The sequence below is a fragment of the Schistocerca piceifrons genome, chromosome 5 (genome assembly GCF_021461385.2).
Source record: "Schistocerca piceifrons isolate TAMUIC-IGC-003096 chromosome 5, iqSchPice1.1, whole genome shotgun sequence".
NCBI classification, from domain to species: domain Eukaryota; kingdom Metazoa; phylum Arthropoda; class Insecta; order Orthoptera; family Acrididae; genus Schistocerca; species Schistocerca piceifrons.
The window spans coordinates 239,241,091-239,496,296 of record NC_060142.1 but is presented as its reverse complement, the minus strand read 5'-3'; the positions used below and the strand labels follow the sequence as shown (position 1 = coordinate 239,496,296).

The 255,206-nt window shown below is 41.5% G+C and overlaps 1 protein-coding gene across 2 annotated transcripts; it reads left to right on the top strand.

Moving 5' to 3' along the window:
* The first annotated feature begins 86,071 nt into the window (after positions 1–86,071).
* LOC124798428 (sentrin-specific protease 1-like) lies at positions 86,072–234,043 on the top strand. 2 transcript variants are annotated; one of them, XM_047261836.1, is made up of 16 exons: positions 86,072–86,725; positions 86,831–86,955; positions 120,002–120,096; positions 128,073–128,125; positions 128,428–128,520; positions 128,859–129,048; positions 136,013–136,170; positions 168,545–168,636; positions 170,846–170,991; positions 171,863–171,980; positions 173,585–173,810; positions 173,890–174,012; positions 174,116–174,253; positions 192,055–192,192; positions 211,394–211,480; positions 233,370–234,043. In XM_047261836.1, exons 2-16 carry the CDS (start codon positions 86,897–86,899, stop codon positions 233,529–233,531), a joined length of 1,878 nt encoding a protein of 625 aa, XP_047117792.1. In that variant the 5' UTR covers positions 86,072–86,725; positions 86,831–86,896; the 3' UTR covers positions 233,532–234,043. The 2 variants fall into 2 exon arrangements, with proteins under 2 accessions (XP_047117792.1, XP_047117790.1); XM_047261834.1 differs by lacking the exon at positions 86,831–86,955 and having other exon boundaries at positions 86,074–86,725.
* Positions 234,044–255,206: the final 21,163 nt, after the last annotated feature.

Sequence of the window (255,206 nt, the reverse complement as noted above, 5' to 3'; positions counted from 1 at the left end):
CACAAGTTGTATGTGGCATATTCTTCAGTCTAGAAGTTCTTACATATGTCTGGAAGACAACACTTCATGCTCATCACTGACCACAAGCCAGTGATGTATGCTTTCTATCACAAACCAGACACAGCATCGCCACTGCATCAGCTGCTACACTTACCATATATAATGTAATTTTCGACTGATATAGTACAACTTGAGGGAGAACTCAACGTGGTAGCATATGTCCTCTCTCACATAGAAGCGATTACAGGTGCAGTTGATTATGAAGCACTCGCTCTGGCTCAGCAATCCGATAGGGAGCTCCAAGATTTGCTGACACCGCCATCTAACCTGGAGCTTTGTCATGTTCAAGTACCACTGCCAAGCGTGTTATTGTATTGTGATGTCTCCACACAGAAGCCAAGACCATTCTTCTTTCGGCAACAGCCAATTGCAATCCATCACTATTTTTCTCATGCGGAGGTTCGAGATATGAAGAATTTTGTCAAACGAACTTTTTTGTGGCCAAATATCGACAAAAACTGCAAGACAATTGTGCACCTGTGAATACACAGTGGAATAAGATCACTTGCTGTGTCAATGCACCCCTTGGCACATTTGCCCACCTAACCAGTGGTTTGACCATGTGGATATCGACAGTGTTGGACCTTTATCGCCATCTACAGGATATATTTACTGCCTAATTGCCATCGACAGCTTCATTCGTAGGTCTGAAATCTTTGCCACAGTCAACATCACTGCTGTAACAGTCGCAACCACATTCTTGCATGGATGGATTACTTGTTTCAGAGTGCCCCTTCGTGTTACTGCAAACCAGCGCATGCACTTTGAATCCTATCTGTTTAAGGCATTCGCTGCCATTTCCAGCATGAAGCACATTTGAACTATGGCTTATCACATGGCAGCGAATGGTTTAACAGTGCGTCTGCACTGACACTTAAAACTATCCTTTCGATCCCATGAATATCAACGTTTGACAGAAACGCTGTAAGTCGTCCATCTTCGTCCATCTGGTCCTTCATTGATCCACCGAGCACGATCTGAAATCTGCAGCATCAAATCTCGTCTATGTCAAACCAATCTGCCTGATGCACACAGATACATCAGTTCCGACGTGTTGCATTGAGAGATCAACAGACTCACTGCTCTTTCACGTTCACCGACCTGTGCAAATTCGAGCAATTTCTTTTTCACCATAATTCTGTCCACAAGCCTATTCAGCCACCAAACTGTAGCGGCTCCACCACTTAGGAGAGGGAAAGTTAGTTTTGTGCAATATTCTGATCACAAGTTACAGCCAGGTGCGGGCCAGATTGCAGTGAGTTACGCGCACCAACAGTTGCAAAGTAGAATAGAGGCCACAGGACCGTCAAATTGCTGAAAGTGTATAAGTAGCAGTTTTGCATGTCGCAAATCACAGGCAGGGGGGGCCCACTGACCAACCTAGCGTGTTATGAGTACAAGACGTGAAGCGACGGGTATATCAAAACAGAGTCGTGTGTATAACTAGGTGTGGGTTTCTAACGAGATTCATTCAAGTGTGGGAGCTCTCCTGAATGGCGGGCCATGTCACACTACCAGCTACACGCGGCATCAGATGGGGCGCCAGCGTTCCAGTCCAGGGCAGGTCGCTGGTTCGACCACTGAGGCCGACGTGGCGTCCATAGCCAGCGAGCGGTGGGCCACTCCACGGCTCGCTACTGTAGGCAGTCGTCCTGGCTCCCAACACATGCCGGAGGCATCCTGAGGCGAGGGTCGTAGATTAGGACTCTTGACTGCAGGCGCTTCTTGTCGCCTCGATCTCAGCCGCACTAGTAAGAAGCACATAGTTGGCTGCCTGCAGCTCACACTGAGCTGCGCTGAGTCGGCAGAGACGCAGACAGCTGAGTCAACTGCCAGCATCTGTGACGACGCTGCTCTCCACTGGCATACAAGGCTGACACACAGTGCGTGAACAGGACGCTGAGGCAGCCATTCCGTGCCAAGCTGTTTTGCCGACAGTGAAATGATGTCATCAGCATTGCAGGACCCAGTGACGCAGATCGAGGGGAACACGGCGCTGTAGTTGGAAACAATAAATCACTTGGAAAGCTCGGATGAGTCTTAATATGGTGCCTTCTACCGCTTCCCTCTTGGTCATCTTGATATTTTCAGAGGCAGAAGTTTACAGTACATTTGGTATCAGAATAGCCGACATTGTCTGTCTAGTACGACGTTCGAGACCACCGTCCCCAATACATTCACAAGATGTGGTGAGTTAAGACCAGTTTTCTTTTGAGTGTTGGACGTTTTCTTTATTTTTGTGTTTTTGAGTATGGCTCATGGCAGGCCATTGTAGATGTTTTGCGTGGGCATAGTATTTTTTGTTGTCAGAGTAAGTGTTGGTGTATTTGAGGCAGTAAGATTTTTTCATGGCATTTAATTACTTTTGTATTGGTTTGATATGATGATACTGAGGTGTAGGGAGTCGGGTTATTCTTGTACTTAAATGTTTTGTTTTGGGACTAACTGGGAACGAAAGCAACACAATGGCAGATTCAGGGACGCAAGGTGTGTCGGAACCAGAAGCGGTATGGATTTTATTGGAAAAAGTAGCTCAATTGACAGCAGACAATATGCAGTTGAGAAATGAATTAACGTCTAGAGGTGCAAGGGAAACCGCATCTGATCAGTCATTGTTGCCTAGGGTGCAGGAGATTGATCCAGCTGCTGTGAGTTTGATTATTCCGTTTTCTGGCAAGGCATCTGAGGATGTGCGTTCATTTGTGGAGGACTTGGAGACTTCAGCGGTGATGAATGGTTAGTCTGATGAGCAGTTGTTACATACAGCCAAGATTAGATTAACGGGTGAATCAAAAACGTATGTAAGATGTTCTGAGGCCTTAAGGAAGGCAGGACAGCTTAAGCAGTTAAAGGAAGGCCTTTTGAAAGGTACAAAAGACAGCATAGCGCTCGGTACTTTAGAGAGAGGTTAAGTGCAGTGTCAAAGAGACAGTGGGAGATGATGGAGAATTTTGCGGACAGGATAAGGGAAATTAATGAGTATACTCACAAGTTGGGTCAGAGCGATGTAGTGAATGGTGTTCTGTTGCAGGAGGGCGAGCAAAGGGCACTTGATGTATTTGTGAGAGGGTTATCGGCTCATATGTCACGGAAAGTGCGTGAAGGGACTCCGAAAGATTTGTATTCAGCCATTCATCTAGGGTGACCAGACGTCCGGATTAATCCGGACATTTCCTCCTTTTTAGCTCTTTGTCCATGGTCCAGGCGGATTTTTATAGTGTCCGGCTTTTTCGCAAAGTTAAATTTACAATTCGTCCCGCTCTATTGCTCTTTTTTTAAATACCTTAACTATTCGCAGAGCCTTCGTGATAAACACGCATGAAGGCGGTGTTAGTAAGTGGCACCAGGATCGTCGATATTATTGTTGATCGACCTATAAGCGAATGCAAATATCCATTATTTAAAATTTTCGTTTCGTTTCTTCGCTTTGTATTGGCTTGGCTTCCTGTAGTGCACGTGTGGTTTGTGAATGTAATTTTTAACCGAGCGAGTTATGTAAAATATTTGGCTATGCCTAAACGAAAGTGTACATTTTCTCATGTCCTTTCCTGCAAATATCCGGCTTTCAAGAAAGGGAGAAATGAATTTGAAGCGGAATGTAAGATATGTGGAGCTGGAACGTACGTCTCAGTGGCCAATAAAGGTAAGAAATAACCCGACAGATTAACTGTCATCGTTTTTTCATAGTCATTCATGGTATTTGTATTCGGGTGTTGGTTGCGGTGGTCTTACGTTTTTCGCTTTATAAGCAATTCCGTGTTTTTGACATAAAAAACAATTGACGCCACACTGTCACCACAATCAACGTTTTTAATTTTTTTATATTGCTCAGTTAAACAGCACCTGACCATCAATAACAATTAAATACTAGTTTTACTGGTAATTCCCGGCAGTCACGTGACTTGTCCAAAGCTGACGGGTGGTATCCTCATCTGCAGTTGACCCGTTTTATGTGTCCTCTTTTTTCTTCCTTTGTGCTCCTTTTTGAAGCTGTTTGTCCTCCTTTTTAAACAATTGCATCTGGTCACCCTACATTCATCTGGCAATTCAATCTGAGGAAATAGACGTGGCAACAGGGGTACGCAAGAGACAAACAGTGTTTACAGCGGGTGTGAAATGTTTTAAGTGTGGTCGTATGGGACATGTGCAGAGGCAATGTACCCAGCCACCGAGGAATAAAGGAAGGGGTGGAAATCAGCAGCGGGGAGGATGGAGAAGTGGAGATAGGAGAGGTGGACAAGCGTTAAACGGCAGAGGAGGCCCAAGACCCATATAATGGAGCTCCTGTTTAATTTCAATGCTACGAATACTTATGCAGAGGTGGAATGTTCAGTGGTAGGATCCATAAGAAATAAAAAGTTTAAGATTTTGTTGGACACAGGGGTGCAAATGTCAGTGGCTACTAGGAATATAATGGGACGGAGAAAGCTAGACCCACCACGTTATAGGTTGCGTGGAGTGGAGGGTAAGGAGGTCACTCCTTTGGGGTATGTGATTGTTGCCTTTCGAATAGAGAAATTCCGATTTAATGCATGCATGGAGGTAATACCATGGGTAAGCGAGGCCTACGACGTGATCCTAGGAGTAGATTTCTTGCATGAACATCATATCAAAATTGACCTTGGACAACGAATTGTGGAACTTGGTGGAATGTTATTTCAGCTAGGGGAAACTGTTGTCGATGCAGAGCTGTCGCGAGGAGCATTCAACGCAATGAACAAACCAACTGAACCACGTACATTAGCATTAAGGCTTAATTCGCATGAGTTTGTGTCTAGTGGCACCGGGGAGTCGCTTTGGGTACGTGTGGAGGCAAATGTACCTGTGGGTACAGTATGTGTTATTGAACCATTGGAGGAAATGAAGTTTTGGGTCCATTGGGTTGTTTTGTGAAACATAGTGTTGTACGCGTACAGGAGGGGAGCGACGGGAGAGTAGTTCCCGTGAACGTGGATAATTTTAGCGCTGTAGACGCAAATTTGAGGAAAGGAGTTTTAGTAGCAAATTTGGATGTGCCACATGACGAAGACTGCTGCTCGAGAGGTAGGCGAAGCGATAGAACTGCATTTTGTGACAAAATTAAACACTTTAAAGACAAAGATAGAGAGCATATGGAAGGATTATTGTGAGAATTTAAGGATTTGTTTTTTCCACTAGGACCGATACCAGAAACTCCATTAGTTTAACATAGGATACCAACAGGGAATGAAGCACCTGTTTACTGTAAACCATACAGAATACCGAGGTATTTGCAGCTGATTGTGGAGGATTTCATTGATCATCAGTATTATAGAGCATAGTAATAGTTGCTGGGAAGTGGGCATTGTCGTTGTACCTAAAAACATCTATGGATGGAACTAAGAAATACAAGTTCTGTTGTGACTACCGATACCTCAACAATAAGACAGTAATTGACGCATACCCCATTCCAAAGATATCAGAGACTTTGGATCACTTAGGACAATGCCAATACTTTTCTACGATGGATTTGACAAGTGGTTATCATCAGTTAGAGGTGGCTCCAGATGGTCATCCAAAAACTGATTTCTCTACTCCTGGAGGCCATTATCGGTACATTAGAATGCCATTCGGTTTGAAAAACGCTCCGGTAACGTTTCAGAGGTTGCTAGACAGTGTCTTGAGGGGTTTGAAACCACAGCAGTGTCAGGTCTATTTGGATGACATTATAGTGTTTTCAAGTAGTATGGAGCAACATAGACTGCGGTTAAGGGAAGTCTTTATGAGGTTAAGAGCAGCTCGTTTTGAGGTTGAGCCTGGAGAAGTGTCATTTTGCATTAGAAGAAGTAATATACAGGGCGTTTCAAAAAGAAAGAGCAGATTTCAAACATTTATTTCTCAAAAACTACAAATGATAGAAACACAATTCAAACGTTTCTTGTCAGAGAAAGGTTCAAAGTTTTTCAATGGTCCGCGCAGAAGTTCCATGCAAATCCGCAGTGGCGCTGGCGTTTGTTTGTAGGAAAATGGCGACGACACCACAGGAACGATCATTTTGTGTGCTGCAATTTGCAAAGTTAGAGTCCATTGTTGGTGTGCAACGTGCATTCCGCCGTCAATTCAACAAACAGCCGCCTCGTCATAAGCAAATTTATGAGTGGCATCACAGATTCGTAGAAGATGGTTGCATCTGCAAGCGAAAAAGCACGGGTCGTCCACGCACATCGGATGAAAATGTCGAGCGTGTCCGTGCAGCTTACGAAAGGAGCCCTAGAAAATCCACGGCACGGGCAAGTCACGAACTAAACATGTCTAAAACAACGGTATGGCGCGTTCTGAGTAACCGTCTGCACATGAAGCCGTACAAACTGCAGTTATTGCAAGCATTGCGTCCTGACGACCACAACAAAAGGTTCCAATTTTCAACTGCAATTCTACAGGACATGGAAGAGGACAATTTTGCCGAACGATTAATTTTTTCAGATGAATCAACGTTTCACATTTCTGGTAAAGTTAATCGGCATAACGTACGAATTTGGGCGAGTGAAACTCCGAGGGACGTTATTCAACATGAAAGAGACTCACCAAAGGTTAACGTCTTTTGTGCAATTTCGGTAAACAAAGTTTATGGACCTTTCTTTTTCATGGAGAAAACTATCACAGGAACCATTTACCTGGACATGTTAGAAAACTGGCTATTTCCTCAACTTCAGGAAGATTCAAATCACTTCATCTTCATGCAAGATGGCGCCCCACCACACTTCTCTGAACCTGTACGACGGTACCTAAATAACACCATTCCAGGACGGTGGATTGGAAGAGCAGGAGCACAAGATCAATGTCATCGTCTGTGGCCTCCCAGGTCACCAGACCTTACTCCCTGCGATTTTTATTTGTGGGGGTACATAAAGGACTGTGTTTATGTCCCACCTATGCCCGCTACTCTTCAAGAGGTACGACATCGAATTGTTGCGGCCGTGAATTCGGTAACTAAAGACCAGTTGCGTCGTGTGTGGCAAGAAATGAGATACCGGTTTGATATTTGTCGTGTAACAAATGGTGCTCATATTGAGGTACAGTTTTGATATTTGTTGTGTAACATTTGGTACTCATATTGAGTGAAGGACCGTTGGAATTGTGTTTCTATCATTTGTAGTTTTTGAGAAATAAATGTTTGAAATCTGCTCTTTCTTTTTGAAACGCCCTGTATTTGGGTCATATTACAAGTAAGGTCGGAATGCGAACAGATCCGATGTTGATACAGGCTGTAAGGGTTTTTCAGGAACCGAAAACAGTTAAGGAAGCGCAGTCATTCATCGGAATTTGCAATTTCTATCGAAAGTTCTTGAAGAGTTTTGCAGATTTAGCACAGCCATTAACGCGATTGTTACGGAAGGTTGTGAAATTTGAGTGGACAGAAGATTGTCAGAAAGCGTTTGACAAACTAAAAGAAGTGTTAACATCAAGTCCGGTTTTTGTGTTTCCAGATTTTGAAAAGGAGTTTATACTAGCATGCGATGCATCGAATCAAGCATTAGGGTGTGTTCTTAGTCAGGAAATTGATGGGAAAGAACAAAATGGTTCAAATGGCTCTGAGCACCATGGGACTTAACTTCTGAGGTCAACAGTCCCCTAGAACTTAGAACTATTTAAACCTAACTAACCTAAGGACATCACAGACATCCATGCCCGAGGCAGGATTCGAACTTGCGACCTAGCGGTCGAGCGGTTCCAGACTGTAGCGCCTAGAACCGCACGGCCACTCAGGCCGGCGGGAAAGAACACCCTGTAGCCTATGCGTCTAGGCAGTTGAATGCAGCAGAGAGGAATTACTCAACAACTGAGAGAGAGATGTTTAGCATAATCTATGGAATGACACATTTTTAATGTTATTTATATGGGAGAAGATTTCGGATAGTGACAGATCATGCTGCATTGAAGTGGTTGTTGGGGTTGAAGGATCCATCCCTTGGACTCACTAGATGGACTGTGAAGGTTAGTGAATTCGACTACGAGGTGGTGCACAAGCCTGGGAAGAAGCACAGTAATGTGGATCACTAAGTATGAAGGTGGCAAAAGTAGAAGTCATAGGTTATGACCTAGCAGTATGGTAAAAATTACAGAATGCAGACAACGATTGTAAACTGTATCGGACACAGCCACAATTTAATATGTATGACAGTCTTCTGTGCAGAGAAACGAAGTTAGGGCCAAGGTAAGTAGTGTCAGCGAAGTTGAGGGATGAAGTTTTAAAGGAAGCACATGATCACGTGTTATCTGGTCATGGAGGGTGTAGAGCGACGAATAGGAGAGTGGCGGAGAGGTATTGATGGAGAGTTAGGAAAGCTGATGTGGATCAGTATGTCAAGAATTGCATACCATGCACGCAGAGAGCAGATTGGAGTCGGAAACAGATACAGCTACAACGATTGCCGGAAGCGACATGTCCATTTTCTTTGTTGGGGATCGATGTCTTAGGACCTTTCAGGCGAACACCATCAGGGAACAGATTAGTTCTGACAATAACAGACCATTTTTCAAGGTATGTGGAGATGGTGGCTATGCCAAATCAACAGGCAGCAATGGTCACGCAAGCATTAGTGTACAACTGGATTTTGAAGTTTGGTGTACCAGAGACAATAATTACTGACCAAGGGATCAACTTCATATCGAATTTAATGAAGGAACTGTGTAAATTGTTGAACATAAAGAAGTTGAGGACGAGCTCATTGCATCCACAGGTCAACGGAAGGACAGAACGGGTACACAGAACAATCGGGCAGCTGCTGAGTTCTTATGTGGAATCTCATCCCCATCAGTGGGGCTAGTATTTGAAGCATATTGTATGCGCATATAATGCAAAAGTCCATACAAATACCGATTTGTCTCCATATGAGATAGTGTGCAGGCGAAAAATACCATCACCGTTTGATTTGGTGAGGCTACAGAAAGGAAGGACTGGTGAATCTGTACGTCAATTCGCAAGGACAATTGAGGATGTTTGGAAATGGGTACAAAAGGCGAATACAAAGGCTTTGGAAAGCCAGGAAGATGCAGTAAAGCGAAAAGGAAGTTTACTGCAGTATAGAGTGGGGCAATGGATAATGCTAGCCAGCCCCTTCACGCAAAAGGGGAAAATGAAGAAGTTCCTCACGAGGTATCAAGGGCCATACCAAGTTGTTGAAACCACATCTCCCGTTAATGTTAAGCTTCAACTTCCAATTAGAACACAGATAGTACACACTGGGCAGTTACAGCCATTTAAGGGTTGCCCAGATGTGATAGCAGGCGTGTCACCGGAAGGAAAGAGGAAGAAAGAGAGAGTGAAGAGAGGTGCTAAGCACAGAGAAATCCAGGAAGATAGAATACAGCATGAAGTACCGTATGCTTTGCGATCCAGAAAGTAGTAGAGTATTTGTAGTTTTTTTGTTTTCATGTCATGTATCATTGGGTTTGCATAGAGTAATTAGGCATTGTATTTTCATATGTTGTATGTATTTTCGAATATAGCCTGCTGCGGTCAGCAGTCCTTTTGAAGAGGGAGGAAGGGTGATGGTGATCACTGTCCTCAGGTCACTGAAAAGAGGAGCGTTGAGCAAGTTGGTAGAAGTAGAAACTGAGAAGGTATTGCTGATCTCGACAACTAGAGACCGGTACACCGAGATGGCAAAGGAGGAATTACGTAGCTGCCATAGAGGGAAGGTAATGGTATGTCCACCCAGGATGGTAAGAACCAATCATTGACACATGGACAGTGCAGTTATTTTTAGCCAGGGGGAAAGGAATAGACTGTCCAAGGGACATCGTGGAGCCAAAATTGAGCTTGCAACGGGGCAGGATGCATTGGATCTTCTCCACCTACGAGAATTTGGTAGAAATAGCAAGTTGTTTTGAGTAGGGAGTATTTACACAAGGGAAACGTATAGAGCTCGAGGAGAACGGAATTTTAATGAATGGAACTGAGTGTAACATAATAGGACCAACCTTCTACCTGCCAGCGTCAATTTCAGGAGTCGCACAATTGAATGTAATGCAGCCACAGCTGTACTGGCCATGAGCTACTTCAGAGTTTTTGCCAAGGCGGAATCTGACCTTGTTAAATTAAACTCTGGAGCCAGGTCTGTTGAGATCCGTAAACCAGTTCATTTTAGAGCAAGAGGGGCATATATCAGACAAACAGCTTGTGCAACATGTCGCTCAGTATAGGGAAAGACAATAGCAAATAACGATCATTTTGAGCACCTCTGTGGCAAGTGTCATCGCAGCCTTAACTTTGTTATGTGTTGTTTTCTTTATGACCAGGTGGCGAGCTGATTCCAAGAGGGAAGGATAGTCCAAGTCCCAGTGGATTGGATACCGAGGGCGTGAGACGAGTGGGTAAGGGGTTGATCGAACAGTGGTCGTCCAGTAAGGAATTTTGACGTTTTGTTTTATGTCGTAAGTTTAAGGGGCACTAGACCACATTTAAGTTTTCTAATAGTAAGGAAATATGCCGTAGATGCCAACCCAAACAAGTTGAGAGCTAGTCACGGGTCGACCCGGGGACCGGGTCATTCTGAAGAGGGGAATAATGTAGCGGCACCACCATTAAGGATAGGGAAAATTAGTTTTTTGCAATTTTCTGAGCACAAGTTACAGCCAGGTGCGGGCCAGATTACGGTGAGTTACGCATACCAACAGTTGCAAAGTAGAATAGAGGCTACACGGCCGTTAAATTGCTGAAAGTGTGTAAGTAGCTGTTTTGCATGTCGCATATCACAGGCAGGAGGGGCCCACTGGCCAACCTAGCGTGTTATGAGTACGTGACGTGAAGTGGTGCGTATGGCGAAACAGGTGAACAGCCGTGTGTAAATAGGTACGGGTTTCTAAAGAGATTCATTCATGTGTGGCAGCTCTCCTGGATGGCGGGGCGTGTTGCACCACACAGCAGTAGATGGAGCGACAGCATTCCAGTCCACAGCAGGTCGCTGGTTCGACCCTCTGAGGCCAACGCGGGGTCTGTAGCCAGCCAGCAGCGGGCCACTCAACGGCTCGCTACTGCGGGCGGTCGTCTTGGCTTCCAACACACGCCGGAGGCATCCCAAGGCTAGGGTCACAGATTCGAACTCCGGATTGCGAGCATTTGTTGTCCCCGCGATCTCAGCCGTCCTGGCGAGAAGCACGTAGCTGGCCACCTGTGGCTGACGCCAAGTGGCACTGAGTCGGCATGGACGCAGACCGCTGAGTCGACTGCCAGCATCCTGAGGACGACACTCTCTCCTGGCATACATGGCTGACACACAGTGCGTGCACAGGTCCTGAGGCAGCCATTCCGTGTCAAACCATTTCACAGACCACGAAGTGGTGTCCTCAGGATTGAAGGACCTGTTGATACAGACTGAGGGGAACACGGCGCTGTAGTTGGAAAGAATAAATCACTTGGGAAGCTTGGATGAGTCTTAATATGGTGCCTTCTACCTCTTCTTGCTACATTTGGTCATCCTGATACATTCGGTGGCAGAAGTTGCCAGTACAATACAATGGACCTTATCCTCTTCTCATCAAAGATGGCAAACTGTTTAAGGCTGATATCATGGGTACCCCAACGACAATTTCTGGCTGCCATTTTAAACCCATATTCAACACTGCCTATGCTGGTACGAGCAAACTGCCTGACACACCAGACACAGACGAGACATAATCGCCCATCACTCCACAACCCATCACGAACAAGCTGTAGCGGACATTGTACACCATTCCTGATGTCTCAGCAGCAGCAAAACCTGTTGTCATGCAAAGTGAACGTCACGACCACTTCAATCGAATATATCATTAGAATCTGGGGAAGGGGGGGGGGGGGAGGGTGATGTAGTGATTGTGCATCATATATCAAGTATGCTCAAAATGCAATGTGTTCATGCAAAGTGACATTATCGCTGATGTTTGCTTATTCTTTGATTTTTATAATTATTTCCTGTATTTATTCTCGTTATGTATTCTCTCATTATTTTAGACTTTTGTACCCTGTGTTACTAAATGTTGCAAAAACGGATTTACTACAAAGCAGAGCAAAATTTTCAGCAGTATCATGTCTTTCACAGCCATCCTGACCGACACATATTCCACTTCTGTGATGCTCAAGATCATTATTCTTTGACCATGAGAGAATCACGTTATCTGTGCATTGATACTCCTTGATTTGATAACAGAAAAAGAAAACCTGAAGACGATCGCCTTGTTTCTACTTGTACATATTCCACATAATCTGAGTCACTATACCCAAACAGATTCATCTCATCTCCACTCTTTCCGTACATTACGTCAAAGTATTTCATGCCTTGCTTACAATGGCCCAACATAACCGTTCAAGTCTTTGCTAGCTGTCATCACAGCTAAAGCCTGATCTGGTGGCCTAATAGTCAGGACAAATTAAAGTGAACCAACTATATGTCACACATTAGAAGAACTGACAGTGGTGTTCACATGGAAACGAATGTGTCTTTTTGACCAGCTTGCATGACAGTGCTATGTGAAACGTGCATGGAAAGCCCTACAGCAACAATTGAAAGTGTCAAGAGTAAAGCAAAGAGAAAATGGAGGCCATTGCCACTCGACACAGTGGTGAGAAAGTAATTACTGCTGATTATTACACAGTTGGGGATGTTCAGTAGTGAGTATCAGAGTATTGTATTTCGAAGACCAGTTCATTGAAAAGAAAACTTTCTTTATAAAATTGTCCATCAGGCTATCATTTGGTAGTATGCATATTGTTGTTTATATGGATAAAGATTGATATGCAGAACTGGTTATGTACTATTGTTCAAAATGTACATTACTTTCTGCAAGGTATGGACATCTTTCCAAAAATGTCTCTGATGCATCAGAAGTTTAATGATCTTTACAATGAATTATCATCAGCTTCACCATCATCTTGACAATGCCCTTGTAAATTTGTTCTGAGTTTCTATGATGAGAAGCTAAACTGTAAATTTCCTCCAGTTTTCGTTGTATAACATAATGATGATCCACGATTGTCACTAAGACGTAAGTTTATTTCCCCTGTTGAGTGGTGTTTTCACGTAGCCCAGCGAGTCTCTTTTCCACTGTTACCACCACTGTGTAACAACACTTTTATAGTGGTAAATGGTCCATCAATACTATTTCCTTCCCATTCTATCATTAAAAATTATTTCTTGACTTTTCTAAACACTCAACATATTTATGTTAGCCCTTGTTGGCCACTTTCGCCCATATTGTATAATAGCTGCAACATATCTTCTAACAAGTGACTGTGCCTTGTTCAGTACTTCTTTTTCCTTTTTATGTTACATGAGAAACTTTGACTGATTTTAGCAATCATATTTTAGTAATCTTCTATCCCACAGAACTGCTGCGTTGGATATCATCTCAGTGTGCAGAAATTTTGCTAATGATAATAATGATTCCTTTTATCATTTATGCAGCCTGCATTAAATCAGGAAAGCAAAAAAATCTAGTCATTCATAAGACAAGACTAGAAAAAAAACATAGTAGGTTGAGATTTATAGTGCCCATCATTATCAAGTTCCTATCAAAATATACTGTGCAGGGGTCATTGGGAGCATAACTGGCTATCGCAAAAAACTGGCAACATTCAACTAATAAAGATTTTGACAGACTAAATATTTAAGTTAATCCATGAAGTGTAAGAAGATGGCCGGCCGTTGTGGCTGAGCGGTTCTAGGCACTTCAGTCTGGAACCATCTGACCGCTATAGTCGCAGGTTTGAATCCTGCCTCGGGCATGGATGTTTGTGATGTCCTTAGGTTAGATAGGATTAAGTAGTTCTAAGTTCTAGGGGACTGATGACCTCAGATGTTAAGCACCATAGTGCTCAGAGCGATTTTGTAAGAAGATGACTCATCTGGTGATATGTTACTTTTCCACTCCTTCTTCTCCAGTCATGTTCTTCTCAGCTGCTATGTTGGGAAATAGGATTGGTGGATACATGGAAAAATCAGAGATGAGAGAAAACTTCAGTAATGTATGGGTTTTGGTGTAGGTGTAGGTGGAATATCGGAGGGAAACACATTTGATGAAATGCCTGGACGTTCCAACAATTCATGTTTCAGAGGGCTCAGGTTTCTCGTTTCTTTGGTGCTTGTCGAGAACACTTAGAGCTATTGTACAACTTTGGGTTACTGCTACTGTAAAATTGCCTACAAGAAACGAAGGGTAAAGTGCAACAGCCATTGACAAATTGTCTTTACACCTAAGCAATCTCTGTGATTTAAACGTAAAACCAACAATTAACAGTTTATCTGACCATGATGGCTAGATGTTAAAAATAAGATATACTGATTAGGTACTGACATGCTGGCGCTTGTTCGTCCTCTTCTGCAGTACTGGTACGCGGTCAGGGATCCTTACTAAATAGGATCAACGGAGTACATCGAGAAAGTTCAAAGAAGAGCAGCAAATTCTATATTATTGCGAAATATGGGAGAGAGTATTATTGATGTGATACTGGATTTGGAGTGGACGTCATTAAAACAAAGGAATTTTTCGTTGCGGCAGAATCTTGTCCAGAAATTTCAGTCGCTAACATTCTCCACCGAATGCGAAAACATTTTGTTGACCCCAACCTTCATTGGCAGAAACGACCATCATAATAAAAAAAGGGAAATTAGAGCTCGCACGGAAAGAGATAGGTGTTCATTTTTTCCGCTTGCTGTTTCAGATTGGAATAATAGAGAGTTATTGTGAAGCTGGTTCGACAAAACCCCTGCCAGGCGCTTATGTGTAGTTTGCGGAGTATCCATGTAGAAACAGAAGTAACTGGTTCCTTGAATGGAAACGTCGCTACAACTGACACATCTTCATACACTGAGTACAATTTAACATTGGATCCGCCAGAACAGACACAGGATTGGAATTTTCCAAGTAAAACTGTTTCAGGATATGCAACGCATACCTACACTGTTTGATGCCAAACAACATTTTTTCTTCTTTGTTTTGTTTAGTCTCCTTCTGCAAAACAAACGTTTTCGCCATTTCTTCTACATTGACCTTGAAATTTCTTTGCTTTTTCCAATCAACAGCCCAATGTCTACATACAAGGCCAAGATTATCGCATCATTTCCAACTTTTCCAGCGAAAATACATTCATCTGCGTTACACCTTTTGAAATTGAACTTCTTCAAGAATTTACAAACCGTTTGGTTCCAACAAGGGAAAGCCTGATTTAAACTGTGCATTGACTTTTTAAACTTGCGTTCGTATTTGTTCTCATCCACCATCACACCTTGCAGCACCAACACATAAATTTCCTCGTTCAGTTGTCAATATAAAAACGCGATTTTTACATCAAATTGCACCATTTCAAAACGTTATTCGGCCGAAATCGTAAGCAAAGTGCTTAGTAAGTCGTATACCACCTTCGACCATAAATATGGTCGAAATATACCACTACTGGCGAGAAAGTTTCATTGCATCCAGTCTAAAGCACTTAGTTTAGCCTCGTATGACAATTTGGCTTTGTGTTGAGAGCCATTTTCGGTTTTAGATGATTTGATTTTGAAAACCTATATTGAACCGATCTTTGTTTGGGTCTCTTTTGTTACAATGACCCAAGTTTCATTCGTTTGTTCTGTTTCGAGTTCATCTTCAAGAGCTCTTTTCCATTTCTCTTTGTCTGTACCTGACATTGCCTCTTCAGAAGTGTTCGGTTCAATACGTTCTACACATTTCGTATTATATCTGGCTGTGAGTCGAATCTAGCCTCTATCTCATAATATGTAAGACTGCCGCTAATCGCAGTATGGTTGTTCAGGATATCGATCTCCCTCTCCTTGTACTTTTCTGTCATCTTCAGCTGCTAGCTCGACATCATGTTCTCCATCTTCATCTTCAGATTCTACGCTGCTAGAGTCCAAAATAGGGAACAAATAACGTAAATCGACACACTCGTGCTTCGAAATGGGTTTATCTACGGCCAGCATTCTCTCACTGAAATTCACGACATGGGATTTGATGATTTTCTTGTTTTCTGATTCAAAAAGTCTGTTACTGCAAGGTTCTCCGTGATATCCCACTATGATAATTTTCTTGGTCTTCGGATACAACTTCTTGCCCAGTAACTTAGGAACATGGATGAACACTTCTGCTCCAAAAGTTCTCGTGCGTGAGATCGGGATTTTCTACAGGACCATAAATCGTATGGTGCCACGTTTCTTCCTTTCTCGACTGAATTCCAATTCAGTGTGTAAACACGATATCAACTGCCTCCACCCACAGAATTTTCGGAATATTCGCCTCAATGAGCATGGACCTCACAGACTCAACAATGGTATTGTTTTCTCATCCTGCCTTTTCTTTTATTGAGTCTTATACTGAGCCATTGTCTCGACTAGCCATCCCAAGTTCGATGGGATAACGCTTCATGTTCTTGTTTAAGTACTCCGTTCATTGATCAATACTCAGGATCTTCATAGTTTTTAATATCTGTGGGACATCATCATCTCGAATTCCTTGAAACAATCAAAAATATAGAATTTATTTCTCAAGAAACAGTCGTGGCAAAAACCTGTTGCGTCGTCCATGAACGTTACAAAATATTTTGCATCACTGAGTGATTCGACCTGTACTGGTCCTCATCACCACCGTATATAAAATCTCTGATTTCCGAATTTCTCACCTCAGTTTTCTTGTTAAAAGGCAGACGGTGAGACTTCACATATTGACACGCTCCACAAAATAATGACGCCGCATCAGGCATACTTATTTCCTTGGCAAGACCTGTTTTGATCAAAGTCGCAAGCAACTTGATGTTTATGTGGCTCAGCCTGTAATGCCAGGTTTTGACAGAGAGTCTGCGTAAAAAATTTATGTTGGCCACTGATGCAGCGTATATATGACTCGTGATAGCTCCTTCAGCATCAACTACGGCCTGAAGACGGCGCATTGAAGCGCAGAAACTGGTTGTTGTTGTTGTTGTGGTCTTCAGTCCTGAGACTGGTTTGATGCAGCTCTCCATGCTACTCTATCCTGTGCAAGCTTCTTCATCTCCCAGTACCTACTGCAACCTACATCCTTCTGAATCTGCTTAGTGTATTCATCTCTTGGTCTCCCCCTACGATTTTTACCCTCCACGCGGCCCTCCAATACTAAATTGGTGATCCCTTGATGCCTCAGAACATGTCCTACCAACCGATCCCTTCTAGTCAAGTAGTGCCACAAATTTCTCTTCTCTCCAATTCTATTCAATACCTCCTCATTAGTTATGTGATCTATCCACCTAATCTCCAGCATCCTTCTGTACCACCACATTACGAAAGCTTCTATTCTCTTATTGTCTAAACTATTTATTGTTCACGTTTCATTTCCATAGATGGCTACACTTCACACAAATACTTCCAGAAACGACTTCCTGACACTTAAATCTATACTCGATGTTAACAAATTTCTCTTCTTCAGAAACGCTTTCCTTGCCATTGCCAGTCTACATTTTCTATCCTCTCTACTTCGACCATCATCAGTTATTTTGCTCCACAAATAGCAAAACTCCTTTACTACTTTAAGTGTCTCATTTCCTAATCTAATTCCCTCAGCATCACCCGACTTAATTTGACTACTTTCCATTATCCTCGTTTTGCTTTTGTTGATGTTCATCTTATATCCCCCTTTGAAGGCACCGTCCATTCCGTTCAACTGCTCTTCCAGGTCCTTTGCTGTCTCTGACAGAATTACAATGTCATTGGCAAACCTCAAGGTTTTTATTTCTTCTCCATGGATTTTAATACCTACTCCGAATTTTTCTTTTGTTTCCTTTACTGCTTGCCCAATATACAGATTGAATAACATCAGGGAGAGGGTACAACCCTGTCTTACTCCCTTCCCAACCACTGCTTCCCTTTCATGTCCCTCGACTCTTATAACTGCCATCTGGTTTCTGTAGAAATTGTAAATAGCCTTTCGCTCCCTGTATTTTACCCCTGCCACCTTTAGAATTTGAAAGAGAGTATTCCAATCAACATTGTCAAAAGCTTTCTCTAAGTCTACAAATGCTAGAAACGTAGGTTTGCCCTTCCTTAATCTTTCTTCTAAGATAAGTCGTAAGGTCAGTATTGCCTCACGTGTTCCAGTATTTCTACGGAATCCAAACTGATCTTCCCCGAGGTCGGCTTCTACTAGTTTCTCCATTCGTCTGTAAAGAATTCGTGTTAGTATTTTGCAGCTGTGGCTTATTAAACTGATTGTTCGGTAATTTTCACATCTGTCAACACCTGCTTTCTTTGGGATTGGAAATATTATATTCTTCTTGAAGTCTGAGGGTATTTCGCCTGTCTCATACATCTTGCTCGCCAGATGGTAGAGTTTTGTCAGGACTGGCTCTCCCAAGGCCGTCAGTAGTTCCAATGGAATGTTGTCTACTCCGGGGGCCTTGTTTCGACTCAGGTCTTTCAGTGCTCTGTCAAACTCTTCACGCAGTATCGTATCTTCATCTACATCCTCTTCCATTTCCATAATATTGTCCTCAAGTACATCGCCCTTGTAGAGACCCTCTATATACTCCTTCCACCTTTCTGCTTTCCCTTCTTTGCTTAGATTTGGGTTTCCATCTGAGCTCTTGATGTTCATACAAGTGGTTCTCTTATCTCGAAAGGTCTCTTTAGTTTTCCTGTAGGCAGTATCTATCTTACCCGTAGTGAGACAAGCCTCTACATCCTTACATTTGTCCTCTAGCCATCCCTGCTTAGCCATTTTGCACTTCCTGTCGATCTCATTTTTGAGACGTTTGTATTCCTTTTTGCCTGCTTCATTTACTGCATTTTTATATTTTCTCCTTTCATCAATTAAATTCAATATTTCTTCTGTTACCCAAGGATTTCTAAGAGCCCTGGTCTTTTTACCTACTTGATCCTCTGCTGCCTTCTCTACTTCATCCCTCAAAGCTACCCATTCTTCTTCTACTGTATTTATTTCCCCCATTCCTGTCAATTGTTCCCTAATGCTCTCCCCGAAGCTCTCTACAATCTCTGGTTCTTTCAGTTTATCCAGGTTCCATCTCCTACATTTCCCACTTTTTTGCAGTTTCTTCAGTTTTAATCTACAGGTCATAACCAATAGATTGTGGTCAGAGTCCACATCTGCCCCTGGATATGTCTTACAATTTAAAAACTGGTTCCTAAATCTCTGTCGTACCATTATATAATCTATCTGACACCTTCCAGTATCTCCAGACTTCTTCCATGTATACAATCTTCTTTTACGATTCTTGAACCAAGTGTTAGCTATAATTAAGTTGTGCTCTGTGCAAAATTCTACCAGGCGGCTTCCTCTTTCATTTCTTCCACCCAATCCATATTCACCTACTACGTTTCCTTCTCTCCCTTTTCCTACACTCGAATTCCAGTCACCCATGACTATTAAATTTTCGTCTCCCTTCACTATCTGAATAATTTCTTTTATATCATCATACATTTTTTCAATTTCTTCGTCATCTGCAGAGCTAGTTGGCATATAAACTTGTACTGCTGTAGTAGGCGTGGGCTTCGTGCCTATCTTGGCCACAATAATGCGTTCACTATGCTGTTTGTAGTAGCTTACCCGCATACCTATTTTCCTATTCATTATTAAACCTACTCCTGCATTACCCCTATTTGATTTTGTGTTTATAACCCTGTAGTCACCTGACCAAAAGTCTTGTTCCTCCTGCCACCGAACTTCACTAATTCCCACTTTATCTAACTTTAACCTATCCATTTCCCTTTTTAAATTTTCTAACCTACCTGCCATATTAAGGGATCTGACATTCCACGCTCCGATCCGTAGGACGCCAGTTTTCTTTCTCCTGATAACGACATCCTCTTGAGTAGTCCCCGCCCGGAGATCCGAATGGGGGACTATTTTACGTCCGGAATATTTTACCCAAGAGGACGCCATCATCGTTTAATCATACAGTAAAGCTGCATGCCCTCGGGAAAAATTACGGACGTCGTTTCCCCTTGCTTTCAGCCGTTCGCAGTACCAGCACAGCAAGGCCGTTTTGGTTATTGTTACAAGGCCAGATCAGTCAAACATCCAGACTGTTGCCCTTGCAACTACTGAAAAGGCTGCTGCCCCTCTTCAGGAACCACACGTTTGTCTGGCCTCTCAACAGATACCCCTCCGTTGTGGTTGTACCTACGGTACGGCTATCTGTATCGCTGAGGCACGCAAGCCTCCCCACCAACGGCAAGGTCCATGGTTCATGGGGGGGGGGGGGGGCAGAAACTGGTAGCTACACAATAAATAAGATCATAAGGACGGCTGTAGACGTTTCTTTTTCTTACAATAGTCAACGACCATAGTCCACAAAACCTCCATTTAAAAGGATGGGGATACAAAAACATATTCTTCCTTATTTTTGAATTGTATAGCACATCATCAATTCGCCCCCCCCTCCCCCCCCCCCGCAACGCTTGTTTACGAATTTCTTAATTTTATTGTCAAGAGAGATTTCAATGTTTTGACATTCGCAGGTTTCACTGAATCACTGCCTAGATGGCCCACTGTCAGTAATTCAGACATCGCTTATATCGGCATTGAGCATACTTACGCAAGTCACTTTATCGTGCGGAACTTACATTACCTTTATTTTACTACCTTTTTTTCTTCGTCTAAGAACAGTAATTTCTCGACGGATGGCTTTCGTTCCCGCAGGTCCAGCAAGTAACTTTTCCTCTCGAATTCGCCTGATTCGGCTTTTTTCTTTATGCTCGTATGTTCTTTCATCCAGCTTTGAGATGAAGTCTGTTAATGCTTGTACAATGGCGGGTCATCAAGATTTCAGTGAGTTTGAACGTGGTGTTATAGTCGGCGCTCGAGCCATGGGACACAGCATCTCCGAGATAGCGATGAAGTTGGGATTTTCCCGTACGACCATTTCACGAGTGTATCGTGAGTATCAGGAATCCAGTAAAATATCAAATCTCCGGCATTGCTGCGGCCGGAAAAAGATTCTGCAAGAACGGGACCATCGACGACCGAAGAGAATCGTTCATCGTGATAGAAGTGCAACCCTTCCGCAGATTCTCGCAGATTTCAATGCTGGGCCATCAACAAGTGTCAGCGTGTGAACTATTCAACGAAACATCATCGACATGGACATTCGAAGCTGAAAGTCCACTCTTGTGCCCTTGATGATTGCTCGACACAAAGCTTTATGCCTTGCCTGGGCCCGTCGGCACCGACATTGGACTGTTGATGACTGGAAACATGTTGCCCAGTCGGATGAGCCTCGTTCCTAATTGTATCGAGCGGATGGACGCGTACGGGTATAGAGACAACCTCACGAATACATGCATGTCAGCAGGAGTCTGTTCAAGCTGGTGGAGGCTCTGTAATGGTGTGGGGCATGTGCAGTTGGAGTGATATTGGACCCCTGATATATCTAGATAGACCCTGACAGATGACACATACGATCACCTGCATCCATTCATGTCCATTGTGCATTCCGACGGCCTTGGGCAATTCCAGCAGGACAGTGCGACACCCCACACGTCCAGAATTGCTACAGAGTTGCTCCAGGAACACTCTCCTAAGTTTGAACACTTCCGCTTGAACATATCTGGGATGCCTTGCAACATGCTGTTCAGAAGAGATCTCCACCCCCTTGTAGTCTTATAGATTTATGGACAGCCCTCCAGGATTCATGGTATCAGTTCCCTACAGCACTACTTCAGACCTTATTTGAGTCCATGCCACGTCGTGTTGCGTCACAGCTGCGTGCTTGCGGGGACCCTACACGATATTAGGCAGATGTACAAGTTTCTTTAGCTCTTCAGTGTATTGTTAGAAATAGCGAAAAAAATACTGAACGAAAAAAATGGCGACCAAGAATTGATCAGAGACCAGTCGTTTGGTATTCTAACGCCTCGACAGCTCGACCACCGACCTAGCTTTGCCAGGCACAAACAACGACGGGTATGACGGGTACCTAGAAGTCACTGATGACAGCGCCACCAAAGCAGAGCTACTATACACGGTTTTCCGAAACTCCTTCACCAAAGAAGACAAAGTAAATACTCCCGAATTCCAATCAAGAAGAACTGCCAAGATGAGAAACATAGAAGTAGATATGCTCGGTGTAGCAAAGCAGCTTAAATAACTTAATAAAGGCAAGGCGTCCAGTCCAGATTATATACCTCTCAGGTTCCTTTCAGAGTATGCTGATACAATAGCTCCATATTTAGCAATTATTTGCGGTAGGGTTTTGGAACGTATACTGTGTTCGAATATTATGAATTATCTCGAAGAAAACGATTTATTGGCACATAGTCAGCACGGATTCAGAAAACATCGTTCTTGTGAAACACAACTAGCTCTTTATACTCATGAAGTAATGAGTGCTATCAATAGGGGATGTCAAATTGATTCTATATTTTTATATTTCCAGAAGCCAATCGACACCGTTTCTTACAAGCGTCTTCTAACCGAACTGCGTGCCTATGGGATATCACCTCAGTTGTGCGACTGGATTCGTGATTTCCTGTCAGAAAGGTCACAGCTCGTAGTAATAGTCGGAAAGTCATCGAGTAAAACAGAAGTAATATCCGGCGTTCCCCAAGGAAGTGTTATAGGCCCTCTATTGTTCCTGATCTATATTAACGACATAGGAGACAATCTGAGTAGCTGTCTTAGATTGTTTGCAGATGATGCTGTCATTTACCGTCTTGCAAAGTCATCAGATGATCAAAACGACTTGCAAAAAGTTTTAGATAAGATATCTGTATTGTGCGAAAAGTGGCAATTGACTCTGAATAAAGAAAAGTGTGAAGTTATTGACATGAGTACTAAAAGAAATCCGCTAAATTTCGCTTGCGTGGTAAGTCACACAAATCTTAAAGCTGTAAATTCAACTAAATACTTAGTGATTACAATTACAAATAACATAAATTGGAACGATCACATAGATAATGATGTGGGTAAAGCAAACCAAAGACTGCGATTCATTGGCAGAACACTTAGAAGGTTGGACTGACGGATGACATCGAAAAAATTTTAAGAAGGGCTGTTTTGTACTATCGCAAAATAGGGGAGATAGTGCCACAGACATGATGCGTGAATTGGAGTGGCAGTCATTAAAACAAAGGCGTTTTTCGTTGCGACGGGATATTCTCGTGAAATTTCAATCACCAGTTTTCTCCTCGGATTGTGAAAACATTCTATTGGCACCCACCTACATAGGGAGAAATGGTCATCACGATAAAATAAGAGAAATCGGGGCTCGCACAGAAAAATTAAAGTGCTCGTTTTTTCCGCGCATCGTTCGGGGGTGGAACGGTAGACAGACAGCTTGAAGGTGGTTCATTGAGCCCTAAGCCAGGCACTTCATTGTAAACAGCAATCATGTAGATTTAGATGTAGATTTACAACAAGAAAACAAAAAAATGTTAATGACTTGTACACTATTTACTTGAACTCCACATTTTATTTATAAAATTTTTTGCGTTTGGACGATCTTTCAATGTACAACATTGAAAATACGATTTTCCATCACCCGACTTTGAGTTCAATTTTTGAAAAGCTAGGGAGTGTGTAGCTAAAAACCGAAACACGTATCTCTTTGCTTTCAATATGGAACGTCCTTACAAAGCTTGATCAAAATCAGTGACCGTTATGAGCTATTGGCCGAGTACCTTGGTTCAGTGTTGGAAGAATGAGAGATGTGGAAAAATGGAAATTTAACTGAAGGTTTTCTTTGTTGAAGTTCATCTTATATCCTTCTTTCAAGACACTGTGCATTCCGTTCAGCTGCTTTTCCAGGTCCTGTGCTCTCTCTGACAGAATTACAATGTCATCGGCGAACCTCAAATTTTTAATTTCTTCTCCATGGATTTTAATTCCCACTCCAAATTTTTCTTTTGTTTCCTTTACTGCTTGCTCAATATACAGATTGAATAACATCGGGGATAGGCTACAACCCTGTCTCACTCCCTTCCCAACCACTGCTTCCCTTTCATGTCCCTCGACTCTTATAACTGCCATCTGGTTTCTGTACAATTTGTAAATAGCCTTTCGCTCCCGGTATTTTACCCCTGCCACCTCCAAAATTTGAAAGAGTATTCCAGTCAACATTGTCAAAAGCTTTCTCTAAGTCTACAAATGCTAAAAATATAGGTTTGCCTTTCCTTAATCTATTTTCTAAGATAAGTCGTAGGGTCAGTATTGCCTCACGTGTTCCAACATTTCTACGGAATCCAAACTGATCTTCCCCGAGGTCGGCTTCTACCAGTTTTTCCATTCGTCTGTAAAGAATTCGTGTTAGTATTTTTCAGCCATGGCTTATTAAACTGATAGTTTGGTAATTTTCACATCTGTCAACACCTCCTTTCTTTGGGATTGGAATTATTATATTCTTCTTGAAGTCTGAGGGTATTTCGCCTGTCTCATACATCTTGCTCACCAGATGGTAGAGTTTTGCAGGGCTCGCCCTCCCAAGGCTGTCAGTAATTGTAATGGAATGTTGTCTACTCCCAGGGGCCTTGTTTCGACTTAGATCTTTCAGTGCTCTGTCAAACTCTTCACGCAGTATCATATCTCCCATTTCATCATCATCTACATCCTCTTCCATTTCCATAATATTGTCCTCAAGTACATCGCCCTTATATAGACCCTCTACATACTCCTTCCACCTTTCTGCTGTCCCTTCTTTGCTTAGAACTAGGTTTCCATCTGAGCTCTTGATATTCATACACGTGGCTCTCTTTTCTCCAAAGATCTCTTTAATGTTCCTGTAGGCAGTATCTATCCTAGAGATATACACCTCTACATCCTTACATTTGTCCTCTAGCCATCCCTGTTTAGCCATTTTGCACTTCCTGTCGATCTCATTTTTGAGACGTTTGTATTCCTTTTTGCCTGCTTCGTTTACTGAATTTTAATATTTCCTCCTTTCATCAATTAAATGCAGTATATCTTCTGTTACCCAAGGATTTCTATTAGGCCTCGTCTATTTACCTACTTGATCCTCTGGTGCCTTCTCTATTTCATCTCTCAAAGCTACCCATTCTTCTTCTACTCTATTTCTTTCCCCCATTGTCGTCAATTGTTCCCTAATGCTCTTCCTGAAACTCTCTACAACCTCTCGTTCTGTCATTTTATCTAGGTCCCATATCCTTAAATTTCCATCTTTTTGAAGTTTCTTTAGCTTTTATCTACAGTTCAAAATCAATATATTATGGTCAGAGTCCACATCTGCCCCTGGAAATGTTTCACAATTTAAAACCTGGTTCCTAAATCTCTGTCTTACCATTATATAATCTATCTGAAACCTGTCAGTATCTCCAGGCTTCTTCCATGTATACAATCTTGATAGTGCCTCAAATTGTTTAAATAAAGACTGGTGCATGATTTCAACAGTTAGCGATTAGCAAGCATGTTTGCTGAGTATTTAGATGGATAATTATTTTGACAATTTACAAGTTGTTTGGCTCTCTGGACATAGATGTATTGCATTATTTACGAGTTGTTTGGAGGTCTGTATTCTGTGTACTGAAATTTTTTCAGGTGATTTACTAGTAGTTTACAGGTCTGTAGGCTATGTGGCGTGACCCCAAGCATGTCAGAGGGTGTGTTCTGTATCACTGTGATGAATATACTATCTCTCAACATCCACCCCTAAATAAATTGTCCCAAAATAAATAAAGTACACTCCTTTCTCTCTCCAGCAGCCCAGCACAGGCTGGGTTCTTTTCCCACTAATCCCTAGGAAGAGGTGGCGGCCGGATGACTTAGGTTAGTGGAGGTAGACCAAGTGACCCATTTTCCCGCCATTTTCTTAGGTTCAATGAGGTGTGTTGCATTTTCCTGATGGAATTTGAACTTACCACCATTTTCTGAGGGAGAGGAGGGGAGGGGGTTAGGTTAGTGGAGGTAGCCCAATTGACCTACCTTCCCACCAAAATCTGCCATCTTGAATGACGTCACGACCGTCACCTTGGATTATGTAATGCGCTGTTACCAAGGCTGTAGGTCGCAATCTTAGATACAGCTGGTAACAATGGAGAGTGGGGTCACACCCTCCCTTGTTCCACTACTTATGTTACTGTCACTCTGCATAAAAAGCGGTCTTGGTTCTACAGACACATACAAGAGCCACTGATTGCTTTCTGGTAGAAATCCTGTCTGTGATTTGGAATCAAGTCTCTCCATTCAACCACATTCTTGCGTTGGATCCTAGTCTTTTAATGACTACAGCCACTGGCGAATAATATTCATGCCACCCTCACATCTCGAAACGAGTCACCTTTTCCGAACCTATCTGCTACAGCAATACTCTGGTGTGGTTTTAGACAGTCGTTCTGCATGTTGTAAGAATTCCTCAGTCTCTGTCGCGGCCTCCATGCAGCTATGTCCATGTGATGGACCCCATTTAAGTCAGAGCTGAGCAGAAATCAAAGAGCGCTATAGCTACCACCTTCTGCAACCTGTGTAGAAACAGGGTACACTAAGTTAATGTGACACGACCATGCTTTTTCCTGCTACGACTTCGAGGTCTGTGTCAGGTTCTAAACTGACATGAACAATTTTTGAGTAAATCATGTAGGATGATTGAAATAAAAGACAGTCAAAACATAAGGAAACTGGAAGAGTTTTTCAGCATTATGGAGTGTTTCCAAACTGCTGTCCGAAGGTGATTGTAGACTTCTACATTTTGATGTGTCGGCAGCTGGGCCAACACCTTGTAATTCGAGATGGCTGAAAATGCACGCTAGACTAACGCAGACGGGCGTGGAGTACTGGAACAGGCTACGTAATTAATGCTATGAAGAAAAGTACGTAGCTGGATTAATACTTATCTTTAATCAATCATTGTGGTACATCGCTCTTGACGATACACAGGAGACTTTAATTACAATCACTGTAAGGCTAATGGCGCCTTGCTAGTTGGTAGCCATTAACTTAGCTGAAGGCTATTCTGTCTCTCGGCTAATGTGAGAGAAAGGCTTCGTACATCTAGTCGCTAGCTAGGTCGTCCGTACAACTGGGCGAGTGCTTGTTCGTATCACGAGACCTGCCTTGTGGTGGCGCTAGGTCTGCGATCACACAGTGGCGACACGCGGGTCCGACGTGTACTAAATGGACCGCGGCCGATTTAAACTACCACCTAGCAAGTGTGGTGTCTGGCGGTGACACCACACATTTAAACTCATCTTTCACAATGACAAGATAGCTGCTGGCTCAGTGTACGGTTTCAATTGATTCCTCAAACTGCAGTCCTGTATGAGATCACTGATTCGGTGCTAACCATCCCCAGAAGGTGTTGCCCCTCCCCCAAGACTCTTTCTCCACCTCAAACAAGTGATGTCAGTTAGGCATTATGTGGTAATCAACAGCATACCAGTGAATGGATGGGATGGAAAAGACACCATCTGTGTACCGTAATAAGCATCATAGTTGATAGTGTGATCAATTTTAGCAATTTTATCAGTTTTTCATAACGCCAACCAGTGATCCGGCAGCATGCATTCCAGTTTCCGATTCGTGATTAAACTGCTCCTCTTCTACATTGCGAGTACCATTGCGAATGTAGATAGATGATTGTGCAGTGCATCCATTCATTGTTAATTCTCGTACATACAGAGTAGACATCAAAATATACCAGATAGCGATCTACGAATTTCTAGCACTTCGATCATAGCGAATAATTTACGATTAAGACTGCCCACCTTTCTCTATGTGGATGGAAGTCACAGAGCATTCTCGAATTCTTAGGATAAAGTTAGAGACTGAAAGATCTCCTCGCATTGTCTTTGACCAGCACTGCCTGCAACATTGTCACCAATTTAATCTGCAGCTGATCAGAAGTAGACCGCTACATTCCACACTTCGTGAAGGAACAGAATGAACCGAGTCCGTAACTGCTGTCCTGCACCCATCCAAGAGCACAAGATTTCTCCAGATGCTATCATATCGAGGTTAGCACGCGTTATCGGTGTACAGTAGACATGAAATTACTTTTATGATACAGTAGACGGTTGAGAACAAGAAACGAATGGTTTTTATACGTGATGGAGCTTTGCGTGGATGGAGTTTGAAGTATTTTACGTAAATCAACTGCCCTATCAATCCTCAGGTATTTTTCTAGTGCATGGGGTCAGTACTAAGAAGGTATTGGTAAGGAAAATACGTATAAATTGAGGGAAAATACATCGAAATGTGGAGAAATTGAGGTAGTGCGTACTTGGAAGTTTTCTGGGTGGTGCAGAACAATTCTTGATCGTCGCAACGAGTATGTAACAGCAAGAGGAATACGAGAAAACGTTGACATGGAAGCACCGGGAACCAGTGAAACAGCCATTTTTTTCGTGGAGCCAACATTCTACTGTGTGTCTGTTGCGGTAATAGTGAACACGCGAGTTGACTACTGTCTTTGATGCTTTCCTGGAAAAAAAGAGAGCCATCTACCTCTAAACTTACTTGCATCTGCGTTAAAGGACGACAGAGAGTGGATGGAGTGATCGGCTGAGATGGAGTTGTGACGAGGTAGGATTTAACGGTAGGCTGATGATGCATTCCAGAGAGAGAGGGACATGTTGCTACAGGTCATTTCACCATTTTTTCCCGCTGTTCTGTCGGAATGCAACAGTTGTGTGATATAACCTATGGTCGACTCGTATACAACTGCGTGTTCTGTGTGTGACTTAGAGCACTGTCTCTTGACAGGAGTTAGTAACAGGATGACTTGTAATTTCATATGTCAAACACCGCTGCTATGCGTTTGTCTCTTTCTTTGTAAGAGGCGGCAAGAGTGATGCGAGCAGAGTATAATTTCTGAACCGTGATCAGATGTGAACAGTGGGCGCTATAAACCTCTGGAAGGCTATACTGTGCATGTATCACAAAGAATCGATGTTTTAAGGAAGTAGTTTTTCATTTTACATCTTGTCACCATAGTTTACCGTAGAGAAACCTGCAAAGAGAATGTATGTAATGCTCTGGGGATATATTTCTTACATTGGGATAGTAACAGCGTTGCATTCCACACGACTAAAGCCCGCTTCACGTAGGATGACGCTACCAAGCGTGGAGGTGGAGCGTGGAGGAATGAGAACAGCGCATGCGTGGCAGCTGAGAGCTGGCAAACGAAGTCCACGTTGCCGATTGTATTGGTGTAGACAACAATCAGGTTCATTTGCCTATTGTACTTCGTATTATACGTCCAAATATATTAGGGGAATAAAAAAATCTAAAAACCATTTCGATGAATCGTCATGATAGCAATACTAATTCAGCTCTTGATGACGTTGAGTCCACTGCTCCACAGATTTAGTCTGCATGACGTTGGGAGGCGAGCACAGGTGACACAGCTTCCAGAAGACGTGAAGTACTATTTTTCTCAAAATGGTAATTGTCTAATGACAAGATAATTGAAATTGCCTGCAATAATTGTCATTTATTGCGGTAAGTAAAAATTTAATACACAACAAAATTAACTTTAACCACAAACCGAAATCATTATATTTGCTTGACAACTGTTTCTACTCAATAGACTTTTTAAATATGTGTATAAGGTGTATGTTTGGATGTGTTTGACTGTAGTTAAGTGTAATCACTCTGCGTAAAAAATAATTACTGTGACTGGCAAAAGGTTTCATCAGGCGTCTGAGAAGGGGGTACGCTTCATCATTTTATCGTACAAAACAGACATCCTGAAAGTGCCTCCGTCACTTTGTTTTCCAAATGCTCCAACTTCAATAAAAGTAAATTTACAGTCTGCATCACACACAGCCTGCAGAACTATTGAAAAGTATTTTTTACAATTGTAAAACATAGAACCAGACCATTTAGGGCTTAAAATTCGTATATGCTTCCCATCAATAGAACCTAGACATTTTGGAAACCCCCACTTCTTGTAAAACATTTCAGCTATTTCTCTGAATTCTTCTTCCGTTGGTGGCTCCATATGCAATGGTTGTAGTGTCTGCCACAATACTGATAAAACCTGTTTTACAATTTGAGAAACAGTAGTTATTCCTACTCGAAACTCTTCTGCTAGGCTTGCATACGAGTTCCCTCTTGCCAAGAACCTGAAATTAAAAAAAAAAGGCGTGTTACTTTCCACTGTGTATTTATGTAACTACATAATGTACTTAATGGAATTGGTTATTCTTTAATGTTTCTGCAAAGATGTTTTTCCTCTTAATTTAGCAGTCTGCGACGTTAAGAAAAAATGGAAAAGTCTTCGACTGCAGTTCAATGGAAGGCTGGACACGCTTGCTAGACACGCCTCAGGCGGTGCTGCTCACACGGCTCCAGTACAGTGGCCCATTTCGAAGCTATGATGTTCATACGAGGTAATTTTGAACGTAGAGCGACTAGTGGTCGGCACGGTAGCTCAGCGTGTTGGGTCAGACAGTTAGCTTCCCTCTGTAATAAAAAAAACGAGTTAATCGATCAACAACGAACTTAAACGGTCACACAGCTTGAGGCTGTTGCCAATGGGCATCACTGTGGGGGTCCGGATGGGGGTTTGTCGGGGACGGCCAGCTCGTCCCACGCATCCCCCGATCGGACTACGACTGTGGCTGCCCGGGATACTGCCCACATTGAGGCTGATCCCTCACCTGTGGTAGAGTGGGAGGTCGTTTCAAGGTGTAGCAGGGGGCGATAGACATTCCGGAGGGCTGAACGGAAAGCCTCTCCAGTTTGTCTGACGAACCGGTTTCAGGCTCTGTCTCAGGCTGATACTGATCTTCGGCCTGACACGGCTGCTTGTCCTGTTCCAGAGGTTGCCCCTCAGTCTGCAAGATCCGGGCAGTTGCAGAGGGTGGGCTTACTGGTAGTTGGGAGCTCCAACGTCAGGCGCGTAATGAGGCCCCTTAGGGAAATGGCAGCAAGAGAGGGGAAGAAAACCAATGTGCACTCCGTGTGCATACCGGGGGGAGTCATTCCAGATGTGGAAAGGGTCCTTCCGGATGCCATGAAGGGTACAGGGTGCACCCATCTGCAGGTGGTCGCTCATGTCGGCACCAATGATGTGTGTCGCTATGGATCGGAGGAAATCCTCTCTGGCTTCTGGCGGCTATCTGATTTGGTGAAGACTGCCAGTCTCGCTAGCGGGATGAAAGCAGAGCTCACCATCTGCATCATCGTCGACAGGACTGACTGCGGACCTTTGGTACAGAGCCGAGTTGAGGGTCTGAATCAGAGGCTGAGACGGTTCTGCGACCGTGTGGGCTGCAGATTCCTCGACTTGCGCCATAGGGTGGTGGGGTTTCGGGTTCCGCTGGATAGATCAGGAGTCCACTACACGCAACAAGCGGCTACACGGGTAGCAGGGGTTGTGTGGCGTGGGCTGGGCGGTTTTTTGGTTAGATGGCCTTGGGCAAGTACAGAAAGGGCAACAGCCTCAGCGGGTGCGGGGCAAAGTCAGGACATGCGGGGACCAAGCAGCAATCGGTATTGTAATTGTCAACTGTCGAAGCTGCGTTGGTAAAGTACCGGAACTTCAAGCGCTGATAGAAAGCACCGAAGCTGAAATCGTTATAGGTACAGAAAGCTGGCTTAAGCCAGAGATAAATTCTGCCGAAATTTTTACAAAGGTACAGACGGTGTTTAGAAAGGATAGATTGCATGCAACCGGTGGTGGAGTGTTCGTCGCTGTTAGTAGTAGTTTATCCTGTAGTGAAGTAGAAGTGGATAGTTCCTGTGAATTATTATGGGTGGAGGTTACACTAAACAACCGAACTAGGTTAATAATTGGCTCCTTTTACCGACCTCCCGACTCAGCAGCATTAGTGGCAGAACAACTGAGAGAAAATTTGGAATACATTTCACATAAATTTTCTCAACATGTTATAGTCTTAGGTGGAGATTTCAATTTACCAGATATAGACTGGGACACTCAGATGTTTAGGACGGGTGGTAGGGACAGAGCATCGAGTGACATTATACTGAGTGCGCTATCCGAAAATTACCTCGAGCCGACTCGTGGAAATAACATCTTGGACCTACTGATAACAAACAGACCCGAACTTTTCGACTCTGTATGTACAGAACAGGGAATCAGTGATCATAAGGCCGTTGCAGCATCCCTGAATATGGAAGTTAATAGGAATATAAAAAAAGGGAGGAAGGTTTATCTGTTTAGCAAGAGTAATAGAAGGCAGATTTCAGACTACCTAACAGATCAAAACGAAAATTTCTGTTCCGACACTGACAATGTTGAGTGTTTATGGAAAAAGTTCAAGGCAATCGTAAAATGCGTTTTAGACAGGTACGTGCCGAGTAAAACTTTGAGGGACGGGAAAAACCCACCGTGGTACAACAACAAAGTTAGGAAACTACTGCGAAAGCAAAGAGAGTTCCACTCCAAGTTTAAACGCAGCCAAAACCTCTCAGACAAACGGAAGCTAAACGATTTCGAAGTTAGCGTAAGGAGGGCTATGCGTGAAGCGTTCATTGAATTCGAAAGTAAAATTCTATGTACCGACTTGACAGAAAATCCTAGGAAGTTCTGGTCTTACGTTAAATCAGTAAGTGGCTCGAAACAGCATATCCAGACACTACGGGATGATGATGGCATTGAAACAGAGGATGACTCGCGTAAAGCTGAAATACTAAACACCTTTTTCCAAAGCTGTTTCACAGAGGAAGACCGCACTGCAGTTCCTTCTCTAAATCCTCGCACAAACGAAAAAATGGCTGACATCGAAATAAGTGTCCAAGGAATAGAAACGCAACTGGAATCACTCAATAGAGGAAAGTCCACTGGACCTGACGGGATACCAATTCGATTCTACACAGAGTACGAAAAAGAACTTGCCCCCCTTCTAACAGCCGTGTACCGCAAGTCTCTAGAGGAACGGAGGGTTCCAAACGATTGGAAAAGAGCGCAAATAGTCCCAGTTTTCAAGAAGGGTCGTCGAGCAGATGCGCAAAACTATAGACCTATATCTCTTACGTCGATCTCTTGTAGAATTTTAGAACATGTTTTTTGCTCGCGTATCATGTCATTTCTGGAAACCCAGAATCTACTATGTAGGAATCAACATGGATTCCGGAAACAGCGTTCGTGTGAGACCCAACTCGCCTTATTTGTTCATGAGACCCAGAAAATATTAGATACAGGCTCCCAGGTAGATGCTATTTTTCTTGACTTCCGGAAGGCGTTCGATACAGTTCTGCACTGTCGCCTGATAAACAAAGTAAGAGCCTACGGAATATCAGACCAGCTGTGTGGCTGGATTGAAGAGTTTTTAGCAAACAGAACACAGCATGTTGTTATCAATGGAGAGACTTCTACAGACGTTAAAGTAATCTCTGGCGTGCCACAGGGGAGTGTTATGGGACCATTGCTTTTCACAATATATGTAAATGACTTAGTAGATAGTGTCGGAAGTTCCATGTGGCTTTTCGCGGATGATGCTGTAGTATACAGAGAAGTTGCAGCATTAGAAAATTGTAGCGAAATGCAGGAAGATCTGCAGCGGATAGGCACTTGGTGCAGGGAGTGGCAACTGATCCTTAACATAGACAAATGTAATGTATTGCGAATACATAGAAAGAAGGATCCTTTATTGTATGATTATACGATAGCGGAACAAACACTGGTAGCAGTTACTTCTGTAAAATATCTGGGAGTATGCGTGCGGAACGATTTGAAGTGGAATGATCATATAAAATTAATTGTTGGTAAGGCGGGTACCAGGTTGAGATTCATTGGGAGAGTGCTTAGAAAATGTAGTCCATCAACAAAGGAGGTGGCTTACAAAACACTCGTTCGACCTATACTTGAGTATTACTTATCAGTGTGGGATCCGTACCAGATCGGTCTGACGGAGGAGATAGAGAAGATCCAAAGAAGAGCGGCGCGTTTCGTCACAGGGTTATTTGGTAACCGTGATAGCGTTACGGAGATGTTTAATAAACTCAAGTGGCAGACTCTGCAAGAGAGGCGCTCTGCATCGCGGTGTAGCTTGCTCGCCAGGTTTCGAAAGGGTGCGTTTCTGGATGAGGTATCGAATATATTGCTTCTCCCTACTTATACCTCCCGAGGAGATCACGAATGTAAAATTAGAGAGATTAGAGCACGCACGGAGGCTTTCAGACAGTCGCTTTTCCCGCGAACCATACGCGACTGGAACAGGAAAGGGAGGTAATGACAGTGGCACGTAAAGTGCCCTCCGCCACACACCGTTGGGTGGCTTGCTGAGTATCAATGTAGATGTAGATGTCTTACGACGTCCGCCTCGAGCAGATGCAACGAACAACAGCGAACAAAATGAGAATAAAAAAAGTGGGAACTTGGATCCCGTGGAAACCAACGATACGACTGAACACAACAGCGAGTATAGTTCTCATTTTGATGGAGCTCATAGCAAACCAACAACATCTTTAGCATCACCACTTTCACCAGTGTCTTCTGATCGCGCTGAGACACCACCAGACTCTACACCTGCTGAACGTATGGCCTATAGGAAGAGACCACGACCTGTAGACCCAATTGCAAATCAGTTGATAGAAATTGAAAAGAGAAGTTGCGTATGCGCAAAGAAAAAGAGTCGCTGTTATCAGAAAAAAACGATGAAGATGTAGCTTTCTTCATGTCTGATGTGCAGAAACTAGTTATGGAAACAGTATACGGATCTTCAGATCAAAGTTACAGAGGATACGATGAAGCTTCGCAACGGTATATACATATTCATCCATCTATTCAAATATTAGCACTGAGAATGGATCCATCGGATTTGCACCGGAAACAACACTTTAGTAACCAACTATGCACAGTAAATGGTGTACAAACATCGAGCCCAGGTGAGAAGATAACTGGTGGTACAGACTACGATCACCCAGGTGAAGCGGAAGTAAGTTTTGTGAATGTCATGGACCCGCATTACAACCGAGCTTAAAAAGGGGACTATAAAGCTTGTCACATTATGAAGCACTTTTGAAAAGTAGTTAGAAATGGTTAAAATAAAATAAAACTATCAGAAATGTATTTATTATTGTTTTTATTTGTAGCTATCGTGTTAGTCTTTCGTATCCCTGTAATTCAAAATCAGGCAACAGAAAAATATTGTATAGGATCTGTCATTAGTAATTAGGTGTACTATTTTTTAAAGTTATAGTTACATCTAAGTTATAAATTTTAGTATTAGGACAACCCTAAGCAGATGGCAGATGTAGTACATAAACCAGACATAAATAAAATCTGACGAATATTACCTCAGAGCGCTCCTCCACAGAAATTGCATTAACAATGTTGGGTCGAATCTTCATCCGTTTAGCTATTCCTGGTTCGATGAGACTTAGAATGTAATGGAAAGTTTCTTGCGACATTAGTAAATGTCTGAAAAAGCGATCTGAATAGTTTTTGAGCTGTTGCTAATACTTGTGAAAGTATCCGTAATGAGGACGTTCAGCATTCAAAGGGTGCACTCCGTACTTCCTCTTCCTTCTCCTTTCCAACAACCACATTTTTGTAGCGAACGAATAACTGTCAGTGTCGTCAGAGGATGTGGAGAACATGTTTTAGGCTTGACGCCACTGCAGTTGTGCACTTTCATGTAATGTGATGGCTGAAGGATGAATACAGACGGCGAGCAGCGAGGTGCCTGCAGCGTACATGCGACAAGGCGAGGTGCCGTGTGCCAGCAGCGAGCTGCCAGCTGCGAGAAGGCAGCATAAACGTACCCTAGCTCGTTGCTAGCCTCTCGGAAAGAGAATGAATATGATTGGCTGCCAGCGGATAATGTAGGGGGATGCGCAGAACGACAGAAAACTGGGCCGCCTTTGTATATGACGCGAACTTTAATAGGTCGGAAACGGCACAGCTTCAACATTTTAGCCTGTTTCAAGTGCTGAAGCGAGTAGCCTTAGGAGTGCAGGTGCTTATGTGCTCTCTTACCAATAACTTTTTGGTACTGACCTCAGACACTAGAACTACACTTTAGAATTGAAAGCGCTGTTGCTTGACGTAAAATGCTTCAAACCCTGTCCATCTGGAGCTAAATGTTCAAGTGTGTGTGAATTCGAAAGGGACCAAACTGCTGAGGTCATCGGTCCCTAGACTTACTCACTACTTAAACCAACTTATGCTAAGAATAACACACACACCCATGCCCGAGGGAGGACTCGAACCTCCAGGGGGAAGGGGCCGCGCAATCCGTGACATGGTACCTCAAACCGCACGGCCACTCAGCGCAGCCCATCTGGAGCTCCATCATGCATAAAAGTCAGTCATTTCTTTTTCTTCATCGTCTATTATATCATCAAAGTACTTTCATATCCAGTGTACACCGACACTCATCTGGAGAAATCTTGTGCTCTTGAATGGGTGCAGGACAACAGTTATGAACTCGGTTTGCCCTATTCCTTCACAAAACGTGGAATGTAGCGGTCTGTTTCTGGTCAGCTGCAGATTAAATTGGTGGCAGTGTTGTAGGGAGCGTTGGTCGAAGACAATCTGCGGAGATCTTTCTGTCTCTAACTTTATGCGAAAAATACGAGAATTCTCTGTGACTTTCATCTGCATAGGGAAAGATGGGCAGTCGTAATCGTAAATTACGCCCTATGATCAAAGTGCTAGAAATATGTAGATCGCTGTCTGGCATACTTTGGTGTATACGTTCGAGAATCAACAATGAATGGACGTACTGCGCAGTCATCTACCTACAATCGCAATGGTACTCGCAAAGTAGAGGAGGGGCAGATCAGTGATGATACAAAAATTAGGAAGCATGCTGCTGGATCAGTGCTCAGCTTGTGAAAACCTGGTAAAATTGCTGAAATTGATCGCACTATCAACTGTGATACTTGTTACAGTACATCAGTGGTGTCTTTTCCACCCCATCCATCCACTGGTACACTATTGATAACAATATAATGACCGATTGACATCACTTGTTTGAGGTGGAGAAAGAGTCTTGGTGGAGGGCACCACCTTCTGCGGATGGCTACCACTGAAACAGTGATCTCATACATAAGTGTAATATGAGGAATCATTGAAACAGAATGCTGAGCCATCAGCTATCCTGTCACTGTGAAAGATGAGTTTAAATGTGGAGGTCTTCAGTCACCTTCAGACAGCAGTCTGGAAATGCTCCACAATTCCGCAAAACTCAGTTTCCTTATGTTGTGACTGGGGACCTAGAAACGACAGAGAGGCTTCGTCCCAGCTGTAGCCCGCAGTGGTTCACAGCCCCACAACAGGCTACAGCAGTCCACTCACCCCACCGCCGCCCCACACCGAACCCTAGATGATTGTGCAGTTCAGCCCCTAGTGGACCAGCCCGGGAATGTCTCACACCAGATGAGTGTAACCCCAATGTTTGTGTGATAGAGTAATTATGGTGTAAGCATACGTGGAGAAAGTGTTTGCGCAGAAATCGAGGCCATAGTGTAACTGAGGTGGAATAAGAGGAACCAGCCTGCGTTCGCCGAGGCAGATGGAAAACCGTCTTTAAGCCATCCACAGACTGGCCGGTACACCAGACCTTGATACTGACCCACCGGGTGGATTCGTGCCAGGGACCGGCATGCCTTCCTGCCTGGAAAGCAGTGCATTAGACTGCATGGCTAACCGGATGGGCGACTGTCTTTTATTTCAATCATCCAACATGAGTGTTGTGGGAGCAGCAGCAACATGATTTACTCCGGGCGATGTCCAGTTCTCTGTGAGAGTCCATGGATCGAAACATGTTAGTGTCAGTTTAGAAACTGACACAGACCTGGAAGTCATTGTGGAAATAAAAAAAATGTACAGCAGTATACAAAGAGTGTTAGAGCAGAAAAACACAATGTATCAAACAATAAAACAGGGATCCTCTCTTGCCACTGATAGTCTATGGGATATGGTCTTTTTTACTGATGGTCTGTTGGATATGGTCCTGCTGCAGTATAGGCGATGAAACTGTACAATGGTCTGTGCAAGCGATTTCGATGACTGGAAACCTGCTCCCTGCTCCAGTGGATCAGTAGCAGTATATTTAATAGGATCACCATACATACTTGATGCCAGCAGTATATATATATATATATATATATATATATATATATATATATATATATATATATATAAAAAGAGAGAGATGGGGTACAAATCTTACTGAGTTCTCTGCCGGATGAAGTTAGCGGAGCCTTTAGAGTTTGTAGTTGTTTTTTACACTCTGTTGGATGGTACAAAATAACAATGATAGAATGCTCCCTGAGGGATGCAGATGTCCTTTGGACTGTATGTAGTTTGGAACTGCATCGCAATGATGTAGCAAAATCCTCGTCCTTCTTTGTATCGAGTCTTCCTAATTTTCCGATAAGACGCACCACCGTAACTGTTCGTACTTTTTTTTGTACTAACTCGTATTACAGTGGAAAGCTTTGTTTTGGCTCTGACCTTACGCATCGTACACTGTTGGTGGAGCTACGAGAACATGTTTCAATTTTCATCGATTGGTCCAAACGTGGTCCTGTCGCATTAACTCAGATAATCCTATTTCTACACGGGTTGCAGAAGGTGGTAGATATAGCGCTCTCTGACTTCTGGCCAGTTCCGACTTAAATTGGAACGATCACATGCGCAAAGCTGCAGAGGTGGCAGGGCGAGACCGAGGAGCAGGTACTGGATGCAGAGGGACTGTCTAAAACCGTATTGGAGTATTGCTATAGCAGATAGCTTGGGAATAGGTGACTCGTTTCGAGGTATGAGAGTGCCACGAATATGATTCACTAGTGACTGTAATCATTAAAAGACATCTCCATAGGATCCAATACATGTATTTAGTTGAATGGAAAAACATGACTCCACATCGGTATACAGCATTTCACCCAGAAAGCAGTCAGCGACTCTTGTATGTGCCTGTAGAACCAACACCAGTTTTTATGCAGGATGACGATAACATAGTTGTTGTGATTGTGTTTTTAATAGCGTCGTCCTTATGTGTAATGTATGTTGCTGGCGGTGGAATCCTTCTGAGATCAGCTTCAAATGTCGGTTCTCAATAATGTTCCTCGTAAAGAACATCGTCGTCCCTCCAGGGATTCCCATTTTTAACTTCCTGGTGAGTGTAATCCGACTACAGAAAAAGAAAATTTACTCGTCATGCAAAGTGATTCTCATGATCAATTTAATTAATTAGCGTATCAATTTGATATCAGTGACTTGCCGCCTGGCGGTTGCAGGCGATGGATAGGGCACCATGGATATGATTCTTCACTTGGCGTTTTTTTTCGTTGTGGCAATATATTTTACAGATATTTCAGTCGTCCTTTTATACAGGGAGAGGCAACCGTCGTAATAAAATTAGATGTGTTACTGAACTTATAAAGTGATCATAGTATAAAACTTATATTTACCACTTCTCTGTGCTGTTACCTTAAGAGACATAGTATTTGGCGAGATATCTGGTTACGTTAAGAGAGAGTTCGAAAGTGAGAAGGCGTCCTGTGACAGTGGTAAATCTTATCACTCAGTCATGAGTCAAGAATGAGTTTTATTTTCTAGTCCTGTGATGCATGATGTGACAGATAAGAAAAGATATCTTTCTACCTGATGAAAGAATACTTACGGGGAATATAGCTTACTCTATATTCCTGTAGAGGATTTTCACAACAAGTAACAATACTTTAGCAACGTAATAAAAGTGTATGTCCGATTTCTTCTATCTTCGGAAATAAGAATCTACATTTGACTTGAGAAATTAGAGTTCTATGGTCAATAAGACCGCTGTCTCGGATTGGGTAAAGTGTGTTTTTTTAAACTGGATGGTATATGTCGGGGTGGAATTGTTTAGAGCTACTGTATATGTCCAAGCTGCAGGTGCTTGTTCCACAGTGCACTGCGGCTGCCTGCAGGGGCGGTGAGGAGGAGTCTGCTACTGGAAGTAACGGACTAGCTCAGCTTTTGAAGTGTACAAAGAATGCTCCTGCCTGTCTAATCTTGCCACGGCGGTGTGGGCTGGCGAAGTGACCAGTGTGCTGGCGTATGTGTGTGTGTTGCGTGAGAGAAGATACAAAGTGATAGATGTTTGTGCTGGATGTATTGATAATATCCGAATTTCTACCACTCCAGTCATCCTAGGACGTTTCCATAGCTGGGGGTGGTGCACTCTGGCATACATGCACGTCCACTACTGTGGCTGCAGTCGCAGCAGTAATTTTCACCGACCTCTTTACACGGCACTGGCGGTGTACATGGTGGTGGGAGCCCTAGTTTTGGACCTCGGGACAGGAGCGTGACGGGTATGCGAGTGTTTCCAGCTTTCTCCGGCATCTAGTCATGACAACTAGTGCTACAGACTGGATTGTGGTTTAAGTGTGTCGTGTTTAATGCTTCTCAGTGTATTGCAGTGGACTATGTCTTGCTGTTGCCTCTATCCTATCATGCAGTATGCTTTCCTCCTTCTGCATGTAGTGCTCAAATTTATACTCAGGTGACTTCTGTCTTGCAGTGGTATTTGCTATTGTATCTATCCTATCACGCACTAGAACCTTCCTCACCATCCTTCCTCTGAATGTAGCGGAGAGAAGCAATTTAGGAATTCTACAGTACTCTTAAAAACTCAACCGTGACGTCAAACGCCGATTGATCAATTTATTGTTTCCAATAGTTATATTGCGTGCATGCATGTGTTTGGGTGTGGGTCTCTCTCCCAGCTGGTATGGATGTGGGCTATGCTGTAGACAACAAACAGCATACACCTTGCGGTCACTAGTGTGTGTGATGGGTGGGATTGGTTTTTTTCAACTGATATGTTTAGTGACATGTTATGTTGGAAGAGGGCGTTTGTACTCTCACATGTTGGTGTGTACAAGACCTCGGATATATTTAGCACTATGATCTATTTGTGGTGGAAATTTCATTACTAGATTTGCATAATGTATGTGTTTGATACTCAAATGCTGAAAATATGTTTCATTACGAAGAAGGTTCATTGTAAGGCAGAGGTGAGATTTTTAAGCGATCTATTTGACTGCTGTGAATTGATAATCAGTTAATTTGAAAGGGTAGTGCAAATGGATTATTTCACTCTATTTTTGATATCGGAATTGTATCAGCTTTCTCTTTGTCTCCAGCATTAGGCAACATGAATAGAGGATTCTGAGGAGAGATGCAAACCTCTGTCTGCATGTTTTGGGACATTGGTTCACACAGACAATCATGGAGTGGCCTCTTGAGAAAGACAGAGGCAGGAAGCGAGCCTGGAATTTCCCAATCAACAGAATGGAGGCACTTGATGTTTGGGGGCTGCGAGATCAAAGGAAGCTGATGTTTGGTCTGTGGTCGGTAGTATTTCGTAATGTGATCTGTAATTAGAACATTTTGCGGTTTTGACGTTCGCTGCGGTGCCCTGACGATAGACACACTCATGGGAAGCTTCAAATGGCGGCTATTGTATCACACATCATTCCATTCATGATCTGTAGGATTTAACTGTCAGTGCAGTATGTATGTATGTTTCTCGATCTGTAGAAAATGTTTGCCGCTGAAATTCTAGTAATTTATCCGTCGCAGAAAGTGATGATAGGTTTCGAAATATGTTATGAGCTTTTATATATGTAATTGTTCTGATTTTTCCGTCTGTGCAAGACACCAATGTGCTTCTAAAAGTGAGGAAAATAGATAATAAGAGCCTTAACATTCCTGACGCTGGCATCGAATATAAACTAAACCTACTCAGCGTTTCCAAGCGCGATCAAAATAAAAATGTACCACAATTGTTTTAAATGTTCCATACTGCAATCGATTTACTGACAAATTCTTTAAATAAATAAATAAACTATTTTCCATACACTGCCTTGAATCCCATAAATTGTTTAAATAAACAATGTTGCACATATTGTCTATATTTTTTAAACAATGTTCCACACACTGCAATCAACTTCCCTTCAAATGACCGATCAACTGAGTCTTTTTCCCACCAATTTCCAGGAGGGGGAGGGGAGGAGAAGGGGTTTCCCAGAGGGTGGATTTAAGTAATTGATCGATTTCATTAATTAGTCAATCAGATTGATATAAAAATGCGCTTGTATCGGCAAGGTGAGTTTCCTGAGAGATGGGGAAGCAACAGGCATAACAGCCACCTTACAACAATGTGATGGGCATGCCTCCCCGCTGCACACTTTGGCCACCCATATGCAGTCATTCACCACCTCTGTGAGACTCCTGTCTCTCTTCATGTGCTGCTGATGCCAATGCTGTGGTTCACATAATAGTGGTGCATGCCAAGCTCCAAATCAAGGAGTCACCAAATCATGTTGCGAACATGAGCAGCAGCCAGCTGGCTGGTCGCTAGCAACCACCTGAGTGACTACTGGCCTTCTTTCCATGGGGTGGACCAATGGACAAATAGAAATAAATTACTCATTTTGGCAGCTGCTTCTCTCTGGGCCTTTATCCGTGTACCATCCAGCCTGACCCCTCCGTCATTTGACATCCTGACAATGTTGCCAACCCTGGGGTTGGCTATAAACTGGCATCAGGAATAGTGGCTTTATCTTCAGTGCTCAGCAGATTACTCATCTTCTACACAGCATGACATCTGGACCACAACCTGCAGTGTCAATATTGTGAGGTACATGGGGAAACGGTTGGTTACACTTGATGTGCATGACAGACATGGGACCTGGGAGAGATTGTCACCGTAATTTCACGGTTATTTTACTTAGATCAGAGGAACTGGCTGATGTGTATGAGTTTCAGGTCAATAGCACACTCTTGATGTGTGTGGCGGACGTGGGACCTGGGAGAGGTTGTCACCATAATTTCGGGGTTATTTTACTTAGGCCAGACGACTGGCTGATGTGTCTGAGTTTCAGGCCAACAGCAAGGATCAGTATTGGGAAACTGTTAAAAGTTTGCAGTGTAATCAGCCTGGAAGTAGTGGGACAAAGTTCATATCATCCCACTCTGCATTGTTGCCAAATTTATTCAAGATGGAGGATCCAATATGGCGGCCATAGATGTGGCAACATCGCATGAATGTCATTTCGGGAAATTCAAATTTTAGTGGCAGAATAGGTCAATTGGGCTACCTCCATTAACCTAGCTCCAACCCCCTACTTCCTCCCCCTACCCCCTTCCCACCTTCCCCACAATCTATCCATCCCTCCCCCTCTGGAATGTGGTGGGAAAAGGACTCAGTCTATGCTGGGTTGCTGGATAGGATGGATGTAAGTCTTTATTTTGTATGTAGTTTAGTATATTGCTTATTTAAAAAATTTTAGTTGCCATTGATCAAGCACTATACTGTAACTCCATCCAGTGTGTTCAGCTTGAGTTCTGAAGTCCAACTGAACTAGTTCACAACACCATCACTAAACTGAACTTTCCCTCCTCCCCTCCTATGAAATAATCCAAGATGGCAGCCTAACGAAAAAAAGGCGGGAAATTCGCTTAGTCTGTGCATAGCTACTGACCTGGGAGGGCCTCACGATGTTAGGCTAATATAGCATGCACAGGACATTCTTTAAACAATTGGTTTAAGCACATTGATTATTTATTTCTAAAATTGCAGTACACATTGAAATTGACAGTGGTGTTTAAACAATTTAGATGAGATTAAGCAATTGTGGTATTTTTTATTCCATTAGCGAAAGGAATCACGTAATTACAATGTCACAGATCGTACTAACCATATCTGAAAAATTTTCTTGCGCATGCTCTGTGCTCCAGAGACATGCACTCTGAAAGGAGCAATGCGCCGCACTCACAGCATCAGCCACAGGCAACCTCAGAGGCTGTACTAACCACATCCAGTCAAACTGGAAATATCCATGGCTTTCCTCCTCATCTCCGGTGCACTTTGTTTGTGACACATGGATACCTCTTGTCATTGAACACGAACTGCTTCAAGACTTATTAAATCTGATATCCAAGCAATGTGCGGAATATTGTCACATACATATCTTGAAGATGTCACAGAAACTTAATACACCACTGAACAAAGAGAGAGAGAGAGCTTTGCAGATGACGCAAGAATATTTAAACAATATGCGACGTAATTACACGTTTTCTTTTGAGGAATACCACCACCACACTTGAACACTGACTCTAAACAGATCGCTGCAGGTTCTGGCACGCTTGTGAAGCCTATCAGTCCTCATCCAGCCTTCCTCCCTGAGACACTTTGCACACTTTAGTGGGAGATATCACATCCCTCCCTTGTCTTTGAGCACGAGCTGCTTCAGGACTTATTAAATCCAACTGAATTTGTCTCTGAATACATTTTAAAAAAGATCACAGCCCGGTAGTTTTCTTCAATTTTGCAAAGTAATTACTCTTTTGTTCTGGCGAATACTGCCACTTAAATGCTGACTCTAAAAAGATCGCAGCAGATTCTGGCACTCTTGTGAAACCTTCCAGTCGCTATCCAGCCTTCCTCCCTGAGACAATTCGCACGATTTTGTGGGATCCCGATACCCATATCAGCTGCAACATCCAATTTTACAAACCAAAGCAGCAAAATTTGGAATTCTAAATAAATATCTCTCTAACTCTAAACAGGACACTAAACACTTTTCGAGTTTTAGCTGCTCGCTTGAAGGTACTACCAGAGAGCGAAAAAAATTCTGAGTCCTACAGCTGTTGTGGTGTTCATCACTTTTCTAAAACGATGAGCGGGCTTAGTTTATATTTTCTATTGTAGTCAGGGAATAAGGCTCTTATTTTTTATTTTCCTCACCCTTCGAGGCACACTAGTGTCTAAGCACAGATAAGAAAATCAGGAGAATTACATACCCAGAAGTTAATGACGTATTTCCAATCCCTCAACAGATCGTGAAAAAACGCAAACAGATTTTGAAACACTGTCCTATAGACGAGAAAAATAACTGGAGTTTTCGGTGAATTTTCGATGTCCTACAACATCAGTGTTTTAGGGCGCACAACAACGACCTGGTCTGGGGGTGCTCTAAAGCCACAATGGTAGGTGGAGAATAGCATCCCAACTGACTGGACCAGAGGACTTGTCTGAACATTCCAAGAACGAAGACATCAGGTGGCTGTCAGACGCCACAGAACATTCCGTAGATACCATGCCCCTGTCTTGTTCAAACCAGTGTGTAGAGGCTCCTACGCCGTGCGCAAAAGATGTCGTGTGACTCTCTGACGTCATGGAACCTCCTGTGAATGGAGCATCCTGTTTCGTTCTCACAGAATTTACCCACCAAAATGCTGCTGCCGGTGTGGGAGCACAATCAGCCTCTTTCTGCAGATTACGAGATTACGAGACTTTCAGCGGCAAACTACACTCCTGGAAATTGAAATAAGAACACCGTGAATTCATTGTCCCAGGAAGGGGAAACTTTATTGACACATTCCTGGGGTCAGATACATCACATGATCACACTGACAGAACCACAGGCACATAGACACAGGCAACAGAGCATGCACAATGTCGGCACTAGTACAGTGTATATCCACCTTTCGCAGCAATGCAGGCTGCTATTCTCCCATGGAGACGATCGTAGAGATGCTGGATGTAGTCCTGTGGAACGGCTTGCCATGCCATTTCCACCTGGCACCTCAGTTGGACCAGCGTTCGTGCTAGACGTGCAGACCGCGTGAGACGACGCTTCACCCAGTCCCAAACATGGTCAATGGGGGACAGATCCGGAGATCTTGCTGGCCAGGGTAGTTGACTTACACTTTCTAGAGCACGTTAGGTGGCACGGGATACATGCGGACGTGCATTGTCCTGTTGGAACAGCAAGTTCCCTTGCCGGTCTAGGAATGGTAGAACGATGGGTTCGATGACGGTTTGGATGTACCGTGCACTATTCAGTGTCCCCTCGACGATCACCAGTGGTGTACGGCCAGTGTAGGAGATCGCTCCCCACACCATGATGCCGGGTGTTGGCCCTGTGTGCCTCGGTCGTATGCAGTCCTGATTGTGGCGCTCACCTGCACGGCGCCAAACACGCATACGACCATCATTGGCACCAAGGCAGAAGCGACTCTCATCGCTGAAGACGACACGTCTCCATTCGTCCCTCCATTCACGCCTGTCGCGACACCACTGGAGGCGGGCTGCACGATGTTGGGGCGTGAGCGGAAGACGGCCTAACGGTGTGCGGGACCGTAGCCCAGCTTCATGGAGACGGTTGCGAATGGTCCTCGCCGATACCCCAAGGGCAACAGTGTCCCTAATTTGCTGGGAAGTGGCGGTGCGGTCCCCTACGGCACTGCGCAGGATCCTACGGTCTTGGCGTGAATCCGTGCGTCGCTGCGGTCCGGTCCCAGGTCGACGGGCACGTGCACCTTCCGCCGACCACTGGCGACAACATCGATGTACTGTGGAGACCTCACGCCCCACGTGTTGAGCAATTCGGCGGTACGTCCACCCGGCCTCCCGCATGCCCACTATACGCCCTCGCTCAAAGTCCGTCAACTGCACATACGGTTCACGTCCATGCTGTCGCGGCATGCTACCAGTGTTAAAGACTGCGATGGAGCTCCGTATGCCACGGCAAACTGGCTGACACTGACGGCGGCGGTGCACAAATGCTGCGCAGCTAGCGCCATTCGACGGCCAACACCGCGGTTCCTGGTGTGTCTGCTGTGCCGTGCGTGTGATCATTGCTTGTACAGCCCTCTCGCAGTGTCCGGAGCAAGTATGGTGGGTCTGACACACCGGTGTCAATGTGTTCTTTTTTCCATTTCCAGGAGGGTATTTTGAACAGATCGAGAAATATATAACAGTCATATTGAACTGACAATGAAACCCTGCAAAAGTGTCTGCAGATTATGAAATACAGAAACTACCGCCAAGGACTTTTCCTCAATTACATTGCTCTCCTGATATCGAGGAAAGCTTGAATTTTTCGGCGAGAAACGGATCTGCTTCTATATCATCACAAACGATTGTACCACCATACCATATCGCTGTAGTAAACAGAATACGTAATCTGCACCATACAAAATCATCACTTCTGCAACCTGCATATAGCTATCGACCACCAGACACTCATTCATATACCGAAAATACAGAGATTTCCCAAGAAACATAAGCATATACACCTTAAACAGTCGCAGCACTAGATATTTCCTGTGAGGTCACAGGCAATAGTTACGAGTCAACTGTTCCTCCACACACACTGGTCTGATCAGTGCGCCCTCCACAGACAGTGGCCACTCTCCAAATTGGTGTACAAAGTCTGGGCTTTTCCCTCCAGCACAAAGGCGTCCACTGACGGTACTGTTTCCGACGTGGACTGCTTGTTGCCGTGGTTTCTGCAACGAGTTGCGATCATCTCAAAACTCTGGGATTACAGGAACATATGCATTATCACGTGGTTTGCCAGAATACCACGCAATAGTTCTCGATATCAAGCACATAGCAGGTTGCTACCCATCGCTCGCATAGTATAATTCTGAAGATAAAGAGCGGAAATCATACCTCTAGAAAACTGAAACTTTAGCGAGGTCATTATGTGGGACATGCTGTAAACCACTGGCTAACTAGAAACTTATCTCGTCTGCTATGATCTGGACGTAAAAACTGAAAAATAGATGAAACTGGTAGTTCCACTCGTTTTTTTTAACGAATACCAATGTCAATGATATAACAGATTTCAAATCATCCTTGTGCTTTACAGAGACAACTAATACTTACAGTCATATGTGTTTCCCATGTCTAGCGAACTAGAAAATGTCTCTTCCAACTGTTTTTCACCATCTAGGTGCACATAACATACGCCACAACCGATCTTCTCTGAACCAAGTAAAGACAGGAAATGTTTATGATGGCAGCACAGGCAGACAGTCAGTCAATTTACAGGGGAGGGAATAATTGTCCAGTGCAAACACTCACCCGTATTGAATCTTCTCAAATTTCCACAGAGAATCGCAACACATGCGATCATGAAGGCTGCCCAACACGTAGTGAGTATTAGTACGCTATTCATCTGCCTAGAGGGCGACACACTGTCAGCTGCACGTTGTACCCCAGCCTGTCCAGTTCAGGTGGCTCAACGACGGGTCGTGCCTTAAGCTGGAAACGTCAAGTTCTTCTGTCCACCAGCTACTTCCACCATGCGCTCTGCACGCCGGGCAGGATCGTCCTAAGAAACCAGCCACATATTTATCAGCGTAATTACAGGTAAATATTACGATCGTAGTGCCAATATGGCGACATTCGGCAATGAGCGAAGTATCGGAAATACCCCCTTCTGACGACTGTAGCTCTGGAAATATAAATATCTATATCCTCTTAATGACTGGACATAATTTTCAGTGTAAAATCCTTCATCCCCATTACAGTAATATATGGCTTGTGATTGCAGTTCTCCATGTCAAATCCATACTTCCCCTTATGACTGGACAGTCATTTTCTTTGCACATGTTGGAACACTGACCACAATAACTTTACATCCCAGCACATGCTTCATATACCTGCTGAGACAGCGAATCTATCACACATCCCCTACTAAGTATAATACATCGCCAATAATTGAATGCTGGTGACACCAAACAATATCGAGCGAAAATCAATGGACATGTCTCATTTGTTTTTTCCTGCTAGTGATACCAGTGTGTCTTAGGAAGAGAGACGTAATCGTTTTAAAAGCGACCAGCAATCAGAAACACGATCGCAACGACTATGTTACTATAACCCTGCATAAAAAGCGGTCTTGCTTCTACAGGCGCACACAAGTATCGCTAACAATATCCGTATTAAAGCCTATAAAATCTTTATAAATCGAGATATGGTATTGCCTCCGAATCAAGTGGTCTTCCACACAAATACCGCAACATTGAATATAGATGGTGATCGCTGGGGTGTGTATTAACAGACTGAAAGTGCGGGTGCATTTCGCCAGCGGTGTAAGCTTGTAATAAAATCACCGTTCTCATAGAATTTAGAAAGTGATTCAGCTAAGGAACATAGAATTAAGCCGATATTTGCGACTCCTTCATGTCGCCGATAGACATTTCTCATGATAACAAATATATTTTAATGCGTTCTATGTCGATACCATGTCAGAGATTCTGACAACATATCCACTGTGTTATAGGCGAGGGAGGATGGTGGTTGATTGAGAATGATCACATACAGTGACGAATTACATTAAAAAATTACAATGCTACAGTGAGGTTGTAAGAAATGTATAAGATCCTATGACAAATACACCGGCTTTTCAGATCAATAGTATTACGCTTTCTGGTAGAGAAGATGTATGCAGTTTGAAATCAAGTTTTTCCATTCAACCACATACCTGCCTTGGATCCTATGGGGGATGTCTTTTAATCATTACAGCCGAATGTATCATATTCGTGGCATTCTCATATCTTGAAACGAGTCACTTTTTTCCAACCTGTCTCCTAAAGACCCCATATAGTAAAACTCCAACATGCTTTTAGACAGTCCCTTCGCATCTTGTAACTGTTTCTGAGTCTCTGCCCCACCCTCTCTGCAGTTTTGTTCATGTGATCGTTCCAGTTTAAGTTGGAATTGAGCAGAAGTTGGAGAGCGCTATATCTACCACCTTCCGCAACCCTTGGAGAAACATGGTGAGCTGAGTTAATGTGACAGAACTGTGTTTGGAACAGGATTGTGTTTAGACCACTCGGTGGAAATGGGAACATGTTGTACTCCACCAACTGAGTACGATGTGTAAGGCCAGTGCCACAAGAAGCTTTCTCCTGCAACGCGAGATGGTAGACAAGACAGTACGTGCAGTTACAGTAACTGAAAGAAGGACGAGGGTTTTTCTACTTTATTGTGGTGCATCTCCAGACCACATCCAGGTACTGTAACCTGACGGAGATCTGCGTCCCTTAGGGTGCATTCACGTCTGTCACCCATACATTCTCTGTATCAACATTATTTTGTACCATCCAACAAAGAAAAACTATGAACTATAAAAACTCCACTAATGTCATCTGACAAAGAAACCCATAAGATTTTACTGCATCTCTCTCTTCCAATATACATAGGGAAACAAATACTGTCTGTGTGCTGGCATTGAGCATATATGGCAGTCCTTTTTATGGCACAGATATTGACCTATTGGAGCAGGTGGCCGGTGATCGAAGTCGCTTGCATAGTCCTGTGTGAAGATTAATCGGCTGTACTGTGTGGAACCATATCCCACAGACTATCAGTCCTCAGGGAGGGTCCCTGCTTTGTTGTTTGATACACTGCTTTTTCTGCTGTATCACATCCAAGCAGTGTTTGACTACAGTTTTGTACACCACCATACATTTTGTTTCGTCCACCATGACTTCAAAGTCTCTGTCAGGCTCTAAACTTACATTAACATGCTTCAACCCATTAGCTCTCACAGAAGACTGGACATCACGCAGTGTAAATTATGCCGCTGCTCCCACAATGCACAGGATGATTGAAATAAAAGAAAGAGGCGATGGTACTTATTGACAAAGATGCGGAAGACATCACAACATATGGAAACTGGAAAAGTTTTGCGAGATTGTGGAGCAATTCAAACAGCTGTCCAATGTGATTGACGACCTCTACATTTAAACTCATCTTTTACAGTGATGGGGAAGCAGATGTCTTGGTGTTTCGGTGCAGGCCATCTCCGGAATGTGTTGCTCCCACCACGATTCTTTCTCCATCTCAAACAAGTGGTGCCAGTCAATCATTATGTGGTAACCAACAGCGTACCAGTGGATGTATGCGATGGAAAAGACACCACCGATATGGGGCAATGTACTGTAATAAGCATCACAGTTGATAGTGCAATCAATTTTAACAGTTTTTCCGTAATTTCAATGCCGACAAATGACATAGCAGCAGGCTTCCCAGTTTCTGTATTGTCACTTAACCACCCCTCCACTACTTTGCGAGTACCATATACTAGATTGCGTATGTAGATAGATAACTGTGCATTACATCCATTCATTGTTAATTCCCAGACATATATATACCAAAGTATACCAGACAGCGTCCTATAACGATGCAGTTAGATTATCTACATATTTCAAGCACTTTAATTACAGTATGTAATTTGGGATTAAGACTGCCCATCTTTCCTTATGCGGATGGAGTCACAGAGCATTCTTGCATTCTTGGGATAAAGTTAGAGATTAAAGGACCTCCTCACATGGTCTTTTACCAACCCTCCCTGCAACACTGTCACTAATTTGCAGCTGAACAGAGGTAGGAGGTTACTATAAGCGCTACATTCCATGTCTCATTAAGGAACAGGGTGAGACGACTCCATAACTGCTGTGAATACTTTTCATGGCACCCTTCCATGTGCATAAGATCCCTTCAGATGCATGCATGGTGAGGCGGTCAGTACCCCTTATCAGTATATAGTAGATGATCTAACAGACGGCTAAGAAGAAAACGTGTGGTTTTATGTGTGATAGAGCTCCAGATGCACGGAGTTTGAAGCATTTTAAGTAAATTCACTGCGCTATCAAATCTAAAGTATTGCTCTAGTGTCTGGGGTCAGTATCAAGAAGACATTGGTAAGAAAGAGATGATCGTAGAACATAGACACCTACACTCCTAAGGATACACAGTTCTGCATTTACACACGCTATCATATTAACATGTTAAGGTCATTCTAGCACACCAGACTGGAGTTTTTTGTCGTTTTTCAAAAAATCATAATTCAGGGACAATCACAGATAAATCATTGCAGTTTTTTTTCTATTTTACCACTGAACTTTAAATTTTAAAATGAAGTAACGTATTATAGTTACCAACTTCACTTAAATTTACGCTGTTATCGAAGTTTGTAGCCGAAAAAAGGAAAATAAAAATTCTTTTATAGTAGGATCTATTGTAGGTACAAAGGATATTGCACTTGTTTACGTTTTATAAAAAAACTGAAAGGTATTACATTATTATTTTTATAAATAATTTCTATATGTAATTGGCTTTCATGTGAAATAGTTCAAACCATTCTGGCATGCCAAGTGCAACATCATACATTGGACAATGGTATGTTGTTTCTTTCCTTTTCCACTTTCTAGTTCCTTTTTTGGCTTTGTGACCACACACTTTACACGATCTGCACGGCCTCGCTTTGTTGATAGTTGGAGGGATTTCTCTTCCACAATGTCCCCCAGTTAGTCTGTCACCTACAGTCGAAGGGTTCACTCCCACTTGTTCCTCCCCTGCCATCATGACCAGTGTTTCTCCAATAACATACATAAATTTATGTAGAGAATCTGGTTGTGTGTGATATTTTATACATAATATAACTGTTTACTATTCCCAAATGAAAAGATGGAAGAAAAGCTTCTTCCAACGTTTCATACTTTTCTTTTTGAAGGAATAGTGAGCAACAAGTTGATCACTTCGATCAACACCTGTCTTGTTTATATTATAATCAAGGACTACATCAAGCTTGATTTTGTTTACATTGTCCTTGTGTTTTGAAGACAACACTACCACATTCCTGGTGTCTAAATGTCATTTCATATTGCTTCAGTACAGCTGTTTTTAAACTCATATTTAGAAGATAACCAGAGTCAGCATCACACACAAAGAACAGTTTGATGCAATACTTATCCAGTTTGTTCTTTGGTGTGTAAAATCGGATGTTGTAGCTGATAGCAGTTTCAGGACCTATTTCACACAAAAGTGCGCGAATTGTCTCAAGGAGGAAGGCTGGATGCAGATTGGGAGGTTACACAAGAGTGCCAGAATCTGCCACGATCTTTTTAGAATGTGGGTTCAAGTGTAGTGGTGGTATGCCTCAGAAGCAAAAGTGTAATTACATCACAAACAGTTTATATTTTGTTGCATTATCTGCCAAGCTCTCTGTCTGTCTCTCTCTCTCTCTCTCTTTCTCTCTCTTTGTGCAACGTCACATTTAGTTCCTGTGACATCTTCAAGATATGTATGTGCCAATATTCCACACATTGCTTAAACATCAGATTTAATAAATTCTGAAGCAGTTCGTGTTCAATGACAAGGGGGTATCCGTATGTCACAAACAATGAAAGTGCGCCAGGAATGAGAAGAAAAGCCATGGGTATTTCCAGTCTGACAGGATGTGGTTAGCACAGCCCCTGTTGTTGCCTGTGGCTAGTGCTGCGAGCCTGGCACATTGTGGGGGTGACTCTGGTGCATGGAGCATGTGCAAGAAAGTTTTTCAGGTACGTTCAGCGCGATCTGTGATAATGTAATTACAGGGTTCCTTTCGCTATTGGAGTAAAAAAAGTATTGGCCCTCCCGGTTGGCCGTGTGGTCTAACGCACGGCTTTCCGGAGTGGGAAGAAGCACCTGATCCCTGGCACGAATCCTCCCAGCGGACTTGTGTCGAGCTCCGGTGAGCCAGCTAGTCTGTGGATGGTTTTTAGGCGGTTTTCCATCTGCCACGGCGAATGCGGGCTGGTTCCCCTTATTCTGCTTCAGCTACATTATGTCGGCGATTGCTGCGCAAAAAAAATCTCCACGTATGTGTACACCACCATTACTCTACCACACAAACATAGGGGTTACACTCATCTGGTGTGAAACGTTCCCTGGGGTGGGGGGGAGGGGGGTGTCCACCGGGGGCCAAACCGCACAATAACCCTGGGTTCGGTGTGGGGCAGCAGAGGGGTGAAGTGGACTGCAGTGGCCATCGTGGGGTTGTGGAACACTGTGGCTGCGGCGGGGACGGAGCCTCTCCATCGTTTCTAGGCCACCGGTTCACATACAATACAATACAATACAAAAAAAGTATTGCAATTGCTTAACATCATCTAATTTTTTAAACTTCAGTAGTAGGAAAATGGGGGCATGACTCCACTTTTGATATCAAATTGATATGCAATTTAATTAAATTGATCAAATAATCACCCTCCATCCCCACCCAATCCCATCCCCGACCACCCCTGCCCCTGACCACCCCACCCCCATCCCCAGATGATGTCACATGTTGTTCTCAGCTTGCATGTGGGCCCCAGCCCCCTCGCCCCCCTCCCCCTCCCCACCCTCACTCTCCCCAACTTACCCGATTGGAGGAAATTTCTAATTTTGGACTTCGAATTTTGGTGGAAATTTCTTTATCCCAGAGCAGTGCTGACATCCCACCTCACCCCCCACTTGGGAATTGGCGGGAAATTAAAATTGGCGGTGACCTTTCTGGGACTCAAACCATGGTGCTCCTGTATGGAAAGTCCACGTGTACCCCCTAACACAATTAATCCACCAGGTGCACTTGGAACTGATGGGAAATTAAAAGTGGCAGTGTCATTTCTGGGACTCGAACCATGATTCTACTGGATGGAAGGCCCAAGTGCACCCCCAAACACATGTAAACTGTCCAGATGCGAAAACGAAAGGTTAGGTCAGTGTACTTTACTTATTTTGGTCGGGAAACTGACGCAAAGATCGACCCTAATTACGTAATTAATCATAAATATCGGGCCTAATTACACAACCATATGCTTAGCGCTTCACGAGGATGGCATAAAATCGCAATACAACTCAAAAATTGACGATGCCATACAGCTGGTGTTATCCTACTGGGAAAAAATTTCGCGAGACTACTCGAAACTAGTGATAGACACACTGAAACTTTACCCTTCACCTACAAGCCGGCGGGAAAAAGGCAATGGTGTAAGGTACTATCTTTATTCTTTTTGGTGGGAAATACGTTCAACTGGTGAGATGCTTGTGTTGAACAGGGAGGAATTTAAAAAGTGAATTACCTTTAAGCATACAGCATCTGTCACTACTGTTTGACATCAATGTTCGCTACAGACACTTGCTTAAAAATCAGCCTGCAGCCCGGCTAATCGAAGCCAATGCTACCACGACTGATGGAAAAAAATGCATCACAGTTCTAATTACACTTTGAAATTGTCGAGAAAAAACCAGCACTCGTAATGAATAGATCATAATGCAACACATGTACTTGGGAAAATCGTCGTCCTAAAAGACTACAAAGTAGTTGAACCTGCGTTCTCGTCGATAGGCGTCCACAATCTGCCGAAAATCGAGGCCGGCTGCTCCGCTCAGCGTCTCGTAGTTTTTCTGCACCCTCGCTGCAAGCCCTTTGCTGCCACCCCTCTGCCTTCGCTGGCCACATTCGGCTTTCCACTATCTGGCCGCTGCCTTATGGCGACGCTCCTATGCCAACACAATAGCGTATATAGTCAACTAAACAATAGGAGATAAAAGGACGGCAACCTCAAGTGCAACACGTTCATCTAAAATACAGCGACAGAGTCCCCACACGCCGCCCACTGGACAGAGAGCGGCTATGTCCGGCGACCACCCATAGCCGACATGACGCTCCCCCCACCCCTCTCCTCACCCTTAGCAGCCCGCCTTTCTGCGATGGAGAACAATTGTATTTGATGTCAACGCATCAATAATCAAGCATCTATTAAAAAAAAGGAAAACAATTGTGACGATGATAAATGTCCTCTTTCCACGAAAATTGGCGCAGTCCATTTACCTTTAGTTTTATGAGCAAAATCGGTATATGTTTTACATTCAACTGTGGGATACAATCCGCATCTCATTATTTTGCAACATCCAGCGAATTGTACCGTCACCGAGTGCAGATGATCAGCAGAGAAATGCCAATCCTGCATAAAATCAGTAAAACAAACTTCTACTATTTTACTGCGAAAACTACTGATCACCACAGAATGTCTTTGTTATTTCTAAACCGCCATCAAAGTTTAAAAAAGCGTTGATTTAAACTCCAAAGAAAAAAATCTATATTAAGCAATTTCTTCCGCTTGTTGAACAAATTACACGACCTGAGAGCATCTCCTGCGTTCAGTGTCTGTAAATAAACTGTCATGCACGTGAAATAAAATTAGAGAATACACTCTTTCATGGCATTAACACACATGCCGAAAACAACACAATCATTTTACATTCGATAACAAGCTATAATTCAAGAGAATGTAGCTGTTTTGTACACTATGACTGGTCCCCTTTTACCAATGTGATGCTATATCATACTAGCGTTTACGAAACAAATCGTGAAAGCCTGTCTCGCCCTGTGTAGGTGAGAGACAGAAATTTTGTTAAAAGACATTGCTGCAACGAAAAAAAAAAAACGTTTATCAAGAATCATTCTGTGGCGCCCTGGCCATCTCTTCCACCCGCTAGGATGCACGCATTGATATCAATTTGATAGGCTAATTAATTAAACTGATCATGATAGTCACTTTGCATGGTTTTTTTTTTTTCAGCAGTTGGATTACACTCGCCAAGTGGGACAACTGGGCAACCACGGAGGAAGCCCGATGTTCTTTTCGAGGAACACTGTTTAGAAATGACATCTGAAGCTCACCACAGAGGGATTCTACAGCCCATAACATACATTTCTCATAAGGAGCGCGCTATTAGAAACATGATCATAACGCCTATGTTACCATCATCATGCATAGAAAACAGACTTGGGTCTGCAGGCACACACGGGTCACTGATAGTGTTACCCTTTCAGGCAGAAATGCTGTCCGCAATTTGGAATCAAGTCTATCCATTCAACCACATATTTGCTTTGGATCCTGTAGAGACGTCTTTTAATGATTACAACCAGTGGTGCATCATATTCGAGCCACTCTCGTACCTCGAAATGAGTCACCTTTTTCGAACCTATCTGCTAAGGATCCCATACACCAAGAACTCCAGCGCTGTTTGTTAGACAGTCCCTCTGCGTCTTGTAACTTCTCCTAAGCCTCTGCCCTGCTCTCCGTGCAGCTTAGTCCATGTGATCGTCCCAGTTTAAGCCTGACCTGTACGGAAGTTGGGGAGAGCTGTATCCAAGACCTTCTGCATCCTGTGGGGAAACAGGACAAGCTGAGTTAATGTGACAGGAGCGCCTTTTGACCACTTGGTGGAAATGGGAACATATTGTCATAGCTCCACCAACCATATACAGTGTGTAAGGCCAGCGCCAAATGAAGCTTTCCCCTGCAACACGAGGTAGTAGAAGAGATAGTACGAACAATTAGGGTGGTGTTTCTTGTTGGGAAAATTAGGAAGACTCCACATCATACAGGGCATGGAGGAAAGATGAAGATTTTGCTACTGCATTGTGACACATCTCCAAACTACATACTGGTACTGCACTCACAGAAAGCTGATCATTGCATATCATAAACCACACAACTACCACTACACAGGCTGGTAGAAATAAAACACAGAGGCGAAGTTTCTCATTGACAAAAATGTGGAAGACATCGCAACATATGGAAACTTGAAGCGTTTGCCGTACTGTAGAGCGCTTTCAACAGCTATTCGCCGTCTGGGGTGGCCGAGCGGTTATAGGCACTACAGTCTCGAACCGCGCGGCCACTACGGTCGCATGTTCGAATCCTGCCTCGGGCATGGATGTGTGTGATGTCCTTAGGTTAGTTAGGTTTAAGTAGTTCTAAGTTCTAGGGGACTGATGACCTCAGAAGTTAAGTCCCATAGTGCTCAGAGCCATTTGGATCAACAGCTATTCGACGGTGATGATCTGTACAGTTAATCTCATCTTCCCCATCGACAGGGTAGCAGATATCTCGGTGTTCCATTTCGAAAAGAATTGTTCCTTCATTTTGCAGTCATGTACATGATTACTGTTCTGGTGTTGACCATTGTCGGAAGGTGCTGCTCACATCACGTATGGTGTAGTACAGATAAAAAGAGGTACTGTCACCTTATTGGTGAAAAAAAATAAAATATGTGGAAGGCATCGCCGCATATGGAAATATGATCAGTCTGTAGGAATGAGGAACGCTACCAAAAAACTGTATGGAGATAATGACCTCTACATTTAATCCCGTGTTCCACAGCGACAAGTAGCAGATATCCAGTGTTCTGCCAAGGCTCCCTCCATCTCAACCGAGTGGTGGCAGTCAATCATTATGCGGTAATCTCATCAGCGCATCCAGTGGACGGTTGGGATGGGAAAGAAACTGTTGATATGGAACGAGGTGCTGTAACACACACCACATTTGATAGCGAGATCAATTTTAGCCAGAAGATGGAGAGAGCTGTATCTATCACATTCTGCAACCCGTGTAGAAACAGAGTGATCTGAGGACTGTGTTTTGCCACTCGGTGGAAATGGGAACATGTTGCCGTAGCTCCGCTACCCGTTTACAATGTGTAAGGTCAACACCAAACGAAGCCTGCCCCTGCAACACGACGTACTACGAAAGACAGTATAAACAGTTATGATGGAGTTTATTATAGGGAGAATTAGAAAGACTGAATATCATACAAGTACTGCAGTCCAAAGCAGATCTGTGGCCCTTAGGGTCCATTCACCTACCACCCAAACATTCTATCATCGTTATTCTCTACGATCCAACAGAGAAAAATTACAAACTATAAAAGCTCTGCTAACTTCACCCGATAGATTTTTACTATTGACATATCGAAAACAAATACCATCTGCTTGCTGGCATTAAGCATATCCCGTGATCCTATTAAATATACAAGTATTGACCCATTGGAGCAGGCAGCCAGTGATCGACGTCGCTTGCACAGATCGGTGTAAAGTTTCTTCGCCTGTACTGTACGAGGGCCATCTCCCACAGATTATCAGTTGCAGGAGATGGTCCCTGATTTGTTGTTTGATACACTGCTTTTTCTGCTGTAACACGCTTTGTACACTGCCATACATTTTGCTTTTTTTTCCGCCACGACTTTGACATCTTCGTCAGGTTCTAAACTGATATTATCAAGTTTTGGTCTACTGGATGTCCCAGAAAACTAGACATCGCACGGTGTAAATCATGTTGGTGCTGCTGATCCCACAACACGCCCACACACTGGGTGATTGAAATTAAAGACAGTCACAGCATTAGGAAGCTGGAAGAGTTTTGAGGATTGTGGAGCGTTTCCAAACTGCTATCCAAAGGTGATTGATGACCTCTAAATTTAAACTCCTCATTCACAGTGACGTGATAGCTGATGGCGCTATATTCTGTTTGATTGATTCCTCATATTGCTGCCATACACACGATCGCTATTTCGGTGTTACCCATCCCTGTAAGGTGTTGCCCCCTCCACCAAGTCTCTTTCTCCATCTCAAACAAACTATGTCAGTCAATCATTATGTAGTAATCAACAGTGTACCAGTGGATAGTTGGGATGGGAAAGACACCGTCGATGTACTGTAATAATAAACATCATAGTTGACAGTGTGATCAATTTTAACAATTTTATCGAAATTTCAACACCGACCAATGAAGCGACAGCATGCTTACCAATTTCTGTATCATTGCTAAACAGCCTCTCCACTACTTTGCGAGCACCATAGCGAATCTAAATAGATGACTGTGCAGTACGTTCATTCGCTGTTAATTCTCGAACATATACACCAAAGTATACTAGACAGCGACCTACATATCTCCAGCACTTCGATCATAGTGCGTAATTTACAGTCTTTCTCTATGTGGATGGGAGTCACAGGGCATTCTCGCATTCTTAGAATAAAGTTACAGACCGAAAGATCTCCTCGCATTGTCTCTGACCAACGCTCCCTGCAGCTCTGGCACCGATTTCATCTGGAGCTGACCAGAAGTAGACCACTATATTCCACGTGTCTTGTAGGAAAAGTGCCAACCGAGGCTGTAACTGATGTCCCGCACCCATCCAAGAGCACAAGATCTCTCCAGATGCACGAATGTCGAGGTGGTTAGCACCCCTTTTCGGTGAATAGCAGATATGAAACTGTTGTGATGATATAACAGACGGTTAACAACAAGACACGAATGGCTCTTATGCATGGTGGAGCTTCAGATGGAAGGAGTTTGCAGCATTTTACGTAACTCAACTGCGCTATCAATTCTAAAGTATTGTTCTAATGTCAGGAGTCTTTACCAGAAAGGCAATGGCAAGAGAGAACATAAACACATGCGCTCCTAAGGCTGCAATGTTCTGCACTTAAAACACACTATAATGTTAAATCATTTCAGTTTCGGCCCACTGTTCACATCCAATCACGGTTCAGAAATTATACTACGCTGGCATTAGTCTTGTATAAAATGATCGTTAACAATGGAGAATGTCTCATACAAAGAAAGACACAAACGCATAGCAGCGGTGTTTAACATATGAAATTACACATCATCGTGCCACTAACTCCGTAAACAGGATATTTGTTAAGCAGAAGTATACACCGGGATTCCAGTACCTCACAAACACCCGTCGCTAACTCAGAATCGCCGTAGTTAAGAAACTGACTCGATTTTATACCCAAGACGCGCCAATGGAATAGAGTACGTCGCATGAATCTTCGTTCGACTACAGGAATGTGTCAAAAGAGGATGGAAGTCCTCTGATGACCGAGAGGTTTGCTGTTAACGATCGCAAATAGACAGTGCTCTAAGTCACAGGCATTTGTATGTGAGTCGAATTCAGGTTATGTCCACAACTGATGCATCATGACAGAACAACGGAAAAAAATGTTCAAATGACCTGCAGCAACATGTCCCTCTCTCTCTAGAACGCATCATCAGTCCACCATTACAGGCTAACTCGTTACAGCTCCATCTCAACGAATCACTCCCACTCTGTCATCCTTTAACACATATGCAAGTAAGTTTAGAGCAAATGGTTCTCATTTTGCCAGGAAAACATCAAAGGTTGTAGCCAATTCGTGTGTATCACTATTACCTCAGTAGACATAACAGTAGAATGTTGCCTCAACGAAAAATAAAAGACTGTTTCCTCGGTTCCCGGTGCGTCCATCTCAACGTTTTCCCGTATTCCTCTTGCTGCCGTACACTCGTTCCCATGTGCAAGAACTGTTTTGCACCAACCAGAAGACATGTAAGTACATCCTCAATTTCCTCGGATTTTGGTGTATCTTTCCTCAATTTATACGTATTTTCCGTAATTTTATTGATTTTATGTCACTTCTACCCATGCGATCATGACATCATTTCTCGTTACATGTTCTAAAATTGCTTGTAAATATGGTACAGCTGCCAACACCTAGCGGAAATGCACTATTTTCCTGGTCGGGCAGCATACTATAGCACTGTACTCGAATGCATCCAGTCACCTCCAGATACATATTCCACACAGTTGCATCACGTTTGCTCTGTTTTCTGTATGTCTGTATCTGTGCACGTGTCACAGAAGGCTCCCATGATGTGCTGTTCCAGATGGTGGATCCAACTTCGAACATAGAACTTATCTCCGGACGTAACGTGTTGTTCATCCACCTTCAAGCCCTATCCCAGATGTGACATGTTGTGGATCCGCATCCCAATGTCACTTCAGATATAACACATGGCAGATCCACCTTCAAATCCTATTCTGGACATGGTATATTGTGGATCCGTATCTCAACATCGCTCCATGTATAATGCTTGCCAGATCTACACTCAAATGCTTGCTCTGGTCTACTGTGGGACCTGTGAGCCTTTTCCTATCTATTTCAAGGGGGGGGAGGAGCTGAGAGGGGAGGATGGGGGTGGGGTTAAGTTAGTGGAAGTTGCACAATTGAACTATTATCCCTGCAAAATTTGAATTTCCCACCATGACATCAGTGCGACGTTGCCACATCTATGGCCTCCATCCTGGATCCACCATCTTGAATAAATATGGCAACAATACAGAGTGGTATGATACAAACTTAGTCCCATTACTCCTGGATATTCTGTGCCATGCTCTGAATTTGTATCTATAAATCTTTTTACTTGCCATTTTTTTGGTCATGTTGTGAAGCAGTGTAAGGAACAATTTGTTATTCGTTTTTAAGTTTGATAATTGTTGTATATTTTTATTGTGCACGAATGAGGAGTAAAGGTGCAGCAATGTCAGAGTCAGACATGAAGAGTGTCACTTGTCATTAGACAGTTCAGTTGTTGGTTTAATGAAGTAGCGCAATGAAGAGCAGATCATACATATTTCTGGAACAAGCATGCAACTAAGGTTGAGGAAACAGCGTTGCTCTGCGCACTGAATGCCGTACCTAGATCTAGTTACCACCAGTCTAGTCAGTCTCTTTTCTGAGAATGTGGAGGACCTGACGACATCGGCCAGTATTGGTGGTTGGTCCCATTATCATTTGTAACAAGTGGCAAAATTACGTCTTTCAGGAGAGGCAAAAACTTTTTCGAGTCACTATGAAACACAAAGTAGGGTGGAGATATTTGAGCTGGATTCTGCAGAGGTTCAAGAAGCAGAGCCATGTGACGTTCTTTCAGGAGCAGCGAGTGCCATTACAAAGAGGCAAGGGAAAGCCATAGAGGATTTTTCCGATGGAATAAGGAAAGTGAACATACGTAGCATACGAGCTGGGTCACAATGATTAATCAAATGAAGTTCTGCTGCAGGAATCGCCAGTTAGCACAAACTCTAATCCTTGGAGGGAAAATGCTTTTCTTTTTAGAGAACACTATTGAGAACCGACATTTGAAGCTGACCACAGTAAGATTCTACCGCCGCCAACACAAATTTCACGCAAGGACCGCGAAATCAAGATAAAGAAATTAGCGCTCGTAAGGAGGCATGTAGGCAGTCTTTTTCCCTTACTCTATTTGTGGTAGGAATAGGAAAGGGAGTAACTAATAGTGGTACAGGGTACCTTCAGCCATACACAGTATGATGGCTTACGAAATTATCATGTAGATGTAAATGTAAATTTAGTTTCTTTATTAAGATGTCAGTCCATCTATTGATAGGCACACAAAACTCACGGAAGAATGTTGTCTTACTTATCGAGAAAAAAAAAGGCAGAGCTTCTGCTGCTGGTTGTCTCTTGGTAAAAAACTTCATATTAGCTCCTAATTTTCTCATTGCAGTCACTTCGCGATACGAATGTTATAAGGTGTAATATGTTTAGCACAACACTTGGAAGAAGCGGTACAGAGCTCACCTCTTCATCCCTATCTCGCTTACCTACGGTATACTCACGAATCTTCCAGTCTTCAATGTGTATTTGAATGCACATTATTTCCACGTGTAAGAGATGTCCCCCATAAAAATCGTGAACCCCTGCTAATTCCCTCGAAATCCCATCACGTTTTGACAGCACTGTTCCATAAGTTAAAAGGCTGACAGCTAGAGAACTATGACAATGAGAAAAATAGGATACTAACGTACAAGAGAAAATTCGCAACCATGAAGAATGCACACAGATTGCACGAAGAAATTCAGAAGCATAACACCCACAATGAATCGATATCGAATGATGGTCAAAAAAATCTCTCTGTAGATATCCTAATCTCCTTTATCATGTTCCTATGATTACCACACTAGAAATACGACAGTGTAACTGTGTCTGAGTCTTCATTGACAGCATGGTGTCCCTCTCTCTTTCTCTCTCTCTCTGTCTCCTCGTTATTTTTGTAACTTCCAACAGAGTAAAACTATGAACTACAAAAATCTCGCTAACGTCACCTGGTCGTGAACTCAATAAGATTTTACCCCTGCCCTCTCTTCCGATATATCGGGAAACAAATACCGTTTACGTGTTGACATCGGCCATAAGTGGTGATCCGATTAAACATACATGTATTGCTCCACTGGATCAGGCGACCAATGATCGAAGTCACTTCCACCAACCTGTGCAAAATTTTGTCACCTGTATTGGAGGAAGACGATAGACTATCAGTCACAAGCAGGAAGTTCTTGTGATCGAAGTCACTTCCACGAACCTGTGGAAAGTTTTGTCACTTGTATTGGAGGAAGATGATAGACTATCAGTCACAAGCAGAAAGTTCTTGTGCTGTTTCATATGCAATTTGATACATCGTTTTTTGCTGTAACACATCGAAGCAGTGTATGACGACTGCTATGGACACAGCCATAGATTTTATTTTTGTACCATGACCTCAAGATCTGTATCAGGTGCTAAATCAACATTAACACGTTTCGATCCATTGGCTCTCACACTTCGCTAAACACCGCATGGTGTAAACTATGCTGCTCTCATAACATGCAGGATGGTTGAAATAAAAAGACAGCGGTGATATTTCTTATTGACAGTAATGTGGAAGACATCATAGTGTATGGAAACTGGATGATTTTGCGGCATTTTGGAGTGTTTCCAAGCACCTGTCTGAAGGTGATGACCCCCTACATTTAATCTCATCTTCCACAGTGACGAGGTAATAGAGGTGTCAGTGTTCCATTTCAAAGAGACCAAGAGCATTGTGTCTTCATATTGCAGCAATGAATGTGATCACTGTTTCGGTGCTGGCCATCCCCAGAAGGTGTTGCTCCCACATAGACTCTCTCCACCTCAAACAAGAGGTATCAGCTGATCATTATGTTTTAATCAACAGCGTGCCAGTTTATGGATGGGATGGAAAGCATACCATCGATATGGGATGATGTACTGTAGTAAGCACCACAGTTGAAAGTGTGATCGGGTTTAGCAATTTTCTACATCTACATTGATACATTGATACTCCGCAAGCCACCCAACGGTGTGTGGCGGAGGGCACCTATACGTGCCACTGTCATTACCTCCCTTTCCTGTTCCAGTCGCGTATGGTTCGCGGGAAGAACGACTGTCTGAAAGCCTCCGTGCGCGCTCTAATCTCTCTAATTTTACATTCGTGATCTCCTCGGGAAGTATAAGTAGGGGGAAGCAATATATTCGATACCTCATCCAGAAACGCACCCTCTCGAAACCTGGCGAGCAAGCTACACCGCGATGCAGAGCGCCTCTCTTGCAGAGTCTGCCAATTGAGTTTATTAAACATCTCCGTAACGCTATCACGGTTACCAAATAACCCAGTGACGAAACGCGCCGCTCTTCTTTGGATCTTCTCTATCTCCTCCGTCAACCCGACCTGGTACGGATCCCACACTGATGAGCAATACTCAAGTATAGGTCGAACGAGTGTTTTGTAAGCCACCTCCTTCGTTGATGGACTACATTTTCTAAGCACTCTCCCAATGAATCTCAACCTGGTACCCGCCTTACCAACAATTAGTTTTATATGATCATTCCACTTCAAATCGTTCCGTACGCATACTCCCAGATATTTTACAGAAGTAACTGCTACCAGTGTTTGTTCCGCTATCATATAATCATACAATAAAGGATCCTTCTTTCTATGTATTCGCAATACATTACATTTGCCTATGTTAAGGGTCAGTTGCCACTCCCTGCACCAAGTGCCTATCCGCTGCAGATCTTCCTGTATTTCGCTACAATTTTCTAATGCAGCAACTTCTCTGTATACTACAGCATCATCCGCGAAAAGCCGCATGGAACTTCCGACACTATCTACTAAGTCATTTATATATATTGTGAAAAGCAATGGTCCCATAACACTCCCCTGTGGCACGCCAGAGGTTACTTTAACGTCTGTAGACGTCTCTCCATTGATAACAACATGCTGTGTTCTGTTTGCTAAAAACTCTTCAATCCAGCCACACAGCTGGTCTGATATTCCGTAGGCTCTTACTTTGTTTATCAGGCGACAGTGCGGAACTGTATCGAACGCCTTCTGGAAGTCAAGAAAAATAGCATCTACCTGGGAGCCTGTATCTAATATTTTCTGGGTCTCATGAACAAATAAGGCGAGTTGGGTCTCACACGATCGCTGTTTCCGGAATCCATGTTGATTCCTACATAGTAGATTCTGGGTTTCCAGAAATGACATGATACGCGAGCAAAAAACATGTTCTAAAATTCTACAAGAGATCGACGTAAGAGATATAGGTCTATAGTTTTGCGCATCTGCTCGACGACCCTTCTTGAAGACTGGGACTATCTGTGCTCTTTTCCAATCATTTGGAACCTTCCGTTCCTCTAGAGACTTGCGGTACACGGCTGTTAGAAGGGGGGCAAGTTCTTTCGCGTACTCTGTGTAGAATCGAATTGGTATCCCGTCAGGTCCAGTGGACTTTCCTCTATTGAGTGATTCCAGTTGCTTTTCTATTCCTTGGACACTTATTTCGATGTCAGCCATTTTACCAGATATTCGTAATTTCGATACCAACCAATGACACAGCAGCACTTGCCAGATTCTGTATAATCACTAAACCATCCCTCCACTTCTTTGTGAGTACCATATGCTAGATTGTGAATGCAGATAGATGACGGTGCAGTACATCCATTCGTTGTTAATTCTCAGACATGTCCACCAAAGTATACCAGACATCGTTCTATACCGATGCAGTTAGGCTATCTACATATTTCCAGCAGTTTGATCATAGTGTAGAATGTGCGATTATGATTGGCCATCTTTCCCTATGTGGATGGGAGTCAGAGAGTATTCTCGCATTCCTAGGGTTAAGCTGGAGATTGAAAGATCTCCTCGCATTGTCTTCGAGCAACCCTATCTACAACACTATCGGCGATTTAATTTGCAACTGACCAGAAGCAGGACGGTACTATACCTGCTGCATTCCATGTCTCATGATGGGACAGAACGAGCTGAGTCCATAACTGCTGTTCAACAAAGACTGATACGTACCAATTTCACTCACGGCACTCACAAGTGCATGTGGATTCTGGGAACGTTTGCATGTTGAGGAGGTTAGCACCCCTTATCAGTGAGACTGATACGCACCAATTTCACTCATGGCACACTTACAAGTGCACAAGGACTCTGCTGATGTTAGCATGTTGAAGAGGTTAGCACCCCTTATTGGTGTATAGTATATGTGAGAGTGTTGTAGTGATACAGCACATGGTTAAGAAGAAACTTGTGGTTTTATGCATGATGGAGCTCCAGATGGATGGAGCATGAAGCATTTTACGTAAATCAAATGTGCTATCAATTTTAAAGTATTGTTCTTGTGTCTAAGGTCAGTACCAAGTAGGTATTGGCAAGAGAGAAATGATCATAGAAAGTAAACACACAGTCCTAAGGGTATATGGTTCCACAATTAAACACGTTATAATGTTAAAGTCATGTGGTTTCCGAATTATTAGTAATGTGGAGTGCAACACTCTTAATACTCTAATGCAGGACATATACGCCCAACATCTGACATACATCCACCCTGCAAGTTTTATATCCTGCTTGCTATTGTGACAAACTTTAAGATGATAGAACTATTTCCTTCTAGACCAGACAAAAACGTAGATTCTTTGTGATACATGCAAAATTTAACTTCCCAGAGGTGTATAGCACCCAGTCCTCACATCTGATTATGGTTCAGAAATTGTACTATGCTCACATCAGTCCTATAAAATCATTGCCAGCAACTGAAAATGCATCACAAAAAACAGGCAAATCCATAGTGGGTGGAATTACACACCATGCTGCACAAACTCCATAAACAGGACTCCTCTCAAGCAAATGTACACTCACTAGGTGCGCAGTATCACACAAACCCCTATCAGTGACTTAGAAAAGGAATTTGAAACATTATACGTAAATCACTTGTTCTAACAATTCTGAAGTATTGTTGCAGTGTTTAGTGTCTGTACCAAGAAGGTATCAGAAAGGAAGAAATGATCCTGGAACGTGAACATATTCCAAGGGCTACACGGTTCTGCACTTAAACATGCTATAAAGCTAAAGCAATGTGGTTTCCAACCTATTAGTCATGCGGAATGCAACGCTGTTAATACTCCTATGTAAGAAATCTATTTACAGTGGATAACATCATTTTTTCTGCAAGTTTCTATTTGATAAACTATGATGCCAAACTATAAGGGGATAAAACAAATACCTTGCACACCAAAGAAAACATCGGTTATTTGTGACACAAACACTACATGGGTTTCCAGAGGTTTATGACGCCTGCTGTTTATGAAGTTCAAGGCCGATTACGACTCGCAAATGGTGATTATGTTCACAACCGTTTTATAAAATGAACATTGGGAGCTGAAAATGCATATGAAGAGACAGCATTGTCTTATGATGAAATAAACACCATGATCAAGAGTCAGAGGAGACGTGATAGTTTATCGCAGTTTACCACCGCTACTGGTACCCTTCCTCTAGCACATAGAAGTCATGATCCAATGTTAGGCTGTTTTCCTCATGTGCGAGATAATATGGACGTTTCGCCTTGACACCACATCTCTAGAATGCCTCCTCTTTCCACTATTAAGGTGTGGCTATGTAGCATCAAACAACTCTCTTCCAGAACATGCGATTATATTGATTTTAGTCAGTACTCATATAACTGTATTTTTCCTTTAATTTTATGTATTCCCAGTCAATTTCTGTAATTTTAATAGGTTTTCGCTATTTTATATATTTCATGTATTTCCCGCAATTTAACGTGTTTCACATCAATTTTTCGTGATCATATCAGGTGTTCCTCGAATTTGTGCTTCGTTATTTCTGTTTATACCTTCCAACTCTGATATGTACCCTTAATCTTATCAGGTCATTACAAACTATAGCTTGAGGGTACTTATTTTTATTCCCCAGTAATAAGATATTCTTTAGTTGACAGTGTGTCGACTGCAGGTAGCATCTTGGGCCATAAGGGTTTCCCTTCTCTCTCTCTACCTGCTGAATAAGTCTCCCCTGTATCATTATTTATAGATGAACGGTTAGCAAGTTATATGTCTTAACTGCAACCATCCACCACCGACAGCTCTAGACACGTACATGTGGAGACCCTGCACACATATTACCAACCATGAAGTCTGAAATTCAACCAGTTGTACATTATTCTCGATGTGCTACAACTCTGCAAATAGCGAAATACCCCTCGCAAAACTGTTCTGCAATAGGTATAAGCATATTTAAATTCATGCTGCTAAAGAGCATAACATCTTCGATATAATTCATATTACCAATATTTGTAACAAAAATGTTAGAATGTGTGTGAAATCTTATGGGACTTAACTGCAAAGGTCATCAGTCCCTAAGCTTACACACCACTTAGCCCAAATTATCCTAATGACAAACACACACATCCATGCCCGAAGGAGGACTCGAACCTCTGCCAGGACAAGCCGCACTGTTCATGACTGCAGCGCCTTAGACCACTCGGCTAATCCCACATGGCATTTGTAACAAGATTGTCTAGATTCTCGAATAACAGCAACCATACAAAGTGCTCCTCTGCGCCTATCAATCCTCTTTTTATACTCAAAAGATTACGATGGCGGCACATGTTCAACCCCAATCACGCTATTTTGTATGCTAGATGTCCATTGGATGGAGGAAGACTGTCCTTCGTGTCATCATTTTTATGTACAAGTTAGAACAACACATTAGTCTGACAGTACAGTGTAGCACCGTACTCGAATGCATCATCATCATCATCTTGGACAGTTTCCAGCCACTGGCTGGGTCTGTCGGGAACACAAGCCTCTCCATCGTGTTCTGTCTTTCCATCATGCCCCCTCTTCCACCTTCGTCCAGTTCTCTCCTCTTCTCATCACACATTCCTTCACTCCCTTCACCCATCTATCTCTTGGTCTTCCTCTGGGCCTCTTCCCCTCCAGTTGCAGATCAAACATCCTCTTTGGAATTCTTCCCTCATCCATTCTCTTCATGTGTCCATACCACTGCAGTCTTGATTTTTCTATCCTGTCCTGTACTGGTTCCTCATTTAGTCTTTCCCTCACATACACATTTCGCAATCTGTCTCGTCTTGTTACACCCAACCTGCTCCTCTGGAACTTCATTTCCCTAGCCTGTATTCTACTTTTGTCGCTTTTGTGCATTACCCACTTATTCTACAGCTGCAGTTCATTTGCTCTATTTTTTGTATGCCTATATCTGTGCATGTGTCACACATGGCTGCCATGACCCAATGTAGACCTGAATGTAGTTGTGCCATGCATTATATTCAGAGCGATCTTCGGAGGCAGAGTCACAATGCAATATGTCCAGGATATCAATTGAAGCTGGATGCACCACACTTTACGCCCAGATATGTGTCTATGTCTGAAAGTAGATCCACCAATGGGAGGACTGGGTTAGGTTATGGGAGCCATCCACGACACACACACACAAATACAGACACAGGCATACAGAAAATAGACCACTGCAACTGTAGAATATGTAGTTGGAAGCATTCGAGTACAGTACTATACTACACTGTCCGACTAATGTGTTGATCTTTGTTGTACATAAGGATGATACGAAGAACAGTCTCCCTCTATGAAACACATATCTACCACGCAAAATAGCATGATTGGTGTGATCATGTACCGTCATTTCGGATATTTAGAGTATAAAAGAAGGTGTGATAGGCGCAGTGGTATGCCTTTGATGGTTGATATTATTACAGAATCTAGACAATCTTGTTACAAATATCGGCAACATAAATCATATCAAAGATGTTATGCATTTTAGCAGCATGAATTTAAATGTGCTTACACCCATTGCAGAACTGTTTTGCGAAGGGTATTTCACTATTTGCAGAGCTGTAATAACATCGAAAATAACGTACAAGTGTTTGAAATAGAAACTTTTTTATTGGTAACATGCATGCAGTATCTCTGTGTGTATGTGTATAGAGCTGTCAGTGGTGGATGGTTGCAGTTTGGATGAATAACTTGCTAACTGTTCATCTACAAATGAGATACACTCTGTTGGTCGAGACAGAGAAGAGAAACTCTTATTGCCAAAGATGCTACCTGCAGTTGAAACACTGTCAAGTAACGAATAACTTATAACAGGGGTAATAAAATACTGTCTGCTTTTGCCTGTGGCAATGGGGGCTACTGAAGAGACATTCTGCTGGGTGAGTGGCGACAGGAGCAGACATGTGTGTTGTGTGAGAAGATTCAAAATGATGAGTATTTGTGCCGGGCAATTATTCCCCATTTTAATTGATCGATTGACTGCTTGGTGACAGTCTGTCCAACCTCTGAACTGGGTGGCGTAAGATGCTGGGGATGGGTATGCAGCTGCCAGCATAACCAATACATATGCAAGTCCCTCCTGACCAGCACACGCGAGACAATGTGGTGTCCCAGCTGGCGGCGGACAGCATGAACATGATTCCCAGCAGTCGGTGGACAGCGATTGCGAGTGTGTGTGATATGTTTAGTGGAAACATTTTAGAGGAGGAGGGTGCTTGTGTTCTCAAGCGTCAGTGCATACAAGACCTCAGATACATGTAGCACAACTATCTATCTGTGGTGGAAATTTAGTTATTCAATATGCTTAATGTTTGCGTGTGATACTCAAATGTTGAAAATACGTTATTATTGCAAAGAAAGATCATCAAAAGGTGGTGGTGGGTGTTTAAAACAATCTATTAGACTTATGTAAATTGTTAAACAATTAATTTGATTGGGCAGTACAAGTGGACTATTCTCCTCTTCTTCAGTATCGAAATTCCATTGGCTCTGCCTTTGTACCCAGTATTAGCCAATAGGAACACAATATTCTGAGGGTCGATAGAAACCTCTGTCTGTATGTTTGAAGAAATTGGTTCATACACACAAACAGGAAGTAGCCTCTTGAGAGAGACAGAAAGTGGGTCTGGAATTTCCAGATCAACAGAGTGCCACCACTTGATGCTTTGTTTTGGACCATAAGATCAAAGGAAGCCGATATCCCGACTGTGGTCAGTGGTATTTAGTATCATGATCTGTAACTAGGACATTGCACGCTTTTTGACCTTCATGTAGGCCCTTGTACGATAGACACACACATGGGAGACCCCAAACGGTAGCTACTATACCGCACTTTACTCCAGTCCTGGGCACTTATAGTTATTATGTCACAGAAAGCGGATTGACCAGGGGGGAGGGGTTGTGCAGAAGTGAGGCCTACCCAGGTGGGGGAGCCCTGTCTATCACAATCTGATTAAATAAAGAGTGTGCATTAATATATTACTGACATTGATTTGAATTTCATGTCATGAGATCCTTCCTCTCCAATGCAGACTGAGTCTTTTCCCAACCAACTTTTTCTGGGATGGGTATGGGGTGGGGCGTCTTCTGGTGGTGGCATTTTGCACTAGCTCAGTTAATACCAGAATGTGAAGGAGTGCTCACAAACGAAAATTTTACAACATAACACCCTTAATCTGCAGCAGTGTAATTACATAAATAGGACACGTAATTGCTGGATGTGAGCTCTTCCCACCAAAGAAAGAGATCCAAGTCCCGAAAAATGAACTTTGTAAATAAACAGTATCATGAGATCCTACCTCTTCACCACAGAATGAGTCCTTCTTCCGCGAACTTAATTTGTCAATTAAGTTGATAGGAAAAGAGTGCTTGTATTGGCGAGGGCTTATGAGAGGGCTTGAGGATTTCCCAGAGGGTGGGTGAGTAGGAGGGAGAGGGGGGGAGTTCCTCAGAAGGATGGAGTATCTCTGGGGGGATTTAAATCAACCATGAGGGGGTCATAAATCAATTAGTATAACAATAGGTTAAGGGAGGGGGAGGTGGTCGTAAATCAAATAAGTTTCCCTTGAATGTATGCAACCTGCACTTACAAAATCGTCCAGAACATAGGTTCCCTACTACTTACAGCATGATACTGAGGTCAGATTTTGGATTGACATGATGTCAGAATTAACCTTTGGCGACATGTGGTGGACTTACTGGGAAGATATTCCAAGTGGGAGAAACCATGTCAATGTATATCTGCTGGAAATTTCTTCTACTGTTGTGGACAATCCGATTAAACTGCATACAAATATGATTCATCCTTGTTGGGACTTATCAGTGTTACATGTGGTTACACCCTTTGGCTGCTGCCCAGCAATGGCTTCACACTTCGCACCAAAGAGGGGATGTACAGCAACTGCTGAGCCTTTTACAAGCATTCTGGGCTCATCTAGCACAGTCTCTGTTTGGAAGCCACGAAGGTTTCTGCTGGCAAAAAGATCACTAAGATAATTCTGAGCGGGCTGGATGAGTGGACGCTTTTAGAGCAGCATGCAGAAGAGTGCATGATACTGAGGTCGATGCCTGTCTGAGTGTGGAGACGGTGGGTGGCTGGAGATCAGGCACAGGACTCTTTGGATCATGGGGCACATCCAAAGGTAGACTGATGTACCAAATTCCAGTTGGGTTGGTTCTTCTTCAACCAAACAGAATTGAAATCGATGAGTAGATTTCACAGCCTTACCTCTTGCTGTGCGCTTGTGTTGTGGAGTCAACATAACATACAATCCATTCTGTTTAGTGCCATTTACCAGAGTTTAACTCTACACTGGGCTACAGTCTGTTTCCTGCTTGGGGTCTATTATTGGTTCCGACATACATGAAAAGAGTTGATTATTTATGTTTGATGTTAAATCTCTTCCAACGTCTACTTTGTTCTGGTTATCGCTGGTCAGAATTAAATGTTATTTGTCTTAGCTTTAAAATGGTCTTTTGTTAACCCTTAAGTTGCGAGGTGACTTTTTTGTAATGCATACCATTAGGTGGAGTCTCTGGAACTCCTATGTTTCAAACGAGATTTAAGGCAAAAATCATTTCAGATTTTTAATTTATGCTATATTACATTTATTTTTACAATTATTTAAGTGTTGTTTAAATGGTTCTAGTTTATTTTATTGCACTAAACAAAGCCTGCAGCATTTTAATATTTATCACACAAATTTTGTGTGGTTCTTTTAAATAGTACTCATAAATTGAGTGTCAGAGTACTGAATTTTTCATTCTGAAAAATTATACAGTCTCTATAGCAAATAAATTTCCAAATAAAACTAAATTCCAGGGTTTAAATTTGCACATAAAAGTTCCACCCGATCGGTACAAAAAGAAAATCTGTCAAATTGACATTCATTGCTGGGAACTACACTTTTCTTATCAGCAGTGAGAACACATTCGATTTTAACAGACACTTTAAGAATTCCATTGAAGAAACAGATAGATTCCCATCATAACTTTCCTGATGTTCTTGCTTTGAATGATCCTCTTTTTCGATAACAGAGCTGTGATGACTGGCTAATCTAAAATCGTCGTCTTTTTTATTTATTTCTTGATCTATATCACTGACACCTTCCTCCATAGACCAACGAACAATTTCATCAAACTTAGTAAAGTTAAAAAGGACACATTCGTGGCAACACATTTTGAGCCATACGGTACTGTACTGAAGAAAACAGGTATGTAGTTCATGAGGTGCAGTCTAGGAGACTCCAACACCTATCAATAACGCTTGTCAACAATAAGCACAGAAGGCGATAACGCAACCGACAACAAAACATCGTCGGCTTGGCAATTTAAGGAGGGTAGGGGGTGTATAGAAGCACTCCACCACAACTGTCCTTGGAGAGCGAGTTTGAAAATTTTCGCGCAGTCTGGGAAACCACACCTCGTGATTAAAGGGTCAATTTGAGTACCGGGTTGTACAGGGAGAATAGATTTGAGTTTTACAACTGGTCTGGTCTTGCTCAGTGAGTGCTCCAGTTTTGAGATCTTCTGCACAAGATTTGGTTGCAAGGACATCTGCAACTGACCTTTATAGTAAAGTCAGATAATTAACTGCTTCAGGTGTAAATAATTTATTGGTTGAAAATCACGACCAGTTCCAGGCAATTATAAGCCCATCTTTAGGTGTACAAGGACCGTGAGGCGCCTAGTTGCAGCACACTATGAACACCAGACTGCAGGCAGGTGACAGTCATATGTGAAGCCAAGATACAGAATCATGTACCTCACTGTTTCTGTACATATGAATAAAGGCCTGAAGACGTTGTTATTTTGGACCACTACAACTATTTTCAACTGAATCAGTTAACTATCTCACTCTAATTTAAAATTTTTATTATGTTAATATTGTGACTCATCATAGTCAATGCTGTACTTTGCGTAATTCTATTTGGTTAAGTTTCTGTGATCAGTGTTATTTCTTACAAGTTTCAGCCTAGCTTTCTTATATTTGTATTATTCATGTTCTTATTTGTGGTGTATAAATGATTTATTAGTAAATTATTTATTAGTATTGTGAAAAGTTATTCTAAATATATTTCTGGGGATGGGTAATGCAATGTGTAGTTTGTGGAACTTTGAAGAGCTGCCTACTTTTGTGATATGGTTACTGTGCATTTCTTAAATGCATTATATTTATATCTTTTAGAAGTCCCACTGACTGCGCTATTTGGCTTGGATCCTGCAAAACTGTACATGCAATACTTTGATCTGGCGCCAGGTATGAGTCGTGCCCAAATTCAGTTGACTGTAAAATGAAGCTAATTGGACACTTGCTGCATTTAGAATCGTATAAAAGTTATTTGCAGTGCACTGCAATATCGTATTTAACGGCCGACTCTGGGAAAGAGCCTTTCAATTAAAAAGTCTTCCTGTATGGGAATATACACAATGGAAGTAGGAGTACAAGTTGTAGACGCATGGTTGGTGACATATGGAAGTCAGACACTGGTCATGAGTCGTGCTCAGATACAGTAATGGTAAGGCAAACACTCGCCATAAGCGGGAAATCTGGGATCAAGTCCAGGGGCAGCATAAATTTTCTTTGCGGTTATTTCATTATATGATTGATGGTTGTCCATATTTGCAACTGTGAATACATTTCATGTGTTTCATAACAGCTATAGTTACCACAGTGCCTGTCTCTTCAGACATGCATGCATGTCAGAAGTAATATAGCATCGCACTTCTGAACAATATAGGCACTGCAGCATCGTTTTTGTCTGCCAACACTGAGCAAGCGGCTTGCAATTAAAATGTCTGCCATGTACTGGAAGATACATTATGGATGTACAAGTGCAGGTTGTAGACGCATGGTTGACAACATATTCGTAACAGTAAATACATTTCATGTATTTCATAACTGCTGTAATCGCCACAGAGCCTTATCTTTGGACAAGCATGCATGTCTGAAGACATGTTGCATCATACTTCTGAACAATACAGGCACTTCGGTATCGTATTTAGAATTGTATTGTAAGCCTTGGGCAACTTTTTTTAGTTTGTTACTTATGAGCAAAGTGCTAGCTCATTTAATAAAACTGTTATTGAGTGAATTATGTTCATTTGATGGCCTAATCCTACCACTGCCCAAGCATTCAGCTCACTGGCCATTACAATACTAAGGCTTGAATCGCACAACTGTGTGCAAGGTGTCACTAGGGAGTCGCTCTGGTGGAATGTGGAGCCGGCCTTACCAGTCAATGTCGGCAATGTCTCGTATACCTGGCCAGTATATGGGCATGTTCAGAAAGTAAGTGTGCTGTGACCATAATGCGCTGTTGCTTTTTGTTTTTTGAGGGTTTGCAACAGTGATGGTAGTGGGAGTGAGGAGGGGGGGAGGGGGAGGTGAGAATCGCAGGAACACTGTCGTACGTAAACTCACGTTGTGTTGTCCAGTTGCGTGAAAGATGTCGGTAATAAATCCCAGCAAGTACAAGCCATGTGCTGTTATCTGCTTCCTGCTCGTGGAAGAAATAACACCTATCGGTTTATAGTGAAGATTTTATGAACAGAACGACTGTGTTTAAGTGGTGTAGTGAGTTTAACGGAGGAAGAACAAACGATCGCGACGAACAGAGTGTGGAAGGCCTTACATATTGAATAACGAGTTGGTGTAAAAAATCGGGGAAACTTTGTGAAAACTGCCGATTGACAGTGGATGAATTTCTTGTGATGTTATCATGGCTCCCCAGAACTCTGTATATACCAGACACTTACAGAAGCGCTGGGATACCGGAAACTGTGCTTAAGTTACGTCCCAAAATATCTGACAGAGCAGCACAAGAAAAATCATGTCAATAGCATCCACAAGTTTCTTGAGCGACTTGAATTGGAAGGTGCGGGTTTCTGAGCGCCATTTTGACTGGAGACGAATCGTGGATGGCTTATTACATGCCTGAGAAAAAAAAGACAATCGTCACAGTAGTGTCGCACCAATTCTCCATATGGAAAAAACTTCAACACCACGATTTTGGCCAAAAAAATCATAACCTGTGTTCTTTGACCAAAAAGATATAATCTTGCTCGAATTTCAGCCTCATGGGGAGATAATCAATGCAAACGATGTTGTGAGACCCTGAAAAATCTCAAAAGGACTATTCAAAATAGAAGGAGGGGTATGCTGACAAGAGGAGTGTTCTTGTTGCTGACAATGCTTGTCCTCATACAGCCTTATCCACCTAGGCGTTCTTGATCGCATTTGGTTGGGATGTTTTGAACTATCCCCAAATTACCCTGAATTGGTGTATCAGATTATCATCTTTTCACTTCCCTGAAAGTAAACATGAATGGAATTAAATTTTCAACTGATGAGCAGGTGGAGAAAGAGGTTTTGAAGTAGGGGAAGGAGCCAGCAGGAGAGTTCTTCAAGGAGGGCATAAAGAAGTTTGTGCCACATGCATTCAACGTGATGGCGATTATAAGGATAAATAGTCACCCCACGTATCAAAAATATCCTGTTTTTTTTTCAAACACACTTTTTCTAAGAAAATATAAAAATATAGTACACACCCTTTCTGAACATGCGCTTTAATCATGTTCTCACAGGATATGGATATATACACTATGGTTGAGAGAGGTATTGATGAGGTTACAGGCTGCTGGGTATAGGTAAGTGTAATTTTGCACTGGAGGAAGCAGATTACTCAGGACGCATGATTAACAAGGATAGTGTGATAAAAGATCCAAGGCTGTGCAGACACCATGAGACTTTCCAGTGTCCCAGATAGGGAAAGGACTACAATCGTCTTTGGGGCTCTTGAGCTACTATAGGAAATTCGTGAGGTTACTCGCTGATGTAGCGTGATCACTTGCACCATTGTTGAAAACAGGTGCAAAATTTGCATGGACAGAGAAATGCCAGGGCGAATTCGAAGAGCTGAAGAGAATTTTGATGTCGAGTCCAGTTTTAATTATCCTGAATATCAAGAAGGCATTTGTATTATCTTGCAATTCATCTAATCATGCTTTAGGGTCCATCCTAGGTCAGGACGTTAATGGTGAGGAAAATCCTGTACTCTTTGTGTTGATACAACTTAATACAGCTAGTGAGTCAGGTCCTTTTGAAATGGCAGGCAGCACAGAATGCTGCTCTGTGCAGCTACAACCTGTATAAAACGTAACCACAGTTCAGCACATCTGACGATCTGTTGTGTAAGGTAACTAGATTAGCGGTGTAGGTGTTGGTACTGGCTAAGTTGAAGGGAGAAGTTCTGAGAGAGTCCTATGATAATAAGCTGGCTGGTAATGGAGGATGCAGAGCAAAGTATCGAAGGGTGGCTGTGAGATATCGGTGGAAGCTAAGAAAGGAAGATGCAGACCAGTATGTAAGGAATTGTGTACAGTGTGCGTAGACTTAACTCATAAACGATTTCTATTATAGAGACTATCAGAAGCTCCAAAGCCATTTGAAATAACTGGGGTGCATGTTTGTGTCAAAGGGGTATCGTTTTGTGCTGACAACAACAAATCACTTCTCTCAATATCTAGGGATGATTCCTATGCTGAAATAACAAGCAGGTTTGGGCATGCAAGCGATGGTCAGCAGATGGATACTTAGGTTTGGGCTACTGAAAATAATGATTATGGATCAAGGAACAAAATTTATCTCAGGCTTGTTAAGGAATTATGTCATTTGTTGGATGGGAAAAAATTAAGAACTAGTCTGCTCTGCACATAGTCAGGTCGTACGACAGAACGGTGCATCGAATGATCAAAAGGATGTCAAGTTACTACTTGAACTCACACCATATGACTGGGATTCATTTCCTTCTTGTTGTTGTGGGTGCATGCAATTCAAAGGTCCACACCAGTACAGAGTTGTCTCAATTTGAAGTGGTGTATGGAAGATAAATGCCTCTGTCGTTTGCCATCATTAAAGTGAAAAGAGGCAAAGATGGAGAGTCGGTCCATGAGTTCGTGACAACATTGACAGAGATATGGAAGCAGATGCAGAAGGCAAAGACACTAGGAAAAGAGGAGGAAGTTTATTGTATTATAGGGTAGGGCAAAGGGCGATGTTATCAAGCCCTTACTCTCTGAGGGGTATGGAAAAGAGATTTGTCACGAGGTACTAAGGACCCCAGTAAGTAGTAGAGATTATGCCACCAATCAACATTACGCTGCAGTTGCAGATGACATCGACAATAGTGCATACTGGACGCCAGCGTTAATACAGAGGTACTCTCGCGTCGATCCCAGGGGTAGTGAGAGTGGGACCAGAGAAAGAGACAAGAAAGGAAGAATCGGAAGAGTGTGCAAGAAAGTACAGATGAAGCTGTTTGAGAAGAACCACTTGCATTAAGATCAGGGTAGTAACTGTGGTATTTTTTTATTGCGTTTGTTGGTGATTATTTACGGTATTGTATGCGAGTATAGAATTGTAATATGTGAAGCAGGAACGAATATGTTTCGTGTTAGAACAAGAGTTTCTTTAGTTTTATTTTTATGTCAAGTGATGACTAGTGACAACAGGTTCCTGAGGGGGGATGGAGAATGATGGTAGTTAACAGTGGCGGTCAGTTATCATGTGCTAATGTGCTACAGCTCACTGGAATAGCACTAAAATTATGATATTTCTCTTCGAACGCGAGCCGAAAATCGCACTAAAATTACAGCTTTTGTCTTCGAATGCAAGACAGAAATCGCACTAAAATTAAGCAATTTCTCTTCAAATGAACAAGAATTCATTGACATCATCATCAATTGTTTTAAGAATGAAAAATGTGAGATACAGTTCTCTACTGGCAAGTATAGAATCGCTTTATATTTCACAGAATACAGAATTGCAGTTGAGTGCAGTGAAAACAGTCATAACAATCAAAATAAAACAGGAGAAATGAAAAGGCAAAACTTTATAGAAGAGCAGCTGAAGTGTAAAATTATTCGTTTTAATCCTGATAAGGAACAATATAATATTTATGATGTCATTAACAGAATACATACAAATATTTTAAAACGAGTAAAGACGACAAAACAGTTTCAGGAAATCTGTGGGACATTAGTAAAGCACCACTAACTAAATATTTGCAAAAATCAACAAAATTTATCAATGAATTTAAAAATATTTCTAATAAAAATTGTGTTTATTAGATAGAGTCAGACATAGGCCTCATTACCAAGAAGCTTACATTTAAATGCAAGCAAGCATTTGTGATTACCGATGAAAAGAATAATCCAGGGTTTAAAGCAAAGGAAGTGATTAAACTTAAAAAAATAGACAAAGACTTCAGAGATTGTGATGATGAAGGTACTATCACATTAGAAATGTTAAACCCTTCCAATTTGTAGATATTGAAAGGAAACGAAAAACAACTATTTTCATCAACAAAGGTCTCTATTCTTTAATTTTAAAATCACAAGAGGGAAAAGCAAACATTCCAAAAAATCGATTACACACGAAGTTTTACCATCAATTCGTAAACATGGAGAATATAAGATTAAAAATCAAGTAAGTCACTTGAAAAATATAAACAGAATGAAGGATGCACATACAGAAAACTTAAATAGAATAGTTGATAATGCTTTTGTAATAGTACAAGAAAGAAAAGAGAAATAGATGCTTTATTACCTCATATTATTCATCAAAAAATTTTTAAATTATTTGATGAAAACTTTTCATACAATTGTTATGTCACTAGAGTGCAGCAAAAAAGTTCAAAAAGACAACTATATAGAAAATCGAAAATAGACATTGAAATTGTGAAGAAATGTTAGGACTTAATTATAATTCTAATTCAGTAAATTAATATCAAAGAATGAAAGAAACTTTAAGAACTGTTTGCTGGGACAATTATTTCATTATTTTAAATGTTTGCACAAAAGAACACTTGAATAATGATTCAATTAATCTTCATCCTACAAATTTTTAATAACGCATTGATGCGTTCAAGGACAGACCCATGTAATTTCATGTAAACTCTGCATTGTGAAAATGACAGAAACACAGTTATGTGCACTTATCTATTTATTTACTGTAAATAACTTCAGATCTAAATAGCTGGTGTAAATTAATTTTATTAAATGTAGTTATTATTTCATAAATAATATTTCAAAGACACAGCGACAGTCAGCCTATGGTTGATTATGATCGATTGTAATTCAAAAACTGTACAATTTTAATAGTTAGTATTCTGCCATTTATTCATTTGCAATTTCCTACAGTGTCCCAGAGATTAGTTGCCGATTATTACGGAACGTTTTGCAAACTTGAATGCAAGCATGGAACTTTAAATGATCTGGCCACAGTCGACAAGCAATGATGCTGTTTCACCTGTAAATAACAGATGTTGGCCCCACAAGCTGATGATGGTATTAAACAATTTAAACCTTTTCTCAACTTCATAGCATTTTTCTAAATCTCAATTTGGCAGCTAAAAAAGACGCATCCAACATAAATAACGGGCGTCTACCTCAGTTAATTTTAACTGTCTTCTTTCCAGTGATTAATTTCAATTTCTATTTGAAGCCAAATTATCACACATTTCAGTAGTCTAGCATGAGCAGATGTGTATATTTCTACAAAATGGACAAAAAGAATGATTTGCTTGGCATTTGTTAATATATTCTTTATGAAATTTGAAAAACACTTTTGTTTTTAAAATCTGATATTTTGATCAATTAAACATATAGAACATTCGTTACCTTCAGAGTGATCCATTATTTAATGAGGTTCTATTACTCTTGTATGAACGATTTGGATAAATTTTGATATCTCACAACTTTTTCACAGTTAATTTTATCTTTAAATTTGGTTATAAAATCTTCAGACAATACTTGGTTACTTGATATATTATCCCAATTTACGTTTTTCTGAATTTCCCTCATAAAAACTTCAGACAAATCCTGAGACATATTCTCCCAATTCATTCTATTTTGAAATTCTCTCATAAAATTTTCAATCAGTGTTTGTCTGCCTGATATTTGACTCCAATCTATTGTGTGATGAAATTCTTTGATAAAATCTTCAGAAAATTTTTGATTACATAATACACCAACCCAATCGATTTTCACTTGGAATTCTCTTATAAAATCCTCAGATAATATTCGATCATATGAGACACATGAACAATTTAATGTGTCCTGAAATTCTCATACAAAATTTCCAGAAGTAATATATTTGTATGATATACTATCCCAATTTACTTTAACCTGAAGTTCTCTTATAACATCTTCAGATAATCTTTCTTTCCTTGATAAATATATCTAATAAAATTCAGATTTTAATATAATCATCAAATTTAGTTTTGTATGTTTCAGTTTTTTTAAATACAAGACAAATAATTACTCAAAATTTAATTTTTTACACATAACAGAATCATTTGAATAAGTTGTTGTTCTTTAGCTTTTAGTACATTCACCTCGCTTTTATTGTTATCCTTAATTTTATTATTGCTGTTGTCAATATTGTTTTTCTTATTGATGATGTTGTTAGTGAGAACAATAAGTGATGCTTTCTAAGTTTAGAATAATCTCTTATTTATATTTGTTTTGCACTAGCTTTTAATACCCTTACATTTAAGTTCTCCCTTTATAAGATTTGTTTTTATAGGAAAAATGTAGAACCGTCAATTTCCAGTATGGAGATATTTGAAGAGAAAAAGGAATTTTATGTTTTCTCAAGTATGGTATTACAGAGGGGCTTCACTCTTTCTCAAAATATTAAATGAATAAATGAATGATTACTAAATTAATTCAAGCACTTGGTTTAAGGATACTTGGGTTTCCTTATTTGAACAAAAATGTATTGATTACTAATCATATTTTATGTTTTATTCATTATGGTATTTCAGCCTAGAGAATCCTGGAGACTGGAAAACTGTGGAAAATAAAGGGACATTTACTGGATTCAAAAATTGAAACCTAGAGCAGGATTTATTTATGAAGATTGTCAGAGGCCAATAATTTGTCCCCTTACAATGATATATCATATTTTCAAAAATTTTCATTGGCTATAATCAAAACTTCATTAAACGTATAATAATTTGAAATTAGTTTTAAAACAAATATACCCAAATGGTCACAAATTACTTGATTAAAATTTAGTATTCGTTATATATTATATTATAGTATAAATCACTCTTTCAGGAATATTTCTTCCACATGAATCAAACACATATTTTTTATCTTTATTCTTATGATAACAGATCGATGTGAGTAAGCATGATCAGATGTATCTAAATTAACTACTCCAGATTCACATTCTCTAGGATTATTAGGTAATTCATCAAGCATAAAAATATCACAAAGGTATTTGATTTTTAATTGTTTAGTACATTTTTCTGTATCAAAATTACTTGGATACATATTCATTATTTTTGAGAAATTTTTTATTTCAGCTCCAGATTTCTTCTCCATTGCTGAATTATGTCTGCTTTTTTCCAATTTTTATCGCCTTCTTTCTTGTCCCTTACTGCATTTGCAATACCAGCTGCTCCACTGGTTAGAGAACCAGTAATTGCCAGATATCGTAATGTTACCAATAATAAAAGCAGAAATCCTCCTTCACGTTTTGTTAGTCCTGAACCTTCTTTCTTTTTTGTCAGGTATTTGACAATTTTTTTCACAACAGTTGTACCTACGGTGATGAGCAAATTACCTCAGTTTCTTTGTCACTTTTTCTTCTTTGTACATTAGTTAAAAATTATCAATACTATTCAATTGTTCATTACTGAGTTTAATTATAATAGATTTTGGTTTATTTTTAGCACTGGGTAAGAAAGTATTATCAGTGCTGAAGTTATTCATTTATATAGACAAAATTTTCACAAGGATTAATATTTTTATAGTCCAACCATTATCATCTAGATATAAGCCCATACTCATTTACTTTTACCATACATTATTCCTCTAACTTCTGTTGCAGCTAATTTTTCTCCAATTGATGCATGAGAAGATAGATTCTTTTTTTTGCAGCTAAATTATGTCGTTTATATTCTTCCTGTCTTTTCTCTAAATCTTTTTATCTCTATATTCAGTATCCAGTTTTTTGCAAGCTTCATCTAGTGAATTTATTCTTTGATCTCCTGTAGCTAATCTTTCATCTAATTTTGTGCTTGGGTCACAAAATGTATAACCAGGTAGATGAATTTCAAAAGGTAATTTATTAATTAATGTGTCAACTCATCCTTTTTCATAATTTTCGCTTTGCCAGAATGTGTATGGTGGGTTATTCGAAAATCTAATCAATATGGAATTCCTTTTGGATTGCTGATAATATAATCACTAAAGTTATTTCCTAACATTTGTGTTATTCCCACTTTTTCATTACATTAATTTTTGTGTCCAGCTAATTCTTCTCCATGAATAACTACTAGTCTATCGATTAAATCTCTAACATCATTCATTCAAATATATTAACTTATTTTTCTATAAATTTTTTCTTAAATCTTCACCTTTTTTGCATCTGAAACATCTGAACTTGCAAATGGTTGCCTTAATTTTGGAAAATAATCTCCACCAATTGCTTTCATCAAAGTTATGTGTTTTCTACATTTAATTGATCTAATTTTACTTGGATTATTATCGGAATATAATAATCCTAAACTGAATAGTATATCTGTATAATTTGATAAATCGACAGCATCAAATTTTTCGCCCACAACATCTATAATTATCTTTGTTTTAGGTAACAGATTCATTCATCTACCTGTATCTGCATATTCTATACCACCAGCAGGTATCTGCCGCCAAGTTTACATGTAAATTACCAACATATTTAAACATACCAACAGTTTTCAATCCAAAAACTTTATCTTCACCATGGTTAATATACTTTAAAGTTCTTTCACTTATATTTGTTTTCTACTTTCACATTCAGCTTGAGCTATCTTTTTCCTATCTTTACTCTCTTATTCATACTTCTTCTTGTATTCATATTTCTTCTTGTATTTCTGGTTCATTTATTGTATAGTCATGCAAAGCAGAATGCTAATCAGACCATTTGTACTATGGACTTACATATCCTGGTACATCTCAAATCCTTGTAAATGTCTGTGATGGTATGGAACCATTTGTTTTCCAATCTTTCTAATTGCTTCAATAGCTCCAGTACAGTATCACCTAAACTTTCGATTCCTTCTTTAACTTTTTCAATTCCATTAATAACAGGTTGATCTACTTTTTAATATATTTCATATTCTGTTCTTGGTTGTTTTTTTCCAGACTTGAATCCTTCTTACAATACTTTAATTTCTTTTCTATTTGGATTAGCTTTATATCAACCTCTGTGTCAAATTTCGAAAACATATACTAAGGATAAAAAACATTAATGAATTTTTTTTATATATGGATTTATAAAAATTAGTAAGATAATGCTTTCTGATTTTACTCTTATCAAAAAAAATCACCACCACATGTATCTGGCCCACATTTAGCTTCTTCACTAGCCCAAGGACAATTATTATAATGCTGCCCATTTTTTTTCGTATTCTATTACATAGTCAAGAGATTCTTTAAATTCTTTTTTATGTTCAAGTAAAATACGCTCAGCATATTTTTCTAATAGATATGCAATATCGCCTTTTAAAGTGCTCATTTAAAAAGGAAATCTTTTATATGATATATTTATTTCCTTTCATTAGTTTTCCTAGTCATATTCGTTGTACAAAATCCAACCTGATCATTCCAAATTTTATTACACATGTATTTAAAACCATCAAATTTTAAATAATCACCAACAATCACATTATCAATGTGATTTAAATTTGTATCTGCTTGACTAAAAATATTTTAAAAATTTAGATTATTCGTTACTAACTTTTGGTATTTTTGAATATGTCTGAGCTAAATAACAATACTCTATTCATCTATGTCTTCCTCTGTGAAAATATTCTCCAACTACATCTTGATTTTCAAGAATGAAATCGTTGAATACTAAAAGTGAATTATCTTGCCATTAACCTAGTGCCATAGTTTCATCATTATTTTCAACAAACATAGTTACCGTCTTATTATTTTTATCTTCCACATTTTTGCAGATTTTTTTTATAAATTCTGAACCTTGCAGGAGAAATAACAGGTGTTCGTTTGGGAACCCAGCGTTGTTTACAGACGATGCCCCACTCTCCTTCGTCTGATTACATTTATTATGTTCCAATGAAAAGCTGTTTTTCAGAGTCTGGATTTTTTTCAGCATCACTCACTGATACTTTATATTTCTTGTCCAGCTTTTCGATAATCAGTATCTTCTTGTTGCGATATTAATATTCGGAATTATTGACTTCCCACAGGCATGATGCCGTATGAAAATCTTCTGTCAGTCGCAACACTTCATTCCTCCGTTGGCCACATCTTCATAAGTGATGTTTAACAATAAGTAAAATAATAACAACGTAAAACCTACGCAGCGTTTCCCTCGGTGCAAAGAGAGCAGCTGGAGGGTACGTCGACAAACATGTCCACAGTGCGAAATGTCACGCAACAGTGTCTGAGAATTGTCATATGTCATTCATTTCAAACGGGAGCCAACGGTTCTGTGATTTTGTTGGAAAAGCGTATCTATAGACAATACATGTCTCTCAACTCTCTCCATACAAAATCGCTCTATCGTCTGTAAACACTGGCTAGATACACGAAAGAATTTGTATACTATACTAGTGTGTTCAAGGCCTTAGGGTCCTCCAATGAAGTTAGCGTCCTCTGGTTGGAAATTGCATCGAGACTGAATTTAACAAAGCAGAATTTGAAAAGCTATTATATAGAATCCAGGCGCCATTTTTTGCTGCGATAATTAATTTTATTTAAACATATTGCTGCTTTTTTAAAATGATAAATACGCAGAGATAATAAAGGCGCCCTTAGGTGGCGCACAAATGTACATCTGTGCTCCGAGATGAAGCATGTTTGAAAGTATGAAAATGGCGAGATGTTATGTTTATAATGAACCTTGTATGTTTAATATTTGAGTTTTGTGTAAACGCCTGTTAATTGGTATTGTGAAACCTGGAATATACCTGTTTCATTTTGGGCATGTTCTTCTTAAACTGTGAGAACCTGACCAAGTTCAAGACGGCGTCATAATGTTCGATGCTTTTAGAAGGGCATTTCTCTATTTCTTTGATAGAGGAGAGGAGCTAGTAAACAGAGCGACGAAAAGGTGAGTTATAACTTTGCATCATTTTCACTTTAACAGGTATATTTATATGGTGGACGTCAGTCGTATCTCGTCACGATTTTGGTGTAATGTCGCATTTGTTTGCAGACCAGTACGGGGAAGGCAACAACGCGGAGATATTTTGATCTCATTTACCTATTTTTGTTCACATATATGATGTCTCGGAAGGTTTCATTAACAGAAGCGTTGAAGTTTTGGAAAACACCTCTTAGGTATGAACCCATAGGCTACTAGTTTGAGGATTGGGAGACATTACTTTTTCGATGTATTTTAATGGTTCCGTAAGGAGTGTTATCCATATTTTATCCATTGTCGATGGTGCTGATTGCCTTGAGAATAAAGTACTGTTATTTGTTGCATTGCTGTCTTCATAATTCCATTGGTATTCCACCAACAAAAACATGGTTGAAATTGTTCTATTGTGTATGACTCCAATGTAAGTGACAGTGTTGAACGTTGTTCTGTATTGTTTCAGTTGAACTTTTATATCTGTGGCCTTTAGTTAACAAACAACATAAATACAAACTGTTGCCCTTTTTAATAGTAATTGGTGGTCTACCACTATCCAAAACCACAATGAAGGTCTAATGATTTGTAGAGAAGTTGTCCTGTCTCATTTACTTTAAACTGTTGTAAGTATCACTGTAAAAAAATACATGCATAATATTCTTAGTTGGAGAAAAATTGTGTGTGGGTTTTAGTATAACTGATGAATATTGACAGTTTGCAAAATTTATGTGAAATCTACCCGCTTGTGCTCACTGTCTCAACACTGTTTTGTGACAGATACTTTCGTGTGATAACAATATCTTTTGTGTATTAATATTAGGAATACGTAGGCAGAGGCTTCCCCGTCAGTAGCTGAGTAGAGGGTCGATAAACTTTTGTGTTCATTGTTCAGTTTTTTGTACTCGCATTCAAAGAATGCTACTGAAACTTACCCATATTGGGATGCAATTTAGTTCCACGATGGCTTCCTTGTAGTGTAAAACATTGATGACCCATCATATTTTGACGAGGTAATGGTAGTAGACCCTCTCTGAACTCTTGGCTATGGCGACAGTGATCTGTATTATAGCTTGCAGTCTAAGGTAGGTTAGGTGATTTGTGAGCTGGTAAAGCCAATGAATGTGAGTACAAAATAAAGGTTGTGGTAACTGGTTATCTGTAGCATAGCCTGATGTGTATATTCACTCCATATTTAATCAACTTTTGGTTATAGTAACTAAAACTGCAAGGCTAATTCCGGAAACATGTATTATTGAACGATCTTGGTGCGTATAATGTACATTTATCATACATAATATACGAAAAACAGAAGTAGGGTCCAATATGTTAATTTTATCTGTATTTGATTCATAAATATTGAAAATTCGCATATGATTTGTAGTGGGACATAAAATTTTCGATTCATTAGTCTACTTCATATGTGAATATTGTTGGATGTGCATCTTGGAGATTGCATATGATATGGTTAATGCTGCTTTTCATGTTGTATATCAACAATTTAACAAAAACCTCTAGGTGTACAGTGTTCTTACTAGGTTAGGTTCTTCGAAGAGCAAATTGCAAATCTGCAGCCACCTTTGCCCGTCAGTGCATTGATGAGGTTCTGGGAGATGTGTCTGACCCAATTGCCAATGCTGCTGGAATTGTTGTTCCCCTCTCTACAGGTGCCCCTCCGCCACTAGCCAGTGCCATGGTTGATAAACATGGAACAGCCACTTAGGATCGTAGGAGGGTACTGCAACATCTCGAGCGACATCCTTCTGAGACAACCCTCCTCAGTTTTAAGAGGCTTTGCACTTAAGCTTGCTAATTAAACACATTAAGAAGGTACGGTGGAGCCCCTCCACATGCACACCAACTTGCTGACCATCTCAACAGATCTACTATCACCCTGTATTTGTTAGTTACTAATAGAGGACTTCTTTGGATGTGGGGCTGTGATTTTATCCATCCTTCTGGATAGGATTATCCACTAACACAGTTGCATTGAGTAGGTAGATGGTGAACGAAAAATGAACAAAGGATAGCGGTTTCAAGGGTAGAGGGGGATAAAATGCGAAGGCAAGTGCCAAGGGGAAAGAACCTCTGCGATAGTCCGGACTGCTTAGTAAGAGCAGTAGTGGATTTCTTTCTGCCCATATCAGATCATGCAAGGGTAGGTTTCGTTTGTAGTTTGTGGGTATCATGCAAGCAGATACTGTGTCATAGCCACCTGCTCATCATAAAGTGGTCAGTCCGATTCTGTACTGCAGCACAGTGTTTTGCTGCGAGAGCTGTGTAAGCCCCCTGCTGCATCGGTGGTGACTGGATGTGGGGGAAGGCCCAGGTCATTCATTGTTATCTCGTAGATATGCCATGTAGCCAAGTGCCCGGAGCTGTACAGTCACATAATGGCAGGGTTCTTCTTCGGTATGTCTGCTGCTCTGCGTTACTCCACCGGCTGCTTCGTGAGGGAGTAGTGGCAGGTGCCATCTCTTCTTCTGTGGTGTATGCACAGAGGTTTTGTGTGAGCTGCACATTTAATTGCTGCAGCTGGTGGAAGGCCTCCTCCTCCGTAGACAAGGCAGCCTTTAGAGCTGCTCTCTACACTTTTGTGGTGACTGTGAAGGCCACTGTCGCTTTCTATGCTGCGGCCATCAGCATGACCTTGTGGCACCTGCTGTGTCAGCACCAATGGCTGGTCCGCCACACCAGTCTCACTAGTGCAGTATTCCGACCGCCTGTGGGCAGTGGTAGCTGCCTTCTCGCCTCTCAGTTCCATTGTCATATGGTGGCGCTTATGGCACCGATGTCACTTCTTCTTCATTTGCAGCTTGTCTTCAACACAGCCCTCACCAGCGAAGGCCAGACAGCTATGCCAGTTCTCCACATGTGGCCCACTGCAGTGAGTACAAGTTGGCGCCTCGTCTCATTTCTGTTGCAGGTGCGAGTGTCGTGCATGCCAGTGCACTTGACGCCCTGCAGTAAGTTGTGGTAGTATTTGTCCACATGCCCCTCAGCTTGGCACCTAAAGCACTGGGGCTCATCATCCATGATAAGGGGGAGAGCTTTGGCAGTCACAGGAAAGCCGAAGAGCTTCCTTAGCCCGAAGAAGTCACCACCATCTGCTGCAGTTTGCACTATGATGATCATCTTATTCTGCCAGTTGTGCAGCTTTACAGTTGTGCCCCAGAATCTGGCACATAACAGCTCCTCTTCAACCGTCTCTTGGTGCATATCCAAGGCAGTCCCCTGAGGAGAGCCTGGGATAGCTTCTCACGCTGTTTTGGCATCGTCATTTTCTTCACAGTAGGTGGATCAATGATGTAGGTGGCTAACCCGCCCATGAGTGCACGGAGGTTGACCGTGCTCTTTGCCTGCAGCTACATGATGTCGCCTGAGTCGATAGAGTCTACATGAACTTCGTCTGTGCTGCAGTTAGCCATAACATCACACAGCTCTGTCCACAACCCTCTGCTGCACTGAACATGCAGAGAGGGGACAACCGCATGAGGCTCTCATGCTTCTGTTCCGCATATATTGTGGGTTGTTCTGTCAGAAGCTTCTTCTCACACCCAAACCTCCAGATGTCAAGACACTCAGATTGGTACCAAACATTGTGAGTGGTGACTATGAAGATCGCTGGTAGGCGAACTGGTAGAGTGTTAAATAGTTGTATTGAAGTTCCTGAGTTCAAAACCCACTGATGGCGATTTTTTTTTTTTTAACATTTTATGTGTAAAATTGTGATATCAGAGAAAAATTTTCTGACTTATAGAACGACATTTTAGAGTTTGTAGCAGTGTTATTTTGGCCATCTGCTTTTGCCGTTGGTTGAAAGCAGCAAACCTATAGAGTACATTTGTATAGATAGGTGTGATGTTATCTATGCAAATGTACACTATAGGTTTGCTACTTTCAACTAATGGAGTGAAAGCAGACTGTGAAAAGGAAATTGCTACAAACTCCGAAATGTCGTTTTACGTGCCACAAAAATGTTCTCCCATACTACAGTTTCACACGTAAACTGTTAAAAAAGTTGACATCAGGGGTTTCGATCTGTGAACCTTTAGAATGACAATCTGACGCTCTAACAGCTCATCTACTGGATATCTTCCCATTCATAACATACAGATAGGCTTTCCTTACACTCCGTAGTTCTGGTGTTACTTTCAGTTACCATTTACAAATGTTCTTTCGACAACAGCACACAGCAGAAACTAAATTGGTGTTTTGGTTGATACTCTGTCTACACACAAAATTTGGTATCAATCTGACATCTAGAGGTTTGGGTGTCAGCATCTACTTTCTTCTTCTGGCTGTTTCTACGCATGCTGTGGCATGAGAACATGACAGTTTTGCTGTGTTGCAATAACGACACATGACAATTCACTTTTTGTCATGCCACAGCTTGAGCACAGCATCACAGCTCATCTTCTGGCCAAGCTCGGATATTGCACAGTACCAGTGATGTGCACACTTCCCGTGCTTGAGCACAACCTTCTCTTGAGCGCAACCATGTGAGCCTTTTCCTTCGTGGTGGTATTTGTGCCAGTGCATCGGATCTTGCTCAACATCTTGCAGTCCACTTTGTGGCAGCACCAGCATCCTGTTCGTGCATGCCAACCTTTCAGATGCATAAACGACCAGAAGTAGAAGACATACAGCTCAATATTCTTTGCCCCACCCTCCCTAAATCATGCAGACTTATGTAATGAACCTGTCACTGGTTGGGGTCCGCATCAGGCTCTTGATTCATCACTCGATATGACATCATGCCCTGATTCGACACATAAACAGATCATCCAACATCTGAATGTTAGTCAAAGATTTCGTCTACTCAAAGAGTTCATCTACTCCGGGTCTTCAGCCATATTTCCTAGAAAATATTTTCCCTTTGCAATGGCAAGGTAGTATCATTGTTCCACTTTTTAAACTTGACAAAAACTGTACATCCATTTACAGCCACCACACACTAGCTTCACCAACATGCTCTGGAAACTGCATGAAAGGATGGTAGCCCAATGATTATACTGGATCCTTGAATTGCAGGGCCTTTTGATCACCCATCAGTGTGTGTTTTGGGAGGGACGATCCACAACTGGTCATGTGGTTAGCTTGGAACAGGAAGTAGACGGCTTTTTCTAAACACCAACACCTCATTGTAGTCGTTTTTGATGTACATAAGTCAGACAACACTTCTTGGCGCCATCACATTACTTATTCTCCATGACTGGGGCTTTCAAGGCTTCTTAGTGACTTTGTCAGTTTTTATTCCGCTGGTTATTTTGGGTTTGCATTGGTACATCACTCAACTCCCCATAGGTCCACGAGAGTGGTGTTCTGCAAGGTTCTGCGCTGTGAGTGTTATGCTCTTAATTGCCATAATTGCCATCAGTGGGCCATTGACTTCCATCAAATTGTTGGTCACCACTGCACTGCTTCTCAGTGACTTTTATGTTTGGTATAGCTCCCAATCTGTAACCAGAGCTGGATGCCAGCTCCAAGGCGCCATCTGTAAGGCCTCGCTTGGATCCTTTTGCACGGCTTCCAAGCTTAGTGCTGTCTTCTTTCTTGCCCATTCCTCTTTGACTAGACTATGGTTTTCAGATTTATGGCTGAGTAACACAACCTACTTTAAAATTATTGGATCCAGTCCGTCACCGTGAAGTAAGATTGGCCACTGGCACCTTCTGGACAAGATCCAGTACATCATCATGAAGTGACACTGGCCACTGAGGCCTTCTGGACAAGTCATAGGCAGTCTCCTTGCTGAAGTGGGGATCTTCCCTCTTCAATTCCAACAAAGTCTAGCTCACTTTAGCATTCTCGATTCAACAGTTTCCTGATAACCAAGCTTACCGTTCTTTTTGTGTATGAGGGGCATGACCAATTACCACTTGCCCTCAGGTGGGATCATCAGAATGTGCTTCTAGTGTTTATTTTCCTGCACTCCAGGCCACAAATTAGCACTGACTTATTTCAAGGACCTGAAGTTTGTTGCCCACATGACCTTTTGGTATCAGCTTCTTTCAGTTCTTCAGGAGTAGCAGGTTACTATTATCATGTACATTGGTGGCTCCAAAATCATGGACAGGCCAGGATATGCCTTTATATTTCTTGTGCCCAGGAACAACTTTCGTTGCCATTAATGTACAGTGTTTCTGTGGTGGAGTTGATAACCCTTAACAGAGTCCTACATTTTATGAAACAGATGTCTCTCAATTACATGTTAATTTGTGGTGAATCAATGAGCAGCCTCCAGGCTATTGACTTGTGTTACTCTTGTCGCTCTTTGATGCTCCTGACTTTCTGTCTGATCTTTGGTGTACTGCCTGCTCAATTGTCTCTCTCTGGGTCCCAAGTCACATAGATATCCCAAGGAATGAACTAGCTTACTTTTGGCTAGAGAAGCAATTATTTGCTGAACATTCACTTTGATGATCCGAAGCATAGTTTTGTAGTTGCGAGTAAGACCTCTCCTCACGTGGAAATGGAGCATTGTCTGGTGGGCTATTGCCCCTCAAGTAAACACCACACTGTCAAGGAGACTGCTGCTGTGTTGTGCCCTAGCTTCTGTTCATCCCAGGAGGAATACGACTTTGTGTTCACATTGATAATAACAGATTAACCTTAGTTTTATTTTATGCAACAGACTTCCTGCACATTATGGTTGCGTAGCCTTGTACATAATAGATGACATCCTAGTGGAGTGCTCCTTTCTTCTGGCTGTCCATATTAGGCATGATCTTCCAGATTCTTCACCTGTAATATTGATAGACAACTCACAGTCAGTTGGAAATACACTGAAGAGCCAAAGAAAGTGGTACACCTGCTTCATATCGTTTAGAGCCCCTGGGAGCGTGCAGAAGTGCTGCAGTACTACGTGGCATGGATTTTACTAATGTCTGAAGTAGTGCTGGAGGGAATTGGCAGCATGAATCCTGCAGGGCTGCCCATAAATCGGTAAGAGTGCGAGGGGGTGGAGATCTCTTCTGAACAGCATGTTGTAAGGCTTCACAAATATGCTCAATAATGTTCATGTCTGGGGAGTTTGGTGGGCAGCGGAAGTGTCCAAACTCAGAACAGTGTTCCTGGAGCCATTCTGTAGCAATTGTGGACGTGTGGGATGTCGCATTGTCCTCCTGGAATTGCCCAAGTCCTTCGGAATGCACAATGGACATGAATGGATGCAGGTGATCAGACAGGATGCTTACGTACATGTCACCTGTCAGAGTCATGTCTAGATGCATCAGGGGTCCCATATCACTCCAACTGCCCATGCCCCACAGAGCCTCCACCATCTTGAACAGTCCCCTGCGGACATACAGGGTCCATGGATTCATGAGGTTGTCCCCATACCCATACACGTCCGTCCGCTTGCTACAATTTGAAATGAGACTTGTCCGACCAGGAAACATGTTTCTAATCATCAACAGTCCAATGTCAGTGTTGACGGGCCCAGGCGAGGCATAAAGCTTTGTGTTGTGCAGTCGTCAAGGGTACACAAGTGGGTCTTTGGCTCCGAAAGCCCATATCTATGATGTTTCATTGAATGGTTCACACGGTGGCACTTGTTGATGGCCCAGCATTGAAATCTGCAGCAATTTGTGGAAGAGTTGCTCTTCTGTCATGTTGAACGATTCTCTTCAGTCTTCATTAGTCCCACTCGTGCAGGATATTTTTCTGGCCACAGTGAAGCTGGAGATTTCCTGATACTCATGGTACACTTGTGAAATGGTCGTATGATAAAATCCTTTCTCAGCGGATTTTTCCTGGTTCGATACATATAGAATGAAGGGACTGATGATCTCGCAGTGTGGACTCTTTTAACTCCAACAACCAACCAACCTTTTTTGTGGTAGGAGGATCCACTCCCCCATAACAGATGCCCAGGACTGGAGCCGTGCGCAGTTCGCACAGTGTCTATGCTCAGAACTCTGACTTGACCCAATATTGCCTCCTGTCAGGGGTGTTTGTACATGCTCCATGGTTGTGCCATTTTGTTGGATTTGTCTCAACCTTTCCTTTTGACTGAAAGACTCTGTTGGCCCCACAGAGTTTTGATGCCTGCTGCTGGCCATCATCGATGCATTTCTGGTTTCGGAAGTTCTGTACATTGATGGTACTATGGTCCATGGATGAACCAGTTTTGCCTCCACACGTGCAAGTTGCAGTGAACTACACTCCCCACCAAACAGATGCAGTGTATCCACTGCAGAATTGGTGGTCTTAATGATCAGTCTTGCACTGACGAGCATTCTTAATCAGCCATGTGTCCCTGAATAGTCTTCAGGCTATCAACCAGTGCTGTGCTAAATACCCATTGGTTCTACATCTACATTTATACTCCGCAAGCCATCCAGTGGTGTGTGACGGAGGGCACTTTGCGTGCCACTGTCGTTACCTCCCTTTCCTGTTCAACTCGTGTATGGTTCGTGGGAAGAACGACTGCTGGAAAGCCTCCATGCGCACTCAAATCTCTCTAATTTTACATTCGCGATCTCCTCGGGAGGTATAAGTAGGGGGAAGCAATATATTCGATACCTCATTCAGAAACGCACCCTCTCGAAACCTGGACAGCAAGCTACACCATGATGCAGAGCGCCTCTCTTGAAGAGTCTGCCACTTGAGTTTGCTAAACATCTCCATAACACTATCACGCTTACCAAATAACCCTGTGACGAAACGCGCCGCTCTTCTTCGAACCTTCTCTCTCTCTGTCAACCCGACCTGGTACGGATCCCACACTGATGAGCAATACTCAAGAATAGGTTGAACGAGTGTTTTGTAAGCCACCTCCTTTGTTGATGGACTACATTTTCTAAGGACTGTCCCAATGAATCTCAACCTGGCACCCGCCTTACCAACAATTAATTTTATATGATCATTCCACTTCAAATTGTTCCGCAAGCATACTCCCAGATATTTTACAGAAGTAACTGCTACCAGTGTTTGTTCCGCTATCATATAATCGTACAATAAAGGACCCTTCTTTCTATGTATTCGCAGTACATTACATTTGTCTGTGTTAAGGGTCAGTTGTTACTCCCTGCACCAAGTGCCTATCCGCTGCAGATCTTCCTTCATTTCGCTGCAATTTTCTAATGTCGCAACTTCTCTGTATACTACAGCATCATCCCCACTTCACTGCTACCTCAGAGATGCTGTGTCCCATCGCTTGTGTGCCGACTATAATACCAAATTCGGACTCACGTAAATCTTGATAAACTGCCAGTAACTGATCTAACAACTGTGCCAGACACTTTTTGTCTTCTATAGGCTTTGATCACTTCGGGGCCATATTCTGCCTGTTTACATGTCTCAGCATTTGAATATGCATGCCTATACCAGTTTCTTTGGCACTTTCTCCGTCAAAGTGGTATTTATTCCCAGAAATAACATTTTACACTTTCAAGGCGAACACAGGGTAGCTGGTGTTTTGGGTGTCTCCTGCTGCCTGCTCATTCTGGGGAAGCCGAATGGAACTTCTGTCACTATCTACTAGCTCATTTATATATATTGTGAAAAGCAATGGTCCCATAACACTCCCCTGTGGTATGCCAGAGGTTACTTTAACGTCTGTAGATGTCTCTCCATTGAGAACAACATGCTGTGTTCTGTTTGCTAAAAACTCTTCAATCCAGCCACACAGCTGGTCTGATATTCCGTAGGCTCTTACCTTGTTTATCAGGCGACAGTGCGGAACTGTATTGAATGCCTTCCGGAAGTCAAGTAAAATGGCATCTACCTGGGAGCCTGTATCTAATATTTTCTGGGTCCCATGAACAAATAAAGCGAGTTGGGTCTCACACAATCACTGTTTCCGGAATCCATGTTGATTCCTAGAAAGTAGATTCTCGGTTTCCAGAAATGACACTATACGCAAGCAAAAAACATGCTCTAAAATTCTACAACAGATTGATGTCAGAGATATAAGCCTATAGTTTTGCGCATCTGCTCGACGACCCTTCTTGAAAACTGGGACTACCTGTGCTCTTTTCCAATCATTTGGAACCTTCCGTTCCTGTAGAGACTTGCGGTACACGGCTGCTAGAAGGGTGGCAAGTTCTTTTTCGTACTCTGTGTAGAATCGAATAGGTAGCCCGTCAGGTCCAGTGGTTGTGACTATCCGGAATTTTCTGTCTGGTCTCCAGTAGACTGTACAGTTGGTGATCTTAGTCGGGACCTTAGGCCATGTTGGGATCCCACGGAACAAATATGCTGAAAGCTGGCCAAATTGGTTACAAGGATGCTGACATTGGAACTGGACCTTCGGTTGATTCTTCGCTGTCAATTGTCGGATATTAGGGGCACGGATTGGTGTGCACTGGGTTCTGAGAACAAACTGTGAGCAATAAAGGGGACAATGACCATGTTGTAGTCTTCCCTTCGTGCCTCTCACAGGGATGTAATATTCTGTCGACTTCATGTTGGCCACACTTGGCTGCCACATGACCATGTTCTGTGATGGGGAGGGCCAACCCACAGTCAGTGTAGTGGCTGTTTGATGGTGACCCACATCCTGAAAACCTACACTTACACTACCTCTTACTTCCTCTGACTTTGTCAGATGGTCCTTTTGGTGAAGACCCTGCATGGACTAGGTTCACAATTTTGGCCTTGATTTCTAGTTCCACTCCTGGCGCTGTCTTCACTTTCCATTAATGATTTTATGGTCCCCATTGTTGGGTTTGACCTGCGCCATCTTTTTCCAAATTTTACAGAAGTGCTTGTTGTGCACGGAATGTGGCCCACTGTGGTATATGCTCAGCCTCTGTGACCTTTCAACATTTCAACCTTCCTTCCGGTTGTTGTAGTATGCCTGAAATCCAGCATGGTAGTCATCCCATTGTGGGTGGGTCATCAATAACCTGCACGATGGTGGCTTCATGAGTATGCAGGGATTGCACTGCAGTTGGTGCCTGCACTGCACACTCCCCATGTGTGCCATGGAGTATGTGCCTGTCATGCGTGGGGCACAGGGACTCCTGGCAACAAATTACTGGCCAGTTAGCCATAGCTGTTGCTGGGTGGCATCCATGGGGAGAGCCCCTGTTTGGAGTGAGTGATGCCCTGACAGATAGTTCGCACATGAAGTGATTAAAATTTCTCCTGCTGGTGGTCATGTGGTACAAGCAGACTCTTCTTATGGAAAGGCCTCGTACAATGCAACAAAGTACAATCCCAACATGTTCCCTTCCCTTGCTAGACTCTTGATATGGAAAGGCCTCGTACAATGCAACAAGGTACAATCTCAACATGTTCCCTTTCCTTGTTACACCATGGGTGGAATGCAGGACTAGATTACGAGGAGCAAAATCCTTCCCCCAATTCCTGGTCCATACTAGGACCGACAGGACACCTTTTTTGCCACAAAGCCTGTATTTTTTGTGGAAAACATTGAGGACAAATACGGTGAAGCTAAGATGAAGACTGGTTCCCTCCTGATGAAAACTTCATCCCCCTGCCCAGCCACAGGTGCTGCTCTTTTGTGAAAAGTTGGGTAACATCCCGGTGACTGTCACACCCAACAAGAGTCTCAGTATGGTCCAGAGTGTCATCTTTCACCGTGATCTTCTGCAATCTGACAATGAGATGCAGGCCAAGTTGAGGTGACAGGATGTGCAATTCGTCTGTTGTGTCCATAGGGGACCAAGGGAAAATGGAGTTGCTACCGGAGTCTCCGTCTTGGCTTTTGAGAGTGATATGTTGCCTGAGAAGGTTAAGATGAGGTCTACTGGTGTGATGTAAAACCCTGTGTTCCTCCTCCTATGAGATGCTTCAGGCATATGAAGTTCAGACATATGTCTTCCTGTTGAACTGCTACCACTGCGTGCAGAGATTGTGGACGTCCATTGCATGTGATTGTTCCTTGCGCACCAGCCCCTGTCTGTGTAAACTGCTGCGAGCCTCACTCCCCTTGTTCACCAGATTGCTCCGTTTTTAAACGCGAGAAGAAAATCCAGGTGTAGGACCCTGGTCAAGTTCACATATCAAGAGTCCAGAAAAAAGAATGAGTGTCTTAATCCCGGACAAATGACACAATCTTACACTGTAGCTGCAATGTCGTTGCCTTTTCTGCCGATTGTACCTTGCTCTGTTGTGCCTCTTAAAGTGTGCTGTCAAAGCCGCCTGCTGATACCTGCCCCCAGGTGGTTGGGCCCCCTTTTTGGTGCTTCCACCACGCCCTCCACCTGCCGGGGACACCACTCCCCATCCCATCCAATGAGAGACACCTCGTCCTCTTCCAGCTTCTGTAGCTAGGAAGAGGTCCCTTGGAACTCTTCCTTCCATGGTTCCTGTTGGTCCACAGCCAGATGCCTGCCAGTGGCTGAAGGAACCACACGCCACTGGCCCTCAGACTTCTTGTTTTTCCTCTGTCCTTGAAACGATTTAAATCTCACCCCTTGTCTTCTCAGGAGAAGAAGAACAAGCAGGACAAAAAGGAGTCCACTAAGGTGATGGAAACTCAGGTAGCCACTGAGACACCAGATCTCCCCAGGCAATTTGTCACAGAACACACTTCATTGAATCCCCTGACATCTAAAGTGGTGGCAATACAAGACAATGCGCCATAACCTAGCTCCCCCTACCCCCGTGGTCACTTCATACTCACACAGTATTCAGAGAGTCTGATGCTCCAGTGGAATTGTAAAGGATTTTTCGACCACCTGACTAAGCTACAGCAGTTTTTAAGCACATACACTGCATTCTGTATTACCATCCAGGAAACATAGTTTCCAGCAACTTCAACCCCTACCCTTTGTGGCTAACAAGGTTATTTTAAGAATCGTACTGACGATGAGGGAGTATTGGGTGCACTTTGTACATATGTACGGGAGTCAACATACAGTCCCTTGTGCCTCTTGATACACCATCGGAGGCTGTGGCTGGTTGGGTACGGGCACATCACGATTTTACTATTTGTAATGTTTATTTTTCCTCCCGATGATGTCATGTCCCAGGAAATATTGTCTGCATTACTCTCTCAACTCCCCTCACCTTTCGTAGCCTTGGGCGACTTCAAAACCCATAGCCCTTTGTGGGTTGGAAAAATGATCACTGGCTGTGGTCAAGACATTGAAACTTTACTGGCACAGCTCTTGAACTCTGGTGCCCCCACATACTTCAGTGTGGCACACAGAACTTATTTGGCCATTGATCTCTCCTTTTGCAGTCCTGCTCTTCTACCATCTATCGGGTGGAGGGTCCATAATGACCTGTGTTGTAGTGACCACCTCCCAATCTTCCTGTCCCTCCCTCGGCGTTGCTCCCTTGGATGCCCCCCCCCCCCCCCCCCCCAGATGGCTTCTGTGTAATGCTGACTGAGATGGGTTCACCTCTGCTGTCGTCCTTAGCTCCCCACTGCAAGGAGTATCAGCTCCCCACTGCAAGGAGTATTGATGCGACTGTTCAGTATACAATGGCAGCCATTCTTTTGAGAGCCAACCAAACTATCCCTTCTTCATTGGGATCCCCCCATCAGAAGATGGTGTGCTGGTGGACCCCAGAGAGCACTGTGGCCATTAGAGATCATAGACAGGCTCTCCAACACTATAACTGACACCCTTCACTGGAGCACCTAATTGCCTTTGAACTGCTCTGTGCCTGCATCTGCTACCACATAAAATGGTGAAAGAAAGAATCCAGGGAACAGTATGTGGATCACGTATCTCTCCATCACAGGTATGGGCAAAGACTATATGACCCTATGGCTTCCAGTCCCCTGCAGGTGTGCCAAGTATTACCTTAGATGGTGTCTGACCCAAACACTGTCACCAAACATCTTACTGAGCATTATGCTCACACATCTGCATCTGAGAACTACCAACCCGCATCTCGGCTCGTAAAACAGCTAGGGGAGCTTATGAGCTTATTTTTCACTGCCCATCACATGGAGCCGTATAATAATCCATTCAGTGAATGGGAACACTTCTGTGCCCTCGCTCATTGCCCTGGTACAGCTCCAAGGCCAGACTGCATACACATCCAAATGCTGAAACATCTTTCAGTGGATTGTTAGTGTCACATTCTTGCATGATGGTTCCAGTGCTGAAACCGGGTAACTCTCCATTGAGATGGAGAGTTATTGCCCAATCAGCCTTACTGATGTTCTCTGTAAGTAGTTCAAAAGCATGGTGAGCAAGCTGTGTTGGCTCCTTGAGTCTCAGGACCATTTGGCTGCATCTCAGGGTGGTTTTCGCAAAGGCCGCTCCATTGATGATAATTTGGTTCACCTTGAGTCCACCATCTGGACGGCCTTTGCATGTTGTCAGCACCTCATCACTGTCTCTTTTTGACCTACAGAAGGCTTTTAACACGACATGGCATCATCACATCCTTACTACGGTACATGAGTGGGGGTCTCCAGGGTATACTCACGAGTTTTGTCAAGAATTTCCTGTCGCACCATACATTCCGGGTGCAGGTGGACCCTTCACTCAGTACCCTACATATACAAGAGAATGGGGTCCCGCATGACTCTGTACTGAGTGTCCCCCTCTTTCTAGTGGCCATAAATGGTCTAGTCGCGGCTGTGGGGTCTTCGGTATCGCTCTCCTTATATGCCAATGATTTTTGCTGTTATTATTATTCCTCAGTATGGTGGTTGTGGAGCGCAAGCCCTGCAGTGGCATGGGACAGGACGTGGCCCCCTTGAGAGAGAGAGAGAGAGAGAGAGAGAGAGAGAGAGAGAGAGAGAGAGAGAGACTGTGTTTTGACGTGGATTTGACTGATGTCGTGCACGTGCACTTCTGTTGCCATCGTACTACCCACCCACACCCAGAGCTTCACCTAGATGGTCAGTTACTTCTTGTAGTTGAGACGCACCACTTTGTGGGGCTAGTCATCCATTCTCAGCTGACATGGCTTCCTCACCTTCACCAACTTAAGTGAAAGTGCTGCTGACACCTCAGTACACTTCACTGTCTCCATAATGCTTCTATGGCTCTACAAAGCCCTGATCCAGTTCCATCTTCTCTATGGGAGTCTTACATATGGTCCTGTGTCACCCTCAGTCATGTGGATACTCTACCCTATTCATCGGTGTAGTGTCCAACTTGTGACATGAGCCTTCTGAACTAGCCCTGTGAACAGCCTACTAGTCGAGGCTGGAGTCATTACATTACCTATCAGGTGCCAACAACAGCTGCTGAAGTATGCTATACACGTTCATAGCTTCCCTGAACAACCCATCTACTGTGTCCTTTTCCCTGGAAGGGAGCTCTACCTTTCAGAACTCAGAACTGGGTTTACAATTGCTGCACATCTCTGTTGTCTCTGGTCGGAACTGCAACTTCCTCCACTGTCACCTCTGGTCAGGAAGTCATTTATCTGCCTCCATGGCTTATACCCCAACCTTGGTTTTGTCTCAAAGTCTCCTTTGGTCCAAAAGATTTCATTGACCCCATGATTTTTTGCCGCTTATTCTTGGCTGTCCTTTAGAAGAATCCGGGTTCGGAAGTGGTACTCACTGATGGCTCAACAGTCGATGGACAAACGGGCTTTACATACACACTTGCACATTGCAGTGATCTTCACACTCTGCCAAATGGCTGCAGTGTCTTCACTGCTGAATTGATGGCCATTAAATTAGCCTTTCGCCATGTATTTTCTTGCTCTGGCAAGAGTATCCTTATCTGTAGTGACTTCCTTAGCAGCCTTCAGGCTATAGGCCAGTTATACTCTTCTCACCCACTGTTTACAGCTATCTAGGATCTTTTCTCTGAACTCCATCAAGCTGGGCAGCCAGTCTTTTTCGTTTGGATCCCCGGTCATGTTGGGATTTTGGGAAATGAATGAGCTGACCTGATGGTCAAACTGGCCACAAGGATGCCAATTCTGGGAATGGGGTTCCCAGAACGGGATCTTTGGTCATTTACATACCATCGACAGCAGGAAATCTGTAACTCAGATTGGTCTGACCTAATATCCCCAAACAAACCGAGGACAATTAAGGAGACCATGGCCACGTGACAGTCTTTCCTGTGCACTTCTCGCGGAGAATCCACCGTCCTCTGTGGACTCCGCATTGGTCACACTTGGCCAACCCGTGGTCACATTCTCAGAGGTGAGGATCCCCCTCACTGCCAATGCGGAACTCTCCTGGCGGTAGCCCACTTACTCATGTAGTGCCCTAATTTGGCTACTTTGAGGCAGCATCTTAATCTTCCTGACACGCTACCTCTGGTGTTAACGGAGAACGCCAATTCAACTGATCTGGTGTTATGTTTTGCACATAAAAGTGGTTTCTATTCATCCGGTAAGGTAGAGCTTTTTGGCTTCATAGCCCACCCCCATGAACCATGGACCTTAACGTTGGTGGGGAGGCTTGCATGCCTCAGCGATACAGATGGCCGTACCATAGGTGCAACCACAACGGAGGGGTATCTGGTGAGAGGCCAGACGAATGTGTTGCAGGGGCAACAGTCTGGATGATTGACTGATCTGGCCTTGTAACACTAGCCAAAACAGCCTTGCTGTGCTGGTACTACGAACGGCTGAAAGCAAGGGGAAACTACAGCCGTAATTTTTCCCGAGGGCATGCAGTTTTACCGTATGGTTAAATGATGATGACGTCCTCTTGGGTAAAATATTCCGGAGGTAAAATAGTTTCCCATTCGGATCTCTGGGCGGGGACTACTCAGGAAGACGTCGTTATTAGGAGAAAGAAAACTGGCATTCTACAGATCGGAGTGTGGAATGCCCGATTCCTTAATCGGGCTGGTAGATTAGAAAATTTAAAAAGGAAAATGGATAGGTTAAAGTTAGATATAGTTGGAATTAGTGAAGTTTGGTGGCAGGAGGAACAAGACTTCTGGTCAGGTGAATACAGGGTTATAAATACAAAATCAAATAGGGGTAATGTGGGAGTAGATTTAATAATGAATAGGGAAAAAAGGAACGTGGGTAAGCTACTACAAACAACATAGTGAATACATTATTGTGGCAAAGATAGATAGGAAGCCCACGCCTACCACAGTGGTACAAGTTTATATGCAAACTAGCTCCACAGATGATGAAGCGATTGATGAAATGTATGATGAGATAAAAGAAATTATTGAGATAGTGAAGGGAGACGAAAATTTAATAGTCATGGGTGACTGGAATTCGATAGTAGGAAAAGGGAGAGAAGGAAATGTAGTACGTGAATATGGATTTGGGGGAAGAAATGAAAGAGGAAGCCACCTGATAGAATTTTGCACAGAGCATAACTTAATCATAGCTAACACTTGGTTCAAGAATCGTAAAAGAAGATTGTATACATGGAAGAAGTCTGGAGATACTGGAAGGTGTTAGATAGATTATATAATGGTACGACAGAGATTTAGGAACCAGGTTTTAAATTGTAAGACATTTCCAGGGGCAGATGTGGACTCTGACCACAATCTATTGGTTATGAACTGTAGATTAAAACTGAAGAAACTGAAAAAAGTGGGAAATGTAGGAGATGGGACCTGGATAAACTGAAAGAACCAGAGATTGTAGAGAGCTTCAGGGAGAGCATTAGGGAACAATTGACAAGAATGGGGGAAAGAAATACAGTAGAAGAAGAATGGGTAGCTTTGAGAGACGAAATAATGAAGGTAGCTGAAGATCAAGTAGGTAAAAAGACGAAGGCTGGTAGAAATCCTTGGGTAACAGAAGAGATATTGAATTTAATTGATAAAAGGAGAAAATATAAAAATGCAGTTAATGAAGCAGGCGAAAAGGAATACAAACATCTAAAAAATGAGATCGACAGGAAGTGCAAAATGGCTAAGCAGGGATGGCTAGAGGACAAAGATAAGGATGTAGAGGCACATATCACTAGGGGTAAGATAGATTCTGCCTACAGGAAAATTAAAGAGACCTTTGGAGAAAAGAGAACCACTTGCATGAATATAAAGAGCTCAGATGGAAACCCAGTTCTAAGCAAAGAAGGGAATGCAGAAAGATGGAAGGAGTATATAGAGGGTCTATACAAGGGCGATGTACTTGAGGACAATATTATAGAAATGGAAGAGAATGTAGATGAAGATGAAATAGGAGATATGATAATACATGAAGAGTTTGACAGAGCACTGAAAGACCTTAGTCGAAACAAGGCCCCGGGAGTAGACAACATTCCATTAGAACTACTGACAGCCTTGGGAGAGCCAGTCCTGACAAAACTCTACCACCTGGTGAGCAAGAAATATGAGACAGGTGAAATACCCTCAGACTTCAAAAAGAGTATAATAATTCCAATCCCAAAGAAAGAAGGTGTTGAAAGATGTGAAAATTACCGAACTATCAGTTTAATAAGCCACTGCTGCAAAATACTAACACGAATTCTTTACAGACGAATGGAAAAACTGGTCGAAGCCGACCTTGGGGAAGATCAGTTTGGATTCCGCAGAAATGTTGGAACACGTGAGGCAATACTGACCTGTTACATATCTTAGAAGCTAGATTAAGGAAAGGCAAACCTACGTTTCTAGCATTTGTAGACTTAGAGAAAGCTTTTGACAATGTTGACTGGAATACTCTCTTTCAAATTCTGAAGGTGGCAGGGGTAAAATACAGGGAGCGAAAGGCTATTTACAATTTGTACAGAAGCAGATGGCAGTTATAAGAGTCGAGAGACATGAAAGGGATGGGAGTGAGGCAGGGTTGTAGCCTCTCCTCGATGTTTTTCAATCTGTATGTTGAGCAAGCAGTAAAGGAAACAAAAGAAAAATTCGGAGTAGGTATTAAAATCCATGGGGAAGAAATAAAAACTTTGAGGTTCGCTGATGACATTTTAATTCTGTCAGAGACAGCAAAGGACTTGGAAGAGCAGTTGAACGGAATGGACAGTGTCTTGAAAGGAGGATATAAGATGAACATCAACAAAAGCAAAACGAGGATAATGGAATGTAGTCAAATTAAGTCGGGTGATGCTGAGGGAATTAGATCAGGAAATGAGACGCTTAAAGTAGTAAATGTGTTTTGCTGTTTGGGGAGCAAAATAACTGATGTTGGTTGAAGTAGAGAGGATATAAAATGTAGACTGGCAATGGCAAGGAAAGCATTTCTGAAGGAGAGAAATTTGTTAACATCGAGTATAGATTTAAGTGTCAGGAAGTCGTTTCTGGAAGTATTTGTATGAAGTGTAGCCATCTATGGAAGTGAAACATGAACAATAAATAGTTTAGACAATAAGAGAATAGAAGCTTTTGTAATGTGGTGGTACAGAAGGATGCTGGAGATTAGGTGGATAGATCACATAACTAATGAGGAGGTATTTAATAGAATTGGAGAGAAGACAAATTTGTGGCACAACTTGACTAGAAGGGATCGTTTGGTAGGGCATATTCTGAGGCATCAAGGGATCACCAATTTAGTATTGGAGGGCAGCATGGAGGGTAAAAATCATAGAGGGAGACCAAGAGATGAATACACTAAACAGATTCAGAAGGATGTAGGTTGCAGTAGGTACTGGGAGATGAAGAATCTTGCACAGGATAGAGTAGCATGGAGAGCTGCATCAAACCAGTCTCTGGACTGAAGACCACAACAACAACAGACCACCTGAGGGATTGGTGGGGCACCTCTCTCTGCCCCTACCCCCTCCACCTCCTCTCCCAGGGGTGGGGTCCCTTGGTGGCCCTCGCTGGGTGGCCCAAACTGGCCTCCACCCTTTCCGCCTTTTTACTGTCTTAGTTCTCTTTCATTTCTTGGTTTTAACCCCTTGTCTTGACTGATCTTTTAATGACTTGTCTGTGCTTTTCTTTTACCCGGCTTTTATCTCTGTTTTTTATTGTGTTAGTTACACTTAGGCTTTACAAGATTTGCCTTTTGCATCCTTTTAGTTCCTTTCACTCCAAACCAGCCAACCAACCAACCACCAACCCACATCCTACTGGACTGCCCTAATTTTGCCACATCACAGCAAAACCTTAAAATTGCTGACATGCTGCCTCTGGTGCTAGCGGCTGATGCCAGAGTGGCTGATCTGGATTTATGTTCTACCTGTGAGGGAAGCTTCTACTCATCTCTTTGAGGTAGGATATGTTGTCCTCATGGGCCACCTGAAGAGCTGGAGGGGTGCCACCTCACCTGCTCCAATGTATGGCGGGCCAGTGCTGTCCTTGCGTAATGGCCCAGCCTGGTTTCTGCCCTTCCCGCCTTTTTAAATCTTCTTATTTTTTTTTTTACATCTATCATTGGTTTGTGGTCTCATTGTTGTTCTCTTTCCTGGGATTTTATCAATTTGTCTTTGTTGCTAGTTTTGTAATAATAGAGCACAAGGAAACACCAATGGGATGCAGAGGTTGTCTCCCCCATTGCATAACATGTCCTGGTTGCCTCCAGTTTCTTTCTGGGTGGAGTGACTCACCCGCCATACCCTCTTACCCCTCTCTCACTTCTGTTCGCTTCTGTCTCTTGGTTTTATTGATTCTCAGTTACAATTGGGTTAATCAGGGTTTTTCTTCTGTGCCCTTCTCCTGTCGAGGACTCTCACTAGTTTGACGCATATAGGTCAAATGGAGTGATGACCTGGTAGTATGGTCATTTTAACTGTAGCAATGTAATCCACTCCTAAAGCGATTACTTGACATCAGACTTATCAAATTGTATTCCCCACTTCTCTGATGATAGAAGGTCCACTTCTGTTCCTTTGGATTCAGTGTCACAAAATTGCAAGAGATCTATCAAGCTCTTCTTACGATAATGATCATTCTTCGCCTCACAACACTCTCCACACCTCTATTTCAGTGAATATTTGAATGTGTTCGAAAATAGATTTGTCAATAAAGAAGCATCAAGCACTCGAGGGAAAATCGCTGATGGTACATGTATTTGCATATAGAGAAGGATAAAAATTCTCCCAAAGAACATATTCCTGTTCATGCTTTGCAGGAACTCTAATACTAGTAGGCACTACTCACTTTTTCCCATCAGCAGCTTCAACCTCAGTACTGAAAGTCAAGTTACTCAGCATTTTTTACTAGAGGTACATTGCCTGTTATCATGTACATGGCTCAGTTCTGCATCATTTAGACAAGAATGTTCATCATGTTTAGCTGTAGTCACATCATTATTGTTATCTTGCAAAATGCTGTCCTTGCATCTGTGGCAGTATTACCACAAACCATTGTGGTAGAACTGCCTCTGCTACCTTTTCTAGTACCATGATGACTTGGTTGCACTGTGGATGGGGTGGCACTTAGAGATAATTGGAAGTTTTTTGTGGAATTAACACAGTTGCAATGAAAAATAGGAAAACTAAAATGTGTTGCTCAGAAAAGTTTTATTTCTAAATTTCCCCAGTGCTGTGTGTGTGTGTGTGTGTGTGTGTGTGTGTGTGTGTGAGTAGTTTCATCAGAATCTTCGTCTCAACTCTCTTACTCAGCAGAGTCTGTTGTACTTTGTTTTGCATCGTCAGAATCAGTTCTCCTTTGGATTGAACTTCTTCAGTATTATTTATGAAAGCCGAAGCCGTGTCCACACTGGCTGTGCTGCCAAAAAACCAAGAAAAGAGGTTTGATGCAGTGTGGGACATCAGGTGTGGACGTCAAACCACACTGCTCTACACAACAACTAACAATTTCCACGAAGTATTGGTACATTGAGGAAATTGTTCATTTGTGCATAGCTCTGTTGGGACATTGGACCGTGTTTTTTGTTTTCCATTGTGACTGTCCCCCTTCCCACAAACACACATTCTGGTGCATTGCATCTTTGAACACTGCTCCTTTCTACAGTTCTGCACAGCTCTGCGCCACACGTTTGTTCACGGTATGGTGCGATGCTGTGAAGTGCAGCTTATCCAGTGTGGATGTAAGTTTACATTTGGTCATATGGGCGACCATGATCGCTATGCTGCAATACTTCACAGTGCCTATTTACTGTTTGGAATGATAACTTAACGAGTGTAGTAGTGCTGCCAGAAGCGGAGAAAATCGGCACCACTTAAAAGATATTCATTTGTCTCTGAGCACTGCCAATGCCAAGCACCCCCTAGATGCGAACTATTACGAAAGGCTTGTGTTCACTAGCGAGTAAATTCTGTCAGCACTTGCTGAGGTGTTTACATTAGAACAAAATCTTGCTCAGGTTTACGTGTTCATTTCACTGGGGCAAGTTTATTTCAGGAAATTTCTGCATGTACTTGTTGCAGAAGTGCAGTTATTTTTCACAGTTATTGCATTATTATTAACGAACAAAAATCACGACAAAATACAAAAATAAATAAAAATAGAAAAATTGTTGTAGTAGTACATATTAATGTTGCCAAGAAACACTATTCATTTAACTAAAGTTGGAGCTTTTAACTTACACTAAAAACTTGGAGGATGTTATGTGCGGTATCTCACCAAGGGACTGTCTTTTGATTACTCTTCGGTTTTTGCAAGCAGTGTTTACTACTTGTATCATAAATGTAATGCATTTATGTTTTCTATAACATTAAAGAATCAACTAAAATTTAAAGACCTCTGTACTTAAATTCTGCTTTCCCTTCTGGTGAAACAAGTTGACTGGTAAACTCATTTCACACTTCCTTGACTAGTGGTGCCAATTACAAGTGTATACGGGTTCCAGTGGTACATTTCTTTCAGCTCATCCATCTTTGTACCATTCTCATTTTCAACACTTGACATTTTCGCATCGGAACTGAACATACACATTTTCAGTAAGCTTGAGAAAACTTCCCACAAAATGACAAATTCAGCAGGTACCTGCAGCAAGATGCAAGAAACTAGAATGAATTTTCACCTGACAGTGGAGTGTGTGCTGATTTGAAACTTCATCATCATCATCATCATCATTTAAGACTGATTATGCCTTTCAGCGTTCAGCCTGGAGCATAGCCCCCCTTATACAGTTCCTCCATGATCCCCTATTCAGTGCTAACATTGGTGCCTCTTCTGATGTTAAACCTATTACTTCAAAATCATTCTTAACCGAATCCAGGTACCTTCTCCTTGGTCTGCCCCGACTCCTCCTACCCTCTACTGCTGAATCCATGAGTCTCTTGGGTAACCTTGCTTCTCCCATGTGTGTAATATGACCCCACCATCTAAGCCTGTTCGCCCTGACTGCTACATCTATAGAGTTCATTCCCAGTTTTTCTTTGATTTCCTCATTGTGGACACCCTTCTGCCATTGTTCCCATCTACTAGTACCTGCAATCATCCTAGCTACTTTCATATCCGTAACCTCAACCGTGTTGATAAGGTAACCTGAATCCACCCAGCTTTCGCTCCCATACAACAAAGTTGGTCGAAAGATTGAACGGTGCACAGATAACTTAGTCTTGGTACTGACTTCCTTCTTGCAGAAGAGAGTAGATCGTAGCTGAGCGCTCATTGCATTAGCTTTGCTACACCTCGCTTCCAGTTCTTTCACTATGTTGCCATCCTGTGAGAATATGCATCCTAAGTACTTGAAACCGTCCACCTGTTCTAACTTTGTTCCTCCTATTTGGCACTCAATCCGTTTATATTTCTTTCCCACTGACATTACTTTCGTTTTGGAGATGCTAATCTTCATACCATAGTCCTTACATTTCTGATCTAGCTCTGAAATATTACTTTGCAAACTTTCAATCGAATCTGCCATCACAACTAAGTCATCCGCATATGCAAGACTGCTTATTTTGTGTTCACATATCTTAATCTCACCCAGCCAGTCTATTGTTTTCAACATATGATCCATAAATAATAACAACAACAGTGGAGACAGGTTGCAGCCTTGTCTTACCCCTGAAACTACTCTGAACCATGAACTCAATTTACCGTCAACTCTAACTGCTGCCTGACTATCCATGTAAAGACCTTTAATTGCTTGCAAAAGTTTGCCTCCTATTCCATAATCTTGTAGAACAGACAATAACTTCCTCCTAGGAACCCGGTCATATGCCTTTTCTAGATCTGTAAAGCATAGATACAATTCCCTGTTCCACTCATAACACTTCTCCATTATTTGCCGTAAGCTAAAGATCTGGTCCTGACAACCTCTAACAGGCCTAAACCCACTCTGATTTTCATCCAGTTGGTCCTCAACTAATACTCGCACTTTCCTTTCAACAATACCTGAGAAGATTTTACCCACAACGCTGATTAAAGAGATACCTCTGTAGTTGTTACAATCTTTTCTGTTTCCATGTTTAAAGATTGGTGTGATTACTGCTTTTGCCCAGTCTGATGGAACCTGTCCCGACTCCCAGGCCATTTCAATTATCCTGTGTAGCCATTTAAGACCTGACATTCCACTGTATTTGATGAGTTCCGACTTAATTTCATCCACCCCAGTTGCTTTATTGCACTGCAATCTATTGACCATTTTTTCCACTTCCTCAAATGTGATCCTATTTCCATCATCATTCCTATCCCATTCTACCTCGAAATCTGAAACATTACTGATCGCGTTTTCACCTACATTGAGCAACTCTTCAAAATATTCCCTCCATCTGCCCAAGGCATCCACAGGATTCACCAGCAGTTTTCCTGACCTGTCCAAAATACTTGTCATTTCCTTCTTACCTCCTTTTCGAAGACTGCTAATTACACACCAGAATGGTTTTCCAGCAGCTTGACCCATAGTCTCCAACCTGTTTCCAAAGTCTTCCCACGATTTCTTCTTGGATGCTGCAATTATCTGTTTGGCTTTGTTTCTTTCTTCAACATAACTTTCTCTGTCTACCTGGTTTCTGGTATGTAGCCATTTTTGATACGCCTTCTTTTTCCTTTTACAGGCTGCCTTGACTGTATCATTCCACCAAGCTGTTTGCTTCATCCTATTTTTACGCACTACTGTTCCAAGACATTCTTTAGCCACTTCTAATACTGTGTCCCTGTACCTTGTCCATTCCTTTTCCAATGACTGTAATTGACTACATTCAACTAACTGGTACCTTTCTGAGATCGCTGTTGTGTACTTGTGCCTGATTTCCTTATCCTGAAGTTTCTCCACTCTTATCCTCCTACATATGGACCTGACCTCCTGCACTTTTGGCCTCACAATCCCAATTTCACTGCAGATTAAATTGTTGTTATATAGTCAATGACAGATCTGGTTCCCCTGCCTTCCCAAGTATACCGGTGAATGTTCTTATATATTACTAAGCCCATACTGGCACAGAAATCCAAGAGTTGTGTCCCGTTCCTGTTGGCCTCCATATCCTCTCCAAATTTACCCATAACCTTTTCATACCCTTATGTTCGATTTCCAATCCTGGCGTTAAAATCATCCATGAGCAGAACACTGTCCTTGTCCTTTACTCTAACAACTACATCACTGAGTGCCTCATAAAAACTATCCATCTTATCTAGATCTGTCCCTTCACAATGCGAATATACTGACACAATCCTAATTTTCTTGCTAGACACTGTCAAATCTATCCAGATCAGTCGTTCGTTTACATACCTTATTGCAACTACGCTGGGTTCCATTTCTTTCCTGATGTAAAGCCCTACACCCCATTGTGCTATTCCTGCTTTGACTCCTGGCAGGTAGACCTTGTATTCTCCCACTTCCTCTTCTTTCTCACCCCTTACCCGAATGTCACTAACAGCTAAAACGTCCAGCCCCATCTTACTTGCAGCTCTGCCAGCTCTACCTTCTTCCCAGAGTAGCCCCTATTGATATTAATAGCTCCCCATCTCATTACCATTTGTTTGCCAAGTCGTATCTCAGGAGTCCCTGGTTTGTCAGTTAGAGGTGGGACTCCGTCACCTCCAAAGGTCCGAGGCATTTTGCTCTGATTGTTGCCAGCATCATATTTAAAGTACCAGGGAAGCAGGTTGCCAGCCTTACTTGCCCCGAGTCCCATTGGGTTTTACCCCTAACGGCTGAGGGACTAACTGGTGGATTTGGTAGTCTTTGCCGTATGAGCACAAAGGTGACCATGACTCAGAATATGTCCGAGATGCCCAGCCTTATTCCAAAGTAACTGGTATCCCGACTGTCGGGACCACTTACTTGGCCACTCATACGTTGCCCGTGGTTCATGAACTAGGACATGACTACAGGAACCCACACCATGAACCAACTTCCTGACAAATTAAAACCATGTGCCGGACAGGGACTCAAACCTGGGATCCAGGTCTAGCACACAGTTTAAGTTTGTCAGGAAGTTTCATGCAAGAAACTGTTTTCACTAACTTTTGAATGTCTTGATGTTGATCAAACTATTGGATGTTGACGAGGGGGGGGGATTGGCAGAATTGGTGGTTCCTATATTCCGCCTAATTCTGTGATTGTAGTGATAATGCACCATAAGTTTGATGGAATGCTTAATAAATGTGATTTTAGGATTATGATGATAAGAGTGGGTGCGAGACAGGCAAATAAGGTGCAGCGACTCTATGAGGAAGACTGAGCTATTCTCTAAAAAGGAAAATAAACCAACTGTGAAAGTGTATGTCATGGATAAAATCACTGAGAGCAGAGGCCACAAAATAGCCCATTTACTGCCCTACTACTGTGATCTAAATCTGATAGAATTGGCATGAGCGAAAAGAAAGAAAACCAATTTCAGGGAGAACAGAGTCATTGGCGAGATGTCAAAGGAAAGACTACAGAACTTTGTTAATGCTGCTTTCCATTCATTTACTGCACAGGACTGGAAAGGTTACTGCTGGGAAGTGCAGCAGCTGGAGCAAGATCATTAGACACAGGATGGAATAATGGAAATAGCCCTCGATTAATTTGTCATCAATACGACACCTTCATGCTATGATGAGGATAATCTTAGATCAAACACAAATGACAGTGATCTTTAATGAACACCATTTTGACAATTCTTGCAGGCACAGTTAATTGCAGTTTGTAAACATTACTGTGCCGTGTTAAATAAATGCAGTGTGCAAACAGATTTCAAAGATAAGTTTTTGACTTTCGATTCATAGTATCGTAAGTTGTCCATTCATTTTTTATTTGCAATAAGTAAATACTACATAAATTGTAAGTAAAATTCTCAAGCATGAATATGTCAACAAATTTGGTGATTTCCGATCCGGCAGCAGTGTCGGTTAAGCGGAAAATATTTCCCACGAGTCTCACCTCCAATTTCGTGTTAAGCACAAAATGTGAGTAGTGGTGACAACACTGCTGCAAGCAGCCGATGCTCGCTTCCCCTCACTGCTCCTCTTCCCTCGGGAGCCATAATGTGGAGGCACTGCCATTCCTGAAAGCCACTGCACCTGTCAAAGATATCACTCTTAGTTTCATATCTGCATTTCAGCAGCAGACAAAATAAAGGCTACCAACAATGTTAAGCAATCGGCACCACATAGTTTATTTGTTGCGATAAAAATGTGAGGGTGGCAGTTTCAGGTATTTTTTATTTTTTCTTAAAAGCTATGCAATTGTTAGCATTGAATTTTATTTCAAAATGAACTAGGTTAAGAATGTTAAGTCATGGGCCCTCATCCACCTGCTAAAACAATTAGAAGAGGTAGAGGGGTTAAAATTTTGGTACCGGACAAAGATATCCCTTTGGTGGTTTCTAGTGTTAAGCTGTTACATAAAACTGAAAACTAAGAGAGCAGACAGTAAAGTTTTCACAAGTAAATGTATTTCATAGATGCATTGTAACAATCACACTAATGCTGCCCGTGTAATTATAGCAAACAATAGTTGAAAAATCTCCTTACGCCAGGGAGTAGACATCCCTTAAAATATGAAGTGGCACGTATCACATTCTGACCAGAAGAGAAGTGTTTTTAACTTCTACAGAAAGTTTGGAATCTTTCAGTTTCCAAACAAGCAACTGTATTTACTAAATGTTTAAAAATGTCTGGAATAAATAGTTAGCTATTTTTAACTGTATTGTTACATTTCTGTATTTCTGATACTAAAAGTATTTGGATAACCAACAAGTTTTGTGAAATGTCTGGAAAATATAGTGACAACTGAGTGAATGCAGAGATATTGTGATGTGTTGAATAAAAAAATTCGTGCTGTCTTTAATATTGTTGCTTAAAACAAATAAAAAGTTGTGAGAGCTAGATGTGATACTTTTATTTGAAAAATTATGACAGATCAATCCACATGATAGAAAAATGAGTATCAAAGAAATGAATCAAGAAATTCATACATGACTGTTTTGTGAATGTACTGCGAGTGAATGACATGCTAAAGAACTTGACATGAAATATTTGTGCAGTATAACTCAGATTAACTGAGCTACAGATTGGGGGAGGGGGGGGGTCATTAGAACAATACTTTTTTCAGTTAAGTTACCAACATCTAATGTACAGTAGAGTATTTTGCATTGCAATTACAGTAGATATTTTTGAAAAGTTATGAAGGTCAAATGAATGTAGACATCTCTCTGCAGGCTACACTTTGTTCTTTATTAAAGCTAAAATTGGATTTTTAGGATTACAGTACATCAATATACGGTGTACTGTACTTAACAGTTTGTAGCATATGAATTACTCATTCAAAAAAATGAGTAATTTTTGTACACTTACTGCCCCCCCCCCCTCCCCTCACCCGAAGATGTTTTATACCAGCGGTGTCCTGCAGGCTTTTCATCAGAAGGAGATCAGGTGGTGCTAACTGATTGTGTTGTTAAACAAATCTTAAGACACCTAAAATAACAGCGCATGCAGTGTAATTTCTGTTATATTCTATAAAATAGATTTTTGAAATATAACAAATGCTTCATTAAAAAAAAAAAAAAAAAAAAAAAAAAAAAAAAAACTGTTGTCAGCAGTTACTCTGTCATCCATGTCACCTACTTTTAGAGCCTTCTATTGCTTCAGCAGTTGACTGCATCACTGTTTTTACAGTTTCTTGGTCCGTGATTTATCTGTGAATTGCGTACAACAACACATTCATTTACCTCACACTTATCCATGTCTTTGCATCTGGAAATAGTTTTTACCATTTGTCAAATTTGCTACATTATTGAGTCATCTCTTTCAAACTCATAAGTTCTCTTCAAACACTTCTGAAGAGTTTCTGCTGATCCCAGGCATGCCCAAGAATGTTGCTATTATGCCATGATATAGTGGCTGAATTACACTAGTAACATTTGGGGTAACAAAATGCACAGCGATATCAACATTTTTTGACCCGCAAGTGTGTTTAGGTGCAATGTTAATTAACAAGATTACTTTCTTGGGCAGACTTTTTTCAGTTTAATGCTTTTCAGCTTTTGCTGCAAACTGATTGCTAAACTATTCGGCAAAGAGTACACCTGACAACCAGGAACTTTTTTCGACTCTGTAAAAACTGGTAGTGCATTTCGGGCAACATCCTTCATGGCTGGAGGTTTTTCTACTTTCTGATAGACACTTGTGACAGAAGCATTTGGTGCAAAATAAAACAGTTGACCATTTGTTTTCCAGACTGGACAGACTTCTTTTAGGAAGCTAGGGATTTTTCTGGGCAGCATCTTGAAGTTAACACCAGTTTCATTGGCATTGTAAATTTGGTCCTTAATAGAACATTTAGAATAGGAATCATCTGAAAACATCAACTGTGTCAGGGTCTGCTGATAACTTTTTCCAAGTGTATTCAGCTGCTAGTCACTGTATCTATTTTTAAATTAGTCTCACAACCCAAAGCTTGAAAAAATCTTTTTCTTCCTCACCTAACACATCAGTTAACATTTCGGATTTTTCTTACAGTATCAGATCAGTCAAAGGCATCCCTTTTTCTCGTTGCTAGGTGAACTAAAGATTAAGATCTTCACTTACTTTTTCAGTGTCCCAAGTTTTCAATGGGATTCTATGAGGATTTTTTGCTGCTTGCTCTAAAAATCTAATTTATGCCTCACCAATTCTGAAAGACTTCTGTTTTCCATTTGTGGTGATATTTGTTTTACGGCCATTAGGCAATGTTCCAAGGTGTATTTTTCTGCCTGACATTTTGTCTTCCAATGCTGGAGACATAATCAGAGGCTATAAAAATCAGAAAGCAGTTACAATCTGAAACAAGTTCTGGAAGCCAAACTGCTCATACATATCCAGGCAATAGTCGGTTCATGACTCTTTAACACACCACTGCTTAAGATCGCGGACTTGCACCAGAGTGTATTATGGAGCTTTGTTCAGTACAGAGGCACACAACTTGCCTGATTTCAATTCTACTTCTTCTTTTCTAGTAAAGTTATTTTTATGTTACTTAATTTATTTTGCATCTGTGTACATCGCAGCAAAGCAGTAAATTTGGTCTGGATAAAGCCTGCGTTGTAGGATTGCATTTTCAACTTCTCTGACAGCAGCTAAATATCAGTAAAAATAAAATCATCATGCCTCTGCTTAGTCACAATAACACAAAAATATACATGCAACAGAAATAAACACCCATTTGAATGCCATTATTGTTGGCTGTGTAGGATATTAAGACTGGTGAGTCGATGGCTGGGAGAGCAATTCAAGATTGGGCACTCAGTTCTCCCTGCTAGCCATAGCCCAGCTCTTGCCCTCGAATTATTTTCATGCATTACAGTGTTATTTTTTTAGATTTGTGATTCTCGGGGGTGTCTAGGATTACCTCGGTTTTGGTGGACCTGAGTTCTGTTAACTGGGGTTTTGCTTTATTTCCTGCTCATACGCTTTGACATAAGCAGGGGAAAAAATAAAGAGCCGTCCCCGTACACTGTGTTTGAAGCGCAATGTGTTGGTGCATATCAATTTGAGTGCCCATAATTAAAATTCCAGTTTCAAAATGCTATAGAAAGAGAACCACTGTGCAGAATGCCATCAAATTGGAGTGGCGTAGTATTGGCGAAGGGGGAAACATCAGGGAAAAAACAAATCAAAGTTTTACCAATAGATAGCACTGTAAATGTGTTTAGCATAAACTGGACTGGCTACAAATGACAGATGGATAACGATATGATTGCTGTGGTTTGAGTTGTACATGAGACCATCCATACATCCAGTGTGCATGATTGTACAAGTTCAGCTGTCAACAGTTATGGTTTTGTTAGGTAAGCTCATCTACAGAGGCAAGGCCGTACCACTTCAGATGAGAAGAAAGCAAAATTACATCATTTTTTAATTGTCCTTGGACAAAAAACTGCATAAAAAGCAAAAAGACATTAGTTTCTTAAAAAAGAATTGTTTTTTAAAAGCTAAGTGTTTTCAAATTGCTCACAAAACAGCCTTATCCCCTTCAAAATAATCTCCATTATAACTGACACCATTGTCTCACCCGTGCTTCCACTGTTCAAAACATTTTTTGTAGTCATCTTTAGAAATGGCTGACTGCTCCTCCCTCATTTTTTTTCTCAACTTCTTCAATTTGTTCATGCATGGAAATAAGAAAACTCACATAGAGCCAGGTCAGGTGAGTATGGTGCATGGGGCAGCGGAACCGTGCCATTTTTAGCCAAAATCTCTCTAAACAGAGATGACTGTGTGTGCAGGTGCATTGTTGTGGTTGAAGAACCAGTCTTCTGTTTGCCACAAATTGGGCTTTTTTCGATGAATGCTGTGGCACAATCTTCTTAAAACTTCTTAAAATGGTCTGTGAGCACCAGCTCTCGAATTCTTTTCAATATTTTCGTCGATTTGGTAGTTTATGGATGTCCAGAATGAGGTTTGTCATCAGTCGACACATCACCATTTTTAAATGGAGCAAACCACTCATACACTTGAGTTGTTCACATAGTCATCTTGGTAAGATGTTTTCAGAGTCATCTTGGTAAGCTGTTTTCAACGTTAAAACAATTTCAGCAGCTTTTTTTACCGAGTAGAAAAGAAAATTTTACAGCTTGTTAACTTAAACTTGCCATCATAAAAAACGAAACAAGAACCAAACAGAACTAGCAAAAACAATCATTGCAGATGAACAGAACAAGCCAGGTTGGCAACACAGGTGACATGAACTGTCAATGAGTAGTGCTATACATGCCTAGTCACGCCTAGTGGCAGAGATGCATCGTGCACAAACTTCGCCCACAGCAGTGGTACTCCAGGTACCCCTTTGTATGCTGCCCACAGCGTTCCGCCACAAGTTGAAATCGGGAAACGGCACGTTACACAACAGATCAGAATGTCTCAGGGGTCACATTCAGAATGCATTGCGCAATGCTTGCCTTCAATTCAGCTATGTAACTGGAGGACTGAACATAACATCTTAAAGAAACCCCACAATCAGAAGTTACATGGATTAAGATCAGATGATCTGTATGGCCAGGGTTTAAGGCCCTACAGAAATGATGACTGATAATTCTACCATTTCTGAAATGCCTCTGTAGCAGCCATTTCACTGGCTGTGTATTGTGCGGAGGTGTACCATATTACATAAAAATGATCCTGCCCACACATCTACACTGTTGAAGGGTTGGAATGACATTGATGTGCAAAAAACCCATGGCATTTGCCATTGATTGTACAAGTAACATGACCCACCTCCTCAAAAATATAAAAATGGTGCTGCCAACCTGCACCCCACAGTCACTTTTGTAGAATCAAATACTGGTTGACATGCATTTGGGTTTTCTGATGTTCATATTCTGCAGTTCTGTGTACTGACATGTCCATGGAGTGAAAATGGGCTTTTTCTGTCCACAGTATGTTTCATGGCTATTCATTGTCCACTTCCATGTGAGCAAGAAATTCGAGGGTGAAAGTTTCTCTCTCTGGCTGGTGGGCAGGAAGCAACTCCAGAAGATGGGTGATTTTGTATGGATAAGATGGGTGGTTTTTGTATGTATATCAATGCAGCATGTTTGTAGGACTTGATACACTGTTCTCGTAGGCATGTCTGTCATTCGGCCAGTTTCCCATGGATTGCATGTTTGACACCACTGCTCAAACCCTCCTGCAGTGCTGTGACCGTATCTTCGACAGGTGTCGTGTCAACTGCTTTTCTCCCTCTGCCACATTGTGCTTCAGAAGAACCTTTCTTTTTAAATTTTGTAATCATTGGACCAGTAGTGACTTTTTTGACAACCTACAGGGGTAGGGCTACTGGCGCGCAGTCATCATTTTTGTAAAAGAGTTTTACCAGCAGTGCATGATCCTTCATGTAGACAGTCATGTTGTGCATCTTGGACACAAACTGAGGAACAGCTGTGTGCTTATTGGCGTGCCTATTCTGACACTTAAATGAAAATTTGGCCTGTAGAATGCACTTTATTTTATTTTTTTAATTTAAAAAATTTTTTTTCCCCAGATCAGTAATATGCTGTTCAACTCTTGACATCATTCTGAGCAGTGGTTCTTTCTACAGCATTTTTCAACTGAAGCTTTAATTATGGACAGCCTATATGTGACTATTTTTTAAAAGAATTGTCTTGATTTTCTCCTTTTTTGTTACATTGATGTTAATTTTATCTGGTATTATTTGTAGGCAGTTAGAATGTGATACTGATGAAGATGTGATTTCACCAAAATTTCGGAAGATTGGTAGCCCAAGATTTCATCACACTCCTCTCACTTCACTAGGTAAGAATTTCATATTACAACTAGTATTATTGTGTACCAATAATAAGACATTGAACCCAGAGTTTAAGCAAACCATCTCCAAGGACTGAAATACACCAGATACAGATATCTGATTTTAGGCTCTGTTGCTTCTTTGTCAAACAGAATTTTGTAGGTTCCGTGTGCATCTAAATTAGTGTGATAATATTTAATATAGTATCTACAGGGTTATTACAAATGTTTGAAGCGATTTCACAGCTGTACAATAACTTTATTATTTGAGATATTTTCACAATGCTTTGCACACACATACAAAAACTCAAAACGTTTTTTTAGGCATTCACAAATGTTCAATATGTGCTCCTTTAGTGATTCGGCAGACATCAAGCCGATAATCAAGTTCCTCCCACACTCGGCGCAGCATGTCCCCATCAATGAGTTCGAAAGAATCGTTGATGCGAGCTCGCAGTTCTGGCACGTTTCTTGGTAGAGGAGGTTTGAACACTGAATCTTTCACATAACCCCACAAAAAGAAATTGCATGGGGTTAAGTCGGGAGAGCGTGGAGGCCATGACATGAATTGCTGATCATGATCTCCACCACGACCGATCCATCGGTTTTCCAATCTCCTGTTTAAGAAATGCCGAACATCATGATAGAAGTGCGGTGGAGCACCATCCTGTTGAAAGATGAAGTTGGCGCTGTCAGTCTCCAGTTGTGGCATGAGCCAATTTTCCGCGGGCTATGTGTGAAACTTGCCCGCACGCGTTCAACCGTTTCTTCGCTCACTGCAGGCCGACCTGTTGATTTCCCCTTACAGAGGCATCCAGAAGCTTTAAACTATGCATACCATCGCCGAATGGAGTTAGCAGTTGGTGGATCTTTGTTGAACTTTGTCCTGAAGTGTCGTTGCACTGTTATGACTGACTGACGTGAGTGCATTTCAAGCACGACATACGCTTTCTCAGCTCCTGTCGCCATTTTGTCTCACTGCGCTCTCGAGCGCTCTGGCGGCAGAAACCTGAAGTGCGGCTTCAGCCGAACAAAACTTTATGAGTTTTTCTACGTATCTGTCGTGTGTCGTGACCATATGTCAATGAATGGAGCTACAGTGAATTTATGAAATCGCTTCAATCATTTGTAGTAGCCCTGTACTACTTCCTCCTGGAACTTGGTGCCTCATGTGTCATTGTTCTGGCAGTTAAGAGATGTAGATTGTAGTCATCCCATTGCAAAGTGCTGTTAAGTTTGCAGTGAGAGAGTGAGAGTCTGATGGGACTATTGGCTGTGACATCCTGAGGGATAGGTTTAGCCACTAAATCAGAAAGGGTTTGTAGTGTGATTGCTTTTTCTCAAGGGTATCTGTTGAGTGCAGATGACTGTAATTGGAATGTGCTTACTGTGTTTTCATTTTTGTATTGTCTGATGATCAGAAAAGGGAAAGAGTGGTGTGAAACCCATTGACAGCACATAGCCCACTCCTCTTGAATAACATAAAGCATAAGTCAATTTTAACTTTCTTTCACGATGGAGAGAACACCATCAACAGTGTTGCATAACTTCACTGGAATTTAGACTAGGACATTGGCACCAAATTTGGCGATCATTAAGTTTAAGCCACCAATTATCTTCCCATTCAAGTCCCAGAAAATAGTTTCCAGTATCATACTGTCAAAAAATGTGTTAATTTTGTGTGGTTTGAAGCCTCTAAGCTGCTCCTAACCACAGTGGTTGAGTGAAATGATTGATATGCTGAAATGCTAGAAGTGTATGCAGTTGACTTGATGGTCATGAAATTTAACCACACAGGTGAATCTCGGTTGCAAGAGTTGTGTCCTTAAATGAAATAGTTATGATATAGATTGCGATGACAAACTGTTCCTTTTTACAGTGTTAGTGTAAATAAAATACAGATACTTAAGATATCAACAGGAGTGTTGGATTCATCCAGTGCTAACAAGTCTTGAATGTCCATGTTGTCTTTTGATGAAATAAGTTTTTATTTTTGTGTAGTTCCTCCCAAGCATTAAGTTTTTTTGATTTTATTGCTGTAATCCTAGTTCCTAATCCAGATTTTCAAGACAGTCCTCTATTCCAATGTCATTCTGCTGCACAAAAGAACAAGTTTCGTAAAACAACATTGCTTAAGCATGTGAGCAACATTCACACAAACCCCTCCCACAACAACAACAACCACCACCACCACCACCAGCAGCAGCAGCAGCAGCAGCAGCAGCAGCACCACCACCACCACCACCACCACCACCACCACCACCCTGCCCTGATAAATCTTTGTGAGCGAATTCCCCAGTGTTGTGTAAGGTCAAAAGCAGTTGAACTGCTAAATTGCAGGAAAGCATCATCTTCTGCTTGACTTTGTCAGTAGTAGTTAAAAATAGTTTTGTGTGTTCACTTGTAATAAAACCTGAACTTATGAGGCATCAAGCTTGGTGCATGGAGGATTGCTGTGCCATTGTCAGTACTGTTGCTGTGATATCATGCAGTGTTTATCAGTTGTTCATATGAATGATTTGTAGTGTCAACAGTTTCATGAACATACCCATTTGGTCCCATTTGCATCAAATTTCAAGTCACCAAATTGTTAAATGCTTTCATGGGACAAGCACACACGTTGTGGCTTTCTCTGCACTGTGCCATCAAAAGTCTGTTCCTTGGGCTGTTTGAGTTAGCACAGTGGTGGCTACTCTGTTCTTACAGAGGACCAAGATACCTTTTCAGTTCTGTCATGCTCTTTGTATTGTCATTTTTAGTTCCCTTATGTTAAAAAATCTGTCAACTTTAAATAGTCTTTGTGTTGATGTTTTGATGCATGGGTTCTGGGCCAACTCTTATTCTTAACTTACATAAAAGATATTCCAGTGACTTTAAAGGGTAATTCAAAAACTATAATGTTAACTGCTGACTCAGGTGCACTTATCAAGGATTCTATCTCAGTCATCAGAGATACAGCTCAGATGATATCCGAAGACTTCTGTAAGTGGTTCACAGCTAGCAGTTTATCTTAAATCTCGCAAAGACTCATGTTATGCAATTTAAAACAAACAATAATGACAAATTCTTACTAAAACTAGATATTAATGAGACAAGGCTTATTTTGCATATCTTCACTCCTTGCTGTCATATGAAATTATTTTTTGGGGCAGTGCATCTAAAGTGAATAAGTGTTTATTCGCAGAAGTAAGCAGCAAGAATATTGTGTAAAGTAGATAACCATACATCTTGCAGAAACATTTTGAGGGGTTTTGAAATTCTCTCTCACTTGTCAATACATTACTCTTCACTGGTTTTTGTTGCTGATAATAAAAATCAGTTTGAACTGAACTGTGATGTACGAAGTCACATTAGAAGACACAAAATTAATTTTCATATAAACATTGCCTCTTTATAGTGGATTTTTGCGCTTGGATGTATAGATGTTTGAAAACCTTCCATGTAGAATAAAGTGAGAAATTTGGAATCGCAAACAGTTCAAAATAAAGTGAAATAAACATGAATATCATATTTACCTGACCGTATGTCGACCTTGAACACAAAATGACGTTCACTTTTTTTTAAGATCAGTTGCTGAACATCATTTTTTGTGCCTTAATTTGAGTGATCTGTGCAAACATATTTGTTTAAATTAGTTAGTCGCCTGTAGAAATGTATACTACTTAGATGTTTATAAAATGCAAAGTATATGGAGTGTAATCCCATGGTTGGCAGCACGACAAAATGTTCTGCACACTAGCCACTCCACTTCCCATAGTCATCATACTGCTTGGCCAGGCTGGTGCCACTACTGCCCCTACCACCCTTCTGAAATTGTCAATTCTGTGCATGTTGGCAACATAAGCGTAACCTGTGAGTGTAAGATGACTTTATATTTTTCAGATGATGAATTTGGGGAGAAATTACTACCTGTAGCGGGGCAATCTACATTAAGGGGGGGTAGGACGTCAAACGGGCCGACTTCGAGCAGGAGAGGCACCACAGGACATTTTAATTTCCACTGTCTATACTTTTACAAATATATTCATAAAACTTTGTCAGCAGGACCAGAAAGGATTCAGAATTCACACTCATAGCAGTGGAAGTTCGAAAACATAACAAAGTAATTTTTTTTACATGTGAAATTTCATCATCATCTAATGGCAGCATTTGTTGCTATAGGTACACTTTTCTTCATAGGTAAGAGAGATGGTTCGATGAATTTTGCACAGCATACAAACCATACTTAAAGGTGTATGAAACTCTAGAATTTTCCAAATCTGTTAAAAACTGTGGTAAAAATTGAGGTAATTAACTACAAAATTTGTGTTTTTTCTAAACATGAAGTTCAAAATACAACAGCTCATTCGTTTTTTCATAAATTAAATAAATTCTAGAGTTTCATACACCTGTAAGTATGGTATGTATGCTGTGCAAAATTCATCGAAGAATCTGTCTAACTTATGAAGAAAAGTGTACCTATAGCAACAAATGCAGCCATTAGTAAGTGAAAAAATGATGAAATTTCACACGTAAAAAAAAAAAAAAAAAATAATTGTTATGTCTTCGAACTTCCACCCCAATGAGTGTGAATCCGGAATCCTTCCTGGTGATGCTGACAAAGTTTTATGAATTTATTTGTAAAGGTATAGACACTGGAAATTAAAATGTCCTGTGATGCCTCTCCTGCTCCAAGTCGGCCCGTTTGACGTCCTAAGCCACAATGTAGAAATTTACTAAATATCTAGTTTAAGGATTGAAATATCTGCTAATGGCATGACAAATAGCTGTGTTCGTTGTAAAGCTGCATGACAAGTAGTAAGGTACTATAAATAGGACACAGAATTTAGCACTGTAGGTAAACATTAACTTTGAAAAGTACCGCTCTAATCAGTGAATATTAAACCACCAATAGCAGCTAAACAACAGCTATGTAGTATAAGTGAGGAGGAAGCAGTTTTATTCAAAGTAATAATTTTTTTTCTAATGTACTTGATTAAATTAAGCTGGCATAAGCATGAATAGCATCAAGCAATAGTGTGGTAATGTATTTTTAACATGTTCTTGAGGTAGTTTTTGTGAACTGCTTGACTTTTATTAATGTATACCTTGACTAATCCACATTCGTGAAAGCTCTCCTCCTTGATGGGATCTACAGAACACAATGAAGGACTAACTGAATATTTGAATGCATTTGAAATTTTCTCTGTGATTAAGAAAATTCATTTCTTGCTGGCTGCTAGACTAGCAGTCCCATCACATTTGCAATTTCTGCTATAGTCAGATCCACTTTCAACTTATCTTCCATAATCAGATGCATTGTTGTTAACTTGTGTAAGTTTTTGTGATATGCCAATGGCTACTGGATCTTTTGCAGCCTTAACAGCCCCCTATTAATTACCATTTAGGTACTGTTTGCTGATCAGTATTTGACATACTAGACTATAATACACCAACAGTGTCTCAGTGTATTTTGCATCTGTATCCTTTGATTTCATTATGCAGTCAAGATCTTCATAATTTTAACAAAATGGTTCAAATGGCTCTGAGCACTATGGGACTTAACTTCTGAGGTCATTAGTCCCCTAGAACTTGGAACTACTTAAACCTAACTAACCTAAGGACAGCACACACATCCATGCCCGAGGCAGGATTCGAACCTGCGACCATAGCAGTCGCGTGGTTCCCAGACTGTAGCGCCTAGAACCGCTCGGCCACTCCGGCCAGCTAATTTTAACAACATTGTTATGAAAAGGATAGATTACTACCCACCACATAGAGAAAGCACAGAGTCACAGACAGGGACAATGAAAAGAGTGCCAAACATTCAAGCTTTCTGCTGAAAAGTTGTCTTCAGAAATATAAAAAAAATCTCTCTCTCTCTCTCTCTCTCTCTCTCTCTCTCTCTCTCTCTCTCTCTCTCTCTATATATATATATATATATATATATATATATATATATATGGCTCGACTTGAAAAAGAGGAAATATATAGACTGCTCAGATGGCAGATAGTAAATAACTAAGCAGCAGATATCAATATTTGTCTGTGGGACAAATGTTTGTCCCTTCTACGATACAAGAATTTAAATAGAAAGTAGCTAATGGGAAGCCAGTAAATACTAAGGGGACTAGAATGGGTGACATTGTACTGTAGTAAAATGTACAGACCAAACACAGATCACCTGTTTTGTAATTGCTTATACCATGAAGGTGGATGATAAAAATGCTCCGTGTAAGACACTTCTTCTTTTCTTTTGTGCAGTGTCTTCTACTTTGACTCTTAGATGACTTAATCCTTGAGTTGCACCCAGAACCTATGCTTATGAAAATTTATGTCTGTGCCTTTGAGCTGCACTGAAGTGCTGGTGAGTGCATAGGGATGAGGTGGAGAGAGGGTAGGGCAGCTATGTGCAGTCGGGATGTTAGACAGAGGGCAGGGGAGAGGTGAGAGAGGAGGGGAGGGCAGGAATGGGTGGTCAAGATCTCTTGGCCATAGTTCAACAATGACCATTCGTGTGAACAGACAGGTTGTTAGTTGTGATGCCCACTTAGGAAGGAGCACAGTTGTTGCAGCTTAGTTTGTAGAGCACAAGGCTGCTTTCACAGGTAGTGCTGCAAAGGCCCTATTAGAGTCTCTTCCCAACCTCTTGCCTCATAGCTCGTATCACTGAAATAAACCTAGATGCAAGCCCTCCCACTACCACCTACTCCTGTCCTATTACAGACATCTCCTACCCTATCAGAGGCAGGGTTATCTGTGAGAGGAGCTGTGTGATGGACAATCTAAGCTACAACTATTGTTCTGCTTTCTAAGTGGGCATGACAACTAACAAGCTGTCTATCCACATGAATGGCCATTGCCAAACTGTGGCCTCTTCAGCTGGACCACTGGGTTGCTGAGCGTGCTGCCCAACATGATGTGTGTCACTTCAATGATCGCTTCACAGCATGTGCCATCTGAATCCTATGTAGCAACATGAGCTTTTCTGAACTGTACAGTTGGGAACTCTCCCTGCAATATGTCCTATATTCCTGTAACCCCCCTGCTCTCAATCTTCGCTAGTCCCTATCCTTCACCTACCTGTCCACTCCTTTGGTCACATTTTAGCACAACAGAGCGTCTTATTCTGCCAACACATACAGTCTCTTTCCTCTTCTGTACTTCTCTCCTTTTCCTAGCTCTCCCTTCCCCCCTTCTGCCCTTAGTGTCAAACTTCCCGACTGCACCTAGCAGTTCTACCCTGTCTGCAGCATGTCTCCCCATGATCCCACAATCAGCTCTTTGCCATCCCCTGATATTCTGCACCCCTCCCTGCCCCCCCCCCCCCCCCCCTTCACACCATATGCCACCTCCTTACCCCCCCCCCCCCCCCCCCCCCACCACCATCCATGCAAGATTGGGTGCGGTCACAGTCTGCAATCTGGCCACAGTAGCTGGAGACAGTGGTTTGTGTGTGTGTGTGTGTGTGTGTGTGTGTGTGTGTGTGTGTCTGAGAGAGAGAGAGAGAGAGAGAGAGAGAGAGACTGAGACTGCCGGTCACTAGACATCTCCTCTGTGTGCTGAATCACTCTACCTGTTTCATAATATTGTTGTTATGCAATGCTGGAATTTCCGTTGTTTGTTTATGTGTGACAAGATACATAATACACTCACTCCAAAAGAGACATGATAAGAGTGTTTATTTCAAAAGGACATGTGTCTATTGTTTTTGTGACTCGTGCTTTGATTTAAATCTGTGTTTCAACTTTTATGTGTTAAAAATTAGTGACGTCATTCCTGTGTTGGTATTCATTCTTTTACAGACTGTTAGATAATGTATTTTAGTTGATGGGAAGTTACAAGTGTGGCATAATTTCCATTCAACTCTGTCTTTACAAAGCTAAAGATTTATCAGTACCCCTTTAGCAGTGTGGGGTAGTATGGTGTCAGTACTATAATTATTTATGATGGAAAAAATTTTGCAACATTTGGAGAAGTCGTAATGTTTTACGTCTTCTGCCTAGATTTCCTGGTTCCGGCTGAAGTAAGAATGAAGAGAGCTAGCAGGACTCTGCAGGTAATCAAATTTTTGCTCAGAGACTTGCAACAATTTCTTCATTCATTGTTTTACCAAAGTCTCTAAAGTTTTCATTGTAGCTATGTACTTGATTTCATTGTATCTGATAGTTTCACATTTCATTATTGCTTTTTGTTTTGTTCACTGAATGACAATTTAAAGACAAACATCCTACTTATCATGCAGAAATTGTAATGATTTTAACTAAGAGAAAGAAAAGAAAATTATTTTATTTTACTTCATAAGTAACAATTCTACATGCCCTGTGCTGATGTTCTCAATTTTCTGTGCATGTTATGTAGAATGAACTGTCCCTTATACGGGGTAGAGGTGCTGAAATGTCAGCAAGAAAAGCAAGCAAAGAAAACATTTCCTCTCAAGATGATGATGATGAGGTCTGTACAACATATTTTTCTTTATCTCATTTCAGATTTTTGTGTTAAAAATCTGTCGTCTCCCCATATGTACTACTTTCCCATCTTTTTTTAATCTCAGATGTGTGGTATTTATGTTGTGTATGTAGATTTGTGTGTCTGTGATTGTTGTTAACAGAACATTAGTATTTTACAAGACATAAGTCACAGTGAGTATAAGAAGTCTTAATGTTTGTGTGGTATGTTGTTTGAGAATTGGATGTAGCGGGTAGACAAGTGATTGTTATTAGCTATGACTGATTGCTTCTTTAAGATATGTGAATAGAAAACTTGTTACGAATTTCACTGCTTCTTTCTAGTGCATTGTTGTATCAGATGAGGAGAATGATTGGGTTCCAGCTTCTCCAATCCCTAAAGCCATTTCTAGGCTAAAATTGAAACAAAAACCTGTACAGGGTATATCATCTGATGCCAATAATTCTTCAGCAGATGTAAAGAAAGATGATGATATTGAAGTCTTGAAAACAGTGAAATCAAAGAATGATTGCCGTAAGTAGACTTAATTTTTATTTTGCATATTTCAGTAACTTTATCCTAGAAATTTACTGCTGACAAACATGCAAATAAATAGTTCACTACTGATATATTCTAACTCACTCCTCACTGATCTCCCTGCTCACCCTCCCTGTCATGGTAGTTTATACACTATGTGATTGAAAGTATCCAGATACCTGGCTGAAAATGACTTAAAAGTTCGTGGCACCTTCCATCGGTAATGCTGGAATTCAATATGGTGTTGGCCCACCCTTAGCCTTGATGACAGCTTCCAGTCTTGCAAGCATATGTTCAATCAGGTAATGGAAGGTTTCTTGGGGAATGGCAGCCCATTCTTCATGAAGTGCTGCACTGGGGAGAGGTATCGATGTCGGTTGGTGAGGCCTGGCACAAAGTCAGCATTCCAAAACATCCCAAAGGTGTTCTGTAGGATTCAGGTCAGGAGTCTGTGCGGACCAGTCCATTACAGGGATTTATTGCCGTGTAACCACTCCGCCACAGGCTGTGCATTATGAACAGATGCTCGATTGTGCTGAAAGAGGCAATAATCATCTCCGAATTGCTTTTCAAGAGTGGGAAGCAAAAAGGTGCTTAAAACGTCAGTGTAGGTCTGGGCTGTGATAGTAGGCGATAGTAGGTGATGTAGGAAATGATCCCACTGACCATTTAGCTAAACATGCAACTACAGGAGATCAATTTGATGTCGGTATATCAGGCACAGACCTAAGATTACAACTTCGACCCAATATATTGAGGCTCTGGGAATTGGAAAGGCAGGCTACTAAAACCCAAAACCAATTGTGAGTGATTAAAGGGTCCATGTAGGTGTGGCATGTATCTTTCCAGATCTCTGTGGATGATTGACAGCCACTACCAAAGTGTTGCATTTCCTGAGGGAGAGTGGATTTTACACTAACCTATAATACTCTTCCAGTTCCAGTGCTAGGAGTATTTGTGGGGGCAAGAGCCTCCCCGTGCATCAGGTACCCACCAAGCGACCGCCTTGTTGTGCTTTTAGACCCTCTTGTGCGAGATGCTGCTGGAGTTACGACTACTGTCATGACCTTTTAAACTCTTTGGCTTGCTTATATAGCTCGAGCCAAGTCCCCATTTTTTTCACTTTTTACCTTCTTACAAGTTACTCTCATGATGAGGAGTGTAGTCCCTTCAAACACACAATATTAATCACATCATCATATCACATATACAACTTTCTTCGAAGTATTAGCAATTATTAAATTGCGCTCTGTACAAAATTCTATCAGGTCTCTTCTCCTTTCATTCCTCCCTCTCAGTCCTCGTTCTCCTATTTTTCCTTCCGATCTTTGTTGTACTGTCAAATTCCAGTCTCTCCATCACAGTTAAATTTTCTTCACCTGTAACTATTTTGAGTAATTTCTTTTATCTCATCATACATTCTTCTAGTTGCTTCTTCCTCTGCTGAGCCAATAGACATGAAGCCAACACACACCACAGTAATAAAAGTTTAAATACTTATCGTATTGTCTTTAACACTCTGAAGTCCAGCCACTTAGAAAAACTTTGGATCCAGAAAACCAAGCATTTATGTTATTATTATGTGTTCCTCACACAATTGCTTTTGATACCTCTTAAAGGGGCACACTAAAAAAGTCAAAGATAGTTTATTGTTTTTAAATCTGTGACAGGTTGCAAATTTTACAGTTACAATGACAGGAAATGTAATTATCCTTCCAACACTTAAGCAATTTTACAGGTAATTGGCTTTTATATGGAAAGTTCTGAAGTGTTCTGGCATGCAGAGAAGCATGTTGCAATTGGCAATGTCAACTCGTTTCGTTCCTGCTTGCTTTGCTGGTAGATTCTTTAAGTCTTCCCTGAACAAATCTGGGAAATGCATGTTGAATACTGCTATGTTATAAGATTCATATGTAAAAAAGAAGAGAAGATGGAACACGAGTAAAGCAGAACTAAAATGTAACTATGGCAGCAGTATTTGTAGCAACAGTGTAAGTGACAAAAGTCATAACAGACTACAGCTTACCTAGCTATGAATCTTCTTCCAACTGTTCCCACTCAGATCCAGAATAATTGATTCTTTCTCTTGAGCTTCCAGAATTTCTTGCTCAACAAATGTGGGTGCACACACGCGTGCATGCCCCCCCCCCCCCCCCCCACACACACACACACACACACACACACACAATGCTGAAAAAGAGGTAGTGCTTGAAAGCTAGGGTGAATGCTATTTCTGTGCTCCAAGCATTGATCTACTATAGGTGAGTGGTTATCTTTTCCTTAAAATAAATCTAATATTCTCATTTCCTTTATTCTCTAGGCAGTGCATTGTAGATTATTAAAAGTTCAGATAGCATGGTTTTCAATGATTGTGCTTTCTGTGTGCGGTTCTTCTTTACGAAAATTGTTCTGGCTTCTGTAGTTTCATAATTGTGAATTTAGCTGTTTAGTGGTGAAAAACCAGAATCCGGTTGGAGCTGCCAGTGGTAGAGGTCACTCGTGTGGGATGTGTGCGTGTTAGTGTGAAAGTGTGTGTTTTCTTTGCTGAAGAAAGTTTTGGCCGAAAGCTATAATTTGTAACAGTCTTTTCGTTGTTCCTGTGTGCAAATCAACTGGTCATCTTTATGGTGAGTAGCAATCTCCTTGGCCTACATCAGTACTTGCTTTGGGCTGAGGGTTCGATACCCCTGGCTTTGATGGTATGGATGTGTTAAGTGAATGGAAGACAAGAGAATACCAAGAGAGATACGTGAAATAAAAGGGAAGGGGAAAAGACCAAAAGAAAGAGTTACAACCAAGTAGCTGAAAGGGGTGAAGAACTGCTTGCAAAATAAAGGTGAAGACAGGATCAAGGTGGAGATGGAGGAATGGTGTATAAAGACAGAAGACAATGGAAGTGCGTGTGTTCCAAAGAGACTCCAGTAAAGAAGACATTGAATACTTATACAATTCTATCTCTGTTATAGCTACAACATCAGTTGCCATCTTAACTGATGAAAAAGTGTGTTACCTCCCCTCCCCATACTATCATAGTTTTGAACTGTTTCTCATGCCAATTCTTCATTTATCTCCTCACCATACTCTGACATTTTGTGCCAGTTTTAATTCAGTATATTCTATATTTTCCTTTTATTGATAGGTTGAAACTCCCTTCTTTTCTTTGTAGCTACTATTGTTCCATTTGATATTTTTTTTCCTTTTTGTTTGCTCTCTTTGTATCAGTATCATCTTATTCTGTTTCCACTAGTACCTTTCCGGTATGAGATTTTTGCTCTGCAGCGGAGTGTGCACTGATATGAAACTTCCTGGCAGATCAAAACTATGTGCCAGACCGAGACTCAAACTCAAGGCGTTTGCCTTTTGCATGCAAGTGCTCTACCGGCCCGAGTCTCAGCCCGGTACAAAGTTTTAATCTGCCAGGAAGTTTCACTAGTACCTTTGCTAAATAATTGCCTCTTTCGTGTATGCTTGTCCCTTTCACGTATGTCTGTACAGTTTTCATTATCTGAGATGGAGAGCTTGTTGCTTGATCAAGTCTGGTAGCTACATTTATTCTTAAGTAAATTCACAGCCTTCATTTATCATGCTGATAAGTCTGTTGCTCTCTAGCTTAGTATGTGCATATTCTCTGTGACTTAAGAATTTAATAACTTGAAATTCTTGTACAGTTTCCTCATGGTTTGCTAAAATATAATCAATTTTTAGTTCCATTTGGTCTTTGCCTATTCCATTTTGTATTTGTTTTCTTGTGGAAGAATGTGTCAAAGCAAGCATGTTTTCAGCAATTGCTACAAATGCATTACCTTGGTCATTTCTGGTATCAGATGTGAAATTACCTTTAAGCAGTGCTCATCAATTTTTTCCCTACTTTCGCTTTAAAATTCCCCATTATCATCTCATAGTGGAATTTGTTTTCATTGATCAACTTTTATAACTCTTTGTAGGCCTCTCTTCCAAGACTGGAACCTCTATTTCTCAATCAAGTAGCTCCTCAGTTTGCCTCACAAAGGCTCAGTGCACCCTGGTCTCAGAAACTGACATACGGCCTTGAGAACAGTGTCCAGACCACGTGCCCCTCCATATTCCCATCCAGTGAAGCCTATGGGCTGAGGATGACACGGTGGCCGGTGGTACCGTTGAGCCTTCATGGCCTGTTCGGGAGGAGTTTTTTTTGAGACCTCTTTTACTTTATCAGAACACAAGGACAGTGGTGCATAGACTCGAAGGTTTTCCTTGAAATGTCTGTTTTTATTTTTTAAACTTAAGTTACTATGCCATATGAGAAGCTGCGAATATTTATAATATCCTTTTTAATTTTTATCTTTACAGTATATGATACATTTGATTTTCCTCCCTGCTCTATTTGTCTGAGTAACATTTTACTGTACTTTAATTCAGTGTGATTTTTTTCACTAAACTACTCGTAACTCAACTGTATCGCATTTGATCTTATGTAACTCTTCTTTTAAGTCAACTATCCCATGTTCAGATCCAAGAGCTCTACAGCTGTTTTACAGGCCACCGACACTGTTGAGTTTGAGAGGCTAATTGTTGTCAGTAATATCTTTATTTCTTGTGCACTCGTGGTATAACAAGTTATTTAAGCTTTGAAGCTTTGCTGTTGATGTACAGTACCTTGCACTTGACACAACACATTGAGAAAGTTGCAGTTGTGTACCTTGGTATTGAAAACTGTGGATAAGATCATTCACATGCAGAAAACAAATGCAACTGGGAAAGAATTACTCAGAACTGTAGGCTACTGTATCGTAAATTAGTCTGTAGTATCTATATGATGGTACAACATTTCATCACTAGGTGGTAGGGCAGACTAGAGTGAGTTTTTAATTACTCTATATAATGCTTCATGGACATGGAGGACTTGTTTCAAATGATTATTTTCAATATTTTAATAAATGTAAAATTTCCTCATTCTTATTAGCCAAATGATGGGTTGAGCACAGAAACGCATTTACTTTTTAGCTTAGTATATGCTTCTGTGCTCCATGCATTGATCTGCTATAGGTGAGTGGTTGCCTTTTCTGTATTTTACATATTGTTCCATCCAGGAATTTCCATTATCATCAGCTTAACTCCTTTTTATAAACTGATCAATTGTCAATTATGAAAATTGCACAAAAGCATGTAGAGTTTACCTGTAAGAAGTTGATGCTTCACCAAATTAGCCAGCCTAAAGATTGAATATTTAAGTCCAATTTTTGCAGTACTCGGCACTTCACTTTCGTCTATCATGGAAGCGGTACGATGGGCATTTGAAAAGTCTGTGCAAAAATAAAAACTACTTACATGTTTGGGGTGAACCTGTTTTGTTTTTCGACAAAGTCTCCTTTTAGACTTATGCACTTAGTCCATTGCTTTCTAATTTGTTGATTCCTTCTGAATAATAGGAGTTGTCCAAGTCTGCAAAATAGCTATTAGTTGCTGCACTAACCTCCTCGTTTGAATAAAATCTGTGTCCCGCCAGCCATTTCTTCAAATTGGGGAACAAATAGTAGTCTGAGGGAGCCAAGCCTAGAGAATAGGGGGGATGTGAAACAAGTTGGAATTCTATTTCCATTAATTTTGCGGCCACAAGTGCTGAGGTGTGTGCTGGTGTATTGTCGTGTTGGAAAAGAACATTTTTGTGGTCCAATTGCCGGTATTTTTCTTGCAGCTCAGTTGTCATACAGTTCAGTAACGATGAATAATATGCACCTGTAATAGTTTTGCCCTTTTCCAGATAGTTGATGAGGATTATCCCTTGCGAATCCCAAAAGACAGTCGCCATAACCTTTCTGGCCAAAGGAATGGTCTTTGCCTTTTTTGTTGCAGATTCTCCCTCGATAACCCATTGTTTAGATTTTTGTATTGTCTCAGGTGTATAGTAATGTATGCATGTTTCATCCACAGTGACGAAACGACGTTTAAAATCCTGCGGATTCTTCCTGAACAACTGCAAACCATTCTTGCAACACTTCCTACAATTCTGTTTTTGCTCAAGCGTGAGCAATTGTGGAACAAATCTTGTGGATAGCATTCTCATGTACAAATGTGTACGCAAAATATTATGTACTCATTCATTTGAAATGCCCACAGCACTCCAGTCTCACGTACCTTAACTCTTCTGTCATCCATCACCATATTGTGGATTTTCTCAATGATTTCTGGAGTCGTAACTGCCACAGGGCGTCTACATCGTTCAGCATCACTTGTACTCATATGGTCGCTCTGAAAATTTTGAAACTGCTTATAAACTTCTAATCGAAGGTGCAGAGTCACCTTAATGTTTATCAAGCTGCTCTTTAGTCTCCTGAGGCGTTTTGCCTTCATAAAGTAATGTTTAATCAGCACACGAAATTCTTTTTTGACCATTTTTTGACAATCACTTGACTTCCTTGAGTCATACAAATGCCAAACACAAAAAAATAGACCAATATGGCTGAAACTTGGTGTGCGTTCTTTCCAAAGGTTCTGACTAAACTGATAATGCTGTTTAGACTCTGTGGGTCCTGTAACTTCAATCTCTCCCACAGGGAGAGATTGGGGGGGGGGGGGGGGGGGAATCAGGCCGAGGGGGGATGGACAGCTTTTATGTTGACAAGTCTTATAAAGTGTTGCTGCAGGTAACAATGAATAAAACTTTATCACCACTTCAGCATGGCCATGTGCACTCAGAAAGAGAGCAGTTCTTGCCACCCCTATTACTCCCAGCAGGATGCCCGGAAAGACACTAAATCTCATTTGCTGCATGCAGTTGGTGGAGGTAAATGTGAGGAGTGGATCGAAACAGAGCTGCCTGCTGATAATACACGCACTACAGTAATATCTTCTAGTATGCATAATTTCTTCTAGTATGCAATAATTTTGAGGTAGTTATTGCATCTCATGTAGATAAGAATGTGTAACACAGTGCTTTTTTTACTGTTATAATTTAAAATTATTATTTATTTTCTTGTTATAGCCTTGCATTTTTCAACTCCAAGAGAGGGACTATCTATAATTAATAAAAGATTTTTTCCATCTGTGAGAAGAGAAGCTAGCATCCAGTTTAGACAACATCCTGTGAAGATGAAGGAATCGCGTAACAGCAAACCGAAAAAGAGATCTGCACTTGATGAGGTAAAATTGGTGACTGAAGGAAATTTAAGTAAATAAGTAGCCTCTAGGATCAAAACATCATGCATTGTAATTTTTTTGGCCACTGATAGAATCAGAACATCACAGTAGTTAAAATATATGGGCAAATTTTGATGCTTTAATATGCTTCTTACATTGTGTGGCAAAGTTTGTGTGTGTGTGTGTGTGTGTGTGTGTGTGTGTGTGTGTGTGTGTGTGTGTGTTTCGACACTACACCGGATCTCTGAAGTACTTGGTTGTACGTGGTTTTCAGAAATCTATATTACAAACTTCTAGGACCTGTTGAGGGGAGAAGTACATAATACTTTAAATGGAAATCCATGCCCAGAAAAATGCAGTTTCCATTCTGTAACAGTTTCAGTTGAGATGTGTAATGCGTCCAAGTTTGCTGAGGGAAGAAGAAAAGTCTCGAGAGTTGATTGTCCTGGTATGCAATAGGATAGACAAGATGACGTGCTATGCCATACGACCACCTCATGTCACTTAATGTCTGCATTGCTGCGAGACCTATTCAGTGCCTATGCATCTCTGATACAGTAAACATGTTTTCAGAATACACAGACATGCCCCTTGTATTTGGCAAAGCTCGAGGTAATGGAAGAGCTGCTAGTCGTCTGCATGAGGACTACTATGCTCCAGCACAATGCCACATGCTCAGATTTGAAGATGATGTACTGCATCACACATTGAAGAGAATGTGTCAACGAGTACTCGAACAATTGCGCGTGCAACGGGTGTTAGTCACAGTATCATCTGGGATGTTCTGTGCGAGCAACAGTTACATCCATACCACTTGTAAAGGTTACACACTATGGGTCCAGCCAAATTTCCACAACACATTGCCTACTGTACGTGGTTCCTACACCACTGCTTTGACACACCACTGTTTCCACATAAAGGTCTGTTCAAAAATGAGTGTAAGTTCACTAGAGTGTTTTGAATTTGTGAAACAGCCATGTCCGGCCAGACTAAAACCCTCATGCCATGCATGTTCAGTGATTTGAGACCAGTTTGGTATTAATGTGTGGACTGGTATTCTCGATGGTCATGTGGTGGGGCCATACCTCCTTCCACTCCAACTAACTGGTCGTGCATACCTGATCTTTCTACAAGATGTATTGGACCCATTATTGGAAGCTGTGCCTCTGAATGTCCATCAAGAAATGTGGTTTCAACTTGGTGGTGCACTACCTCACTTCACATGTGCGGTTCAGAGACATGTCAACAGATGATATGGTGAAAGGTGGATAGTTTGATGTGATCCAGTCACATGGTTGCTGCAGTCACCAGATTTAACTCCTTTGGGCTACTTCTTGTGACGTCGTGTACAAAATGTAGAGACAGAGGAAGATATACTGGCACAAGTACTGGCTGCTGCACTATATATTGAAGAGATGCCAGGTAGGGTGGAGTATGTGTACGAGAACATGCTTCGTAGGTACACTGTGTGTAATGATGTTGGTGAACACCACATCTGTTGTAATACATCAGTACTGTTCTGTATGAACAGTGTGGTGGCTTCTTTTTTGTTTTGGGATAATGTAAACACGGAATGTTTAAGTGTTAGTACAAACAAGTGGATGTTTCGTTGTATTTCCTTTCAAATTGTTACCTAATAATTATACTGTGTTATGCATAATTCAGTTCCTCAGGCAGAAGTGGATGAGTTAAACATCTGAACTGAACCCGATGTAGAATGGAAACAGTATGTTTCTGTACACAGGTCCCTATTCACAATATTATGTACTCACTCCCCTGTACAAGTCATACATGTTCATAATGGATATTTCTGAATGCCCAGTAGATTTAGTAGTACATATGAGCACTTGGTTATTCTATGATTTGATGGATACTTTTTTGCACCAGTTTTTGTTAATTGCTTTGCGACTGTGATGCATTTATTTATCCTTGCATAGTTGCAAAACTTAATTTAGTTCAATGGTTTTAACCCCTGTTGTAAAAGATATTTGATACTCTTTAACATTAGTTATTAAATAAGGTTTTTAATGTCAAGTAATCTACTCAGTCATGTGTGTTTTTATTTGAGAGATATTGTTGCACACCATTTTGAATGTGAAGCTACAAAGTGAGGGAAGTAATTGTTATGCACACTATGCAGGGTGATTGTGTGATGATGTTATAAACTTACAGGGATGATGAAAAAGGGTAAATAATTCAGTTTGAGGTAAGGAGCCCTGGTCAGGAAACTACAGAGTCCAAAGTTATAAGCAAAAATTGTTCTGGTACCACCTCTGACAGTTGAATATATGTACGGGCACTGTTGTTGCTAAGATTGTAACATTGTAACAGAGGCAATCCTAACGAGCACTTAGTAGGTATAGAGGTTGGCATAATAATTCAGCTAATCCATTGCAGATGGTGTACTGCATACTGACATGAGCACTTCTCGTGTACAATGTTTGTAATGCAGTAGTCTGCAGTCTTTGTTTACAAGTTCAAGTGCTGACATTGATCAGTTCTAACCAAATGGAGTTGTACTGGTGATGGAACTTGCAGACATGATTTTTATGAATGGGCAAGCAAATGGAAGCATCAGAGAAGTCTAAAGGTTGTATAGGAACTAATATCTGCATAGAAGACATCCGCTCGTACAGTATTTCTGAGATTGTTCCAACGATTAAGTGAAATCAGGCAATTGGTACTGCAGTACAATGACCGAGGAGTATGGTGAACTATGCGGACTCCTGACATAGAGAGTACAGTGCTTGCTCCAGTGGATGAGGTGCCTGCAATGAGAATGTGATCAGTTGCACATGAAATGAATGTATCACTGAGTGCTGTGTGGTAAGTATTACAGCAAATGTAGCTAGACCCGTACTGTTCACAGAAAGGGCATGCTTTGATTCCTGCTGACTTTGGATCTCATGACGTGTTCAGCTAATGGTTTTTGCAGTGCCTTACAGTCAATCCTCAGTTTCCTGCATACATACTTTTCTCAGGTGAAGCCTGTTTCACCAGGAGAGAATGCTAAATAGTCGCAGTAACCATGTTTGGGCCATTGAGAATCACCACGCTACAGTTGTGACAAGCTATCAACACTTATTATCAGTCAATGTGTGGGCAGGCATAGACAGTGATTACATATTAGGCCTGGTTCTTCTCCTTCCCCACTTAAATGCACCATTGCACACAGTGTTTATCAGAGATGTACCACCCAGGTGGAACATATTCCACTTGTTATTCATCAATGGGTGTGGTTCCAGCATGCTGGAGCCCCACCTCACTTTGGACTGAGGGTTCATGAACACCTGGATCAGACATTCCCTGAGAAGTGGATAGGAAGGTAGAACCTGATTTCATGGTGAGCATGCTCACATAATCTCACCAACTTTATTTCTTCTTGTGGCTCAGGTAAAAAGTCTTATGCTCAAGACCCCTGTCAAGACTGCAGAGGATCTCCTGGCAAGAATTCTTCCTATCTACAACATCCTTTGAAACAACACTGGGAATATTAGAATGGGTATGACAGAACTTTGTGTGTCAAGGTCATGCCTGCATTGGCACCGGGGACACCATTTTGAACCACTGTGAGTGTAGCAGGCTCTCAAAATCAAATAAAGTATTGGTCTGGGCTTTGAATCAACTAATGTTTTTTGGAGGATAACATTTCGGTTTTCAACATTACCTTTACTTGAAAAAGCTGCATTAATATTTACGCGTGGTAACCGTACATGTGTGAAACATTTATTGTTAACCTGCTCAAATACAACAAAATTTAGTAAGATGATAGAATTTAATGCTGTTTCCTCCTGTGTTTCGCAAAATTGTCAAATTTGAATCAGAGCAATAGACTATTGTAGTGGCTAGTTCACAGTTCCTCACATCTCTTGCACTGATGCCTCACAAGTCAATGTCAACTGGTTGTATGATAGTGTACAAAGCACTTCGGTGTATTGGGAAATCTCGAGCCATTTGCAATGCAGGTATCATTTGCCAAGCCCTGCCCTTCCGAATTCTTCAAAATAAATATGCCTGCATCTATGCTCAGCAGTTTAATCTCTTAATTGTAAGATGATCAGTATAAATGTAAGACTACCCCTAAATACTCTACTAAAAAAGCGAGATTGATCTTGGCATCAATAGTTTAATCTGCGCATATAATACGACCCTATATTTTTTGAATGACGAATTTGGTAAAAAACCTTATCTTATAATTGGGTAAATATGATATACCAGTATCTACAAATGGCTCTGAGCACTATGGGACTTAACATCTGAGGTCATCAGTCCCCTAGAACTTAGAACTACTTAAACCTAACTAACCTAAGGACAGCACACACATCCATGCCCAAGGCAGGATTCGAACCTGCAACCGTAGCGGTCGCGCAGTTAGAGACTGAAGCGCCCATAACCGCTCGGCCACATCGGCCGGCACCAGTATCTACAGACAGATGTTATCAGGAAGCCATTTTGTTTCTCATTCCAGTGCTGTTGAAATACTGACATTTAGTTCGTTTTTGTTCGTGGAGGAGGAGGAGGAGAGAGGGGTGTAGCAACAACTGTGTATGTATATATGTATGTAGGTGACGAATGAATGCAGGAACCGAACATTCCCTTGTGTAAGTGCATCCCCTGTATCAAGTTACAGTAGTCTTTCTGAGAGTGTATATGTGGATATAGTTAGGTAAGGGGGCTCTATTGTCATTCTGGAAAAGAATTTGTCTGTAGTTGGGGAGAGAGGGACAGGTTTGATGATCTACATTTGGGTGCAAAAGGCAACAGGAAATCACTACATTCAAAATCTTGAAAGATATTTCTATAAATCTGAATAGCACAACCATGCTCAACATAAAATTATCTGGAGTTTCCATTCCCCTAATCCGATCTTCAGGGAAAGGGGGGGGGGTAGTGGAAATATCCTTTGAATTATGCTGTGAATGATATTCAGTTTGATAGATTGGAAAGATCAAAATGTACTGCAATAAATTTCGAATTACAACTTGAATTGTATGCAGTTTATATATGGCCAGAAAACTTGTAAATATGGAGCCAGATAGATGACATCAGTTGTGTGCATCAGACCTGGCCCAGACTGGCATTTTCATCACATGCTCATGCTCTGGGAGTGTGGCCAAGTCCATCCAACACTCCAGCTTCCCCACCAATATGATACCCCGAGATGATGTGTGAGTGAGAAAGCTATATGCTAAAGACTGCATGTATGGGAAACACCGGGATATGTGTTAACTACACAGTGGGGCTACTTATAAGGGTCAAATATTGAAGTGTACTTTTATAAAAAGAATATAATCACTAGTGTTTGTTTTTGACTTTCTAGCCTTCTACCAAAGCAATACCTTTATTATGTGATTAAATATGAACATTAGATAATGTTTTAAGATTTACTTATGGGCATTTAACATCTAAGATCTCAGGTTTTGAAATTGATACACTTTTGATTGTACAGTATGTAATATACTTGTAGTTTTGTGACGCAGCCAAATGCATGGAGTTATGCAGATTAAAATCTGTCAAACTCAAACGTTGGTGGGACGTTGTTGATATCATAATAGGAAAAATAAAATTTGCGTACTCATGTGGAGCCAGACATTGAATAACTTTAGCAGCTCATCTGTCCAGTTACGGGTATTGCTCTTGGGGTAACATTTATAAAAAGTCTTGCTTATTCCTGGATAGGGCAAACAGGTCCTTGAGTCGGGTACTACACTGTAGGTCTTATCAGCTCAAGTTGGAAGTAATAAGGCACATTGTCAGACAAAATCAGTCGTCAGTAATGCAAAGTCCTGAAATCCCTTTGAGAACTCATGATCAAATGTTTCAGTTACTGATACACAGTCAATCATGTGTGGCCCCCTTCTGCCTGCCCCGAATTCAGGGAAATTCTCTCAGCCATGAACTTTAAGCTAATTTTTCCATAGGGTTAATCTTTTTAAAGTATCTGTCTTCTTCACTACAACTGTTACTGAATGATTCTCCCCTTGCATTAGAGGCTTAGTGAATTGGAGTAATTCTGATGTCAGCTATAAAAGCGAGCTAAGCAATCCAACAGGAACAAAGAGACACTTGCCCTCTTTTCCACCTGTCTCTAGGTATTTTGTGACCTCTTCCTGCAAATTAATAAACCTCTTCAGGACTTGTCCACAACTTAACCACCTGATTTTAGAGAGGTATAGAACACTGGAATATTCAGCTTTAACATGAAGTAAGAATTCCTAAATGTACGATGTTTCCATCTGTGTTACTGAATATTTCACTGTGTGGGCAACAGTTTCCATTATAGTGTTTACTTTTAACTGACTTGGCTCATAGCACCTCCTGGTGTGTCAGGCAGAGGGCTGCAGTTGTTAACAAGGCCCTAATGGGCTCCAGTTTCTCCCTTAACAAGCGTTCCACTCTGTGATGAGAATGTGCACCTTGCTTGAACTTCAACAGTTCTACTGGACACACAACCTCCACTACATGTGCTAGACATTCCTTAATGTACTCTCCGTGCCTAGCACTGTATAAGCTATTTTGTAGCTGACTTGTTTGAAGAACATTCTGGACAATTCAGCCGAATGATTTGGCCACCCACATCACCCGATGTGAATCCTATCACACATTTCTGGGCTGTGGCTGTTGTTGTAAAGTCGTTCCTGTGAGTATTTTTTTTTTTCCACAAAGCAGTTCCCATTTGACATTTAGTGATGTTGCTTCACTACTTTCTCTTAAAGGCACCACAGTGTTCCTAAAGCAGAACATACATGTTGTTGTTGTTGTTGTTGTTGTTGTTGTTGTCCTCAGTCCTGAGACTGGTTTGATGCAGCTCTCCATGCTACTCTATCCTGTGCAAGCTTCATCATCTCCCAGTAACTACTGCAACCTATATCCTTCCGAATCTGCTTAGTGTATTCATCTCTTGGTCTCCCTCTACGATTTTTACCCTCCACGCTGCCCACCAATACTAAATTGGTGATCCCTTGATGCCTCAGAACATGTCCTACCAACCGATCCCTTATTCTGGTCAAGTTGTGCCAATCCTATCCAATACCTCCTCATTAGTTATGTGATCTACCCATCTAATCTTCAGCATTCTTCTGTAGCACCACATTTCAAAAGCTTCTATTCTCTTCTTGTCCAAACTATTTATCGTCCATGTTTCACTTCCATAGATGGCTACACTCCATACAAATACTTTCAGAAACGACTTCCTGACGCTTAAATCTATACTCGATGTTAACAAATTTCTCTTCTTCAGAAACGCTTTCCTTGCCATTGCCAGTCTACATTTCATATCCTCTCTACTTCAACCAACATCAGTTATTTTGCTCCCCAAATAGCAAAACTCCTTTACTACTTTGTTGTACTGGTAGCAGTTACTTCTGTAAAATATCTGGGAGTATGCGTGCGGAACGATTTGAAGTGGAATGATCATATAAAATTAATTGTTGGTAAGGCGGGTACCAGGTTGAGATTCAGTGGGAGAGTCCTTAGAAAATGTAGTCCATCAACAAAGGAGGTGGCTTACAAAACACTCGTTCGACCTATACTTGAGTATTGCTCATCGGTGTGGGATCCGTACCAGATCGGTCAGACGGAGGAGATAGAGAAGATCCAAAGAAGAGCGGCGCGTTTTGTCACAGGGTTATTTGGTAACCGTGATAGCGTTACGGAGATGTTTAACAAACTCAAGTGGCAGACTCTGCAAGAGAGGCGCTCTGCATCGCGGTGTAGCTTGCTCGCCAGGTTTCGAGAGGGTGCGTTTCTGGATGAGGTATCGAATATATTCCTTCCCCCTACTTATACCTCCCGAGGAGATCACGAATGTAAAATTAGAGAGATTAGAGCGCGCACGGAGGCTTTCAGACAGTCGTTCTTCCCGCGAACCATATGCGACTGGGACAGGAAAGGGAGGTACTGACAGTGGCATGTAAAGTGCCCTCCGCCACACACCGTTGGGTGGCTTGCGGAGTATAAATGTAGATGTAGATGTTGTTGTGGTCTTCAGTCCTGAGACTGGTTTGATGCAGCTCTCCATGCTAATATACCCTGTGCAAGCTTCTTCATCTCCCGGTACCTACTGCAACCTACATCCTTCTGAATCTGCTTAGTGTATTCATCTCTTGGTCTTCCTCTACGATTTTTACACTCCACGCTGCCCTCCAATACTAAATTGGTGATCCCTTGATGCCTCAGAACATGTCCTACCAACCTTACTACTTTGTGTCTCATTTCCTAATCTAATTCCCTCAGCAGCACCCGACTTAATTAGACTACATTCCATGATCCCCGTTTTGTTTTTGTTGATGTTCATCTGGTATCCTCCTTTCAAGACACTATCCATTCCGTTCAAATCTTCTTCCAAGTCCTTTGCTGTCTCTGACAGAATTACAATGTCATCGGCGAACCTCAAGGTTTTTATTTCTTCTCCATGGATTTAAATACCTACACCGAATTTTTCTTTTGTTTCCTTCACTGCTTGCTGAATATACAGATTGAATAACATCAGCGAGAGGCTACAACCCTGTCTCACTCCCTTCCCAACCACTGCTTCCCTTTCATGTCCCTTGACTTATAACTGCCATCTGGTTTCTGTACAAATTGTAAATAGCCTTTCACTCCCTGTATTTTACCCCTGCCACCTTCAGAATGTGAGAGTATTCCAGTCAACATTGTCAAAAGCTTTCTCTAAGTCTACAAATGCTAGGTTTGCCTTTCCTTAATCTAGCTTCTAGGATAAGTCGTAGGGTCAGTATTGCCTCACGTGTTCCGATATTTCTACGGAATCCAAACTGATCTTCCTCGAGGTCGGCTTCTACTAGCTTTTCCATTCGTCTGTAAAGAATTCGAGTTAGTATTTTGCAGCCGTGACTTATTAAACTGATAGTTCGGTAATTTTCACATCTGTCAACACCTGCTTTCTTTGGGATTGGAATTATTTTATTCTTCTTGAAGTCTGAGGGTATTTCGCCTGTCTCATATATCTTACTCACCAGATGGTAGAGTTTTGTCAGGACTGGCTCTCCCGAGGCCGTCAGTAGTTCCAATGGAATGTTGTCTACTCCTGGGGCCTTGTTTCGATTCAGGTCTTTCATTGCTCTGTCAAACTCTTCACGCAGTATCATGTCTCCCATTTCATCTTCATGTACATCCTCTTCCATTTCCCTAATATTGTCCTCAAGTACATCGCCCTTGTATAGACCCTCTATATACTCCTTCCATCTTTCTGCTTTCCCTTCTTTGCTTAGAACTGGGTTTCCATCTGAGCTCTTGATATTCATACAAGTGGTTCTCTTTTCTCCAAAGGTCTCTTTAATTTTCCTGTAGGCAGTATCTATCTTGCCCTGGTGAGACAAGCCTCTACAGCCTTACATTTGTCCTCTAGCCATCCCTGGTTAGCCATTTTGCACGTCCTGTCGATCTCATTTTTCAGACGTTTATATTCCTTTTTGCCTGCTTCATTTACTGCATTTTTATATTTCCTCCTTTCATCAATTAAGTTCAATATTTCTTCTGTTACCCAAGGATTTCTAGCAGCCCTGGTCTTTTTACCTACTTGATCCTCTGCTGCCTTCACTACTTCATCCCTCAAATCTATCCATTCTTCTTCTACTGTATTTCTTTCCCCCATTCCTGTGAATTGTTCCCTTATGCTCTCCCTGAAACTCTGTACAACCTCTGGTTTAGTCAGTTTATCCAGGTCCCATCTCCCTAAATTCCCACCTTTTTGCAGTTTCTTCAGTTTTAATCTACAGGTCATAACCAATAGATTGTGGTCAGAGTCCACATCTGCCCCTGGAAATGTCTTACAATTTAAAACCTGGTTCCTAAATCTCTGTCTTACCATTATATAATCTATCTGACACCTTCAGTATCTCCAGACTTCTTCCATGTATACAATCTTCTTTTACGATTCTTGAACCAAGTGTTAGCTATAATTAAGTTGTGCTCTGTGCAAAATTCTACCAGGCGGCTTCCTCTTGCATTTCTTCCACCCAATCCATATTCACCTACTACGTTTCCTTCTCTCCCATTTCCTACTACCGAATTCCAGTCACCCATGACTATTAAATTTTCATCTCCCTTCACTATCTGAATAATTTCTTTCATTTCATCATACATTTCTTCAATTTCTTCATCATCTGCAGAGCTAGTTGGCATATAAACTTGTACTACTGTAGTAGGTGTGGGCTTCGTATCTATCTTGGCCACAATTATGCGTTCACTATGCTGTTTGTAGTAGCTTACCCGCATTCCTATTTTCCTATTCATTATTAAACCTACTCCTACATTACCCCTATTTGATTTTGTATTTATAACCCTGTAGTCACCTGACCAAAAGTCTTGTTCCTCCTGCCACTGAACTTTACTAATTCCAACTATATCTAACTTTAACCTATCCATTTCTCTTTTTAAATTTTCTAACCTACCTGCCCGATTAAGGGATCTGACATTCCACGCTCCGATTCGTAGAACGCCAGTTTTCTTTCTCCTGATAACGACGTCCTCCTGAGTAGTCCCCGCCCGGAGATCCGAACGGGGGACTATTTTACCTCCGGAATATTCTGGAATATTTCACCCAAGAGGACGCCATCATCATTTAACCTTACAGTAAAGGTGCATGCCTTCGGGAAAAATTACGGCCGTAGTTTCCCCTTGCTTTCAGCCATTCGCAGTACCAGCACAGCAAGGCCGTTTTGGTTAGTGTTACAAGGCCAGATCAGTCAATCATCCAGACTGTTGCCCCTGCAATTACTGAAAAGGTTGCTGCCACTCTTCAGGAACCACACATTTGTCTGGCCTCTCAACAAATACCCCTCCGTTGTGGTTGCACCTACGGTATGGCTATCTGTATCGCTGAGGCACGCAAGCCTCCCCACCAACGGCAAGGTCCATGGTTCATGGTTCATTACTTACATGTAATATATCATAACTGGTATTGCTTGCAAATTGCTTGGCGTGTGACTAGGTGACTGTCCTGCTGTAACAAGTAGCTGCAGTTTTCCTTTTCCTCGTCATCCCTTAGCACCTTTCACTGTTATGTTTAGAATGCTAGGCTGTAGCACAGGTGGAGTACTAGCACTTGCAGAATGCTGTTGGGCCAGACCTGGAGTATATGCTGTTTGTATAGAAGCTGAGGGAGGGAGTGTGTGAGTGAGTGTGGGTTTTATGAAAGGAAAGTTAAATTTGCACATGCCTCACTTACTGGCTGATATATTGTACATAGCAAGGTTTTACAGAGCAACAGTAGTAGATGTTCAAAATGTAATGGTATCTCAGTGGTCTTTCATACGATACATCCCAATTGGTAACAAAAGAATTGTTCTCACCTCGACTTTTTGTTGTCAGGTTACAGCATTTGTACATGGGTTTGTTATTGCAGGTGGCTGTGCAGTAATTGTAATTATCAGGGTGTAAGAAGGTTTGAAAACGTGGAAAGGATGCTTGCAAAATCTGTACAAAGAACAGGATGAAACAAATACACACAACCCAATAAAGGGAGACAAAATAAATACCATCATTACAGAGGAAATAGAAAGAGTAGATCTTTAGATGTTGGATGTAGAGAAAGCTGAGAAATTAAAATGGCGAAGCTCCTGGAGTAGATGACAACACAGTGGAAATGATCAAAACCACAGTGCCCATCAGGATTCAGTAGCTGGCGGTATTGAACAATGAAGGGGATTATGGACATGTGAAGAAATTTCTGATGATTGGACTGAGGCAGTTATAGCATGTGTTTTTAAGAAGGGTAACAAGGCTCTCGGTGAGAACTACAAAGTAATAACATTATGTACCATGTACATGGAGAGTTATGAAAAGATAATTTTACAGTAAATCAGGAACAAGATTGGACCACATCTAAGAGATAAGCAGCAATGATTTTGACCTAGAGATCAACTATAGATACCATATTTACAACGAGAAAGGTAATAGAAAAGAAATGGGAGTTTGTGAAATACATTGTAGTGGCATAAGAAAGGCTTATAACATTATTAGAAGGGAAGAGAGATGGCAAGATCTGAATAGACTGGATATGTCAAAAGGAATGCAACTTACAGTCAGAAAGATTTGTAACAAATGCCTGAATTGTGCTATAATCGGTGGCAAATAATGAGAGTGGTTTAGAAAAGGTAGAGGGGTTCGACAAGGAAGTGTAGTTTAGCCAGTGCTCTCCAGTATATTTATGGACAATATAATGAGGAAAGTGAGCCAAGGGTCAGCAGCAAATGATATAAATCATAGCATATCCAGATAATGGGGTGATTTGGAAAGAACAACGAAATAGCTAAATAAATGTCGTGTGACTAGGGCCTCCTGTCAGGCAGACAGTTCACCGGGTTCAAGTCTTTTGATTTGACGCCATTTCGATGACTTGTGCGTCGATGGGGATCAAATGACGATGATTAGAACAACACAACACCCAGTCCCTGAGCAGAGAAAATCACCGACCCAGCCGAGAATCGAACCCTCAAACCCGGGCCCTTAGGATTGACATTCTGTCGCGCTGACCACTCAGCTACCGGGGGCAGACAATGAAATAGCTGACAGAGAGGAAGTGAAGAAAAAAGCATGGAAATAAGCATGGAAATAAGCTTAACAAGAAAGTAAGGTAACGAAAATGAGCAGAAAAAATGTATGATGTACCATATTTTATGGACTATACGACAGACTTTTGTCTTTGAAAAATTGCCACCAAAATTCAGGTGCATTTTATACTTGAAATTAAGGAAAAAAAGTCAAGTGTTTGATTTAAAATTTCCATTAAAAATGGCCATATATTCAGTGTCACGGGAAATATCTCTGGTAAGAGCAGTGCACCGATGTGACGAATGTGGGTTGCGGGGATTCTCAAGCTTGCTAACACTGCCTCCCTCCCTCCCCACCATCACAAACCCAGAATGCTGTCTAGCCTGTGATGAATCATTGCAGTCTGTGCATCATTGCAGTCTGTGCATCATTGCAGTCTGTGCATCATTGCAGTCTACAGTGCCAGTGAACTTGAATTGAAAGCGATTTGTATTATCAGTAACAGTACAATATTTTTGTTGGTAGCTAGTTTTGAATCAAAAAAATTAAAGGTATTCATATGACATGGGCTATAAATTGAAAGTAGTAGCATATGCAGAACAACATGGAAACAGAACAGCTGAATTGCATTTCAGCCCTCCACCAACAGAAAAAAACCATTGGCGATTGGGGGGCTAGTAAAGAAGAACTGGAATAAAAAAGATAGGAAGACTAAATGTGCAAATACAGGATTGAAAGCAAAATGGCAAAAGCTAGATGATGATTTTCAGAGATTTTGAAGGTCAGTTCAGTTTTATGAACTAGGACTGGTTTTTTGTCTGGTTTTATGACTTAATACACTACTGGTCATTAAAATTGCTACACCACGAAGATGACGTGCTACAGACACGAAATTTAACTGACAGGAAGAAGATGCTGTGATATGCAAATGATCAGCTTTTCAGAGCATTCACACAAGGTTGGCGCCAGTGGCGACACCTACAACGTGCTGACATGAGGAAAGTTTCCAACCGATTTCTCATACACAAACAGCAGTTGACCGGTGTTGCCTGGTGAAACGTTGTTGTGATGCCTCGTGTAAGGCGGAGAAATGCGTACCATCATGTTTTTTACTTTGATAAAGGTTGGATTGTAGCCTATCGCGATTGCGGTTTATTGTATTGCGACATTACTGCTCATGTTGGTAGAGATCCAATGACTGTTAGCAGAATATGGAATCGGTGGGTTCAGGAGGGTAATACGGAACGCCATGCTGGATCCCAACGGCTTTGTATCTCTAGCAGTCGAGATGACAGGCATCTTATCCACATGGCTGTAACGGATCGTGCAGCCACGTCTCGATCCCTGAGTCAACAGATGAGGACGTTTGCAAGACAACAACCATCTGCACGAACAGCATGGACTATCAGCTTGGAGACCATGGCTGCAGTTACACTTGACACTGCATGACAGACAGGAGCGCCTGTGATGATGTACTTAACGACGAACCTGGGTGCACGAATGGCAAAACATCATTTTTTCAGATGAATCCAGGTTCTGTTTACAGCATCATGATGGTCGCATCCGTGTTTGGTGACATCACGATGAACGCATATTGGAAGTGTGTATTCGTCACCGCCATACTGGCGTATCACCCTGCGTGATGGTATGGGGTGCCATTGGTTACACGTTTCAGTCACCTCGTGTTCGCACTGACGACACTTTGAACAGTGGAGGTTACATTTCAGATGTGTTACGACCCGTGGCTCTACCCTTCATTCGATCCCTGCGAAACCCTACATTTCAGCGGGATAATGCTCGACCCCATGTTGCAGGTCCTGCACGGGCCTTCCTGGATACAGAAAATGTTCGACTGCTGCCCTGGCCAGCACATTCTCTAGACTGCTCACCAATTGAAAACGTCTGGTCAATGGTGGCCGAGCAACTGGCTCGTCTCAATATGCCAGTCACTACTCTTGATGATCTCTGTGGTATCGTGTTGAAGCTGCATGGGCAGCTGTACCTGTACACGCCATCCAAGCTCTGTTTGACTCAATGCCCAGGTATATCAAGGCCGTTATTACGGCCAGAGGTGGTTGTTCTGGGTACTGATTTCTCAGGATCTATGCATCCAAATTGCGTGGAAATGTAATCACATGTCAGTTCTAGTATAATATACTTGTCCAATGAATACCCGTTTATCATCTGCATTTCTTCTTGGTGTAGCAATTTTAATGGCCAGTAGTGTAGTAAAAATTGTAAAAATGTTATTTTTTATAAAAATTGCTTAAAACTTAAGGTGAATCTTATAGTCCATGGCGTCTTAGTAAAATGCGATACATTAAAATGGAAAAATTATTAAAGAAGTGGATGCTTTCAAATATGTAGGAACAAAACTAAAAAGCTCAAAATTTTGTGTACAGAAGCAGGAAGGTTTCATGAAGTAGAACAACGAGTAAGCTCTGAAAGAGAGTTGAAGGCCTGTAGAAATAGAACTAAGTTCTCGATATGATTAGCAAGATGATTACATTCAAATCAGCTATTGACTGAAAATGGTATGTGCAGTTGCTGTAGGTGGATGAGAGAAAAATGTGGCAATTTCTTAGCATAGCAGAGGTTTGATATTTATCTTAGAATAGAACTAGCCTTCTCCCCACTGCGTCACCGATGTACATGTTTGACGCATATATTCCCCCGTCTCCTCCTCCAGCTCCCCTTGGTCCATTTCCTCTTCCCTGAATGTGCACATCTCCTTCCCTTCTCTCTCCATCTTCTTTTCTCTCCCCTCTCTTTGTCCACCTACTCCTCCTGCCGCCACCCCCCCCCCCCCCCCCCTATCGCCTCTCGTGGCGTGGCAGTGCCCCCTCAGTGTACACCCTACTACCCCCTCCCCCCCCCCCCCCCTTGCTCCTGTCCCCTTTCTACACTATGTGATCAAAAGTGAAATCAAAGAATGATTGCCGTAAGTAGACTTAATTTTTATTTTGCATATTTCAGTAACTTTATCCTAGAAATTTACTGCTGACAAACATGCAAATAAATAGTTCACTACTGATATATTCTAACTCACTCCTCACTGATCTCCCTGCTCCCCCTCCCTGTCATGGTAGTTTATACACTATGTGATTGAAAGTATCCAGACACCTGCCTGAAAATGACTTAAAAGTTGTGGCGCTCTCCATCGATAATGCTGGAATTCAATGTGGTGTAGGCCCACGGTTGGCCTTGGACGACAGATTCCACTCTTGCTGGCATATGTTCAGTCGGGTGCTAGAAGGTTTCTTGGGGAATGGAAACCCATTCTTCATGGAGTGCTGCACTGAGGATGTCGGTCGATGAGGCCTCGGCATGGATTTGGTGTTCCAAAACATCCCAGAGGTGTTCTGTAGGGTTCAGGTCAGGACTCTGTACAGGCCAGTCCATTACAGGGTTGTTATTGTCGTGTAACCTCTCCGCCACAGGCCGTGCATTTTGAACAGGTGCTTGATTGTCTTGAAAGATGCACTCCCCTCCCTAAATTGCTCTTCAACAGTGGGAAGCAAGAAGGTGCTTAAAACATTAATGTAGGTCTGGGCTGTGATAGTACCACGCAAAACAACAAGTGGTACAAGTTCCCTCCATGGAAAACACGACCGCACCATAACACCACTACCCCCTAATTTTACTGTGGGCACTACACATGCTGACAGATGACATTCACTGGGCATTCGCCATACCCACACCATGTCATCGGATCGCCAAATTGTGTACCGTTATAGATCACTCCACACAGCATTTTTCCACTTAACTGTCATAGTACTTGCAGTGGATCCTAATACAGTTTAGAATTCTTGTGTGAGGGTCTGGATCAATGTGTGCCTATTACACATTATAACCCTCTTCAGCTGTCTGTGATCTCTGTCAGTCAACAGACGAGGTCGGCCTGTACGCTTTTGAGCTGTACATGTCCCTTCGTGTTTCCACTTCACTATCACATTGGGAGCAGTGGACCTAGGGATGTTTAGGGGTGAGGAGATCCCGCGTACAGATGTATGGAACAAGTGACACCCAATCACCTGACCATGTTCGAAGTCTGTGAGTTCCATGGAGCATCCCTTTCTGCTCTCTCTCAATTTCTAATGACTACTGAGGTCGCTGATATGGGGTACTTTGCAGTAGGTGGCAGCACAATGTTCCTAATATGAAAAACATGTGTTTTGGGGGTGTTTGAATACTTATGATCATATAGTGTATCAATGTATCCCCTCTTCTATCCATCTCTACCATCCCCTAGCCATGCCCATTGGCATGTGTACCTCTCGTAAAACAGGTTGATAAAGCAGGCTGATATTACTGCATCATGCATGTTGTGCAGGGCAGTCTACACATCAGGGGCTAGAAAATCATGTTTGCCGCATGCAAATCAGGTCAAGAATACGGGTGGATACCTGGTGTGCAGGACGACATACATGTTTGGGGCTGAGAAACCATTTCTTGCCTCTGACATACAGGCTGCCCTGTAAAGCAGATTGATAAGGCAGGCTGACACTATTTCAAGACAGCATGCTTGTCTTGTAGGTAGCCTACACAACAGGGGTTGAAAAAATAATAAATAAATAAATTTTGCCATCATCTCTTGGTCCTGTTGGAGCTAGGAGGTTACAAACCCACCAGTGTTGATAATAAAGTTGTTTATGCACCAGATTTGGTTGAAATTGATTGTGGGTTTTGGGAGAAGATCCCAGACTTACATTCATTTAGTCAGCTTTATACTGTATGTATGGTAAAATGAAACAGTGTGTAGATACATTTGAGAGGGCAATTCTGAGAAGATTACTTAGAAATGGATGCAGGTGTTGCATAGAATGCTCGGCCTTGCCATGGCAGCAGACACAGACTATTCAATGGCGGCTAGGAGTGGTGATTGAGAACAAATTTCTTGTCACTACAGATGAGGCATCCCCATTTGGCTAGGGCCTATGGAAGGGATGTTTTGATGTGTAAGGGATGGCAGCTGTTGAAATGCAGGTACCATTGGTGGTTGGTGAGTTTAATATGGTCAGAGGTGTTGATTGAGCTGTTGGAGAGATGGTGGGCAACATCCAGGAAGGTGGCACTCTGGTTTGAAGAGGACCAGGTGAAGAGGATGGGGGAGAAGGTGCTGAGGTTGTGAATGAATGAGGATAGGGTGTCTTGGCCCTGAGTCCAGATGATAAAGATATCATCAATGAGCCTGAACAAGACTAGGGGTTTTGGGATGCAGGGAAGATTTCCTCGAGATGACCTATGAACAGTGTTGTGGATTGGCAAGACAGCCAATCCACTATGACAGGAAGCCGAAAGGCACGCGTTTAAGCTCACGCAGACTGGCGTGAGGTCTGGAACAGTTAAGGAAGTTAGACTTTAGCAAAAAAGGTCGTAGCTGTTGGAATACTTAACTTTAATCCATAATTGGTGAACATCGCTCTTGATGGTACATGTTTTACAGCATCAATAGTAACTGGTAATGGTGCCTTGCTAGGTCGTAGCAAATGACGTAGCTGAAAGCTATGCTAACTATCGTCTCGGCAAATGAGAGCGTAGTTTGTCAGTGAATCATCGCTAGCAAAGTCGGCTGTACAACTGGGCGAGTGCTAGGAAGTGTATCTAGACCTGCCGTGTGGCGGCACTCGGTCTGCAATCACTGATAGTGGCGACACGCGGGTCCGACGTATACTAACGGACCGCGGCTGATTTATAGGCTACCACCTAGCAAGTGTGGTGTCTGGCGGTGACACCACAAACAGACTGGCATGGAGGGTGCCATGTGGGTGCCCATGCTGTGCCATAGATGTGTTTGTATGCCGTTCCTTCAAAGGAGTAGTAGATGTGTGTTAGGTAAAATTAGTAAGGTGTATGAGGAATTGGGTGGTGGGTTTGGATGTTGGGTGAGATAGTGTTCAGTAGTAGGAAGGCTAAGGTTGGTGTGTACAGAAGTGGCATCAACAGTGATGAGTAAGGATCCAGGAGGTAAAGTAGAGTGGGTCGAAGGAAGTGGTTGGTATTTTTTACATGGGAGGTTAGATTTCGGGTAATTGGTACAAGGTGTTGGTCAGTGAGGGCCAAAATTCTTTCAGTTGGAGCACAACACAATGGGAAAAGAAGAAGAGGAGGAGAGTGGGTTAGCGGTAGAAGCATGGGATAGGTAGGTTGCCAGATGTGGTCATATAGTTTCCTGTTTCCTTCATCACAGGTCTACAGACTGAAGAGGGAGCAGGGGATTCACCACTCCATCTAGCCCACCACATCACAAGAAGATCTACATGGTGTTTTAACGAAGTTATATTGACCTTCTGCGTTGCGCCTTACAAATCAGTGGCAACAGAGTGGGCAGCCATGCCAGGGCGTGTTTATTACCCAAAAAGTGCATGAACACTAGTGGAATACAAATATGAGTTACTAATAATACTAATGCAAGGATCATATATGGACAGAATCAGATAAATCTCTGCTCACTGTTCAACATTGCCAGAGGGAAAATGGACTCTTAGCCGTGCTGTACGGTAGGTGTAGTGTTCTTCGGGGTAGGCTACCTTCCTCGCCATGAGTGCTGCTTGCTTTTATGGGTTACAGACCGACTATACTTTCCTGCCCAGTTCTCTTATGTGAGTAGACAAAATTACTTATGGAGATAATGTTTACATGGTGGGTTTATTTTCATTTACCAACCCAGTATCTACCATTATTCCTTTTTTGGGGTGCAAATATTATTTCTATATAAGCAGTGAAACTTATGGTTTTGATGGTTGTACCTAAAATTTAGACTGATTGCAATATGACCTGATAATTCTAAAGAATTTCTTTTTAATTGGTGTATTTTAGGAAAGGACTTAATTTGTCCATTTTCTGTCTTCACACTTGGCTGCACTGTATGTCTGCTGGCAGCTTCCATACTACAATGAATTGTGATTTAGTTCTCTCGTGTGTTTGTTATGAACATGTGGATGTCCATGTAAGGCAGTATATTTCAGATATCCTGAAGCAAGTGCAATATCAGTTTATTTTGTGTGTCCCAATAATGGGACAGTGGCATGTTCCATTATCACCCCTTGTTGATGTGCTGTGTTACAGTGTACATATCTTATACACACAAAAATTACTATTTACGTTGTTGAGATCTTTCTTTACATTATGTGAGATTTTCTCCAGGGTTAGGTAGTAGAGTGAAATATTCCCTTCCACATTTTACGGGTCCAATAGGATAAAAATGTATCAAATAGCCTTAACAGTGAAGAAATTCTAGCAGAACTGTAGAACTATGAAGTGGGTGAAGATGAAGCTGATGACTTAGAATTGGTGATTATTTCACCCAGTGCAGATGAAATAACAGAAAGAGACATCGAAGAAAATGCACTGAGCAATGGCTGTTTTGTACAAGATGTAGCAGGCACTTAAGAAGTTGCAACCAGCAGGGCTGAAGCTAATGTTGCTGATTTACCTCCAGAAGCTGTGCAAAGAAAACCATTAGGACATGGAGTGGAAAGTGGTGCATTATCTGCAATAAACACAGTTGTAAGTGATATTACACCATCATATATAAAACTAATGAATCAGGTAATAGCAATGAAGATTCTGTTGTAGAATGTCTTATCAAAGACAGTGCCCTGGTGTGAAAGGAATTTTTTCTGAGGAACTGTTGAATGCTATTATAGAACAAAGCAAATTCTATACTTGCCAAAAGAACAATATAAATTTTCTTCTCACTGAAGAACAACTAAAATCCTTTCTCATTAACATCTACTACTACTGAGTTGGTATTGTAAGCTTACCTAAGAAAGTTGTACCGAGAACAGGCTCCAGATGTTGTTGTTCCTTCACTCTTCACGTCCATGCAAAGAAATATGTTTTGGGAAACAAAGAAATTCGTTCACCCGACTAATAGCACCAAAATAGACAGAAGTGACAAGATGTACAAACTAAGGTTGTGCTTTGAAATACTGAAGAAGGAATTTGGTAAACTTGGCATATTTCAATAATAACTCTCAAGCGATGAAATGATGATACATGATTATGGCAAACATTCAGCTAAGATGTTTCTGATGGAAAATTTGGTGTCTTAGAGAGTTCCCGTGGCTTTCTGTGTAATTTTTCTCCATACTATGGCAAGGGAGACAGCAAATGGAGCTGTTACATGCAAGGATAGTAAATGAGCTAATCTGCACGATTCCAGAATCAGAGTATCTGAATCAAGCATTTTCTTACAACTTTTCACCAGTGTTCACACACTCATTGCATTTAGGGAAGAGGAAAATGAAATCTACTGGAACAGAGATGCGAAGTAATGCATGCCTCTTGGTTAATGATGAAAAAGAAGATGACAAAAGAAAATGAACAAGGATTCTAAGACTATATGTTCATCAAAGGGAATTAAGTTCTGGCAGTAGAATGGAGGGATGACAAAACAGTACGTGTAGCCACAAGTTACAGTACTAATAGTCCTTTGAGCTGTGCTAAAACTAACTCACAGGCAAAGGAGCAGGAAATATCTGTTACAGTGCCACATCTAGTTCAAGAACGCAATCCCATATGGGTGGAACGCAATCCCATATGGATGGCATTGATCTGCTGGTCAAGCAGATATCACTTTATAGGCTGAGGACAAGATCAAAGAAGTTGCAGGGCCACTATTCACTCAGGTGATTAATATATGCATGGTAAATACATGGCGTGCTTATCGAATTGTTAACCCTATTGAGAAGCACTAATTTTCGAATGTCTGAAGGAGAGTAGTAATGTATCATTCAAAGAAAGCAGGATCAACACCAAAATGCAGAGACTACAAGGAAGCAAACTGATGGGAGGACAGATGGGCACAGATGTTGAAGAACCTAACGGTGGTCTGAAAGGGTAGGCTAAACTCTGTTGGCGGTGGCGTGTTTGTTGCTGTCAGAAGTAGTTTAACTTGTCGCGAAATTGAAGTAGATACTTCCTGTGAGTTAGTATGGGCAGAGGTCGTTGTTGGCAACCAGAATAAAATAATAATTGGATCCTTTTACCAACCTCCCAATTCAAATGATACAGTTGCTGAAAGGTTCAAAGAAAACTTGAGTTTGATTTCAAACACGTACCCGACTCATACGATAATAGTTGGTAGTGACTTTAATTTACCCTCAGTATGTTGGCGAAAATACATGTTTAATTCCGGAGGTACACATAAAATATCATCCGAATTTGTGCTGAACACGTTCTCTGAAAATTATTTCGAGCAGTTAGTTCATGAGCCCATGCGAAAAGTAAACGGTTGTGAAAACACACTCGACCTCTTAGCAAAGCAACAAATAATCCTCAGTTAATAATGAGCATCAAAACTGATTCAGGAATTAGTGAACACAGGGCTGTCGTAGCAAGATTGAATATTGTAATCCCCAAATCCTCAAAAAATATACCTATTCAAAAAAGCAGACAAAAATTCACTTGACGCCTTCCTGAGGGACAATCTCCACTCATTCCAAATTAATAATATAAGTGTAGACCAGATGTGACTTAAATTCAGAGAAATAATATCGGAAGCAATTGAGCCTCCTTGGTACACAAAACGGGTTAGAACACAGTTGCAGAAACAACAACAGCAACAGAACAGAACAGATGCAAAATCCCCAAGATTGGCAATCTTTTACAGAAGCTCGAAATTTAGTGCGGACTTCAATGCGAGATGCCTATAACAGTTTCCACAACGAAACTTTGTGTCGAAACCTGGCAGAAAATCCAAAGAGATTCTGGTTGTATGTGAAGTATGTTAGCAGCAAGAAACAATCAATGCCTTCTCTGCACGATAGCAATGCAGATACTATCGAAGACAGTGCTGCCGAAGCAGAGTTACTAAACTCGGCCTTCCGAAACGCCTTCACAAAAGAAGACGAAGTAAATATCCCAGAATTCGAATCGAGAACAGCTGCCAACATGAGTAACGTAGAAGTAAATATCCTCGGAGTAGTGAAGCAACTTAAATCACTTAATAAAAGCAAGTCTTCTGGTCCAGACTGTATACCAATTAGGTTCCTTTCGGAGTATGCTGATGCATTAGCTCCATACTTAACAATCATATACAACTGTTCCCTCTACGAAAGATCCGTACCCAAAGACTGGAAAGTTGCAAAGGCCACACCAATATCCAAGAAAGGTAGTAGGAGTAATCCACTAAATTACAGGCCCATATCGTTAACGTCGATATGCAGCAGGATTTTAGAACATATATTGTGTTCGAACATAGAGAATTACCTTGAAGAAAACGGTCTATTGGCACACAGTCAACATGGGTTTAGAGAACATCATTCTTGTGAAACACAACTAGCTCTTTATTCACATGAACTGTTGAGTGCTATTGACAAGGGATTTCAGATCGATTCCGAATTTCTGGATTTCCAGAAGGCTTTTGACACTGTACCACACAAGCGGCTTGTAGTGAAATTGCGTGCTTATGGAATATCGTCTCAGTTATGTGACTGGATCTGTGATTTCCTGTCAGAGAGGTCACAGTTCGTAGTAATTGATGGAAAGTCATCGAGTAAAACAGAAGTTATTTCTGGCGTTCCCCAAGGGAGTGTTATAGGCCCTTTGCTGTTCCTTATCTACTATATAAACAAATTGGGAGACAATCTGAGCAGCTGTCTTCGGTTGTTTGCAGATGACGTTGTCGTTTATCGACTAATAAAGTCATCAGAAGATCAAAACAATCTGCAAAACGATTTAGAAGAAATTTCAGAATGGTGCAAAAAGTGGCAGTTGACCTTAAATAACAAAAAGTGTGAGGTCATCAACGAGTGCTAAAAGGATCTCGTTAAACTTCGATTACACGATAAATCAGTCTAATCTAAAAGCTGTAAATTCAACTAAATGCCTAGGTATTACAATTACGAACAACTTAAATTGAAAGGAACACACAGAAAATGTTGTGGGGGAAGGCTAACCAAAGACTGCATTTTATTGGCAGGATACTTAGAAAATGTAAGAGACGTACTAAGGAGACTACCGACACTACGCTTGTCCATCCTCCTTTAGAATACTGCTGCGCGGTGTGGGATCCTTACCAGTTAGGACTGACGGAGTACATCGAAAAAGTTCAAAGAAAGGCAGCGCGTTTTGTATTATTGCGAAATATGGGAGAGAGTGTCACAGAAATGATACAGGATTTGGGATGGACATTGTTAAAAGAGAGGCATTTTTCATTGTGACGGAATCTTCCCACGAAATTCAAATCACCAACTTTCTCCTCCGAATGCGATAATATTTTGTTGACACCGACTTACATAGGGAGGAGATAAAATAAGGGAAATCCGAGCTTGTACGAAAAGATACAGGTGTTCATTCTTTCCACGCGCTATACGAGATTGGAATAATAGAGAATTGTGAAGGTGGTTTGATGAACCCTCTGCCAGGCACTTAAATGTGATCTGCAGAGTATCCATGTAGATGTAGATGTAGAAGATTAGATCCAGGGAACTACTTAATTGTGCCAAATAAAACACAGGAGGGATGTGGATAACTCAAGAAGAAAACGGCAAAAATGTATGATAGGTGAAATGTTGGTGAATATAACAAGTGTTCTGTTTCATTTCATATTGAATACACTCTCAATAATACATCAAGCAGTGTTTTTATTTTGTTCACGATGTTTCTTATAGTTTTCTACATTGACAATAATATTGTGCATTTTGGTAACTAATTTTGTGTATGTCCCAAAAATGGGATGGCCTGTAGTTTTTATACTAATGTACTGAAGTTTTTCAAAGCAACGTTCATCTATCACTCAGGGTGTAATGTTAACGTAAAAAAATAAAATAAGTAAATCTTGGCAAGTAATGGGCTAAATGATTACGTATGTGCAGTTGTTTCGCAAGCTATTATGTAAAAAAAAAAAAAAAAAAAAAAACATTTAACAGCTGAAAGTGTCAGCTATTTACCACATTGAAGAGCCTGTCCCAACTTAACTTCTTGTCAGTATGTATTTTCCACTACCATTGTCTGGAATACTTTTCACAGCACGAGGAGTGTCAAATGCATCACCTCAGCCTCAGCTCTCCCAACATCTCATGAGACCCACAGGCATAAATTATCTCCCTCACTTAGGAGTTACGGAATTTCAGACATTACAGCGTAATTCCAGCAGTACATCACAGCTGAGCTATATGTCTCCATCTGACATGGATCAACATCAACAGTGTTGCATGCCCTCACTTCATGAGACTCAGAGCAGAAGGTGAATTGAATCCAGGACATTGTCCCAAAGACTGGTGATCAGAGACGTCAGGTGTTCCTCCTGTCCATTCTGCTGTAAAGGCATAGGAAAAACTGTCAATAGCATGTGCCGGGCACAGACGGGAACCCATGCAAGTACCGGCCACACCTGATGGTGCTCAACTTCAGTGTTCTAAGGGGAACTGGCTGTGAATAGTGTCTGCACCCAGTGCAGTCCACTCTAAAAATGCCAGCAATTCCTTAATGGAAGAGGTTTTTGCAGTCTAATAGTAACAGAATTAATGGTGAGAGAAGTGCAGGAACTATCTGGTGATAAATTTACCACCAACTGACTACTACACAGGTACACCACTGTACAATATGCTGTCGACGATAGACAGCAGCAAGGGGCCACGTTTACCTATCCAGTCGCTTTCCCACCAACACTATTAAGGTAACTAACAATTTCATACTTACAAATTTTGTTAATAGGAACAAATTTTACATATCTCACTTACCAATTACAAATAAGTACTCGTGTAATAATCTGAAAACAGCCCAACTATATAAATGTGAGCTCAGTGAACTTATTGTGTTTACTCATATAAGAGGACTGCACAGGAAATGCTGAGGAGGTACAGTCTCTCTGCAAAATGAAAGTGAGCACCGTTTGTAGTGGGGGGAAGTTACTTTTCCTGAAAGAACACTACAGATGGTATATGGAATAACAAGAATAAATTTCCCTTCTGCCAGTGTAGAACAGTAAGCAGACATTTACATAGTGTGTATATATGCATTTCTTGCGTTAGTATTGTTAGGAACTCGTATCTGTATTCCATGTAGTGTAAAAGACTTGATGGAAACTGAACACGACCTGGGCATGTCTGCGCACTGCATTGCCAGTGATTCATAAGGCGTGCTGCAGAGGATCAGTATAACTTTGTCAAACACCCTGTTGCTGCTTCTTGTGATGTAGTGGGGTAGATGGAGCAGGGAGTCACTACTCCATCTTCAGCTTGTAGGCCTATAATCGATGGAAATGCATGACCGCTTCTGATGACCTACCATTCCTCTCGCATCTAACCTCCACCACCGCCCCTCCACCCTGTTTCACCCCCAGGACACAATTTTTCACTCAATACAGCTGTACTGCACTTCTAAGTGATACACACATTAAATATAAAATGTTCTTAACCCATTGTTGTGTCCTAACGCATGCTAGAGGGAAGACAGGGTTACAGGACAGTCTGCAATTTCCGAGTTGTTAGGAGCAAATGCAGAAAGACAAACTTACAGCAAAGATAGGTTGATTAAGTGGCTCAGTGCCAAACAGTCATAAGGCATCTATGAGAGGCACAGATTTTGAGACTCAATAGGATGCTTGCAGCAGGAGACTCTATGATTAACACTATTTGTTTGCAATCAGCTCAGCTGCCACACTGACGGCTAATTCTGAACATTAGAAAAAGCAAAGGATGCAACTGGCTGCACAACATAAGTTAGCGTCAGAGTCCATGACGTGAGAGCTAAGAGAAATAAGAATCACTAGCAGCATTCTGAAGAACAATAACACTTTGAGTGAGAAAAACAGGCTTTTCAGAGCTTACCTGAAGCTGGCAATTACTGACATAGAATTGGCGCCACAACGATCTGAGTGATAACTCTGTCTGAATACAAAAACATGAATTTTTAAAGGATTGTGCTGGCACACTGTTTTTTCCTTCCTATAGTCAACCCTCCAGTCCATTAGCACGTTCCAGGCTTCGCCAATCTCACAATTCATTCTGCAACTGCAGGGCATCTCTGGCCAACCTTTTTCAGATTCCTCCCGTTCTGCTACTCTGTAAATAGGGATGTTTCTGGATTTTAACAAACTCCCAGTTTCGTAGCAACAGCATTCAGCTGAATCCTAAACATCACTGCCCTACATCGTATGGCTAGCGACAATAGTGTTTGTCACTTGGCCCCACCAAGGGGCCCTGCATGAGTGGGGACTACCGTTGTAGTGCTCTAACCCGTGTACCCCACTGATGTCGCAGTTCTCAGGGGCAAATATCATGCTTGCTGCCTCTACTAAGATGTGCCTTTTTGTTACTATCTTCTACTGTGGTACTTTAAAGCAATGTCTAGGTGGTGGGTGGAGATACCAGTTAATTCTCTGATGTGAAACTTCCCACTGGGACAGCTGGCTAGAGCATCTGCATTTCACAGGTCTCTACTGTTACTGTTTACCTCTGGTTCACCTAAAAGCTACCATTTTTGCCTGATCTGCAGCTATATCTACATGCAAACTCTACAAGACACTGTACAAGGTGTGGCAGAGAGTACCCTGTACCACTACTAGTCATTTCCTTTGATGTTCCACTCACAAATAGAGCGAGGGAAAGATGACTGTCTACCTGCCTCTGTATGAGTCCTAATTTCTTGTAATGTATCTTTGTGGTCTTCAATATGAAATGTCTTTTGGCGCGAGTAGAATCATTCTGCAATCGGCTTCAAATTCTGCTGCTTTAAATTTTCTCAGTATTGTTCCATGAAAAGAATGTTGGCTTCCTTGCAGGAATTCTCATTTGAGCTCCCAAAGCATCTTCGCAATACTTGCACATTATTCAAAACTGCTGGTAACAACCTAGAAACCCGCCTTTTAAATGTTACATCATCTTCCTTTAAAATGATCCTCTGTCACCCCCCCCCCCCCACTCCCTCTGTCACCCCCCCCACGCCCGCTCCCTCTGTCACACCCCCGCTCCCTCTGTCACCCCCCCCTCCCGCTCCCTCTGTCACGCCGCCCCCCCCCCACGCTCCCTCTGTCACACCCCCGCTCCCTCTGTCACACCCCCGCTCCCTCTGTCACACCCCCGCTCCCTCTGTCACACCCCCGCTCCCTCTGTCACACCCCCCGCTCCCTCTGTCACACCCCCGCTCCCTCTGTCACACCCCCGCTCCCTCTGTCACACCCCCGCTCCCTCTGTCACACCCCCGCTCCCTCTGTCACACCCCCCGCTCCCTCTGTCAGCCTTAGACCCACTTAATGATTTTACATGGAACCACAATTTTTTCAGTTTCTCAGCCATATCTTTTACTACACTATGACCATGGTAATTGTTGTATGCTTCACACATTTGTCTTTTCACACAGATGCAAGTCTCTGCTAACCTTCGTAAGTCATCATTTGTGCATTCTTTTTTGAACTGAGAGTCCAACAGACCTTTGCTTCCTCAGCATTTACCAAATTTTGTAGTCAAACCATGGTCATTCTTTTGTATCCTTAATCCACTTGCTAGGCACATAGCTCTCCAGACCATGATTTATAATCTATTTAAACTTTGCCCCTAATTTCTCTGTGACAATCATAATGGAAGTAATTGATGTGTCAATTCATTGTTTAAGTAAGATACTACCAACTGTTTGTCAGGTCTTTTGAACAGAAACACTCACTTTATTAACTTTCATAACCACAGTCGCTGTTGTGACATCATGATTACTAAACCCAATCTCCTACCCGGTAAGGTCTAGTCTCTTTGTAGGGACAAGATCTAAGGTATTTCCATTGCATGTAGGCTGCTAAACCCACTGCTAAAGACTATTTTCAGAAAACATGTTCAAAATTGCATTGTTAAAGCTGCATTGTGTCTTTGATTTCCTATCTTGGAATGCCCTTGTTGGCCTCCAACAGCCTTAAGCTTAATAATGTACATGTAATTAAATTGTCAATGTACGACACACCACTAACTTTAACAGTAATCATTGTTATTAAACCATTAAAACATTATTTTTAAAATCTGTAATATGGGAATTATTAGTCAAATGAATAAGGCAATGTTTGTAGAAAATTTAATTTAGTTTTGTTTTGTAATGAGAAACATTTTTGCTAGAAGTTATGGTTTTAGACGTATTCAAGAAATACTTCAAATGGTGAACTTTAAATGCTCCCAATCCAAACTGACACTCACACGCTACAGGTGTGGAATTTTGGTATGCTGTTCATGGCACCCCTCCTCTTTCCCTGTGTCCCGTCCTCCCTGCCTCCCACACTCTTCCTGCCCCCAGTCACACCACTCTCTCCTCCCCACCCCCCTCTGCCTCTCCTCAATCCCCCCTCTCCCCAATCCCTCTCCCCCCCCCCCGCCCCCTCTCTCACCCCCACTCCCTCTCTCTGTCGCCCCCGCTCCCTCTCTCTGTCGCCCCCGCTCCCTCTCTCTGTCGACCCCCCCCCGCTCTCTCTCTCTGTCGCCCCCGCTCCCTCTCTCTGTCGACCCCCCCCGCTCTCTCTCTCTGTCGACCCCCCCCTGCTCCCTCTCTCTGTCGCCCCGCCCCCGCTGCCCGCTCCCTCTCTCTGTCGCCCCGCCCCCGCTGCCCGCTCCCTCTCTCTGTCGCCCCGCCCCCGCTGCCCGCTCCCTCTCTCTGTCGCCTCCCCCCCCCGCTCCGACTCTCTGTCGCCCCGCCCTCGCTCCCTCTCTCTGTCGCCCCGCCCCCGCTCCCTCTCTCTGTCGCCCCGCCCCCGCTCCCTCTCTCTGTCGCCCCGCCCCCGCTCCCTCTCTCTGTCGCCCCGCCCCCGCTCCCTCTCTCTGTCGCCCCGCCCCCGCTCCCTCTCTCTGTCGCCCCGCCCCCGCTCCCTCTCTCTGTCGCCCCGCCCCCGCTCCCTCTCTCTGTCGCCCCGCCCCCGCTCCCTCTCTCTGTCGCCCCGCCCCCGCTCCCTCCCTCCCTCTGTCGCCCCGCCGCCCCCGCTCCCTCCCTCCCTCTGTCGCCCCGCCGCCCCCGCTCCCTCCCTCCCTCTGTCGCCCCGCCGCCCCCGCTCCCTCCCTCCCTCTGTCGCCCCGCCGCCCCCGCTCCCTCCCTCCCTCTGTCGCCCCGCCGCCCCGCCGCCCCCGCACCCTCCCTCCCTCTGTCGCCCCGCCGCCCCCGCTCCCTCCCTCCCTCTGTCGCCCCGCTGCCCCCGCTCCCTCCCTCCCTCTGTCGCCCCGCCGCCCCCGCTCCCTCCCTCCCTCTGTCGCCCCGCCGCCCCCGCTCCCTCCCTCCCTCTGTCGCCCCGCCGCCCCCGCTCCCTCCCTCCCTCTGTCGCCCCGCCGCCCCCGCTCCCTCCCTCCCTCCCTCCCTCTGTCGCCCCGCCGCCCCCGCTCCCTCCCTCCCGCTGTCGCCCCGCCGCCCCCGCTCCCTCCCTCCCTCTGTCGCCCCGCCGCCCCCGCTCCCTCCCCCCCCTCTGTCGCCCCGCCGCCCCCGCTCCCTCCCTCTCTCTCTCTGTCGCCCCGCCGCCCCCGCTCCCTCCCTCTCTCTCTCTGTCGCCCCGCCGCCCCCGCTCCCTCCCCGCCGCCCCCGCTCCCTCCCTCTCTCTCTCTGTCGCCCCGCCGCCCCCGCTCCCTCCCTCTCTCTCTCTCTCTCTCTCTCTCTCTCTCTCTCTCTCTCTCTCTCTCTCTGTCGCCCCGCCGCCCCCGCTCCCTCCCTCTCTCTCTCTGTCGCCCCGCCCCGACTCCCGCTCCCTCTCCCTGTCCCCCCGCCCCCGCTCCCTCTCCCTCTTTCTGTCCCCCCGCCCCCGCTCCCTCTCCCTCTCCCTGTCCGTCGCCCCCCGCCCCCGCTCCCTCTCCCTCTCCCTCTCCCTGTCCGTCGCCCCCGCTCCCTCTCCCTCTCCCTGTCCGTCGCCCCCGCCGCCTCTCCCTGTCCCTGTCCGTCGCCCCCGCCCCCGCCGCCTCTCCCTGTCCGTCGCCCCCGCCCCCGCCGCCTCTCCCTGTCCGTCGGCCCCGCCCCCGCCCCCTCTCTCTGCCCGTCGCCCCCGCCCCCGCTCTCTGCCCGTCGCCCCCGCCCCCGCTCTCTGCCCGTCGCCCCCGCCCCCGCTCTCTGCCCGTCGCCCCCGCCCCCGCTCTCTGCCCGTCGCCCCCGCCCCCGCTCTCTGCCCGTCGCCCCCGCCCCCGCTCTCTGCCCGTCGCCTCCGCTCTCTGTCGCCCCCGCCCCCGCCCCCTGTCGCCCCCCGCCCTCTGTCTCTGTCGCCCCCGCCCCCGTCCCCTGTCTCCGTCGCCCCGCTCTTTCTCTGCCCCCCCACCACTCCCTCCCCCCCACTGCTCCCGCTCTGCCCCCCCCCTCCCTCTCCCCCTCCGCCTCTTTCTGTAATTAGAGCTTGTGTTTGATTCAAAACACACAGTTTATCACTGTCACAGTTCAGTTACACTATTGGTCCTATCAGTTGAACGTAAAGATTCTCTTTTTTCGTTGTCCTCAATGAGGAGAACGAAATTTTTATTTGAAGTTAGAATCACCTCCTTATGTACAGACTTGCAGAAGAACTGCAACCTTTAGTGTTATTTAAATCTGTACCAAAAGAAGTAGAAATGAACAAGAACACAGTGAATATTATAATAAACAACCTTTCATGCCAAAAGTTCTTTTCCAAAAATTAACATGAGTTTATTGAAGTGTTTGCAAACCAATAGATGCAACTTCAGGATGAAATTTTGTCATCATCATTGTATGGATTGGAAAGAGGAATAAACTGTAGCTTGAGGGCTGCAACTAGCTTCTGTCCACTTTCTGTAGAAGTAGGCTTGATGAAATTATCACTTTCAGTTTTATCCATTAGAAGCTTGATAAGTTTGACAGTATTTTTGCTCCACTTTACACAGCCCATGTAAGTACATAAAGGTGAAATACAAAGATTCTAAAGTTCCATAGCTTTTATTTCTTGAGCATAGCAGCTCTTTGTTTGCTGTCTTAATACAGACTCAGTACAGTTTCCAGTCGTATAAATCTTTTTCAGTTGTGAAGAAGTTTTCGGAGTGTGCCTTTTTGTGCTTACTTTTCTCCATCTGTAAAGCACAATATCTTTGTTAATAAATACAGTGTATCTAGCTCGTGGTCTTGCGGTAGCGTTCTCGCTTCCCACGCACAACGTCCCGGGTTCGATTCCTGGCGGGTCAGGGATTTTCCCTTCCTCGAGATGACTGGGTGTTGTGTCGTCTTCATCATCATCATTCATCCACATTACGCTCGGAGGAAGGCAGTCTCAAACCACCACCTTTGCTAGGACCTTGCCTAGTCGCTGGTGCAGGTCTCCTGCATCGTCCCCTACGCTCCTCAGAGTATGGGACGTCATCATCATCATCATCATCATAATAATCATCTATGATGTGTGAGTAACATCTGTGGTCAAAATGTGATAAACATGTCGATTGTATTTTAGCATTGTTTTGAACCATATTTTATGCCAATTTAGATCAAGAATGAACCTCACTCAATGTATCCAAGTTTACTGTTACCCAAAAAATAGACTGATGAACAGAGTTAAGTTTCAGAAGTCGGGTCAAAATTGACATCCAGTGAGTGATGATTATAAAATTAGTCCCTATACAATGACAAAGATTTATTGGGAAAATTATGGATATATAAGGTAACAACAAAATCAATTATATTTTCAACAAACATGTTAAAGTGGTACTTATGCAACTGGTCGTCATTGATGCTATATTCATTATTGTGTGGCTAATTTAAAATAATGGTTTGTGTAAACCTGATGTCATTTATAATATATTTATTGTCTCGTTATCAATCTTTAGGTTGTTTGTACCTTCCAGTCATAGAATGAAGACTTCAAATGTGGTTATGGGACATCCCATTTTCAGGGTCATTGCAGTATTGTTGCTGTTCTCCTTTTTTTTCCCTCCAAGCTTTTGCTTCATTGCATAACACCTTATGGCTTAATTTTCAGAGTATACGTCTTGATGAAAAAATGCAGTACTCTCAACTTTTGAAACAACAATGTTCTTCATCCCCATACTTCTTTGGCAGCTGTGCAGAAAGGTATGTATAGAATCTGTTCTGTGAATCAGTTAAAACTTCATTTATAAGCTATGTTTATAAAACTACCCTTGTAGTTTCTTGTTGTTGTTGTTGTTGTTGTTAGTGGCCTGTTGTTCTCCTTAGATGTGAAAGGAAATGTTTCTTAATAAGCAAGTCAGTCGTGGTTTAAAGCATTCGGCTTGCGTCCCAGTCAAAGAATTGTTACCGAGATATCCAGTACTGTTATGATGATGATCTCTCTGCCAATTAGCAGTCACTGATAGCTCAGACTGAATGTGGTGTGTTACACAACTGAGTTTTTCTATTGTAAATTAACATCTGTCTTCAGGCAATTGAGGTGAATGGTGCTATTCAATACCGTAGAATGATGTAAGTATTTAAAGATTTGCAGGGTAATGTAAATCTGGTGTGAGTTCTGTTTTGTTTATCTACTTGGATAGTTCTGTCTGAAAGCAAATCAAACTAGAATCAAAATCTTTCTGTTCACATAGCTTCAAAAGCTGTCATCCTTCCTAAATCAACATGAACCTGGGGAAAAGACCAAATAATAGTGTGTTTTAAAATATTGCACCATAGAAAGGGACATGACATTTGGAATAAAAGGATAAATCAGGAACTGTACAAGAAGTCATTGAATTAACAGAGGAGATAAGGAAAAGTTTGATGGGAATGAGCAACAGCTGATAGTCCAGGAGGATCTGGGAGTACACTAAGAAATGCAAGATCATCATCATGACATGGAAAAATGCCATCCTAGGTACAGAAGACCATATGGCAGGGGGGGGGGGGGGGATACAAAACACAGGGAGACAGAGTTTAGGAAAGCCAGGAAATAGCAAAGGACTCTTTAACAGTCTGACAGAGGGAAGCTATAGAGGTCAAATGTTGAAGATGTTTTTGGAGTGGAAAAGACAGGAAACAAAAGCGTAAGCTAAACCAAACAGCAATTTCAAAAAAGGTGTGAATACACCAAAGGAATGTGAGGGAAGCACTGAAACTGGTAAAATGCCACAATAATAGATGTTAGAACATCAAGATAAGGCATGCAAAGAGTCAGTACTGTAGTACAAAGAAGAAAAAGTTTTTGGCTGTTACATGTATTCATTTGTTTGATTATTTGCAACATGCTCCATTAAAAATTTTTGTGATACTACATGTATGTGTTCTCTCTCTCTCTCTCTCTCTCTCTCTCTCTCTCTCTCTCTCTCTGTGTGTGTGTGTGTGTGTGTGTGTGTGTGTGTGTGTGTGTGTGGGGTGTGTGTGTGTGTGTGTGTGTGTGTGTGTGTGTGTGTGTGTGGTTGGGTGCATTGGATGATGATGATGATGAGAGAAGAGAGAGGGTCAAACCCAGTGCCCGCATGTAGCTTTATTCCACGCGAATATCACCAAGAGGGCTGCCAAGCTTAACATCCCCATTTGACAGATGGATTGCCATCAACAGTCTTACATGCCTTCTCTTCATGAGGCATTGCGGAGAGGCTTGGTATTTAAAACGGGTCATTGACACAGAGAGTGATGATCAAGAACTGAACACCTCTCCTCCCCGTGCTGGAAAAATACTGGCAGTGAAAATTTTTTTGACCACAAGGTTACGAACCGCCTTACTCCAGGGTCAAGCACCAAGGCACAAGTGTGCATTAGCGACCTTGGTCACAGAGGCAGGTATATGTGTTAGTATTTTTTCTTTTGTAATCATTCTACACATAGTTTTTTTTTCTTTCATAATCATTCTACCCATACAAAAAAACTTATAAGCTAATTCACAACTTTTCTAGTACTACATCGTAATCTGTTTGTCACTTGCCTGCCCATCAATCTACGTAAAGATGAGTGTTATAAATTTTGCATATAATTGATGCATAGATGTTTTTCTGAATATGTGAAAAAGTGTAGGGAAAATATCACTTAAGCAAGTGGGAGTGGTACTACCTTTCATGCGCTTGAAGAATACCTTCTTTCACACTGGTTCTCGAATTGTGACACATATAGCTATAAGATTAATAAAATTTTGTCACTTTTTATTTACGCTCTGTTTTAGTTCATAGAAGTTCTGCACAAGTGATGAATCACCACAACTAGATCGAAAATTCTTCTTTTGAAGTTGTGGCTAACTGTTTTTTGTAATAGAAATAAGTAAACAAATATGAAAAGTGAATGACTAATGCTTTATTGAGTTTATTTAGCAGCTTTTTTATATGTGATGTTTCAGTTCACCAAGAAAAACAGCTAGTGATAAAATGAAAAATGAAGGGTTATCCAAAAGTAAATCTGTAGTAGATATTATCGATCTTACGGAAGATGGTACTGAAGGTGAAAAGACGAGCAAAGACAGAGACACAGACGCTAAGAAGCTAGGTAATTGTGCACATTGTATGTAGGTATTCAGTATATACATGTGAATTTAAGTACATTTTTTTTTTCACCTGAACTAAATTTTTAGATTTGGAAATTTGAATGAATGATAAGTTCCAATAACCTGTATGTTGGGCAGGCGTATTACAATTTCCCACGTATTGTCATCAGAGTACTAAGTGAAATCGCTTAAAATATTTGTGGTCTTAAAGGCTACAGCTTAGTTATTAAATGTGTTACTAATCTTGAATGAGTGTCTCCTTTCTGACAGTTCTGTAGGCTCTATAATAATTTTGATAAATTTGATTTGTGTAATAGTTCATATTTAATATATTTAGAATGAGATTTTTAATCTGCAGCAGAGTGTACGCTGATATGAAACTTCCTGGCAGATTAAAACAGTGTGCTGGACTGAGACTCAAACTCGGTCCTCACAGCTTTATTTCTGCCAGTACCTTGTCTCCCACCTTCCAGACTTCACAGAAACTCTCCTGCAAACCTCATTCTGGAAACATCCCCCCCAGGTTGTGGCTAAGCCATGTCTCTGCAATATCCTTTCTTCCAGGAGTGCTAGTTCTGCAGGGTTCACAGGAGAGCTTCTGTGAAGTTTGGAAGGTAGGAGACGAGGTACTGGCAGAAGTAAAGCTGTGAGGATGGGGCGTGAGTTGTGCTTGGGTAGCTCAGATGGTAGAGCACGTGCCCGCGAAAGGCAAAGGTCCCGAGTTTGACTCTTGGTCCGGCACACAGTTTTAATCTGCCAGGAAATTTTGTTTAATATTTTTGTTTATAATTAGTGGATACTCCTCTGATAACAAGGAAGGTGTTATGCTTTATAGTTTGTGTCCAGAATAATTATGTTATGTCATCATTGCAGGTAACGAAGACCTTGAAATCATAGAGGAGAAAACTTCTCAGTCGAAGAAGGAGAGCTATGGAAAGGTTTTTAATCCCTTTAAAAGTCAACTATTCTGCACCAACTGGATATCTGCAGAGTAAGTTCTCTCTCTCTCTCTCTCTCTCTCTCTCTCTCTCTCTCTCTCCCCCCCCCCCCTCTCCCTCTCCCCCTCCCCCCTCTCTCCCCCCTCTCCCCCTCCCCCTCTCTCCCCCCTCTCCCCCTCCCCCCCTCTCTCCCCCCTCTCCCCCCTCTCCCTCTCTCCCCCCTCTCCCCCTCCCCCCTCTCTCCCCCCTCTCCCCCCTCTCCCTCTCCCCCTCCCCCCTCTCCCTCTCCCCCTCCCCCTCTCTCTCCCCCCTCTCCCTCTCCCTCTCCCCCCTCTCTCCCCCTCTCTCTCCCCCCTCTCTCCCCCCTCTCCCTCTCCCCCCTCTCCCTCTCCCCCCTCTCCCCCCTCCCTTTCCCTCCACCTCTCTCCCCTGTCCCTCCCTCCCCTGTCCCTCCCTCTCCTTCCCCTTCCCCTCCCCCCTCCTCCCACCTCCCCCTCCCCTCCCCTCCCCTCCCCTCCCCTCCCCTCCTCCATGCACACACATTCTCTGCCTTGACCTTGACACAGTAAGATGATATGAAAGAGACATAACCCTTTCGGGGCTACGAGGACCGAGTGTCCTTCCTGCTCAGCCACCTGACAGGGGTGAGCATATTGTGTGCATGCATGGTGGCTGGCTGACTCAACTGAAGCCCGCTCCAGGCTATGGCCCATGTAGACTAATTACACCTTTCAATGGGCGTAAACCACTGTTCAATAATATTCTTTTTATAAAATCAGTATCAGTCTGTAAGGTCACAGTGGTTGCAATTTCCGATAACAACATTAGAGAACTTTAAAACTAGCGCCCCCCCCCCCCCCCCTCCCTTTCTGTTAGATGAATGCCTTCCGTTTCAGGCCTTCCTACCTGCCTGGCATTGCCTTCCTATCTGCCTGGCATAAATGAATGCCTTTAGCTGTCTCGGTATTCCACCTGCAGGGTGTATATGGATGCCCATAGACATGTGGAAATTCTGCTTGCCAGGCATACAGGTATGCCCATGACTGTGAAAGGGTTAAATTAGTCACAAAAATTACACAGGATGCTATGTAAGTATTTTGTGTGTTTCAGAAGTTTGTCATACTTGTAATAATATAAATTAGTTAAAGGCAGTAGTGCCATGCATTTTACACAAAGTTGTAGAGGTAACTGGAGCTTTTGGTGGAGCTCACGACAAATGTGCTTTTAAAAATATATCTGTGAAATTCAGCTAGACTGGTTAACATTTATGGAACATCAGCCATAAGTGTGTTACCTAAAATAAGGGTGCATTTGTGCTGGATGCTGCATGTGTAGAGAGGTAAGCAGGTAGTTGTAGGGAGAACAATAAACTGCTTTAAACACAAGTACTTCAGTGGGACCATCCACACAGCACACTGTGTGGTTTTTCTAGCTCAGGACCTATCACCCTGCCTGCTTACCTTGCTGCTGGACAGGATTCCGTGTTAGGTAATGCAGTGTATTACAGGAAAGAGCATTTTTCATATAAAATGGAAACGCATACATTTAAAGGGGCATTGCTTAGTATAGTTCAGACAGAAATCATTATAGCCTCTTTAATACTCACACTGTTGCTTGGAATACAACACTTTTGTTACAATATTACTCTACATTCCAGGAGTGAGCTGTTTGACTATGTTGCTAAAGAACGTGAAAGAAGGGCGGAGGAGGAGAGAATTAAAGCTGAATTATATCGAAAGAGAAATAAACAGTTATATGCTGATATTCTTGAAGAACGAATTCGTAATCACATGAAAATAACTGAAGCAATTTTAGAAGATGAGGTCATTGTTGAAGAAGAGGAAGAAGAAGCAGCCCTTCCTAAACTGACTCCGGAAATTGAGGTATTTTTTAGAAGCAGTCTTATGTACAATGTTAAAGATGGCTATAATTTTGTATTGACTCATTACATTTTTCATACAGAGAAGAGTAGCCTCCGCTCTAAGACCTGAACCACAGTCTGAAGTTCTGGTGGAAGCTTTCAGTCTGAAAATAACGAGGCATGATATTTGTACTCTTGCAGGTACAAATTGGCTTAATGATGAGGTAAGAATCAGTAACCTACACCTAGTTTTTGAAGGCAGACACTTATTTAGAAGATTGTAGAAATGAAATTGTGAGTAGAAATACAACCTTTTTGCTGTTCTAGGTTATCAATTTTTATATGAACTTGCTTATTGAAAGAGGAAAGAAGAATAAATATCAACCAGTATATGCTTTCAACACCTTCTTTTATCCAAGGTTGCAGTCAAGTGGCTATTCTGCTGTGAAAAGATGGACAAGAAAGGTAAACTGTTATACTGTACTACATTTAAAATTTTCCAACTATTTTTAATATAATTTCATTTTATAGCCATCTGATTTGGTTTAAAGTAAACTTGAAAAAATTGAAGGAAGAGATACAGCTATTATACACAAAAATATGAGAAATGATGAAAAGCTTACCTGCACTTCTTTGTACAGGGTACCTCAAAAAAAATTATATTTGACATTTCAAAATAAGTGGACGTTGAAGTCTGTCGACGCGATCTTCATTTATTATTGAAATATACAGTTTAAGAATTTACTTATTAAAAATTATGTCATTTAAATTCAATCTAGCATGTGCACAGCACTCATTTAAACGACGAACAAAATTTTGCTATTTGGCTCAGCATGTAGGCATTGGATGGCTGCCGCTTTGCTAAGGATCCTTTCTTTCACTTGTCAAGAGAAGTTGGATGATTGACATACACTCTAGATTTAACATATCCCATATAAAAAATCCATGGGGCTCCAATCTGGACTGCGTGGGTGCCAGTTGTGTCACCCTTTGGAGGTCAATTTGCCTGGGGAAAGACCGAGCGAGGTGGCGCAGTGGTTAGCACACTGGACTCGCATTTGTGAGGACGACGGTTCAATCCCGTCTCCGGCCATCCTGATTTAGGTTTTCTGTGATTTCCCTAAATCACTTCTGGCAAATGCCGGGATGGTTCCTTTGAAAGGGCATGGCCGATTTCCTTCCCCATCCTTCCCTCACCCGAGCTTGCGCTCCGTCTCTAATGACCTCGTTGTCGACGGGACCTTAAACACTAATCTCCTCCTCCTCCTCCTCCTGCCTGGGGAAATTTCATGAACTCACAGTATGCAAGTGTTAGACATGTGTGCTGTGGCTTGTCTCTCTCGGTGAACCAGTGTTCTTTGGTTATAACCAGGAAGTTTACCAATTCAGGCTCCAAAAAGTCATTAACATTGTCACATAGTATTCCAAATTCATTGTAACGGCAAGATCATTCTCTCCCTCGAAAAAATATGGGCCTATTATCCCTTGAATAGACCTCGCAGTCCATACAGTAACTTTTGGCAAATGAAGGGGTTTGTTGTGCTTCTGTTTAGAATTTGTTGCAATCCAGTAGCAGCAGTTTTGCTTATTGATGTTACTGTTCAGGTGAAAATGAGACTCGTCAGAAAACAAGATGGTGATAAATGAAGCATGTTCATTCACATCATTAACAAACTGTAGCCTATGTCTGGCATCCTGAGGCTTTAAGTCTTGCACCAGCTGTATTTTGTAAAAGTGCAGTTTAAGGTCCTTTGCAGAATTCTTTGCAGTGATGGTGTATTCACATTTAAAGACCTTGCATGCTTACAAATGGAGAGGTAATGTGAACAGACAAATTTACACTCTTCTGATTCACCCATTCTTGATGACCTAGGTCAGTGTTGAACTGGACTTCTCAAACTTTTTGGTCCATTCCTTGATAAGGAGAAGACTTTGAGCATTATTTACATTATGCAACCCATGATCACTGCAAAATTTCCTGCATGCTACAATCGCTGAATGACCAGTTTTGTAAAATTCTTGCATGTAGAATGCGCGTTCCTCTCCTGAGAAGTGCTCCCTATTGACTGAATTCCTAAATGCCAAGCAAGCAATAAATGTACCCCCACTCTGCTCTGATGTTGTTGTACATGCACAGGGAGCTTTTCAGATATAAACTCTCTTTTGAGACCCCCTTGTACATAATTATTAGTGGCTTGAAAAACTCGTATTTGTGCTAAATGTGAATACAGGTGGGGAAATTTTCCTCAAAATGGAAATTTACTTAATAAACATTGTTTCAGAGCGTATTTTATCTAGACAGACTATTTTATTGAATATTGTGTGAAATAACTTTTTTTTTTTCCATTCACACCTCAAAAAAAGTTTTGCATCTCCTCGGTTCCGAGAGTTTTAGAACCAGTACAGAAAACTGGAATAGAGATCAACATAAACATAATTTTTGCCCTTTTTAGTGCTCAAGAAAACCACACATTGCATGTTGTACCACCATACAGCGAGACTTTCAGAGGTGGTGGTCCAGATTGCTGTACACACCGGTACCTCTAATATCCAGTAGCACATCCTCTTGCATTGATGCATGCCTGTGTTTGTCGTGGCATACTATCCACAAGTTCATCAAGGCACTGTTAGCCCAGATTGTCCTAGTCCTCAACAGCGATTCGGCGTAGATCCCTCAGAGTGGTTGGTGGGTCACGTCATCCATAAACAGCTCTTTTCAATCTATCCCAGGCATGTTTGATAGGGTTCATGTCTGGAGAACATGCTGGCCACTCTAGTTGACCAGTGTCATTATCTTGAAGGAAGTCATTCACAAGATGTGCACGATGGGGGGCACGAATTGTCATCCATGAACATGAGTGCCTCGTTAATATGCTGCTGAAATGGTTGCACTATAGGTCGGAGGAGGGCATTCACATTTCGTACAGCTGTTAACGGCGCCTTCCATGACCATCAGCGACGTACATTGGCCCCACATAATGCCACCCCAAAACATCATGGAACCTCCACCTTGCTGTACTCACTGGACAGTGTGTCTAAGGCTTTCAGCCTGACCAGGTTGCCTTCAAGTACATCTTCGATGATCATCTGGTTGAAGACATATGCTACAATCAACGCTGAAGAGAACGTGATGCCAGTCCTGAGCAGTCCGTTCGGCATGTTGTTGGGCCTATCTGTACCGCACTGGATGGTGTCATGGCTGCAAAGATGGACTTCGCCATGGACATCGGGAGTGAAGCTGTGCATCATGCAGCCTATTGTGCACAGTTTGAGTCATAACATGACGTCCTGTGATTGCACGAAAAACATTATTCAACATGGTGGCATTGCTGTCAGGGATCTTCTGAGCATAATCCGTAGCAGTAGTAGCCCGTGGGCGGCCTGAGTGAGGCATGTCATCAATAGTTCCTGTCTCTCTGTATCTCCTCCATGTTCGAACAACATCACTTTGATGCCTGGACACTTCCCTTGTTGAGAGCCCTTCCTGACACAAACTAACAATGCAGACACAATCGAACTGCAGTATTGACCGTCTAGGCATGGTTGAACTACAGACAACACGAGCCGTGTACCTCCTTCCTGTTGGAATGACTGGAACTGATCGGCTGTCAGATCCCCTCCGTCTAACAGGCGCTGCTCATGCATGGTTGTTTGTTGGCATCTTTGAGCTGGTTTAGTGACATCTCTGGACAGTCAAAGGGACTGTGTCTGTGATACAATATCCACAGCCAACATCATCCATCTTCAGGAGTTCTGGGAACCAGGATGATGCAAAACTTTTTTTGATGTGTGTATAAATCTCAAAAAGTTACCGATTCATGATTAGTAGTATTGCACAACATCTGACGAAGCCCAGTTTCAAAGTATAGAGTAGATCTAAATAAAGGTGTACACACTTTAAAGCTCCCTATACAAACTGTATACATTGAAATCACTATGGATGTGGGTTGAATGTGTAGTACAGTGGTTGAGCAAAGATGGCAGTAGTGCTGTGTACTGAGCAAAGATGGCAGTAGTGCTGTGATGCGCCAATGTCAGTGTACGAAGTGAAGTCATGGTGCAAACACAAATGACATTCAAGTAGTGAAAAAACATTCTCAATTGGTATTGGAAGTTACGAGAACATCAGTGAAATGCAGTGACATTGGAGGCAGAATATGGAACTGAACCACCAACATGTGTAAGCGTTGCTCAGTCTTACGATGACTTTGAAACTGCAAGAAAAATTACGGATGTGCGTAAGGGAATATCTGGCTAGCCACACAAAGCAACAGGTGGAGAGCCTTCAGCTCAGGTGTTGGGTGCATTCACATGCTCTCCACAAAAATCAGCACAGTAGTTTGCACATGAAACATGCATGAGTAGAGAAAATGTTAAGTCGTATTTTGCGCAGAGTAAAGTGGAAAGTTAAAATTCCACAGTTGTTATGTGTTGAGTGAGGACAACGAAGACAGCAGAAATCGGTGTAGTGGATGGTTTCTTGCACACATTGAATATGATGCTAATTTTGTTTCCAAAGTGGGTGGGCTGATGAGGTACAGTCTAAATTAAATGGTACAGTAGACAGGCATAATCGTATGTACTTGTGACATCCACATGTTTGTCACGTGAGCGGCCATTGCTCCAAGACTTAATGTCTAATGCAGGTTATCGTCAAGGAAATTGATTGGACCTTTCTTTCTCGAAGGTACAATTACTGGCAGGAGTTACCTGGAAGACTGGGCCTATTAATTTTAACATCCATTTGTGCTTTTTTTGTGATGAACATTTTTTTCTTCCATGCCACTTCCATAATGATATTGTATACCTATCTGTATAATAATGCATCGTGTGTTAGACTGGTTGGAGGAGTCCCATAAAGTACCCCACGTTCTCCCAAATTGATGCCACAATTTTTACTTGTGAGGCACCTTCAAGACCATAATGTACAGCAGGAAGCCATGCAGACTAGCAGAACTGTGCCATGAAATTCATACAGCTTGTCAAGCAATTCCTCCAACTACTCTGGAATATGTGACCTTGAATTTATGGTATAATGCTCAGAAGTGTGTGGAGGTAGGTGGTTTGCTGTTTGAACACTTGTAATTGTTTCACTTTGAGTCATTGTAATACTTTTAACACTACATAAGCTTATTTTCATCTAAGTGTGTGTACTTTTTTTTTTGATCTACCGTATAACATGTGCATAAGAACAAACCTGTGCCCAAATGCAACAACATATCAGTGCTCTCGTAAGTTTTGCTGTGGTACCATGTTAACTGTGTTTAGTTGAATGGCCTCTGTAAGAGAGAGACCTTGTATGGCAATGCAGGACTCGGCTGTGAGTCCTAGCTACTTACAACAAAGAAATATGTGTGTTTGTCAGCAAGTTAAAGTTAGTACAATGCAGACACTTTAATCTGGCAGTTTTAGGTGGTAGAAGTGTCAAACTATGGCTGTGTACCAGTAGAGGTCTGGCCTGAAGTGCCTCGTTTACATTGCTGCCAATCTCAGCAAGCATTTGTGCAGTAGCTGCACTCTGCTTTACTTTGCATTGTGTGTTCCTCTTCTGTTTTCTTTTCTTATATTGAAATGAGTGAAGAGAGTAATCCTGGTCCATCACGGGGTTTGAGTATGTCTCTCACAACACCAGAAGAAATTGTAAGTCCTATGACCATTTGTCAGTTTCGCTTTCACAGACATGCAGAACACGGATGTTGGCCACCGGTGCTGCAAGGAGGAGGAAGAGCGTTTTGCCCTGCGACCACTCCTTCCATATTACTCATCAAGGTTCTTGTTTGTTTAAGATCATGGACGACTGCTATATTAAAGATTGTTTCCACTATAAACAACCAGAAAACAAAACTGGTCAACTTATTTCAACCAAACTGAGTGTCTTCCTGTAAAGCGTGAAAGATTCCCTGAGGTGGCCTATAATCAGAAGCAGTGTGTTCAGCATGTTGTCTCACTTCCACCTGAAAATTATTTGGATAATTGTGAGCAGGAATCTTGTGGTGCAATAAGGTCTCTCTTGACAGTGAAGAAGATGCTGAGGCTATGGAGAAATGAGGACACTTTCATAGTGATATCTTCATGACCTATAGCCAGGGCCAAGACCCTCTCATCCTCATTTCTCCACAGCCTCGGTGTCTTCTCTCGCAGCTGCTTCACCTCATCATCCTCGGCCACCATGCCACCTTCCTGGGCCTTGACATCCAGCTCCGTAAAAACATTTGTCCTTGTTGAGCCCACTAACCATCAAGAATACTTCCAATTTTATAGCTGCCATCTCTTCCACTCTAAAAATTCTCCCACTCTGGCTACCTGCAATGATGAGCAATTCCCTGCCACGCGCTTAGACCTTTGTTGCGATTGTGTTCTTCGGTCCAAAGACTGGTTTACTGGAGCTCTTCATGCTATGCTATACTTTGCAAGAATTTTCATCTCTGCATAGCTACTGCAACCTACATGCATTTTAGCCTGCTTTCTGTTTTCAAGCCCTGATCTCCCCCGACAGTTTTTACCCCCCTCCCCTCCTGCACTCGTCCTTCCATTTTCTTTCATTACCAAACTGATAATTCCTTGATGCCTTAGGATGTGTCCTATCGACTTATCTCTTGTTTTAGTAAAATTATGCTATACATTCCTTATTCCCTAGTTAGATATAGCTGTTATTCAGTTCACTCATCTAATTTTCAACATTCTTCTGTAGCACCACATTTTAAGAGCTTCTAACCTCTTCTTGTGTGAACTTATTATCCATGTTTCACTCGTATACAAGGCTATGGTTTATAGAAATACCTTCAGAAGGTATGTTCTAACATGTAAATTTCTATTTGATGTTAACAAATTCATCCTTTTGAGAAATACTTTTCTTGCTATTTCCACTCTACATAAACTCATCTACTACTTTGTGTGTCATTTGCTAATCTGATTCCATCAGAATCCCCTGATTTAATTCTGGAACATCCCATTATCCTTGTTCTGCTTTTGTTGATATTCATATTATATCATACTGTCAAGAAACTGTCCATTCCATTCAGCTGCTCTTCCAAGTGCTTTGCTGTCCGTGACAGAAATACAATGTCATCGACAAACCTCAAAGTTTTTATTTCTTCTCCGTGAACTTTATTTCCTACTTCAAATTTTTCTTCGGTTTCCTGTACTGCCTGCTCAGTGTGCAGATTTAATAACAACGGGGATAGGCTACATACTTCTCTCTCTCTCTTCTCGACTACTATTTCCCTTTCATGCCGTCAACTCGTACAACTATCGTCTAGTTTCTGCATAAGTTGTAAATAGCCTTTTGCCCTCTGTATTGTATCCCTTCTACCTTCCCAGTAGTCTCTTGTTTTGGTTGGATGTGATTTATTCAATGAAGATTTAATATAGTTCTCCTTTACCCTTTAGTTACTCAACTGTAGCCTTGGATGTGAAAATGAAAGACTTTGTCTTCCCCTTGCTTGATTATTGCTCTAAGAAAATGTAATATCGCTGCATCTATTTTTCTTGAATAATATATGAACATCTTTAGCTGGCTGATGTGTAGTGCATAGAAACAAGTAGCAGAAAGCCATTTGTAATAGGTTTAGAGTTTTTGCTCTCTAATGGTGGTACAAACTATTCACACAGACAACCACACAGACATATACGCCTGTGGCCATAGGCATGTGCATTTGCGTGTCTGTGTGGTTTTTGTGTGTGTGTGCATACATACACAACGGATAAAGAAAGAGAGAGAGAGAGAGAGAGAGAGAGAGTTATTCCATTCAGGAATTTCTATTGTTGTTGTATCTGAACACCTTTTGTATACAGAATCCACATACATGGTGTACATAAAGTCCAGGAACACTTTCAGTTATTTATTGCACAAGAACCAAACATTGTACAGATATACAGATGTCATTTTGAAGAGAAACCCTGAAAGTTTTTTTTCTTTTTCTTCATGTATACTGCCACAGCGTAGTTTGGTAATGTGGCGATAGCCAGTGCTAGTCACAAACATGGCAAGCTCTGGTGCGGAGCGGGCTTTCTGAGTATTGGATTTTGACCAAAAAAAGTGTGCTACAGCTGTTCAACGGATGTTTAGAACCAAGTACGGTAAGAAGCTACCAACAAGGAAGGCCATTTACCACTGGTACAGCAAATTTGTTATGACGGGTTGCTTGTCTTAGCAAAGAGAAGCGGACGTCCAGTGTGAGTGAAGTGAATTTGGAGCGCGTACAAGATACATTCATAAGGAGTCCAAAGAAATCGGTGCGTCGTGCATCCTGCGAACTCTAAATGGCTCCAGTGACAGTGTGGAAAGTCCTGTAACAGAAACTGTCTATGAAACCAAATTTGAGCTAGTGCAGAAGCTCAGTGACAATGACAAAGACAAGCATTTTGAGTTTTGTTCACAGTTGCAAAAATTGTATGAGGATGGGGATTTTAACGAAGAAACCACTTTTCGCACTAATGGGAAAGTGAACAGGCATAATTGTCGAATCTGGGGTACAAAGCATCCACATGAATACATTGAATTTGAGCGTGATTCCCCAAAGGTAAATGTTTTATGTGCCTTGTCATGTCAAAAACTGTACAGGCCATTCTTCTTCGCTGAGAGCACTGTCACTGGATATTCCTTCTTGGGCATGTAGCAGCAGTGGCTGCAATCGGACTCTCCGTTCTTCTTTCAGCAGGATGGGGCTCAACCTGATTTTCATCATGAAGTTCATGGGTACCTAAGCAGGAAGCTGCTGCATTGATGGATCAGCCGTGCTACAGAAGGGGACAGCTGTTCCATGAAATGGCCTCCCATATCACTAGATCTCACCCCCATGTGACTTTTTTCTGAGGGGACACATTAAAGATCTGGTGTATGCACCGCCTCTACCACGTGATGTAGCAGAGCTCTGGGAGAGAATACAGGAAACTACTGCCACAATCGACGATGCCGTGCTGGGACGGGTCTGGCAAGAATTCAGTTACCGTATTGACATCTGCTGGGTCACTCACGGTTTGTAAAAAAAACTTTCAGAGTTTGTCTTCAGAATGCAGTATGTATGGCATCTGTACAATGCTTAGTTCATGTGCAGTAAATAATTGAAAGTGTTCCCGGACTTTATGTACACCTTATACTGTCCATCAACATATACAACTTCCACTGGGTAACATCAAATTCTGTTAAATCAGAACATCCAACATGAAACTGCTCCTTACAAATATATCCAAAGAATGATAGATTGACATTTCATTTGCTTGAGTAAACAATGTAACTATTGTCAAAGTTGTATATTCTCCAAGCACCTTGCACTTGTCCAAAGTGCGAGTGATACTAGGAGCTTCTACATTTGTGTCTGCACAGGGACTTCATCTCACGGGGAAAATATGTTGCAGTTCTCCACATGCAAATAAAGTAACAAATCTGCACAATATTTGTGCTCTCCTCTATGAGAACTTGTTTTCTGGTTTTCATTTGAGAGTATCATTCATTGGTATGAATGTTGTTATGGTGCCAGGATGATCCGAGCATTCTGACATCATAAAATATTGGGAATTCTGGAGGAGGACGAGGGGGGGAGGGGGGGTGTCATTCTGGCTAAAATGCTTGCTGTTGGCTGGAGCCGTGTGACGTTGGGGTGAGGCTACATAACATAGCACAACAGTGGGATTATACTGCAAATGCACTACATCACGGACGCAGTGACATGTTATTTGTTCATTTTGCTTTTGATTTGGTTCAGTACACAGTTGGAAAAATTAAATCAAATGGCATGATAGATGTATTACATGTTAGGACAAAATAGTCGATAATTAAGGTGAAAAATAACTCTCATTTAATGAAGAAGAAGATTTTAATGCAGCCTGTTCCAGATTTCTGTTCCTGTTTACCAAACAAAAAAACAATCCATAGCCACTTCCTCCTTGTGGCACATTTCTTCATGGCTTCCAACTTTGCTTCTTGATCCATATGCCTAATCCTTATAAATGCTCTTGTTCTTACATAAAGAGCAATAGCTGTGTAATAAACCAGAAAACTTTTCTTTCAAAATAGAGCACACAGACTCCACATTTTTTTTGCATAATGCATTTCCATGACAAGTGGCAAATTTTTCTTCAACGGCTTCAATTTTTGCTGCTGGAAAACTTGATGATTTACCAATCTTTTGGCACTTAAATGCAATATACTCTGCGATGTATTTCACCGCATCTGTAAGAACATCAGAGATTACTGAGTCATCGCACACTGTTACCACATCTGTTAATACATTTACTTCAACATTCACAGTTTCTGGGATCTTTCAAACTGGTGATTCTTTTCTGGGATCTTTCAAACTGGCAATTCAACAACAAACACAGAGCATAATGGTAATGCAACTTAGGGGTGCAGAATCTGAATCAGTGTCTCACTGAGAAGATTCTGCATTTGATTCTTCAATAACTGGCTTGTTTTCAGAGAAAGAAACATCACTTGCATTACCCATCACTATAAGGAGACATGTGGCGCTCCTTACTTCAAATGGCATACCCCAGAAAAAAATTCCAGGCAATCTCGATTTGATCTGGAAATAGCTGACCTTCATCCTTTTCAAGCTTTCAAAAAGATAAAATGGAGATTTTAACAGATGTCTAGGAATTTCTTTAGAGTATTGTCCTGAATTGTGAGATTCATTCAAAATTCACATGGAAATATAGAGTTTAAGACGTCAAAGACATAATTAATTTGTTCAATAAAATTGGTGTCAATGTCCTTGTGTTTAAGTGAATTTCGGTAATGTGGTTTGTTATTGTTGAGTCACTTTTGTATGTTTAAATAGTTCTGATATAGCTGCCTTAGTTATTTTGGACCCTTTAGGTAGCATAATGAAATTTTTCCTCAGTAACTTTGAGAAGGGGTACATTAAACAAAACCCGTGCATTTCTGGTTTTGTCTGCTGGATTTATGAAATGTTTTATCTGTATTGATGCACAATTCTTTCCAAACTTTTACATTTTTCCCAACTATCACATGTGACAGCTACATCATTTATTCCCAGTTTCTCAACTGCTGTAATGATACTCTGTAGCAAAATGCTAATCATAATTATGTTGAAGCCATACTAAACTGGTTGTTTCTCCTGTTTGCACAACTTAGTGATCATGCAAACTTGAACGCTGGAATGTGAACCAACTAATATGTCCTCTGACAAACCGCAACATACGCAAACATCTACATTCATTTCACCAAATTTCAAAACAGCTAGTCTCTCTTAGATAAAAAGCAGACATTGTATTTGTGGCAGTGTAAAACATTTTGGCAGAACATTGCTCACATTGCTGTGTAATTTGACTTTTTTATTTTGTGTCAGATGACCTTTTTGTCTGCTTTAATGAAAGAACACGGCAAAGAGCATTTCTTGTACTCCATAGGACTATATCACATCTCTCTGGTGCTGCTTCTGTGTATTTGTTCCTATTAAAAGTTCAGTTTCAGCCATTAGTTCCTTAATATCTGAATGCTTGCTCACTATTTCACTGAGCTCATGAGCAAAATTGTTCCAAAATCATTAAAGCATGTTTTTGCAAACTTCTTGTTTCACAGTGTAGTGCACGACTTCTCTAAGGGATGAATTTGCTTTTATTATTCCTGGAATTATTTACAGAGTACTGTACAACTACATTAATTTCTCATTATTAACCAAATAAATAATACAAAAAGTGATTTCAGTGACGTAATTTGCCGCAATAGCTCACTTCAGCAAAATTTAAACATAAAATATCAAGTTGTAGATAGGTTTCGAAATCGCAACCTTCATCATGTCAGGTACCAATCTTATCAGCTAAGTTATGCAGCCACTGTAACTTACGCTGTTATTGTTACAGTCACAAGTTGTACTATAGTCTTACACTGAAATAGTTAAAACATCTTGAGAATATGGAAAAAAACATTCTGGCTAATTCCATGAGAAATGATGCTACAGTACATGGGAGCAAAAACTAATAAGTCTGAGCAACATAATTTATTTCATACAGAATATAATGGGTCATTCCCTTTCATATAGTAATCCAGTGCAGATACAGCATGAAAAAACTTTTAAGTTTTATGAATTAATTTATTTTAAGGTGATTTCTGTGTTACAACTATTATGATGGTTATTTATGCATTGACTTCTTATCTTTTCACTTGCATCTCTGCTTTCTGTAATTTCTCCACCATTGCAGTTTGGAATGTTTACGATGGGGATTGCAGTGGGTAGTATCTTCTTTCTTGGATGTAGCCCTAAAAGTTCATTTATGAAATCTCGTTCATGATCCTTGGACTGAATATGAACTGAACACAAACATGCAGTTTTCATATTCACTTTGTGCACGCATTTTCATTGAACTATTCATTCACATTGCACGTGCTCATCTTTGGGAGAATCATAATAAATAATGTTCGTTGTAATTTGAGCAATATTAATGCATTTTACTGCAGTGTAATTACAGTGACCCATGCTCATTGTTCACCCGAAATGCGCACCACAACTTCCGTGTACTGTGGAATGCACAGCCACGAGAGACCTCAAAGTGATGTCAAGGCGTACAAGGACATCTGGGAATTTTTTTGTTTGGGAGCTGGGAATGGCCTACCTTATTTTTCTGTAAACCTTGGGGATGTTCTTTCAGAACAGTTGGCTGGGCAGTAGATACGAAGAAGCATTTGCTCAGCTCTCATAGATAAGAACAGTGGTAACGACAACATATTTTATTCAGCAGAATTCATGAAACTGCTGTGGATGGTGTCGATCCCGTGCAGAAGTGACTACCCCAGAAACCATGAGGCAGCATGTGATGGCAGTAGCAGCTACACTCAGCAGGGCACAGCAGTGCAGTTGCCATGTGTTGTAGTTTGTTGCTACAAGACAGCTGGCTCTGCATGAGATATGCCGTCTGGCAGTGAGAGGCCCTGGTGAACATGGCCCATAGTGCCAGTCAGCAGGATAGACGCAAGATGTGTGGTGTCCTGAACCCGAACGCTCAATGAAGATGTTGGTGGTCTGCAGTAGGTAAAGTGTGAAAGACACCAAGGCATGGGCTGTGAACCAGAGTGTTTTCGAAGAAGCCAAGGGGCAAGTTGATGTCAGCCTGCAGGAAGGCCCAGCGTGTGTGGCACTGGTTTGAAACGCGGCAGCATCAGTTCTAGGCTTGATCTATTTTAGACCACCAACTAGCAGTGGCAGCAGACATTTGTAGGTGAGGCTGGTCGATCACATTGTGTGCGGGAATGTTCTTGTTGTAGGCAGCAGTTGATGACAGATAATGTATGGCAGCAGCAGCTGTTATTTATTCTGGCTAGTCCTGGTCCTTTTCTGACAAGGCATCTTTCCCGTAGAGAGGCCTAGGTACTGGCATGAGGTAACCCAGTGCTTCATTGTGACAGGCAGGTAGCTTGTCACCTCAGCAATAATGTGGTCCTGCCAGCAGAATTTTGAAGGCAGTATGTGGCCTGCCTTGTTACAGGTTTTGAGGTCTTCTAGAGAAAAGTGCTGGTGCAACAGGCCTCCTCCCTTCAGAAGATTTGGTCTGCTGTATCACAACTGGTGAATCTTTAAATCACTGAAACATTACATAATTTTTTGGATTTATGTTTGCTTCTCATCCAACCAGTCCAGTTCAGTGTCCGATGGCTGCTATACTTAATGACTGTATTCTCTCTAGTAGTGGCTCATTTGGTTGATAAAGGAGTTCAGGAAGGTGGAAGCTTTTCTGCCATAGAAAGCTGTAGGCTGCACAAATAAGAACCAGAAGCAAGATAGTACTTGAAGTTGAGGGGTCTATCACAATGATTTTGTGCTGGTATGTACTGTGATATGCTATACATGATGAAACATTTGCTCTGCACTTATACACCCTATTTGCGCTGCTATAAACTTGTCCTGTGAACTGAGTAGGTTGGGATTCAAAGTATTTTTTTAGGAAGGTCAGGTTTTGAGCAGGTAGTATGTCCAAAGATTTATCTGGCAGGTGTATGTACCAATTTCAGAATTAGCCCATGTTAGTGTTGCTGGAAGCCAAAAAATTGACCTTGAAATGTCACAAGGTTTATCCTTTATTAATGTACCACTACCCTCTCCAAATGTACTGCACCCTAAGAACAAATTTGCTTGTACAGATTTGCGATAACAACTACCACCAAATAGTCTGCCGAATACGCCCAATGTAGACCTGCCTCCTGGAAAGAAGTGTGTGATACAAGAATGTTCCACTCCTCCCTCTTCCACTCCCTCCTACGAACAACTATATTTCACATGTCCCTGTGACAGTTTGGATTATTCTGGGCTGGAACTGCACAAAACTCATTCAGTTACTAAAATCTCTTCAATGCTATACAGATTATTGTACGGCATTCGTAAATATGAACAATTATATCTTAGATACAACATGAAACAAAAAAATACAAAACCCCCAGTGTACTACAATATCAAAACAAACAATACTCAGAAACTAAATACAACTTTTCCCAAATATCAAATAAATCTTTCTTCAGTCAGCAATGATTCCCACTAAATGTACCAAAATATAAACTTAGATGAACATCATAATCACACTGAACATTCCACTTACATCGAGGTTGCAAGAATCCGCCATCCTCTGTACTCCAGGCGAAACCAATTCATACTAGGAAAACAGAATCCTGGCTGTTGTCACAAAAGTTTTAAAAACAAGTCTTAGCAGCACTAAATTACCAAGAAACATTTCCAAGTTTCCAATATAACTAATCAGAAAAAGGACACAGTAATACTAACAAAACCTTCATGAACAGTAATTTGTCTCCAGAAATGCATTCCAATAATCTACACTTTGTACAAACTATACACAAGCTACTGATCCATCTTTTACCTTCCTCTCCCTCTTGTTTCATTCCAGTGTTGCCTAATGCTCCCACTGAAACTCACAGCAACCTTGTTTCAACTTATCCAAATCCTGTCTCCTTAATTTTCTACTGTTTCTAAATTTCTTCAGTTCTAATCTGCAGTTCATAACCAGTAAATTACGTTAAGAGTCTACATCTGCCCCAGGAAATGTCTTACAGTTTAAATTGTGGTTCCAAAATCACCATTATGTAATCAATGTGAAATGTTTCAGTGGTATGTATACAAGCTTCTTTCTTGATTCTTGAACCAAGTGAGAGAGATGATCAGATTATCCCCTATGCAAAATTTTACGAGTCCTCTTTCATCTGTTACCTGCAGTCCATGTTTTCCTAATATGTTTCCTTGTCTTTCTTTTCCTACTACCTAGTTCATCATGCATCACAATTAAATTTGTATCCCTTTAACTATGTGTGGAGTATTCTTCATATTACCACATATTCTTTCTAACTCTTAATTGCCTGCGTAACTATTTAACACACAGATGTGTACCACTGTGGGATGTTGGCTTCAAGCCTACCTTAGCTACAATAAAGCATTCACTATGCTGTTTGTAGCAACTTATCTGTATTTCTATTTTCTTAGTCATTATTAGACCTATTACTGTTTTAGTTGATAATGTTGTAGTGGTGATAACCACCCTGGACACCCTAGCACATCAGTTACTGATGACTAAGTGGAGGAAGGAAAGAAAATGGTTCAGGACAATCACCAAATCACCATCAGAGAGGTTGGTGATGATGTCAGCATATCCTTTGGCTCATTCCAACCTATTTAATTTTTTTTAAAATTATGAAACATGTAGCAGCAAAATTTGTTCTGAAATATTTGAAATTTGACCAAAAACAATATCTCATAGACACCATTCAGGAATTGCTGAACAAAGTCGATAACGATCCAGAGCTTCTAAAGAAGGTTGTAAAAGGTGACAAAACATGGGTATGCATGTATGATGTCGAAACCAAGGCCCAGTCGTCCCAATGGAAACTGCCTGAAGATTCAAGACCTAAATAAATTCACAAGTTCAATCACATGTGAAAGTTCTTCTCACTGTTTTCTTCAGTTACAGTTGCATCATGAGTTCCTGCCTTTTCGTTGTACGGTCAGTAAGGAATACTACTTGGAAGTTATCTGCAGTTTTTGAGAAGCAATTCAAAGAAAACAACCAGAATTGTGGGAGAACAACTTGTGGAAATTGCATCACGATACTCCTCATTACTTGTTCGTTATTTTTTGACAAAAAAGAAAATTATTATGTTGCCACAGCCACTGTATTTTCTGGACATGCCCCCTGTGTCTTTCTATTGCCAAGGCTGAATAGAACCATGAAATGACATCGCTTTGCTACCATTGATGAGATGAAAACAGAATTGCCGAATGAACTGAACACTGTAACAAAAAGTGAGATCCAGAAGTGCTTCCAAATCGGAAAAAGCACTGGCACAAGTGTATTATATCTGAGGAGAATTACTTTGAAGGGGACAAAGTTGATGTTGATGAATAAATCAAGATAATTTAGGAAAAACAAAAATTGCCATTACTTTTTGATCACAGACTGTGCTATCCCTACCCTGGTTGCAGCCATATCTTATCCTATCAGAGGCAAGCCTACCTGTGAAGGTGGCCATTTCATATATTAGCTGTTATGTGTTTAGCCTTTTGTGTAAGTATGACTTCCAACCAGCTGTCTATCTGAGTAAATTGCCACTGCCAAACTCTGGCATCTCTCTCATAAAGTCCACCTCCATCAGGGATACATATCCCCAAGGAAATGCCCTGAGAAACATAAATTGTGGCTTAAATGTTCTGCTAATGTTACATTTCTTAGAAATTTTCACCAAATAAATGAAAGGAATATTTTTTTTTGTGTGTGTGTGTGTGTGTGTGTGTGTGTGTGTGTGTGTGTGTGTGTGTGTAGAAAGATCCTCTTGTGATGTCTGTAGTTTCTCTGAGATTGTTGGAAAATTTCTGTATCACCTATTTTACTACAAATTTTCTTTAAAAACAGCAATAAATTTGTGAGTTACTATGAGTACTGTGCTCCACATTTAGTTTTGCAGCTTAATTATTGACTTTCTTTTCTTGGCAGGTGAAATGGCAGAAATCTTTAAAGCTTCATAGTGCTAAATACCAAAACTTGGGTATGTGGAAAGAAAAGTTAAGCTACTACATAGGCCAAACATCTCGTATATTGCATTTCTCACATGGACTAAATATATTGCTGTTATGAGTTTGAGTTAAAGATATCAAGGCTGGATTGTGTCAGTTGCACTAGTATGATATGTATATTGTGAGAAGTATTGTCAGTGTCCTCAACTATTAGAGAATTAAAGTATCTCGTGCAAATATTAGACCTGATGTTCATTTACTTCTACATTACTTACACTATTAAATGTATTAATTTGAAAGAGGTAATTTCATTAATAATGGAGAGAGTTCCATGTTGTGTAATAATTATCCAAGTTCAAAGATCCCTTCACTATTTCTCCCTCAGTAAAGTGTCATAGCACTGTCAATGGGGAAATCTGGGCTACCTACAATCCATATGAGTAGAAAATTGTGTGTGTGTGTGTGTGTGTGTGTAGCTGATTGTAACTGTTATTTACAATAACATTATGAAGGTAAGTATGAAGCTCCTTTTAAGTTTTAAAATGAAGAAATTCATTGTGTTAAATGATGGTGTGTGAAGATGATGGTGAAGGCAATGTGAAGTTACGGTGTAGACATTTATTTCTGTAAAAACTGATTCTTCAGTAAGCTACGAAGAGAGATTATTTTTACAACATTGCTTTTTCTCACTGCCAGGAAAAATGACTTCTGGTGCTAAATTAAAGGATTTGCAAAGCACCAAAGGAAAAACCTGACGAATGCTGAAGAATACATTAAATGACTCCATTTCAATATGCAGCATCCAGATCCACATATTGCAGAAATATTCGTAATGAGAAAGAAGCAACATTTGTCTTTGATTCTCATGTGTAGGCATTAATCATTTGAACCACTGTAAGGGTATTTGCAATCTGTGTGTATATAGGTTACAATTTTTGCACCAGTAGATATGCAGAACGGAGATAAGTCATGGTATGTTTACAAGGAAAGAGTTTTAAATACACATGTCCTTTTTCAGTCCCTGTCCCTCCCCCATCTTTAACATGACAAGGGTAGTTCCTTGAAAGGTACTCCAGAAAATTTAGAACGTATTTAGAAGTTGTTTTATATTTAAAATTGCTAAACATTTTATAAAGCTTAAAGTTTTAATATTAAGAGCTCAATTAAACCATATACTAATAGGATAAGAGTCTCATTTCGTAATAATACTTTCGGTGTTTACTTTAATTTTTTTTCTTTGTTTGAAATAAATTGCAGTGTTCTCTTTGTAAACAAAGCCATTTACAACACACATATTTCCAGGTGGATGTGTTTGCCAACGACATAATTATAATTCCTGTTCATCTTGGCGTGCATTGGTGCATGGCTGCAATAAACTTCAAGAAAAAGATGATATGTTATTATGATAGTATGGGTGGCAACAATGATGTTTGTTTGCAGGTAAGTCACTTCATTTGTTTTTTACTTTCTTGGTTTTTATTTTTACGAAATGCAAGAATCTTGACAATTCATTAAACATGTAAGAAAAGATTAAAATTGTGCACAAGACTACAAACCATTCTCCATTCTCTCTCTAACAGAATTTGTTGGAGTGAAGGAGAGCTTTTGAGCAAGGGATTGACTCTCTTCCTCAGAAAAAACACTGCTATTTTAGCTTTAAATATATGTATATGCTCATATTCAGATTTGTTGTTATGTTGGATTTCTGAACTGCTGGACCTTTAAATACAAGGTGGGTTCCATAAGCAATGTGATGAATTTTTTCCTGATGCAACAATGAATTGCAAGACGTTGTAACCTGCTGAGTTAGGTGGAGGTGGGTGTTAGCTTCAAATTGTACCCAGTCTCGGTCACCTTCAAGCTGCCTGATAATCAGGATGTGCATTCCCGTGAACCCCATTTTGAGATTATGTAACGTGGAGAGGTAACATAATGTGGCATGATTGATCGTTCCATGTCATCAAATTTTGTGTTAAACTTGGGAAGTCTGCTATTGAAATGTTTGAGTTCATTCAGCAGGCTGTTGTGAGTAGTTCCTTGTAAATATCAATAGTTCTTCGATGGCACAACTTATTCAAGAAGGGCCTAGAGGAAGTCACCAATGAACGCCGAGGTGGATGAATACAAACTGGAGACAAAAAGGCAGCATTCAGAGTGACACACCCTAGCACTGTCCTGTCCTAGGAAGGCATGCTTGATGGAGTTATAATATGACTCTCTGGTGTGCTACATTACGAAAATGCTGCCTCTCTGCACCCCAAGAAGTTAATGATACATTTATTTTAATTGGTGATGCTTTGAGGAAGTGGATAATAATGGGCTTGATTAAGAACAGTCATTGTTAACAGATTATGAACTAAGTGACTTATTGCTGAAAACATTGCCCATTTGGCACACTTTAAAAACACTCAGTTTAACAATATTCGTCATGCCACTATACGACATTGATTGAGACACTGAAACCTCAAAGCAAACTAAACGTGGCACAAATAATCATATCAAAGTTAACTAGCAAGTACGTCTGACCAAGACCGGTACGTACTTCATCTCAACTCAACTCAACACTATCAATGGGTGCTATGCTAAATGCTTGCATCAAGCAACAACTGTTGCACACTACCCAGGACACTGACATGGGAGGATATAGGATCCTCATGTATCTCCAGATTTCAAAAAATAAATTTTGCCTGGAAGTTTATGACAACATAAACTTTGAATGTGAAATTAATCAGTTAAGAAGTACCCCAATGGCTAGTAAACACAGAATAGATAATGGTAAATTGACAATGACTTAAACTATTTACAGTTAATAAATCTGATCACATGAAAATATAGTTTTAAAGCATAGGTATAGAGGATGTTACTTCCAAAATTTCTCATACAATGTTCATTTGCAGTAGGTGTCCCCGACAAAGAACAGCAGTAATTATCATGACATTCATCATTACATAATCAGCATGTAGATAGCACACAATCTCTAACTATTTCTGTACAAAAAACAAATGTATACTCTGACTTTGAAGAAAGGTAGTTAGCAAATTACTGAAATGTATATATTAACTAAAGAACTATTAACTAATCACAATTAAATGATTTTTACAGAAAAATGATAATCAGAATATCTTATTCTATTTTATTCATCTCTCATTGGGCCAGCTCCATTAGGATTAACAAATTTTAACCAAGGAGAATAAATTATTATTATTATTTTTTACAGCATACAAATATTTATTTCTTGCATGCTAAAAGAACTGAAGTAATAACATCATCAATAAAATGAATGTATAAAATAAAATATACTAACATCTCAATTTAAATATAACAAATGTTACTTTTAAGAGTCTCTATTTTATTGTACTTGCTCATTGATGTCATGGGTACTCTGCTTTGTAAAGCAACTGACTGACACTGTAAATTTGTCAAACAAAATTGAACACTTGCATTGTTGATATGTTCCTCATGGCTCAGTTGATAAATACACAGCTCTCTTCGTATCTGCTATGGGGAGATGATTTGTACAGTGTGCTATAGTGCGATGCCGGATTGGGGATCATGGACTAGAGTGCTGGTCGGTGGAAAGCTAACCAGCTGTTGCTCTTACATTTTGCGACATAGTACTGCTTCCATGAATCACTTTTCTGCATTTATGACGTCGTGATGACAGTGTCGTATGCCAGGACCTAGTGAAAACGGTGAGAGAGCAGACAGCAATATCACGCTGAAACAAGACTTTCACCACTGCATCGAAAAATAATCAGTCATATGCAAGTTAGCTTCAAACATTATCGTGACTTAGCTTTAAGTACACCATCATGCAGCCTACCACATATTGCCATTCCTAAGAAACAATTTTCACACACACCCAAAATATGGTTATACATTACTTCACTATTAGTTATAATTTGTTAAACGAATCACAGACAGCATGCTTAACCAGTTCCTTATACTAAATTGCTGGGAAATATACTCAGCCAGTCTACCACATCGTAATGCAAGAACAATATTACAGCACTATTAATTTTTATTCTCTTCCAGATGATGTTGATGATGATGATGATGATACTATTACTATTACTATTTTATGTTCTCCTCATGATGAAGTTCAAAATATTTTTTGTCATTAAGTTTTGCTAATTCAACAGAATTTGGGTACACTACCTTCCGAATTCTAAATGGACCCAGCAAATAATGCAAAAATTTTATAATTTTGTCCATTGCCACTGAAGGTTGAAATGAAATGTGGTTGTATCAGTCCATAACCTATGCATTTGTACACAATGGGTCTCACTGAACAGTTGTGTCTTAATTTCCTCACTACTGCCATCTTCATCATCTGCTTCAAGACTATTTGCTATCTCTCTTTGGTGGTTAATTCAGTTTGTGATGGAAAATTAATAATCTCGTTGAAAACATTGTCATGTTTTTTGCTATGTAAAACTGTAGAGGGTTGCAGACCAGTAGTATCACGAGAGAAACTATTCATCACAGCTTCAAGATTGGACAACTTATTAATCCATTTCACATGTTTCTTTCCACATTACGTTTGGAGTTATTTTCTTGCATTATACGCGTAGCTGGATTGGGTGCTGGTTGGTACATAGATGTGGCAATGTTACATATTTTCCTCTGTTGCATATTTTCCTCTTCAGTGAATGAGTTCCATTATCCAGAACAAATTGTGGGCCATTATCCAACAGGATAATTTGTGATCCACTGGTATTTAGAAAATAGTCATCTTTCAGTTTTGTAATTATACTTTGTTGTTACTTTTTCTCAGCAGAAAGAAGTGAACAAATTTTGAAAATAATTCCACCACTACCAAGATTAGCAAGAAATTCCCACAAGTATAATCTTTCATACTTGCTGAGACATTTTATTAAAGATCAAAGATCACTTGTTTCTGAAGTTGTAAACATTTCTTTTGACGAAAATGTGGAAACTGGTCTGGATATATTTAATCGGATCTTGGATATTATGTTGTGGTGTGCAAAGCCTCCAGGATCCTGAGTGTAAGACTGTTCTGTGGTATAAAACATCTTTATAAATTAATTAATATTTCTGAATTTTACTCTCAGCCTCATGCTGATACATTGTTTTGATCATTTTTAGCGTCTCATCTACTTCATCTCTGCTTTGATATTATGTAGAAATCTGCAAGTTTTGCCTCTCCATCCTCTACCCTAATAAAATTAATCTTGACCTTCTTTACATGCGAGGTCTTGAGGCAAACATCATTTTTAAGTGTTGCTGAAGACATGACAAAGCATGAGGTGCCACATTCGTTTCACCCGGCATGAATTGTATCTCAAAATGGAATTCTTGAAAGGAGAGGACCCACCTAACAAGACAACTGCGTGTTAATTTACATTGGAGGAAGGAAATGCCTTATGATTGCTCCATGTGAAAGTGCGCCATCCAAATGGAACCCGTGGAAGCCCCAAACAATTGTGAATATCTCTCGCTTGCTCATAGCATATTTATTTACCCATACTGACAAAATAGAACTTGATAATGTGGTCATTTCCCCTGACCATTTTCTATGGGTATCAAGTCAAATGCCAATAGTATCCACACAAACAGAAAAATGGTTGAAGTTATTTTTTACAAGTTGGTACCTGAAAATTTTGAACTGCTTCCAGTTTCTTTGAATCTGGCTTAATTCCTGCTTGAGAGATGATATGTCTCAAGAAAGGTATCGCCTTCCTTGCAAATTCAGATTTTTACAGATAGAATGTGACTCCAACCAATCTAACTGTGTTATCTTTTGTGTCTAATGCTCTTACCATGATGCAGACACTATCAAAACACAACATACACAAGTATGTAGTGTAAAAGTTCATCCTCAAGACTCTCGTTCAAAGCTCGAACAAATGCTGCTGATGAAACATTTAAATTGAACATAATTGAAGTGGTAACAAATGTCATTGTGCAAGAATGTGGTGAATCTTTGACTACCTTCCTCCAACTGGTGCTGTTAATGACTACTTGCCATATCTAAACTTCTAAGGTAACAAGCAGCAGCAAACTTCTGCAAAATTTCTTCTGTATTTTTGAACTGTTCCTGCTGAGGCAGAGTGACATGATTGATAACCCAAGCATCCAAAACAAATCTGACTGGCCCATCCTTTTTAATTACTAGGTTTATCAGATTTCAGTATTCAATATATGACCTCTCAATTATATCATTTTCTGTCATTTGTTTTATCTCCTTCTCTACAGCTTCTCTTCTAGCTAGCAGCATCCAGTGCAATATCATTTTGAACAGTTCTTGCAATTGCACCATAGTTTGCCTTGGAGTCCCTTCATCAGTCCAGATTTACTTGAAAATACTTTGGCATGTATAAAATAAGTTCTTCCTGAAACAATGTGGGCAAATTACTCAACATATCGATTTTTCCTGAATTTTTGACTTCATGAATTTCTTTCTCTCCTACTATGGACACATTGTCCTTCATATGTATTGGTGCTTTGATTCCGTCATCTGTCCTCTTCTTGATAAATCTAATTCGTAACCCTACAGACCCTTCTTCTTTTTTTCTGAGTTAGACTAAATTAACTTCCAATTCACCAGTCTCACCACAAATACTTACACGTCATCTTGCAATATAAATCGTACAGCTTCTTTCTTGCAGCCAATCATTACCAAAAATACGTGCCACAGTCAAAGAATCTATATCAACACAGTCATATCGGAGTATCTTTCTGAAGTCTCTTTCGTGAGTATGTGCTTAGCCATGAAGCCTGGCCCTTGCAGCTCTACTTTCCTTTCCATGCTACAAGTCTGTCCTACTATTCTTCTCATTGTCCCCCTCCCTCCCCCTGCCTTTCCATTGGATGGTCTGCTTGGTGCTGATTATGCTTGGATTTGGTTTATGTTTCTTCTTTCTAGCACTTTTAACAAATTTTCACTCTTCAGTATATAGTCCCCATTGTTGGGCTTGGCTTATCACCCCTCTTTCAAATTTTACAGAAGTGCAGATTGTGCAGGGAAGCTCACCCAGTGTGGTCTATATTAACCTTTTGTGCCTTTGTATCTTTTCACCTTTTCTTTCTAGCAAAAGTATTACATCCAAAACCCAACACCAACAACAAGGTAGCCATCCTGTGTGTGTGTGTGTGTGTGTGTGTGTGTGTGTGTGTGTGTGTGTGTGTGGAGAGGGATAAAGTATGTGCATGGTAGGCCCCTTGCAATGTGGTGATTGCACTTACCCGAGCTAGAAACTATGCCAAGGAGTATGTGCCCACGGTGGCTGAGGCCTGGCAACTTCAGGCAACAGGCTATGGCTGGGGGGCACCCATAGGAGAGTGACAGTTTGGAGTAGGTGACACCAAGGTGGATGGTGAGGAGATGAAGCAGCTCAAACTTTCATCTGCTGTTGGCCACATGGCCCCAGCAATCTCTTCAGAAGGAAAGAACTATTACAATGTGGAAAGAGAGATCACCCCACAGTGGTTCCTTTCCTGGCTACTGTACACCGCTGGAGGAGAGTAGAGCTAAGAGACACAGGAAGAAATAGTCCTCACAGTACTTAGTTTGCTCTACAATGAACAGGATTCCTTTTTTACCACAAAACTGGTACACTTTGTTGAACGCCTTGAAGACCAGTTTGGGGAGGCAGCAGCAGGTTGGAAAATGAAATGTGGTTCAGTACTGATTAAGACCGTGGTTGCTGCTCACTGTGACAAGCTGGATGACATTCCCATAACTATCACCCCCATAACAGCCTCAGTGTGGTACAGGTATTATCATCCACTTGGATTTTTAACAAAATTAATTGTTACACAATCACTCATGGGGAAACAACATAACAACACTAATACTCCTTTTTACAGATCAATGAGGAGTTACATGCCTATTTAGACCGATGGTGTGTGCTTTTTGTGTGTCATGTTCAGTAGGAACCAAAGAACAATAGGGATGATACTCAGGCTTTCATCTTGGACTTTGAAGGTGACTCAGTGCTTGAAAAGGTCAAGGTGATGGTGTATCAGTATGTTGTGAAACAGTTTGTTCCCCCTCTGTAGTAGTGCTTCAAATTGATGGCATTTGTGTACATGTCCTTATTTTATCCTATCTGTAGGGATTGTGCATGTCAGTTGCTTAAGTACACTCCCTGTGCCCCTCCCCCCGTCTGCATCATCTGCTGGGAGCACCATTCCCCATGTTCATCAGACTGCACCACGTTTCAAAGAGGAAAGGAAATGTAAGAATACAAGACCCCCGATCGGCTCAGACTAAGAAGAAATATGATCATTTGCATCGGTGTCCATATGACAGTGATGTTTGCTGTGGCAATGTCAATGACGTCCTCTCCAGCAGCAGTGCCCTTGCCCTTTGTGTCTTCTACATCAGGCCCTGGGGCCAGTTAAATACACCTGCTCCTTTGGTGGTTGTGGGCCATCCTACTGTTTCCCCCACACCCGCTTTGAGAGCATCAACTTCCCAACCGATGGGGATGTCGATCCCCAACCCCCACCTGAAGAAGCAACTCTCTCCTCCAGCGTCTCTCACGAGGAAGAGATCCCTTAGGTCACCTCCCCTCCCGGGACTCTTCTGATCTGCCGTTAGATACCAGTCATTGGCTGAAGGAGCCACAGATCGCTTAGTGCTTCTCTTCTATAACTTAAATTAGGGCAGACAAGCCTTCATGAACACTGTAATCATCTAAGCAGAAGAGGGACAAAAAGGATGCCTCGTTAGGAGGTTCTGGTGCCCCCCCCCCCCCCCCCCCCACACACACACACACACTGGTGAAACCCACAGATTCTGCATCTGTAGCTGAGAAGTAGTTCCCAGTGGCACCTGTAGTACTGGATCCCATCACATGACCTTATTCAGAACCCGTGTGTACTGATGCCGTATCCTCGCAACCGGTTGCAGCAATTGACCCTTGGGCATGACCTGCCTCATTGGTTCTTTCTCAGCCTCACAGGATACTGATAGTTTGATTCTCCAATGGAACTGTTGAAATTTTTTTTGCGCCATCTGGCTGAGCTATGACATCTCTTATGCATTTCCCATGCTTTATGCATTGCCCTCCAAGAAACTTCGTTCCCTGCTTTGCAAACCCCTACCCTCCATGGCTATTGCAGCTATTTTAAGAATCAAGCCGACTCTCACATGCCACTGGCTGGAGTTCCCACTTACATTCTCAACTTTGTCTGCAGCAAACATGTGCCACCCTATATGATTTTGGAGGCTGTGGCTGTTCTTGTAAAGATGTCTGGATTTTCCTCTCTCTATCTTTCTCTTGATGATGAAGTGTCTCAGATTGCCTAGTCCACACAGATTTCTCTGCCCCCCCCCCCCCCCCCCCCACACACACACACACACACACACACACACACACACACACACACACACACCTCCCATTCTTTTCCATTTTGGGTGGCTTCAGTGCCCACAACCATTTGTGTGGTGATACAATGACCACTGACTGTGGCAAAGTTATCAAAACTCTGCTCACAGAGCTCAGTCCCTTTCTTTAGAATACCAGCACCTCGACATAACATGGATATCATTCAGCCATTGACCTTTTGCTTTGCAGCTTTAGTCTTCTCCTCTCCATTAGAAATCGGAAACGAATTCCCAAGTTCTGTGATGTCATCTCCAAACTTGCCACCTCTGTCTTCCCATAGACTCGACTCATGAGTCTCTAATGCTGCCCACTTGTCGCCCGAGTCAGTTGTCAGGTATAAGTGGACACTACTTGTTCGAAAGGAGAGTGAGTACATGAGTTTGGAACTATAATCGTGGACTCATAGCATTCTCACTACATACACAACTGATTTGAAAGAAGTTTGTGCCATTAAACTGTAATTACTATTCATTTATTTCACACAATCATGATTTCAGCTTGACAGCCATTCTCAAGTGCAAGTTGTAAAGTCACAAAATGTTTGACCTACTTAAATGGATGTGGTAACTTCTATACCAATATAATGGCTGATGGGTTATCAGTGAATATTGTTCTGTTGGTACATACATGTATATAGATAAAACTTGTTCGAAGACTGCTGTAAACTTTTCATATCTATTCAGAGAATGCCTCCAAGAATCACTTTAACATATACACACTTTCGAAGTGTTACAAAGTCTTGTAACAATAGTACAAGAAAACATGACATGAGGATGAACTGCAATCTCTAAATGGTGATTAATTATTTAAAGAAATTACAGATATGAATGATAAACTACGTAACTCATTCTTAGCATATAAACACAAGTTGCCATGACCAAAGAAATAGTACACTTTCTTGTCGCAGGGATGTAACGGTGACACGGCTCTGTAGCCTGTTTTTGTTTGATGCAGCAGATATTTTCTCTTGGTGGAGGTCGAGTGAACAAGATTACAGTCATTTTTTAAAATTTTTAATTTTTAAATGAAACTTACATGTATTTTGTCTGAAGTGTGGACTTCAGTGTGAAACTTATTCCAGTTTTCACTCTTTCTCTAATAGAACACATTTGCAATTGTATACTTGGATCAATTAATTTTCGTCTTACTCTTCTTCACACTCTCATATAACACAGCTTCATTAAAAGACATTTGATCCAACGGTCGATCATTGTGCCTTGTCAGCACCCCTGTACATATCAGGTACTCATCTTCTGCACTTACATTAAGTCAGAACTGTACTTACACTCCTGCAGGCTTCAGTAAGAGAGGATGAGTCAACGGGTATGAAGTGGCTGTGCGCCACGGTTTTCGGGCATGTGATGCAGATCTATAGCATGAAAGAAAGGAAGCCTGTTAGCACTGGTGGAACAGTGGTGCCTCGTTTTCTGGAGACCCGAACATGAGGCTTGTATTTGCTCCATTTCTGATCTCTACTCTATATATATTGGACAGTCCACCTGATGGGCTCTCAACAGTGCTGACTGAGATACCTTTGCCTCTACTGTTGCACACAGCAGTCCATCTATTGAGGCTGTCAGTCTTAGTACTCCACCATATTGAGGCCATATTGAGGTCGTGACTGTAGCATTCCTCCTTATTGATGCATCGATGTGGTTGTCCAGAGCACAACTGCAGCCTTTTTATCAGCAGCAGATTTAATGGTCCCCTGTTCCTCTGCATCCTCTGTCAGAAGATGGAACCACGGTGGACTTCAGAAAGGTCTGTGTCAATTACATATCACAGGAAGGCTCTCCAATGACAAAAGAGACATCGATTGATGGAGAACCTCATTGCTTGTAAATGGCCCTGTGTCTGGGTCCACAACCTAATAAAAGACAGCAGCAAGAATGCTGGGAATGGTATGTTATTACTGTTGGATCACGTACCCCTCCTTTGCAGGTTTGGGCAAAGGGTCAGTGCCTCTATACACACCAGTCCAACGCAGGTGTACCTGGTAAAATACTTAGTCAAAATACAATAAACATAACTTTTGGAAATGAATGTAAAAACCTACCCTAATGTTGTAAAAGTGACAGCATATTATCATTTTTGGGATCAGCTTACTTATGGAAGACAGTGTTTTCAACATGAACATAGTGAAATCTAGGTGTAGGAATAAACTGACTGATCCTCATCTTTCAGGCTGTGTTAAGTTTGACTCTGATAAATTATTCACCAGATTATGATGAACTTGCCAGTGATATGCAAAGCCAAGTACCTCACTAAATTTTTTCTCCATTTGTGATGGTGTATATTTTAATTTCTTTTTTTTCTCCACATGTATAATATCTTTAAAATTGAGTAGTAGGCCTACAATGTCTGATGGAGATAAAATTACCTTTTATTTATTTGATGTAATTAAAATGGTTAATTTTGGCTATGGTGGTGGTTTGTGCATAAATCTTTATAAATTTCTAAGTCAGTAGATCTCTAATTGAACTAAATTGCATATAGTAGAGCTTGAGCCTAAAAAGGTTGAGCACTCCTGATCTAAAGCCATATAACTCTCCGTCTGAAACCAGGTTGAGTTCCCATCTGAATGGCAAGATAGCTTGATTGTCCAAGCACTGAAACCATGTATGTTGAGCTGGTGGCATTGTTGGTACCTTTAGCCTGGGGGTATTTTGGTTCCATCGTAGGGCGTTTTTTGCAAAGGCCTTTCTATTGCTGACATTTTGGTCTGTCCGACATTTGCCAACTGGTCAGCTTTTGCCCAGTGTCAACACCTGTCTTTGTTGACTTGCAAAAATCTTACGACACCAAGGAGTCATCACACCCTCGTTACCCTATATGTGTGGTTCTTGGGATCCTGTTCCTGATTTTTGTCTGGAACTTCTTGTCAAACTGTACTTTCCAGGTTTACGTTTATACTTCCATCAGTACACCCCCTTTCTGCCCCCCCCCCACCTCCCCCTTGACAGAGAAGAGAATGAGGTCCTGCAGGGCTGTCAGTTGAGTGTCCCTCTTTTCCTAATGGCTAGCAGTAGCTGTGGGACATACAGTGTCACACAGCCTGTATGCTGATGCTTGTTGCCTTCGTACTGTCCATCCACAATCCGAACTCATCACTGACGGCCAGTTACTCAATGTGGTGGACTCTTACACTTTCTCGGATTGTTATTTGTTGCCTGGTTGACGTTTTAACACCAGCTGGTGTGCAGATGACTCTACACTTCTGCAGCTTTATGAGGCTCTGATGATCTTGTACTATCTTGATTGTGGAAGTCTGTCATATAGCTCGGCATCGCCTTCAGTATTGCACATGCTACCTCTAGTACATCATTGTGGGCTCTGACTTGTGACAGGTGCCTTTCATACCAGCTCTGTGAACAGTCTACTGGCGGAGACTGAGGTCTCTCCACTACAGATCAGGTGCCAATAAATGATGCTCAGATATGCAACATACCTTCGCTGCTTGTCTAAGCATTGGAACTACCGTGTCCTTATTCCTGGTAGGGACAACCACCTCCCGCAACATAATCCTAGGACATGAGTTGTAACTGCAGTTTACAAACAATGTTTCTGCTCTGAACTCCAACTTCTTTTACTGTCACCTCTTATTAGGGAGCAATCGTCTATGCCTCTGTGGTGCGTATCCCATCTTTGGACCTGTCTCAACCCGTCCTTTGGACCGAAGGACAGTGTTGACCCCATGGTTTTTCTCCGCCTGTTCCTGGCTGTCCTCCACAAATTTCCAGGTTTGAAAGTGGTATACACTGACAGCTCTATGATCAGTGGGCAAACCAGTTTTGCCTACACATATTGAACAATGCACCCTGCCAAACAGATGCACTATATTCACTGGAGAATTGGTGGTCATTGCACAAGCCATCAGTCATGTTTGTTCTTGCATCCACAGGACATTCTTAATCAGCAGTGTCTTCTCAAGTAGCCTAGGCTATCAACCGTTGTGATCCCCAACACCCACTGGTCATGATTTTCCAGGATCTCCTCTGTGTCCTCCCTGAAACTGAATGGTTGGTCATCTTTGTTTGAATCCCAGGGAATTAACTTACTTACCAGGTGGCCGAGTTGGGTACCAGGATGTCGCCGTTGGAGTATGGTTTACAGGAATCGGAATTTTGCTCAACTCTGTACAATCAACTGTTGGAGGTGTGGACCACACTCATGTGCCTCAGTTTCTTCGAACAAACTGTGAGCAATAAAGTTGATGACATCCATGTGGCAGTCTTCCGTTTCTCACTTCTTGCAGGGAATCTACCATTCTGCCAATTTTTCATTGGCCATACTTGCTGACCCATGGCCACATCCTACAAAATAAGGATCTAACTCACTGTCAGTGCAGTGTGTGTCTGATATGACCCACATACTACTAGGCAAAACCTTGACCCTTAACTACTATGCATGAGTTTTTTGTCTTTTGATACTTCACACACCACTGTGAGGTGAAGTAGACTCTTCTGTGTACCTTCCTATTGGATGGCAGGCTACATGTGCCAAAAGCCTGGCATTGTGGTTGCAGTTTGTTTTATATTTTTGGGTCTTGAGAGGTCTCTCAGACACATCATAGTGTTTGTAAGTCGTGTTTTCGTTGAACGTTACTGTTTTTCCATGGTGAGGAAAGCTAGACCTTCTATGCAATGTTTTCTGTGCAGGACAGATGTGAGTGTTCAAGAACACTTCAGTGAATTCTGAGATTAAGACTTTGATAACAGTGATAATGAACCTGATTTTCAGTATTTGCTGACCACAATACTGGTTCGGAGAAGGAATCTGAAAGTGAAGAAGATGTGACAGGTGATGATGGTGGAGAACCGTACTTCTTTGGTAAGAACATAAAAATGAGGGACCGATGACCGTAGCAGTCTGGTCCCTTTAATCCCACAAACCAACCAACCAACAGAAAAATGTTTTTGATGGAGAAAACAGAAGCTGCCGACATAAGATCAAGACAACTCAACATTGCCTTGCAGCTGCCTAGACTACAACAGATTCCGAAAAGTCTTTGAAAAACTTAATATTTTGGAGATATGAGCCTCAAATACACAACTAATTTTTTGAAAAATGAAAAACATCAGCCTTTTGTTGTCCTTGTTTGAAGTGGAAAACAAGATACCCCTGTCAACCGTGTGCTGTGCTGATTTGGTTGGAGAATTGTAGGAGCGTCTGCTTGAAATGCATGCGAGCTGAAAGCAATTAAAAGTTGACTCATGGCCTCAGAGGTATACATAGGGTAATTAGTTTCTTCTTGATTTTTAAAATAAAAAATTTGCAAAATTTCTCCCTTGATAGAATCATGGAGTGAGAAAATAGCTTTAAGGCTGAAACAATGGGTAGTAAACTCAAAGCTGGTTTGTCATAACTGAAATGTGTTGTTTCCATACTGTTATGATGCAAATGTGTAATACTATCTCTCTGTAATCTGTGAGTCATTAGAGGGGTAACTATTTGCTGTTATTTTACTAATAAATAAAACAAACTACAAATTTTGCTGTATTTTGGTTTTCAAAGCATTTTAAATCCTGCATTGTTTAAAAAATCCGAATTTCCATAAAGTTTGTTTCCAAGAAGTGTAACAAACAACTGGAAGTCATGAAAATATATATTCACCAAAACAATCATTTGATACATAAAGAATAAAAAGGCAGTCTGAGAGACCTCTCCATAGTAATTGTGTTCCTGTCAACATCCATAGTAGCTAAGCATTAAACTTGTTGACATGCTGCCTCCTTCGCTAGCAGATGACACCAAAGCAGCTGATCTGGTTTTGTGTGTTACCCATGAAGGTGGTTTTTACTCCTCTTTGTGAGGTAGGACACATTGGCCTCATTGGTTGCTGGAGGGATTGGAGGGGTGCTCTTGTCACCTGCTCTGACCCACAGAGCCCATGGCTGCCCTTGCTTGGAGATCCAGCCTAACTCCTACCATTCCCAACTTTTTAATTCTTCTTATTCTTTTACATCTGTTGTTGGTTTATTATGTCACCATTGTTATTTTCTTTCCTGAGATCTGAAATATTTGTCTGTGTTGCTAGTTTTCTGATGGTAATGGTCAGTTGCAGTTGATGCAACTCCCACTGCATAACATGGCCTGGGTGCCTCCAGCTGCTTTCAACTCACCAACTTTCATCTTCGTACCGCTTCCTCACTCGACTGCTTCTGTGTTGTGGTATTATTGGTTCTTGTTTACAGTTGGGTTCCTCAGGATTTGTCTTCTATGTCCTTCCTCTCTGAGGGCCCTTCCTGGCTTGACACGCACATCATGGAGGGACTGATGACCTGATGACCCGTTAGCCCCATCAGTCCAATCCCATCTAAAACCTTATATCTAATGAGTGCCTGCCCAGTAACAGCATGGGCTCTGTGATCATTTGTGGTGACAACATGCTGAGTATTTACTGGAAGTATGTGTGCCCCTTCTATTTCACAAAGCTGTTCATATAAATTCTTGGAGATCTCTGTAGCTTCACATCCAAAAGCCACAACTGCTGTAGTTGTATGTCCATTTGCACCAAGTTCAATTACTCAAAGCATCATCTATAGTGTGCAGATTTTCCCTCATTAGATTAGCCTTAATGTCTTCAGTATCATATCTAACCATTTGAATTCTCAGATCTGATCTATTAAACTGTTCGCATGTTCCAGAGTGAGTCTCGTCTGCATTCATTTTAGCTTACGAGCAGTCACTAATTTTGTGGGTGTCTGTCATCTGTATCCCAGTTTGTTGAATGATCCCAAAATTTTATATCTTGATCCACCTACTGGTTCCATCTTGAGCAACTTACTGGTTCCATTTATCACTATCAGTTTCCTCCTCTCGTCATTTCAAATCTGATCATCATTGAGTATATAATTCACGAGTTTTCACCTCTGTGTATCATTATACTGTAGTCTACTACCGTGTTACAGATTTTCAAATTCCCTGGTGGGCACCAAAAATTATCTTGCTACATTGTGTAGCATCGCCGAAAATGTTGATTGCTGTGTCTTGTATTTTGTTCCAGTTCATCAGGTATTCCTTCATTTTCAGTCTCCTCTAAACGATCAGCAACTCAAACTGCTCATAGAAATCATCGAATGTCTGTGAGGCTAACTGTTTACTTACTTTCCACAGTAAATGCTTTATAATCATTATAATGAAATCATTGTTGCTGATGGGGATCATCCAAATAAGCACTTTGTTCCCAGTGTTTTTGAAGAAAGCTATGCATTGATCCTGCATGGCTGTTGTAATTGCGCATTAAAAATAATTTCTCTTTGGCACTGCATTGTTTCTTTTGTGACCAGTACTTGTGGAGAAATGCAGTCTCGAAGTCTGCAAATGTTGTGTACTGATTGGACACTTGGTTTCCCAGTGCTCTAGCTCCTGCACTCATGTGCTGTTCATAAATATCAGTCTTTTCAGGCTCATTCTGAATTCTTGTGAAATATGTTAAAATTGTTTCATGAAATCCATTGGATGTAATTGTTTGTACAGGTAAAATTCCTTAAATTGCCTGTGCCCAAGCACGTTATCAACAATGGTATTTGTACAGTGACCTGCTCTATGTTTTCCTTGCATTACCATTTCTAATTTTCTCAGATAACATTTTGCACCAACCTGCAAGTGCATATTTTTCCATACTTCATTGTTTCTTCCAAGTCCTGCACTTTTGATTCTAAATCAGAATATTGTTATTGCACATGTGATACTACTTTAATAACAGTCTTTTTTCCTTCTATTTGCACCCATTTTTAGCATGAACAACCTTGTTACTGTACTGTCCAGCAGGGCTTGTTCACAATTTCATGTTGTGTTTACTTGGGTCTGTATTTCAGCCACATTTTTTATTCATCTGTCGACAATGTGTCACGATCTTGCACACACACTCAAACTGTTGCACACTGAGCAGTTTTATACATTCCATTGCATATTTATTGAACTGAACCTGCATCTCCTTAAGAATGTCCACTACCTTTTGGTCCATCATATATTTTCAGACTATGCTGATAGTTTTTTTTTCCTTCAAATTTTGCTAATTATTGTCAAGTTTTTTGTTAATGTCCTTGAGTTCTTTGTTGAAATCCTCAACCAATTTTTGATTGTTATCAAGTTATTTCTTTCAAATCCCACTTATCATCTAGTTCTCTTCGTAATTTTAGTAAAAATTTCATTAACACATCCTTGATCCCTACAGCATCAACATGATTGTTACCTATCACTACCTCACTTGCTTCAAAGTTCATGTTCAAATTTGGATTTTCGTTTCCCGCTACATCTACACTTTGAGTTCTGCTAATTAGTTCCATTCATTAATGAAATTCATACCAACACTGTCCTGATTAATATTGTCCTCTCATTAATGACATCACCATTCTCAATTTGAGTAGTCATCATTATTCAGATGTATATTGCACATCAAGTTTATAATCATAGTAACATTTCATTGTTTGATCCTCCTTCCTGCCCAGTGTTGATTGAAGAACCGAAAATTCCAAATTCACTCGCCATACATTGATGCTGGCAGTCTGTCTCCAAATCCAAAGATTTTTATAGGATGAGACATCCTGTCACTGTTGCCATATATAACAAGACCATCTGGTGTTCTGTACTATGATGATGCTGCCGCTCTCCACTCCAGGAATTTAACAGCATATTTATTTCAATTGCTGTTGGTTTGAGGAAGTGGATAATGATGGGCTCACTAAAAATAGTCATTGTTAGTAGGTCATGAACTGTATGATTTATTACTAAAAACATTACCCACACCAAACACTTTTGAATACATCCAGTTGAGCAATATTCTGCATGCCACCATATGACATTGATTGTTTCGCACTGAAACCATAAAGCAAACCTAATTAGCAAGTACACCCAGCGTGGACTTTGAATTCAGTTGGACTTGACCACAGACTGCTGACTAATTACCGCCATGCTAAATGCTTCTGCCAAGCAACAACCATCTCAAACTACCCAAGGCATTGTCAGTGGGCAGTGATTACTCTGAAATTCTGGCATTGGCTAAACCAGTGATAGCTCCAATGAATCCTCGGCAATGGAAAAGATCAATAATTTTTTGATTGAATGTTACAAGGAATGACAAATATTTTGATGTGGGAGGATGTACGATCCTCGCAAAGGGCATGATCAGCACTATCTAATTTCGTTGAAGTCAGAGGCACTGTCCACATGAATTCATACGTACTGGGACCACTATAAATGCAGCTTTGTACATGGAAGTGTTTAAAAGACTGAAAAGGAGAGTCACATGCTGCCAAAGCAACATAATAAGTAGAAACTTCATGACAACAGTGTGCCGAGACCCACATTCCATTGTTCCTCGCCCCCCCTACTGTGTGACCTGGCTCCCCAGACTACTTTTGTTTCCTTGCTTGTAGGAGACCTTAAAGGAAATGCTTGGGACATGACTGAAAACATCCAGGCTCATGTAACATTGGCTCTAAAGCACATTCCAGAAAGGCCTCCCAGGTCTGGAAACATCCTCTTCAGAAGTGGATCGACAAAGGAGGGTGCTATCTTGAAAATCTTTTAATGATTGTATGAATATGTTCAATAAATGATTTTTTATGAGTTTAGTCACATTACTTATGGAACCCACCTTGTAAACTTTCTTCTTGGACCATGTTGGCACAGCTTGATTGATTTCGCTACCACTGCAGTTGTACTGATATCATAATCAGATCAAGTTCCCCAACTATTAACACATTAAAAGGAGTACAGTGTACTGCTTCAGTTAAGAAATGCTTATAATGCACCTCACCAAAATCACTTACAGTATTACATTGTCTAAAAACAAGAAAACATCGCTCGTATGTACAGTTTGAGAAGTTACAGAGATCATACGTTTGACTACTGACATTTTTGGCAGAGATTGTCATGGCATGTTCCTTATTCAGTGACATACCAAGCTACTCCAAACCTTCAAAAGTTACACAAACCCCATGCAGGTACCCCAGCTTGTGCTAATATTGCGATCGCTGTCCCACCTTGAAGACATGCAGTGTCTGTCCATATAAGTGTCACATGCAAAATAACCCACATACAACTTTCTATTCTTAAGTATTTAACTATTATACGATTTCAACTATCACGACCGTCGTTCATCATCTGTCACTCTGTTGACATGATATAACGTTAGATGCAACCCCCCCCCCCCCTCCCCTCCACACACACACACAATTTGGAATGTAGATTCAGTGCACTACATTGTTCTCTACTTAGTATGAATGGCTCCACCTGTTTCAGCTGAGACTTATTCTCTTGGTAGTGTTTGTCCATGTTTATGTGGAAGAGGGTGGGGGGGGAAATGAATCTGGCGGTTCAAGCAAGAAGTACTGAAGACATATAACAAATTTGTTTCAGTGGTGGGATGAAATGCATTGCCCCATGATGCGCGCTTGAACGTAGACTTCATTAATTTAATGTGTTTAGTTGGCAGAAAGTTCAAATGTGTCACATTTACACACAGATTTGAAATCTATCAAAATGGAAACTGTAAATACTGCATCCAAATAGCTGACAAGTGGTAGTTATTTTACTTCAGTTACACTTCCTAAAGAATTCACCACTGGATTTGGAGAGAAAGTTTAGTACCACTGTTACATATATTACATGAATATAACAACTTATAGCTGTAATGTTTAAACATGTCCAGCTCATTGGTGTATTTTTGTTAAATTGATGGCAATAAACATTTACTTGCATGTACCAGGTTGTAGTAGTATGCAAGTGATAACAGCCATAGGAGATACATGGGAATATGTAATAGGTTGTCACATAAATTGATTTCTATTGCGTAGAATGGTGTTTAGATACTTCTGCAGTGATTGGACTAATGAAGTTGGAGAGTGAGATGGAGTCTCTATCATGATTTTGTTATGCAGATGACAGTGCATTTTTGTGACTAAAGGTGATTGACCTTAGAATTTAAGACGCAGTTAGTGTGTTGTGTGGTTTATTTTTGTTAACATGACAATAATATTTTGTAATAAAATACATCTTCAAAATACCTCTGGAGGTTAGTTGCAGTGTTTCATTGTCACCTCCTTATTCCTACATTGTTAACTCCTTCTGCAAACCAAAGTACTGTAAATTTTTCATTTCATGTAACAGATTTTCCTAAATGTGTAGTTAACACAAGTTCATATTGACGTTGATCCTGTTCTCTGCAGAGGACAAAATTAGAAATTTAAAACTAGGAAATTAAGATGGCAGATTAACATATTTGTACTGTTACATAATGAATTTCATCCAAGTAAAAGAATGTTAATTTTTTGCAGTTGTTGTGGAACTACTTGGGCAGTGAAAAGATGGATAAAAAGCAGCAAAAGTTTGATTATGATGGCTGGAAGACTGAAAATGTGAAGGTATTTTACCATTTTTGATAATTTCATACAAAGTATATTAATGGTGACAAAATTGTCTGTTTTGTAAAATACAGAGCTCATATGGAACAGTATGAGTAAACCTACATAATCTGTAACCACACTGTAAGATACTATTGTCATTGTGAACCAATTTAAAATAGTGAAATTTCCTGACAGACTGGGACTAGAATGTATGGCCTTTGTGTCGTGTTTCACTTACATTGCACACTGTGTCTTTGATGCCCTCATTGATCCTTGAATAGTGCATCCTTCAGTATTTTCCAGCTCTCCAGCAAATAGTTGGTGAATTCTTCATTAACTCTCAAGCAGACCCACCTGTATATAAAGTGCACCAGTCACAAATAATATTGTCTTGTACCGTTCCGTTGTTGCTTTACAGTTAAAAGTCTGAACCTATTCCTTCATTATTGCTTCAGTTAACACAGTAATAAGTTGTGTTGTCACATGTCCAAATAAGCAGTAGCAATATTAACTGAACGGTGATCTAGGTGAGAAAGAACTTCCAAACTAAGCAAGAAAATGACCCATATTCTGAGCTAACAGTCCCACGAAGGCAGTTACCTAAGAGATAATGAGTAATTGAGTAAGTGTTGGCACGGATGTGATGAAGCTGCACTGTTCAATGCTTCAAGTGGGTCATTACTGTGGGGTAACACTTGTACGTGCCAACATAGTGATATAATGAAAACTTTATTTTATTACTGTTTAATTAAACCTTGTCTTTGATGGTGAAAAAATGGGCTAAGCTGATGATTGCACTGGACAAAGCCCATACAGTATGTCCATACCAAAGTCTCCATTCTTGCATCTTCTCATTGATTGGACCCACACCAGCTAGTGATTGAATTCCAATAATTTGACTTGAGCCACTGACGCATGAGTTATGAGCATGGGTGACCACGCAGGATGTTGTTGATTGTGGTGTTACAATTGGCGCACATGCCATGGGACATAGCTTCTCTGAGGTAGTGATGAAGTGTGGATTTTCCCGTATGACCATTTCACAAGTGTGCCTTGGATATCAGGAATCCGAGAAAACATCAAATCTCAGACATCGCTGTGGCCAGAAAAGGATTCTGCAAGAACAGGACCAACGAAGGCTGAAGAGGATCATTCAATGTGACAGAAGTGCAAGCCTAGCACAGATTCGTGCGGATTTCAATGCTGGGCCATCATACTAGTGTCAGTGTGTGAACTATTCAACAAAAGATCATTGATATGGGCTTTTGGAACCATAGGCCAACTCGTGTATGCTTGATGACTGTGTGACGCAAAGCTTTATGCCTTGCCTGGGGCCATCGACTCTGACATTGGACTGTTGATGACTGGAAACATGTTGCCTGGTCAGATGAGCCTCATTTCTAATTGTATTGAGCGGATGGACGTGTACAGGTATGGAGACAACCTCATGAATCCATGCATGTCAGCAGGGGACTCTTCAAGCTGGTGGAGGCTTTGTAGTGGTGTGGGCATCTGCAGTTGGACTGATACGGGATACCTGATAAATCTAGGTACGACTCTGACAGGTGACATACACACAAGCATCTTGTCTGATCACTTGCATCCATTCATATCCACTTTGCATTCCGATGGACTTGGCCAATTCCAGCAGGACAGTGCAACACCCTACACGTCCAGAATTGGTACAGAGTGGCTCCAGGAACACTCTTCTGAGTTTAAACATACTCCTCAGATATGAACGTTATTGAGCATATCTGGAATGCCTTGCAACATGTTGTTCAGAAGAGATCTCCACCCCATTATACTCTTACGGATTTATGGCCAGACCTGCAGGATTCATGGTGTCCTTTCCCTCCAGCACTATATCAGACATTGGTTGAGTCCATGCCACGTCGTGTTGCGCACTTCTGCGTGCTCGCTGGAGCCCTACACAATATTGGGCAGGTGTACCAGTTTCTTTGGCTCTTCAGTGCGTTATGCATGCCTTTCAGAATCTACCTACAGCAAAGTAATAGAAACACATTCATTATGTACCTACATACTCGCACTTCATACTGTTTATACATGTTTGTTTCAACACCACTATATACACAGACGTGTTGTAAAATTGCTATCTTGCTTACTCTCTATCACACATTGTAATGAAACTACTGATATGCGAACAAAGCAGTGGGTAACAGCTAGTAATAACATATTGAAGTAAAACCTAAATTAGAGAATACAATAAAAGAGAAGCAGGGTTGTACAGAGCGAAATACGAACAATTAACTTACACACAAATAAACTGAGATACTTTTGATTTAATTATGCATAGACTTCAGCAATATACAAATCATTTGTTAAAGTGATGTAGACATACAGTCAAACTTACAATACGTACCATCAGATGAAAAACATTAACTGAAACCTACTATCAGAGACATGATACTCTCAGTTCGTAGAACCACACACTCTTCTTTCATTATCAGTTGCATGGGCGAGCACAGGGCAGTGAGCTGTTAAAGCATTTCTTCTTACCTGTGCCACTTTCCTCACCCTCTTCTCTGTCTCTCAATCCTTCTCCTCCAACCCGTAAACCATGGTGGCTTCTTTGATAGAAAATGAGCTTGTCCAGCAATACTAATTGTAGTCATTCTTCCACCTTTATAGTTTGAATCGTATCACTATTTCTGGCTAATCAAGTATGTTCCTTGTTAATAGGTTTGACCCTCCACTTTTCAATGCTTTTGCTCAGTACGACAGGCTGTGCAGGGAAGTTCGCATGATGTGGCTCGCATATTACCAGATATGCATTTCCACATTATCCCCCCCCCCCCTCCTCTCTCTCTCTCTCTCTCTCTCTCTCTCTCTCTCTCTCTCTCTCTCTGTGTGTGTGTGTGTGTGTGTGTGTGTGTGTGTGTGTGTGTGTGTGTGTGTGTGTGTCCCCAAGCCCCAGTATGATAGCTAAACCATTGAGAGGGATATGCGGGTGTCATCGAATACCCTAATTACTCTAGCTATGTAACCTTTGCCTAACTTTGAAATCTTCTAAGTGCCTCTGTCACCAATTCCAGGGCCACAATTCTGAAACCTGTATTTCTGTCATGGTTTGTTTCTTCTGACACAATGCTTTTGCCAAGTTTTAGTTTAGATGGATAAGCTCATGTTTGCATCTGCAGGCGGAACCCTAAACTTGACGTAAGTTTTTTGCTTTATATTGGCAATATGGAACTTACTATACTTTTTAGGTACTTTACCAGGCCTAGGCATTGTAAAAAACAATCAATATGTTCAACTATGCACAAAGAATGACACAATAAATCCAACTTCACTCAAATTCCACTAAACAGCACAAAACTTATTAACAGAGCTTCACAGCCTTCTATACCACACTGCTTAGAACACAAAATGGCTCCACAGCCTTCCAAAGCTATTTTTCCAAGTTCACAGGCAAAATTGAGCAAGAAAATTTTTCCTCCACTGGGTACCTCGAAAAATGGGCATAGTGCGTTACACTGCTTAGGGTTTTAATTTGTTTTATACCATTTGTATTTCAAATTTCAAAGAAGAAATTTGGGACAATAGTCTCAGTCATATTTACTTTCAAATAAGCAAATAAAAAAAATTGATTTTTTTTTCCCCATGATTTCTGCCCTCTCCCTGTAAGATGCCACTGATAGCCTACATGTTCCTGCACAGAACTAAATGTTTAAAGTTCCTTGTTGAGGTATGACACAACCCCATGTTTATCTAATTTGCTGGATAAATAAATATTTCTACTTGTTTCAGTTTCCCTTCATGTTTGGCAATCATTGTTGCTGCAACAGTCTCATGGTCATGGATGTCAGTTTCATTGTGGACATTATTAAATAAGTAAGGTCTGTTTGTTGATATTGGAGCCAATGCATTTCCATCATGAATGAGTTTTGAATTGCTTGTTATAGGCAGTTTCCAGAAAAGGTATTAAGTATTGATTGGCGACTCCATGGAGTGTCCTGTGCACCACGACCAGCTAATGGATATACTTAGAAGGAGAGACAGCATTGCTCGTATTTTTTTGTTTTATTAACCGCAAAATCGATTTTTGGTCACTTAGTGACCATCCTCAGTGCTGTAATATACAATTTAAATCACCATGTGATCGCTCTAAGCTTGTTGACACCAGTGCCTACCAATTTAAATTTTATATTACAGCACTGAGGATGGTCACTAAGTGACCGAAAATCGATTTTGCGGTTAATAAAACAAAAAAATACGACCAATGCTGTCTCTCCTTCTAAGTATTAAGTATTGACTCAGAGAGCAATATTGCCTCACCCACCATTCAAAAAACTGTAATTATCCCAGTTGATTGTTGGATGATAACAACATAATTGGGGAACAAACATACTAGTAAACTGAGGTTTTCTCCAAGGTTTGTAGTTACGTCTGAGGGTGAGTCTATCTGATACGAAAACTGGAAGGATTCCCCAGTTCGTCTGATGACCAGGTTTCAGATGCTATCTGTGGCTAACGAAAGATCCTGAAGTAGATGCAGTTGCTTCCCTTGTTCCAGAGGAAGTTTCTCAGCCTGCTAGATAAGGGCATTCACAGAGGGTGCAATTACTGGTAGTTGGGAGCTCTGATGTCAGGTGCATAAAGTGGCCCCTTAGAGACTTGGCTGTCAAGGAGGAGAAGAAATTCATTACACATTCAGGATGCATACTGGGAGGAGTCATTCCTGTTGTGGAATCAGTGCTTCCGGCTGCCGTGAATACTGTGTGCTGCCAACTGCAGGTTGTGGCTCATGTCAAGCTTTACCGGCACATTTAACTTGGGCAGCACTGACCACCCAGCTGTTCCAACTAACCTGCTATGATGTGAGCAGTTGCAGTTCAGACATAAAGAGACGAGCAGGGAAACAATGTAGCTTTGAATGGAATTTAATTTTTAAAAAGAATGAAATAATGTTCGACAAAACTCAAGCACAATCGCACAATTCTTAGGTGACCAGACGGAAAGCATAAAATGCTCTCATTCTCACCTAACATAGTAATCTACACTCCTGGAAATTGAAATAAGAACATCGTGAATTCATTGTCCCAGGAAGGGGAAACTTTATTGACACATTCCTGGGGTCAGATACATCACATGATCACACTGACAAAACCACAGGCACATAGACACAGGTAACAGAGCATGCACAATGTCGGCACTAGTACAGTGTATATCCACCTTTCGCAGCAATGCAGGCTGCTATTCTCCCATGGAGACGATTGTAGAGATGCTGGATGTAGTCCTGTGGAACGGCTTGCCATGCCATTTCCACCTGGCGCCTCAGTTGGACCAGCGTTCGTGCTGGACGTGCAGACCGCGTGAGACGACGCTTCATCCAGTCCCAAACATGCTCAATGGGGGACAGATCCGGAGATCTTGCTGGCCAGGGTAGTTGACTTACACCATCTAGAGCACGTTGGGTGGCACGGGATACATGCGGACGTGCATTGTCCTGTTGGAACAGCAAGTTCCCTTGCCGGTCTAGGAATGGTAGAACGATGGGTTCGATGACGGTTTGGATGTAACGTGCACTATTCAGTGTCCCCTCGACGATCACCAGTGGTGTACGGCCAGTGTAGGAGATCGCTCCCCACACCGTGATGCCGGGTGTTGGCCCTGTGTGCCTCGGCCGTATGCAGTCCTGATTGTGGCGCTCACCTGCACGGCGCCAAACACGCATACGACCATCATTGGCACCAAGGCAGAAGCGACTCTCATCGCTGAAGACGACACGTCTCCATTCGTCCCTCCATTCACGCCTGTCGCGACACCACTGGAGGCGGGCTGCACGATGTTGGGGCGTGAGCGGAAGACGGCCTAACGGTGTGCGGGACCGTAGCCCAGCTTCATGGAGACGGTTGCGAATGGTCCTCGCCGATACCCCAGGAGCAACAGTGTCCCTAATTTGCTGGGAAGTTGGAGTGCCGTCCCCTACGGCACTGCGTAGGATCCTACGGTCTTGGCGTGCATCCGTGCGTCGCTGCGGTCCGGTCCCAGGTCGACGGGCACGTGCACCTTCCGCCGACCACTGGCGACAACATCGATGTACTGTGGAGACCTCACACCCCACGTGTTGAGCAATTCGGCGGTACGTCAACCCGGCCTCCCGCATGCCCACTATACGCCCTCGCTCAAAGTCCGTCAACTGCACATACGGTTCACGTCCACGCTGTCGCGGCATGCTACCAGTGTTAAAGACTGCGATGGAGCTCCGTATGCCACGGCAAACTGGCTGACACTGACGGCGGCGGTGCACAAATGCTGCGCAGCTAGCGCCATTCGACGGCCAACACCGCGGTTCCTGGTGTGTCCGCTGTGCCGTGCGTGTGATCATTGCTTGTACAGCCCTCTCGCAGTGTCCGGAGCAAGTATGGTGGGTCTGACACACCGGTGTCAATGTGTTCTTTTTTCCATTTCCAGGAGTGTATTTACAAACAAGCGTGATGAAAATTCCTAACTTAAACACAGGGTTATTTTTCTGAGCAAGCCACGTATCGTGCAAAAGCACACTGCAGGGATTTCACAGTATTGTTGAAATCTGAAGGTATTAACCACAGTCAGTCGTCTGGTAATCTCTTAGCTCCTTCCTTATCCAAATCTGAGAAATAAATTTCAGTACGGGAACTGTCATCTGCTACGTTGCTAACAAGTTGATCAACAACAGAATCCCTGAAGCCACTCAGGTGCTGCGTTTCCTCCTCTTGTTTTATGACTTGCCATTCTATATCCCACCAGCGATAGGCAGTGGCGTGTGAAAAAGCTCCATGTGTTAGTTCCAGTACATCTGGCAGCTTAACAGCCTTGTTATTTCTTGTGACAAATCCCCTAACTTGGCTTCAGATAAGTTCTCTTTGGTTCATATTGTAATAGTACAGAGGCAAATGCAAAAATGCAGCATTTGTATGAGTGTTCGGCACTTTGAAATTGATTGGTTTTTATGTTTGTACGACACTTATCACTCTGGTTCATGCGAGACTGCATCTGTGGTATAAAACAATGTTCCTAGTCCAAATAATGAGTATTTGGTTTTTCATTTTTGTCATAAAAAATTAAATTGTTATGTTTTCTTAATTTGAGCAACCTTTATTAACAATAATTCATAAAAACTGACAATTAAGACTTTATATTTGAAATGAAAATAGGAATTTTGTGTGCAGTATGTAATTAGAAACAAGAACACATGTATCATTCATGGAAAAATGGTTATAAATTTTACAATTACGAGATGTAAGTATTTCAAATTGAACAAAAAAGAAAAAGAATGACCAAGGCAAGACCTGAACCAGTGATATATGAACTGCACTAGATTACCTTCTACTACTATGATGATGAATTTTACGATTACAAGATGTAGGTATTTCAAATTGAACAGGGGGAATGACTATGGCGAGACTTCAATCAAAGTGATCCAGGAACTGCACTAGATCACAAATTTACTACGCTACGAAGTTCACTTTACATCCAATATGTATTTGCTGGACTTGCATTCGGGAGGACGATGGTTCAATCCCACATCCGGCCATTCTGATTTAGGTTTTCAGTGATTTCCCTAAATTGCTCCTGGCAAATGCCGGGATGGTTCCTTTGAAAGGGCACGGTCAACTTCCTTCCCTGTCCTTCCCTAATCCAATGAGACCGATGACCATGCTGTTTGGCCTCTTCCCCCAAACAACCCAACAATATGTATTTGCATTTCAATTGTATCAGATACAATCCCTCAGAAAACATCAAAGCTCGTTTTTCTGTAAATGTATGAAAAACATTAAGAACATTCTATTTCTCAGCACTTTTTAACCGTGTTCTATATGCATGATTCACTATGGAGCAGATGCAGCCCCAGCCATTTTCATACTGCATATTAACAGTGCAATAGTCAGAGCACATCAGTACGGAGACTGTGACTGTACAAAATTTTTGAAATAAAGCATGATTAAAAAACTGTTGGTGGCTGTTAATACATTAGAATATCTTAAAGTTTCATTTTACTTAACTTAGCAATAAGATATCTAGTACGTAAGTAGGACCTGCTTCCAAGAGCTTATAAACACTAGTGTACAAGTGCTATGACTTCTGACCAGTCATCGCGTTTGTGTTTGTTTACATCAGGTTTATTCTTATGATGAACAGAGTATAGCTGAAGTGGTAAACACTGCCAATCTTGGTTGCAAGATGAAGGCAGAGTTCGCCATCTGTATCATTGTCGACAGGACCCGCTGTGGGCCTTTGGTGCAGTGCCAAGTGAAGCGTTTGAATTAGAGTCTCAAACAGTTCTTTGACCATGTAGGTTGCAGATTTCTCAGTTTAAGCTATAAGGTAGGGGGGTTTTGGCTTAAGCTTAGTAGGTCAGTGATCTGCGATACATATGAGGCAGCTGCACAGATAGTGGAGGCTGTATGGATGAAGTAGGCAGTTTTCTAGTTTATAGGGTCTTGGGAAAGTACAGAAATGACTTCAGTTTTACAGGTTGCAGATGAACACAGGAAGAGGTTAGTACTGTAGTTTAAATGTCCATGGTTGTGTCGGGAAAGAACCAGGGCTCCAAGCGCTAATAGAAAGCACTGGAGCTCAAACTGTTACAGGTACCAAAAACTGGCTAAAGGTGCAAGAAAGTTCAGCTGAAATTTTTACAAAGGACCTGCCATTGTTCAGAAAGGCTAGATTAAATATAGTTGGTGACAAGGTCTTAGTTGTTGTTAGTAGTAGTTTATCTTGCAGTGAAATTGAAATAGATAGTTCCTGCGAGTTAGTTTGGGAAGAGGTTATACTTGACAACTGAAATAAATTAATAATTGGTTCCTTTTACCAACCCACTGGATTCAGACGATTCAGTTTCTGGACAGAAAACATCTAAAATAGGTACCCAGCTCATATAGTTATAATTTATGGTGACTTCAATCTACCGTCAATATGTTGACAAAAATACATGTTCATAGCCAGTATAAAACATCGTCAGAAATTGTACAAAATGCTTTTTCAAAAATTATTTTGAACTGTTAGTTCAGGAGCCCATTCAACATGTAAATGGTTCGAAAACATACTTGACCTCTAAGCAACAAATAATTTTGAGCAAATAGGGAACATCTTGACGGATACAGGGATTAGTGATGATAAGGTCATTGTAGCAAGGCTGACCACCGCAACATCCAAATCCACCAAAGGTGAATGCAAAATATATGTATTTTAAAAAGCAGATAAAAATTCAGTTGGCTCCTTCCTAAGAGACAGTCTCCAGTCCTTTCAAATTCACTATGTAAGCATAGAACAGGTGTGGCTTGAATGCGAAGAAATAGTGTCAATGGCAATCGAGAGATATTTGCCACATATATTAAGGGGACTTAGAACGGAAAAAATTTTTTTTTCATCGTTTTGGATTTTTATCTCATTATAAAATTTGCAATTTTCGTTAAAATGATATATATGTCACTTATAAACTCACATGGAAGTATTTTATGTAGAAGACGAGCTTTTTTCCTCCGCCCCGAGCATTTTCATACATTATCCAACGAAATAAATAAAAATTCCATATTGTTCATCTTCAAATGTAGCAGCCTTTCAAATATTCGTAGCAATAAAAATAAATTTCTTTACACAAAAATACCGACAGTTGACAAGGCTTTAGGATTGTTGCACTAGTTGATGCGCTGGGGTTCATTAAGATTTCACGTAGCAGCACGTACTGCTTCATGGAATTTTGTGAAGTACTTTCATTATAGTGCCAAATTCAAGAGGAGAGTATTTCTTTTGTGGAACAAAGTACTAATCGTACTGCAGGTTTGCGATACGGGACTAAATGTTCAATTAGCAGGAAAGCATTTAGTAGGCCAAAGTGTGGCCGATATCATGCACTAGATGTGATTTTAAATGAATTTATTAAGGAACAGCGTCAGAGATTCATGCCTGTGAACGCCGAACTTTTAAAAATTAACACACATGAAATTGCTAGAGAGCAAAAAATTGAAAATTTTAATGCTAGTCGCAGCTGGAGTGATCTGTTTATGAAGCGCTGGGGTTTTTCACTTCAGAGGCTAACTTCAGTTGCACAGAAGCTGCCGAAAAATTATGAAGAAAAACTTGTGGAATTTCGGCGCTTCATAATTAGGCGGCCCACAGAAAAGCAATACCTTCTTGGTCAGATAGAAAATGCTGACCAAACTCCCATATATTTTGACATGCCGTCAAATTACACGGTTGACACCAAAGAAAAGAAAGACATAGTGTTCCTACATCAGGGGGTGAAAAACAGCAGATGTCCATCATGCTTGCTTGTACAGCAGATGGACATGAATTACCCCCATTCTTAGTTTTCAAGCGAGAGACTTCACCGAAGTTGGAAGTGTTGCTAAAAACTGTAATTGTAGGAGCCAACGAAACTGGGTGGTTTTCGGAGTACATGGTGCTGGAATGGATTGGGCGTGTGTGGAATTGTCGTCCTGGCGCAGTGCTTGGTTTATACAGTCTGTTGGTATTAGATGCTTACGCAGGCCATACAACACCTGCAGTAAAATGAAAGTTAGAGGAAAGCAAAATGGACTTGGCAGTAATTCCAGGCGGGATGACATCAATTCTGCAACCACTTGATGTCTGTTTGAATAAACCATTTAAGGACAAGCTTAAATGCATATACACAGACTGGCTTTTGAAAAGGGATAGGCAACTGACACCAACAGGACGTGTAAAACGCGCAAGTTTGTCGCAAGTGTCTCAATGGATTTATGATGCATGGAAGCGTGTTCCAAATCAGACTGTGCAACAAGCATTTAAAAAATGTTCGATATCCAATGCACTATCTTGTACGGAGGACGATGCTCTGTATGGAGAAATGAGCAACAAAGAATTGAGTAATAGTGATTCAGAATCATGACTGATATTTTAAACATTTCGTATAAGATATATTAAAACCTAATAAAATTTTGTTTTTAATTTCAGCATTTAATTTCTAAGTTATTTTCATTCTTATATTATAAGTGTTGCTACTCTGCATTGCACAGGATAGAAAAGTGTGTAGAGCTGCATCAAACGAATCTACGGACTAAAGACAATAACAACACACTCTGCATTTGAACTAATCACTAAAAACATATTACGAAAATCTGACTGGCAAGACTGTTTGAGATGTATGTCAATATGGCCAACTCTACATTCTGAATTTTTTCCTACTTGTGACAAGAGAAGGTTGCTAATAGGAACTTTTATGAATCGTGAATCACATGCAGTAATCTCTTCACCATAAGAATAATACGAATTTAAACTTCATGCCATGTATTCTTTCGTGTTTGCTGCTATCTCATTTAAATCTTGTCTGCCTAATAAACTATGAAACTAGAGTGAGACAACAGCAAACGCAGAACAATATACATATCATGTCATGTTTATATTCGTATTATTCTTATGCTGAATAGTGATACAGTCAGAAATGAAGCATGGCAACTGACTAGATTTTTAAATCTAAGATGACTCTAATTTCTGTGCAGAATTTATTGTACTAAAGAGGCAGCTGTGAAGATTTTCAAATGGAGAAAAATTTTTTGCTAAACTCTCGTTCAGAACATCTCCTATCATATGCAGTCTATTATTTGGTTCTTGTTGATCATTATCAAAGAAAGCAGCAGTGTAAGTAACAACAAATAGCAGTCTCTTGCTATTGTTTCACTAATGAGACAATTCCTTTCTCTCTCTTTTAATTGTAAGCGGCAGTAGCGTGCACAAAAGCAAGCCATGTCGCGAATGCGACAAACAATGCATGACACAGTAAAATAATGCATTTTCAGCTTAGAGTGATGTAAACACCTACAACAAAGATAATGGCACTTATCAGATCAAAGCCTGGCGCATAGCAGTGGCTACCTGGTAAAGCTTAACTGCTAAGCTTATGATTCAGACCAAACTACTGTAGCTGTATCTTCATCCATTCAACCTAAATTGTGTCTCATGTTACAATAGAGCAACTTTGTTTCGATTTGGAGGTATGGTCTAAAACTTCTCTCTCCCCTTGATTTTCGAGTCTCAAATTTCAGGTGCAGCTTAGATTCGAGTAAATATGATGGATTGCTCTGTTATAAAGGTTAACAGTGTTGGTCATTTCCAGAAGAGGATGGGCACCAGGTTGAGGAAGTTGAAACAAAGTTTGAGAGACAAGAAACTTTCTGATGGTAAAACCATAAGAGACAGGCTGACAGACAAAATGACTGATGAACTGCAACAGTATTATGGGATGGCTATTAAAAATAATACTGAGGATTTGTTGAAAATGGAGCAGACAGTATGGGCTACCTTCTTCCACAGACTGTCAACTGATAAAAAACCAGTAAACCACCTGTGCCCTCCTGGACCTGATTCATGGTGCAATTACCGCAATGCCCAGTACTCAAACAGTTCATACAGCCATAAACATTCCATCTCAGCAGGCAGCAGTCATGGATATTATGAAACCTATTTACAGAGACCTGGCAAATCTGGAATTTCTGAAGAAGTGTCTGCATGGTCAGACTTAAAATCCCAATGAGTCGTCCAGTAATCTTATATGGACTCGCTTACCAAAAAATGTTTTTGTTGAAATGAAGACACTAATATGTGTGTGGGGGGGGGGGGGGGGGGGTCAGTGATGCTGTTATTGCTTTTATTGATGGCAGCATTGGTAGGGTGAAATTTCTACAGCATATGGGAATTAATCCTGGAGCAAACTGCATCAGAGAACTTGAATGGATGGACAAGGTTTTGCATTGATAAAGCAGAGTATGCAGCACAGTTGGGCTCTTAAGGATTCCAGGAAAAAGAAAAAACTTGGAAAAAGATAAAGAAGATGGTATACAGTATACTGCAGGGTGCTTCTGAGTGACTAAAAATAAAAAAATTAAGCTTATATTAAGTGAGTTGCAGTCTTTTGAAACTTTAAAAGAAGCCGTTCCTGAAAATTTACATTTTCTATTGCATTTTTTCATAAATCTCAGTAACCACTTTGAGTAGAGTATTCAAATTTTCAGGGAGTAATAACATACATATCCTCAGTCTTCTGAACTAAAAGAAGAACATAATATTATTTACAATTAAAATTATTTAGGATACGTACAAAAAAGTACACAACATTTTAACCATGTAATGAAAAAATTGTATTACCATAAATCAGTGGCTGAAATGCAAATATTATAGTTCAGTAGACTCAGAACATACAGTTTAATGTCCGGTAAAAGTTTCATGTCAATGGCTACAGTGGTTCCTGAAATACAGGGAAGCCAAGTAACTAAATTTAACGTTGTCGGGATAGAGCGTTCCAACTCCCCTTAATAAGAGATAATACTGGTCCCCCGTGGTATACAAAACATGCCAAATTTAAAAGAATGCAAAATTTCCAAGATTTGTGATGATGTTTCACTGAAGCTCCTGAAACTTAGCACAGCCTTCAGTGTGAGGTTCTTTTAATAACTACTGCAATGAAACTCTGTCTCCAAATCTGAGGAAAAAATCCAGAGAGATTCTGCTCATATGCTAAGTACACAAAGAGCTGGACGCAATCAGTACCTTCAGTGTGGAATACAAATTGTAATATTACCAATGACGGTATCACTAAAGTGCAGTTATTAAACTTAATTTTCTGTAATTCTTTCACCAAAGAAGACGAAACAAATATTCCAGAAATTGTATCAAGAACAGCTGCCAACGTGAGTAATTAAGAAGTAAATATCCACAGTGTAGTGAATAAGCCTAAATCACTTAATAAAGGCAAGTCTTCTAGCCCAGATAGTATACCCCATACTTAGCAATCATGTACAACCACTCACTTGAGGAAAAATCCGTACCAAAAGACTGGGATGTTGCACAGGTCACCCCAGTACTCAAAGAAGGAAGTGAGAGTGATCCTATGAATTAAAGACCCATATCACTGACATCGATTTGCAGCAGGGTTATGGATTATATACTGTGTTTGAACATCATGAATTACCTTAAAGAGAACAGTATGTTGACATGCAGCACGAATTCAGAAAATATCCTCCTTGTGAGAGTCAACTAGCTCTTCATTCACATGAAGTAATGACTGCTATTGGCAGGGAATCTCAAATTGATTCAGTGTTTCTAGATTGATTCATTGTTTCTAGATTGATTCAGTGTTTCTAGATTGATTCAGTGTTTCTAGATTGATTCAGTGTTTTTAGATTGATTCAGTGCTTCTAGATTGATTCAGTGCTTCTAGATTGATTCAGTGCTTCTAGATTGATTCAATGCTCCTAGATTCCGAGAAGGTTTTTGACACCATTCCTCATGAGTGACTTCTAATCAAATTGTGTGCCTATGGATTATATCATTTCAGTTATTTAACTGGATTCTCAATTCCTTGTCTGGAAGGTCACAGTATGTAGTAATCGACGAAAAATTATGGAGTGAAAGTGAAGTGTTATCCGGCATTTCTCAGTGCTGTGTTACAGATCCTCTACTGTTCCTATTCTATATGAATGATGTAGCACACAGTCTGAGCAGCCCTCTTAGTTTGTTTCCAGGTAATGTTGTCATTTACCTTATAGTAAAATCATGAGACAATCAAAACCAATTCCAAAACAATTTAGACAAAATACCTGTATGATAAGAAAAATGTCAGTTGTCTCTGAATAATGAAAGTAGGAAAAGAAATTCATTAAATTTCAGTTACATGGTATATCATACAAATGTAAAGGTTGTCAATTCAACTAAATACCTAGGGAATTACAGCTACGAACAACTTAAAATGGAATGGTCTCACAAGTAATACTGTGTGAAATGCAAACCAAACACTGTTTTATTGGCTGAACACTAGAAGATGCAACAGGTCTATTAAGGAGAGTAGCCTACACTATGACGTTTGTGAGAAAATTAATGAGACTGACAACACTGAAGCTATCTGGCATCATTGTGTTGTTCTATTTGTGTAGACAGGTGTTTTCATGCCTTCCAGATGTTAAGTCAGAGTTTCAGTTCTGTACAGCCATCACATGGTTTTTAAGGGTACCATCAGCTATTGTTCTGTGGTATGAAAATGGAACAGTGGAATTTAGAGCAATATTATGCCATCAAGTTTAATACAAAACTTGGAGAATTTGCGAGTGTGACCTTTCAAAAGTTGAAGCTGGAATGTGGACAACATTCTGTATGAAGAGCACAATTTTTTGCTGGTACAAATCGTCTTTAGAAAGCAGACAATATGTTGAAAATTAAGCTTGCTTGTGGAGACCTTGGACTGACGAAAACATTGAACATGTGCATGATCTTGTGCAATTGTTCTTTCAGGATGAACTGTGAACTAATTGTAGTACAAAGGTGTCCTTGAAAGGCTCAAGAAAAGGGCGAATCAAGTGAAATCGCATATTGCAGACAAGACGGCAACACCTCATGTCACATGTGGCCACTTCCATCTTGGAATTTTTGACCTCTAAAGGCATTCCTGCTGTTCTACTCCCCACCCTCACTCCCCACCCCCAGTCACATTATCTGAGTCCTTGTAACTTTTTTTCTTTTCCCAACTTGAAAAATGTCATAAAAGGACATCATTTTGGGACCCTGGAGAGTTTTCAAAAGTGTGTGATCAACATATCAAAGACCCTACCAGTTGAAGCCTTTTAGCGCTGTTACCAAGACTGGGAACAAAGACTATTCTGGTGTATAGGTAATGAGGGTCTCTCATTTGAAGGGGAAAGTATTATTGTTTGCAAAAAATAAGAACTTTGGTAGATAAAAAATCAGTCTCATTATTTTTCTCACACATCCCATCTGCTTGTCTGTCCTCTGTTGGAGTAGTGGTGTGTGGTATGGGAGCCTTAGCAGATAGGCTTGACAAGGGACATTGAGAAAGTCGAAGGAAGGGCAGCTTGTTTTGTGTTGTTGTTGTTGTGGTCTTCAGTCCTGAGACTGGTTTGATGCAGCTCTCCATGCTACTCTATCCTGTGCAAGCTTCTTCATCTCCCAGTACCTACTGCAACCTATATCCTTCTGAATCTGCTTAGTGTATTCATCTCTTGGTCTCCCCCTATGATTTTTACCCTCCACGCTGCCCTCCAATACTAAATTGGTGATCCCTTGATGCCTCAGAACATGTCCTACCAACCGATCCCTTCTTCTGGTCAAGTTGTGCCACAAACTTCTCTTCTCCCCAATCCTATTCAATACTTCCTCATTAGTTATGTGATCTACCCATCTAATCTTCAGCATTCTTCTGTAGCACCACATTTCAAAAGCTTCTATTCTCTTCTTGTCCAAACTATTTACCATCCATGTTTCACTTCCATACATGGCTACACTCCATACAAATACTTTCAGAAATAACTTCCTGACACTTAAATCTATACTCGATGTTAACAAATTTCTCTTCTTCAGAAACGCTTTCCTTCCCATTGCCAGTCTACATTTTATATCCTCTCTACTTCGTCCATCATCAGTTATTTTGCTCCCCAAATAGCAAAACTCCTTTACTACTTTAAGTGTCTCATTTCCTAATCTAATATCCTCAGCATCACCCGACTTAATTCGACTACATTCCATTATCCTCGTTTTGCTTTTGTTGATGCTCATCTTATATCCTCCCTTCAAGACACCATCCATTCCGTTCAACTGCTCTTCCAAGTCCTTTGCTGTCTCTGCCAGAATTACAATGTCATCGGCGAACCTCAAAGTTTTTATTTCTTCTCCATGGACTTTAATACCTACTCCAAATTTTTCTTTTGTTTCCTTTACTGCTTGCTCAATATAGAGATTGAATAACATCGGGGACAGGCTACAACCCTGTCTTACTCCCTTCCCAACCACTGCTTCCCTTTCATGTCCCTCAACTCTTATAACTGCCATCTGGTTTCTGTACAAGTTGTAAATAGCCTTTCGCTCCCTGTATTTTACCCCTGCCACCTTTAGAATTTGAAAGAGAGTATTCCAGTCAACATTGTCAAAAGCTTTCTCTAAGTCTACAAATGCTAGAAATGTAGGTTTGCCTTTCCTTAATCTTTCTTCTAAGATAAGTCGTAAGGTCAGTATTGCCTCACGTGTTCCAGTATTTCTGCGGAATCCAAACTGATCTTCCCCGAGGTCGGCTTCTACTAGTTTTTCCATTCGTCTGTAAAGAATTCGTGTTAGTACTTTGCAGCTGTGGCTTATTAAACTGATTGTTCGGTAATTTTCGCATCTGTCAACACCTGCTTTCTTTGGGATTGGAATTATTATATTCTTCTTAAAGTCTGAGGGTATTTCGCCTGTTTCATACATCTTGCTCACCAGATGGTAGAGTTTTGTCAGGACTGGCTCTCCCAAGGCCGTCAGTAGTTCCAATGGAATGTTGTCTACCCCGGGGGCCTTGTTTCGACTCAGGTCCTTCAGTGCTCTGTCAAACTCTTCACGCAGTATCGTATCTCCCATTTCATCTTCATCTACATCCTCTTCCATTTCCATAATATTGTCCTCAAGTACATCGCCCTTGTATAGACCTTCTATATACTCCTTCCACCTTTCTGCTTTCCCTTCTTTGCTTAGAACTGGGTTTCCATCTGAACTCTTGATGTTCATACATGTGGTTCTCTTATCTCCAAAGGTCTCTTTAATTTTCCTGTAGGCAGTATCTATCTTACCCCTAGTGAGATAAGCCTCTACATCCTTACATTTGTCCTCTAGCCATCCCTGCTTAGCCATTTTGCACTTCCTGTCGATCTCATTTTTGAGACGTTTGTATTCCTTTTTGCCTGTTTCACTTACTGCATTTTTATATTTTCTCCTTTCATCAGTTAAATTCAATATTTCTTCTGTTACCCAAGGATTTCTACTAACCCTCTTCTTTTTACCTACTTGATCCTCTGCTGCCTTCACTACTTCATCCCTCAGAGCTATCCATTCTTCTTCTACTGTATTTCTTTCCCCCATTCCTCTTAATTGTTCCCTTATGCTCTCCCTGAAACTCTGTACAACCTCTGGTTCTTTCAGTTTATCCAGGTCCCATCTCCTTAAATTCCCACCTTTTTGCAGTTTCTTCAGTTTTAATCTACAGGTCATAACCAATAGATTGTGGTCAGAGTCCACATCTGCCCCTGGAAACGTCTTACAATTTAAAACCTGGTTCCTAAATCTCTGTCTTACCATTATATAATCTATCTGATACCTTTTAGTATCTCCAGGGTTCTTCCATGTATACAACCTTCTATCATGATTCTTAAACCAAGTGTTAGCTATGATTAAGTTGTGCTCTGTGCAAAATTCTATCAGGCGGCTTCCTCTTTCATTTCTTAGCCCCAATCCATATTCACCTACTACGTTTCCTTCTCTCCCTTTTCCTATACTCGAATTCCAGTCACCCATGACTATTAAATTTTCGTCTCCCTTCACTATCTGAATAATTTCTTTTATTTCATCATACATTTCTTCAATTTCTTCGTCATCTGCAGAGCTAGTTGGTATATAAACTTGTACTACTGTAGTAGGTGTGGGCTTCGTATCTATCTTGGCCACAATAATGCGTTCACTATGCTGTTTGTAGTAGCTTACCCGCATTCCTATTTTCCTATTCATTATTAAACCTACTCCTGCATTACCCCTATTGGACTTTGTGTTTATAACCCTGTAGTCACCTGACCAGAAGTCTTGTTCCTCCTGCCACCGAACTTCACTAATGCCCTCTATATCTAACTTTAACCTATCCATTTCCCTTTTTAAATTTTCTACCCTACCTGCCCGATTAAGGGATCTGACATTCCACGCTCCGATCCGTAGAACGCCAGTTTTCTTTCTCCTGATAACAACATCCTCTTGAGTAGTCCCCGCCCGGAGATCCGAATGGGGGACTATTTTACCTCCGGAATATTTTACCCAAGAGGACGCCATCATCATTTAATCATACAGTAAAGCTGCATGCCCTCGGGAAAAATTACGGCCGTAGTTTCCCCTTGCTTTCAGCCGTTCGCAGTACCAGCGCAGCAAAGCCGTTTTGGTTATTGTTACAAGGCCAGATCAGTCAATCATCCAGACTGTTGCCCTTGCAACTACTGAAAAGGCTGCTGCCCCTCTTCAGGAACCACACGTTTGTCTGGCCTCTCAACAGATACCCCTCCGTTGTGGTTGTACCTACGGTGCGGCTATCTGTATCGCTGAGGCACGCAAGCCTCCCCACCAACGGCAAGGTCCATGGTTCATGGGGGGGAGCTTGTTTTGTATCATCTTGAAATATGGGAAAGAATATTGCCGAAGTGAGTTGAAGTGGCAGTCATTAAAACAAAATCTTTTTTCATTGTGGCAAGATCTTCTCATGAAATTTCAATCATCATTTTTCTCCTCTGAATATGAAAGTATTTTATTGTTGCTGACGTACGTAGAGAGATGTGAACATTGTAATAAAATAAGAGAAATCAGCATTCATACAGAATGATTTAAGTGTTCATTTTTTCCCATGCGCTGTTAGAGATTGGAATGGCAGAGAAACAGTTTGAATGCAGTTGAAAGAATCCTCTCCCAGGCACTTCAGTGTGAATTGCAGAGTAATCATATAAATGTAGGTTACAAAAAGAATTTCAGGAAATAATGGAGATAATTGAAGATAAAATAAAGAGCTGTGGAATAGAAGTCGATACAAAAGTAATGGCACTAGGAGGGATAAAAAAGGCAAAGATAATGACAAATGGAGAAACATTAGGAAATGTGCAGAGTTCAAATACCCAGGAGGCAGGATAGAAACTGATTGGAAGTGCAGCACAGTAATTCAAACCTAGATAACATTGGTGAAAGACACATTTTGTAAGTAACGGAGAGTTTTCTGCAGCAATGTAGATGAAGATTTGAGGAAAAGACTGATCAAGTGTTTTGTGTGGAGTCTCCTCCTGCATGCTGCTGAACTGTGGACAATGAAGCTGAAAGATAAATGCTGCAGGGTTTTGAGATATGGACATGGCAAGGACAGGAAAAAGTTAGTTTGATAAATTGGGTGAAAAATGAAGAGGAACTGAGAAGAATGACAGAGCAAACAGAAACAAAATAAAGAAATTGAATTTTACATATATTTATAAGAAAGACAGAGGGGCTTATAAAAAGTCTTAGAATAATATGTGGAAGAGAAGATGACAGTGCACAGAACAGCATTAAGAAGGAAGTGATGTATCACCTGAAAGGGCCTGATAACAGGTCATAAAATGTGATGATGTCATAGTGTATGGAGAGCAAAAAAATTGGTGTAAGTGGCAACTAATGTACTCCCTACAGCACCATTAGGCCCCTATTCCTTCCAAAATGTACCTGTCAAAGAAGGGCTTTTATCCACTACTACCTTTTCTGCATTTACCTCAAGGAGCTTGGCCTTCCTTCACTGAACAGAACAGTATCCCCCATGAATAATCCCTGTTAGGAAAGGTTTACTTTCACCCCCAGACACAACCCACAAACCTTCATGGCTCCACACCCCAATGACAGCCAGTGGTTGAAGGAATAAAAACAATAAATAAATAAAAACAAATATAATAATGGTACTAAAATGCCACAAGAGAAATAAGGAAGAGAAAAGTTAGAAGAAACCAAAGGGAGAGACTGAGCTGTTAATGCCTTTCACTTTGGATCACCCATTGTCACATAACAAAACTTGAACATTTTGACAATCACTCACAAAGGTGGTATTAGTATCACATTGGATTATGACATAAATTTCCACCAGTTCCATCGTCCCCCCCCCCTCCCCTCCCCCTCCACACATACAAAACCAGAAAACGTATACAGCAACAATTCAGTGGAATTGCAATAGTTTTTTACCTCACTGAACTTAAACCTCTAACACTGCACTGCACCCAGTAGTTCGAATAGTCTTGCAGGACACCTGATTCCCAAGAGACTACTTGCCTGTTGTCAGCTATTAAAAAGCATATTTTAAAAATCAAGCTGACCCTGGGAAGCCATTGGTTGGAACAGATACGATCCAGTGCTTCACCGGAAGTGGCAGCTGTAAGTATACAGACACTCACAAATTGTACACTGTGTATTATTATTTGCTTCTAAAGGAAGAAGACATGCGCGTGCGCGCGCGCACACACACACACACACACACACACACACACACACACACACACACAAAGATGATTGGTGTAATGTTTCAGTTACTTCCACCACTACATTCTTGGTGGTAGATTTTAATTCCCGCTACCCATTATAGGGCAGTTTAAAAAGTTGTTAGTGAGGCAATCTGTTGGCCAAGTACTTGTTGATTTTAATCTTTAAACACACAAAGTAGAGTCTCCAACTAATTTTACCCTGGCATATGGGACCTTGGCTATTTTCTGTCAGTGTGTAGAACCCGCTATCTCCCATTGTGTATGGGAAGATGCATGATGATTTATGTGACAGCGACTGCTTTATGGTTGTTCTTCCCATGTCACACTGATACCCATCAATGCTCCTAGAAGAATGCTACTACTGCACAGTGTACAGGAGAACTTCTATAAAGATTGCAATTTAGGAGAGGAACACTGGCAGAAGTACAGAAGCAAAGCCATTTGGGCAGTTCGTGAGTCATGCTTGAATAGTTCACTCAGTGGAGCACTTGCTCACAAAGGACAAAGTTTCCAAGTTCAAGTCCAGGTTTGGCATGGACAGTTTCAATCTGCCAGGAAATTTCAAATCAGTGCACATTCCACTGCAGTGTGAAAATTCGTTTAGGATCTTTTCCATTCCCTGCTTATTGTTTCCATCACAAATGAATGTAACAAAGATTGATTTGACTGTCGAATGGATGCCTGATGACATAGTAATTTGTTACCTTTTAAATGCTTAATTTGAAAAATGCAAGACAAGTGAATAAATGTAAGGTAATATTTGTAGAAATTACGTTTCTTTTTTTCTCTTTTATTCCTTTAGGAATAACTGATGTTTTGTGAGATTGCTTGCTATGTAATTATATTCTACAATCTTCATTCAACTTTTTCAGAGAATACCACAACAGATGAATGGCAGTGACTGTGGTGTCTTCTCGTGTACATATGCTGAATTTATATGCCGTAATGCAGCATTCCGATTTTCTCAGAAGGACATGCCATACTTCAGACGTAAAATGGTGTATGAAATACTTTCCAAGGAGTTAATGATGTGATACTAATAGATCTATTGCGTGATATATTGACAGTGCATTTCACACAAGCTTCACAAATTTTCTGACTGATAGGGTAATTAAATTAATTTATTTGTGTTTGTGCATATTGTGACTCATTTTTTGCAGGCTAAGCAGACAAGTAAACTGAAGAATAGACAGTTTATGAACCTGAGCCTAATGTTTTATTTTATTTTTTTTCCATTCCTCACTTTTTCTTAATGATAAAGAAAATTCATGAGCTTTGTTGTGCATAGATGGGAACTTTTTGTATTATTTCTTAAAATCCCATCATGGTTAATGGACATTAACTGTAATTAATGTGTGGAACAATAAAGAGCTTTATTTTTCATTGGTATTTTCGGATGAGCTCCACCATTAAGTCTGTCATGACAATGCTTGCCGAAACTTTTTACATGCCAGATATCGGACTGAATGTGATATTGTAATTGAGCCATATGTATCCAGAGAATTATTCCTGACTTTATGAAATGAATTAATAAAATTTCTTTATATTTCTGTCTGTAATAATATGCCTACATTTCCATTTCCAAAAATGTGAAAATGCCGCAGATGTGCTATACTGTACATGACTCACTGTTTGTTGAGCTGATCATTTGATAGGAAATATACTGTAAGTAACTTGAATGGAGAAAGGCTATTTGGTGCATTTTAGTTGTTCTGTTCACAAATTGAAATGGAAAATTATCAAAATGTGTGCATATAGTACTACTTTCTGTTGTATTTTTCTCATATTTTTGCACGAGAGGCTGGAGCAGCAGTAAATCATCAAGAATTCATGGGATTTGCTTTAAAAATATGTAATCACAATGTTGTATTGGTACGTTACATGTAGACTTCTACATAAATTTACCAACCATCTTACTTTCATCTTTGTGTTTTGGTTATATCACCTATTATGTCAACAGGGGAAAGCAACATAGATGTGGTGTGTGTGTGTGTGTGTGTGTGTGTGTGTGTGTGTGTGTGTGTGTGTGTTGGGGGGGTGGGGGGATGGGAGGTCTATACAAATTTTGATGGGCGGGGAACAACAGTGACACCAATATGGACACTGACCAAGATGGTATAGTGGTACAGATGATATTATTGTGGTGCCTTATTCATACCTTTCACAACAGGGCAATCACAAGTGGTTATTGAGGGTTGAACCACTGACAGCTGTACCTGTTCATTACTGCACAAAGGCAGTCTCTTGCACCATATGAACCATTCAACCCATTCTTGAAACTGTCGTGTTACGGTGAACTTGCTAATGGAGCTAGATTTTCTTTGGTTGTTTTGTGGGTTGTGTGTCTTGAGTGTCCATTGAATTTGACTATCATACAGTGTTGGGTTGGAAAATTTCCAATGTACAGAGGTTGTTAATGCCATAAACAAAACACGTCACCATGACTAATATGGTGTAGGAAACCCGCTGACATTTAAAACAGCTTCCAGTCATCTCGGAATGAATAAATACACGTTCTGTATGGGTTTCAGGGGAATCTTATACCATTAATTCCTGCAAAACAGTGGCAAGCTTAGGTAATGATGATGGCAGTCATGCACCCTTCTCACCAAAGAAGACCACTAAGGCTCAATAATACTGAGATTTCTACTCATGCTCTCAAAACTAGTCATGGATGATGGGAGATGTGTGAATAGGGGCGCTGTCATCTTTTACCTCAGCATTACCTTTGGGCAACAAACATCGTGCCATGGGACGGGCCTGATCAGCCAAAATGGTCATCACTAAACCTTAGCAGTAAAGGGACCTTGCAGAGTAACCAAGAGGTCTGTGGAATACCACAATATGGCTGCCCAAGTCATCACTGTCCCCCACCTCTTGGGACATAAACTTGGCCAGAAGATGGAAGCAGTATGAAACAAGGGCCATGTGACCAGATGATTGTCTTGTATTGCTGCAAAGCCCAGGTTTTATAGCCCGAGCACCATATTGCCCTGTTACAGGCATTTGCGTCACTGATGAGTGATTTTGAAATTGCAGCTCACGTCACAAGTACCTGTTAATGTAGCTCCACCCTTCGCTTTGGTTTGGTGCTGACAAGGTTTGCGAATGCTACATTCAGCTCTGCAGTGACTTTCACTGCTACCATTATCTTGTTTTTCATCACAATCCTCTTCAATGTCTGTCTGTCACAGTTATCACAATCTTTCAACACACACCTTTGTGTGCTTTATGATTTAGCAGATGTTTCCACTTTCCCTGTATGCAGTATAAATCTTCGATATGATCTTCCTTGGTTACGGAAGCTCCCACCACACAAGCACCAACAATTTGCCTGCATTTGAATGGACTTAGCTCTGACATAATGTGCTCGCAATTACAAAGAGCATGTTCTGACCATGGCTCACAGTTGCAACGTATGGAGGACGTTGCATGGGTACTTTTGCAAAATATGATAGTGCCACCTACAAGCTTGGCTGGCGACTGCATTTATGTTCAAGCGTGTATTACTCATGGTGTTTCATATTTTTGTCCTACCCCTGTAATAGTGGCAAGATATTTTAACTGTTGATGGCAACAAATGGTGCTGCAAAACAGCAAGTAGAGTGACAAGAAGCAAGGCGTTACAAATGAGAGGAATGTTATCAGCATGCTATAACATGAGTATGGTGGATGAGGAAGACACTCAAAATGCAGGTCTGTGGTTGTTGCAACTGTTGTACAGCCAGTGTGGGGCCTTGCATTGTCACGTTGCAAAAGGACACCTGCTGACAGCAGTCCACATTGCTTTGATTTGATTGCAGGCCATAGATGATTTTTTAGGAGATCTGTATATGATTCACTGGTGACAGTGGTCCCTCTAGGCATGTAATGCTCCAAAATGATGCCTTTTTTGTTCCAAAAGTGTGTCAGCATAACCTTCCCTGGCGAAGGTTCTGTTCGAAACTTCTTTGGTTGTGGTGATGAGGAATGGCACCATTCCTTGCTTGCTCTCTTCGTTTCCGGTTGGTGGAAGTGAACCCAGGTTTCGTCCCCAGTAATGATTCTTGCAAGGAAGCCATCACCTTCTTGTTCAAAGCGCTGAAGAAGTTCTTCACAAGCATCAACACGTTGTCTCATTTCAGGAGTCAGCTGTTGTGGCACCCATCTTGCAGACACTTTGTGAAACGAGCACATCATGCACAATGTGGTGTGCTGACCCATGACTAATATGTAAACATGCTGCAATGTCATTCGGTGTCACTCGGCAGTTTTCCTTCACTATGGCTTCAACTGCTGCAATGTTATGTGGAGTCACAACTCGTACCTGACCTGGACGAGGAGCATCTTTCACTGAAGTCACACCATTTGCGAACTCCCTACTCCATTCATAAACTTACTGCTGTGACAAACATGCATCACCGTACTGAACCTTCATTTGTCGATGAATTTCAATAGGTTTCACTACGCAAAAACCGAATAACAGAACACTGTTCTTCCATGGTGCAAGTTGCAAGTGGGACGCCCATCTTTATACTGATACTGCGATGGTTTGTGTGGGTCTGCACTATGCTGCCACCTACAGGCCATTCTGCACGCTGTTCGTAGCATGCTTACCAACTTACAGGATTACGGCACGAAATTTCGATTTGTTAATACAAATTTAAGGTTTTCATATGACTCGTCCTCGTACAAATCACTCCTCTGGAGTGGTAAGTAACACCACACTAGACCTAATTTTCAGCATGTGATAAATGTACAACATGTAATGCTTTAATTCTGTGACATGTCTTTAGCTGTATACATAAACTAACATAAAATTGTATGCTTCATTTGTGCTCCTTTGTACTTGTAAGTAGGTTTAAGCTGAAATCCATATAACCTACACAAGATGTTGATATAATAAGTTTCAGAAAAAAATAAAAATAAAAACTACTGATGATAGTAAAGGATGTGCTGAAACACGTTTGGGGGGGGGGGGGGGGGGACAACAGTTTCTGGAACAAGATTATTTGAGAATTAAATACACTGCTTAACCTGAACCATCCAGATTTCTTTCAAATTTGGTGCATTCAGTGATCAAGATAGAGACGGGAAACTACCAGTTTGCGAGGTATATGACAACTGTGAAGAGAGTTACAGATCTCCAAAGTTTGGAAATTGTAATTAAAACGTGTCTGTCTTTACATAAATGACTGTAGTGAAAAAGAATGCTAGAATATTCAGCTTTCAGACTAAGTGCTTCATCAAAGTAGAAAACTGACACGTATTCACACAAGCACATCTCACAAACATGTGGCTGACACATACAACCTCACTCCTGGTCACCATGAGCAACTATAGCTTCACCCACAATCACTTCCCTTTTGAATGTGGACCTTTATTTCACCAACTACTCATGAGACTGACATGGAACCACGGAAGTTTTCTCTTTCCCCTCCCAGCAGAATGGTACTAAACCCAAAACCCAATTGAACAAGAGGGTTTGTGTAGCCAGTTCTCCAACTCCAGAATTATTCCAAAACTTTTGCCTCTAATAACATAACATGTACTGGCAATCAGAATTGTTTTTAATAGTTGAGAGGTAAGAGGGTAGCTTTGAAAAAATTTCACCTTTCTATATTGAAAAAGGCTTAAAGGGGATTGCTCGCACCTTAAAATCAGTCAAGCGATTGATGGCTGAAACCTCAAGTTCTCAACAAGCGACAAACCAGCGAAAAGCCGTGGAGAATATGCCATTGCGAATGAGCTCCACACCACTTTAAACTACAGCAAAGATGATGTGACTTGCAGAGATCTGGGGGACATTCCCAAAAATGAACTTAAAGCTAAATGAGCTATGTTAGACTCATGTAATGTATTCTTACTCTTAACAGCATGAAACTTCCAGAGCACATCACGGCAGGTTTCCTTTGCCTAAGCATACAGGCGTGTGTCTCCAAGCCAATGCACTGTTTCAAGTGCAGCGCTTTGGGCATAGTACTCTTTGGCATACTAATGTTGGGTGTAACAGGAGAAGCCACTTGTGGCAAATGTGGTAAGGCGTCCATGAGGGAGTTGCTTGTTGATCTCCTTTGAAGTGTGTGAATTGCTCTGGGGATCGCTCTGTCTGGAGTAGGGACTGCAGTGTGTATCCTGAAGAAGTGAAGATACAAGAGCTTAAAACTACAAAGTATGTCCCACATGGTGAGGCCAAAAAGACGTATAAAGCTATGCTGCTGCCCACATTTGCTACCTCCTTTACTTCAGTTCTTAAACAGCCAATTCAGAAGATCAATGACGATACACAAATGGAGGTTGCTAGTGTCAGCACTAGTACCTGCAATTGTCATTGCACTTTTGCAGCTGCAGCTACTTTGAAGCCCATGCCTTCTCCCAAAGCAAGAGAAAATGCCGTGGTTGCCGACATTGCAGTAAAGTTTAATTCTAGTCTACTATCTAGTGCAGCCACTACCACCTCTGAAAATGTGACTCCGAAGCTTCCCCAGGCAAAAAAATCAGTCACAGGCAAAGAATCAACTGCTGATGGATATGCTAAATAAGCTGTCTGATGATGCCAAAGTTGAACACTCTGACATCTCTCATGATTAGTCTTCAGAGCCGATGGACCTTGATGTCGGCAAGGGGCACTCATCTTGCCCCAAGATCGAGCCGCCTCCCTGTCAGGAAGACAGAGTGAAAGTGCTTATCCAGTGATAAATGACTCCCATACTACAGCGGAACATTAATGGGTTCAGGATACACATGGAGGAACTGAAACTCCTAGCTCAGGAATGCACTCTGTGGTTGTCTGTACAGGAAATGCATTTTAACACAGGTGCCGACGCCCGTAAAAATACGGGTGTGCGCGGCCTGCCCGAAAGTCCGACGCCCGTAATTTTACGAGCGCATGTTCTCGTTCTTCCCCTTCCTTCCTTCCTTTGTGTGTTCTTACGGCTCCCGCTTGTCTGGAGGCGCTACATGGACCGTAGTTCGAGTATTGGTCACTAGATGGTGCGGGCATGCTGTGGAAGGGTGTGCTTCCCTTTTTATTTGTCGGGTTTTGTGAGCGTCGATTTTTTTCCCGTGCGGTCTCAGTAGCGTTGACATGGCGAAGTGGTGGAGAAAGTTGGCATTCCATGTTATACTAATGGCGATTGTAAATTCCTGCATATTATACAATAAAGTTACTGGAAAATCACTCACAACATCTCACTTCATGACAGTTATCTGTGCAGATCTTGCACAAAGCAAAGATCTTGAACCCCGACCTGGTCCATCTGGACTCTCAGGACTATCAACTGGAAATCATTTCCTGGAAAAGATTGAGACAGAAGTAGGTAAGAAGCAGAAACAAAAACAGTGTGTAGGGTATTCTCTGAGAGGAAAAAAACTGACTGGAAAAGTGTGGCAAAAAGACACAAGCTACCAGTGTAGTGAATATAAAGTAGCATTGTACAAAATGCCGTGCTTCAAAATTTACCACACAAAGGGCAAAATTGCATCCTAAAATAGTTACAGGAGGTTACTGTAGATGAGACATATTGTATCTATCATAGTTACAATTTTTGTGTAAAATAAAAAAAAATTCTTTCTAGAAAATACAGTGAATATACCTTTGACCAATTTTTCCTTTTTTCAAAAACAGTGTTATAATAATAATGCTTGTCAAAAGTATGTATTAATTCAAGAGATAGCTATTATATATGGTTTTAAACAAGAAAGTCTAGGTTTTTCAATAAGAGTAATTTTATTGCTATAACTGAAACCTTTCGTGAATTGTAGTAGTTTAAAATACGTTAAAGTCAGCCAGTCTTTATGGTAGACACCTGCGCGCAACGGCTCAGGACCCAAAGTGTTAAAGCATCTGTTGCCCCCATAGTGCTGGGTGATACCGTCCATTGCTAGGATGACCTGACTGGGGAAGGGCCAATAGAGAGGTCACTGCATTTGTCAATAATGTGCACTGCTCCTCCCTCTGGATGCTGACCTGCAAGCATTTGCAGTTGAACTTCATCTGCCAGTGAACACTATTTGCTCGCTGTATTTACCTCCACAAAGTGTGATAGTCTCTGAGGCTTTTAACAGTTCTAATAGAGAAACTCCTCCGACCACTTCTCCTACTGGGAGACTTCAGTGCCCATCATGTATTTTGGAACTCAACTTCTTTTTGCCCTCGTGGTTGAGTTTTGGAGACCCTCATATTGTTTCATGAGCTGTACATCCTAAACACAAGCACGCCTACTCGTTCCTGTGCTGCTACTGAGTCATGCCAATCAACCAACTTCTCCATCTCTTGTGAACTCTTCAGTGGGTAGTCACTGGTGACCTTCATTCCAATGACCACTTCCCACTCCAGATTCGCCTACTGGATGGAGCTTTCCCAGAAAGGACACATGCCCAATGGATGACCAGTGGAGCTGACTGAAAGCTGTTCAGCCAGCTGACTGTCTTTGAACGCTGCGACAGCGTCCAGGAATGAGTGGACCACACCATGTGAATGATTCACCATGCTGCTTACGTCTTCATCCCAAAGTTTTCAGGTCATATTTGGAGGAAAGGGCTGAACATGTCCCAGTAGTTACAAGAGCATTGCCTTGAGGAGCTGTGTAGGAGAGAGCCTGGAATGAATGTTTAACCATCACTAGTGTGGATGTTAGAGACCAAACAAGTCCTAAGCAACTCTCTGTATGGCTTCAGGATATTTCAGTCCACTGTCAACAACTTGACCCCGCTGCAGGCAACAATTTAACAGGCTTTCCTATGTGGTGATCACTGTTTTGATGTGTTTTTTGACATTGTAAGACGTGTGACACTACTTGAAGAGAGATTATTGTAGGGCAGCTCCACCAGTGGGGCTTCCATGGCCATCTCCCCATCTTCTTATGGTCCCTCCTGTCTAACCACTTTTTTGTATCCCTAGATGGTGATGTACTCTTGGATCGAGGCCTTTTGGGGTCCATGGAAGTGTGAACAGGAGTCACTCGACATGGAGCATGTTCAACCCCAACTGCCTTCCATACTGGTTACTGCAGAGGCCCAGAGTAATTTTAGATTTAATGCAGTACAGGAGACTTTGCACTGCTTCATATGTTTTTAAGACATTATTTTATGAAATTTTAACTGAGCACCACAACACTGTAGCTATATTGATGGGTAGGTCTAAACAGGAGGATTGTGTTGGTTACTCTGTTGTTTTCCCTGATCGTGTCCTGAAGTTAAGATTGTCTCATGAGTTTACTGTATCCAACATTTAATTATATGTGATTTTGGGGGCCTTGGAGCAGATGAAATGTGTTACGGGTGCTAAATTCCTTCATATTACCTGAGAGCCCCTCACTCTCTACTACACTTGTACCAATCAGATAAAGCTGTCCGTAATATCCAGGATGCCCTTCTCCAACTACAAAGACCAGGGCACATGGGGGGGGGGGGGGGGGGGGAGAGAGATAACAAGGAATGAAAGGGTGGATGTAGCAGCCAAGGAGGCATGTTGAGGTCCCCAGTTCATTCAGTGTGCCATCCCCCTGCATGCTATCACCTCGCAGTTTAGGTACAGAGTCATGTGTTGATAGGAGGAAGAGTGGCTAGGAGTGATAGACAAAACGCTGCATGTAGTAAAGCCAACAGTGTGGCCATGGTGTACTCCTTTTTTCAGCTCACATTACAAAAATTTAAACCTCCTCGTGATGTTCTTCCGTGTTTGTGTTTTAAAAGTTGGGTTATTTTGAAAATCCACCTTATGCAAACACAATTAGTTTATGTGCATTTTCAGCTTCTTGCGGTGTAATGAATAGTCCATTAAATTTTGGGCATGCAGCTGCGCAAATAAAATTTCCTCCACCTTCACAGACCATAGGTGTCCTTACGACTTTAGTGCATAGGAAGCACTGTATATCCAATAAAGATAATGTGCAAGAAGAGCTCACATACCTCGAGCATTTTTAAATCGAATAGATTTTCTCTGCAACAAATTCGTAGAGCATTCAATGCAAGACCCAGAATGCTGCTATGTGATGGGGAAGAATAGAGTAATTCCTTCAGATCTAGTGCGTTTTTGCCCTATGTGGGTGCTCTTTCCTCGAAGATAGGCTTCCCCCACGAAGATTGCAACTTTACTCGGCTCTGTGAAGGATGATTTACAGCTTCGTAAAGCGGGTGTGTATCAGATTCCTTGCGGAAATTGTGAGAAGTCATACATAGGTCAAACAACACGAGATGTGTGGAGCACCGAAGATACACATGATTATTACAGCCAGAAAAGTCAGCTGTGCCCAAACATTGTATTGATACAGGGCATTCCATGAATTATAATGGTGTGAAGATTTTAACGTCCACCTCTTCCTTTTGGGAATCTGTCTTCAAGGAAGCTAGTGAAATTAGATTAGCTAATAATTTAATAAATAGAGATAATGGTTTTAATTTTGATAGAGCATGGAATACGGCTCTTGGGGTAATTAAACAGCAGAGAAGTCATCATGGTGTCACCGTTGATGATCATACAGTGATAAGTGAATCGAATGTGTGTGTGCTTTCACCACAGGCAGCGCATGTGTAAGTGTATTTCTTTGCCGCTGACCAGCATCTGTGACGTGCATGCGTAGTATCACGGCGGTGGAGCATATAAAGCCACTGATCCTAAGATCAGTCTCCATGTTTTTTTGGGTCTTGGTTTTCTTGTATTAGATGATCTGCAAAAGTGGAAGTCTGTACTATCACTTCTTAGGGCTCCGAGGTGTTCAGAGTACCTTGTTTTGAAATTTCTGCATGTTTGGCCTATGTAGACTGACTGGCATGAACTACAGGTTAACTGATAAATTCCAGCTTTGGAGAATTTGTCTGCAGAGGTATTCTTAAAAAAAATGAAAAATTAAAAAAAAGCTTAGATTTTTCTGTACTGTGTTATTTGTGTGGAATGATATTCGTAGCCCTTGTTTCTTCAGTATGTTTCCCACCCTGTGGATGTTTTTGTTACTGTATGTTAGTATGCGCCTTGCTGTCCTCTTTGTGCGGTGTTCCTGGTACCCTGTGTTTGTCTGGAGTTTGTGTTCTTGGTTCTCTGTTGTGGCTGGTGATTTGTTCATGGTTTATTCCCTTTTAATTTGTTTTTTTTTTTAATTTTGTGGTTCAGTTTGTTCATCATTTGTGCCTTGTACCCATTCTCTGTGGCTATTTGGTGTATTGTGTTTAGTTCCTGTGTGTAACTGAGTTTGTTCAGTGGAGTTCTGTTGAGCCTGTGTTTGAAACTTCAGAGTTTGTTTGTTTGGGGATGGTTGGAGTTGATGTGAATGGTTGTACATGTGGCTGTAGGTTTCCTGAAAATTCCAAAATTTGGTCTGTTGTTGGTTCTGTGTATGATGATGTCTGAGAAATTAAGTTTCATTTCCTCTTCTTTCTCAATGGTGAACTTTATTTGTGGGTGAACTGTATTGTTGTCGCAGTGTAATTGTTTTATTTGGCTTTCTGTTTCATCAATCAAGCAAATGAATGTATGATTTCAATGAACATCTTGTTTTCAATGTGGTTTAGAAATATGTTTTCAAGTAGACCACTAATTGTGTTTGCATAACGCGGATTTTCAAAATAAACCAACTCTTTTCCATCCATGTAGGCAGAATGAGGTCCTCCTTAACTTCTTATTCGCCTTTGCATAGGCCATCTTTTTGTAGAGAGAACTCCTCCTTGAAAGTGAAGTAGTTTTATTCTGTTATAATCTTTAGTGTGGATTCAATTTCATCTATGTGTGTACTTGTTATGTCCGCTTGATACTGCAGCTGTTTTTTAACAGTGCTCCCTTATTCCTCACACGATTTTGTGAAAGTGCATGGGGGTTGACTACTGAGTGAAAATTTTGTGAAAAAACTGTGTGGAAACAGTTCACTGAGCAGCAGTTGATCTAGACACCAACCATAGACACGAAACAGGACGGAAAATGCAAGTACAGAAAAGCACATAACCTCTACCCACGAAACAGTTCTTCACAAATACGCAATAATTTTCTTCATGTCTAGTTTGAAGGTGACATGCTGTCAAATAAACTACGAAAACTCCTGGGAGATGGGGAAAAACCCGGGAATTTTTTTAGAATTCCGGGAGTTTTTCATTGTTTTTGTTTTCAGTTAAATTTGTGTAATTTTGACTAGTAAGAAGCGATACTCTAAGAAAGGATATTACTGTTCCTGCTACTACAGAGTAATACTGCAGCAATAAAACCTGAACGAGAGAAAAAACGAAAATAAAACCTGAACTACAAAGGAAATGCGCCAATACAACAACAAAACACAGTGCTCATATAAGCGTCTACCAACAGTAAAATGTGTCAAAGGCTTCAGGAAGACTGCAATGCTTCGTAACAATAAATTGCCTCCGATGAGCGTGAGGTCACAACTGTTTACATTTGGTTCGTTTTAGCAGTTACGAGGAGAATCATGCGTATGCGCACCTTCTCCCGCTTCTCGTTACAGAAATGTGGCTGTTGGCTGTGTAAGCATCTAGATGCTACCAGGAAAAATTTTACTGGAGCGCCCAAGCTGCCAGATTCATGCGCAAATTCATATACTTGAGGAAAAAAGCTTGTTTCACAAAGCGTCTAGCATCCAGCGCACGTTAGTATATCGATTATTCATATGACTTTGAAACGCATCCCTGTCGGTTTTTGAACATATTCTAAGTTGATTTCTGAATGAATCATAAGTTGATTTGTGAATGCGTTCATAGTGTACATGATGTGTCTGTCGGGGGAATCCTCGTCGCATGTAGAAACAAACTTTCCTACAGACTAAAGGGGCTATACGAGCTGAGCGGAGTAACGCCGCTTTCACACTATACGGTTTTGACCGTACGGCAAAAAGCCGTACGAGTTTTAGCCGTGCCTGTGTTGCTTTCACATTACACGGCTTTTTGACGTGACCAGTTGTTGGTGTCTATTCAGTTTGCTTAATGTGTGTATCAAGATGAACCGTAAACGAGTTGTTGCTTTGTGGTTGCTTCATCGTCGCCGCAAAAGAAAAGGTCGTCTTTTGTGGGTACACCCCATTAACCAGAGAAGAGACGAAGTGGGTTTATTTTATACACTCTTTGAAGATTTGAGGAACGACGGAAATAAATTCTTTAACTATTTCCGAATGTCTATTACCTCGTTTGACGAATTACATAGAAAACTAAAGGATGTGTTACAACGACAAAACACACAATTCCGCAATTGCATCCAACCTGTTCAAATGCTGGCTATCACGTTAAGGTAATTTAATACATAAAAACTAGTTCTGTTTATTTACTTATTTATTTGTGTTTTACATTTTTATTACGCTCAGATTATGAAGTAGAAAAGTCAATATCAATATCAGCAGTTGAAACCAAAGAGTTTGTAGCAGGACTGACTGTACTGTCACTTTGTGGCGACAGGCTCTCTGCAAAAACGTTGTAGAACTGCGTTGTTGATGGTGGGCCTTCATGGCTACTTGTGGAAGGCGAAGGGTATGGTGGTGGCACTTTATTAATTCGTTGATAAGAACTGCGACCTTGAGAAGTCTGTAATGGTTGTTCGAGAAAAGTAGTTGGGTTTGGTGCAGCTGGAGGAGGACGAATCTGATGCGTATGGTAAGAGGATATTGGAGCAGCATTTTCCATAGGTGAATAAGAATAAGCTTGAAATCTATTATTATAGGGCATGGGAGGTGTGTAATGGGTAAATGGAGGAGGTTGAGCTGTCAATATATTTCTCCTTTCATATATATTTTCTATAACTTTGAGGACTCCCATCTGAAACTGAAGATAATCCTGTTCATCAAATTTTTCCAGATGAGGCTTCAGACTAAGTAAAAATGACATTTTGCTGCAAGGTTTGTCTTCTTCCAGAGCTCGTAATATTTTCATTTCGATTGCATCAGGTTTTCTATGTTTTCTGTTTGTATGGCACTCGCTTTTGGATGTTTGTTGTGTGGGTGCTGTATCAAATGGCCCAGAAACATTCTCAGTATTTTCGACGGAGCCCTGCGTTTCTATATCTTCTTCCAGTCTGGCGGTGCGTTCCGATTGAAAACTGTCCTCCGTCTCTCGAGCATCATACAGCTTTTTTAGAAACTGCAGCTGATCAGAATATACATACTTTTTCATTTTCTTTGCTGCTGAGCCACTTTTTTTCGCAGCTTGAATTTTTATGTTTGACTTCACAAAGGAGTCTCGTAGATTGGTCCACCTCCGTATTACTTCTATACCTACATCAAAAGAAAACAAAACTGTATGAAAACATTTTAATTTTGTATAGAAAAAAGCAAAACTGTAACAAAAAATGTCCACTGCAAACTAAATGTCACTGATTTTTTTTCGTTTTGTTCAGGTATCTGGCAAGCGGTTGTTCCTTCACTGACTTACATTTCCAGTACAGAATTGGGATTTCTACAGCAAGTAAAGTGGTTAATGATGTATGCACAGCAATTTGGTCATCACTGCGGGAAGAATGTATACAAAGACCGACCAAAGAGGTATGGGAATCAATAGCGGCTGGATTTGAACGTACTGCTAATTTCCCCCACTGCTTAGGAGCGGTGGATGGAAAACATATCCGTCTTACTGCCCCATTTAATAGCGGATCAATGTACTTCAATTACAAAGAATACTTTTCTGTGGTTCTGATGGCTGTAGCGGATTCCAACTACAGGTTCATTTATGTCGACGTAGGAAGTTATGGCAAAGACTGTGACTCTTCAGTGTTCAGACGGTCCAGTTTATGGAAGTCAATAGAAAGTAATTCCCTGGAATTTCCAGACGTCCAATGTCTGCCTGGTACGGAAGGTCCAAAAGTACCCTACTTCTTCGTGGGAGACGCAGCATTTGGCCTACACACGCATTTGCTCCGGCCTTTTGGGGGAACAAACTTGACAGTTGAGAAACGTGTATTTAATTACCGTTTGTGCAGAGCAAGGAGGTATGTGGAATGTGCTTTTGGCATCCTCACCAATAAGTGGCGGTTGTTTCACCGACCTTTAAATGTTCATCCAGATTTTGCAGTAAAAATGGTTAAAGCTTGCATTGTTTTACACAATTTTGTACGTCAGAGAGATGGATTTATAATTGAAGACACCACATCCTTCACTGGTTTGGAAGACTTAGCCCAAGATGCCAACATAAGAGGAGGACTGACAGCCAACGCCATAAGGAACACTCTTTGTAAATATTTTATGACAAATGCTGGAAGCGTGTCATGGCAGATGTCAAAGATATAAATTAACAAGCCTTTTCCTTTTTGTAGATTGTTTGTGAAAGCCTGCGACTGTATAGTAAATAGTTTTCTTTATAAATAAATTACTGCTACCACTCACGTTTTTAATCGTTTTGTTTATATTTTGTACGACGCGTTTCGGGAAATAATTCCGATCTTCAAGTGCGTTTTTTTCTCTAAGTTTTCATTATGTGTAGTGTTTTTTTATTTGTGAGGTCTTGTGCGTGTTTCTCTTATAAATTACAGTAAAGAAAACAGAATGCAAGACCTGACACATAAAAAGACACCACACATGATGAAAACTTAGAGAAAAACGCACTTAAGGATGGGAATTATTTCCCGAAACGCGTCGTGCAAAATATAAACAAAACAAAAAAAACGTGACTGGTAGCAGTAATTTACTTATAAACAAACGATTTACTTTTAGAATAAAATTTATAACGTTAAATAAAAACTGTTTAAAACGTATTAAATGTAATATTAATATATTAAATAAATACTTACCAAACGCATTTTTATCTTTGTCTTCCATCTCATCAAAATCTTGCTTCAGTGCTACGCAAACTTCCCGCCAAGCATTCTTTGTAGCAATACGATCTCTATACGCATCTAGAGTTTTGTCCCACAGAACAGGTCTTACTTCCACCAAGGTTATCAAAAGTTCAGTATCAATTTCATCCATTCTTCTACACTTTTCAGTAAACAAGAATAAACACAAATGAATAAAACGACACTACAACGAACTAGTCGACGCCGTACGGCTCAAAACCGTCCAGTGTGAAAGCATGCACTTAGTCACGTAGGCCACTGTTGTCGAACTTGCCGTACGGCGACCGTCTGTTGTAGTGGCAAGACACGGCTGCAGCACGGCACGGCAGCGGCATTTTGCCGTCGCCGTATAATGTGAAAGGCGCCATACATTTCTTCACACCTACAGCCGTACGGCTTTTTGCCGTACGGTCAAAACCGTATAGTGTGAAAGCGGCGTTACGCCGCTTTCACACTATACGGTTTTGACCGTACGGCAAAAAGCCGTACGGCTGTAGGTGTGAAGAAATGTATGGCGCCTTTCACATTATACGGCGACGGCAAAATGCCGCTGCCGTGCCGTGCTGCAGCCGTGTCTTGCCACTACAACAGACGGTCGCCGTACGGCAAGTTCGACAACAGTGGCCTACGTGACTAAGTGCATGCTTTCACACTGGACGGTTTTGAGCCGTACGGCGTCGACTAGTTCGTTGTAGTGTCGTTTTATTCATTTGTGTTTATTCTTGTTTACTGAAAAGTGTAGAAGAATGGATGAAATTGATACTGAACTTTTGATAACCTTGGTGGAAGTAAGACCTGTTCTGTGGGACAAAACTCTAGATGCGTATAGAGATCGTATTGCTACAAAGAATGCTTGGCGGGAAGTTTGCGTAGCACTGAAGCAAGATTTTGATGAGATGGAAGACAAAGATAAAAATGCGTTTGGTAAGTATTTATTTAATATATTAATATTACATTTAATACGTTTTAAACAGTTTTTATTTAACGTTATAAATTTTATTCTAAAAGTAAATCGTTTGTTTATAAGTAAATTACTGCTACCAGTCACGTTTTTTTTGTTTTGTTTATATTTTGCACGACGCGTTTCGGGAAATAATTCCCATCCTTAAGTGCGTTTTTCTCTAAGTTTTCATCATGTGTGGTGTCTTTTTATGTGTCAGGTCTTGCATTCTGTTTTCTTTACTGTAATTTATAAGAGAAACACGCACAAGACCTCACAAATAAAAAAACACTACACATAATGAAAACTTAGAGAAAAAAACGCACTTGAAGATCGGAATTATTTCCCGAAACGCGTCGTACAAAATATAAACAAAACGATTAAAAACGTGAGTGGTAGCAGTAATTTATTTATAAAGAAAACTATTTACTATACAGTCGCAGGCTTTCACAAACAATCTACAAAAAGGAAAAGGCTTGTTAATTTATATCTTTGACATCTGCCATGACACGCTTCCAGCATTTGTCATAAAATATTTACAAAGAGTGTTCCTTATGGCGTTGGCTGTCAGTCCTCCTCTTATGTTGGCATCTTGGGCTAAGTCTTCCAAACCAGTGAAGGATGTGGTGTCTTCAATTATAAATCCATCTCTCTGACGTACAAAATTGTGTAAAACAATGCAAGCTTTAACCATTTTTACTGCAAAATCTGGATGAACATTTAAAGGTCGGTGAAACAACCGCCACTTATTGGTGAGGATGCCAAAAGCACATTCCACATACCTCCTTGCTCTGCACAAACGGTAATTAAATACACGTTTCTCAACTGTCAAGTTTGTTCCCCCAAAAGGCCGGAGCAAATGCGTGTGTAGGCCAAATGCTGCGTCTCCCACGAAGAAGTAGGGTACTTTTGGACCTTCCGTACCAGGCAGACATTGGACGTCTGGAAATTCCAGGGAATTACTTTCTATTGACTTCCATAAACTGGACCGTCTGAACACTGAAGAGTCACAGTCTTTGCCATAACTTCCTACGTCGACATAAATGAACCTGTAGTTGGAATCCGCTACAGCCATCAGAACCACAGAAAAGTATTCTTTGTAATTGAAGTACATTGATCCGCTATTAAATGGGGCAGTAAGACGGATATGTTTTCCATCCACCGCTCCTAAGCAGTGGGGGAAATTAGCAGTACGTTCAAATCCAGCCGCTATTGATTCCCATACCTCTTTGGTCGGTCTTTGTATACATTCTTCCCGCAGTGATGACCAAATTGCTGTGCATACATCATTAACCACTTTACTTGCTGTAGAAATCCCAATTCTGTACTGGAAATGTAAGTCAGTGAAGGAACAACCGCTTGCCAGATACCTGAACAAAACGAAAAAAAATCAGTGACATTTAGTTTGCAGTGGACATTTTTTGTTACAGTTTTGCTTTTTTCTATACAAAATTAAAATGTTTTCATACAGTTTTGTTTTCTTTTGATGTAGGTATAGAAGTAATACGGAGGTGGACCAATCTACGAGACTCCTTTGTGAAGTCAAACATAAAAATTCAAGCTGCGAAAAAAAGTGGCTCAGCAGCAAAGAAAATGAAAAAGTATGTATATTCTGATCAGCTGCAGTTTCTAAAAAAGCTGTATGATGCTCGAGAGACGGAGGACAGTTTTCAATCGGAACGCACCGCCAGACTGGAAGAAGATATAGAAACGCAGGGCTCCGTCGAAAATACTGAGAATGTTTCTGGGCCATTTGATACAGCACCCACACAACAAACATCCAAAAGCGAGTGCCATACAAACAGAAAACATAGAAAACCTGATGCAATCGAAATGAAAATATTACGAGCTCTGGAAGAAGACAAACCTTGCAGCAAAATGTCATTTTTACTTAGTCTGAAGCCTCATCTGGAAAAATTTGATGAACAGGATTATCTTCAGTTTCAGATGGGAGTCCTCAAAGTTATAGAAAATATATATGAAAGGAGAAATATATTGACAGCTCAACCTCCTCCATTTACCCATTACACACCTCCCATGCCCTATAATAATAGATTTCAAGCTTATTCTTATTCACCTATGGAAAATGCTGCTCCAATATCCTCTTACCATACGCATCAGATTCGTCCTCCTCCAGCTGCACCAAACCCAACTACTTTTCTCGAACAACCATTACAGACTTCTCAAGGTCGCAGTTCTTATCAACGAATTAATAAAGTGCCACCACCATACCCTTCGCCTTCCACAAGTAGCCATGAAGGCCCACCATCAACAACGCAGTTCTACAACGTTTTTGCAGAGAGCCTGTCGCCACAAAGTGACAGTACAGTCAGTCCTGCTACAAACTCTTTGGTTTCAACTGCTGATATTGATATTGACTTTTCTACTTCATAATCTGAGCGTAATAAAAATGTAAAACACAAATAAATAAGTAAATAAACAGAACTAGTTTTTATGTATTAAATTACCTTAACGTGATAGCCAGCATTTGAACAGGTTGGATGCAATTGCGGAATTGTGTGTTTTGTCGTTGTAACACATCCTTTAGTTTTCTATGTAATTCGTCAAACGAGGTAATAGACATTCGGAAATAGTTAAAGAATTTATTTCCGTCGTTCCTCAAATCTTCAAAGAGTGTATAAAATAAACCCACTTCGTCTCTTCTCTGGTTAATGGGGTGTACCCACAAAAGACGACCTTTTCTTTTGCGGCGACGATGAAGCAACCACAAAGCAACAACTCGTTTACGGTTCATCTTGATACACACATTAAGCAAACTGAATAGACACCAACAACTGGTCACGTCAAAAAGCCGTGTAATGTGAAAGCAACACAGGCACGGCTAAAACTCGTACGGCTTTTTGCCGTACGGTCAAAACCGTATAGTGTGAAAGCGGCGTAAGGCCGAACGGATGAGTGCCAACCGCTGTTTGTGTGGTTGATTAGGTTTGCGAATGATTACCATTGTTATAATTACTAGCGAAATCCATGGATTCAGACTATCGGAGTGGAAATAAACGAATAACAGGTAAGAAAGATTACGTATTAAAATGGCTCTGAGCACTATGGAACTTAACATCTGAGGTCATCAGCCCCCTAGAACTTAGAACTGCTTAAACCTAAGAACATCACACACATCCATGCCCGAGGCAGGATTCGGCGACCGTAGCGGTCGCGCGGTTCCAGACTGAAGCGCCTAGAACCGCTCGGTCAATGCGGCCGGCGATTACGTATTACCTTCTCGGTGTATCCAAGAAAATGAAATTTTGACAAAAAATTTTTGGGCAGATTGATATACTAGTAAGGGTCAGTTTTACACCCCGGCTAGCAGCCGCTTTAAGCTCTATTCTGGAAGTAGCACGGAAACCACGTCGTACGAACATGTAACAACGCCTAACCGTAGAATAATCGCGGGATAACTAAACCGGTGATTCTGGCCGAGTTAGTGAAGTTAACCGCCGAATAAGCTTTGACATTGACAAATAGTTAAAGAACTAGTGATAACAAGACCCTTTGTTAGAACGAGGAAGGAGAAGAAACTGGGACATCACACAAATTATGGAGCAATATGACGATTCCGAGTTTGTATAAAAATTTCGTACCACTACTTTTCGATCTCATGCTTGAGAAACTGGAGCGTATGAATGAAGTGTGAAACTATTTCCTAAAGTAAAGCTTTTTGCTTGTAGTAGTCCTAATAGGCATTTGATATTGGTACTTTGTGAATTATATTCTGTCGTTAAAAATGACCATTTGTGCCAAAACAGTCTCGTTTATTTGGTGTGTGTTGCAGTATTAGGCTAAATTTACACTGCCCGCGATGCGATGCGATGCCGAGCCGAGCGGAGCGATGAAGCGCTCAAATCGCGTGACAATGGGCTGGCATGGTTTAACAGTGGCAACAGAGCGGTGCCCGTTTAGACTGCAGGCTGGGCCGAGCGATGTGATGCGGTGCGATGCGATGACTCCGCTGTAGTCGCAACCGAGTTTGCGTTTCGCGCGTCTTTTGGAGCGATTGCTTGTTTGCGCTTGCGTCTGGAGTAATTGCTTGCTTGCGATGGACGTCGAAAGACTAATTAACGATGTGCGTGAACGCCCCGTGTTGTGGGGCCAGAAAAATAAATATTACCACAATAGGGATTTTGTTCGTGAAGCATGGAATGAAATAGCTGAAGATTGTGGAACAGACAGTAAGTACAAAAAAGTAAAATAAATAGCTACACGACTCCAAGAAATAAGTAACACAAACAACTTCGTTTATTTTCTAATTTTAATTGTGTATAGATACTATTACAGTATTTTGATAATGAAATGACGTTCACAATAGTTACAGTATTTGATAATTTCGACATGAAATATATGTGCGTTAATGACTGTTGACATAGTTTTTGAAGGCCTCTGTGACATTCCTCGCTCTTCTTGAAGCACTGCTGTTTGCTCTGTCATTTTGGAAGCATGCTGCTAAAGCACTGTGTTCTGTTATGTCCTGGTCAATGGACAATTGAAGGGAAATGAAAAGCCCATCTTTATCGATTATTATATTGTGCAAGACACAGATGCACTGAATAATAATGTCTGCATGTTCTACAGAAGTTTCAATTTCCTTTCGGAGAAGACGCCACTTGCTGGCCATAATTCCGAAAGTGCGTTCCACCACCGTTCCAGCCCTCGACACCCTCCTGTTAAATAACCTCTCTTCCTCAGTCAGTGACAGTCCAGGGTAAAGGGCGCATTAAGTTTTCCAGTAGTGGAAAGGCCTCATCTTCAACCAACACTAATGGGGCTTTTACTGAAGTACCTGGTAGTTCTTTCGGTGGAGGCGTTTTCAGTTTCGTTCAAAATATTATTGTACAAGTTACTTGCTCTAAATGTGCCACCATCTGATTGCTTGCCATAGCCTCCAATGTCAACTGCTATTAATCTGCAGTTAGCATCGGCTACAGCTAATAAAGCAAGCGAAAAATATTTTTTGTAATTGTAATACATTGTCCCAGAATGAGGGGGACATTCAACCTGAACATGCTTACTATCAATGGCCCCCACACAATTGGGAAAATTCCAGTTGGCATACATGTGTTTTGCAGCGTTTTGAAGCAATGATATAGTAGGGGAAGGGCTCAGAATTTCACATATTGTGGCGCACGTGTCATGCACACATTGAGCGACTGTAGTTAGACCCATCCGAAACGACTGTGACAGTGCATGGAAAGACATCCCAACCGACAAATATCTGAAAAAGAATGAAATGAGCGTAATTGAAGGATGTGTAGGATCTCCATAGGATTTGCAGTTAATGTGCTAAGGACAAAAAATGTATTAAGTATGCAGTGTACTTAATTATTTATGCATATTTTCACGTCTATATTTTCAGGCGAGGCACTGAAGGGTAAATGGAAGAACCTACGTGACACTTCCCGCTCTGAACTAAAAAAAAACTCGTGCTGAACGTTCAGGAGACGAAGGTGGCATGCCGCCTTTCCAGTCCAATTGGCCGTGGTACGAGCTAATGACCTTCCTGACTAACATAATGACGCCACGGAAGACGAAGACTAATGTTCATCACAGTAAAAGAACAGCATCGCAACACGACGACGAACCATTTTCACCAGCTCTTACAGAGTGAGAGAGTGTTTCACCTGATGAAACCAACCAAGCCAGCTCTTCAAGGCTGTCTGTAAGTTCAGAGGGTAGCGTTTCGATGCCTCCTCCCTCACCCACCCTACACACAAACCAAAACAAGAGATCCAAGAAATCGACAAACTCTGAGTTGCTAAATATACAGAAGCAAAAGTTGAAGCTAATTGAGCAACAAATGTCGAAATCAGAAAGGCAAGATGACAGCTATCATTTTGTAGTGAGTTTGCTGCCAGCAATGCGAAAACTATCACCAGCAGCTCAGTTGAGAGCCAGGATAAAAATTCAGCAGGTTCTTTTGGAAGAATTGGAACAATCAACCACTTCCACTGCACAATCGTTGATGTCACCCTATGTACCTGAAAATCCAGTTGAAATCGTAATTGCTGGAAATCCGCAGAATGAAAT

Excerpts from the sequence above, each read along its gene's own strand:
- LOC124798428 (XM_047261834.1), top strand. The coding sequence starts at position 86,649 with ATGTTCGATGCTTTTAGAAGGGCATTTCTCTATTTCTTTGATAGAGGA. Across the intron at positions 174,013-174,115 it reads CAAATTGGCTTAATGATGAG|GTTATCAATTTTTATATGAA; the intron begins GTAAGAATCAGT and ends TTGCTGTTCTAG. Across the intron at positions 174,254-192,054 it reads TGAAAAGATGGACAAGAAAG|GTGGATGTGTTTGCCAACGA; the intron begins GTAAACTGTTAT and ends ACATATTTCCAG.